Here is a 288,358-nt window from a genome sequence, read left to right as displayed (position 1 = left end):
TCATATTAGAAAACGGAGGAACTCTTAGCATAATCCCATTGCTCTTCGGTTGGTTGAAGAATTATTCAGCATAGCTGTTACGTTAATATTTCCACAAAACCTGCTATGTATTAGAGGAGGGGAAAAATTATATAAGATAAACGTGTTCTTGTTCTGTTACTTCATTGGTTCTATGTTAAAGAAAATGAAAATCTCTCTCAAGAGCTTGCTAATGAAACCCAGTGATTCACCCTGTCTCAATTAAGAATAGACTTCATAATCAAATGAAGAAAAAGCAGTTCTTCAAAATGAACAACAGTACATTGCAATGAAGCAAAATCTAGCAACACAAAATACAAATAACCCATTCTAACACTTGCCTGCTGTTGGCTGCTGGTGCTCAGCCAAAATGTAACCGTCGTGCTTGGGATGACTGAGAAGGGAAGTCAGCTCTTGATTTTCCACACTGACGGAAACAAATATATCTGACCAAGAAGGTCATCAGTCTTCATCCACAAACTCAGGTGTGTGAGAAACTGTTTTATCTGACTCTGCCTAATTTCTGTGTCAAACTCTGATGCTGCAGCAGGGGTAGAAGGTTGTGAAAATTATTTTCCAGAAATTTAGGACTTGCCTCTCCCACAATTCTGCCCCGGACCTTCGGCGATTCCCTGGGTTTCCGCCAAAGCTGAGCTCGTGAACTCATCTGTACCACGGAGAGAGAGAAGGAGGAGGACAAATGGAGTTCTGAGGGCTACAGCCTGTCTCCCCTCCCTGCACCCCACACCACGTGCTCTTGCCGCTTCCCTGGGATCCACCCAGACCTACAGACTGCTGTGCAGCCCACGAATCACATGGTAGAGGTCAGAGAAGGTACCAGAAGTTTCTTGAACCCAGCCACAGAATCCAAGAAAGATGCCCCAACCAGGCCTCCAGCAATGCAGAAGCCCTCTGTCTGGAGGTCACCTACAGGTACTGCTATGCACATCCTTTCTGTTTTCATTTTCCCTTCCTTCACATGGCTTCCCAGGAGGTACAGTGGTAAACAATCTGCCTGCCAATGCAGAAGACGCAAGAGACATGAGTTCGATCCCTGGGTCAGGCAGATACCCTGGAGTAGGAAATGGCAACCTGCTCCAGTATTCTTGCAAGGAAAGTCCCATGGACAGAGGAGCCTGGGGGGCTACAGTCCATGGGGTTGCAAAGAGTCAGACATGACTGAACATACATGCGCTAACTCACTCACTTTCCATACTCTGGACAATCTTTTTCCTCTCTAGTAGGAAAAAACAACCCTCATCCACAATATTTCAGTCAAAAAACTTGTCTACACCCAGAGAACACCATCATCTAAAAGATGTGATCTTTTTGCCAGAAGCTTTCTGGGTTTGTGGGGTTTTCTGGTTTCTCTGTTTTGTTTTGTTTCTACCATGTCACAACCTTTCCCTAAGATATAGAGTAGAAAGCTATTTTGCAGTTTAAATGGCAGGGTGTGGAATTAATAACAGGGGAAAATTGATTTACATTTCTAAAAGTATTACAAAATCAAAATATTACATGTCTTTATATTCTTATTTGATTATGAGTCTATATCTGATAATGTCTAATACTTTGAATATTCAATTCAAGCAGAATAATGGAACATATTACAAAGATTTTCCCTCTTGAACACCTTCATGCATTTCATTTGAATTTAAAAAATACAGTAGTGCTGCTACTGTCTACATAAAGACTGAAGAGTCTATATGAGATAAATCACATATGGGTAGTTCCAATAAGAGGATATAAAAATACCAAGTCCTGAAGTCTCTTGGTATTTATACCTAGGGAAGACACAGACTTGCTCTAAACTGGAAGTCTTAGACACTAATTGCATCTCTTGAGCTTCCAGGATTTCTCCCAGAACTGGACAAACTCGGGTCATAGAGGGTGCGATTAAGACAGATTTCCTGTCTTCTGCCAGGCGTCTGCTGTTTTCACCATAAGGCAAAGATCTTGGGAACTAATTAACCCTGATCCTACATACCTAAGGTAGGATTTCTTCCAAATGACTTTGTCACTTAAGTTTCTCTGGCTACAAGCAACAAAAACCAATTCCAGCTAATTTAAAATGAAAAAGAAGGTATTGACTTGCATCACTGAGAATTCCAGAGTTGGAATGGTTTCAGACAAACTTAATTAGGACCCCATCCTTAGGGGTCTCAGGACTCTCCGGTTCTCACCTGAGGCAGCAGAGGAGATAGCCAGTTTCCTCAATAACTCGTACAAAGGTCTGGACATGTAATCCTGGGTCTTGTGCTAAACCACCCACTGCAATCATGGGACTACAATCATACACTGATAGTCTAGGGTAGGGGAGAGCAAATGTGTTCTGTAAAGTGCTATTACAGTAATAGTAATACATATTACTATTTTTTGTAAATAGTAAATATTTTTGACTTTGCAGTAAAGTCAAATATAGTAAATAGTTTTTTACTTTTCAGGTCATGTAGTCTGTCACAACTACTTAACTCTGTCCTTTAGTACAAAAGCCACCACACATGAATGAGTGATCATGGCTATGTTACCATGAAACTTTATTATGGACACCAAAATTGGAATTTTATATAATTTCCACATATCAGGAGATATCATTCGTCTTTTGATTTTTTTCTGACCATTTAGAGATATAAAAGGAACCCTCTATTGGCTCAGTGGTAAAGAATCTGCCTGCCAATGCAGGAGACATGAGTTCAGTCCCAGGGTCGGGAAAATCCCCTAAAGAAGGAAATGGCAATCCACCCCAGTATTCTTGCCTGGGAAGTCCCATGGACAGCAGATCCTGGCGGACTACATGGGGTCTCAAAAAAGTTGGACACGACTGAGTGACTGAACATGCACACAGTGATATAAAAACCATTCTCAGCTAACAGGTTTTTATGAACCTGGAGGGCTTAGCCCAAGGGCGATAATTTGCCAACTTCTGCCCTGGGGAACCCACTTCCTTTGAAGTACGTAGACTGAGAATGAAGAACTGGGTCCCTCTAAGGAAATTAGGGTAATGGGGTGCTGAGCAACCAACACGATATGTCTTCACCTGAGTACTGTTATGCTTCACAGTTTTAAGCCAGAAAGGGTTGGAAAGCTGCTGTCAAATGAACTCTTAGAATTCATCCAAAAGCTAGAAGCTTAATGAATGGTCCACCTCCAGTTCCTCAATGCTGCTCCTAAACACCCGTCACTCACCACTAGAGCTGTCCGGGAAGCATAACACATCTATCTGTCTATTTGCTGTGGCATCAGCAAAACAAGAAAGTCACCAATCAGAATAGCTCTGCACATTCTGGATGTGGACCATGCGGTCAAAGCCCAGTTCCCAGTGTTGCTGACATCAAGAACTTGAGGCTAATCCAAGTATCCTTTCATTTATCCAACAAAGAACTAGTTACTGATCACCACTCTTTGTTCTAGGCTCTGGGAATATACCAGAGAACAAAACAGGAAGAAATCCCTCTCTCTGGGAGCTTATTAATTAACAGTAAGTGGGGAAAAACAGAAAAATAAAGCAAGAATAGGAGTTAGGGAATGCTGGGTGTCATTTTGAATAGGTGGCCAAGGAACGCCTTGCTGCAAAGACAACATTCAAGCAAAGAATTGGAGAAGAGCTCTCCAAATAGCTGGGGGAAGAACATTTTAAATAATGAGACTAGCAAGTGTCAAGGCCCTGGGGCAGACATGTGACTGGCTTTAAAGTGGTGGGAGCACAGTGAGTGTGGGCATGAGCAAGAGAAGATGAAGTCAGAGAAGTAGAAGGGAAGAGACCACAAATCACGAAGTGCCGTGGAGCCACGGTACCAACTCTGATTTTACTCCTAGTTGCATAGAAGGGTTTTGAGTAGAGAAGACACAATTTGACTCACTCTCTTAAGTGATCATTCCAGCTGCTGTTGAGAATGAAGGTGTTGCCAGGGCAGGGGGGGTTGGGGGTATTGGGGGGGGGAGGGTTGGAAGCAGGGAGACCAGCTATGAGACTGTTGTAATGCCCTAAGTGCCTCGGCCCCACTCTCAAGCAGAGAATATTTCATGGGTTGAACTATAAATCAGTCTTCAAAATAATAAGGCTCCATGTGCAAGCCATCATAGACTGAGATGTCACACAGCTTTAAATAAAAGATGCACGCACAGCGGACCGAGACACACACTGCCCAAGCTGGATGCCATGTGAGTGGACGTTGTCGGAGGGGCCCCAGCCAACGTGCCCCGGCGCTACACTCAAGAAGCGGAGATTGGTGCTATTGGTAAGCTGTGGCCTCGCATTACCCTCAGCCTCTGCAAACCCTCTCCTCCTCTCATTCTAGAATACGTCCACTCCCCTGTCTACGGCCAGCATTGTGAACGTTGACTCAAGTTCCTCGCGGAGCTGTGTTTCTCGCTGCTGGGACGGAGCAAGGTTCATCAACAGGAATCGTTATTTGTGTCAAAAGGTAGCAGAGATGGCACCAGTCATCTCACCACGGATGAGTGCCCACTTTCTTACCCGGCACACATATGGTCTCTTTGAGCTTCGACATCAAACACCTAGACACCAACCTTAGGCTATTTCCCTCCCCTGGAAGAGCCCCCGACGTGTGAAAAGGAGGAAACGGGCTCTGCTCCCGCTACCGCCTCCAAACCCTGACCGGACAACTAGCTCAGCAGCACCACCTTGAGGCCTGCTCTGGGAAGTGCATCTCTAAGGGCCCGAATGTGAAAGTTTTATATCCAAAACACCCGCTAGAGAGATCTGTCATCTTAGCCTGAGAGGGTTTCAAGATGATCAGAGACGTCTGGTGAATCCCAAGGCTCACAAGATAATGACAGAAATTCATCCCCCATCCCGCCCTCCCCCCACCCAGTCACTGCCTTCATCTAAAGGGACAAGAATTCGAATGGTGCTATACTTCCTCTGTGGATGGGCGCTGAAATTCACATTTACTGCTCACCAGCTGCTCATCGACCCCAGCTCACTCTGATCCTGAGCCTGTGTCTTTAGAATAAGCTGCACAGTAGTATCACGGGGGAGAGGGTAAAGAATTCCAATGTCCATGCTTCTCCCCACTGCGGAGTGAACTCAGAATTTCCGTGAGTGCGGCCCAGGCATCACTGAGGGGAATAACAATGTGCAGACTGGTAAGCTATCAAAACTAACACTTCCATTCCTTAAGTGAGGCCAAACTCGCTCAGGAAAATCCACTGAGAGAGTCACCTTTGTCCCTGAACCTAATTAAACAGAAAACCGGTCTCAGGCGAGGTCAGGTGTCCTTGTGGGCTTGGGACTGTCAGCTCCCAAAGTTGCCTTGGAGGTATGGAGGTACTTCCCTCTGCTCTGTAACAGCTGCTGCTGCTGCTAAATCACTTCAGTCGTGTCCGACTCTGTGTGACCCCACAGACGGCAGCCCACCAGGCTTCCCCATCCCTGGGATTCTCCAGGCAAGAACACTGGAGTGGGTCTGTAACAGCAGCAAAGGCAAAACCATCAACTCAGCTTCCTCTGCTTGCATCTCTCCCCTCCCCACCCATTCTCCCCAGAAAAACACTGGTTCCATTTCTCCATTTCCTGATCAACAGCCTCGCTGCCTCCCCACTTGTAACTCCCTCTTCTCGGAATGCTTCCCTTCGGCGGATCCCTTTGCATCACTCCCTTCTTCGCCTAACTTCTGCTTAAGGCAGTAAATCTTCCCCATGACAACAGGCAAACCTCCTATTTGCTCTGAGCAGACCCGCTTCTTGCTATTACAGTACCTAGCAGACATGTGTTGTGCTGCTTTTCATCAAGTCTAAGACACCATCGATTATGATTTTTTAAATTTATTTATTTTTTATTGAAGGATAATTGCTTTACAGAATTTTGCTGTCTTCTGTCAAACCTCAACCTGAATCAGCCATAGGTATACATATATTGCCTCCCTTTTGAAACTCCCTCCTATCTCCCTCCCCATCTCACCCCTCTAGGTACACTATGATTTTTAAGAAATGCTAAGGAATCAGAAAAAGCTGTCAATAAAATTACAACAATGCTTTCTTATAACTTAGAATTTTCATTTCATGCATACTGAAAGAATTCTTTTAGTGCAATTTGGAGATAAATCAAAAAGCCCAGGATTGGTTAGTGTTTCTTATTTAACCAACCTTCTTTAGTAGAATCACATGTCACAGAAAGTCAAGCAGCTGCTGTTCAAACTCAGCAGGAAGTTTCTGATATTGGTGTTTGATCTCTGAATGACAGTCCTGCCTGACGAATGAATTGATCACAACTCTTTGTTTTGAGATTTCTCCCATCTCTTCAAAGAGATTAGACAATTCCTCCTTCCTCTAGTTGACGGGCTTAGCATGTGATATCAGTATTTCTTACAATTTAATGTGCAGATGAATCACCTGGGGATCTTCAGATGCACCTTTTGATTTTATAAGTCTGGCATGCAGCCTGAGATTCTGCATTTTTCAGAAGTTCCCTGGTAATGCCAGTGCTCTTGATTCAGGAACCACATGTGGTATAGCAAGGTGACAGACAATTCTTTTTGCATTATCTCATTCACAACACCTTACACAACTAATTTAACTTGTATTTCCCATTTTTAGGACCTATCAAGCATTTCATTAATTTGCAAGAAAATAAGAAATGGGGATCATCCCTCCATTAATAATTACCTCACTGATATCAAATAGACATCCCACTCCATAGTTTCTAGCCTTTCTATACACACAATGACTTTTTGTTCTAATGATAAATTATAGTGTAATTTTAAAAAAGCATTTCCAATGGCAGTTAGCTCAGTCATACAGTATCAACAAAGTACATAGCAGTGAAGGAAAGACAAGGAGAACTGCTGTGGCCCAGCTTTCTCTTGCCTCTTTTCCCCAACTATCCTGTGAGCTACTTGAGTGCAAGGACTAGGAAAAGCTTTGTCCTAAAGCACAGAACTCGGTGCCAGGCAGCATAAGCACAGGAGGCGTTAATGCAATCCCAATACTCTGCTGACCACGTTCCATGGGCTAAGAGTCGGTGACCTGTGTTTATTTGTAACATACATATTTGAAATCTTCTCTAGCTGTGCCTACTCAGGGTTTTACTCTGAGTAAATTGGGACAAATAACGTGCCTTGCGAGCTAACACTAGTTTGGGGTGGTGGAGTAGATAGGAGTGGTATTTATCAACAAAAAGGCTAATTGTGTGATTCTTTGTGATTTGCTTTCTTGCACATTATGACTGGTTCACTCCCACTCTCCTGGCTAGCTTGTGATTCATCTATCCTTTTTTTCTGGATGATGGCTCCAGTCAAATAGAACTCAGTATCCCTAGTCTACTTCCATACCACCCTGAACACGCCTGATCGCCCCTGATCTTGGAAGCTAACCAGGGTCGGGCCTGGTTAGTACCTGGATGGGAGAAATCAGCATTCCTGTATTGACTACACTAAAGTCTTTGACTATGTGGATCACAACAAACTATGGAAAATTCTTAAAGACATGGAAATATCAGACCACCTTACCTGCCTTCTGAGAAACCTGTATGCAGGACAAGAAGAAACAGTTAAAACCAACATGGAACAACAGACTGGTTCAAAATTGGAAAAGGAGTATGTCAAGGTTGTATATTGTCACCCTATTTATTTAACTTATATACAGAGTATCATGTGAAATGCCAGGATGGATGAAGCACAAGCTGAAATCAAGATTCCTGGGAGAAATATCAATAACTTCAGGAATGCAAATGGCACCACCCTTATGGCAGAAAGCGAAGAGGTACTAAAGAACTTCTTGAGGAGGGTGAAAGAGCAGAGTAAAAAAGCTGGCTTAAAACTCAACTTTCAAAATACTAAGCTCATGGCATCTGGTTCCATCACTTCATGGCAAAAGATGGGGAAACAATGGAAACAGAGAGACTTCATTTTCTTGGGCTCCAAAATCATGCAGATGGTGACTGCAGCCATGATATTAAAAGATGCTTGTTCCTTGGAAGAAAAGCTATGACAAACCTAGACAGCATATTGAAAAGCAGAGATATTACTTTGCTGACAAAGGTCCATATAGTGAAAACTATGCTTTTTCCAGTAGTCATGTACAGATGATGTGAGAGCTGGACCATAAAGAAGGCTGAGCACTGAAGAATTGATGCTTTTGAACTGTGGTGTTGGACAAGACTCTTGAAAGTCCCCTGGACTGCAAGGAGATCAAACCAGTCAATCCTGAAGGAAATCAACCCTGAATATTCATTGGAAGGGCGATGCTGAAGCTGAAGCTCCAATAATTTGGCCACCTGATGCAAAGAGCTGGCTCATTGGAAAAGACCCTGACGCTGGGAAAGATTGAAAGCAGGAGGAAAAGGGGACAATAGAGAACAAGATGGTTGGATGGCATCACCAACTCAATGGATATGAATTTGAGCAAACTCCGGGAGATGGCGAAGGACGTGAAAGACTGGCATGCTACAGCCCGTGGGGTCTCAAAGAGTCAGACACGACTGAGTGACTGAACAACAACCCCTTTATTGTTATTTACTTGGGGTTTTTTAGTTTGTGAGCGTCTTGATACAAGTCTCTGAGTCTTGTATGCTCCAAAAGGAAATGAGGGAAGAAATTATGCTAAGCATATTACAAAAGCATTTCATGAAACAGTGTATTCATTAACACAGAAATTGGAAATATACATTTTAAAAATTGCCAAGGAAATCATTAAACAAATCTCAGTAAGTGTAGAAAATTAGATTTTCGTGATCTGAATTTTAACTCCCAAGCCAAGACAACTTTAACTCCCAACAAGACAGCTATTCAAACAGAAAAGCACTTCACCCAAAGCAATCTCAATGAAATGGAAATGGACATTTTGTAGTCCAAAATATGGAATTTAAGTAGTTATTATATTTCCCAGCTGGAAAGGATAAGGGAAATAATCTTATCTAAATCCCTTTATGTTCATAGGGTTGGAATCATTACAGATCTTTTCATCCTTACAATTCTAGTTTTCTTTATAATTTTAACACTATTCATATGAAAACACTGGGTTCCCTAGTGGCTCAGATGGTAAAGAATCCGCCTGCAATGCGGGAGACCTGGGTTCAATCCCTGAGTTGGGAAGATCCCCTGGAGGAGGGCAGGGCAACCCACTCCAGTATTCTTGCCTGGAGAAACTCATGGACAGAGGAGCCTGGAAAGAGTAGGACACGACTGAATGACACACACCCTTATGGAAATGTTAGTGTTCAAACACTTGATTCACAAAAATAAAACTGTTCATAAACATTTAAGTTGCACTATTTTAAGTTAAATATTTAGATAAATATGCAAATATTTATTTAGATAAATAAAGTGAAAATATCATTAGAGAAGGTTCTGCCTGTATCCCCAACACTGTATAATACATCCATTAAAAACATGCAACCAGTGACCCTGGCTAGGAAGATATACAGTTAATAATGTTACTATTCAAAAGCCCTAAAACAAACATCATTTCTTCTAAGATCTGGGGAATGGAGAAAACAAAGGAAGATCTTATTTCTATGTTAGGGTTCTATGCTTACAAGGGTGTGCAGTATATATTCAAAAATTAAACTTACTTTTTTCTAAAATGCAATTTTAAGTGTCTTTTTTCACATTCTGGTTTGCTATGAAGAAAATAGAAGTTGTTCCTAAAAGAACACCTTGTTTTAAACAAATTCTTTATAGGAAACTGACTGCATGTCTAAAAATCCTCCCAAGAAGTAGTTAAATCTAGCAACAACTTTCCATCACGGAGAGTACTTTCTGTATTTCTTTATTCAGTCTTCCCCAGGCAGTTATTCCTTGAGTTCAGGCTTCTGTTAGATCTCTGTGCTATCTTTCTGTTATGTGCAAGAATCTGGAATGTCAACCCAGGGCCTTTAAAAAGGTCTAATTTAAGGCTAAAGGAGCCGAATTGTTGAAGTTAGAAGGTGCCTGGCTGTGTTTCCCTTTATTTTCAAGTTAGTCCCTCCAGTGGGTCTTCAGACAATGAACAGCCCCATGGAATGGCAATGGCTGGCTACACACCTCCATTAGCCACACTGCCCCTAACTAAACCCTGCTTCTCAGTTACTTACCTTCAGGTAAAGCTGGAACAGACTAGCAGATCTGCCTACTGAGCAGGCAGAAAACCAGGAAACAAAATCATTTTCAATTCCTTTGCAGGACGGACAAAAAGTAGAAATATCACACGACAAAAAGTAGGGAAAAAAAAAAAAAAAAGCAAAAACACACTCCAAAAAAAAAAAAAACTAGAGCTTTGGTGACCTCTTGTGGGATAATTTACTAGTGTTCTTATGTTATGTTAGATTCTCAGTTGTGTCCAACTCTTTGCAGCCCTATGGACTGTGTAGCCCACCAGGATCCTATGTCCATGGAATTCTCCAGGCAAGAATACTGGAGTGGGTAGTCATTCCCTTCTCCAGGGGATCTTCCCAACCTAGGTATCAAACCTGGATATCCCTCATTACAGGCAGATTCTTTACCATCTGAGCCACCAGGGAAACCCCTAATTTATTAGTAGTCTATAGTAATAAAACAGTTCCAGAATGGAATCTGAGACAAGTTTTATCTACAGGTCTAGTACACTGATGGGCCTGCTGAGATGCAATGGTCCTGAACTACCTATACATATATGAAGTGTTAATAACTGCATTAGGTTATAGGTTCCAGAGAGCTTTTCTGTATATAAACATACATGGGGCGGGGGTAATTTTTTAAAAAGTATTAAATGTATTAAGACATCTTTAAAACTTCTATCCACAGAATAGAGGCGGTCTTAAGATGATGGAGGAATAGGACGGGGAGACCACTTTCTCCCCCCACAAATTCATCGAAAAAACATTTGAACGCCGAGCAAATTCCACAAAACAACTTCTGACATCAGGCACCCAGAAAGGCAGCCCATTAAAAGATAAAAAGAGAAACAAAAGAGGTAGGGATGGAGATCCATCCCGGGAAGGGAGTCTTAAAAAAGAGAGGTTTCCAAATACCAGGAAACACTCTCTCTGGCAGGTCTGTGGCGAGCCTTGGAACCTCAGAGGGCAAAATAACCAGGAGGAAAAATAAATAATTAAAACCCACAGATTACATGCCTAACAGCAACTCCCAGCAGAGCAGCAGCCCAGATGCTGGCATCCCCCACTAGCAAGAGGGGGCTGGACAGGGAGGCGCCGGCTGCATTGCTTAGGGTAAGGACCAGGCCTGAATGCCCCGAGGGCAGTCAGGGAACTAGCCTGAGATAGCAACCCAGACTGTGGAATAGCTATCCTGCAAAGCGCCCTAACCTAAGACCCCGCCAGGCCCGCTCACAGAACAAAGGACTGAGCGGGGCTAGCCGGCTGCGGACAGGCCCACCCCTGCTGGAGACAGGCAGGTGAGGGCAGCCAGAGCCGGAAGGGGGCATCCGGCCCCAAAGAGGCATCCTCTACCAAACTGCAAGCAGGCTTCTCTGCTAACCAAGACTTCTTGGGACTCTGGACGATCGACATCCGCTGGGAGGGTCACAGCTAGAGACCAGCTCCCCAGAATAGACACACGGCACACCTGAGAAGGCGCTCCCGTTCTACACCCAGAAAACCAAGCGGCTGGACCGGGAGGCGATGAGCCGCAGCCTTCAACTGGGGGCGACTGTGCTCGGACCTGGGACGGGCACAAAACGCAGGCCCAGCCAAGTCTGCGCCTCTGTGGAGTACCCGAGAACCTGAACCTGAGCGGCTTAGACAGCGGAAGTGCATGCAAGCCAGGGCCCGCATCAGACAGTTCCCGGCAGAGCAACCTGGAGCCTGAGCAGTGTAGACGGGGAAAGCACACACGCCGTGAGCGGGGACAAACCCAGTGTGGCCCAGACACTGCGAGCACGGCCCACACATGCCAGTGATGTTTGCTGCAGTGTTCCTCCCTCCCCAGGGCACCACTGAACAAGTGAGCCTAACAAAAGTGACCACCAGCGCCCCCTTGTGTCAGGGCGGAAATTAGACACTGAAGAGACCAGCAAACAGAAGACGCTAAAATAAACAGAGGGAACCACTTTGGGAGTGACGGGTGCAATAGATTAAAACCCTGTAGTTAGCACCGTCTACATAGGAAGGGGCCTATAGACCTTGAGAAGTACAAGCCGGACCACGGAACTATCTGAAAATGAACTGACCCCACACTGTCCACAACAGCTCCAGAGGAAGTCCTAGATATATTTTTACTATTATCATTTTTTAATTAAAAATTTTTTTATTTTTAAGTCCCCTATTACTAGTTTAATTTTCATTTTTATAACCTACTATTACCTTGTTAAAAAAAGGCCCTATTTTTAAAGAAAACTTCATATATATATATATATTTTTTTATAATTTTTGTGACTTTGTTGTTGTTGTTGTTTTTAGTATTGTATTTTTGAGAAATCTACCCTCTACTCTAGATTTTTAATCTTTGTTTTTTGGTATTTGTTATCAACTTTGTACCTTTAAGAACTCAATCTTCAGTACCCATTTTTACTTGGGAGCGAGATCACTGGCCTGATTGCTCTTTTCCCCTTTTGACTCTCTTTTTTCTCCACCAGGTCACCTCTATCTCCCCCTCCCCCTTCTCCTCTCTACCCAACTCTGTGAATCTCTTTCTTGTTCTGGGATGTGGAGAACACTTAGGGAACTGATTACTGGCTGGATCTGTCTCTCTCCTTTTGACTCCCCTTTTTATCCTCCTGGACACCTCTGTCTCCTTCCTCCTCTTCTCTTCTCTGTGTAACTCCATGAACATCTCTGAGGGATCCAGACTATGGAGAGCACATGGGGAAGTGATTACTGGCTAGCTTGCTCTCCCCCCTTTTGATTCCCCCTCTTCTCCTCCTTGTCACCTCTATCTCCCTCCTCCTTCTTCTCTTCTCCATGTAACTCTGTGTACCTCTCCAGAAGTCCCTCACTGTGGAGAAACTTTTCATCATTAACCTAGATGTTTTATCATCGGTGCTGTATAGATAGAGAAGTCTTGAGGCTACTGTAAGAATAAGACTGAAAACCAGAGGCAGGAGGCCTAAGTCCAAATCCTGAGAACACCAGAGAACTCCTGAATCCAGGGAGCATTACTTGATAGAAGCTTATCAAACGCCTCCATACCTACACTGGAACCAAGCACCACCCAAGGGCCAACAAGCTCCAGAGCAAGATATACCACACAAATCCTCCAGCAACACAGGAACACAGCCCTGAGCTTCAATACACAGGCTGCCCAAAGTCACACCAAACCCACTGACATCTCATAACTCAATACTGGACACTTCATTGCACTCCAGAGAGAAGAAATCCAGCTCCACCCACCAGAACACCGGCACAAGCTTCCCTAACCAGGAAACCTTGACAAGCCACCCGTCCAATCCCACCCACAGTGAGGAACCTCCACAATAAAGAGGAACCACAAACTGCCAGAATAGGAAAGGCCACCCCAAACACAGCAATATAAACAAGATGAAAAGGCAGAGAAACACCCAGCAGGTATAGGAATAGGATAAATGCCCACCAAACCAAACAAAAGAGGAAGAGATAGGGAATCCACCTGATAAAGAATTCCAAATAATGATAGTGAAAATGATCCAAAATCTTGAAAACAAATTGGAGTTACAGATAAATAGCCTGGAGACAAGGATCAAGAAGATGCAAGAAACGTTTAACAAGGACCTAGAAGAAATAAAAAAGAGTCAATATATAATGAATAATGCAATAAATGAGATAAAAAACACTCTGGAGGGAACCAACAGTAGAATAATGGAGGTAGAAGATAGGATAAGCGAGGTAGAAGATAGAATGGTAGAAATAAATGAAACAGAGGAAAAAAGAAAAAAGAATGAAAATAAATGAGGACAATCTCAGAGACCTCTGGGACAATGTTAAATGCCCCAACATTCGAATCATAGGAGTCCCAGAAGAAGAAGACAAAAAGAAAGACCATGAGAAAATACTTGAGGAGATAATAGTTGAAAACTTCCCTAAAATGGGGAAGAAAATAATCACCCAAGTCCAAGAAACCCAGAGAGTCCCAAACAGGATAAACCCAAGGCGAAACACCCCAAGACACATATTAATCAAATTAACAAAGATCAAACACAAAGAACAAATATTAAAAGCAGCAAGGGAAAAACAACAAATAACACATAAAGGGATCCCCATAAGGATAACAGCTGATCTTTCAATAGAAACTCTTCAGGCCAGACAGGAATGGCAGGACATACTTAAAGTGATGAAAGAAAATAACCTACAGTCCAGATTACTGTACCCAGAAGGATCTCATTCACATATGAAGGAGAAATCAAAAGCTTTACAGACAAGCAAAAGTTGAGAGAATTCAGCACCACCAAACCAGCTCTCCAACAAATGCTAAAGGATCTTCTCTAGACAGGAAACACAGAAAGAGTGTATAAACTTGACCCCAAAACAATAAAGTAAATGGCAACGGGATCATACTTATCAATAATTACCTTAAATGTAAATGGGTTGAATGCCCCAACCAAAAGACAAAGACTGACTGAATGGATAGTAAAACAAGACTCCTATATATCTTGTCTACAAGAGACCCACCTCGAAACAAGGGACACATACAGACTGAAAGTAAAGGGCTGGAAAAAGATATTCCATGCAAATAGAGACCAAAAGAAAGCAGGAGTAGCAATACTCATATTAGATAAAATAGACTTTGAAACAAAGTCTATGAAAAGAGACAAAGATGGACACTATATAATGATCAAAGGATCAATCCAAGAAGAAGATAAAACAATTATAAATATATATCCACCCAACATAGGAGCACCACAATATGTAAGACAAATGCTAACAAGTATGGAAGGGGAAATTAACAATAACACAATAATAGTGGGAGACTTTAATACCCCACTCACACCTATGGATGGATCAACTAAACAGAAAATTTACAAGGAAACACAAACTTTAAATGATACAATAGACCAGTTTGACCTAATTGATATCTATAGGACATTTCACCCCAAAACAATGATTTCACCTTTTTCTCAAGCACACACGGAATATTCTCCAGGATAGATCACATCCTGGGCCATAAATCTAGCCTTGGTAAATTGAAAAAAATTGAAATCATTCTAAGCATCTTTTCTGACCACAATGCAGTAAGATTAGATGTCAATTACAGGAGAAAAACTATTAAAAATTCCAACATATGGAGGCTGAACAACATGCTGCTGAATGACCAACAAATCACAGAAGAAATCAAAAAAGAAATCAAAATATGCACAGAAATGAATGAAAATGAAAACACAACAACTCAAAACCTATGGAACACTGTAAAAGCAGTGCTAAGGGGAAGGTTCATAGCAATACAGGCTTACCTCAAGAAACAAGAAAAAAGTCAAATAAATAACCTAACTCTACACCTAAAGCAACTAGAAAAGGAAGAAATGAAGAACCCCAGGGTTAGTAGAAGGAAAGAAATCTTAAAAATTAGGGCAGAAATAAATGCAAAAGAAACAAAAGAGACCATAGCAAAAATCAACAAAGCCAAAAGTGGGTTCTTTGGGGAGATAAATAAAACTGACGAACCATTGGCCAGACTCATCAAGAAACAAAGGAAGAAAAATAAAATCAACAAAATTAGAAATTAAAATGGAGAGATCACAACAGACAACACAGAAATACAAAGGATCATAAGAGACTATTATCAGCAACTATATGCAAATAAAATGGACAACTTGGAAGAAATGAACAAATTCTTAGAAAAGTACAACTTTACAAAATGAACCAGGAAGAAATAGAAAATCTTAACAGACCCATCACAAGCATGGAAATTGAAATGGTAATCAGAAATCTTCCAACAAACAAAAGCCCAGGACCAGATAGCTTCACAGCTGAATTCTACCAAAAATTTAGAGAAGAGCTAACACCTATCCTACTCAAACTCTTCCAGAAAATTGCAGAGGAAGATAAACTTCCAAACTCATTCTATGAGGCCACCATCACCCTAATACCAAAGCCTGACAAAAATGCCACAAAAAAAGAAAACTACAGGCCAATATCACTGATGAACATAAATGCAAAAATCCTTAACAAAATTCTAGCAAACAGAACCCAACAACATATTAAAAAGATCATACATGATGATCAAGTGGGCTTTATCCCAGGGATGCAAGGATTCTTCAATATCCACAAATCAATCAATGTAATACACCACATTAACAAATTGAAAAATAAAAACCATGTGATTATCTCAATAGATTCAGAGAAAGTCTTTGACAAAATTCAACATCCATTTATGATAAAAAAAAAAACCCTCCAGAAAGCAGGAATAGAAGAAAAATACCTCAACATAATAAAAGCTATATATGACAAACCCACAGCAAACATTATCCTCAATGGTGAAAAATTGATAGCATTTCCCTTACAGTCAGGAACAAGACAAGGGTGCCCACTCTCACCACTACTATTCAACATAGTTTTGGAAGTTTTTGCCACAGCAATCGGAGCAGAAAAAGAAATAAAAGGAATCCAGATTGGAAAAGAAGAATTAAAGCTCTCACTGTTTGCAGATGATCCTCTACAAAGAAAACCCTAAAGACTCCACAAGAAAATTACTAGAGCAAATCAATGAATATAACAAAGTTGCAGGATATAAAATCTACACACAGAAATCCCTTGCATTCCTACACACTAACAATGAGAAAACAGAAAGAGAAATTAAGGAAACAATACCATTCACCATTGCAACGAAAAGAATAAAACACTTAGGAATATATCTACCTAAAGAAACAAAAGACCTATATATAGAAAGCTATAAAACACTGGTGAAAGAAATCAAAGAGGACACAAATAGCTGGAGAAATACACCGTGTTCATGGATCGGAAGAATCAATACAGTGAAAATGAGCATACTACCCAAAGGAATCTATAGATTCAATGCAATCCCTCTCAAGCTACCAACGGTATTCTTCACAGAACTAGAACAAATAATTTCACAATTTGTATGGAAATACAAAAAACCTCCAATAGCCAAAGCAATCTTGAGATAGAAGAATGGAACTGGAGGAATCAATCTGCCTGACTTCAGTCTCTACTACAAAGCCACAGTCATCAAGACAGTATGGTACTGGCACAAAGACAGAAATATAGATCAATGGAACACAATAGAAAGCCCAGAGATAAATCCATGCACCTATGGACACTTTATCTTTGACAAAGGAAGCAAGAATATACAATGGAGAAAAGACAACCTCTTTAACAAGTGGTGCTGGGAAAACTTGTCATCCACTTGTAAAAGAATGAAACTAGAACACTTTCTAACACCATACACAAAAATAAACTCAAAATGGATTAAAGATCTAAACATAAGACCAGAAACTATAAAACTCCTAGAGGAAAACACAGGCAAAACACTCTCTGACATAAACCACAGCGGGATCCTCTATGACCCACCTCCCAGAATATTGGAAATAAAAGCAAAAATAAACAAATGGGACCTAATTAAAATGAAGAGCTTCTGCACAACAAAGGAAACTATAAGCAAGGTGAAAAGACAGCCTTCAGAATGGGAGAAAATAATAGCAAATGAAGCAACAGACAAAGAATTAATCTCCAAAATATACAAGGAACTCCTGCAGCTCAATTCCAGAAAAATAAATGACCCAATCAAAACATGGGCCAAAGATCTAAACAGACATTTCTCCAAAGAAGACATACAGATGACTAACAAACACATGAAAAGATGCTCAACATCACTCATTATCAGAGAAATGCAAATCAAAACCTCAATGAGGTACCAATTCACACTAGTCAGAATGGCTGCTATCCAAAAGTCTACAAGCAATAAATGCTGGAGAGGGTGTGGAGAAAAGGGAACCCTCTTACACTGTTGGTGGGAATGTAAACTAGTACAGCCACTATGGAGAACAGTGTGGAGATTCCTTAAAAAACTGGAAATAGAACTGCCATATGACCCAGCAATCCCACTGCTGGGCATACACACTGAGGAAACCAGAATTGAAAGAGACACATGTACCCCAATGTTCATCACAGCACTGTTTAGAATAGCCAGGACATGGAAGCAACCTAGATGTCCATCAGCAGATGAATGGATAAGAAAGCGGTGGTACATATACACAATGGAATATTACTCAGCCATTAAAAAGAATGTATTTGAATCAGTTCTAATGAGGTGGATGAAACTGGAGCCCATTATACAGAGTGAAGTAAGCCAGAAAGAAAAACACCAATACAGTATACTAATGCATATATATGGAATTTACAAAGATGGTAATGATGACCCTGTATGTGAGATAGCAAAAGAGACACAGATGTATAGAATAGTCTTTTGGACTCTGTGGGAGAGGGCGAGGGTGGGATGATATGGGAGAATGGCATTGAAACATGTAAATTATCATATGTGAAATGAATCGCCAGTCCAGGTTCGATGCATGATACAGGGTGCTCGGGGCTGGTGCACTGGGATGACCCAGAGGGATGGGATGGGAAGGGAGGTGGCGGGGGGGGGGGGTCAGGATGGGGAACACATTGTACACCCATGGCAGATTCATGTCAATGTATGGCAAAACCAATACAATATTGTAAAGTAAAATAAATAAATAAATAAAACGGGGGGGGGATTAAAAATAAAACTTCTATCCACAGGATAGGTAAGAACCTTCCAATCACCCATCAAATATTTGATGTTCCTCTGCAAGAGACTGAAACACAGGGGAGTTTTGAAAGAGATTGTGGATAAATCAAAGCTGAACTATCAAGCATAAGTGCTCAATAAATAAATTAATAAAAATAAATAAAATGAATCAGCTTCACACTTAATGTTAACATTAATATTATTGGTATCATACATGAGGACAAGATTCTAGGATCAATGAACCAGGGTCCTAGCCAGCAGCTTAATCACTACGGTAATTCTTTTGTCCTTTGTGATTAGCAACAACATGCAAAATTTAAAGAATAAGTCAAATTTGGTTTTTCTTTCAGTTAATATTTAACTTGTTTGTTATCTTTATGAGGTTGCTAAGTTAAAAAAACAATTACTGTTCATCAAGAAATTGATTTTCAGATGATTTGGCCTAAGTATGGTCACTTGGACTTTGATCACTGGCATTTCATCAGAATATCTCAATTTTCCATTTACTCTAGAATATCATGTTTCAGAATCCCCTCTCAAAAGTATTTCTTTAAGAATGAGATTGGGGTTTTGTTTTTTGTTTTTAATTCTTGATTGAGAAATCGAAAATATACCTAAAGTTCAAGTAATTAACTCTTTCCTCCTTTTTTTCTCCTTAAAATCCAGTCATTGATTTTAATGTCTGCTCCACCTTTACATGAAGGTAAGTAACTGAGAAGCAGGGTTTAGTTAGGGGCATGGGCTCTGAATGTATCAAGTAGATATCTGAAATTTGAGTATTTTAGAAGAGAGGTAAGTAGAAGCAAAGGCTGTTGCAAGGCTAAGAACCAATTTATCTAATAAAGTTATCCAGTATTAACAAGTTTTCCTCTGTTTATACTTAATTCTAAATCTGTTTATTGAAGAGATTATGCCTTCAGTACAAGCCATTAGAAACTACCTGAAAATAATATTTTCTATTTAAAAGAACCTTATTTCAACCTTGGAAGTCAGAGTGTGTTAATAATTTATTGCTTGGTTTTAGAATTAAGATGTAAGAATAGTTTAAGAATTTAGTAATTGCTTTTCCTTTGCTTGGACCATTTATCTTGATTTATACAAATATAAAAATTTTAATATCCTAGTACTAATATCCATAAACCATTTCAAATAATTTTAATTTTTAATAATTTAAACTTCCAAAATTAAAAAGATTAGTAGATTTCACCACCCAAATACAATTGTCTTCACATTTGCATATTACCTTTCAGTTCTTATTCCAAGACTCTCTTGCTTTTACATGGTTGCAGTGCTAGAGTAGATACATCCCAATTCAAATAAATTTATTTCTACTTCCATATTTTCTACTGTCTTAAGTCTCACTGTGAAGACAAATAATATTTTACCCTGTAGATAAAACATCATTTATTAATGATGCTTTATGGTTATATGTTATTGAATGTACTTGCTATTGAACAAAATGCTACCAAGATCATCTATATAGTTTTGGGGGGGGCTTTACTGTTACCAATACTTTGGCTATATCTTTTCTGAAATTGTTTAGGAGCTGTCAGAGTCACAGCAAAAAAAGTGATAGCATACTCCAAAGGTTTTGACTCAAGAGAGTTTAATGAAAGGACTATGTACCAGTGTGGGCAGGATTAAGGGCACTAACAAGAAAAATGAAGTACACAGAAACCAGCAAAAGTAAGAAAGCATTACCAACCTATTAAAACTAAAGTGCAAAGACAGGGAGCCTAGTGAGACGTGGAACGGTAGACAAAGGGGTACCTAAAGATGAGTTGTGATTATGGAGGAACACAGCCATTACTAGAACTGTAGCGAAGGTAGGAAAGGAGGGATAAACACTGCTCCTTCTCTCTCCTTCTGCTTTCCCATCTCCTGCCTCGCTATCAACTGGATGAGCTCAAATGGAAGCCAGGAAAGTGGGGGGTGGGGGAGGAGAGAGATGGGGCCTGGTGATGTAGTACATAGTAGGTAACTTCCTGGGGCACAGAGAATGTATTTTCATGACGAGGTGGGATGGCAGCCAGAAACTACTAGTACAGAACCCTGCACTGTGCTGTGCTTAGTCGCTCAGCTGTGTCCGACTCTTTGCAACCCCATGGACTGTTGCCCTTCAGGCTCGCCTATCCATGGGGATTCTCCAGGCAAGAATCCTGGAGTGGGTTGCCATGCCCTCCTCCAGGGGATCTTCCTCACCCAGGGATCGAACCCACAGATTCTTTCCCATTTGAGCCACCAGGGAAGCCCAAGAATACTGGAGTGGGTAGACTATCCCTTCTCCAGGGGATCTTCCCAACCCAGGAATTGAACCGGGGTCTCCTGCTTTGCAGGTGGTTTCTATACCAGCTGAGCTACCAGGGAAGCCCTACAGAAGCACTATATTTTATTTATTCAAAAACTGAAGCAGAATAATATTTACATACTTAAAATTTCAAAAGTCTCTCAATGCCCTCTGTCCCCTTTCCTGATTTATTTTACTGTATAGCACTTGTCATGCTTTAACATATTTTATAATATATTACTTTATTTTATTTTCTAACTTTCTCACAAGAAAGCTCTTTGAAGGCAGAATTTTGTTTTTTCTCCACTGCTGTGACCTCAATATGACTTTGTTGAATGAATGAATATACTAAGTGTGCTTAGTGAACTAAAGAGGAAATCTTCAGAAAGGAATCTTTAAAAATATAAATAACTAAAAAGTAAAAGTAAGACTCACTCTGAATGTTTAAAAGTTATAATATGGATTTTTCAAAGTAAAGTCCTTGTAATTATGCCTTTTTCAAATACACTGTAATAATCACAACAAATAAAGGGACTCAAATTTAACATAACATGTAAAAATAGTAAAATCAACAGAGTGCTTTCTTACTTAAAACCAATGCCGTTAATATAACACAATGCCAGAAAGAATTAAAGTACAATAAATAAATGCTTTATGTGAATTGATTGCCCTTTAGAATGGCATATCTCTGAATTGAAAGTTAAGACATACGGGAACTTCCCAGGTTGTCCAGTGGCTAAGACTTCAACCTCCCAATGCAGGAGACCCAGGTTCGATCCCTGGGTTGGGAGGATCCCCTGGAAGAGGGCATGGCAACCCACTCCAGTGTTCTTGCCTGGAGAAGCCCCATGGACAGAGGAGCCTTGTGGGCTACAGTCCATGGGGTCGCACAGAGTCGGACACAATTGAGCAGTTAAGCACAACACAGCACAAGAGAACTAGACCCCACATGCCACAGCTAAGAACTGGTGCCACCAAATAAATAAACAAAAGTTAAGATACACATCACAGTTGTAGTGCTATTGCTTTTCTGTGTAAGCTCAGATCTTCTCTCTGTTCACTTGTTTGTCATTTAAGAGTAAAGCTTTGAGAGACTAATGGTCCAGGATGAAGCAGATATATAATGTTTATCCAGTCCCTACTACGTGCCAAGCACTCCAGTAGAAGCACCGCACACAAATTGTGGCCGATTGATGATAATTAATGTGTTTCTCATTTCACCCCCACCTTCACCACATCTCTAGACACTAGAATTTAAGCTCCATAAAAGTGAGACCTTATCTTTCTTGTTCACCATTGTATGACCAGTTGCTCCAGTTGCACATGGCCCACAGTTGATGCTCTGTAAGTATTTGTTTGATGAAAGTTTGCACTCCTTGGCAGCAAAACTATATCAGGGAATTTGTAAGTCATTTCATTAATATCAGAATAGCAAATGACTTTGTGATTAAATCAGTAATAATATAATCAGTCTATGAGACTTTTATAATACATTAGGCAATAATCATGTGAACCAATCACATCAATGATCCTCTTTAACCCTTAAGAAGTAAAAAATAATAACATTACCATAAACTATTACCATATACCATAGTATATTTATCACTACATTTTTATTGACAGTCCTTCCACCAAACATTTGTAGATTCCTACTGCACCCAAGGCAAGTGATGAACATTAAGATTTAATAAGAGGTAGTCTTTCCCTTCAATAAGCTTCTGAGTTAGCAAAGATGAGACATACTTCTGTAAGAGAGATAGAAGCAAGATGCTGCTGGTACAGAGGATGTTGAGTGAGATTACCTGGCTCAGGGTCCCCAATTCCCCACCTGGTAGCTGCTTGTCCTTAAACATGCTACTTTTCCTCACAGCAAAAGCTTCAGCAACGTTAAAACAAGGATAACAACAGCACATACTTCACAGTGAGAATTAAACAAAATATAAAAAATATAATGTGCTTTTTAGCAAAATACCAAACATATAGCAAGAACCTAAGTAAGTGCCAATCAACTTTAGTGCTTCAGTTCCTATTAAAGTATTATTTGACTTAATTAACTTTCATGAAGTTTGTTTTACATAAAGTCAATAAAACATTTGGTAGTATTATCTCTGATAATTGATAATCAAGACCCATTCTTATGTCACCAATTATTAATAGTCTGACTGGACAAAAACTAATCTGCATCTCAACTTCACAGTACATGCTTCAACAAACAAGAAAATTATTACTAATTAACATTATTGAGTAAATTGTGACCATATGGGAATGAGTAGCTTTCCCCACTGAATTATGGGGAAAGCAAAGCTTTCACTAAAAAGGGAGAATCATTAATGAAACTAGGAATCTTTGCTGATCTGTGGAAATTATCTTTAATCATGAAAGTTTAGCTCATTAATCTGCAGAAATATCAATTATGTAATACTATTTTTCATATACTTGCTTCTGGCACTATTCAAGATCAAATGCCTTCTTCTACAAGGCAACTATGCTTTGATTTATAATAGTGTCTTTAACCATAACTGTTTGGGTCAGAAAGTCTTACAGAGCAAAATACTGTAGTAAACACATTGGAATAGTATAATAATTATATAAAACATGGATCACTTATTAGTACTTTAACAAGATATTTTTCCTAGAAAGTAAGTCTTGTAGGTTTTTATATTCACAGATGTAACATTTAAAGTACAGAATCAAAAGATTGATATTTCTAATTCAGATATCATCACATAAATACATAAAACCATTAAAGAGATTTATCTGTTTTCTGGTTTATCCCACATTTCAATCTGTTTTCCACTAATGAAGTATCTAAGAAACAGAAACCCAAAAGTCCTAATTATTCAAGCATGTAATTAAAATTCACCATTAGAAGCCTTCTGAAAGAAATTTGACAGTGAAACGATTGGCCTGGTTTTAATCCTATACACACACAAAAATGTTGTCTCTTCATTTATCTTTATTATAGTAAGAGTATTAGAACATGTGGGAGGGAAATGGCAGCCCACTCCAGCATTCTTGCCTGAGAAATCCCATGAACAAAGGAGTCTGGTGGGCTACAGTCCATGGGGTCACAAAGAGTTGGACACAACTTAGCGACTAAACAGAAGCATTATAAAATGTAAAAATGTGTTAAAACTGCTAAAAACTCTGGAACAATATTTTTTAATTAATTTATTTTTAATTAAAAAAGTTAAAGTTGACTTATTCTAGACATCATTTGACAGAGTACATCAAAAAGAAGTAAAATATTATGAGATTTTTGTTGCAAGTCAAACTCATATACTTTCAAAGGAAAAGTGAGCATTTTTAAATGTCTTCAAGATTAATGGTAAGACACTCTGAATTGACCATGTCACAAAATAGCAGAGGAATGTGTAACTTATACAGTCTTCATATATATATGCTATGGTTTTTAGAGACAGTTTTCATTTTGGCTATTTATTCATACAGTAATATGCTGCGTTAGTCGCTCAGTCGTGTCCATCTCTTTGTGATCCCATGGACTGTAGCCCACCAGGCTCCCAAAAAATAATGTTTCATTTCATCATCTTGTTTTATTCAGATTTAAGCACATAGCTATGGCATGTTGAGTTTTTAAGGAGCAAAGTCAGCCCAGTTGAATGAGTTTGGGCTTCTTATTCCATATTTGAATCTATTTTTCCTGGAAAGGAAAAATAGTTATAGCAGCATCTGGCATGGTGCCATAAACATAGTGGAGGATTAATAAATATGTATCACTGTTGAAATTAGAAGAAACACTGATCACTCATGGGCATGCTGGAATAGGACCATACTGCTTACACAAAAGTATAAACGTTTGGTGTGGCATCTGAATTTTTAGACATTTTTTGAAAATCATATTGTGTAGAAGGGCTAGTCTGCTACAGAAAGTATAAAACAGTATTGATAACTATGATTAAGATATATTAAAATACAAAGAACTGTTTAGAAAAGCAGACTCCACAGGCTGCTGAGAATTCTTATGCTTTTGTGTTGTGATCCGACTAGCCTTGGCAGCAGATTCAGAAGAGAACCCCAGCTGCAGACCTGTAGGAGAGATAGGAGTAAGCCAAGACTGTGGAGGCAGGGCCAGCATGATGGACAAAGCTCCCCTCAATTTCAGCTTCTAAGGGGACTCAAAAACTTGAGTCCAGTCCAGATGAATGCTGATAGTCATCATCTCCTGAGGGGGAGCTGAGGGGGAGCATGGCACTGGAGAATGGTTATGTGGGAAACGTTATTATCCAACGGATGACAGTTTTATGTTTGCAGAGGAAGGGGATATCTGGCTCGTAAGACGGCCTCAGCCAGTGGGCGGCAGAGAGGAGAACATCAGGATATCATCCAGATCCCCCAGAGAGAAAGAGCTGGCAAGATGAGTGAGGTTCTGAGGCCCAGACGATTTGGCCAGGGTTCAGGGCTGCAATCCATTACCAGCAAAAAACGAAGTGCAAATGCAGAACAGAGGCAAGAGTCTAGGTACACAGCGGGGCTGGAGTCAGGACCAACGAGCTTACTACTGGTGGCCACATAGATGCTTACGCGGGTTCACTCAACAGCAGGCTTAGGAAGACAGATGAGTTCCAGACATTGTTTACTGATAGGAATGGAACTCCTGACATCCTGCCAAGCTTGAGTCTCATCTGAGTAACAACTTGATGGTGTTGTGTCTATAGGTTGATGTCATGTAGTAGCTGCTTGTGGGGCATAGCTACATAGGGGCTGTCGGTCTTCCCTGGTGGCTCAGCAATAAAGAGTCTGCCTGCAATGCAGGAGACCTGGGTTCGATCCCTGGGTCGGGAAGATCCCCTGGAGGAGGTCATGGCAACCCACTCCAGTATTCTTGCTGGAGAATCCCATGCACAGAGGAGCCTGGTGAGCTACAGTTCATGGGGTCACACAGTTTTGGATACAATTGAAGCGACTAAGCAGCAGCAGCAACATGCAGGGGCTGTCATTAATTATTTATTTTGGAATATATTTAAATCAATCCAAAACTGTATTAAAATTGGAGACTCATTTATATACTAGAACATTAGAGCTACAAAAAGTACCTTTGCCTTTTTGTTCACTGAAGTAAGCCATGAGCCTAGCTGGCACATGGTTAGCATTCAACAAGTATTTGTCAAATTAAAGAATAAATTAAACAAATATTAAGTGCCATGCAAAGACCTGAAAGCTTCTATGTGTGCCCTGAAGGTGACCCTTATCTCCTGTAGCCACAGGGCTGAAATTGCTGAAAATCAAACTCAGAACTCTATGTTCAAAAGCAACAGGAAGGCCGGGCTGGCCATCCAACTTTATGCCACCTTGAAGAGATGATCTCTGATGGCAAAGACTACTAGGGAAGGGAAAAATTAAAAGTTTTATTCCCTCCCAAGTTCATTTCAGTTGTTCTGTTTCAATATCAGATCTTATGATCAATATCAGTCCTCTATAGTCAATCTAAGAAATCTGCAAACTGAATTTACTGATACTCCTATATAGGGCCATTCATCCATAAGTTCGAGACGGGGCCAGGAGATAATTTTTTAAGTGACATACTATGAGCTAGAAAAAAGTATCATCATTACTTTATTTATATAAATTACCTACTTTTCTCACATATAGGTTCACATTAAAATGAGTGGGGAAGGAGTAAGAATAAAAACTTTTCAACCTTAGTCCCAAGGCTAATCTTGTATATCTTAATATTTTCAATCCCATTTGTTAAAAATTCATATTAAGGGAGGTTGAAACATCGGGGGTACCAGGCAACAGATGGCATCATCAAACAGATGTATGCCACACCCATTAAAAGCAGCCAAGTTTGTCCAGCAGCAGTAAATCGGAGCACATGACATTTCTTCCATATGGCCTATTTCCTGTTACCTTATCTTTCTTGCTGATTCCTATTATTTGGATCCCGTTTGGGGTTTCTAGTGTTTTTTTCTATTTGACTCTCAGCATTGCTCCAACATAATTGCCTCTGAATCTACCACACAGCCTCTTTCCCCTTACATTATTTCTGAGGGCACCAGCAGATTGCTAGGACTGATTGCAATGTGCCTAAGTCTGGTGTTGCTATGGTCTATGAAGTACAGGGTGTTAGGATCCATGAGTGTGCCATGGAAAATATATCAAGACGGGCATAAGATCTAAAACTGGATTATAGTGATCATTACACAATGTATACATACCATTGAACCACATACTTAGAATAGGTGTATCTTATGATTCATAAGTTATACCTCAGTAAAGCTTAGAAGAAAAAGTTTGTTCAGATAATGGAAGTAGGTGGGACAAGGTTGGACATACTGAATTCATATGAAGAATGATGAAGATCTATCATCAACACAAGGGCTGACCACATAGAAATCTAGCTCAATGGAACAAAGCATGGGATCTATCAGTTACATCAGTTCCCAGTCATGGGAAGACTGGGAAACTATTGAAAAACCCAATTGTTTTGGCATTGGTCTTTCAGCATAGTTGACATTGGGACTCCAACACTGGGTCTCAGTTTCTGGGAAGAACAGTGCAACAAGAATAATGCAACAAGAGTTTGCATTTGTCAGTTTGAGCCTTGGTATGTAAACCAATTCTGTCTGATTTAAGGACACACAAAAATGATTTATTACAAAGGTATGTGGGGCTTCCCTAGTGGCTCAGCTGGTAAAGAATCTGTCTGCAATGCAGAAGACCTGGGTTCAATCCCTGGGTTGGGAAGATCCCCTGGAGAAGGGAAAGGCTATCCACTCCAGTATTCTGGCCTGGAGAATTCCATGGACTGTATAGTCCATGGGGTCCAAAGAGTCGGACACGACTGAGTGACTTTTCACTCATTTGTTGTTGCTCTTCAGTTGCTAAGGTCTGTCTAACTCTTTGAGACTCCATGGAATGTAGCCCACCACCAGGCTCCTCTCTCCTTGGGATTTCCCAGGCAAGAATACTGGAGTGGGTTGCCATTTCCTTCTCCAGGGGATCTTCCTGACCCAGGGATCATACCTGTGTCTCCTGCACTGGCAGGAGGATTCTGCCGAGCCACCAGGGAAGCATGAAGTCATTCATAGAATGGAATAAAAAGCTGAACAATCGAGCACTGGTGAGAACACTACAGGAAACAGGACAATTCCAATAATCCAGCAGTCAGAATTAATGAATTGTCTCTTTGGAGCATAGCCATCAGTCTAATCATCAGCAACTGTGTTACTCCATTCAAGATTTAATTTCCAGAGAGAAGTCTGATTGTCCTTGCTTAGTTCAAGTGTTCATGTCTTGACCTTAAAAGGGTAAAGTTCTTTCACTGACATCCCCTCCAAAAGCACATGCAATGGGAGAGGCATTCTTTTCCATAAGAAAATCAATGTATTTTCAGCAAAATAAGAAGGGAGAGGTGTTGGGCAGAAAACACACACATGCACATGTCCTTTATTCTAAGATATAACCAATGCATGAAATTTGAAGTTTATTTTCTAGATAATCTGACCATGAAAGTCAGGGCCTCTGCAGCTAGTATAAGATTAGAATAATTGCTGTAGCTTCTCAGAAAAGAGGCCAGAAAGAACACAACTGGGCCTCAATTCTGTAAGAGTACTGGAGTTACTACAAGAAAACTAGAGGTTGGGCATAAACAGTTTAACTGTATAAATAGTGTGAAGAAGGGCCATGGGAGGAAGATTCAGATGCCCAAATCTCCAGAGAAAAGAAATGAGTAGCTATGACTCAGAGAGCAAAGACAGAATGTGGTGATCATTCCAGGGCAACAACCGTGTCCAGCATACATTAGACTAGTAGTTAGCCCAGAGCACCCACATCTCTCTCATTACTCCCAGCCAAGTTCCCAGTGGGTTTAAGTCAGTTTAACCAACACTTTCTTCCAGTAGAATGAGTTCAGTAATTAGGGATCAGTGTTTATTAGTAAACTCAGTTGTGTTTTTTCCAAGAAAATTTCAAGTTTAAGAAATTAAAGTTCTTGAATTTCTAAGAAGTAAAGATTAAAATAAAAACTAGTGGTAAGGAGGTTTTGAGTTTTTAAGAATTTTAACAGAGGCTTTGACATTTTCTGAGTGATACAGAAAGAACAAAATTCAGTCAAGATAGAATTAGTTAGTGCCTGTTGTCTATAGAGCATGTGACAGATAGTGGAAACATAAAGATGAACAGCCACCATCATTACCCTCAAAGTACTTGCTAGAGGCTGAATGTCGGCATCCCTGCCTCCCCCGACTCCAATATACATATGTTAAATCTTAATGCCCAAGGTGACAGTATTTGGAGATTGGGCCTTTGGGGTGATTAGGTCATGAAGATAAAAAAATCGTGAATGGGTTAGTGCCCTTTTAAGGAGGCTCCAGAGAGCTCCCTTACCCCCTCTGTCATGTGTGGACACAGAAAGAAAATAGCAACCAGGAAGTGGAACCTCACCAGATATCAAATCGGTCAGCACCTTGATCTTGGACTTTCCAGACTCTAGAACTGTGAACCAGTCCATCCTAAAGGAGATGAGTCCTGAGTGCTCACTGGACAGACTGATGTTGAAGCTGAAACTCCAATACATTGGCCACCTGATTTGAAGAGCTGACTCATTTGAAAAGACCCTGATGCTGGGAACGATTGAGGGCAGGAGGAGAAGGGGCCAACAGAGGATGAGATGGTTGGATGGCATTTCCGACTCGATGGATATGAGGTTGGGTAAACTCTGGGGGTTGATAATAGACAGGGAGGCCTGGCATGCTGCAGTCCATGGGGTCCCAACCTAGGTACTGAACCCACATCTCCTACATTGGCAGGTGGATTTTTTACCACTGAGATACCTGGAAAGCCTTCTGTCATCATACACAGTTACAAGAACTTTTTTCTTATGATTATGAGGACTTTTAAGATCTACTCTTCTTGGCAACTTTCATATATGCAATATATTATTATTAACCATAGTCATCATGCTATACATTAATACACAGGACTTATTTATTTTGTAACTGGAAATTTTTACCTTTTGACTCACTTTTAACAGGTGGACAAGGTAGGCAATAAGCATCCCAGCCAGAGCAAACAGTATGAAAAATTATGAGAGCGTGTGGTATGTTCCTCCTTTAAATATAAAAAAAACTAACATCACCGAGGAACAACATAAAGCATAATGTTTCAGGGGAGGGGATGGGGGAGGGATGATGTGGTCCAGAAGGCTCGCTGAAGGTCCTGCACATCAAGTGGTTGAGGCATGCCACTGGAAAATGCAGAACAGGAAAGTGGCATGTTCAAGTGCTTTGAAAAACCATAAGGAGGATATTGATTAAAGAAGGATGAGACATTCTGCTCCCAAAGGCTTCTTCATCATGCAGGTAAGACATGATGAGTGGATACAGAGAGAATGGAATAGATATTTAGTAGGTAAAATGGACAATCACTAGTATAATAACAAAAAAGTTAACATTTATAAAACTCTATTTGTTGGACACTGACACTGTGAATCCAGGTTCTGAAATTTTACTTCCTAAGTTCAAACATGGTGTCTCCATCCATCATTAGCCATCATAGCAAATTGTTCAGCTTCTCTATACCTTAGTTTTCTTATCTATAATCCAGGACCTACTTCATTGTACTGTGAGGATTAATTGGTTACTATATGAAACACATTAAAAAATGTTAGCAATTATTGCTAACACATTAGTAATTATTGTTATCTCATTTAACAGATGATTAAGCTTTTCTATATTTCGATTAAGTATTGGGTTGGCCAAAAAGTTCATTCAAGTTATTCCATAGCATCTTAAGGAAAAACCCAAATGAACATTTTGGCCAACAGAATATTCCCAAGGATAGATCACTTCTATACAAATGTATTTCAAACTTATATTTGTCTACTCTAGAACATGAGCATACAATTTCTAGTAAATGACTCCAAGTCATCTAACAGACTATTCTCAGTAATAGAAGCTTGAGAGAAAGGGGTAAAGATCTACATTCATATGATATGAACGTTTTATTTACACTTCAGATTTCAACAAAAGAGAAGACTCGACATGTGGACATCATCGGATGGCCAACACTGAAATCAGATTAATTATATTCTTTGCAGCCAAAGATGGAGAAGCTCTATACAGTCAGCAAAAACAAGACTGAGAGCTGACTGTGGCTTAGATCATGAACTCCTTAATGCCAAACTCAGACTGAAATTGAAGAAAGTAGGGAAAACCACTAGACCATTCAGGTATGACCTAAATAAAATCCCTTATGATTATACAGTGGAAGTGACAAATAGATTAAAGGGCCTAGATCTGATAGAGTGCCTGATGAACTATGGATGGAGGTTCATGACATTGTACAGGAGACAGGGATCAAGACCATCTCCAAGAAAAAGAAATGCAAAAAAAGCAAAATGGCTGTCTGAGGAGGCCTTACAAATAGCTGTGAAAAGAAGAGAAGCCAAAGGCAAAGGAGAAAAGGAAAGATATACCCATTTGAATGCTGAGTTCAAAAAAATAGCAAGGAGAGATAAGAAAGCCTTCCTCAGTGAACAGTGCAAAGAAATAGAGGAAAGCAATAGAATATGAAAGATTAGAGATCTCTTCAAGAAAATTAGAGATACCAAGGGAACTTTTTATGCAAAGACAGGTTCAATAAAGGACAGAAATGATAAGAACCTAACAGAAGCAGAAGATATTAAGAAGAGGTGGCAAGAATACACAGAAGAACTGTACAAAAAAAGATCTTCATGACCTAGATAATCACAATGGTGTGATCACTCACCTAGAGCCAGACATCCTGGCATGTGAAGTCAAGTGGGCCTTAGGAAGCATCACTACAAAGCTAGCAGAGGTGATGGAATTCCAGTTGAGTTATTTCAAATCCTAAAAGATGATGCTGTGAAAGTGCTGCACTCAATATGCCAGCAAATTTGGAAAACTCAGCAGTGGCCACAGGACTGGAAAAGGTCAGTTTTCATTCCAATTCCAAAGAAAGGCAATGCCAAAGAATGCTCAAACTACCACACAATTGCATTTATCTCACACGCTAGGGAAGTAATGCTTGAAATTCTCCAAGCCAGGTCTCAGCAATACGTTAACCGTGAACTTGCAGATGTTCAAGCTGGTTTTAGAAAAGGCAGAGGAACCAGAGATCACATTACCAACATCTGCTGGATCATCAAAAAAGTAAGAGAGTTCCAGAAAAACATAAATTTCTGCTTTATTGACTATGCCAAAGCCTTTGACTGTGTGGATCACAATAAACTGTGGAAAATTCTGAAAGAGATGGGAATACCAGACCACCTGACCTGCCTCTTGAGAAATCTGTATGCAGGTCAGGTAGCAACAGTTAGAACTGGACATGGAACAACAGACTGGTTCCAAATAGGAAAGGAGTACGTCAAGCCTGTATATTGTCACCTTGCTTATTTAACTTATATGCAGAGTACATCATGAGAAACACTGGGCTGGATGAAGCACAAGCTGGAATCAAGATTGCCGGGAGAAATATCAATAACCTCAGATATGCAGATGACACCACCCTTATGGCAGAAAGTGAAGAAGACCTAAAGAGCCTCTTGATGAAAGTGAAAGAGGAGAGTGAAAAAGTTGGCTTAAAGCTTAACATTCAGAAAACTAAGATCATGGCATCTAGTCCCATCACTTCATGGCAAATAGATGGGGAAACAGTGGCCGACTTTATTTTGGGAAGCCCCAAAATCACTGCAGATGGTGACTGCAGCCATGAAATTAAAAGACACTTACTCCTTGGAAAAAAAGTTATGACCAACCTAGGCAGCATATTAAAAAGTAGAGACATTACTTTGCCAACAAATGTCTGTCTAGTCAAGGCTATGGTTTTCCCAGTAGTCACGTATGGATGTGAGAATTGGACTATAAAGAAAGCTGAACACAGAAGAATTGATGCTTTTGAACTGTGGTGTTGGAGAAGACTCTTGAGAGTCCCTTCGACTGCAAGGAGATCCAATTAGTCCATCCAAAGGAGATGAGTCCTGAGTGTTCATTGGACAGACTGATGTTGAAGCTGAAACTCCAATACTCTGGCCACCTGATGCGAACAGCTGACTCATTTAAAAAGACCCTGATGTTGGGAAAGATTGAAGGCAGGAGGAGAAGGGGACGACAGAGGATGAGATGGTTGGATGGCATCACTGGCTCGATGGACATGAGTTTGAGTAAGCTCTGGGAGTTGGTGATAGACAAGGAGGCCTGGCGTGCTGTGGTCCATGGGGTCGCAAAGAGCTGGACACAACTGAGCAACTGAACTGAACTGAACAAAGAGCGACAGTACACTAGCCATTTTTAAAGATTCTAGAATTAAAGAGAGGGAAGAAGTAAACAGAGGTAGAAAGTCCACAATGAAATTTAAATAATTCAAGTAACATGAAAGGACTAAAAAAAAAAAAAAAAATGAAGGCAGGCTATTTATAGAATATATTTAGAAATAATTGTGTCATTATTAATTCATTGTCTCTCAGCTCCAAACTATGTCAACATTTGAGCACGGCTCACTTGCTGGAACATTTTTAGGATTTAACTTTTTGTACATACAAGTCCTTCTCCAGGGGATCTTCCCAACCCAAGTTTGAACCCAGGTCTCCCTCACTGCAGGTGGATTCTTTACCAGTTCAGCCACAAGGGAAGCCCAAAAGTACTGGAGTGGGTAGCCTATCCCTTCTCCAGGGGAACTTCCTTACCCAGGAATCGAACCGGGGTTTCCTGTATTGCAGGTAGATTCTTTACCAATTGAGCTACTAGGGAAGCCTTGGCTTAAAACTCAACATTCAAAAAACTAAGATGATGGCATCCATCCCATCACTTTATGGCAAATAGATGGGGAAACAATGGAAACAGTGACAGACTTTATTTTGGGGGGCTCCAAAATCACTGCAGATGGTAACTGCAGCCATGAAATTAAAAGATGCTTGCTCCTTGGAAGAAAAGCTATGACCAACCTAGACAGCATATTGAAAAGCAGAGACATTACTTTGCCGACAAAGGTCCACCTAGTCAAAGCTATGGTTTTTCCACTAGTCATGTATGGATGTGAGAGTTGGACTATAAAGAAAGCTAAGCGCCAAAGAATTGATGCTTTTGAACTGTGGTGTTGGAGAAGACTCTTGAGAGTCCCTTGGACTGCAAGGAGACCCAACCAGTCCATCCTAAAGGAAATCAGTCCTGAATATTCATTGGAAAGACTGATGCTGAAGCTGAAGCTCCAATGCTTTGGCCACCTGATGCAAAGAACTGACTCATTGGAAAAGACCTTGATGCTGGGAAAGATTGAATGCAGGACGAGAAGCGGAAGATAGAGGATGAGATGGTTGGATGGCATCACCGACTCAAGGGACATGAGTTTGAGCAAGTTCAGCGAGGTGGTGATGGACAGGAAAGCCTGGTGTGCTGCAGTCCATAAGGTGGCGAAGAGTCAGACAGGGCTGAGCGACTGAACTAACTGAGGCGTGCTAGATGTAGGCTCTGCCGATAGAGGGCGCTGTAAGGACGGGCGGGAAGGTGTTTTTTGTTCTCTGTTCTTTTACTCCTCTAAGGTCCTGCTGTGTGCCACTCTGGCAACCACACCTCCTCCTCACAGGTCTGAAATTCCGCCTCTGGACCTCCTCCTCCGTAGGTTCCAGGCTCCTTCTTCATTCACTATTCCTTCAACTTTGGAGCAGTAGGTGCTCTCTGCACTTACAACTTCTGTATACCTTAGAGTTCTCTATTACTCCTCTCAGTAGTGAATGTATCTTTTACTTAGTTCACAGTTTACTTAGTTCACAGTTATTTTCTTAAATCAAATTCCTGGTGTGGTCATTTTTGTCCCCTGACCACACCCTTAGTAACACAACAGTTAGTAAGGTTTTGAATCTTTAAAATCCTATAAAAATAAACACTAGAGATCAGGTAAAACTCTCAGAATGGCTAAAGTAAAATTTTCAATACATGATTAGACAATAAAATTGAGAAAATTTCCCAGAAAACAGAACATCCAGTTTAAAGATGGAAAATATGGGAAGTGACACTGAGGTGTGTGTGTGTGTGGGGGGGGGGGGGGGTTGAGTTGAGGGTAGGGGGTGAAAGGGAAGTGTAAGGTTGCCAGTATCTTCATCCTAAAAGATGTGGTAACAACATATACAAAACATAGCTGAGCAAAAATAAAGGAATATGGGGAACTCCCTGGAAGTCCAGTAATTGGGACTCCAGACTCCACCCTTTCAGCTTCCCTGGTGGTTCAGATGGTAAAGAATCTGCCTGCAGTGTAGGAGACGGGGGTTTGATCCCTGAGTCAGGAAGACCCCCGGAGAAGGAAATGGCCACCCACTCCAGTACTCTTGCCTGGAGAGTTCTAGGGACAGAGGAGCCTGGTGGGTGGCATGGGGTCGCAGAGCCCGATAGGACTGGGTGATTAACACTTTCACTTTCAGCTTGGTTCGATCCGTGCTTCAGGGAACAAAGATCCCATAAGCCGCAGCGTGACCAAAAGGAACATGCATACTATTTAAATTCACAAAGGTAACAGAAAAAGAAATTAAATATAATAATAGTAATACTTTCTTAGTGCTTTATATGTATTGGTCCATTTATTCTCCTAATAGTCATTCTTAGGAACGAACTCCTATTTTCTCCATTTTACAGATGAGGAAAAAGATGCAGAGAGACTGAGTGACTTGCCTAAGGTCACAGTTTGTAAACTGCAGAAGTAGAATTCCAGGGTGTCTAATCTGTTATACTCTATTGTCTTGTATGACATATTGCGAAGAGATGGCTAAGGAAAGGAGAAGGTGATGCAAACGAGTTAAACTGTCTCTCTTAGCAGTAGATTAAGGCAGTGTTTAAAACTGTCAAATTAAGAAATGGTGATAAGACATAGAGAAGTAATCGCTTGGGGAAAAAAAAAACACAGAAAACTTTTAAGTAGTTTACTTTCAAGGGCAGCACTTTGGGAAGGAAGTGGTGAACCAGGGATTTGTCATCTCCCTTTGTTAAGTCTTTCTGTGCTATTAACACTCTAATAATAAAGTGGGAGGAAAGAAATTTTCCTCTATTCTTCTAGGTTCTGCTTCCTGGTCCAAGAATTAAATTGATATGAGATAGATTAAGAGGACAAAATCAAACCAAAGTTTAATAACATTTATGCACGGAGAGACTCAGGAAAACAGAATAACTTACTAAAATGGCTAAAGCCCTCACTTTAAATAACATCTTCAGCTAAAGACAAAACAGGATGTTGGGGACAGTGTTTTGGGAATTCAAAGAGGAGGAAGGCAATCGACAAGGAGATGGAAAAGCAAATGTTTGGTATACATGGGACACAGAGTATTCTCTGATCTCTAAGTCCCGCCTGAGTCTCCCTACCACACAAGTCCACACTCTTGGCAGATATGCCTGGTGATCGCTGGGACAGGCCTTCCATCTAAATTTTTTTAGGCAGTTAGGGGAAAGTCAAAAAGTTCTTCCTGAGTCTTTTGGGCCTTGATTGTTTTCAGCTTGAAGTAATCCCCAAGCCAAAGACATTTTGGGATGGCAAATTTTGCTCTCCTATACATAAAATTATAAATTATTTTAGTAAAGAGAGAAAAATAGGATCATGAAGCTATGTTATACACAAAAAAATACATATTTAAAATGTTATATGTGAAGTGTACCAAGATAATCTTACATCTGAAAACAAGGAAAGTCCCTTCTCACTTGCGGTAGAGGTATCTGACCTTAGGCCCTCAGAGGCGGCCTGCGATTAGTCATAGCAGGACTTGGGAAGCCCCTATTTTCACACTTCATAAGAGAGATGAAGCTAGTTTTCAATCTAGTAAATGGACACCTTTTGAACAATAAGATAAAAAACTTAAGCATTAGCAACCACTAAAGGTCTTATAACTCAGGCGGTGGAATGAGTATCCAAAATGTGCCTTTTATCCCACCAGAGGGCCTGTGGTCACAGATGAAAGACAAGCTTAGAGAGTGATCTTTAATGACAGGAAGGGCTCTGGACTCTTGTAAGTGCTGCTAAACAGACTCCAGTGATATAAGCACCATTCTTTACTATATTTATTAATCCAGAAAGTATATTTTCAGCCCTAGTGTTAAATGCATCTCATCAACTCATAAATTCAAACTAGTAGTAGATTAAACATCAGCAAATTGAGTTTTTTTGATTAACAAATGGGTGTATAAGGCCTTATACAGTTTTTAAATTGGGATCTTTTAGGCATGGGTAATAATATAATCTGGGACTTCCCCGGTGGTTCAGTGGTAAAGAATTCATCTGCCAAGCAGGAGACATGGGTTTGATCCCTGGGTTGGGAAGATCCCCTGGAGAAGGAAATGGCAAGCCACTTGAGCATTCTTATCTGGAGAATCCCATGGACAGAGGATTCTGGCCGGCCAGAGTCCATAGGGTCACCAGTCAGGCAGGACTTAACTGAAACAGCGAATGATATAATAGACACCTATTTGCTGCCATCTAGTGTTCACTGCTATAGAGACCTGGATTGAGTATGTTGATTTTTTTAGTTTTTATTTTTTTAATTCTTTCCTTAGTCTCTGCAGCAGTTTGTTTTTCATGGGGCCCTCTTAGACCCAAATCAAAACATCTTCCTAATAAAAGAGTATTCATATGCAGACAAATCTATAAATAGCTTTATACTCTGTGGGAAGTTCACTGAATTCTGATCTAACCCATATGTGCATGTTCATCAAATTTTCTTAGCATGTCACCACACAGAAAGTTTATAAAGTAAGCTCAGTTACTTCAGTAAGTCATCTGCTAAACTTGAATGACAATCAGTTTTACAAGGTAAATACTATTAACTCATAAAATTCCCTGCAATGTGTATTAAGAATTGAAGGAGGAGGAACTCCTTTTTTACCAAATATGTCAAAGAGATACTATGTGGAAAAAAAAAATTGTGAAAATCAGCGAGAAATGCTTAACTAAATTGCATTGTTGAACTCACTGAAAAGCAAATGAAATTTTCAAGGACTCAGAGAGAAGAGAGAACTGAAACAAGTGTGGTAAGTAGGCACTGAAGACAAAGTTACCCTTGAAGCATTTGCTGATGCCCTGAACGTAGTCTGAGAATGAGATGGCTTCCCAAGACACAAGATGAGGCCTTGTTCAGTGCAGGAACTAAAATCTTTGTTAAAAAAAAAAACAAAAACACCCAAACCTGGAATCCTCAAAAAGTACATTAGCAAAGGGGAGACGAGGCTTGAATGCTTTAGCTAGATTCTGGGTAGAAAAAAAAAAATCTCCCCTCTGAATTATAAATATAGCCTTTTAAGCATGTGTTTTGGGTTTAAATCTAAACTAAACTGATAGAATGCATATGGAGTATAAAGACAAGGAGAAAGGTCAAAGATTACCTTTGGTATTTGGTGTTCAGCTTGAGTAACTAGAAAAAAATGGAGTTGCCCTTGTGTAGATGGAGAAATTGTCAAGTCTAGGGAGGCAGAAGATTAGGAGTTCAGTGTCAGAAAAGATAAATCTGAGATGCCGATTAGACATCTAAATGGAGATGTCTAGGATGAATTTGGACATGATGAGTCTGAAGTTCAGAAGAGAAGAATGGGCTGGGGAGATACCTTTGGGAGTAGTCTCTATGACCATGGGATAGACTGAAAGAAATCACCAACGGGGTAAGTATAGAGAAGAGGGCTAAGAGGTTTGTCTAGGACGTACCAATACAAGAGCGAAAGAAGATAAGCAAAAACTAACAAAGGAGACTTAGAAGGAGAAAAGGCAGAAAAACACACAATCAAGAAAATACACTAAGAGAATTTACTGCATTAAAAATGGCACTAAAATTATATGAAATACTGAGGAATAAACCTAATAGTAATGTGAAAGACTTCCACGAAATTTCTCTCAATTTTAAAAACCCAGCAAAATGAATGCAATAGATACGTATTACTGCCGTAAAAAGCCTCTGGAATATGCATGCGTGTCGTGTGTGTTACTCACTCAGTCCTGTTGACTCTTTGCAATCCCATAGATTGTATGTAGGCTGCCAGTCTCCTTTGTCCATGGAATTCTCCAGGCAAGAATAATACATGCTAAACACAAAACCAATATAGCAGTAAAAAAAATCTATAGTATGACGTTGTTTTTATAATTAATATGTTTAGTATACATGAAACAAAGTCTGGAAGAATGTATAAAAGACTATGACTGGTGATTAACTTTCAGTTTCTATATTATAAACATCTGGATGATTGAATTTTTTTGTAAAAATATATCTTTTAATAAACATCAAGAAGTATAGTGCAGTTTTATCAAGGTTTTACATTGCAGTTTACAGCAAACATATTATCTATTATAGTGTACATTTATTTACAAATAAAGTAAACTCAGGAGTTTTTTTGGTTGCATAAACTAAATCTGGTATATCATACTACATTTAAGGTTTTCCAAGCTTCTGCAAAAGACCTTTAAAATTAACAGACTTATAACAACACACAAAAAAATCCCCTATCACAATGATAGCCTGATGAATGCTCAAAAGTTATTTTTAAAAATTATATATAAATGCTTGGATTCCTTTGATGACGTTGAAGAATGGATCCCCATAGCAGATCTGAAATATTAACCACAACAAGGGAAAAAATTGTTTCTTTCACCAAATGAACCTATCAAAAAATACTAATTTGAGACAATAAATTATGAAAAAAATCCAAAAAATTCTTGTAGGAAAGGTTTAACATTTCATATATATGATCCCATGGACTAAAAACTGTCTAGAATATTAATGACTGAGTCTGCTTTTAACATTGTTTATACAAAGAACAGTGGAATTCTTGATACTTCTGGACAAATTCAGTGAGAGAGGGGACAGAAATTAATTAGCAAAGAGGAAAATTAATATTAATCTCAATATTCTACCTGCTATTGTCTTGGAATTATCAAGGGACGAGTTGAAAGGAGAACTGAAAGAAATGAGAAGCTATAGCTAAAAAACAGAGTTTTGCATGCTTTCAGCTGATGACATTTAAAAATTATACAACTGGATATACTTGCTACATACAAAAACCAGCATCTGGAATTAGAAACAAAAGTACCACTTAAATACACAAAAGTACCAGAAGCATACTCAGATTTGCAAATGAGGCACAATAATCTGTTAACCATGCAACTAGTTTTTTTGTGAAATTTGTAATAAGTAATAGAACAAATTCCCCATGAACATAGTACTAATGTGTAATAAATTACATCAAATAAGTAAACATCTCAAATTCCTACAAGTACATACCCAATATCCCTGAATTTCTAAGCATTAATCTTGGTGTTAACATGGTTTCCTCTAAACATTACCCCATCAAAAGAGATTTTAAATACTCCTTCTTCTTTAATACATCATCATATTTTCAAAGGTGAAAAGGGAGCAATTAATTTTTTTTTTTAACCATTTCTTCCCATCCATTCTCAAGAATCTGATATCCTGTTATTACAGCATCAAGGCTAAGGTAGGTGCTCCAAAGGGTCCAACGAACTGAATTTCTGGGCTCCAAACATAGCTGGTATTTATAGCAAGCCTGTCTGCCAGCCAGCCATGTCTCTGGGTGAAATATATTCCTTCTCAATGACTGAGAAGTGAAGAGCAGCTGCCATGGAAGTCAGACTGTCCTTGTTGTCACATAACAGTTTGATCTTCTCTCTTAAATTAAAATTTCTTAGTAGATGGGACCAGATCTCATACTTTGTGTGTATTCTCTGTAGCACCTAGGAAAGTGTTAGGCAAAGAAGCATGCTCAAGGAAATAATCAGTAACAGGGACAGGAACTGAATCAAGAGTGAAAGTGGTCATGGTGAAGCCATGCCTCACCTCACCCATCACCTACCCAAAGGTAGTCACCAGAATGACCCTCTGATGTCACTGAAGAACTGATGCTTGTTCCCTATCACCTGAATGATTGGATTTTTACTGTAAGCACATATGAACATGACTAACAAATTTAGAACTTTTAATGAAGTTTATCCAGCATATATGGGGCTTCCCTGGTGGCTCAGAGGTAAAGAATCTGCCTGCAATGCAAGAGACCTGGGTTCCATCCCTGGGTCAGGAAGATCCCCTGGAGGAGGGAATGGCAACCCACTCCAGTATTCTTGCCTGGAGAAACCCATGGACAGAGGAGCCTGGAGGGCTACAGTCTGTGGGGTCGCACAGAGTCGGACATGACTGAGGAACTAAGCAGCAACATAGAGCATATATAATTGCACAGAAATGAAAGTATAACAAAATATTAATTCAAGAAAGCATAAACATCTTACATATGATATGACCAAAGTTAGAATACATACGAAAAACAGACTGGAAAAAAATTGCCAAATGAAACCAATGGAAATTATCTTTGAGAATGGTACTGATTATTTTTTCCTTTTGCCTTGGTTCTATGTCTTTTATTTATTTATTTATTTATTTTTGGTTCTATGTCTTTTAAACTCCCTGTGATATGACTTTTTCTATTTTTGTTTTTCCTATGTACTAAAAACATTTCTAAACACACAAGGAAAAAGTATAATAAAACACCAGGAATCTATCGGCCAGCTTCAACAGCTATCAAAATTGAGGTGTGTATGTCTCATCTTTCCCCCATCTGTTTTTATTTTTTCTGGAATATTTTAAAACAAATTTCAGATATCTTTTCATTCTACTCTATATACTTTTAAAAGATCATATTCTTACATAGTCACAATACTATCCTTTCATCTATTAAGAAATAAACAAAAACTTCTTCATACTGTATAATACTTAACCCATAATGGAAAATCTGGGATTGCCTAAGACATGTCTTTATACAGTTGGGGTTTTTTGAATGCGAATCTAATCAAGGTCTAATCACTGGATTCTGTTAAGCGTCTTGAACCCTACTCTAGCAGTATTAAGGGCTGAGTTGTCCCCCCAAATTTATATACTGAAATCCTGGTCCACAGAATCTCAGAATGTGACTATATTTGGAGACAAGGTCTTTAAGGAGCTAAATTAAAATTAGGTCATTAGGGTGGGCTTTAATCCAGTGTGACTGATATCCTTTTAAGGGATTAGGGCAAGTACACACAAGTACAGAGGGAAGACTATATGAAGACTCGGACAAGGCAGCCTTCTACAAGCCAAGGGGAGAGGCCACAGAAGAAAAAAACCCCTTGCTGACAGGTTGATCTTGAACCTCTAACCTCCAGGACTGTGAAAACTTAAATCTGTTGTTTAAGCCACCCAGTCTGTGGTACTTTGTATAGGAGCCTTAGAAAACTAATACAAATAGTAAAACCAACATTTTTTCTGATTAGTTTAACACAGTCCTGTCCTGGGGATAAATAGTTTATATATCAACCATATTTATGTTTTATTCAGTAAATTCACTATTTTTATTTATTTAATGTTTTGGATACCCTAAATCTATTTTCATGAATGATTGGCCAATTATATGGCAATTACTACCAACACTACTCATAATTGCTCATCTCTCCTAATTCTAATAGAGTGAGTGACCTCAGTCTTGATCTTGGTTAATGAAAGTAAGTAAAAGTAGCATATTTGCTTTTCCCAATTTGAATGGGACTCATGAATATGTTAACTATATACTCAAATACCTACTGGATATATCCTACTGAAAACACCTTTTCCTCCATACCTGCTGTTCCTGCATTTCCATTGTTAATTAATTAGCCATTCTTCACCCAGATATCTAAGCCAGAAATCTCAGTACATTAAACCTATTTTCTATAATTTTAAAATATTGTTCAATTACAGAAAAAAATTGCAGGAATAGTAAAAGGAACACCTTTGCACAAATTCTCCACTTGCTGACATATTACACTTGTTTCATTATTCTCTGTGTATATATGTATATATATAATTTATATTTTTATTTACTTATAAAATTACACTTATTATTTTTTGGAACCATTTGAGTAAGTTGTAAGCCTATAGCTTCATGACCTTTAAACACTTCTATGTGTATTTTCTAGAAATGAAGGTATCTCCTACATTACCACAGTTGTTAAAATCAGGAAACTAACATTGTTAAAATACCACCATCTAGTTCACAGACCCCATTCACACTTTGTCAATGGTCCCAGTAATATCCTTTATAACAAAAAGATCCAATTCAGAGTCATATGGTCCATTCAGGGGTCATGTCTCTTTAGTCTGTTACAAACTGAAGATGATTAGGCGTTCCTTTGTCTATCATGACCTGGACACTTTTGGAGAGTACAGGTCTATGACTTTGTAGAATGTCCCTCAGTTTGGAGTTGTCTTATCTTTCCTCGTGATTAGACTCAAGCTATGCATTTTTGGGGCAGAAATATCAAAATAGTGTGTTCTAAGGACCTCTTGCCATATACATATATTTATGCATGTGTGGGTGTGTGTGTGTGTATCTCTTACAACTCTCACCTTCTAGTTTTAGCATACATTGAGGATTCTTGTCTGAATCAGTCTGTACTATAAAGGTTGCCAAATAGTGATGTTGCTATCTAAATCATTCTTACTACATTTATTAGTTAGCAATCTAACATAAGGAAGAGCATTTCCTTATCCCCATTTTAAAAAACTCATATATTTATGTCAGTATGGACTCAAGTATTCTTAGTCAGTGGATCATAATTTATTAACATTATTATACAGATGCTCAGATTGACCCAAAGGTGGCTAATGGGGGCCCTTTCAAGCTGAATTCCCTGTCCCTTTGATATGTTCTGGGCTTCCCTTGTAGCTCAGCTGGTAAAGAATCCACCTGCAATGTAGAAGACCTGAGCTTAATCCCTGGGTTGGGAAGATCCCCTGGAGAAGGGAACGGCTACCTACTTCAGTATTCTGGTCTGGATAATTCCATGCACTATAGAGTCCATGGGGTCACAAAGCATCAGACACAGCTGAGCAGCTTTCACTAATGACATGTTCCATCATTCTGTGAGAACTTTCTTCACATCCATTTTTGTTTAATTTCTAGTGCAAGAAGATTTTCCAAGGTCATGTTACATTTGCCAAGCTCCTGCTCTGGATTAGTCATTTCTCCAGGGCCTCTAGTTCCTATCAATGGAGAATAGTGTTAAGAAAGCAAGGTCTGGGTGCTATGTGCTCATGGCTTCTAAGGTATCATTGTTCCTAGAGATTCTGAACAGAGAGCTAGGGGAAAGATAGATAGGAGACACATATATACACATGTACACAAGTACTTTATCTGTATTTCTGTATATGTTTACATATATATTGAAGACTGTGAGTTCAATTCCAATCCAACAACACCATCACAAAAGTCATTCTGGAATTCCTCTTTTTCCTATTTGTAACTCCCTTCTTCGTTAAGGAGAAAGATTGCCTCTCATTAGCCCCAACACACTTATTTCTTCACTCCTTTTTTATGTAACCATTATGACCCTGACATGCTTGCTACCTCTTCATCAGGCAAGGGGAAAAACTGTTCATCATTTTTTATTCTTTCCTATCACTCACTTCTCCATCCAATCAATCACCAAGTCCTAACATTTTCTACCTTCTAAAAATCTCTTCTGTTCATCCTGACCACTAGCATATTCTACATAGTCTACAACAACAGAATCTTAATTAATATTGCTGGATCTATATATGTTTTCTTCCCATCCATTTTTCTATACTGCAGCCAGAGTTATCTTTCTGAAATTAACAGTTGACCATTTAACTGCATGGTTAAGACAACCTCAGATATGCAGATGATACTACTCTAATAGCAGAAAGTGAAGAAGAACTAAAGAGCCACTTGATGAGGGTGAAAAAGGAGAGTGAGAAAGCTGACTTGAAACTCAACATTAAATAAACTAAGATCATGGCATCTTGTCCCATCATTTCATGGCAGATAGAAGGGGAAAAAGTAGAAATAGTGACAGATTTTATATTCTTGGACTCCAAAATCACTGCAGACAGTGACTGCAGCCATGAAGTTAAAAGATGCTTGCTCCTTGGAAGGAAAGCTATGACAAACCTAGATAGCGCATTAAAAAGTGAAGAGATTACTTTGCCAACAAAGATTCATATAGTCAAAGCTATGGTTTTTCCAGCAGTCATGTACAGATGTGAGAGCCGGAACATGGCAAAGACTGAGTGTCAAAGAATTGATGCTTTTGAACTGTGGTGGTGGAGAAGACTTTTGAGAGCCCCTCACACAGCAAGAAGATCAAACCAGCCAATCCTTAAGGAAATCAACCCTGAACATTCATCGGAAGGACTGATGCTGAAGCTGAAGCTCCAATACTTTGGTTACTGGATGCAAAGAGCCGATTCATTGGAAAATACACTGATGCTGGGAAAGACTGAAGGCAAAAGAGAAGGGGGTAGCAGAGGATGAGATGGTTGGATAACATCACCCACTCAGTGAACATGAATTTGAGCAAACTCTGGGAGACAGTGAAGGACAGGGAAGCCTGGAAGGCTGCAGTCCGTGATGCTGCAAAGAGTTGGACGTGACCTAGTGACTCAACAACAACAACAAAACCCTTCAATGGTACCTCACTGACTTCACAATACACTGTTTGGATCTCCTCAAAACTTGCTTATCTCTTGTCTTATTTCCTCCAAAAGCTCCCTTTGTCATTCTCACCAATTCAGTAAGCCATGCGGAATTTACTTCAGTTCTTGGATTATGCCAAGCTTTCCTTTAGTGAGAAATACATTCCATCTTTTTCTACCCAGAAACTCTTCCTAACCTATATAACTCTACACATTGTTTAGATTTTTACTTAAATGTCACCTGCTGTGAATTATCCTTTGACCACCCTTCCCCTCTACCACCACACACCCACACCTCTCTCTGCAAGCTGCTGTAAGGTTTAGGCAAGAGGTAATAGGTATACATCTCAGCCAGTCTAATAGACTGTGGAATGTGTTATTGAAATAAGTAATAACGAGCTAGAATTATAACCTGTCTTTGTAAAGTGAGTACTTACATCACAACTGTGAGGACTGATGAAAAGTGCATAAAATACCTAAATAGTAAAGCCAATATATGTCATCTATTACTCATTCACATATGTTTATAAAGTATGAACTACTTGCTATGTATTGTGGTAGACACTAGGGCTTGGGAAATTAATGTAATGTAAACAGTTAAAGAATAACTTATAGAATCAGTGTCCAAAGCATAACAAGATATATTCCAGGAATACTTGGCGAAATTAGTTAACCTGATTAAGATTCAAAGCATGGACAACATTTGGGTTGAGACATGGAGAGGCAGGATTTTACAAGGAAGGATTCTTCAGGGAGACAGGACAGTATGTGCAAGAACTGGGGCATGAAAGGGTATGAATTATCTTGCATGATACACACAATTTAGTGTAAATTGAAGCATGAGACTAAAACAAGGAAATGAGAGATGAAACTCGTCAGGGAGATGGAGTGTCTTTTATCCTGGGCAAAGTAACACAACTTTCTCCTACCGATCATCTTTGAATAATTTTCAGGACAGTGGTATTATCAAATTCACAGTTTCAGTGAGGTCATTATGGCAGCCATGTGGAGAATGGAATTCAGGGATCAAAACTGGAGTCAAGGTACTGGTAATGAGGCCATCTCACAACACTCCCAATGTGAAGTGATGAAGCTGAACAGAAGGCAGTGGGAGTTAAGATGGACAGATCTTATCCTGGGGATGTTAGAAATGTAGAATGGACATGATTTGATGTTAAAAGGCATTTGGAAGGATCTACAGGAATTTATCTAGAAAACTGGGAGGATAAAACCAAGATAGAGATCTTGAAAGAGAATTAAATTTTAAGTGGAAAGATGGGGATCTACTGGGTTGGTTAAAATTTATCACTAACTTCTCACAGGATTTGGAAAAACAAATGAGATACGCTTTGAAGTGTGTAGAGAGGCAAATGAGAATGGAAAAGCTGGACTCCAAAGAAATACGCATAATGCTCTTACCACTCAAACGAAGCAACAGGTTTTAGTGTGACTGCAACTGCAGAAAATTCAAGAGTCCTGGAGTGACTTGACTAGTATTTTTCCATCCTGGTGCCTCAGAGCTAAAGATGGCGCCTGTGGCAAAAATTAGAACGTGGGAGGGGGCACTGGGTGTAGCAGAAGATGACCTTTTGGGGGTTGCTGTTCTGTTTTAAACACACAGTTATCTCACTATAACTGAGATAACTCAGCACCAGATGAACCGTGGATAATTTTTTCCCCTAAGATGTGATCTGTGGTACAATTCTGTATTCTCCACGCTTAGAAGAATGTTTCATTTCGTGGGCACTATCGCGTGGGGGAGGGTGGTGGCGGTGGTGGCCTCACAAGTGTATTTCTTTGCATCATTCATGCTGCTTTGCCTTGGCGGGTTCCACGACAGCCTTCGTCTGGCTTTGCCCCCTCCCGTTTTTCCCAGAGCGGGCTACAGTTCTGAAGAGCAGAGAGCTTCTTCCGGGTGACAGAAGCTCCGAGAAGCACCTGAGTATTCCCAGGGTCCCTTCCCGCTTCAGGGAGAACGGATTCTTTCTCTTTCGTGGCCCGCGCGGGCCCGAGGAGTCCAGCGCGCGGCCCCCGAGCGCGCTCCTCACCGCAGTCTGAGGGCGCGCGCGCGCCGCCTCCGCCTACGCCACACAGCAGCGCCTCCGGGCCCCCGAGAAGGCGGTGCGGGGGCGGGGCTTCGGGAGGGGCGGAGCTACGGAGGGGCGCCGAGGCCCCGCCGAGGTCCAAACGGAGAGCGGGGCCCGCATCGGTTGTCATGGGGACGGTGGCGTAGGCAGGCGCTGACGTCGGCTGGAGGCGCGCTGCCCGCACTGCGGCACCCGGCGGGTGCTCAGAGCCTGGGAGGCTGGCGGTGGGGGTGCCTGGGTGGCCACCTCACTCCCAGCCCGCCCCGCAAGGTCCGGGTGGTGGCTCCCTAGGGACCCGCTGTCTGCAGCTCCGCGCCCTCTTCTGTGTGAGTACCCTGCAGGCCTGGTGGTGGCGGGATCCCGGGCCCGGGAACTCGGCCTGCCCTGCCCTCTCTGGGGACAGCAGCGTGGAGGGCTGCTCCGATCCTAGGGCGTGGGGGCGGTGGGCCCAGCAGGGCGGACGGGGGCGGCGATGCGCCACTGCAGTCTGACCCGCCCAGCGCCGCGGAGTGGAGAGATGTGGTTTTGAGAGTTACCTCTACGTACTTAACTTTTCTTCTCCCGTTCCTGGGCGGATCTTCTCCGGAGCGTTGAGCGTGTTGTACTGAAAGAGTGAATGCAATCTTTGCCTTTCCTATTCCTGATTCTGGTTTAACAGCATTTAAATCAGATGCATACTAAGTAAATTTATTTCCTTTTAGGGTGTCATCTTGGTGCTGAATCTTGAACCTGTGAAATGCCTTCTTAATTACATCTGAGAAAAGGTGATCGATCTGTTACGTTTCTAAGAGTCTAGTTACATTAATAGGGTCATTTCAATATGTATACAAATAGAAGAAAACGTATGCTGTTTAGGAATCCCTCCCAAATGGCTGGGCTACTTTTCGACATTACTGTAAGAACATCTACTGACTGGAGTATATGACTTTTCCTTCTGAGAAAAGGATGCCAACAATTTTTTCACTTGTTGCATTTATGATTGCTGTTACTGCTTGGGTCTTATGGAAGATTGCTTGTTATGAGGACTCTGCGAAGTTAAAAAATATATATGAAAGAAATTCAAATGCCCCAAATTTTTAATCGTATTTATAATCTTACATATTTATAAAGACTATCTTGATTTATTGATTGAATATGTATACGGGTTTTTGTTTCCTTTTTTCCCCGTGCTGTAAAATTCAGTTAAGGAGTGAATCATCCAAGCCTCTGCCTGTTTTTTCCTTCATCTTTAGTCATTTACTGGCTGATAATGAGGTGTTTAGAGAAAAAATAAAATGAGATGAAATGTAACGCGGTTTGTTTTCCTATTTTGTATTAATATCTCTTAGCAAGTCCTGTTAAAGGGATTGTGAAGGAGAAGTTTTTAAATATAATGACGTATATGAAGTTCACAGATGTCCTTTTAAGTTTGACCTTAATTTTTCTGGGTGATCTTACTTATCAAATATCAGTCATTATTAAAGTATTTGCTATAGTACACATTACCGTTTAGAGATGATTATTTCTGTAGTGTATTTGCTGTGTTCATCATTGAATAATATTAGTGTTTACTAATGGATTGTACATTAGACTATTAAATAATAGTAAATAATGTAAATACATAATTATGTTTTGTCTATCACATAATTGTCTATTTTTAATACTGTAATAATCACATAAAGTAATGGGCCATCCACTGTGCTGGTCACTTTTCCTTTTCAGTATTTCCTTTTCTCCTTATAATAAAGTAGGTGCCATTTTCATTTCCCAGGCAAAAAAAAAAAAACAAGCCTTAGTGAGTTTAAGTGGCTTGCCCAAAGCCATACATTCAGTAATTATCAAAACAAGAGCTTATGCCTGACTCATTTTGACCTATTACTGCCCCACCCCCTTTTAAAATGGGAATACATAGATGAAGAGAGCATAGGCCTAGCCTTCCCACAAGCTAATAGTTTGGTTGGGGAGGAGTGGGTAGTTTATCAGAGTGAAAATTCAGGAAGCAGAAGGAGGAATGAAGATCAAGGCACTGCGGGAGCACGGTGTAGACCATTTCTTTCTTGAAACTCTTTTTTTTTCCTTTGGTTACTTCTCCCAGTTTTTCATTATCTGCCTGATGTCTTTTAGTTTATTTTGTGGGCCCAGAATTTTCTTTTCAGCATTTTTTCTTGCAACCGTCACAAATACAAATAATGCCCAAATTTTCATCCTCTGTCTTGTCACTGAAATGCTATATTCTGTTGTCTACTAAACATAAATGGATTATATGTATATGTATTTCCATCCTTACACATACCCACATACACTATGTATATATATGTATACAGTAATAATAGCTATCATTTTTGAAGAGCTTGCCATACTCTAGGCATTGTGCTAAGTGTTTTACTTGCATATTCTTATTTAATCTTTACAGTACCCTATAAGTCATTTATTACTATTATTCTCTTTTGAAAGATGAGGAATTGAGGTCCACAGAGTTTAATCTACTGACAGGTGGAACCAGGACTCTGACAATAGAGCCAGCGCTTGTAGCTGCTTAATACCCGTCAGATATCAGCCCAACACGTCCCACTAAGTTCATTGAGTGTCTCTATAAGAAATATCTATTATAATTCTAGCTAATGTTGTTGATGTTTGTTCTGAGGCACTCTTTTAGCCTTTTAATCATTTAACTCTTAACAACAGTCCTCTGAATAGTTGTCGTCAGACTGACTTTACAGATGAGGAAACAAATTGCCCAGCCTATACAAGTAACTGTGGGAGATTACAGTAATTCCAGGACTTGTGTTTTAAACAACTCCACTGCTGTTGCTGCTGCTGCTAAGTCGCTTCAGTTGTGTCCGGCTCTGTGCAACCTCATAGACGGCAGCGCACCACGCTCCGCCGTCCCTGGGATTCTCCAGGCAAGAATACTGGAGTGGGTTGCCATTTCCTTCTCCAATGAGTGAAAGTGAAAAGTGAAAGTGAAAAGTGAAAGTGAAGTTGCTCTGTCGTGTCCGACTCTTCACAACCCCATGGACTGCAGCCTACCAGGCTCCTCCATCCATGGGATTTTCCAGGCAAGAGTACTGGAGTGGGGTGCCATTGCCTTCTCGTAAACAACTCCACTATACTTGCCTATACTGTGCTGTACTCCAATTAATGATACTACTGGTCTAATTATTCAAGTTTGAAAACCATGAGAATCGTCCTTGACTCTTTGTTCTCTTTAGGAGTTTTTATTTCATCTGTCTAAAATGTCATAAATTTTCTGCTCAGGATAAAACAAAAGAAGCCTTTCTTGATGGCTCAGAGTCATAGTTCAGCTGTCTTCCTGATTCTTAAATCACTATGAAGTGCCAGTCCCTCAGTTGTGTCCGACTCTTTGTGACTCTCTGTAGCCCCACCAGCTCCTCTGTCTCTGGAGTTCTCCAGGCAAGAATACTGGGGTGGGTTGCCATTTCCTACTCCAGGGGATCATCCCCCAGGGATTGAACCCAGGTCTCCTGCATTGCAGGCAGATTCTTTACTGTCTGCCCCACCAGGGAATCACTGTGGAATACTTCTAAGTATTAAATCTTTATTTGCTTTCTATTTTTTCCTATTTATGTGCTGCCAGGTCTCAGTTAGTGATGTAGTTGGCTTTGCGGCCTCTCTCTTTTCTAATCTGGGGTAGATTGGAAAGATGATCAGGCTTACTCGACCTAAATCATCTATAAAGAATTAACACTGGTTCATATCAATAAGGAGTAGGAGGTTTTACTCTGTGGATTTAATGATGTCTGTTTTGTCTGTGTACTGGATAGTTGTTACAGAAGTTAACTCACATAATTAGTTTATTTGTATAAGCATTCTTTTTAGCATTTCTTAGCAGACTTTTCTGTCCAAAGTACCACTAATACTAAAGGAACATGAATGTGGATCTCTGGGTATCTAGAACCTTAACTGATAACTGTTGAGCCAAAATAAAAAAAAATTTTTTTTAAGTCTTCAGTTTTATTCTTAAAAATGTATGCACATTATGTTCCAGTGTGAGAATTGATGTTTTAGACACCCTCATCTTTTAAAAAATTGAAAATTTAAGAATATATATACTGAGTTTATCCATGTTTTAGGTACACAATGATACACACCCAGGTATTGATCTGAGAAGACGGCATGAATGCTTGTGCTAACCTTCTGTTGCAGCAGTATTTTCAGTGGCAGACACAGAAATATTTAAATTCATTATCTGTGAATGTGCCACCCAGAAGTATACTTTACTAGTGCAATAATATATGCACTTGGGAAAATCAGTTGTGATATGGAGTTTGGTTTCTCAGAAGTACATTGAAATGTCCATTTATTTACTTAAAATACTTTAGGGTTAGTGTTAGTCGCTCAGTCGTGTCCGACGCTGCGACCTCATGGACTGTAACCTACCACGCTCCTCTGTCCGTGGAATTCTCCAGGTAAGAATACTGAAGTGGGTTGCCATTCCCTTCTCAGGGGATGTTCTTGACCCAGGGATCAAACCGGGGTCTCTCACATTGCAGGCAGATTATTTACCATCTGAGCTACCAGGAAAGCCCAAATACTTTAAAAGCATACTAAGTTAGATGCTTGTTGCCTTTCAATAATTAAGAAAATTTTTTTTCTCAATATATACGTATTTTACTCAATTTTGATCCAATTTGCTTCACTTTAAGACTAAACTGATTTAGATATATTTAAGTTGTTTGTATAAGATGGGGATAAGAGAACTTAGTTTTATTTTTAACCTGTTGAGATAGTGGACAATCACATAATGTTGCATGAAGAATATTCTATAACTTTTATTTGGAAAATCCATTTTACAAATAAATCTCTTTGTTTTAATAGGATCCTGACTGAATCAGTGCTTTATACTATCACTCAATACTCTCCATAAAGCTGAGATATGCCCACTGGTAAGATTTCTATGAAATTTTTTATATGAAGTGCATATTATTTACTTTAAAGTTTGGATTATTTTAAGGGATTCTTTAACCAATTAAGGAGTAAAGTAGATATCAACCAAATATAAAATTTATAGATACTTCATAGTTTGATATTTCTTTCTGTGAAATGTTGGTAATTAAGGTTAATATGTATTCAGTGGCTGGCAATTTGGGACTCAGCTGGGCAGAGTAAATAACACATGGTTAGTTTTTATTTTTTATTATCAAATGGATATTTGACTTTAAAGTAGACTTTGGTGAACTTTTTCCTAAAAGGCAAGCTAGTAAATATTTTAGGTTTGGTCTCTGCTACAACTACTCAACTCTGCCATAGAAGCACGGAGGCAGCCATGATAATTCTTAACAGAGTGGGTATGACTGTGTTTCAATAAAACTTTATTAAAACAGTTGACTGTCCTGCAGGTAGTTTCCCAATACCTGCCCTGGGGCATTCATTCATTCAGCATTTATTTGAAACATGTTTGAGTACTTACCCTGTGCTAGACCCCATAATAATAGCTAGGGTCGTCATTATGAACTATTGGGTATAGTGGGAGAATCACAGTATATTTATATACACATATATATATAGGTATACAAATAATTATACAAATTCAGGCTGGGTTAAGAGCTGTGACGGAAAAAAGTCTGCAATGTGAGAAATGGAGAAATATAGATGAGGTTGTCAGGAAATGTTCCACTTTAGAGGCAACATTTAAAAACAGGCATATTAACCCCAGCCAGGTGTGAGGAGTTAGAAGACGTCTGCACAGGGTAGAGGCAGCTTCATGTGGGAAATTGCCTGTTTTGGCAGAAGAGGTAAAAAAGAAAAAAAGGTATGTCTGGCTAGAATGTAGGAATGTCAGGGGCTGTTTTTTTAAATTGAAGCTGTAGAGGTAGAAACAGGCCAGGAAATGAGAACCACGTAGGGCACGTGAACGACTTGCTTTATTTTGTTCCAAGTGAACTGGGAAACTCACAGTCTTAAGCAAGGACTAGCCTGATATGATTTATGTTTAAAAGAGGAAAGCAACTTTCAGCTTTTAATATTTGTTGAAGACTTGATTGTTGGCCAGTCAAGCGTTAGTCATTTTTCATGAAAAAGTGATCTTTGACTTAGGATTATTCTGACTTTACACATAAGGAGAATGAAGTTTAGAGATGTTAAGTGACTTGTTTTAAGGCCACATAACTAACAGTGGCAGATGCTGTGTGCATGATAAGTAACAAGTTAACTTAGCAAAGGAAACTTTTGGAGGGAGTAGCCCAAAAGGTAAGCAGGGTGTCAGTGAATTTGGTGTCACCAAATCCAAAAGAAAGGTTGTTTAAGAAAGGACTCGTCAACTGTTTTAATTAAAGCAGGTATTTGTGAGTCTGTGGGGTTTTATTTCTTATCATGATGTATGTGATAGTAGAGTTGCAGAGAAAATGACATGAGTCATTATCATTTGTAGTTGAGAGTGAAGCTAAAGTGAAGACCAAAGTTCGCTTTGAGGAGTTGCTGAAGGCCCACAATGATCTAACATGTGAAAGAAAAAAACTGAAGAAAAAAACTGTCCAATCTGGAGAAAAAATCTCAGTGAGTAATTCATCATTTGGTAATGTTGACTTGAATATCTGCATAAAACCGAGAGTTTCTAAGGAACTTCGGAAATTAAAAACAGCAAAATGGTCAATCACATGGTAAAACAAAGCTTGCCTTCTAATCAGCCTCAGCTCACTCTTGGAGTATTGAGTTCTCGAGTGCTGTCCTGCAAGAATACAGACCAACTGGTTGAAGTGACCAGGGATGCCAGGGAAATGCAAACTAGCCGTATTACACGGTCTTGCAGAAAACCCTGAATTTTTAACCCAGAATTGTGAAGAATTTAGAAAGTAATATCTTATTTCAGATATGTAATGGCTTATCTTCGTATAGAGTTCTTCATCTGATTCTACCCAGCAGAACCAGGGGAAATCAATAGAATCTTAAAGAAAGAGTGACCCTTTTGTAGTTGAGGTACACTTTCAAATGATAGAATTTTTTGGTATCACCCTTGAAGGGATTGAAAATACAGAACTCAAAGAAATACTAAACAAGTCAGAAATTAACTACAACCTGATTCGGGTATTAGAGTCTGTAATGGTGTCCCAGTTAAGGCACTATTTGCTCTTCAAACCTGTCTCGCTATTTCCCTTTGTGTTCCCATTTCATACACTCCTTTGACCATAATCTCTGTGTAATGACACACACACACACACACAAGCACAAATAAGTAAGTTCATGCAAGTTCTGGTAATTGGTACTTGCATGTTCTGGTAATTGATAAAAGGAATACACACGTTCCTTTAACAGGAGATTTATGAGTTATATGCATCCTACGTTTTACTTGGAGCATATTCTAACCTAGTCTGTATTTTGTCATGAGACCTCTTCATTTTAGTGTTCTGCCTGGAAGCCATCAGTGTAATAATTATATTCTTGAGTGAAACCAAAAAAAGTATTGACCTTGGCTAGGATCCAGCCGCGTGCATGTAAGGAGTTCCTAGTACCCCAGTGTACTACGCTGCATACAAAGTAAGAACCACTGAGAGAATGGAGCAGATTAGGTCCAACCTAGTGGATGCTGCCCTAAGATAGAACATGCTGCTTTTGGTGTATGGTAGGGAATAGTGGCATATGGACAGTGAACATTGCTTACTGATATATGCCCTCACCTTGAGGAAAGTGGTATACATTTGGCAAACCAGAAAGAACCCTGGGCGCAACTACAGAATATTTTTATGGACTCAGACCAAGTGGAACTCATACTTCCTCTCTCTGTCAGAACTGGGCTTTGTGAGCTTGAACAAGGTACAGTTTAAGCCAGGGATGCTAAATTAAATGGATAACCAGAAAATGGGCAGAAAATGTGTTCACTTATCTAAGATCCAGTTTAGGTGTTGGGGACACCTAAGGGATAGGTCATTAAAAGTAATTTACTCAGTCTCTTTTGGCACACACCAGGCCATCCGCAGTCTCTCTTAATTTAAAGATAAAAGTATTTAGGAAGAATTTTTCAGCCGGACAGAAGCAGATTATTCCTAGAAAGCAAAAGTATTTTTGAAATGCTGCTTTAACAAATAGAGGAGGATACCTGTTTTTATTTACTAAAATACAGTGCTCTCTTTCAAGCACTTCTAAATATTTTATGTATATTCACTAGTTTTTAATTTAATACAAACAATATAATTATGAAGCTTCATTTACATTTACAGATAGGGAAACTAGAACACAGAGAGTTTGAATAACTTACTTAGAGTTGCATAGTTAATGATAAAACCTTGATTCAAACTGACAATCTGACTTCAGAATCTACTGTCTTCACCACAACCTAATAGGACCCTGTTTAGTAAAGTAAGAAGTGATAGGACCTCTTCAGAATAAGAACTCCCATGTGTAGAACAGGCTGAGACTAAAAAGGAAGCAGGCTTAAATAAGAAGATTAAGCAAAGGGAAAGCCATAGAAGAATTCATCATAATGGAAGGTTTATCTTCCTGTTTTTAAACTGTCTATCAGACACTGTGATAAGGTTTTTACAAATTATCATTTCTGATTCTCCTGTTAATCATGAAAGTAGGTATTAGAGGTCTTATTTTGCACATGAGAAATTTTATGACTGTCTGAATAGAAAACCACTTACTATCTCTGCCAGGTTCATATAGCCAGAAATAGGGTAAGCTGGAGTAATTTATTTATATGTAGGTGGTGCTAAATATATGTATGATTCTTATACATAAAGAATCCACCTGCCAGTACAGGAGACTTAAGAGACACAAGTTTGATCCCTGGGTTGGGAAGAGTCCCTGGAGAAGGGAATGGTTACCCATTCCAGTATTCTTGCCTGGAGAATTCCATGGAAGAGGAGCCTGGTGGGCTACAGTCCATGGGGCTGCAAAGAGTCAGACACAGCTGAGCACACACACACATTTTTGTATGTATTAACATGTATCAGAAATTTTATTTAGCCCACTGATTAATGAGGGAACCAGTAAGATGTTATAACCAGTTCAAATGGATGCGATTTACAGAGATTTATATTCTTTACCAGGCAAAATTCAGTTGCGTTATATTAGTAGAAATCATTTACATAGCTTTCCCTTCTCCAGGGCATCTTCCCAACCCAAGGATCAAACCCATGTCTCCCACATTGCAGGCAGATTCTTTACCAGCTGAGCCACAGGGAAGCCCATATTGTTATTTACCAGACAAAATTTAGTTGCATTATATTAATAGAAATCTTTTATTTTTGTGACACTAAAGTAAAACCAAAACAACCTGAATCCTTCTACTTAGAGACAACCTACATATACAAACTTTGTGCCATATTTTTTAATATCATGTAAGAATTTTAGAATCTGGATTTAAAACTACAGTCTCTCTCCATAATTCTTTCTTCATTGCTGCCTCAAAAACTGTACCTCAGGCCTGAAATAATAGAATTGACACTAAGGAAAAATTTAGTGATTGGCCTACAAATATGAGAGAAAATGGCTGAAACTAAAATGAAAGATACAGTAAATAAGGGCATATCGAAATACTTGACTTACAAGTGTATGTTCCCAGACAGCACTAATGGAGCAGAAATAATAGAAAGAGGATGAGGAGGAAACTTTCCTGAGAATGAAAAAGGATGTGGGAAGAGATGAATCCATCTTGCATTCCAGGTAAAGTTTGAGATGAGAACTCTATCTGGAAACTTAAATTTCAAGGGAGAGAGAAATTTTGCTAACATCTAAACAGAAGAAACACCTAGTGTGTTTCTAGCTTCTCTCCAAAAACACTTAAGTCGAAAGACAATGGAGCAAGATCCATACAATATTTAGGGAAAAACAGTGTTCCAAGGGATCTACTCGCCTATATTGTCAGTCATGTATGAGGGCAGTAGGGAGCATGTGAATTGGGAAAGAATTGTGACTGGTGTTCCCTCCCGAAAAAATCAACAAAACTACAGAAGATAGATTAGTTGAATGTGTAGTACCATCTCCAGAGACATGAATGAAAACAAAGTATTTAGGAATAGAGAGTTTATAATCTGAAAATAAATTTGGATGAGCCCTGAAACCAGTTATGTGTGTAGAAGTTTCTGCATTGTTTCTGCCAGGGGTTTCAAGAAGCTATGGTACGGGGACTAGTACTGATAACATTGCTTTAGCTTCTGGGGGAAAAGGTCATTTACAGTCTCATTTTATCTCACATTAAATTACATTTCAGATATCTTAAAAAGTTAAATGTAAAAATCTAAATTAAGAGACAAATACTTGAAGAAAATAGAAGTGGGCTGGTTCAGTTTTCCAGTGTGGGAAGATACTCTGATATTAAATGAAGGACAACCCAAATAATGAGAATATTCTCTGTCTGCACACAGAAGACTGGTAAATACTTGTTGAAGGAATAGATAAATCTGAGGTAGAAGATACTTTGAGTCAGAAACAAATATAACTAAAAGTTAGCTAATTCACTGAAACTGATTTTTTTTTATAGTCACAGATCTAGTACTCATATAGCCAATAACATAGTAATAGCTAAAATTTATTAAGCACTTGTATTCTGGAACCAGAAGGTTCTTTTTAGTGTTCTATTCCCCTATCAATCTAAAGAACAACCTATGAGTAAGTTCCATTCCAAATGTTAATAAATAAAGAAATGCTATAAATAAATGCCTTATTCAAGGCATTTAGTAAGGCATATAGTAAGATACTATATCTCTTAGGGCTTTCCAAGTGGTGCTAGTGGTGAAGAACCCACCTGCCATTGCAGAAGACATAAGAGACGTGAATTCGATCCCTGGGTTGGGAAGATCCCGCGGGGAAGGGCATTCCAACTCACTCCAGTCTTCTTGCCTGGAGAATTCCATGAACAGAGGAGCCTGATGGGCTACAGTCCAAAGGGTCATGAAGAGTCAGACATGACTGAAGCAACTTAGCACGCAGGTGTCTTAGGTGAGCAAAAGGTATGAAAAAAATTAATTACAAGAGAAAATGACATCAACTAATAAAAATACAGGAACGCTTTAAAAGTGATTTAGGTTGGAAACCAGAATGGTATTTTTACTTACCAAAGAAGTATTCAAGAGTTAATTACCAGGGTAGAGAGCAAAACTTTTTGATATAATGTTTATAAAAAGATGAAGCAATACAAGTATGGACAACTTTTTCAGAAAGTTTAACTGTAAAAGGAGTATTTTTAGTGCTGATATTGGGGAAGATAAGGGAGAGATTTGATGATACAGGACAGGAAAAATTTTTAGAAACACAAGTTAAGACCCATCTCTTTATAATGAGAAGGAAAGAGAAAAAGATTGTTTAGAGTACATGAAAATTTGTAGATTTGGTAGTAGAAAGTTGCAGCTTCCCATTTGATGGCTTTTGACTCACCTGTGAAAGTGAGTCAAGAAGTGACAACATTGAACATCAGAGGTAAGTGAAGACAACTTGAAATAGCCAGTGTGCAAAAGGTACCGAAGAATGCATATAAACAGATTATGCAGCGTGGGAGAACTGTTTGTAGCTTTGAGGTCTCAGTTGAATTTATAGGCCATATCTTTATAAAAGCACCAATCTTTGAAGTGGTTCAGTTTCTTCGGGCCGCATTCAACAGCCTGGTTATAGTTATAGAGATGAACATCACTTAATTTGAACAGTGCCTGGAGTTTTTTCCAGACAGGTGTGATGGATAAAAAGTACATGGTAATGGAAAGTGATGAATGAAGTGACAGATTATGAAATCAAATTATTAAGAACTAGAGACGAGAGGCATGATAGATAAGGAGGATATATGGAGTTCAAAGCATAATGAATGATTTATTGTTTTATACCACTAAGTCTGGAGTGGTTTGATACTCAGTAGTAATAACTGGAACCAATAAGTATAAATTGTTAAGTAGAGAATAAATACTCAAAACTGTGGCTTTTATTAATTTTGTAGTTGCATCTGAATTTTTGCTTTAATTTAAAGGAAGGAATTTAAATCATTATCATTGTCAATCCTATATCATCTTGATTTCACTCTTTGATTTTTCTCCTATCTCATTTTATCCTAATGTTATTTCATAGAGGTGATAACTTCTTTTATGAATAACAGTTTCTAAAAATGTTTTATGTGTTAAATCAATTTTAAAGGGTGGAAAATATGCTAGGTTTTCTTTTTCAGTCACTCAGTTGTATTCAACTCTTTGTGACCCCATGGACTGCAGCATACCAGGCTTCCCTGTCCTTCACTATCTCCTGGAGTTTTCTCAGGCTCATATCCATTGAGTCAGTGATGCCATCCAACCACCTCATCCTCTGCTGCCCACTTCTCTTGCCCTCAATCTTTCCCAGCATCAGGGTCTTTTCCAGTGAGTCAGCTCTTTGCATCAGGTGGCCAAAGTACTGAAGCTTCAGCTTCAGCATCGGTCCTTCCAATGAGTACTCAGGGTTGATTTCCTTTAGAATTGACTGGTTTGATCTCTGTACTGTCCAAGGGACTTTTAAGATCTTCTCCAGCACCACAGTTCAGAAGAATCAATTCTTTGGCAGTCAGCCTTCTTTATGGTCCGGCTCTCATATCTGTACATGATTACTGGAAAAGCCATAGCTTTGGCTCTATGGACCTTTGTCAGCAAAGTGATATCTCTGCTTTTTAAACATGTCTCAGTTTGTCATAGTTTCTTCCAAGGAGCAAGCGTCTTTTAATTTCATGGCTGCAGTCACCATCTTCAGTGATCTTTGGAGCCCAAGAAAATAAAATCTGCCGCTGTTTCCATTTTTTTCCCTATCTGTTTGCCATAAAGTGATGGGACCGGATGCCATGATCTTAGTTTTTTGAATGTTGAATTTTAAACCAGCCTTCTCACTTTCTTTCACCTTTATCAGGAATCTCTTTAGTTTTTCTTCGCTTTCTGCTGTTCAAGTAGTGTTATCTGCATATCTAAGGTTGTTGATATTCCTCCCTGGCAATCTTGATTCCAGCTTGTGATTCATCCAGCTTGGCATTTTGCATGATATACTCTGCATATAAGTTAAATAGGCAGGATGACAATATACAACCTTGACATACTCCTCTCCCAGTTTTGAACCAGTCCATTGTTATACATCCAGTTCTAACTGATGTTTCTTGATCTTCATACAGATTTCTCAGGATGCAAGTAAGGTGATCTATTATTCCCATCTCTTCAAGAATTTTCCACAGTTTGTTGTGATCCACACAGTCAAAAGCTTTAGTCAATGAAGCAGAAGTAGATGTTTTTCTGGAATTCTTTTGCTTTTTCTGTGATCCAACTGATGCTGGCCATTTGAGCTTTGGTTCCTCTGCCTTTTTTTAAGTCCAGCTACTCATAATATTCTTTAGTTAGTTCATGTATTCATTCACCTTTATCAGGCTCAACATTCCAGAAGCTCAGAGCTCAGTTCCTAGGAGCCAGCCAAGAGCTGATCCTGCAAACAGGCCTGGGATTTGCAGGATTTGAGCAATGAGGGCTGCTGAATTAACTCTTTTCTTCACAACCTCTAACCAGACTGATCAGAAAAAAAAGAAAAGAAGACAAATTACTAATATTAGGAATGTAAATGTAATTCACTGTAGATGTGTTAAAGACCTAAAAGGGACAATAAAGGAGTATTATGAAAAACTTTATGACAAAAAATTTAGCAACTTAGATAAAATGTTTAAATTACTTGAAGGATACAAGCTACTGAAGCTCACTCAAAAAGAGATAACTTGAATATTTTACATCTTTTTTAAAAATTTAATTTGTGGTTAAAAACCTGTGGAAAAAACTAGGTGGCTAGTTTTCTCAGCTGACTTTATTAATAAATTTTACCAAACATTTGAGGAAGAAATCATATTAATTCTATATAAATTCTTTCAGACTATGTAAAAAGAGGGAATACTTCTCCATTCTTTTGAGGGGGCAATTTTAAATTATTCTAATACTAAAAGAGAAAGACATTACAGGAAAATTACACCAGTATCCCTTTTGAACACAGAGCAGATATCTTCCACAAAATTTAGGGAATCAGTCTTACATTATATAAAAATAATTATATACATTATGTAATTTATCTCAGCAATATATCACAGTGTTGAAAAAAAAAATCAATGTAACTCACCATAAAATTAAACAAAACCATATGATCATCTCAATAAATGCAGTAAAAGACTTTACAAAATTTGTCACCCATTCTGATAACTAAAACAAAAAGAGAAGGGAACTTCTTCAACTTGATGGAGGGAATCTACAATAACTTACAGTTAAGATAGTACTTAAAATTAAAAAACTGAAAGCTTTTGCTCTAAGCTTGAACACATCACCATAGATATTCCTAACTGTATAGGTAACCAATGCAATAATGCAGTTTTTTTAAAAAGTATAAAAATTGTAAAAGAAATAAAAGAATCTCATTTGCAGATGACAGAATCTCAAAAAAATGCTATTAGAATTATTTAATGAATTAGCAGAATATAAGGTCTAAATATAAAAACCAATTGTATTTTTGTACCAGTAGTGAATAATTTAAAATTTAAAATATCATTTGTAATAGAAACCAAATATATAGTGATCTAGGTTACATTTATCAAAATATATGCAAACCTGGATACTGAAAATCCCTAATCTGCTAAAAATTAAAACCAAATAGAGATATCCATGTTCAGGGATTGAAAGTATTGTCAGGTAATTATTAACAGATTATTATTATCCATTCTCTGAAAATTTGATCTGTTGATTCAATTGAACCCTAATCAAAATGCCAATAGACGTTAAGAATTAAAAATCTGATTTTCAAATTTATTTGGAAATATAAACAACAAACTTAGAACAGCCAAAACAATTTTGAAAAGGAAGAACAAAGTTGAAGGAATTTTATCATGTGATTCAAAACTCATTGTAAAGGTGTAGTAGCCAGAACAACCTGGTATTGTCATAAAGGTGGACATATAGGTCATACATCAGCAGACAGTCTAGAAATAGACCCCAGTGTATGTGGTCAATTGATCATTGCCAGAATTACCAAGATACCTCAGAGGGGAAAAGGATAATCTTTTTCAACAAATTTTGCTGAAACAATCTGATATACAGTATTGTAAACTATGACCATATCATATTCAGAAATTAAATAGAAATGGATCAATGACTTTAAAAAAGTAAGAGCTAAATTCTACATATATAACTTGTAGAATAAGCAAGATAAGCTTGCTGACCTTGAGTTATGAATAGATTTCTCAGGATACAAAAGTATGAACCATAAACGAAAAGGGGGTTAAATTGGGCTTTGTGAAAATTCAAAACATTGCTGAGAAAATGAAAAGATAAAATTATAAGTTGAGAGGAAATATTTGCAACACATCAATAAAATGTATTTAGAAAACCTTAGGAACTGTCAAAACTCAATGATGTGAAACAACGTTGTGAAAATGGGCAAAAGGGTTGAACTCAAGTAACCAAAGAGATACAGATAGGAAATAAGCACGTGTAGCGATATGCTCAGTAAAGATGTGCTCAGCACCGCGTGTGTGCTCGGTCGCTCAGTCGCGTCCAACTCTGCAACCCCACGGACGGTAGCCCGCCAGGCTCCTCTGTCCATGGGATTCTCCTGGTAAGAAAACTGGAATGGATTGCCACTTCCTCCTCTAGGGGATCTTCCGGACCCAGGGATATTCCCTGTGACCCAGGTATCAAACCCGCATCTCCTGTGTCTCCTACATTGCAGGTGGATTCTTTACAGCAGAGCCACGGGGGAAGCCTGCTTAGTGATGCCGTTAATAATTAGTTTGAAAATAGTACGGAGATACCATTACATACCTATTAGAATGCAAAAGGATGAAAATTGACAATGCTAAGTGCCAACAAGTGTGCTAAATAATTGGAACTCACTCATTTGAGAGTGAGAACTGGCACAGCCATTTTAGGAAGCTGTTTGGCAGTTATTTAAGAACTTAGGCGTATACTTAGCACGTAATATAGCAGTTGCACTTGTGGATATTTACTCAAGAGAAATGAAAACATAACATGCAAAGCTAGAAATAACTCACATGACCATTAATTGGTATATGGAGAAATAAAATGTAATATCTTTCCATAAAATGAAGTGGAATGTTATTATAAATGCAACTACATGAATGAATCTCAAAGCTTTATGCTGAGTGAAGGATGCCAGAAACAAAAAACTATCTTCTATATGATTCCATCTGTATGAGATTCTAGACAAGACAAACTATAGTGAAAGGAAACAGATCAATGGTTGAGTGGGGCCCGGACCTGGAGGGTAGGGACTGATTTTGTAAAGGAGCGCGTAGGGTACTAGAAATGTTTAATATCTTGATAGTCGTGCTATCCTGTGGTGTCATGGCTGTATATGTTTGTCAAAATTCATTTAAGTATACACTTACAGCTGGTGATTATTATTATAATTCATATAATTTGTTATGTCTCAATAATCCTGATTTTTAAAAACAAACTAAAGCAAAAAAATGTTGCAGAGATGGTAAAGATAAATGGATGGTTAAAGATAAATAGAACATGAACAAATGTATTTGAGAGATTTCAAAATTCAGTGATAGTCCATGAAATGTGAAATTCCATGAAGTAGACTTTTTAAATTATAGTATGACAAAACTAGAACAACAAAAATTTTACATTTATAAATTACTTGGTAATGTAAAATCTGTCTCGTGAAGCGATTAGCAAGAAAAAGGAAATACAAACCACAAAAACAGGAATTTAAAAAATAATGAAACTATCGTCTCAATAGAATCAGTGGAATGCTACCAAAGATACTCTAAGGATTGTATTTAAAATGATGTTATTAGTACAAAGGTTGACAGATCAGTGGAAGAGAGTAAATAAACATCTTAAGAGCTTCATCTGATGAGCTTCCCCAGGGTTTCGTTTTCAAAATCCTTTCTTCTAGACTATAATTCTTTCTCCTGTTTCTAATTTTTGGTTATCTTTTCCCATTTATTAGTGTACTCACAGTTTACATTGATTGCCACTACGTTTCTGGTACTGAGAAAACAGAAAAGTTAGCATTTGCCCTGTATTGATGTAATGGAAATTCAAGGTTGTTAAGTATGACTGTCTTCAGAGAAAGAAGACAAAAGTAAGTTTCTGAACAGATTATCATTGATTTTCCTTGTGTGAGGCAATACAGGATTGAACTTTGGGTCTTCTTTTTTAAGTAATTTCTGAATTTTTTTCTATTTTAAAATTTTCTGTTTTTTTTTTTTTTTACTGTTTTATGGATATGTTGCTTCTAGAAACAGAACATGTGAAAATAAACCTTTAAGAAGATATTTTTATTAAATTTGATTAGGAAAGATTTTTGGAGGATATGGCTTCAGAGTTTATCCTTAAGGAATAGGTAAAATTTGGAAATATATTTTAGATGAGCAGAAGAGTCTTAAAGATGGTAAAATATTGGCTATGTGGTGGGATACATTTTTCCACCTTTTCACATATATTAGACATTCTAACTACTTTGAAACATGCAGGATTTCAGTAATTGAACTTCATTCATTTCTGGGAGAATTCTTTGACTTCAATCTTTTATCACTATGGTTCTACCCATTCTGTTTTTGAATGCATCTCTTCAGCTTTTATTTATGTCGCTCAAAATTTTAGTTCTAACATCTGCAGTTGTTTTTCATCTCATATCTTTTTGAATTTCTTAATATTAATTCTACTTATTTTAACTTATTTTGTTTTTGCTGTTTGTTGTTCTTCTCTGTTAATTTTTCTCTTTTATTGGATTTGGTGAACTCCTCCTTGATTCTGCTACTGTCCGTCAGTGTTAGTTTTCAGTTGTTAGTCATCTTTGTATTTGAGAATTTTTCTCCTGCCTGTTGGTGGTTTTCTACAGTCTGCTTCCGCTATTGGTGAGGGTTGTACCTGCCTGAGACATGAAGCCATATCTGCATGTTCCGCTGTTTTGTTCTCTGGGTGAAAGTCACCATGTAACGCAACTGGAGGAGGGGAACAGAGCTGCCGTCCCGACTCCTCAGCTGGTCATCCTCAGGCTTATCCCTTCTTTTCGTATTCCTTGCCTGAGCTTATGGCTTCCCCAGAACCAGCCTTTTCTCTGGAGAAGTCGTTTCCTACAGGCTGTGGTTTTCTCTGGTAGTTTCTTAACGGATTTCTTAATGGATCTAATCCTGCCTGTTTTTCATCCTTGGGGAATCTCTCAAAATATTTATTTTATTACTAGTAACATTCCTTTTTGATTTCTAGCATTATTTTCTGTTTATTTCTTATTTTAAATAATTTTAAATGGAGAAAGCTATTAATACAAGTATGTGCTTAGTCATTTGATTTAACTTGGTAATATTTAATACTTAGCAGCCTTTTCAGTGATATGTTTGAACTAATTGCAGAGTAATCCTAGAGCTATAAACCTTTGATTTTTGAATTTAATTATGAAGCAAGATAAATGACCTGTGTGGGTTTTCTATTAGAGTACATGGAATACTTTAACCATAGCTCTTCTAGCAATTTCACTGATATCTTTTAATTAGGTTAGAGTATGGATCATTTTGCCAGAGGAAAGTAGCATTTGAGATTTGAGCAGTTAATTCACTTTAAAAAAGTCATTAACATGTTCCCCATGTTAGTTAACTCATTCAGTCTGAATTTATTCTCAAGATTGCTGGTCTAAGACTGAGAGAATAAGCAGGAAAACGCCCACCGCAGGCCCTAGAATGTGTCACAGTCCTGGCGTAAAAAGTGAAGTATTCTTCCCAGTGTTGCATATTGTGAAACAGGCAACACGATTTTCTCTTTCAGAACTAAGCTGTGCTTAGCTGACTCTCTGTTATCGTGTCGTCTTCTAGCTTGATGCTGTTACAAGCAATCTTCAGAAAACCAGGGAAACTAAAAGTGATGATATAACTGCTGTTAATACTAAGAACCCAGAGAAGTACATGCGAGTGACTAAAAACAAAGCAAGGGATCCGCAGTCAGCAACTGAAGATCCAGAAAATGATGTTAGTGTGGGGGACGAGAAGCAAGAAAAGGCAAGTAAGAAGGTTACGAAAACAGCGCTTCAGGCGACTGCACAAGAGATGGAGCCAGAAGCTCCTGAGCAGGGAGATGCGACACCTCAGAAAACACGGACGAAGCCACAGCCTGGCGTCACGCATGACAAAAGCGACAAGGCCAGGGAGGAGGGAGAAAAGAATAGTTTAGATGAAGAACAACTGATGCAAGGGTACCAGCTCCAAGTAGCTGAAGAAATGGCAAAGGAGATTAAGAAGAAAATCCGAAAGAAACTCAAGGAGCAGTTGTCTTACTTTCCCTTAGATTCTTCATTGCATGATGACAAATTGAGTGGTGAAAAAAGAAAAAAGAAAAAAAAGAAAGTTCCCATCTTGTCTAAATCTGAAACAAGGTATGTTACATTGATAAATATACAATGTCCTCTTTAAAAAAACACTATTTTCAGCTTTTGAGTGATACCTGGGGTTTTGTTACCAAGTCCAAGCTCATAGTGCTTGCCTCACAAGAGGCAAATAATTGTGAGCGACCAGTTGTTGGGGCAATGAATGGCAACTCTATTCAGAAAGCCAGCAAATTCAGAAGATGCTTCATGCCCCAGATAACCATCTTGCCTGAGATAGAATTCAAGATCCTTTTGAGGAGGAGGGAGTACTAAATACTAAAAGGAGAGGGAGTCAAGTCAAACACTTTCTGGTTCCATAAGCCTCCAGAGAGGATCTGTTACTTTCTTTCTCCCTGCAGTCATTCACAGGTGGACCTGGCAAGGATTTACAGGTAAGTTCCTGTGAGGATTTACAGGTAAGTTTCCTGTGAGCTATACAAAAGTATTTTAGCTTAATTCTCATTACTTGGGGAGCAGCGTTTCCAGGGATGGGCCATTATGTATAATTCAAGCACACAGGCAACATCCTTTTAGTGATCAACTTGTAATAGAATACAGAAGGTTCTTCCTGTTACAATCCCCCCCATCGGTGTCCATACCACAATCTTGTGGGATTCTGCTGAATGGAAGTGACAAATTTCCTTAGACTCTTCAGTCAGTCCTTTTTGAAATCTTTAGTCAGTCCTATTTGAACCCAATGAAACCTCTCACTGCTTTGTTGTCTAATTCATAATAACTTGTGGTTTTGGTTCTAGTTCCCAATACATATATCAAATTCCTATGCTGTTTATTTGGATAAAACTGAACAAATTGGTTGCCCCTTCCCCAGCTGTAATGGAATTACCATCTACTTCTGTTGGATAGGCAGACCCGTTGGAGGCAAACCCATGAATAGTGTAGTACAGAAGTTTTAGTATAATTGGCAAATACTAGGTCTTTTAGCACTCTTAGATATCTGCCCCTACCTGGGCAGACACCTGGATGGCCTACCATACAGTATTTTAAAGGTGCTTCATTTAAGCCTGCTTCTGGGAGCCATTGATCCGTAGCAGGGCAACTGGCAAGGCCTTATGCTAAGTTAAATGTCTCTCGACATTAGTATTTTAGTGACATTTATGGTTTTTCCTATTGATTGTGGTCTCCAGGATGAATAGTTTTAATGCTTATCCAAATCAGGATGATTTCCCGAAGGAGTGCTTTCAGAGAGTCTCTGTTCATGGAATACGCTTTCACCCACCCTGAAAAAGTGTCCACAGCAACACTATCAGGTTATCTGAGATTTCTTGCAATTGGGATATTTAAGTGACGTCTCTTTTTCAGTGCGGGGGGCAGGGGCAGGTTCCTCTGTGTTGAGTCTCCATCTGGGGAGGGATGACAGGAGTCTGGGATTTTTTTAAGATCTTGGGGGAAAGAGCTCTGTGTCCTTTTCTGGGCTTTTCATGAACTGTAGATTTCCAGCATTCTGATGGGACTCTGTCAAACTTTTCTAGTGAAAAACTTCACCAAAGTGAGGTCTGTCAGAAAATCAATCAACTTATTCCCCACTGTCAATTTTACCTGGAGTTCCTGTGGGGAATTCAATGCCTCAAGTCCAAGGGAACCCTTGGGCCTCTTCATTCAGAGTGTCCCTCTCTGCCATATAAGAGGCTGTCATCTTTTGTTGTTCTTCTGTTTCAGCCTAGAGCAGTTTCTGTTTTCCAAAGTTCTTCCTCCTTACTACAGTAAGCACATCATTCCTTCCCCAGTGGGGACTTAGCTCTCATCCAGTTACTCACCTTCTGGGAATCCAGTGCCTCTGCCAAAAAAGTGATGTTTCATTTTGCATCTTTCTTCTGTTTTTCCCTGTCGAATAGTTTAAAAAAGCAACATCTACCAATTAAGAAATGTTCATTCCAAATGTTCCATCTAATTTTTATAACTTTCTCCTGATATCTGAGGCACTTTGCCCCAAAAGGTCAAATTTGCCATTCTGATATTTTCAGGGGTCTCAGAATCTGCATCAGTATGATGTCTGTAGGTCTGATAAATCCTTTCCAAAAGTTCAGAGAGGTCTTCATTTGTTTTGCTGAATTTCCTGAATATTGTTCAAACCCTTTTGCTTTGGTTTCCCCTTTCAAAGCCCTGCTGAGATGCACTAACAAGCCGTGCTCTACTAAGGGCCTCCCTCGCTGGGATCCTAAGTCGGTTCAGCTGTGGGTGCTCACGTGTGCTTCATGTATAGAGGATCCTCCCTATGAGAAGGGTTGCAGTCTTAGGAGCGTTGGGATTTTCCAATTAAACAAGTCTGAGAAACCCAGCCAGCTGTTTGTTTGCATTTAAGCTCCCTACTAGATAACGGCATAAAGGAAATTACCCTGTTCCCATAGTAGCTTCTGGCCCAATCGGGTGCCCTGTCTGGTCTTAAATGACAATATCAGAACAAGTCCCTCTCCACCAGAAACTAACACAGGATTTTCTAACTGATCCCTATAAGGAGGGGAAGTCCTGAGCCCCAGTGTCAGAAATTGGGACTGGGTAGGAATGGGAGATGGTGGAAAGGGTGGATGTATTGGCCTAGTGGCCAGATTGGCTGGGTCAGTTAAGGTTTGAGGAATTAAGGTTTGAAGCAACATATCCTCACTTTCATTCCCTTCCTTTTTTCTTCTATTCTGATAATAGTACAGATGCTTTCACATAAAGGATTATCATTCTTCCCCAATTTTTCACAAAATACCTGTAGAGTCATTCAAAATGCTCTATGAAATAGCAATTTATCATTAAAAGGATACCTTTTTGCTTTAGCATCAACCAACTGGGATTACAACATGCATTTGAATAGAAACCTGATTAACGCTATGACAGATAGTTTAAGACAACACTGAAATTATGAGTAATATCATTTACCAGGATATACCAGAATGTTAGGAGCTTTATATAGTTTATAGAATATGAATATTAATAACATTCACCCATGTGATACAGCCTAAGAAGTGTTAAGTGTTATTTATTCAATAATGCTTCCCATGCAATTGAACATGCCACATAAGCCCAATTAGTTCTATAATCCTCTCTGAGATGGAGAGAAATAATTTGAGATGTTCCAGAGACCCTCTGAAAAACTCCAAAGTTAGCCAGAGGTCAGATGAACTCCACTTAAAACTTGATCTTTTTGGAAGTTTGTTTAAAAATATTAAAAGTTCACCAATGATGATTAAAGATCTCAATGGCAAATACAGATCACTTAAAGAAACTCACAATTACCAAAAGTAGTTCAATATTTTAATAAAACTTTTTATCCTCTTAGAGAAAGAAATTCAGGTTTTTACCACTTTACCTTTAAGATTTCTTAATTAGGTTCAGTCTTACCTTAGAACTTGGTTTAGTTTCAAGTTATGAAAATCTGGAGAGACTATTCTAGATAGACATTTCCAAAGCATTATTCCCATAGAGTTTAGTCCAGACCTCTTTACTTCATTTGCTTATATTTACTTAAAGCTTTGTCCCATTATTTTACTTTCTGATAAACTCTGTAACAGGAATAAGGTATTTTTGATTTCTAGTGAACCTACAGGTACAACGAAAGTATTGTACTTAATGTTGATGATTCTAAAGACATGTCTATATAAAAACAAGTTTAAGCTAACTTTTCATACCAAATATTATTTCCATATCAAGTATTTCCTAGATCATGTGAACCTGAAACTCATTCTGGCCAGTTTCATTGTATTTGAGTATTTGTGTAAGCACTTAATTTCCATTAAGCCAATTAAATAGTGCCCCTTTACAAATTAATTTTGGCAGTGCCACGCATCTGTAACACATGTGCAAACACACAAACACGGAGGCCTCATAGTTCCCATTCCAGAATTTTAGCCCTGAATCCGATACAACAGTGTAAGACCCAGTTGTAAAAGAGGGTAGATTCAAGTTGGGTTTCTGGCAGACAGAACCAATCAAGGTAACCTGTCTACATGGTGAAACCATTTTACTAATATTTACGGAAAAGACGCTTCTGTTTCTGTGTGTAGTTTTTGGTGACTTTAGGAGCCAAGTACAACTCCTTTTTCCTTGGAGTATCCCACTCTTGAACAGAACCAGATTTTTTTTTCCTGTTTCTTTTCCCCATTTCATATCAGTAAAAGTTTTAAGTATCACAAAACTGATGTGGCTATAAATGGAGAAGCAGAGGCACATAAGATGAAACACAAAACCCAAAGAACAAACAGAGAATCCTCAATAAACCCTCAAGTTTGGTCTTGGGGGTCTGACATGTGCTAACAACATAATAAATGACCAAAAATGACATAATTAACCTAGCAAGAATAGCAGTGTGTGGTGCACAGGCTCCCAAGATGAAGATCTTTAAGAGGTACTGTGGCCACCCGTTGTTACAATAAGATATCATTTTCCTTTCACCCGTGGGTTCAGAGCTGTAATGGGATCCCTTTCCCAAAATGCACTTCAGAGGACTTTCTTTAGGGATAGATGAAACATTCCTTCTTTTCCAAGACAAGCAAAACACAAACAAATGCTAACATCCAAAGAAACCCACAAATCAATTCACAAATCAGGTAAAAGTCCTACAATTCTTTCCTCTCCCCAGTGGAATACCCCACAAAATAAACTGGCTTATTCCTGAGAAAAAAAAAAAAGCCCAAAGGTGGGGAGGGAATGAGGTTCCTGGCTGTCCACACTGGAGTGACTTACGCTACCATATGGAGCCCATCAGCTCCCAAATGTTGGTTCTTTGCTCCAATTGCCAGGTATCGGGGCAGCCAGTGCCGCTTCAGGGAATTTTGGAGGTCAGAGCCTCAGGACAGGTGGTCTCGGCAGCTACAAGGCTCCTGGCTGGCTTCACCAAAATTTGTTACCGAGCTGAACCTCATACTGCTCTCTGCGCGACAGGCTGGTAATTGGTAGACAAGTTGTTGGGGGCAAGGAATAATTGCTTTATTTGGAAAACCAGCAAACTGAGAAAACAGTTGACTCATACCCCCCAAAGAACCATCTTGCCTGAATTAGAATTCAGGCTCCTTTTATACTAAAAGGGGAGGGAGTAAAATCAAACACTTCCTGGTTCCCATCAGCCTCCAGCCGGGGTGTGTTAATTTCTTCCTCCCTGCAGTCACTCACAAATGGACCTGGTCAAGATGTTTCCATGAGCTAAACAAAGCTTAATGCTCATTGCTTTAGAAGCAGGATTCCCAGTCGGGCCATTATGTATAATTTAGGCTCACCGGCAACATCCTTTAGTGATTAGCTTGTAATAGAATGCAAAAGGTTCTTCCCTGTTAGAGTTTCAGAAAGAAGATGTTTAGTCCTCCTTTGGGACGTGTCTACTCTGCATGCTCAATTGCTCCGTCATGTCCGAGTCATTGAGACCCCGTGGACTGTAGTCTGCCAGGCTCCTCTGTCCATGGCATTTCCCAGGCAAGAATACTGGAGTGGGTTGCCATTTCCTACTCCAGATCTTCCTTTCCCCGGAATTGAATCTGCATCTCTGGCATCACATTGGAAGATGGATTCCTTATTACCGCGCCACCTGGGAAGCCTCTTTTGAACACATGGGCAGTAAAATACTAACAGCTAACCTTTATGTGTCCCCTTCTTGGGTGCTTAATGCTTTACAAGGAATATGTGCTTTTCCCCTTATGACAACTCTGTCAAGAATAGTAATATCATCCTATTTTGCATAATTACACCCTGTATTTAGTTATAAATACTTGTTTAGATATATAAAAATAACATTTTCCCCTTATTTTACAAATAGTATTTATTCACTATAGAACATACAGACACAAAAAGGAAAACATAAGTAATCCAACCATCCAGAGATAATCACTGTTAGCAATTTGGTATTCCTTTAGTCTTTTTTATATACAGTGCTTATATGTATATGCTTACATATACAATGTGAGTTTCTGTGAGTAGATTCTTATTTATTATGTCTCTCCTTGGGGTAAAGAAGGTAAAACTATCTTTTAACTACTGTAAGTTTGTTTTTTGTGATCTACATCTGGATAAACAACTTGAGATGGAAACAGTCTGATATTCTCTGATATTCAGGGTCAGTTTCCTTTAATGTCCTCATCTAAAAATAGTTCCCCTCTTATTAAAAGCTAGACAACCAGTTGTAACAAAGAGGGCAGACAGAGTTGCTAACAGGCACATGCTTTAAAAGTTACCCCAGACTTCAGCAGCTCAGAACAGCAAACACACATTGTCTCCCAGTTTCTTTGGCTCAGGATCTGAATGGCTTAGTGGGTGTCTCTGACTCAGGGCCTCTCACAGGCTACAGTCAGGATGTCAGCCTGGGCTGCAGTCATCTCAAGGCTTGGCTAGGGGAGGATCTGCCAAGTGACATGCCATTTGGAAGATCTAGATGGTCCAGTGCTAAACTCACTCATGTGGCCATTAGCAGGCTTCAGATCCTGACTGGCTTTTGGCCAAAGACATCAGGTCCTTACCACGTGAACCTCTTCACATGGGCTACTCGCAGCAGGGCCACTTGCTTCCCTTGAGCAAGGGCTCTGAAAGAGAAGAAGCGAGACCAAAGTCACAGTCTTTTGGGAGCCCAATCATAGCAGTGGTGCCAATTACTTTTATCATGGTCTGTCTATAAGAGGTAAGTCACTTGGTCAGTCTACAATCAAGAGAAAGGATTACACAAAGATATGAGTATCAGGGGCCTTCCCTGGTGGCTCAGTGGTGAAGTGTCCACCTCCCAACACAGGAGATGCAGGTTTGACCCCTGGATCGGGAAGATCCTCTGGAGGAGGAAATGGCAACCCACTCCAGTATTCTTGCCTGAGAAATCCCGTGCACAGGGGAGCCTGGTGGGTTACAGTCCATGGGGTCACAAAGAGTTGGACATGCCTTGATGACTAAACAGCAGCATGACTATTAGGAGGAATGGATCACTGGAGGCCACCTGAAAGACTGCTTACTGCAGTACGCCTTAAATCTTATTTCTTCACAGAGTTACCGTATCTGTTATGAACTGTAAGTCATACTCACTCTTAGTAAGATCAGTTTATGAATTTTAAACAAAACCATACTTTACGTGACAAAGACATGCAAAGGATAACTGTTCTCTTTAAATAACAGTATTTGATGATATGATAAAATAACATGACTTTCTAGAATGACTGCTTTGAAATATTCCTTTACTCTTTTTTATTCCCCCATTTATTTTTATTAGTTGGAGGTCAATTACTTTACAATCTTGTAGTGGTTTTTGCCATACATTGACATGGATCAGCCATGGATTTACATGTGTTCCCCATCCTGATCCTCCCTCCCACCTCCCTCCCCACCCCATCCCTTGGGTCTTCGCAGTGCACCAGCCCTGAGCACTTGTCTCATGCATCCAACCTGGGCTGGCGATCTGTTTCACACTTGATAATATACATGTTTCAATGCTATTCTCTCAGATCATCCCACCCTCGCCTTCTCCCATAGAGTCCAAAAGTCTGTTCTGTACATCTGTGTCTCTTTTTCTGTCTTGCATATATTTCTCACCCCCTTTTTGAAATATGACTAAATATATTGGAAGTCAATTTTGGATTATTAGATGCAGACTTCTTTTTTACTTGGTAAGTCACAAACATTAATAGGCTGATTTCTCCTCAGTGTGCTTCTAGGCTGCTACCCTTTACCATTTAGTATTAATAGTTTATGTGGTGCACATTTTATTTTTAATGATAGTCTTCTGAAAACATAATGGCACATAAGCCACTGGAAAACACAAGCAATTAATTTTTACCTAGAAATCAAAAGTTGGATATCTGAAGCCTCTTGAAAACAGAACAAACAAAATTGGAACACTTTTTTTTTTTTTGCTTTTAAATAATCTAGAGATTTGTTCATTATTCATTTAGTTGGCAGTAGAGTGAGGATGATTTTATCAATCCTAAGTAAAAACAGATCCATTGATCATATCATTTTCCCCAGGAGTTTAGAGATGAGTTTAATTTGACTCAAGGGTAAATTAGTACACATAATACTTAGTTTGACAGCTAACCATTTTAGTGTGTAAGAAAATATATGTATCTCCCAGCAGAAAATAATACTGATTTTAGGATTATCCTTGCCTCAATTTGCTGTTAACTTTGCTGCAGGGTAATAATAATAATGATACATTTCCAGTGGCTTGAACTTGGATTATATTTGCAGTGCATTGATCATCTCTGATGACCCAGTTGAAGGTGAACAAAAGAAAGAATCTCCAGTTGGAGCAGTTACTTCAGATGCTCATCAAGATGATGAAATGAGCTCAAAGGAACAAAATGTAGAAGACAACATGCAAGATGACACAAAATCCAAACTGAAAAAAAAGAAAAAGAAGGCTAAAACAGGTTTGTTATCCAAATTAAATGAAAAATGAAAATACATTTTGCCTTGGTAGAAATAACTTGATTCAGGGACTTTTAGTCCTTAAAACTAAAGAAAATCTAGTCCCAAATAGTATAATTGAAAACATAATCTGATACAGAATATTTGATACTTATGCTTAGATTTGTCTAGATTATAGCATTCATTTATTTGTAACTGTGGATCTCTGTGTGACTTGGTCTTACTTGAGTCATCATTAGTAATGTGGTAGTTGCTATTGTGACACAGGTTTCTTCTGTATGTTATTGTCCCTAAATAATTAAGACAGCATTGAAAATTGTAAATGGTCAACAGCCAATAAAGATTAAGTCTGTCAAACATGCTGTCTTCACAGTTTCTCGTAATTCAGCTTCTTTCTTCCCGCTTTTTGTTTCACCTCTTGCTTTCTACATTCCTTTCTGCTCATTTCTTTTATCTTATTTTTCATTACTTATTCTTGACTTTTTTCTGCTTCTTACATTTTCGTTTTTTTTTTCTTTTCAATTTCCATTTAATTGGCCAAAAATTGAGATTAAAAAATGGGCAATTTTAGAATTTATGGTGCTTATTCATGCAGTTTATGGTGTTTTGTGGTTCCAGTAATTAATTTTTTAAAAATAAAAGTGTATGTATTATATGTATACTACTTAGTTCATTTTCACAAACTGGACATGTCTATAAAGTCATCATCCAAATCAAGAACCAGATCATGAGCACTCAGAAGCCCCCCACAAATTCCCTTCTAGTTCATTTTCCTACAGGAGTGAATACTGTTTTGACATCTAACACAAAGTTAATTTTCCCTGTTTTTCTATTTTAAGATAAATATTTAGAATTATACATACTATGCTCTTTGTGTGTGGCTTTTTTTGCTCCAAATTATCTTGTGTGAGGTTTATACGTTGTTGCATGCACTTGAGCTTATGCATCATCAGTCCTGTTTTTGTACTATGTAGATATCCATTGTGTGACTATATCACAATTAATTACCTATTCTATTGATTAACATTTGAGGTGTTGCTAGTATTAAGCGATTATAAGTAAAGCTATAATGAACATTCTGGTCACATTTTTTAATGAGCATGTGTATACATTTTTTGTTGTTGGACGTATTCTTAGAGTTGCTATGCCATAGAGTATATATATTTTTCACTTTAACAGATACTTCTTATTTTCCACACTTGGGTTATCAGTATTTGAGTTTCCATTGCTCTACATCTTCACTAACATTTATATTGTCAGTATTGTAAAATTTTAGTCATTCTTATAAGTGTTTAGTGATTATTCCATTTTGACTTTGATTTGATTTCCATGGTAACTAGTGCAGTTGAGCATCTTATTCATGTTTATTGACTACTTGGATTCCTTCATAGTAAATTTGTTCAAGTCTTTTGTATAATTTTTTAAGAAATGAAATTGTCTGCCTTTTTCTAATTAAATTGTGAGAATGTTTTATATGACTAGATAACAATTTTCTCATATATATATAAGAATATATTTGCCATATATATGTATATCACAAATATCTTCTCTCTCTGGGTTTTATTATTTTTCTCCTACTGGTATCGATATCTTTTGTAAAACAAAATTTAAGGATTTTATACAGCCCAATGTATTCCATGTTTCTCCCTTTGATTTTAAGTGCTTTCTGTGATATAAGAAATCTTTCCCAAGTCCTGAAGGTGTTTCTCCATATATTATTTTCTAAAAGATTTTTGTTTCAGTTTTCACTTTGAGATTTGCAGTTTACCTGGAATTTATTTTTATGTATGGGGATAGGTAGTGGTCCAGACCCATTATTTTCTCATATATGAATGTGTACTTGGCCTAATACCATTTACTGAAGTGAGCGTCAATATAGTGTTAAATAGAAGTGGTAATAACAAATACTCTTCTCTAGCTGCCAGCCTTAGGGGAGAGCATCCATTATATTACCATTGAGTGTGACTTTGCTATAGACTTTTTTGTAAATACCCCTATTGGATTATTCCTAATTGGCTAATAGTTTTTTTTTCTTTTAACCATTCATAGATACTGAATTTTATCAAATGCTTTTTCTGCATCTATTAACATAATCATATTAATTTTTACCCTTTTTTATATTAATGTGATTGTTATTTGATTATTAAACAATCTTTGTGTTCCTGGCAGAGGTGGGGGAGGCACCTACTTTGTTGTGATGTATTAGCTTTTTTTTTTTTCTAATGTATTACTGAATTTGATTTGCTGATACTTTGTTAAGAATTTTTGTACCTGTGTTCATGAGAGAGATTTGTTTGTACTTCTCTTTTGTTGAAATACCCAGAATTAGCATCAAAGTTTCAGTGGTCTTAAAAAGAACTGGGAAATATTTCCTTTTTCAATTCTCTGTATTTGTATAAACTGGTGTCATTTCTTCCTTAAATGTTTGGAAGAATTTGCTAATAAACGTTCTTAGGCCAAGATTGTCTTTGTGGGAAGAATTTTAAATCAGATTTAGTTTCTTTAATAAATATCAGATTCTTCATATTTTCTGTTTCTTCTGTCAGCTTTGATAGACTGTATTTTTTGAGGAATTTGTCTATTTAATTTCAAATTTTGTATGTCTATGGCATCTGAAAGGGTACCCCTTGATACTGGTAATTGGATTTCCTTCGATTTCTTCATCAGTCTCAGGATTTTCAATTTATAAATATTTTTAAAGGACCAACCTTTAGCTTTTATTTTTATTCTATCATAGATTTGTATATAATTTTAGTGATTTCTTCTGTCTATATTATTTCCTTTTATAACTTTCTTTGGGTTTGATTTGCTGTTGATTTCTAACTTTATAAGGAGGATTTTATAAGATTTAAGTCATCCTTTGCTTCTAATACATTAAATGACCATCTAAGCACTACTTTATCTGCATCCCACAAATTTTTGATATGTTCTATATTCTTATCATTCCATAAAAGTATTTCCTAATTTCCATTTAAATTTCTCCTTTGATTACTCATCATTTAGAAGTGTTTTGTTTAGTTTCAGGCAGCAGGTGATTTTCTAGTTATCTCTTTGTTTTGGGTTTTATCTTCCATTGTTTTCAGAGAACATATTGTGAATTATTTCAATCTCTTGAATTTATTGAGGCTTTCTTTATGACCACCTTATGATGAGTTTGGTAAATATGCCATGTGCACTTGAAAAGAATGTGAATTCTGATGTTGTTGGGTATGGTGGTGTCCTGTGTATGTCAGATCAAGTTTATTGTATTCTCATCTTACTTATTTTGTTTTTTTGGTCCGCTTCTTCTATCAGCTATTGAGATGAGCATTAAAGTTTCTAGTATTCTTCTTCATTTCTGTTTTTGTTTGTGTCATTTTTCTCTTTGCAAATTTTGGAGTTTGTTACTGAATGTATATATATGCTTAGGATTGTTTTATCTTCCTATCCAATTGACACTTTTGTCATTGTCATAGTCCATTCAAGCTGCTATAACAAAATACCATGACTGGATGCCTTAAATTGTAAACATTTATAGCTCATGGTTCTGGAGGCCGGAAAGTCCAAGATCAGGGTGCTTGCAGATTCAATGTGGAAGGGGCAAGAGGGCTCTCTGGGTTCTGTTTTATAAGGGCACTAGTCCCATTCGTGAAGGCTCTACCTTCATGATCTAATCATCTTCCGAAGGCCCAACCTCTTATTACTATGACATGGAAGGTTAGGATTTCAGCATGTGGATTTTGGGGAGACATAAGCATTCAGTCTATAGTAATCAATATACAGTGTCCTTTTAATGATTCACTCTCCATTATGGTCTGAGTTTGCATAGAGCACTTTTTCCTTCCCTCATTTCTCTGTCGTCTTCCACAGTGTGCCCCTAAGTGGTCCCAACCTAGTTGAGGAGGGCAGCCTTTAGACCTGTGCTTGGTCCATGGGCTCCAGGTCTAGGTGGGGCCCCGCAGTACTCCTTTCTTCTGCCCCCGCATCCCCGAGGCTCCCTGCCGGTGCCGCTTTGCACAGCCTTTGAGCTACTTTGTGTCCATATTCCTTTCTTTTTTGCCATCACTGATTTTCTTCCCCTACTCCGGCACAAGTGGGATCTCAGCCCTCAGGCAGTGAACTCCTTGGGGACAGGTCCCCAGTAAATGTGAAGTGTTCTTGTGCCCCACTCCTGGGTATCTTCTTGTTTATGATCTTTCTGTGCCCTTAGGTTTATCATCTCACTGTTAGTTCTTCTATACCATCTAAGTGTTTTATGTTCCTATTCTCCTTGGCTTCTTTTGAGTTGTTGAGGTTACTTTTAAAGATTTGCTCCTTCTATTAACTTATTAATTACACATTCTTCTACTTTTTCTTTTCTTTTTTTTCTTTTTTTTGCTGATGCTCTGAGAGCATTAAGTTTATTCTTGACTTATGGTCTAATACAAACTAACTCTCTAAGAGAAATGCTTCTCCAACACTGCTAAAACAGAGTAGTTTGACTCCTTTTGAATTTTGTCAGGTAGGTTCTCTGCATCTATCTCCCTCCTGCCTTCTAGTTTCTCACCATGTATCTTCGACCTGCATGTATTTTAAACTTCACAGATTTTACAGTTACCATTTTGTACAGTTGATATTAATTTATATTCATCCCCAAACTTACTTTTTCCTTTTTTCCCCCATTTTTTATCTGTGCTAAGAATTCAGTTTATTCTTTCTTTTAGTGCAGGCCAGCTAATTCACTCAGATTTTGTTGCGTTAAAATGCCTTTACCTTCATTTTTGAAGCATGTTTGCTAACATACAATTTTAGGTTGCAGGAAGTCGTGTTAATACAGTTGTCTTCTGGGTTCCATCATTTTTTAATCCCAACTGTAATCTTATTTCTGTGCCTTTGAAGGGTCTGTTGTCTTTTTTTGCCCCTTTGTCTGCTCTCTAGATTTTCTGTTTATCTTTGGTTCAGTATTTTATCATGCTGTGCCTGTAGCTTTGTTGGAAGTCACCCTGCTTAGAGTTTACTTATTGATATCATTTATCATTTGTGGAAAATTCTTACTCATTATTGCTTTGAATATGGCTTCTTCATCATCCTCTCCTGTTTTTCTAGATATTTATAATTTCACAAACTCTTTTGAGTTTTGTCCACGTGTTTCTTATGATTTTTCCCTGATGTTCTTTTTTTTTTCATTATGCTTTGGTTTGGATATTTATAATGATTTTTCTTCTGGTTCACTAATCATGCCTTCCTTTCCATCCAATATGCTTTTTTAGATACATCCATTGAATTCCTAATTTCAGGCGATATGTTTTTCAGTTCCATAATGCCTGTTTTTTTTTTAATCAATTTCAATTCTCTATAGAAAGTCTCCATTTTAAAAAACCATTTGTCCTTCTTTCCCTTTATTTCTTGAGCATATTAATCATAGTTATTTAAAGTCCTTGTGTGCTAACTCCAGTACACATCATCTGTGGGTCTTCTGTGTTTTCTCTTGGATATTGGTCATATAGTCTTGTCTCTTTTATGTCTAGTAACTTTTTTGTTATATGCGGGATATTGTATGTAGAATTCCAGAGTTGCTGAATGATTTTATCTTCCACTAGAGAGGGTTTTCTCTTTCTACTCTTAGGCAGACAGAGTGGACAACTAATTTCAACTAATCTAAGCTAGGTCAGATCTGTGCTGTAGTCTTGGTAAGACCCTATCTCATATTTGCCCAGTTCCTAGGATGTGGCCTTCCAGGTGTTTCAAATTGAGAACCTGGCAGATATTTGCCTTGTTAGCCCTTAGAACAAGAGTCAGTTTTGCCTTTCAGAGGTTTTCAGCTTAGTCCTTTGGCCTTCTGCCCCATGCAACTTCAAATTTTGGCAGATGTCTTGAGGGAGAGACTGGCCATGTGGTTGAGGCCCCTCAGGTCTCCTAGTTTTGTTACTCCAGCTCCATGTGAACGCCAGAGTCTCTGCTGGCTTCTCTGTCCCCCAGTAGGGGCCTTCTGCCAGGGGCCATGCCTACATTCTCAACCTCTAGATATGCCCAGAATTGGTAAGTGACCCCAGGTGAAAAGTGGCTGTGGGTGTAAAATCACCGTGCCCTCCAGGGCTTCCTCCTTGCCTGCTTTGTTTCAGGCACTTCCCTCTGGTGAGTCCTTGTTTGCTAAAACAAGACTGGGAGGTTTCACTCCTCTTTAGCCTCTCCCACTGGCCATGTGTTTGAGGCCAATTTTATCACTTAACCCCCAACAGTTCAGTTCAGTTCAGTTCAGTCGCTCAGTCGTGTCCGACTCTTTGCAACCCCATGAATCGCAGCACGCCAGGCCTCCCTGTCCATCACCAGCTCCCGGAGTTTACTCAAACTCATGTCCATCGAGTCGGTGATGCCATCTCATCCTCTGTCATCCCCTTCTCCTCCTGCCCCCAATCCCTCCCAGCATCAGGGTCTTTTCCAATGAGTCAACTCTTCACATGAGGTGGCTAAGTATTGGAGTTTCAGCTTCAGCATCAGTCCTTCCAATGAACACCCAGGACTGATCTCCTTTAGGATGGACTGGTTGGATCTCCTTGCAGTCCAAGGGACTCTCAAGAGTCTTCTCCAACACCACAGTTCAAAAGCATCACTTTTTCAGTGCTCAGCTTTCTTCACAGTCCAACTCTCACATCCATGCCTGACCACTGGAAAAACCATAGCCTTGACCAGACGGACCTTTGTTGGCAAAGTAATGTCTCTGCTTTTTAATGTGCTATCTAGGTTGGTCATAACTTTGCTTCCAAGGAGTAAGCGTCTTTTAATTTCATGGCTGCAATCACCATCCTCAGTGATTTTGGAGCCCAAAAAATAAAATCTGATACTGTTTCTACTGTCTCCCCATCTATTTCCCATGAGGTGATGGGACCAGATGCCATGATCTTAGTTTTCTGAATGTTGAGCTTTAAGCCAACTTTTTCAGTCTCCTCTTTCACCTTCATCAAGAGGCTTTTCAGTTCCTCTTCACTTTCTGCCATAAGGGTGGTGTCATCTGCATGTCTGAGGTTATTGATATTTCTCCCGGCAATCTTGATTCCAGCTTGTGCTTCTTCCAGCCCAGTGTTTCTCATGATGTACTCTGCATAAGGTTAAATAACCCCCAACAGCCATTGAATTTTTCTGGTTACTCTTTCTCCCAGTGGTGAGCTTCTGCCTTGTCCTCTCCTCGTGTCCTGATCAGAAAATGTCCCAGACACTGAAACAGCCACCAATCTATCAGCTTACCCCCAGTTGGTTCTCCCTCTCTGGACTTTTAGTCCATCTACTGTTCATTGTTTCTCTTCTTTTCTGATGCCTTTAAAAATAAGGTTTTTGCAATTTATTTGGCTTTTTCAAGTTGTTTTTTACCAGAAACATTGACCTGCAACATTCCTGCTGCATTCTGCTCAGAAACAGAAATTGTAGTTATAAACGATTTGAGTGATACATGTTCCACTTAGAAAATACCTAGATAAAATTACTTTTTTGTCTTTGGCTCTCATTTTTTTCTTTCTGTGTTGTTGGTCCTTGTTAGGGAAAACAGAGAAAGATACCTCACCCTATTTTAATGTATTAGTAATGCATGAAGCATTTACTCTCAGAGCGTAGTCTGCTATTGTTTGGCTTTTTCTTTGTTTTTCCTTGAAGTGTCTTTGTGAACAGAGATAAATAAGCATGGATCATAAGCATTAGATTATCTGTAAATCCAGTGTTTATTGTTGAGTATATTGTTACGGGAACAATTAATTATCTCGTTGATAACATTGATTTTCTTCCACACGTGTGGTTTCAGGTGATAATGAAGACACTGATGGTGATGGTGTTCATGGAATAACAAGCCGTGATAGTCCAGTTTATCCCAAATGTTTGCTTGATGATGACCTTGTCCTGGGAGTTTACATTCACCGAGCTGATCGACTTAAGTCAGATTTTGTGATTTCTCACCCAATGGTAAAAATTCATGTGGTTGATGAGAATACTGGTCAATATGTCAAGAAAGATGATAGGTAATTTTTTAAAATTGTACAGCCAATCCTTGAAATTGAAACTGTCTACAGTAGAAGTCCTTTTTCTGCCACTAACAGTCATTCCCTGATAGCTCAGTTGGTAAGGAATCCGCCTACAGTGCAGGAGACCCAGGTTCAATTCCTGGGTCAGGAAGATCCACTGGAGAAGGGAAAGACTATCCACACCAGTATTCTTGGACTTCCCTTGTGGCTCAGATGGTAAAGAATCTGCCTGCAATGCGGGAGACCTGGGTTCGATCCCTGGGTTGGGAAGATTCCCCTGGAAAAGGGAAAGAGTATCCACTCTGGTATTCTGGCCTGGAGAATTCCATGGACTGTATAGTCCATGGGGTTGCAAAGAGTCAAGACACGACTGACTGAGTGACTCTCACTTTCAATTTTCATACTAATTGTAGGTGTTCTTCAACTATTGATATTGATCAATATGTCTTATAGAAGAAATGAAGTGACTCTGCTAATTGAGTAATTAATTTTAGGTGGAGGGGAGTTGAGAGAGTTTCTCCGAAGCTTAATGACAATTTATGATATTTAGGTTGCATTGTAAGTCGTCTCATGTTACACTGTAAATCCTTTAGTTGTCTAACCTCATATTCTCATATATATTTTCTTTTGAATATAATGTATTGTCTGTCCCTCAGGTGAGGCAGATGCCTTGAATTTAATTTTTCCTAGTATTTATTTTGTAGCTAATACATGCTTAAAGCCCAAATACAAAGTGTAATAAATGACTGTACTAGAATCCAAAAATATTATTTGCCTGGAAAAATGGCAGAAATGGGAAACAAGAAAATTATCAAAAAGGTTATTCACTTATTCATTTGTCTTGGAGCATAGAAAGAAAACATAACAAACCTTGAAGTACATACAATCCTGTTGTGCTCACATTTTGTTATTTAATTCTAATATACTAACTTATCACAAACTCATTTAATATTCTGAAGGTGTTACTTTATTCTAGCTTTAGTGTGGAAGGATAAATCATACCTCTCATGTTATATTTAAATAATGAAGTAATTCTTTGAAACTGAGAGTATGTAAATGAAAAATGAACTAAGATACTACTACTTTTCAGCCTCATAAAATTTGTAGCTTTCTAGATACATAAAATATTTTTTCCTTATGTATCATGGCTATTTATTGTTTCTGATCATCTCACCTTGAACACTCTAGTTTTATTTTTTTCTCGCCTTCTCAAAATTACAAAGAACTGTGTTAATGGCAGTATTTTTTTGAACAGTGAGCGGCCTGTTTCATCTTACTATGAGAAAGAGAATGTGGATTATATTCTTCCTATTATGACCCAGCCGTATGATTTCAAACAGTTAAAATCAAGGCTTCCAGAGTGGGAAGAACAAATTATATTTAATGAAAACTTTCCCTATTTGCTTCAAGATTTTGATGAGAGCCCTAAAGTCATCCTGTTCTTTGAGGTATGAATTGAATAGAGTGTAAGTTTTAATTAGTATTTTAATAGCACAAATAAATAAGTTTTTATTTTGGGGCTTCCCAGGCACTAGTGGTAAAGAACCTGCCTGCTAGCGCAGGAGACTTAAGAGATCAGAGTTCGATCCCTGGGTCAGGAAGATCCCCTGAAGCAGGCCATGGCAACCCACTTCAGCATTCTTGCCTAGAGAATCCCATGGACAGAGGAGCCTGGCGGGCTACAGTCCATGGGGTCACAAAGAGTCAGACACAGGTGAAGAAACTTGGCACACAAGCTATTATTTTAGTAGATTTGTAATACAAAAAAGTGGTGTGAGAATTTGAGGACAGCTTGATAATATCCATCAGAAGTCCTTAAAGCTGTTATTCCAACTTTTGGTATTTCTTCTAAAGGATAAATGGCAAGTACTTGAAGATGTGTGTAAGGATATTTATTTAAGCACTGTTTGTAATAGCAGAAGTTTTAAGGAATTCAGTTCATTTCAGCCGCTCAGTCGTGTCCGACTCTGCAACCCCATGAATCGCAGCATGCCAGGAAATAGGTGTCTTCAGTTAACAAGAGGTTTGGTTAAATAAATTATGATTTTTATTAAATTTATGATATTTACATGATATACATATGTATATATTGACTTGAGCTAGCCACTACATATTATATGAAAATAGTTTTCAAAATAGTGTTGGAATACATAGAACAAGATGTTAAATACCTGTAAGCTTGATGTTAATGTTTGTCAACTATGAGTCTAGGTTACAACTTGTTTTTACTTCGTCATATATTTTTCTTATACTGTCAATGTTTTTTTCATTGGGAATGTATTACATTGAAGACAAGTTTAAGCATATAAAAAATAGGAATAAATTGGAGTATATAGTATGTTTTAAGCAGTCTTCTATAGATTTGTTACCTCAGCTGACCTTTTGATAAGCACCAGTAGGTTCAAAGTGATAGTCTCTGACAAGAACCTAGAACACATGTTGTCTCTGTGGCTGGTTGGTTGGAAATCCATGAAGTTTAATACTCAGACAAGATGGAGATGTGAAAGAAAATCTTTTGAGAAGCCTAATAAAAACATATCTAAAGAGAAAATACACAACTTAGGAAGTTGATCCAAGGAAGAATCTGCAGATAAGGCCATGAGTTTATTAAACAAACAAGTCTTTGAAGTCTGTGCTCATACATTCAAAAATGAGCAAAGCCTAAGAATTATATGCCTGGTATATTTTTGCCAGGACTATATTTGAGATAATACTTTGTCTTGAGTTTTAAATAAATCTTAAAAGATTTATTGGTAAAAGGTAAAGTGATCAGAAACAGACCTTACTAACTGGATGAGTTAAAAATGAGCAAGATGAGATAAAAATATTTTTCTTCTAAGTGAGGGTTTTTAAAATTTTAGTAATATTAGAAAATATTAAATTTTAGATAACCTAGTATACTGTGAAATAATTTTTTATGCTTACTTACAGATTCTTGATTTCTTAAGCATGGAAGAAATTAAGAGTAACTCTGAAATTCGAAACCAAGAATGTGGCTTCCGGAAAATCGCCTGGGCATTTCTCAAGGTATCTTTTTCAAATCTTCAAATGTTATGGGTTATTTTTTTTTTTCAACTCAGTTTGGTGTCATATAAGGAGTTAGGATAAGAAGGTAAGGTTGCTGTGGTGAAGAGGTATTAATTCAAACTCAAATGATGCTCATTCAGATCTTAGATATTTGTTCAGTGCTTAAATGTGTGCCAGATACACTTTATGCTCTGAGGACCCAGCATTGAAAAAAGACACACACAGCCCTGCCTGCATTTATTCAACTCAACAAATTATTTATTGAACCCTTACTATGTGCCAGCCACTGTTCTATTCCGTGAACAAAGATAAACTCCTTGACCTCATGGCCTTCATATTCTAGCAAGAAAAACAGGCATAAAGCAGTTGATCATAGAGCTTAGCATTTATTATAATTTTTATGAAGACTATCAAGATGATGAAAGCATCTGTGGTATCAGGTAAAGGTCTCCTACAGAAAGGACATTGAACCTGATCATGAGCTGGATGGCAGGAATGAGGAAGAGAGAGTTCTAGGTTGGATGCAGAGCGTGCAAAGACCCTGATGTTGGAAGGAGCAAGGAATACCTCGATAACCGAAATAAGGCCACTGAGAATGAAGGACAGAGTTGAGGGAGAAAACGGTGCCTGAAGAGCTTGCTGAGGTAGACAGGACCTTGATCACACAGGGTCTTTGAGCCCAAGCCGGTGTAGCAACTAGCCACCATTACAGACTTTAAAGAGTAATGGGAAGCCATTTAACAATTTTAAACAAAAGGGTGAAATAATCTGATTTATTTTTTATAAAGCCTACTTTGCTGGGTAGAGAATGAATTAGAGAGGTCAGAAATGTAGGTACTGGAAATCAAAGTAGAAAATTCTTGCTGTAGTCTAGGTATAAAATCAACAAAGATGAAATATGTGGATGGATTGATGTTTAAAAAGGGTAAATTTTAATTTCATAATTTTTTAATTTCTGATTTCGAACATAAATTTGAGTTCTAAGAAGTCTTGAGTAATTAACCTGTTTTGTATTATCTTATAAAATGTTTCCATTTGTGCATCCATTCATTCAACAAATATTTACTAAGTATCTGTGAAATGCCAGGCACTCTGTTAAATATAGGGTATTTGTAGGTAAATTAGACATTGTCCTGGCCCTCCAGTTCAGTTTCTATGTAAGCGTATTGCCTGTATGATTATGTGCTATGGAGCAGATGCTGTGAAAACCCAGATGAGACACTTAATCCAGGTTGAAGTTTAGAGGCTTTAGGAGAGGTGCAGTCTGCTTGCTGAATGGCAGCAGATTGACTGTGGTGAGGAAGTCATTAATTCTAGAGTGGTTTTAGAATCTCTTAGTCCATTGTACCTTCTAAAATCTCCCTTCTATCACCTTTTATACCTTTTTCTAGACCCCATCTCATACTGAATCAAATAAATAAAAACAAAAGACCAAAAAGGGTCACGTTCACAGAGTGAATGAACATTGCCACCTTGTGGTCTTATTAGAAACTGCTTTCATTACTTTTATGCTACGGTCTGTGCAGAACTGCCATATTTACTGTCAGTTGCACTTGGGAAACAATGTATTTCACAACATTTTTATCTTTTAAGTGTTACACAGATTTTTATTTATTTATTCATGCAGTCAGAAGTAAAGGGTACATTATTGTATGTGCGTCCTCTGTTGTAAATGTATATATCTTTCATTAGACTGTAAGTTTTCAAGTCACTGGCAATTCTTTTTGGCCTATTTGTTGAACAGAACCTATTTTGGTCTGTATTTTACCAAATCTCTTTGCATTTAATATATTACTCTTGAAATTCTCTGTAATAGCATTCCCTGCATGTGAATGGCACACAGAAGTGCTATCATGAGTATCTATGGAGGGAATTAATAAATATATGGAAACTGACTAAAAAAACTCATCTTCAAGAAAGTGACATGAATCAGATTACAGTGCACATGTTTTAATACCTGTACCATTGGTTCTAGGAATGTCCTAGATAATTAGGAAGTTATCATAGTGGTCCAAATGAACCCCAAAGAACTTTGTCCAGATATAAATGAGACTTTATCCTAATTCTCAGGTAGAGGCATTTTTGATTCTTTAAGCACATGTATATGACTCATCTGTTAAACTACAAAATGATAAAACCTTATTTATTCATGCTTCACATTATATGTTTTGTAATCATAATGGCAGGATTTGGCTGAATCTTAGTTATTTACTCATACTAAGCAGCATACTTATATAAACTAAATTGGCTAGTGAATATTAAAACAACTTACAGAATGTATGATTTAGAATCTGGGGAATAAATAACCTTCTAAAAATTATGTTACTGCCTTGTGATAAGCTTCAGGCAGATAGTACAGTTTATGAAAGGAATCATGAGTGCTTAATATTTAATGACTGAACATCTCAATTGCTCAGTTTGAAACTGTTTTTTTATCCCTCTATTTCATAATGTCACCCCTCAGCTTACAACCTCCATTGACTTTACACCCTCTCCTACAGGGATGGGGAAAAGATGAAATGTATTTTTGCTAACTTTTGTTTCTTTATTGATACCTTGTTCCTGAACACAGTGCAAATCTGGGTTTTGCCTCAGCTAATAAAGCTTCTATTTGCCAAATTATTGAACATTTTCTAGTTCTTTACCTGTCATACTTATGTGTATAATACCATGCTCTTGAAGCTCTTGATACTTTGGTTTTTCTTGACACTGTTTTTTTCCTGATTTTCTTTATCCTATTCCTTCGGTTTCCTTTGGTTTCCTTCTTGGTCTTCCACCTATCTCTTTAATATCAGTCCTGCTCATGATTTCATCTTTAATCTACTTTTCTTAGACCCACTTTTCCTGTGTATGCTTCAAAATTCAGACATTTCAGCTTGGGTGACCCATAGCTATCTGACTCCGCCAAACTGAACATCCTCCCTAAATCTCTTATATCTTCCCCATCTGCTACCTCGTTTGGTAGCACCACCATCTGCCCAGTCTCCCAGGCTTACAGCCTTAAAGCTGCCCTATCTGTTTTGGTCGCTACAAGTCATATGTAGCTGTTTGAATTCAAATTAATGAGCTGAAATTAAATGTAATTAAAATTGATTTCCATAGTTGCACTAGCCCCACTTCAAGTACTCGGCAGCCATAAGTGACTGGGGACACTGTATTGCATGGCCCAAGCTGAGAGCATGCCCGTCATCACAGAAAGTTCTACGTTAAGCATCTTTCTTGGCTCTCCCCCGTTTACTTACCAAGTCGCACGATCAGCAGCAGTTATTAAATGTTCCCTGTACCCTGTCCCTTCCTACTCTAGTTTTCCACTTCCATGTTCTGCCTGAACTGCTGCAGAAGCTCTCAACTGTCTCTACTAATTTGTAAAGGACACAAAGGTTAACAGAGGTATTTTCTACTTAACAGTCACAGTCTAGTGAAAGAGAACCTAATTTTGAATTGGTGAGATAATTTTTCTCCTAAGGGTGTCCACTTATTTAGCTTAAACATATGTTGTCTTAATAGTTTCTTAAATTGAATAGACCTTTTTAAGAAGGTGGACCAAAACATTTTGAAAACATAATATGGAGCTCTCTTTTAGAATAATTTTGACTTTTTGGAAGTTTAACCATGAAATTTTATCAGTTAAAATACTGATGTTGAACAAATGGGAAATTTGTTTCTGTGTTTAAATAATATGCATTTTAATCTTTGTTGGTATTATTACAGACAGATGTGTGTTGATCACTTTATTTGTACAAGGTAACACCTGCCACAATAATGTTAATGCTTTACCAATGGTCTGAAGTTGTATAGAGGAAAAGATAGCTCTTAGGATGTCACTTGGGTTACCTCGTCAAAATGACCTGAAACTGTGCTTAACCGACTGTGTCAGTGTTCTTTTCTTTTCTTTACAAATATGAGGAATTTCAGCATGCCATATTAATCTTTTTAAAATGAATTTTTGACTGTCTACTGTTGCTTTATTGGGCATCTTTTCAATGAAGGTAACATTTCATTTGAATTCTCATTTTAAGCTTATAGGAGCCAATGGAAATGTAAACATCAATTCAAAACTTCGCTTGCAACTGTATTACCCACCTACTAAGCCTCGATCCCAGTCAAATGTCGTTGAGGTTTTTGAGTGGTGGTCAAAATGTCCAAGAAATCATTATCCATCAACATTGTATGTAACTGTAAGAGGATTGAAAGTTCCAGAATGTGTAAGTTAATAGCACATGCAAAAAATATATCTTCTGTTGTTGAGATTAAAGGGTGGGGGTGATGGTTTCTATTTCTATACAGATAAAAACTTTAGAATTATTTTAATAGATGTCTGAAATAGAAAGGAAACTTCAGAGATTATATATTAAGCCTATAATAGCTGATACTTAAAAGACATTTTAATGAATTTTAAGTCCTAAATATAGATTTTAATTTTAAGAATTTAAAAAAAAATAATGCTGATCTTTAAATATTAAAGATAAAAGAATGACTTATTGTGTGGTGGTGGTTTAGTCACTAAGTCGTGTCTGACTCTTGTGACCCCATGGACTGTAGCCCACCAGGCACCTCTGTCCATGGGGTTCTCCAGGCAACAGTACTGGAGTGGGTTGCCATTTCCTTCTCCAGGGGATCTTCCCAACCCAGGAATCGAACCCGGGTCTCCTGCATTGCAGGCAGATGACTGCAATGTGGAAATTGACAAATAGGACCAGACAGTAAATAGTTTAGGCTTTGCAGGCTATGCAGTCTCTGTTGCAGCCTCTCACCCTTTCCTTGGTAAGGTGAAAGTAGCTACATACACATATGTAGATGATAACTAAACAGATGGTTTTGGATGTGTTTGAATAAAACTTTATTTGCAAAAATGTCATTGGCTATATTTAGACCACAGCTTGCAGACCCATGAATTATAGACACATTTTTTACACTATTATTCAAATAATCAACAAGTAATATTTCTACTTCTGTTGTATATAGATTAAAATTATGACTATCTTAGCAAACATTTGTCCTAAAATGAGGTGAAACTTTTGCTTTTGTCTCATTGCCACAAAACATTTCAGGCCATTCTGCATATTCTGTATTGATATTGTAAACTGTGACCACAGTGTTGGTTTTCATTGGTTTGAATGGAATTAAATCTATTTTAAGAAATGAAGGATTTAAATAAACAAATGGGACCCAATTAAACTTAAAAGCTTATGCACAACAAAGGAAACTATAAGCAAAGTGAAAAGACAGCGCTTAGATTGGGAGAAAATAATAGCAAACGAAGCAACAGACAAAGAATTAATCTCAAAAATATACAAACAACTCCTGCAGCTCAATTCCAGAAAAATAAATGACCCAATCAAAAAATGGGCCAAAGAACTAAACAGACATTTCTCCAAAGAAGACATACAGATGGCTAACAAACACATGAAAAGATGCTCCACATCACTCATTATCAGAGAAATGCAAATCAAAACCACAATGAGGTACCATTACACGCCAGTCAGGATGGCTGCTATCCAAAAGTCTACAAGCAATAAATGCTGGAGAGGGTGTGGAGAAAAGGGAACCCTCTTACACTGTTGGTGGGACTGCAAACTAGTACAGCCACCATGGAGAACAGTGTGGAGATTTCTTAAACTGGAAATAGACCTGCCATATGACCCAGCAATCCCACTTCTGGGCATACACACCGAGGAAACCAGATCTGAAAGAGACATGTGCACCCCAATGTTCATCGCAGCACTGTTTATAATAGCCAGGACATGGAAGCAACCTAGATGCCCATCAGCAGACGAATGGATAAGGAAGCTGTGGTACATATACACCGTGGAATATTACTCAGCTATTAAAAAGAATTCATTTGAATCAGTTCTAATGAGATGGATGAAACTGAAGCCCATCATACAGAGTGAAGTAAGCCAGAAAGATAAAGAACATTACAGCATACTAACACATATATATGGAATTTAGAAAGATGGTAACAATAACCCTATATGCAGAACAGAAAAAGAGACACAGATGTATAGAACAGACTTTTGGACTCTGTGGGAGAAGGCCAGGGGGGGATGTTTCGAGAGAACAGCATCGAAACATGTATGTTATCTAGGGTGAAACAGATCACCAGCCCAGGCGGGATGCATGAGACAAGTGCTCGGGCCTGGTGCACTGGGAAGACCCAGAGGGATCGGGTGGAGAGGGATGTGGGAGGGGGGATCGGGATGGGGAACACATGTAAATCCATGGCTGATTCATGTCAATGTACGACAAAAACCACTACAATATTGTAAAGTAATTAGCCTCCAACTAATAAAAATAAATGGAAAAAATAAAAAAATTAAAAAAGAAATGGAGGATTTAAAAACATCAGGTCTTTATGTTGTGATCTTAAAGCAGAGATGCCATAGTACAATGCCAGAGCCATAATATACCATCTGGCAGGTATTGGTGAAGAGGCAGAAACAAAGGGACAGAGTAACTAAAACTATTTCATTGGAGTTCTGTTTTATCCTTTCCTTGTTTTAAGGCTTTTGGATTTAGGACTGTAATTTCAAGCAACTGACATTTTATTTAAAGTGATAGTGAAAGTTGCTTCAGTTCAGTTCAGTCGCTCAGTCGTGTCCAACTCTTTGCGACCCCATGAACCGCAGCATACCAGGCCTCCCTGTCCATCACCAACTCCCAGAGTCCACCTAAACCCATGTTCATTGAGTCGGTGATGTCATCCAACCATCTTATCCCCTGTCGTCCTCTTCTCCTTCTGCCTCCCAATCTTTCCCAGCATCAGGGTTAGTTATGTCCAGCTCTTTGGGAACCCATGGACTATACAGCCCATGGAATTCTCCAGGCCAGAGTACTGGAGTGGGTAGACCTTCCCTCCTCCAGGGGATATTCCCAACCCAGGGGTCAAACCCAGGTCTCCCCTGTTGCAGGTAGATTCTTTACCAGCTGAGCCACAAGGGAAGCCCAAGAATACTGGAGTGGGTAGCCTATCCCTTCTGCAGCAGACCTTCCCAACCCAAGAATCAAACCAGGGTCTCCTGCATTGCAGGCGGATTCTTTACCAACTGAGCTATTAGAGAAGTCCATTCATTTTATTTTATTTAAATAGTGTACAAATAAAAGTAGAATTTTTTTTCTGGATTACATTTTGAAACATTTTCATAGTATACTGTTTATTTCAATATTTTCAAAGTCATATATGCTAGAAAAGAGAAAAAGATTAACATGATACATACATTTTCTCATTTTCTGTACGTACTTAGGTAAAGCCATCTTACCGTTCTATGATGGCTCTTCAGGAAGAAAAGGGGAAACCAGTGTACCGTGAGCGACACCATGAGCCAAGTTCAGTGGACACAGAGCCTGGATTAGAAGATTCAAAGGAAGTGGTGAAGTGGAAACGGTTGCCTGGGCAGGTGAAGTGTTCACTGACACTGGATTCATTTAGATATTTATTTTAAAATGCGCCATCAGCTCCTAGGGTAACTAGCTTGCTACTTAAAACTTTCAGGTTATCCTTGTTTTTAGCTATGATCTTGTCTGCCTATTAATTCATTTGGTAAATAATAATAGAGTGCCTATCGTGTGCATACAGATATTATCTTAACTTCTTTGGGGATATGGAGAGTTTTATTTGTTTGCCAGAGCTGCCATAAGAAAGATCACAGACAGGTTGGCCTAATCAATAGAAATTTGTTTTCTCATAATTCTGGAGGCTGTAAGTCCCAGATTAAGGGTTGCAAGGCTGGTTTGTGCTGAGGCCTTTCCCCTCAGCTGGCAGATGGCTGCCATCTCCCTGCTTCTTCGTGGCCTTTTCTCTGTGTGGGTATATTGCTGGTGTCTCATCTTCTTGTTAGACTCGGGCTCACCCTAGCAACCTCATTTTAACCTAATCTGCTCTGTAAAGACCTTGTATCCAAATACTGTTACATTCTGAGGTACTGGGTTTAGGGCTTCAAAGTAGGAAGTTGTGGAGACACAGTTCAGCCCATAAATCCACAGTTTTCAGATTCGTGAAATTTTCACAGTCCCTGGCTTCTTCCTGAATCACGTTTTGATAGAGACAGGTATATGTACATCCTTTTACCAGAAGTTGAGCAGTATTTAAGCTTTCACTAAAATTTTTTGTACTTGGCTATCATATTTTGCGGTGGCAAGAAGCATTACTGGTGAAGTTTCGCTAATTTCTTATTTGTTTCCATAAAGAGTGGAGTGGTTCATTTTATAGACTCACTATATACTTAAGAGTAACTGTTTTCCTAGACCTTTTCATGTTCTGTTTTGCATCATATTTAATTTTCTTTTTGAGGCCAATTTTACAGATACATCTTAAGGTCACTTTTAAACACTTTACACATAATAATATGGAGAGAATAATACTTAGACTGTGCCTGTGGGGACCTTTCACATCAGTTGGGAACATGGGAGTTACTGTGCTGTTCACTATCAGGTATGCTGCAAAGAACTCTTCAGGAAATATAGATATAAAAATAATTGTTTAGATGAGCAGTTCTCAAAGTGTGATTCAGGGACTGCTGGGAGTCCTCAGACCTTTCCAAGGGGTCTGTTAAAGTTAGTCTATTTTCAGAATAAGATCATAATAATTCTAATGATTCTGTAATGATTTAATCTGTCTTTTTGACTTTAATTCTCTCACGCTAGAGTTTTCCAGAGGCTAAATGAGATCTGATATCACAAGGCTAAATGATATCTGATATGCAGAAGCAGTTTTGCTTTTATTAAGCAAATCTAGCTACCTGTTATTAAGCCAGAAATGGAAAAGATTTGCAAAAATATAGAACAGTTCCATTTTATGAAATCTTTTGTGAAAAGAAATTATGTTAACATTCAATGGACTTGCTCTGTTATTTTTTAAATGATTAACAAATGGTTTTTTAATTTCTCAGTTTTAATTTCTAATATGATAAATATCTGTAGATATAGCCACATTTGAGGATCCTCAAAAAATTTTTAAGACTGTAAAGCACCCTGAAATGAAAGCAGTTTGAGAATGTCTGATAAGTAAATGGTGATCTGGAGTGAGGGTTCACTCAACAGGTTGCTGGAGGCTGCGACAGACTTTAAAGAGTGGCCAGGTTAAGAGTGAGTGAAGAGGACAGAGGAGAGTATTTCATGTTGGGGCAATGTTATACATAACCGGGGAAGCACCTGTTGTATCCTCAGGCACTCAAAGCTTGGTGGGCGGGAAATCCGAGTTTGTGTAAGAGGTCAAGTGGTGGTGATAGAGTAGGCCCACATTCTGAGGTGGCTCAAACGGTGGGTAGCCTAATATTTGATTGTGTGGGACTGAGGAAAAGTGGGAGGTTTCAGGTGAGAAGGAAGTGTGATAACAGTTGTCTTTTAGCACAGATTAACAGTTTGTCCCAATGCTGACAATGGCGTGTAGTGGATCTTGAAGTAGGATACCTCAGAAGGAGAGGAAGGTGGCCATTGCAGTCACTGATGTTTGAGGTGAGAGGGGTCCGACCTTGGGGATGAGGAAGGTGGCCATTGCAGTCACTGAGGTGTGAGGTGAGAGGGGTCCGACCTTGGGGATGAGGAAGGTGGCCATTGCAGTCACTGAGGTGTGAGGTGAGAGGGGTCCGACCTTGGGGATGAGGAAGGTGGCCATTGCAGTCACTGAGGTGTGAGGTGAGAGGGGTCCGACCTTGGGGATGAGGAAGGTGGCCATTGCAGTCACTGAGGTGTGAGGTGAGAGGGGTCCGACCTTGGGGATGAGGAAGGTGGCCATTGCAGTCACTGAGGTGTGAGGTGAGAGGGGCCCGACCTTGGGGATGAGGAAAGTGGCCATTGCAGTCACTGAGGTGTGAGGTGAGAGGGGTCTGACCTTGGGGATGAGGAACGTGGCCATTGCAGTCACTGAGGTGTGAGGTGAGAGGGGTCCGACCTTGGGGATGAGGAACGTGGCCATTGCAGTCACTGAGGTGTGAGGTGGTGAGAGGGGCCCAACCTTGGGGATGAGGAAAGTGGCCATTGCAGTCACTGAGATGTGAGATGAGAGGGGTCTGACCTTGGGGATGAGGAAGGTGGCCATTGCAGTCACTGAGGTGTGAGGTGAGAGGGGTCCGACCTTGGGGATGAGGAACGTGGCCATTGCAGTCACTGAGGTGTGAGGTGAGAGGGGCCCAACCTTGGGGATGAGGAAAGTGGCCATTGCAGTCACTGAGGTGTGAGGTGAGAGGGGTCCGACCTTGGGGATGAGGAAGGTGGCCATTGCAGTCACTGATGTTTGAGGTGAGAGGGGTCTGACCTTGGGGATGAGGAAGGTGGCCATTGCAGTCACTGAGATGTGAGATGAGAGGGGTCCGACCTTGGGGATGAGGAAGGTGGCCATTGCAGTCACTGAGATGTGAGATGAGAGGGGTCTGACCTTGGGGATGAGGAAGGTGGCCATTGCAGTCACTGAGGTGTGAGGTGAGAGGGGTCCGACCTTGGGGATGAGGAAGGTGGCCATTGCAGTCACTGAGATGTGAGATGAGAGGGGTCTGACCTTGGGGATGAGGAAGGTGGCCATTGCAGTCACTGAGGTGTGAGGTGAGAGGGGTCCGACCTTGGGGATGAGGAACGTGGCCATTGCAGTCACTGAGGTGTGAGGTGAGAGGGGTCCGACCTTGGGGATGAGGAACGTGGCCATTGCAGTCACTGAGGTGTGAGGTGAGAGGGGCCCGACCTTGGGGATGAGGAAAGTGGCCATTGCAGTCACTGAGGTGTGAGGTGAGAGGGGTCTGACCTTGGGGATGAGGAAGGTGGCCATTGCAGTCACTGAGGTGTGAGGTGAGAGGGGCCCAACCTTGGGGATGAGGAAGGTGGCCATTGCAGTCACTGAGGTGTGAGGTGAGAGGGGTCTGACCTTGGGGATGAGGAAGGTGGCCATTGCAGTCACTGAGGTGTGAGGTGAGAGGGGCCCAACCTTGGGGTGTTGGTGGCAAAAGTGAGGAACGAGAATACGAAAGAAGGAAGGACCTAGTGTGACTGAGTGACTGACAAAGTAGTAAAGAAGTGGAGAGTTGAGGACGTTGAGGCCCTTTGCTGCTGTTATTAAATGTCCATCAGGTGCCTCTTCTGAGTATAGCGTCTTATTCTGGGAATGCAAGTGAAATGATGGTGCTTTTAGTGTTTTGGCTTTAGTGATGAGGCACAGTTTTCCTTAACTACACCTCCTCCTCTAAGAGCAGCAGCAAGTGATTATGAAACCTGCTAACTTTTCCTTCAACTTTTGACCTCTTTTTATCTCCCTTTTCTAATCATCTAAATCATCTGGCTGGAAAGCTGGTATCTGGTACATTATTGACACCTAATAGATGTCTGTTGAATTTTTCACCTTTCAAGTAGCTGCTCACAATTCTGCCTCTTCATATTGCTGCTAAATTGTGATGCTACTTGTGAGAACCTGGTTCCCATCTAGAAAGCAGGTCCTTGAGTCAGTAGTCTTTGACTGAGCTGGGCTTAACCCTCTGAATAATACTTACTAGCTTTATATGGTACTGGTAGTTACTCACAGGTTCGCTGTGATGAACACGTGTGTGTGCTCAGTTGCTCAGTAGCGTTTGACCCTTTGCCATCCCATGGACTGTAGCCCGCCACATTTCTCTGTCCATGGGATTTTCCAAGAATACTGGAGTGGGAAGCCATGTCCTAACTCCAGGCCATCTTCCCAACCCAGGGATTAAACCCGCGTCTCCTGTGTCTGCTGCACTGGGAGGCAGATTCTTTATCACTGAGCCACCTGGGAAGCTCATGATGAATATATGAAAAGATACTTGTAATAAAAGTACCACATTCATGGCATATCATAAGGGCCAAATATACATTTTGAATAATAAGAAAGAAACACAGGAACTAAGGCTCACCGAAGTTTGAAATAGGTAGAATTAGGACAAATAAAAGCAAGTAGTATTTTCTACAATAGCTATTAATACACAATAAGTTTTGGTTTCATCTGGTAATAATGAATGAAAACATAAAAATGATGAAGGAATTTTAATAAAAATAGTGAGTGAGAAATCAATAGGAAGTGATTGATTTACTCCAAAAATACATTTTGGAAGGCTTTACAAATGATGGTTATTTAAGAGAAAAAAGAAAGGATGAATATTTATACATCCTGGACTTCAGCTGGGTCTATATGGCATCTGTAGACTCAGGACAAGTTTATGGTTCCACAAAAATCACTTATTAGTTGCTGTCATGAAAGAAGGGTGTGACACACATTCCCTTTTGTGGCTATATGAAAATAATCTGGTAGTGATAGCTTTAGGAGTATCAGATCTTGAAATTTTGTGTTCACCTTTTGGGTGAATAGTGCTAGTTAGGCATGGGTATAAATTCACTCAATTTTATGGAGAATTGAAACTGATTGTCTGCTTTGAAAGTGAAGTAATTTACTTTGGTTTTCCATCATTCTGCTTACTTGCCTTCTTCCTCCTCTGCCTCACAGTAAAGGGACCTTTTAAAAAACCAGAAACTGCACCAGCTACAATAATTGAAGTTGCCAACTAGCTTTCCTATTTAATGTTTGTTCATCTGTATTCATAAAGTGTATGTTTTGCAGGCCTGCCGTATCCCAAACAAGCACCTCTTCTCACTAAATGCAGGAGAGCGAGGATGCTTTTGTCTTGCTTTCTCCCACAATGGAAGAATATTAGCAGCAGCCTGTGCCAGCCGGGATGGGTATCCCATTATTTGTGAGTAATGATCCTATCTGTTTAGTCTAATATTAGACTATGAGAGGATTTTTTTTGTTTTTTAAAATTCATTGAAATTTTAATTTGTCATCCACCCATGCTACTGAATTAAAATAGATTTCCTCAATTAAAGTCACAATTCTTTTTTAATAATTTACACTATACAGTATATGTCCAGGAATAAAAATGAGAATGATCAAATGAAGGATGATAAATTTTTTAAAGTATTCAAGAGGTACTCTTTGTGTATTTTCTATTTTAAGTATAGAAAATTTGCAGCATATAGGATTAGTAAATCTCTTGAGGAATTTTAGTCCAATTTTAGTCCTTTGATAATAGTGAGAATTTGATTAAGAAAGCCCTCAAATTTGTTATGTGGTAAGACAGTAGAAATTGGCTCAGGAATACCTAGATGAAGAATTTTAATTACAGTAGATCAGCAGAGAGGCCAAAGACCTACTCTTAAAGTACCTTTAACAAATGGAGAAACCGCGTTGACAAGTTATTTCTGTAACATTAGAGATATTTTTTCAGTGGCCATTCATGCTCTTCTAGTCATAGAGGCATGAAATACTTTCTCTTCTTGTTTAATGGTGAAAACCAGCTCATCTCATCAGGAAGTAGCCAGCTCTTCACAGACGTCTGCCCCGAGCACTGACATTGAGTTTTCCTCAGCTTCACAGTTTATTATTCCGGAGCTGATTGGCTGTTTTTTTCCGCAGGGACTCATAATTGGCTTGATTATCAGCTATTAAGTAAATATGAAATAATGTTAGCTTTAGATGTACAAAGTTACCATGTAGTTTGATTATGACTATGCTATTTTGCTGTTGTTAACATTCACTTAAAGCTATGCATTGGGGGAAAAAAAGATTCTTAAGAAAACATACCCCCAGAGTATTAATAGTGATTTTTTTTTTCACTATGCACTGGGCAGTGAAAGAATTATTTTCATTCTAATGTGTATGTTTTTAACATTTCCGGGATAAATATGTGTTACTTCATGCTTTAAGAAAAACTTGAATTTAGATATACTTACAGCTTGAATCTAAAAATATTTTTTAAAAAAGAAGAATCTTTGTCTTTGGTTTTTGATTATGATGTATCTGCTTGGAATGCGTTCAGCTCGTAGGATGTGCAGATTAATGTTTTTCACAAATTTGGGAGGTTTTTCATCTTTATTTCTTCAAATGTTATTTCTGTCCCTTTCTATTTCTTCTCTTCTTCTGAGACCCCCATCAGTTCTGTGTTGGTGCACTTGATGGTTATGCAACAGGTCTCTGCACCTTTATTCATTTTCCTTCATTTTTTTCTTTCTGCACCTCTAACTACATAATCTTAATTGAACTGTCTTCAAGTTTAGTGATTATTCTGACAGTTCATATCTGCTGTTGAGCCCCTCTAGTGAATTGTTTATTTCAGTCATTGTACTTTTCAACTCTAGAATTTCTACTTGGTCTTTTTTTATAACTTCTATCTATTAATTGCTAAGAAATAATTCTCACACCTTTGTTCTTCAGATGTGGTTTTCTTTAGTTCTTTGTACATACTTTTAAGAAAGGATTTAACTAGGAAACCAGTGTGATTGACAGTTCCTGTTGACTGCTTTTTTTCCTGTTTGTGGCTGTACTTTCCTGTTTTGTGTGTGTGTGTGTCTCCCTTGAACACTGAATATTTTAAATATAACAGTGTGGCAACTCTGGAAATCAGATTCCCTTACTTACCCACCTCCATCTGCCCAGCTGGGATCTGTTGTTGTTGTTATCTGTATAGTTATTTTCCTAGTCTTTATTCCTTGTGAGGTGCTACCCCTGGAGTTTTTGCCTTGCTAGCTTGGTGGTCAGCTGATGGTTAGAGAGGGATTTTTAAATATCCTTGAGTAAACAGGTTTCCCTGTCAGTGGTGAAGGGCTGTGTGTGTGTGTGTGTGTGTGTGTGCGTGCGTGCATCTGTGTGTGTTGGGATAGGTTTCCAGTGCTAAAGTAGAGAGTTTACAGCTTCGCCTCCGCCTTCACTTCCTGTTTGCACAGATCTTCCCCAGGGCAGTCCCAGTAAGATACAAGGCCGTTCAGGTCTGTCTTGCACAAGTGTGTGCATGGCCTTTCATGTGTACATGTTCTTCTCAGTTCCCTGGAATATACTGGAGCTTTTCAAAGTACCCTGTGGACATCTCATTCCCAGTATTTCCTTTTGAGTTCTTTGGCTAGTCTCTGCTTAGCTCTACCTGGTATCACTGCCTCAGAGGGCCACACTATGGATTATTTTATGCCCCCCAGGGTTAGGACTGTTCGCCCAGAGCAGGCTGAGAACCAGGTCAGGTAAAGCCAGGCCCTGAGAATGGAGCCTTGCAGGAAGCTGCCCAACTATCCCACAGTTTTGTCTTGGGGATGGGCTTTGGAGGTCCTTAGGCCTCTTCTGCCCCATCTCATAGACGCGAGGCTGCTGTTCTTTGCAATTTCGAGGCTGTTGGTTTTCAGGGCGACTCTGGAGCTTGGGAGAGGAGAATGGGAACAGGACAACTTAAAACACCACAGAGCTCACTGTTGTTGCCAATATTCATACTTTTTTTTTTTTTTTTAAATGTTCCATGATATTTTAATTCTATTTATATGGGATTCTATTATTCAATTTTTTTTTTTCATTGATATGAATCAGCCATAGATTTACACGTATTCCCCATCCCGATCCCCCCTCCCACCTCCCTCTCCACCCGATTCCTCTGGGTCTTCCCAGTGCACCAGGCCCGAGCACTTGTCTCATGCATCCCACCTGGGCTGGTGATCTGTTTCACCATAGATAGTATACATGTTGTTCTTTTGAAATATCCCACCCTCACCTTCTCCCACAGAGTTCAAAAGTCTGTTCTGTATTTCTGTGTCTCTTTTTCTGTTTTGCATATAGGGTTATCGTTACCATCTTTCTAAATTCCATATATATGTGTTAGTATGCTGTAATGTTCTTTATCTTTCTGGCTTACTTCACTCTGTATGATGGGCTTCAGTTTCATCCATCTCATTAGGACTGATTCAAATGAATTCTTTTTAACAGCTGAGTAATATTCCATGGTGTATATGTACCACAGCTTCCTTATCCATTCGTCTGCTGATGGGCATCTAGGTTGCTTCCATGTCCTGGCTATTATAAACAGTGCTGCGATGAACATTGGGGTGCACGTGTCTCTTTCAGATCTGGTTTCCTCAGTGTGTATGCCCAGAAGTGGGATTGCTGGGTCATATGGCAGGTCTATTTCCAGTTTTTTAAGAAATCTCCACACTGTTTTCCATAGCGGCTGTACTAGTTTGCATTCCCACCAACAGTGTAAGAGGGTTCCCTTTTCTCCACACCCTCTCCAGCATTTATTGCTTGTAGACTTTTGGATAGCAGCCATCCTGACTGGCGAGTAATGGTACCTCATTGTGGTTTTGATTTGCATTTCTCTAATAATGAGTGATGTTGAGCATCTTTTCATGTGTTTGTTAGCCATCTGTATGTCTTCTTTGGAGAAATGTCTGTTTAGTTCTTTGGCCCATTTTTTGATTGGGTCATTTATTTTTCTGGAATTGAGCTGCAGGAGTTGTTTGTATATTTTTGAGATTAATCCTTTGTCTGTTTCTTCATTTGCTATTATTTTCTCCCAATCTGAGGGCAGTCTTTTCACCTTACTTATAGTTTCCTTTGTAGTGCAAAAGCTTTTCAAGACCCATACGTTTTTCTTTAGTAAAATGTTCCTCAGATTGTTATAAGCCTTTAATTCCCAAAATTTTGAAAAAGCTAATTTTGACAATTTTTGCCAGTGTTCTCGTTGCTTTTGTGGGAGAGCAGATTTTCCAGAGTCTTTATTTTGCTATAGCTGAAGTTCTTCTGTACTTTTTAGTATTTTAAACAGCAGTTGGTTTTACCACTAGGTGGAAGTAGAGACTTGGAAATTGTTGTTCTCTGTTCTTAGAAGGCTTTACTATATACATAGCATAACAATACCACAATGCCTTGTTTATCAGATTAAATCTCTATTAATTCCCCTATCATTTTTAGTATTAGAATTTTTCTCTCACAGTAGCAGGGTTTAATTTTCTCATTGCTTCGAGTAGTTAAATTTTCCTTGAAATTTGATTGATTTTTGGATAAAATAATACTTTATTCATAAAAGCCCAAATTACAGAATCTTTGAAGTGAATTGCAATTTAAAAGTTATCTGTTTAATAAGTTGATTATCAAAGGTTATTAGGATTGCTTTGAAAAGAGATCAGAGGGGTGGGGGTGGGGGAAAATTAAAAAAAAAAAAAAGAAAAGAGATCAGAATAATTGTTAACTGTAGCATATTATAAAATTTTAGGTATTTAAGTTCTTGTATCTAAAGCAATTGAAAACTTACCTTTAAGTAGATTTTGACCTTTTTTCATACTGAAAATGTCTTTGGTGATAATATTCTTACAGACAATGGCTACCTTATGTACAAATTATTATAGATGATGAATTTTTATATTATTCAGTTAAGAAACCTCTGGAAACTTACTAATTTGGGGAATGTTTTCATTAGTGTATGAAATTCCTTCTGGACGTTTCATGAGAGAATTGTGTGGCCACCTCAATATCATTTACGATCTCTGCTGGTCCAGAGACGATCGTTACATTCTCACTGCGTCATCTGACGGCACTGCCAGGTCAGTACACTTCAGAAGCACTTACTGCTCTCTGTGCGTGTTGTTGTTCAGCCACTAAGTTGTGTCCGACTCTTTGAAACCCGTGGACTGCAGCATGCCAGGCTTCCCTGTCACTCAGTATCTCCTGGATACTCCTGGATGCTCAAACTCAAGCCCATTGAGTCAGTGAGGCCATCTAACCATTTCATCCTCTGTGTATGCTGCATGCCCTCCAAGAGAATGTAAATAGAATGTAAAGTGGTATAACTGCTCTTAGGTTTCAATTTTGTCTTTCTTATCAAGGGACTGTCATAAATATGCATCATACAGACTCACTGATTAAATAAGTTATGCAAACTTCTTCCTAAACACATGCTGTTAAATATATTTCATATATATGTATATATATACATACAATGTTTCTAATCCTCACTGTCTTTAAATGGTCATTTTGTACAGTTTTGATTAATACCTTGAAGTTATTAAACAACTGAGATTATTTTTCCTGGAATACAAGCTGTTGATGGCAGGGATTCCACCTGTATTGTTTAGCTGGATCCAGACCAAGACATGGTGCTGCTCAATGCATGATGTAGGGTCAGTAAACGAATATGCATCTTGCATTTTAAGACTGTAACAGATTTTCAAATATTTGCATTTTTCAGAATGTCAGTCTTAAAATAATTTAACCCCTTCCAGTTTAAGAAGTAGCAGTGTTAGTCACTCAGTCATCTCTGACTCTTTGCGACCGCATGGACTGTAGCCCACCAGGCTCCTCTGTGCATGGGATTCTCCAGGTAAGAATACAGGAGTGAGTCACCATGCCCTTCTCCAGGGGAGCTTCCCGACTCAGGAGTCAAACCTGGTCTCCTGCAGCATAGGTAGATTCTTTACTGTCTGAGCCACCGGAGAACTAGGAACCTACTATTAATCCCTCTTAACAACATCCTCAATAACCCATCTGGTTTCTTGTTCTTTCAAGCATAACCATTCTGTCTGACGCCAAGCTATGCTAGAGAAAAAGGCAGAACCTTGGTAAGACCTTAACTATGGATTTGAGAGTCGCAACATCCATAAGTTCTCATCTCTGCCGAGCAATCCTTTTGCTTATGTTTATTTAGCTATTTTTTTCTCATTCCTCTAGCAGCAGATCCAACCAAATCTTACCATGCTTCAAGTTCTTTGCACAATCTTAAGTTCTCTATACAGTCTTCCCACTTTCATTAAATGACTACCTTCAATTTACAGTGTAATTTAACCAGACATGAAATTCCTATATTTCTCTCTGGCTTACCACCTAATATCCATAAATTTGGGCTTCCCAGGTGGTAAAAATCCCACCTGCCAAATGCAAGAGATATAAGGGGTGCAGGTTCAATCCCTGGTTCGGGAAGATCCCCTGAGGAAGGGAATGGCAACTCACTCCAGTATTCTGGCCTGGAAAATCCCATGGACAAAGGAGCCTGGCAGGCCACCAGTCCATAGTGTCATAAAGAGTTGGACATAATTGAAGCGACTTAGCACGCACGTTCATAAATTTACCCTTGTGTATCTCTGTTCATCTCTCTTAACAAAGAGATAGGGGTCCCCAAGATCCTTTATTCAGTGTCTTCTGTGGTTTGGTGTGCTTATCCTGCTCTCTCTCATCTTCCTCAGCTTTGAATCTCACTTGTGTGCTAATAACTTTGAGCTCCTTCTCTTTTTCAAATTCAGCTATTAACACACTTCTGCCTGGATTGCCCAATGGTACCGCAAATCCAAATCTGAAATCACCAAATTTTGTTTTCTGTTTTTAACCTTCATATAGTTTTTGTTTTGTTTTGTTCTTTTTTTTTAAATTTAAATATTTAAAAAAATTTACTATGTTGTATTGGTTTCTACCACACAAATCAGCCATAATTATACATACATCCCCTCCTTCCTTAGCTTCCCTCCCCTCCGCATCCCGTCCCTCCAGGTCATCACAGAGCAGCCGACTGGGCTCCCTGTGCTACAAAGCAACTTAGCAGCTCTGCATCTACACCTGATAGTGTATCTCTGTTGGTGCTACTTGTTCTCCTCTCTCCCTCTCCACCGTGGCCACAAGTCCATTCTCTGCATCTCCAGATTTTTAAGTGCATCTCCTTAAGTGCCTCCCAAGCTGGGAACTCAAAGTAAGACTCATCTTTCTTTTTCTCATCTAAGTAGTTCTGAGCTGTATCAATTCTCCCTCCTAAAAGGCTCCCATTCTGTCACATTTCCTTCTGTCTTCACTGCTGTTGCCTTAATTCAAGCCCTTGTTATCTTTTTGCTTCAACTGTTGCTGCTAAGCTTTGCCAGTGTTCACCCTCTAGCTCCTCCACCCCTGCTATGCAAAAATCCTTTCCAAAACCATCTTTCATAATGTCTTGACTTTAAAAAGTCTTTGACTGGCACTGCCGTTTGAAAAATGTGCTGGTTCCTTAGCATGGCATGACAGGCATGGCCCTCACCGACCTCCCATTTTCTCGTGTGCACTTGCCACAGTACGCTCTGCCTCTTGCACAAACTTCTGAAACGCCCTTAACATCTCATCTTCTTTGGCATCTCCCTGTTACCTTATTGCCTCTTCCTATGCTTCCCGCGCTTCTCCTCCCCTTCCTGCCCAGCTCATTCACCCAACAAACATCTAAGTGCCTGTGCTAAGCCAGGATGGGCTCATAGTCATCACTTAAGACCCAGCTCAGATTTTACCCCCCCCCCTTTTTTTTTAAGATTTTACCATTTTTTGAGGTCAACTTGGATTTCCTCACACAACATATGTTGTATAAAGTATACTTTTTCCTTTGTGTAGCTTTGGAGTTGATCCTCATTTAGGACTGTTTGCATCCTAAAAATACGACTGTGAAGGGTTAACAGTGAAAAGAGAATCACTGTGGCTAGAAATAAAAAAGTAGTGGGATTTTGAAAGAGATAAGGAATGCTTACAGTGAATGAACTAAAGTCAAAAGGGAAAGAACCATAGTTGCTAATGCTCCCAAGTGGTAAGAAGTTGGGTTTTTGTCCAGGTCTTCTGTCTTCCCTTGAGGTCACCATCACCTGTTACTGTTAGCATCCTCTGAGTAACTGTTTCCCACTGGTTAGCTCTCTGCTAAATGGGTTTAATGTAAATCTCTGTCTTTAGTTATCTTCAGTAAAATTTGAGGAAAAAAAAGATCAGCAGCTCCCAATATAATCAGAAAAGCTTGTCCATGTGTAATGGCTCCCAAATATACCAATATGTTCTCACTCCATCCTCTCTTCACAACTACTGTTTTAACTTTGGTATATTCTTTTCTTTCCAGATTCAAATAATTTTTTGTATGTTCATCTAGTCTTTACAGATTTGTGTATAAATGTTCTCTGCTATGATCAGTCTGATTTTTTTTTTTCACAAACCCAGTAATACATTTCTTTTGATCTTAGATTCTACCATTGCTTGCTTGACTAAAGCCGTCACTGATACCAGTTCAGCATTTATATAAAAAGCTTCATTTTTGTGTTAAAATATTGTGTCTATTCGAATTACATTGAGCTCTTTTTACAATACACTTGTCATTTCTTCTCATTATATGGTATTTCAGATTATGCTGCTAAGATTTATTAGCAGGCAACTGAAGTTTTACTTTCAGCATTCCCCTTAATATTCCCTCAAAATTAGTGATATTTTTTCCCCAGTAAGTACTGTATTTCATGTTACATGAGTTCATTGAAAGTTTCATGATGGTAAAAGTGTTTATGCAGTGACACATATGTTTTACTTTTACTTGAAAACATAGTCTTTCACTTCCTTCATTACTAGTTTGGATTCTTAGTAGTTGAAGATCATATCCTGTATTTTTAAGCAGCTGGTGAGAAAGCTTTTAGAATGTTATTCTTGAATAGCAACTGTATTTTTTCTTCTATAGATAATTTTGAAAAAAACTTAATTTGCTTTATTTCTTAGTAATAAAAAGGATAAACTATAAATCCCCATATTAAAAAATAAATTCTTCTAATTCTGATAACCTACGTTTTTAAAAATCGAGTGCTTCACACTCGTAAAGCACCTGTTTGTTCCTAGATTTTGCCTGTTTTTACACATTGACTTGCAGAGTATCTAACCTGATAGTTTAACTCTTAGAGTTTACTTTTGTCAAGACTATAGCAATAGCAATATTATTTTCTTTTAAATCACCTATTATATAAAGGCAGAGATAATGAATATTAAACATAAAGTGAGTACTCAATGTTAGATAATCTATTTCCTATAAAATATTGTAATTATTTTAATGTTATTTTGTTCAAGTACTTATATAGTAATTTGAAAGTGGCTTCTAAGTCTTTGAGATCTTTATGTTAATTATGCTTTGAAATTACAAATAAAAAGTTAATGGAGTACCCTGTTAAGTCCTCAACTGTAAGCACTTTGGAAAAGCAATATACACAACAGAAATGGGAAATCTTTGAAATTTCTTCCTCTATTTTATTTTTTACTTATATTTTATTAAATGCAATATTTTACTGACTATGCATTGTATTTAATCAATGTCAAGAATAGGTTGGTTTAAAAAAAATACATACGCAAGTACAGTTTTTCATTTTGCAGTATAGATTGCAATTAGTAGATGAATTAACATAATGCTTGAAAATAACTATAAGAAATAGCTTTGTCAAAATGTAAAGAAGTCTGGTCATCAAATGTGATCATATTATTTTTATTGTTATAAAATTTACCATTGGTTGTTGTTACTTACTTACTCATTAAGTCCATTGCTTATATTGGTTCTTAGAGAAACGTCTGCCTTTCAGAAGCAATATGTAACATTTTTATCCTTTTCCAGGATATGGAAAAATGAAATAAACAATACAAATACTTTCAGAGTTTTACCTCATCCTTCTTTTGTTTACACGGCTAAATTCCACCCAGCTGTAAGAGAGCTGGTGGTGACAGGATGCTATGATTCTGTCATACGTATATGGAAAGTTGATATAAGAGAGGATCCTGCCATGTTGATCCAACAGTTTGACACTCACAAGAGTTTCATCAACTCTCTCTGTTTTGATATTGAAGGTATGTCTGAAATTATATTCAAATTGAAGGCTAGTTATGTGAAGAAGTTTTTAAAAATTTTGTTTCGCTAGGATAATTATTTCAGCTTGAGAGGGGCTTTATGTATTAGATAAAATTAAATGTGTTTGTGCATATTTAGATTGTTTGTGCAGATCATATGATAGACCTGGTCATAAATTTGGTGCTGCAGTAGTTGTTAGTTAATTTTAAAGTCAGTACATTTCTAAACATTTTGATTCAACTAATCTTTGCTGTAACAGCCAGTCCTGTTCCAAATTTCTGAATATATTTCATTGGATTGGTGATTGTTCCCTTAGTAGGTTTCTTAAAGGACCCTTTTCTGTAAATGGCAAAATTGAGGAAGATGGGGGAAAGATCCCAGAACAATGTTGAAAATATGTATTTTAAATTTGACAACAAGATTTTTTTAAGTACATAAACATATGTTTATGGAAGGGAAATTTGTAGTTATTTAAGGTTTAATCTTAGAATATGAGTATTATAAATGGTGTTTTAAGGATATAAAATATAATTATTTTATCAGCTGAAAGACTAAAATTTGTTGTATCTGTTAGTAACCTTTTCTATTATTTCAGACACTAGGTTTGTATAGCTGTAATTAATTAGTATGGGATCATAGCAAAATAATAATATTTCTAATGTACTCAGTTCGACCATAAGGATGTTTATAAGTAGGAATCCCTTCAGGAAAGGTCAACCAAGGATAGAAAGGCATCTGAAAACTCTGTCATAGAAGAAGTAGCTCAGATTATAAAAGGGAGATGAATAATTTCTTCAGGTATTTGGTTAAGGTGTGAAAAAAGTTAAGTCTTTCTGTGTTGCTCCAGTAGGTAGAAATAGAGCCAAAGCTACAGAAAAGCTACAGATTTTTCTTTGCTTAGAATTAGAAAGAACATTCTCACACACAGGGCATTTCATCAGTTGAATAAGCTAAATGTTAATACTTTTGTGTAAAATATTCCATTCACAGTTGCTGAACAGCCATCTTTTCATATGGTTTCTAAAATATTCCTAATTGTTTATGAAGTTGAATCTGATGACCTTTGAAGTCCCATTTAACTGTAGGATGGTTTGACTTTCAGAATTGATGTTAAACTGGAACACCTGTTACTTATTAGTTTATTCATTCCCTAATCATTTATTGAGTTCCTACCAGGTCTCAAGTATTATTCTAACAGTGTATATTAGAGTATAGGTGTTTCTCCAGGAATATAAAATGGGTTGTATAGGTTAATAAAAGTGAGCAGTACAGATCATATTGGAAAATTCAAATAATTTGTTTTGCTTTGGAATTTGAGCCATGTACACATGAACTGAGATGCTCATTTCGTTTTGTTTTCAAATTCAGGTAGGTGACAAAAGAAAATAAATCACCAGTAACTCAAAAGGGTGAAGAAAATTGGGATCTGATTGTTTGCCTTTGGAGCTTTTTTTAAACTACAATACCTTTTAATAGCACTTCAGTTTTTTTGTTTTTTTTTAAATTGGGATGTGTTTGCCCAATTTCATACATAGTTGTTTCAGCTTCTGTGTAACATTTATACCTGAGTAATTTTGTTCTTTTAAATAGGTCACCACATGTATTCAGGAGACTGCACGGGGGTGATTGTTGTCTGGAATACACAAGTCAAAGCTGATGATGTACAACGCTCAGTGCGTCACTGGGGCGTTAACAAGGTGGAGTTTCACTTTGTACTTGGGGATTTATTTGAAAAAATTGGGAAAAATCACATGACAAAGATGCAGGATATTCTGTTCACTCTTTTCAAAGGAATTAAATTTTTCTCAGTCCCTCAAAAGTCAGTTATCATGTCTTCCTGATAGCTAATTGATAACATAGTGACTTAGTGAAAATTTTCTTCATTTTGGCTGGGCTTTCCTTTCCCATTTTTGAGCCCTAAATTGCACTCTGGTATTCAGGGATCCATTGCTAAAATTTATGCAAAATGAGGTATATGTTATGTTATCTATACATAACAACTTATATTTCCTGCTATTCATGTTCTTTTTTTTTCTTGGTCCAATAGCATCACTAAAAATGCCATGCTCAAGGTTTTGTTAACAGCGCTATCTCTCAAAATTATGTGATCAAGATTATGTATTAATAAATATGAGGAGGTCTGTCATTTAATCACAGTATGTTTCATTTGAAATATACAAAATTGGCCAAAACAAATGAGTAATCTCATTTTTGAAGTAGAGTGTTTTTCAGATCGCTTGTATACCAAGCAACTTTGTTGGTATGTATTTAGTATGTTTTAGTTAAAAATATAAAACAAGTCATTAAATGAGTTAATTTTATATATATATTTGTATATATATATATCATATATATAAATATGCTATACCTGTGTTCTTTGGTTTTCTTGTTCTTCATAATAGATTGTAATAGTTATCCCTATTTGAAGAAAGACACGTGAAAAAGAATTTCCACCAACTTTAGTTAAATCTGTTGAGTCTATCAGATCAATTTAAAAACCAGTCTATTCTATTTTTATTCGTTCTTATCTAGTCTGTCAGATTAATGAATGATGATGACTTGGGATTCATGTTGTAGCAATTTCATACACTTTGCAAAGAACTTTCTAATTACTTATATATTGACAAGTGATTGGCAAGGCTCCAAAGGCCACATTTCTAGTCATTTGATTCTGCAATGCAGAGTCTATTGTTTATATTAAAAATCGTGTGTTTTCTTTCCCTCTGTGTAGTAACCAAAAGGCAAATATACCTTGGAAATCTGCCACCTGGTGGTTACTTGAGACAGTCAAACATAAAAAGTGAGGAAATTAGAGAAGGGATGTCCTTTCAATAGCTTATGCCTGGGACAGACGGAGACTATGACTTCTTGCTTGGTTCTCCTCCGCCAGTGGAGTGGGGATGCTGGCGTATGCTCATCTGTCCTTAAGATGAAGCGTCCATGTGCTGTTTCACATGCTCCTTGGTATAGAGCATGGTCTTTAACACCAGACCTTGATCATGAATATGATAAAAATATGAAGGAAATCATTAACAGATGCTACAAACACTAAATCTGCCAACTCTTTTCTCAGATTTATTCCTGACACTTATGCAGCCTTGTTTTTGATTTTGCACATTTGCATCTGTGTAAATGTTGCTCCAGTTGCTCAAACCTTCAGCGGTGCATCTTCACCTCCAAATCATTGTAGCTGGGCTCAGTAAAATCCCCGTCTGTGGTGTCAGTGTTTGACTGTATTCTGGAACTTGTAAAAAAGTAGTTGACAGCAGGTTTTAGCACCAAACAGCAGACCCAGGGGTTCTAGTGCTGACATTAGGAATATAGCAGTTTGTACCCCACCTCTATTGGTGCCAACCCACCTCTGAAGAGGGGACCCTCTAGGAGAAGTGAGCAAAATGATAAGGGGACCTCGAGGGAGAAGAATGCTATTTAGAATTCTGACTGCAGGGTAAAGCAGACCTTCTCTTGACTCTTCAGACTTCAAACAGTTTTGTATTTGCAGTTGTTTCTTTCTGCTGGTAATCCAAACAAGAAGGGTTTTGGAAATTGTCCTTATTTATATATGGCTTGTTCAGGCAGATTCTCCTTCAGTGTTTGTGTCTTTCTTGACATCAGTAGTCAGGTCTACTTATAGACTTCTTCTGTAACCAGAAGATTTAGCTGCTTTAAGTATCCAGAAAAAGCTAAAATTACAATCTAAACTAAATTGTTGCATAATAAGATGCTGATAACTTATCTTTTTCACAACAACTGGAGGCAAATGTATGAAGAAATAATCTGAAACTGAAATAGAACTGAGAGCTAATTCTATGATTTTGAACGTAGAAATTGAGGTTTCTTATATGATGATAAACAGACAATATAGTAATAAAAGATGTGTTTTCAGAAAGTGCTTCTTATTTGGGAATATACTACCAACTAATTAACACTAATTAAATATAGTGTTACTTAGCAGCCCCAAACTACATTTTATCAGCTTTATTTTCATCCTTAACTTGAACTTACTTGGAATAATTTTGCTAACAATTTTAAAACATCTTGCATTGTGCAATTAAAAATGACCTCTTAAAATTAAATTTGTATACTTAAAAGGGCTTAACTTTAGACAAATTTTGTAGTTGTAATATTGCATAATCTTTTTAAACTCATTTTAGGAAATTAAAGAGAGTGAGTTTAAGGGAATCCCGATAAGTTACTTGGAGGTTCATCCCAATGGAAAACGTTTATTAATTCATACCAAAGACAGTACTTTGAGAATTATGGATCTCCGAATGTAAGTATATTTCAGTATTTGCAGGTTAAACACTCATAGAATAAGTAATGATTTAATTCATATTTATACAATGTAGCTGTGGTTCTCAACTAGAGAATTTTGTCCCTCAGGGGACCTCTGGCAGAGTCTAGAGAAACTTAAATGTCTATTCCAGTATCTAGTGGATTGTTACTCAGTTACTCAGTGGTGTCTGACTCTTTGCAACCCCAGGGACTGTAGCCGGCCAGGCTTCTCTGTCCCTGGAATTATCCCAGCAGGACTGATGGAGTGGGTTGTCATTTCCTCCTCCAGAGGATCTTCCCTACCCAAGAAATGAACCCGTGTCTCCTGCTGCTCCTGCATTGGCAGGTGGGTTCTTTACCACTGAGCCACCTGGGAAGTGGATAGAGACTGGAGATGATGAGCATCCCGCAGCGCATCCCCTACAACAATTATCTAACCACAAATGTGAATAGTTTTGAAGCTGAGATGTAGTCAACTGCTTTTTATTTTCACAATAAAAAAGGAGAAACTTCTGCCATGGACTTTTATCTCTGTGATATTGGTTTGGCATAGTAGTATGATCTAATATCACGCCTGAATGAGAGGGCTTTTGACTAGCATGACACTGGCATGGATGCTGTGGGAGAATGATAAGCAGAATTGGTTCATTGGGAGTTTAGAATGTAGTTGTACTACCTCCAAAATAACTTGCGAAACACTTAATTAGCCTACAGTGTGACATCTTCAAGGGCTGTTATAGAATCTGCTGTTCTTTTTTCTTTCTATACATTATATCCAACATCATACCTGGAAGGTAGCAAGTACTCTATAAGTATCTTTTAATGAATAAGTATATAATAAAAGGATTATATTTTTCATGGCAACAGTGAAGCTGAATAGCTATAATAAAGCCTTCTGTTCAAGGCTGTGGAGAGTCTGGTCTTTGAGCTCAGTCTTGAAGGGTGGATAGAATTTAGATAAGATGGCAGTGTCCTCTGTAGGGTGGAAAGCCTGGAATAAAGTCAGGATGTGGGATAATAGAAGTTGTGTTCAAGGCAGAGTGAGTTAGTCCAAATGAGCTTTGGTTTCTTGCTGAGGAATGCTGAGAGACTAATCAAATAGAGATTTGAGCCAGATTTTAGAAGTCCAGGCCTGCAGAATTTAGTTGTTCTCTTTTTAAGTAGTATAGTATTCAGCCCATGATCATGCCTGGGCTTTGGAAGAAAACTGCTTATATTCGAATACTGCCTGTTCCACCCCTTAAAATAATTGATTAGTCTCCCTGTACCTCTCTTTCCTCCTCACACAAATGGAAGAGTGCTACACCATCCTTATAAGTGTTTTGTGGGGAATAAACTAGTTTATACATGTAAAGTATTAGGTTGGCCAAAAAGTTCATTTGGGTTTTTCCATAACACCTTACAGAGAAACCCTGACGAGCTTTCTGACCAACCCAATACTTAAATTAACAGAAATAGCAGAAGTTTTGACCCAGTAACCTTGGGTTTAGGAATTTATGTTAAGAAAATAATTGTGAAACTGTGCAATACACACACACAAGATTGTTCATAGAAATTATATTCATGGTAGGGGAAACATGTTGGATAACTCTTAGGATGCTGGAAATATCCTGAGTTACCCAACAATAGAAAATTTCTTAAGATACATTTAGACAATGATATAATCTATGCCTGTTAAAATGATAATGCATAATTTTTATTTCCTGACATGAAAGGCCATTATTCATGGTCCATTGTTGACTGAAAAAAGCAAATAACAGAGCCGTATATGCAATATCCTCTCTGTAAACCAGTGATGATAATAGTACCTGTGCTGTGCTGGACTGTCACTCAGTCACGTCCGACTCTTTGCGACCCTATGGACTGTAACTTGCCAGGCTCCTCTGTCCATGGGATTCTCCAGGCAAGAATACTGGAGTGGGTTGCCATGCCCTTCTCCAGGGGTTCTTCCCAACCCAGGGATCGAACCCAGGTCTCCCACATTACAGGCAGATTCTTTACCGTCTGAGCCGCCTGGCTCATAATAAGCACTGAAAATGTTAGCTGTTATTATTATTCACACATTTAAAAGCCCAGAAGGTCACATGTCATATTTAATAGATGATTCAACAATGGTTTTTCTAATATTTCTGCAGTAATCAAGTATTCATTGATTTAAAATTTTTTTCACATGGAAAAAATATAAGAATATAAAAATTCTGTTCATTTTGAGTAACTAATTCAAATGCATCTTCTTTGCTCTGTAGCTAGAAATCATCTCTCTCTCTCATCCAAATCTGCAAAGGACTTTTTCTGTTCTTCTTTTGTGGCACTTTCTACATTCACTTTCTATTCTCCTTTGATGCATTTCTTCTCTCTCCTGCTAAATTATAAGCTCTCTGAGCTCTGGAACTCCCTCTCGTTTATTCTCTATCCATCATGGAATGTATCTTGTGTGACAGATGCTCACAAGTTGCTTGTCAAATGCAAATGAAGTATTGAAAAGTTTTTCTACCACCAGTCACTGAAATGGGTAAGACAAGTTACATTTATAAAATCTTTTTGGTTTCTAGATTAGCAGCAAGGAAATTTGTAGGTGCAGCAAATTATCGAGAGAAAATTCATAGCACTTTGACACCATGTGGGACTTTTCTCTTTGCTGGAAGTGAGGATGGTATAGTATGTGTTTGGAACCCAGAAACAGGTACATAGCATTTCATTGAACTTTAAAAAGATTTGTTTTGTTTTTGATGAAGTATAAAAACTGCTGTTTTATGTAATAATTTTCAAGTAAATTTTTAAGTTCTCAGTTATGTTTTTCAGAATTGGAAAGTTGATAATGAAATTCAGCTACAGTCCGAATCTTATTAATTCTGTTCTTTATGGTTTTGATATCTTAATGGATTTAGAATTTCACATTGTAATTTAAGGTTTATTCTTTCCTTGCTGGTAATGAGATATTGTTGATCTCACAGAAGTATTTAATGGGGACTGTGATACAAAATTCAGTTATGAACTGAATTTAGAGTTTAACTAGGTTGTATACCTAGTTATGGTTAACCATCTACAGTACATTTTTATTAGAAACAAACATATCCTGTCAGAGTTTTGGATATTTGAAACTTAATAGCCATTTACCTGAATTACTATAATTCAACTTTTTCAATAAAATAAACTGTTACTTGGATAGTTCATTTGTGCTTCACTTTGCTTTTTTAAAAGAAAAGCCAAAACTACATAAACATTTGTTTAGCAATAGAAAGAATTTCATAAAATTTACTTTAAAATTTCTTTAATGAGCAGTATTTGACTTCATCCTTTTTATTTTCATCTCTCCCTTTAGGCATTTTTGACTAGATCAGTTCACTTAGGATTTTTTTTTCTTCTTTGCTTTTTGAGTTCCGATTTTCAAAACTTCTGCTGTAGTCATTAATAGTATGCTGCTGCTGCTGCTGCTAAGTCGCTTCAGTCGTGTCCGACTGTGCGACCCCATAGATGGCAGCCCACGAGGCTCCCCGTCCCTGGGATTCTCGAGGCAAGAACACTGGAGTGGGTTGCCATTTCCTCCTCCAATGCATGAAAGTGAAAAGTGAAAGTGAAGTCGCTCAGTCGTGTCTGACTCCTAGCGACCCCATGGACTGCAGCCGAGAAGGCTCCTCCGTCCATGGGATTTTCCAGGCAAGAGTACTGGAGTGGGGTGCCATTGCCTTCTCCGCATTAATAGTGTGTGTGTGTATATATATATATATTTATTTATTTATTTATATTTATATTTAAAGCAAATGGTACATCAAACAGCCTCTGGAAAAAAAAAAATAGAAATATTAACTCCTCACTAAACATCCCCCAACCAGAGAGTTTCTTTAGTTTTAGTCCTGATTTTCCTCCCATAGTTCTCCCTGGAGTTGTTTGTTAGTTGGCATTTGCTCAGCTCTGTCAGATCTCAGATCTCTACTTCCAAGCTTTCTGTCTTTAGTTTGTGCCTTGAAACTCCATCAAGGCATTGGATCAAAAAGAATAAAAAGGAGGACCAAGAGAATGAAAAATAATTGTTTAATATAGTGGTCGAAAAAGAGTCGGACATGACTTACCAACTAAACAACAGCTCAACTATAAGTATTTAAGGTTTCCCTGTAAATAACATGAGATTTATTATGACTTACCTTAAATCTTTTTTTTATAAGTTGCAGAATAATCTTCTGACAAGAAATATCTGAGATGGTACAAGTTATTGAATGTCTTTTCTTATTTAGGAGACCAAGTAGCAATGTATTCTGACCTGCCGTTCAAGTCACCAGTTCGAGACATTGCTTATCATCCACTTGAAAATATGGTTGCATTTTGTGCATTTGGGCAGAATGAGCCAATTCTCCTATATATTTATGATTTCCATGGTAAGTCCAATGCTTGATAAGGGGAGAATATTTAGAGTAACCTTTACATTTAGGCTGAATTAGAAATTATGAGCTCTGTGAAAACTGTCATTCTTTGTATTAACAAAACTCTCTTGAATGTATTATGAAAGCCAAGCAGCTTAAAAAAGATCATATTATTATAACATTTTATTTTTTCATGAGCATTTTTATTATGGAATTTAAATATCATCAAAAGTATACATAATGGTTGTGCTCTTGCATTGTAATCATAGAAAGGTGGTCATCACTCTCTTCATAGATCAATTTAAATAAAATTCACCTAAAAACTATTTGGGAGTATCTCTTAACTTTAAGAGGTAAAAACATCTAGGATATGTGAATCTGTAATGTTTTTACTTGAGTATTGAGTTAATTTCTTATTCTTTGTTTTTCTTTTTAACTAAAGCACAGTTTAAATGTTATAATTTTCTGAGAGTTTCTTAACATAAAAAAGAAGGCAAAAAAATCACTTATAGCTGATTGACTTTGTTGTACAGCACAAACCAACACAACATAGTAAAACAATTATTCTCCAATTAAAAATAAACTTTAAAAAAGGAAGGGGGAAAAGTCAAGCCTTAGCAAAAATGCCTTTTTCTACATTAAAATCAGATTATTCTTTAATTTTGGAAAATAATAAATAGGTTTTGAATACATTTTTAAGAAATAGTATGGCATTATTAGAATCATTTGGATTTATTGTTTTTCATATATTTCCTTAATTTCTGACCTGAAATTAGGATTTCATTGTTCTGTGTAGTATTGACAGTGCTGACACTCTCAAAATTGCAATTCTATTTTCTTCATGTGTTAATTCTTACACAAAAATAAATGGTTTTTATAGTCTCTTTAGTTTGTTTAAGATACCACTCACCATTTTTGCTAAGATGATTTACACACAATGTCATAAGTACATAAGTATATAAATATGCATTTAGATAACATTGCTGTGAAACTACTTGGACAGAATGTTTTAAATTAGTGAAATGCAAGTGGTTAAGCTTCCTACATTAACACAGTGTAAATTGGTTAATGTTTGTGGTAAGTGCTAAGTTGTTAGACAGTTGAATTAAGCTTGATCTTGGTATGAATCTTAAAGTTCTTGATCATGGTATTAATCTTATTTCTTTTTAGGTGAGTTATATTAGAGAATATATGTAAAATCAAGATTTATCTTGTTTTAAAGAATTTTGCAGAGAAGAAATAATGAATTTCTGTAACACATATTCAAATTTACAGAACACCATTACTAATGGTGAATTGTTAAACAACACAATACCATTTACTATTACAATCAATTTAGCAAAAGTCAACGCTGCCTGATCACAGGAAAAGACAAGTGGATTTCTCAAATCATCTAGTGTCCAAATTTGTTGTCTAGTTCAAACATAGGTCCTGAGACAGGTCTTTCTTTTATACATTTTTAATCTTCACAGAAAAAAGAAGAGTTATACCTCATTACTTTGTAATTGGGACTGTTATTCAGGAAATAGGTATACAGTTATTTCCTCAAACTCTTAAGGAGTTTCACAACAGTTTTCATTCAATTTCTAATTTGCTTTTGAAATTTTCACTACAAATGTAATTTCAAGCTCCACCCTTATCTTTTTTCTTCAGTTTACTTTTTGTCTTTGATATAAGTTCATCATTAGATTAGGTTTGTCCATTTGTTTTTTCAACAGTAGGTTTTTAGACTAAGGAGTCCATTCTAGAAGCACATGTAGGAAGAGCCAAGTGTTTGAAAGCATTGGTTTTAGGCTCAGTTCTCTTTCTTTGGTGATCTTGCACAAGCCTTCCTGATGATCCAATTTCCCTGTCTAGTGAATGGTCCTACCGTTGTTCAGTCGCTCAGTTGTGTCCAACTCTTTGCGACCCCATGGACTGCCAGGCTTCCCTGTCCTTCACCATCTCCTGGAGCCTGCTCAAACTCATATCCATTGAGTCGGTGATGCCATCCAACCATCTCATCCTCTGTCATCCCCTTCTCCTGCCTTCAATCTTTGCTAGCTTCAGGGTCTTTTCCAGTGAGTTGGCTCTTCGCATCAGGTGGCCAAAGTATTGGAGCTTCAGCATCAGTCCTTCCAATGAATATTCAGGACTGATTTCCTTTAGGATTGACTGATTTGATCTCCTTGCTGTCCAGGGGACTCTCAAGAGTCTTTTCCAGCACCCCAGTTTGAAGGCATCAGTTCTTCGGTGCTCAGCCTTTTTTATTATCCAGCTCTCACATCTGTACACGACTACTGGAAAAATCATAGCTTTGACTATATGGACCTTTGTAGGCAAAGTAATGTCTCTGCTTTTTAATATGCTGTCTAGGTTTGTCATTGCTTTTCTTTCAAGGTGCAGGTGTCTTCTAATTTCATGGCTGCAGTCACCGTCCACAGTGATTTGGGACTGTGGTCCTAGTACTATTGCTATTACCTGTCCTGCCTCAGAGTTATTTGTGAAGATGCCGTGAGATAGGAACTGTGAAAGTCCTTTGTAAGTTGATAAGCACCATATCAAAACAGAAAAGATAAAGTGGACTGTTACGCTCATCCAACCAGTATACACTTGACTTTATGGGAACTTTTGTTTTCATATGCTGATAGCATCTCTTTGGAATGAAACTGAAAACGGGGGGGGGGGGGGGGGGGGGGTGGAGGAGGGGTTTCTTTCTTTTCTTCTTTCTGTTAGTCAGCCTTTTCCTTTTGCATCTTTCTAGCTCAATTGTTTTAGAAAATAAATGCATAAAATTAAGAACACCATGTTATTTCCACACTATCTTACTGTAGAGGAGGGATTTCCATGGTGTTTTAGAATTTTAAATGTTCAAATAATACACATTAAAATTATTTTTGCAGTGTCTGTCAGTTCATTTTTGATATACTGACTTATCTTTATGAGCAAAACTCAAAAGGCTTCAACGTATTTTCCCAATTCATCGCTGCCTATCTTTAAAAAGAAGCATCTTTGGAAAAAGTTATGTAATCTCAAGCAATTCAAGATTTAGCACAGTTCTCATAAATAGTATATAACCATGAAAAAAAGGAAAGTTGTTTCAGACTCTATTTTACTCATTAAAAACAAGCTGGAATCATGAAGTCTTTAAATTTTTTCAGTGAAAATTATGGCATTTATTACTGACCTATTACAGTTTTGCCTTATATTTTATTTATTTTTTAACACAGGACTATTTTGCCCAAATTTTCTTGCCTGAAAATGAAGTTTGCATGTAGTTTTACATAAGTGTTTTCATGGTATTAAAATTGAAAGATCTAAAACAGTTACATGATTTTTTTAAAGAGCATTTATCAGAGCCACGATACGTTTAGGCAATTTTCAAGGAAAATGGAGCAAGTTCTTTTTTTTTTTTTTTTTTTTAATCAGCTAAATAAGCTGTGAATGAGACCACAATGGTAGCTAAATGTATCATCCATCTTTCAGTTCTAGCAAAATCTGTGAAGAGTCAGCAAGCATCTTTCCCTATTAAGCATATGTTCAGGTTGTGGTCTTCTGGGTCTTTCATTCTACTGACTTTTTGCTTTTTTTGGTAAGAAATATGATTTTTACTTTCAGAAGGCAGTTGTATTTGCCTGATGTTGAAAGAGTTAATCATCTAGTAATACAAAATTTAGTCACAGGGTACCACAAATAATGTACTTTTAGGATTCCCATAATAACAGAGTACTAGTCAGAGAAACGGCTTCTCCTGAATTAAATTTATGAAGCTAGACTTTAGCAATTAATGTTCTGTTATTAATCAATATTTGCCTACCTCAGAATGTAGGATCCTGTTATACATTTAATGGTAATTACATCTGATACAAAGCATTTTCCATGGGCCTGGAACTATTTTAAGCAGTTTACATGTATTTATTTTAACTTTTCACAATAATCTTATGAGGTTGGTACCATAATTATCCCTGTTTTTTGGGAACCAGGACTTGGATCCAAACAGTCTGGACTTGGAATACACGCTTTCATTTGCTACACTAAACTTTTTAGCAGATTTCCTGAAATATTAGCTTTTGGTTGTCTAATATGCAAACTCTTTTTGTTCCTACAAAATCATTTATTCTTCATCTTGGTGAATTTTTTGTATTATCTGTACTTTGTCGGAGGTAGAGTTGGAGGCTTATTTGTCTTTTTTTTAAGCGGTACCTAGGCAGAATGCTGACACATATTGAATATACATGTAGTATTTTCTGTAGGATCAAGCCTAATTTTCAGAGTTGTCAGCATTATATAATAATTCCAGGTAATGAGCCTAATGTTTCGCTAGATGGCAGTATGTCCTCTGAGTCAGCATTAACTCTGGAGTGCTTTTCCATCAGTCATTGTGTTTGAGACAAAGCAGATCTTTATTGAGCATCTCTTGTGTGCCAAGTTGATCAGGGCTGTGAAACCCAGGAATTAAAACCATGTGCTTTTCCGATCTTTTATACTTCCTAAGTAGTTAATTAAACCTCTGGGAGAATTTTAGTGAAACTGAAAAGCAGCCTACTATTGATATTAAACATGAGTTTATGTATAGAATTCATATTTATTAATGATCACCTCTGTTAGTCATTGTTGATAGGTGTATTTTTCACATTGTGACATGCTTTACCAGAGCTCATGTGATATATACCTTTACATTCCTATAACATTTTTGTTATAGAACTTGCCCAGTAACTATAAGTCCATGGTGTTTGTTTATAAGGTCCTATACCTAACCTGTCACATTACTGATGTGCAGTAAATCCATTGAACAGAATTGTCCACCCTTACATTTTATAAAAATAAAGAATGAAAGGCATGATCAATATGATCAATTAGTAAATTTGAGTCTAATAATAATAGTGGTAGTTGTAGTAGCTAACATTTATCAAGTATTTCTGCTATCAAGCATTTATTTGTTTATTAAGTATTCCCTACTCTAATTAGCATTTTACATACATTATCTTTACAGTCTTCCCCAGTCCCCACGAGGTAGATGCCAGCATTATCCTCATTTTGTAGATGGTAAAACTGATGTGCAGGGAAATTAACTTGTCTGACGTCACACAGTTGATAAAATGATGTCACCTGCCAGGCTGTCTAACTCCAGAGCCCGTGTCTTTAAAACATTAAACTAATTTAGTCTTTGTGTTTCCTGTTTCATGAAGTAACTGAAGAAGGTAGCCGTATATATCTGTGGTGAAATGTAGTGTTTGTTTTCAATTTTAATATTTAGGAAGACCCCTAAAAATTAAAACTTTGGTTATCTAGCTGCTGCTGTTGGGGATAATTATAATGCATTAAGCCATTATATTCTCAATAGAGTCCAAAATACAAATTTTATTATGTAATATTAAATTTTATTTTAATTAATATTTTAATATAACTACTTTTACAATATCTTTGCAATACAGTAATGTCTAGTTGAAATTTGACATCTGTGGGTTTATGTATAATTTAATGGTGTTCTTGAAGTACAAATTATGAATGATTCAAAAACACATATTAATATTATACTTGGATAATATTATCCTTATATATCCTATAAGGATAATATAGTCCTTATACTTGGATAAGAGTAAACTGTAACATATATAACTGATTGTGTAGGGTAACATTTTGGATATCTATTATTAGGTTAGTAGGAGAAATTAAGATGGCATGGCAACCCACTCCAGTATTCTTGCCTGGAGAACCCCTTGGACAGAGAAGTCTGGTGAGCTACGTACGGTCTATAGCGTTGCATGAGCTGAACACAGCTGAAGTGATTTGTCACGCGTGCATGCCGAATGTTAAGGCATCCTAAAGCCACCTGTTTCTCGACCATATCCTAAAGCGTCTGTTTTAATATTACACATATGATGGATACTCTGATAGAAAGCTTGTGTCATTTAAGGATTCAGGGCCTGTGGAAAGTGTAGTCAACTTAATGGGTTTGTTGGAGAAGGAAATGGCAACCCACTCCCGTGTTCTTGCCTGGAGAATCCCAGGGACGGGGGAGCCTGGTGGGCCTCCGTCTATGGGTTGCACAGGGTCGGACACGACTGAAGTGACTTAGCAGCAGCAGTAATGGGTTTGAGCACAAACCAGAGCGCTGAATTCCTCATCCAGGCATTTCCGTATTCTTACATTGGTGCTTTTTAAAATGCCCCCAAAAGAAAAAAATGGTACTGTTGGAAATAGCAGTGTGGAGGGAAGACTGGAGAAGGAACCTAGAGCATTTTGGTTCCAGACAGAAGGACGGCACTCTCTGTCTGTCATTTCTACATCTGTTGTTTCACCTGAAAAATTAAAATAATTTTCTATCTTATCTCAGTGTTTTATTAAAGGATAAAATGAAACTAGAAAGCAAAGACATGGAGCACTGATACATGAAGTAGTCTACAGCAGGGAAATCTTGGCTGTTTTCTGTAGCAGTAAACTATTTATTTCTCTAGTTTTGAAGTCTGGGAAGTCCAAGACCAAGGGACTGACAGATTCTGTGTGCAATGAGAGCCCACTTTCTGGTTCATAGGTAGCACCTTTAAGCTGTTACTTCATATGGTGGAAGGGGCAAGGGAGCTCTCTGAGGCCTCGTATAAGGGCACTAATACCATTCATGCGGGCTCTGCTCTCATGACCCAGTCCCCTCCCCAGAGCCTCACCTCCTAATATCATTACCATGGGAGTTAGGATTTCAGGATAGGACTTCTCGGGGAACGTAACATTCAGATCACGGAAATTCTCTTCAGGAAGCAAATGTGAAAGGAAAAGGGGGAGGATGCTACGTAACTGCAGAATGCTAGGAAACAAGAGCAGTAGACTTACCAGCTTACGGTAATAGTATTATAATTAGAAATAGAAATATTTATAAGGTATCTGGGCTTCCCAGGTGGTGCTAGTAGTGAAGAACCCGCCTGCCAATGCAGGAGACACAAAAAGACACAGGTTCAATCCCTGGATTGGGAAGATCCCCTGGAGGAGAGCATGGCAACCCACTCCAGTATTCTCTCCTGGAGAGTCTCATGGGCAGAGGGGCCTGGTGGGCTACATCCACGGGGTCGCAAAGAGTCGGACATGACTGAAGCGACTTGGCATGCATGCATGCATAAGGTATCCAGTGAGATAATTAGGTACAGTAACAGGGCTACGTATAATAGCAGATGTTGACCAAAGATATTAAATGTTGAACCAAAAGGAAATCTTACTGTTAATATAGTGTAAGAGAAAGACTGCTGTTTTTTAGTTATATTTTATTATGAAGTTAATACATGCTGCTGCTGCTGCTAAGTCGCTTCAGTCGTGTCTGACTCTGTGCGACCCCATAGACGGCAGCCCACCAGGCTCCCCTGTCCCTGGGATTCTCCAGGCAAAAGTACTGGAGTGGGTTGCCATTGCCTTCTCCAGTTAATAACATAAATACACATAAATCTTAATAATGACAAACCTTGTATTCTCTTCAAATGCAAAGGGCACAGGATTAAAATATCTTATTTCCTCCATTCTTCCTCCTATAAAGATAAAAATCTCCTGAGCAAACCACTTTATTTTTTATGATTGTTTAAGGCCAGAACATACGCAAAAGCACTGAATTTATATATATAAATCAGGATAGAGTGTCAGTTATGAAAGCATTTTAAGAACTTTTTAAATTATGTAAAATGTAGAATCCCAAATTTTAGATGAAAGAAGGTAAATTTAGAGTATTTTGATGGATATAGGAAGGAAAGGAAATGACATTTCCGTTAAGCAAATGTAGTTGTCACCTTTGTGTTCTCAGCACCTTGCCCATTGCTTTGCGGTACCACTCAGAACACAGCAGGAATTTCTTGTTGACCTCCAAAACTTCAGACCCCCAAAAGGCGGACAGTGTCTTTGTATTCCCAGGGCCTGCTCTAGGGCACTACTCAAAGTCATGGAAGGATAGGGATGAGACTGTTAGAGCTGTGAGTTTTCAACATAATTAGTTAGGTTAGAGCTAAATTAACACAAAGAAGAGAAAAGGGCAGCGTGAAGAGCTACAGTTATCAAATTGCAACATCATACTCTAACTATGGCCTATATAGTAATGATTTAGAAAGCTTTAAGTGTTAGAAGCATAGAGCTGAAAGGAATTTCAGAAACCACCTATTATAATCTCTTTTATAATGAAATAATCTGTACAGTCTTGTACAAATAGATATCTCTAAGTGGGTGGAGGAGGGGAAAGAATATAATAACTAGTAAGCAGCCTGTTTGTAGTATCTGAGAATCTGGTCTTTATGAATATTACTGGAGGTTGTTTTATGGCTCTTCACAGAACTAGAGGAGCTAAAGATAAAGTAGGGTGTTAATTTGACTCCTTGAAATCCAGTCAGATAGGTTTTTATTGCTTTATAAACTTTTTTCTTCTGATTAATAATATATTGTGAGAAACTTTCCATCGTGATGATTATACATATGTACATAATTTTAGTGGCTAAATTCCGTTTCATTAAATGAACACACTGATTTATTTAAACAACTGTTGTTGCACAATTCCACTGTTATATGTTTTTCATTATTTTAAGCAATACTTTAGTACACACCTGCCTACCCTTACTCAGTTTATTCCTTGAGAAAAAAATATCTTGAGGTACAGTGGGTTAGTGGAATAGGCAATAAAAGAAACAGCACTTTCCAATTTGCCTTTTTCTCCTTATTCCTGCTTTAATTATTAGTAAGGTTGGCTATATAGTTCTTGTTTTGTGATTTTTCTATAACGGTCATTTGCCCATTTTTCTGTTCGATTATTTATTTTTAATTGATTTGGTGGGGATTCTGAATAATAACCCCTTCTATCACTTTTTCTTAGCAGTTTTGTTGAGATATAACTGACAATAAACTATATGTTTTTTTTCTTTTTAGATTTTTTTTTTAGTGTGCACCATTTTAAAGTTTTTATCAAATTTGTTACAATATCATTTCTCTTTTATGTTTTGGTTTTTTGGCCTCTAGGCATGTGGGATTTTAGCTCCCTGACCAGGACACCTTGCATTGTAAGGTGACCTGTACACCTTGCATTGTAAGGCAAAATTTTAATCATTGTACCTCCAGGGAAGTCCCCCTAAACTGCATATATTTTAAAAGTACATGCTGATAAGTCAAGACATATTTATATACTTGTAAAACTGTCACCTCAATCAAGATAATGAACATGTCCATCATCCCCAGAGTTACTATGTGATCCTTAGTCATCTCCCTACCTCTTCCTCCCACCAGGCAAACACTGAATTAATTTGAATTTTCTAGATTTGTATATAAGTGAAACAGTATATGCCATATACTCATTTTTTTTGTTGTTCTGGCTTCTTTCACTCATACTTACTTTGAAGTTTGTCTTACTTTGTGTTTTAGAAGCACACACTTTGTGTTTTAGAGTTTATCAATAGTTCCTTTTAATTTCTGAGTATTATTTTATTGTACTGCTATATCATGGTTTGTTTTTCCATTCACCTGTTGATGGGCATTTGAGTTTTATTTAGTTTTTAGTTACTACAAATAAAGATGCTATGAATATTCGTCTACATGTGTTTTTATAAACATATGTTTTTATTTCTCTTGAGTAAATTCCCAAGAGTAGAAGGGCTAGATCTCATTGCAGACATATGTTTTAAGAAGCTGCCAAACTGTTGTCTAAACTGGTTGTATCATTTAATTTTCCTATCAGTAGTCTATGTTTCAGTATCTCTGTATCTTTTCAAATTTGAAATGGCTAATCCTTTTCATTTTAGCCTTTGTAATTGGATGGAGGGCGGTTTCATTTTGGTTTTAGTTTGCTTATCTTTAATGACTGATGATGGTAACCACCTTTTTATGTGCCCACTTACCACCCATATTTCTTCTTCAGTGAATTGTCTGTTCAAACCTCTTGCCCACTTGTAAAATGAGCTTGTTTGTTTTCTGATTATTGAACTTTGAGAGTTAGGTTTCCTTTATATACATGGTGCTCTATCAGATATATGACTTGCAAGTATTTCTCCCTGTCTTTGGCTTTTCTTCTGTCTTAAGAGCTTTAGAGAACAGACTTTGAAATTTTTATGAAGTCCAAAATTACCATTGTTTCTTCTATGGATTTTTAAGTTGCATAATTATATAATCAAGGGAATACTATTTTAAATGATTACTTTTTTTCTCCTTTGTACTTACAGGCATTTAAAATTTTTCACATCCATTTATTTTAAATGATCAAATGAGATGCCTGTGAAAGCATCCTGAAAATCACAGAGTTACAACAGAGGTGCTATTTCCTTCCTCCTCCTTCCCCTCCTCATCGCCACTGTCATCAAAAACATTCAACTTCTGAGCCATCTGTTCCACTCTGGAGAATTAATCCAAAGGAAAAACTCCTTTAGAAAAACAAATTACAAAAGCACTCACTCACATATGCCCCACGTGGCTCAGACAGTAAAGAAACTGCCTGCAATGCAGGAGACCTGAGTTCAATCCCTGGGTCGGGAAGATCCCCTGGAGGAGGGCATGGCAGCCCACTGCAGTGTTCTTGCCTGGAAAACCCCATGCACAGACAAGCCTGGTGGGCTCTAGTCCATGGGGTCGCAAAGAGTCGGGCACAGACTGAGCAATTTAGCACTTTCTTTCACTTTTCTTTACTTACATATGTCTATAATGAGAGAAAACAGGAAACATTTATAGGTATTTTAACAATAGGAGATACATAAATAAACTGCGGTGCTTCTTTCAATGAGATATTGTAAGGCATTTATAAATGGTAATTACACAGTTGTAGAAATAGAAAAAAATTACGTTTAAATTGAAAAACTTAAATTGTGTTTACACTGATACCTTACATAAAATGTACATATGGATAAAGATTAGGAGGGGCATAGAAATATGAAAACGGCTGTTTTAAAAGATAGGTTTGTGAATAATCATTTTTATTGTTTTTGTATTTTCTTTAATTCTACTTTGTGTTTTTTTGTACTATGTTTTCTGTATGTATCTCTTTAAAGCTAGGGTCCCATTCCAATATGCTATATTTACCAGTCCAAGATACTGCATGGTCTTCCAGGCTCAGTTATACTGCCTGACATGAGGTTACCTGTGATATTAGTTCATTTCCTTCTTTATGGTTTTGTCAGTCATGTTGTATTATTGTTATGCAGTATTTAAACTGTTTTATGCACTTTCTGATCATGTGTTTAATGCTGCCGTTTCATGGCTTAATTTTTCCATTGTGTTTTTACTGTGATGATTAACTAATCATGGATTTGTTTTTTTTTCCAGTTGCCCAGCAGGAGGCTGAAATCTTCAGACGCTACAATGGAACCTTTCCATTACCTGGAATACACCAAAGTCAAGATGCTTTATGCACCTGCCCTAAACTGCCTCATCAAGGATCCTTTCAGATTGATGACTATGTCCCCACTGAACATTCTTCAATGAAGATGCAGCAAGTGAAACAGAGAATTGATTCTGTCACAGTATGTTTATTTCATTTTATGCAGTAGACAAGTTGGAAACTTTAAAACCATTTCAATCCTGTTTTACACACCCATGCCAATAAATATTCATTGAATGAAAAAATGGAAAAAGTGAGTGTTAGTCACTCAGTCATGTCCAACTCTTTGTGACCCTATGGACTATAGCCCGCTATGCTCCTCTGTCTGTGTAGATCCTCCGGGCAAGAATACTGGAGTGGTTTGCCATGCCCTCCTCCGGGGGATCTTCCCAACCCAGGGACTGAACCCAGGTCTCCTGCATTGCAGGCAGATTCTTTGCCATCTGAACCACTAGGCAATTCCAGTAGTTACTTGAAACTAGACCTTCTTCTACATTTATAGTTACTTTCTGGTATTTGTTTTAAAATCACTAACTGCAGTAAGCAAACTAAACTTAGGATAATCTATTATGTTTTCCTGGCCTGATAGATTCTGTAAATATCAGTCCAAGACCTGTTTCTCTATTTCAAAAGTATGTGTCTAAAAAAAAAAAAATAAAAAAAAATAAAAAAAGACAAAAGTATGTGTCTATATGCACATATACAGCATGTAGGCACACACACCTACGACAACCAACCAACCTGGAAAAATACTTAACATAAAATATAAAAGAAACAGCCTTCTTAATATGCAAGAACTAAATAATAAAGAAAGTAGTGAGACTTCAATTAGGAAATGGATAAAAGAAATAAACATGTACTTCCAAAAGAGTAGCACAAGTGTTTCATAAACATATTTTAAAGTTCTGTCGCACTTCTAAGAAAGGTAGTGCCACCAAAACCGGATATTTGCTGCAAAACTGGAAAATAGACGATAAAAATGAGGACAGTGCTTGGTTAAAAGTCCTGTGGTATTCTGTTAGTGATAAATTACTATACAGTCTTTCTCAAAGTTAAGTGGTAAAATGTATTAAGAAGGTAGAACATCCTTAAAAATCCTTATGCTCTTTGACCATAATAGTTCTTTTACTGAGAATTAGCCTTGAAAACATGGACTTCACAGGCTTGCTTTTGGTTGTGTTCCCCCTTTTGGTACATTGCCTGGCACTTAATAAATCATCCCTTCTCCTCCTCCTTTGATAGGAATATTGACCAGTTTTAAACCAAACATAGGAAGAACTACATTGAGACATCTTTAGCTTGGACTGTACTTTCTTCCTCTATCCTTTTCCTTTTTTATAGAGTTATAGAGTGTGAGGTATGCAGATCACACAGCCAAGGGGGGGTTAGGTTTAGTTGGAATAAGGGGGAAATTTTTTTATATGTCTCAGTATAAATTTTAGAATATATGACTATAAATTAATGATTTCAGTGTTGTAATTCTGTATATTTTAGCATTTTTAAATAACTGAATAATGCATGGTGTTCCAGATATTAAAAGGAAGTATGAATAGATAAATGGAGTTTTAAAACTTAGAGAAAAACATTTATTCACTCGGGGGAAAAAAAGGTGACATTGTCTAAAATATTGTATGGCAATATGACTTCATCTACAGACCTAAGAGCAACTCACAGACAGACAAATAAAAAAACATTTCCTGAAGCCTGTCAGTCTTTACCCTGTAAAGCTTAATATTCTGGAATCACTTTGGTCTTGGAGCTTTTTACCTGCATCATCTTTTATAGCTGTCATCCTCAGATAAATGAAAGGATGTAAAAACAAATGAAAGTAGATGTACAGGAAAAATTAAAAAAAAATTTCAGGAAAATATTTTTTAAGATATGAAATCAAAGGCAAGGGGGAAGTAAATGGATAATTTATTATAAGAGAAAAGCTTATTTGTCTTAGAATCATTGATTTATTTAGCTTTTGCTAAACTTTTCCTTTTAAAAATTATTCAGATGTACGCTTTGGGATTGAGGTAGATCGAGGCTTCCTTTGGAAGTGAAAGCTTTGTCTACGTGCTGTGGTTTTGTAAAACCATATATTTCCCGTGTTAAGAGAATTCTTTGAACTTTTTTTCAAATGTTCTCTGCAGAGTGTTTTCCCTCAGAATGTAAGTAGTATGTATGGGAGTAAAAACAAAACGTCATCTTTGTTCCCACAGAAGCTTCGTTCTTTTCACATCTTGCGGGCATTTAGGTTGACTAGATTCCCGCCTTTGGTCACAGGGCCTTTTCTCGTATTTCCTGAACTGTGTTTGTTTATGGTTGTTCAGTCACGAAGTCTTGTCCGACTCTTTGCGATCCCATGGACGGCAGCACGTCAGGCTTGTCCTTTCTTATCTTCTGGAATTTGCTCAAACTCATGTCCATTTAGTCGGTGATGCCATCCAACCATCTCATCCTGTCACCCCCTTCTCCTCTTGCTTTCAACCTTTCCCAGCATCAGGGTCTTTTCCAGTGAGTTGGCGCTTTGCATCAAGTGGTCAAAGTATTGGAGCTTCAGCTTCAGCATCAGTCCTTCCAATGAGTATTTAGGGTTGATTTCCTTTAGGATTGACTGATTTGATCTCCTTGCTGTCCAAGGGACTCTCAAGAGCCTTCTCCATTTTAGTATACCCCAAATTCCTTTTTCTGTTAGGTTTCTGTTACTTAGTTTAAAGAAACTTACTTAGTTTAGAAGAGACTCTGTCATTGGTCTTCTATGTAAAAATCTAATAAAGAAAACTATATTACTTCTATATTACATAAGACTGTATCCCTGAATATACTTCTTTCTTAGTAACCACAGAAGGAATGTTTTTCTAAGAAAATACAGTTCAAGTTTAGGGTGTGATTTGTGTGTGTGTGAATTTTGCATAATAGGTTCAGCTCCACAGACATTTCATAGGTGTTTACTCGAGAATGAGTGAAAGTTGCCAAAAATAGATAATTTACTGTTCTTGGTAGCTTTATCATTTACTCATAATAAAACTCAGCTAACTGTTTCATACCTAACAGAGCCAGCACTGCGCTATACCACTGCAGCATCACCTACACGGCTCTGCAAGCCAGCGAAGACCTCACAGGTAGACGGAATCTGAGAGCAGTGACACTGCTCATTCTAAAGTTTCAGACCCAGAAATCTGGTCTTATCAGTATATGCAGAGCTCCTCAGAATCTGGGGTACCTGCTCGGAGTAAGCAGTCCTACAAAAAGTTGACCTATAAACTTAAATATCTTATAATGAAAAGTGTACCTCTTCAGCTGCCTGAGCACTCAAGACCACTCTCCCTTTTAAATATTTACCTGCTATCTAGGTCAGTGATCACAGAGTCATAGGGTTTGAATGGGTTTAAAAAATGCTTTAGAGACTTCCCTGGTGGCCCAGTAGAATAAGATTCTGTGCTTCCAATGTAGGGGGCATAGGTTTGATCCCTGGTTGGGAAACTAAGAATCCCATGTACCACATGGTGTGGCTGAAAAAATTTTAAATAGAAATTAATTAATTAAAATACTGTATGCCAGTTTTGGGGAAAAATGATAAATTTTCTCTACCCCACGGGAGATTTCATCTTATAATAATTGGTAATAGTTAACACCTATTTCAGAGAAGGCAATGGCAACCCACTCCAGTACTCTTGTCTGGAAAAGCCCATGGACAGAGGAGCCTGGTGGGCTGCAGTCCATGGGGTCGCTACAAGTCAGACACGACTGAGCAACTTCACTTTGACTTTTCACTTTCATGCATTGGAGAAGGAAATGGCAACCCACTCCAGTGTTCTTGCCTGGAGGATCCCAGGGACGGCGGATCCTGATGGGCCGCCGTCTATGGGGTTGCTCAGATTTGGACACGACTGAAGCGACTTAGCAGCAGCAGCAGCAGCACCTGTTTAATTATGATTAGCAACCAGCATACTGAATCCCCAGTACTGTGCTGAGTGTCTTACATGTTCATTGTATTTAGCCCTCAAAACCATCCTATAACACAGACGCTAGTATTATCCCCATTTTAGAGAAGATTCTAGTTGAGGCTTTCAGAGATCAAGCAGTGTTGCCAGCCTTACACAAATGGAAACACTGGAGCTGAGATTTAGTCCAGGCTGTCAGAATCCCACGTCCCAGTCAGTTTTACTGCCTCCTTTTAATGACTGAGATTACTGATATCCTTTAGATGTAGAGTATGTCCCTTCGCAGTTTCTGGATTTAAAAAAAAGACGTTCTTCTTTCTCAGGTCTCTTTTTCTCTAAACTCCACATTGTTACCATTTTTCTCTAGTTCCCTACTAGACTGATGATATATGCTGGTTAACCTTCACTGGACTTGAGTATTATTTGTGTCTGTTTAGCAGCAACTTTTCAAGTCATTTATTTTATGTTGACTTTGACTAATTTCTTTTTTCAAAAGTGACTTTTTCTTGGTCTTATCCCATGAGTTGTAGGCAATTCCTTTCTTTTGCTCCTCCAGTCATATACGTTACTCTTCAGAAGTGTTTATTATTAGATTTCCTCTGGAGTAAATTACTAATATGAGAATTATATGTATGGGTATTGTTATTTATAGAGATAATTATATACCTGCAGTTCAGAGTGTGTCTGTTAGATATGTTAGTGTTCCAGTACAGAATTTTAGTGTTTACGTTAAGTTTATCGAGGAGACAAACTTTTCTCCTGTGAAGAGACACGGGCAAATACATGTGGGCCCTCCAGAGTCTTGTTCGTCAGTGCCTTTTCTTTTAGCAAGTTAGATTTACCAAAGTCATGTCACTGAGTCTCTTCATTTTACACTCTTCCCAGCTCATTGGAAAAAGTGCAGAGTGACACCTGCATGTGATAGGTTAAAAAACACTCTCCCGGATGTTGATTTTGGTTTTGAAAAGATTAATAGTTGAATGTATTAAAAAGAACTGATATCTTTAAATGAAATTATGAGTATCTCTTTACTTATTTTATTGTATTTCTTTCAGGAGGTGATACGAGCCTGTGCAGCAAAGGTGAGTGGGTTTTTATTACCAGGACAACAACTTCAGGTTCCATTGTGAGGAACCAGAGAATTGAAATGTAGCATTCATAGATTTAGTAGAACTTTTGAAAAACTTCATCTGATACCTGTTTGTTACAATTGGGGTTGAATTTATCAAGGAATCATAATACTGGAACCAGAGAGTTTCGCAAGTAGCTTAATATTTTTGAAGTCTTAAGAATATTAAGGAATTGGGATGTATCAATACTTTTAGTAAAGGGTCAGGAAGATCATTTCCTTCTCTGAGAAAAATACAATGTGATACTTTATAGGTAAGAGACACCAGCACAGTTGCAGTGTGTGAAGGGGGCATGAAGTGTGTAAGCCTTGAAATGAATGGAAGCTGTGCGCATATAGTAATAATATATTGTGTTCTGGATTATTTGTGCCTTGCTTCATACTTCCTTTCCCATTTAACTATGTAACAGTCCTGAGAGACAGGTTAGAGATGATTGCTATTCCAGTTTTAGAAAGGAGGAAACTGAGGTTGAGAGAGGTTTAAGTGATTTGCCCAAGACCCCGAAGTCAGTCTGAAAACGGAGATTGATACGAAGAGGCTCTTGATTGGTAAACAATTGCAACTAAACTATATCTGAGTGGCTTTCAACCTAGCAACTTTCTTTAGCTTTCTTCCTTTTACAAGCAAGGTTATTTTATGTACAAACTTCAACTCAGTTATCAAGAAAATAACTTTCATTTAAAAGAGTTGGAATGACACCACCTGTCCATTCTTCCCTCTTATTTTTTCCTGTACGTTTTAAAAATTCAGGTGAATCATGAGATATCCGTTTATTTGTCACATATGGTTATATATTGTCACGAAGTAGAAGGGTGAGGTCTCCAGAAGGGAAAGAATTAAAGTGGTATTAGTACAGTCAAAGCCTGCTTTATGTAATGTCAGTGCAATAGAAATACTGTCTTTACTCAGCGGACCCCTCCTACCATGTGGCAGGTGCTTAGAATACAGAAGTTAGTAGGCTATTGTCTCGTTCCACATGAGGCATCTCGTGGAGGAAATGTGTCAGAAAACACTAGGCTTATCCCATCACTGAGCTGTCCAGTATCAGTCAGGACCCATCACTTTTTTACCTAATTATCACAAGTCCACAGGAAATAGAATAGAGACAAGGGGAAGGAAGATGGGGGGGAAAAAAGAGAACAAACTTTATTCTGACTTGAGCTGCAGATGTTCAGGAAACTTGTTCCTGATAGCAATGATTGGTATAATGATTGTAGCTCCAAGATTACTAAATGTTCTTAAGTATGTATAGGGTATAAAACTGGAGTCAAAAAATAGTTTATCCTCTTGATTAGCAGTTCAGAGCGATTTCTCTTTATTTTTACAAATATGTTATGTACCCCTCTTTTGTAATGCTGTCTGAATGTCCAAAGAGTGAAGTGTTCTGCACATATTTGGCAAGGCTTTATGGAGAACATCCTCTGCTAATCTGGAAACTTCCTGAGGGTGGAGGTCCCTGTCATTCATCTTTGTGTTCCTAGTACTTAACAAAAAGTAGAATAAATTATGATTGAAAATAAGACATTTTTGGAAATCAGTCAAGGTATGGAAAGATTGGGCTTCCCAGGTGATGCTAGTAGTAAAGAACCTGCCTGCCACTGCAAGAGACATAAGAGATGCGGGTTTGATCCCTGGGTCAGGAAGATACCCTGGAGGAGGGCAGAGCGACCCACTCCAGTGTTCCTGCCTGGAGAATCCCATGGACAGAGGAGCCTGATGGGCTGCAGTCCATGGGGTCACAAAGAGTCGGACACAACTGAAAAGACTTAGACGCAGTAGCAGGAGCGTGGGAAGATTAACCTACTAAAGTCTTTAGTTATTTTCTTTTTTTATGACAGTTTTATTGAGATATAATACACATCCCACAATAGTCATGCTTTCAAAGTATACCGTTTACTGGGTTTTATCATATACATAGAATTGGCAACCATCACTACTGTCTCTCCAAAAATAGAGATTATTCCCTCCAAAAAGAAATCCCATTTTCTCTCAGCAGTCATTCTCCATTTCTGGGTAAGGACAGGCACACACATGTACACACACACACCCAAACAAAGCACTCAAACTCCTGGTAACCAACAGGAGTGGTTTATACTTTCTGTCTCTATATATTTGCTGATTCTGGTTATTTTATATAAATGGATTCATACAATATATGATCATTTATTACTGGCTTTCTATAGCTTAGAATAGTGTTTTCTTGAGTTCACTTGATAAAGAACTAATCCTGTCCTGCGAAAGTTCTCATCTAGATATGAAACTGGCATGCTGAAGGAGCAGAAAGAAGACCGCTAATCTTAAGGGGGATAGTGAGCAAGTGGGGAAGAGCAGTGTTTCATGACAAGATGGGGAGAAGCTCAGGAGATCAGGCCTGCCTTTGTTTTTTTTTTTTTTTATTTAGGGAAATCCTTAATCCAACTGCACAGCAAAACAGGTTAAAACAATTTAAAAAATTCACTTCGGAGCAAACCAGATCCGGATAGATTGCTCTAGAGAGCTGTTTCCTGCATGGTTTTTCTCCCCAGTCATTGTCCACAGGCCTCTGAGAGGACGTAGGAATATGCAGGTGCAGACTCAAGGCCCGGCTTCATCTCCAACGTTGTGGAACAGGCCTGCCTTTTAAACGGTCTTGTAAACGTGGTAATGTAGAGGAGGAAAAGCTTTACCTTCTGCCCTTATAGGTTCTGTGACTGGTCTAAGGGTTAAATTGGCATAGACAGATTAACAGGAGAAAAAAATGCAATTTTAATTTCATACATATGTGAGCCCCAGAAAGATATGGGATGCCAAAGACTGCCAGGCAGCTGGGGCTTACATACCATCCTGAGCCTAGAAAAGGGATGGAGAAGTCTGACGCTTCTGGGACGGAAGGCAACTCAAGGGAAGGTAAGAGGAGGAACTGGTTGGCAGACATAAGTCTCTCAGGTGAAAAAGTTGTCCCTAATGATAGATGGCTCTTTCCTGGTATAGACCCCCATTCTCATGTCTGTTTCTCTTATGAAAGATAGCTTCCACTTTGTGTTCAGAATGCCTATGTTTATAGTTTCTCAAAGTAATCCTTATGCAAAAGAGGCACATTTTCTGGTGGCATAGTCTACTATCCTTCAGTAAGGAGTTTAGGATATTAATTAGAGAAACAAGTGACTGAGATCTGAAGCTGGAAAGAACGTGAGAATGGATTCTAAAAGGCGAGTAATAGTCTTCAGTTCAAGGAAGAGGAGATTGTGGCCTATACTAGGATGGTGTTACAAGATAAACTGAGGCATATTAAACATTTTAGGAAGGTTTTCTTTGAGCAAAAATCAATTTGAATTGATTAGGGCCAACCCTAGGATCATTTAGAAGCTTTTCACCAGCAGGAGCTGGGGAAAGACTCCTAGAGAGAAAAGGCAGAAGCGAAACAAGGAAGTTACTGATTGGCTATAGTTTAAAGCCCAGTTGGCTTTTGGGATTAGTTGTCTGTAGGTTTCAGTGTTGAAACCTGGAAGTATTTACAGGCTTAGATTTTTGTTTGCTTATGTGATCATAGGTCACCTGGCATTAAAGCCACTTCAGTATAATCCTTGAATTGGTTTAAGAGTTGTAATAATGGGAGTGCAAGCAGTGGACAGATTTGGGATATATTTTAGAAGTAGATTCAGCACAGCGTGGTGATGGATTAGATGTGGTGTAAGTGAGAGAATGAGAAATTAGAAATCACTTCTGTGTTGCTGCTTTCAGCCACCGTGTAGATACTGGTAGAGCTTTTTAATGAGATGAGGACTACTGGAATGGAGTTTTCTATATGAATGTAGCTGAGAAGTAGGCAGTTGGATATTTGAGTCTTGAGCTCTGGGGAGAGCTCAGGGTAAAAGCCATATTTGTTCTAACTGTCAGATTTGGTGAGATCACCTGGAGAATACCTGAGACCCTGAAGAAAGTATGTCAGGAAATCTCCCAGGAAGCATTTTAAGAAAGAGAAGTGATAAATAAGCAGTCACATGCTATTGAGCAAATAAGTAAAACAAGGACAGATAATTGGCAGGATGATGTCCTTTGGTTTCCTAGATGAGTGCTGCTTCAGTGAGTGGCTGAGAGAAAAGCTCAGTTCAAGAGGGTTGAAGACAGAATGGGAGTCGGCAAAGCAGAGACTGTAGGCCATTCTTCTAAGAAATTTTAACTGAGGAGCAGAGAAGCAGCAACTGGAGGAGAACATTAGATGGACAATATTAAACTATGTTTATTCGCTGCTGGGAATAATTAGTGGTGACGGAGAAATTGATAACGTCCCATGGAGGTGGTTATTGCTGGACTCAAGTCCTTGAGGAAATGAGAGGGAATCAAATTCTGAAAGCCAGTGGAGAAACTGGCCTTTAAGAGAAATGAGCATTCGTCCTCTCTGATAGGCACATAGGTAGAAACTGTGGGTAGATGCTCAGATAAAGATTTGATGATGGGAAGATAAAAAGGGTTCTCATCTCATTACTTCCGAGACAGTAATTGGTAGTAGAAGTCTTCCATTGCTCTCACATAAACTTATAATTTCCAAATTTCCTTGCTCTTTCCTTTGGTTAGAGCTGGGTTGAAGCATATCAGAAATGGTATTGCCTGGAGGAATCTCTTTCCATTAAGCTTTGTATGATTCGTCACAAATGGGATTAATCTGTTTTTCTCATGTTCCCAGACATATTGATTCATACTTGGCATGTTATTTAATCGAGTTTATTCTGCCTTAAGTTATAATTAATTTTGCCCTATATTCTCCAGAATAAAAGTATGAATTCCCTCAGGGAGGAGCAGTTCTATTCTTTCTTTTCCCTCATCTTCCTCTCCTCTCTTCCTTGTTTCTGTTTTTTTAGATTTTACATGGTATTGTTTCCAGCTCTGATCTTTACATGTCTGAATTTCCATACTTCTCTGTAAGTTTCTTGAAAGCAGAGGACTTTTATCTTTTTTTTTTTTTTTCAATTATTAATGTCATCTACACTCAGTTCAGTTCAGTCGCTCAGTCATGTCCCAACTCTTCGTGACCCCATGAACTGCAGCACGCCAGGCCTCCCTGTCTGTCACCAACTCCTGGAGCCTGCTCAAACTCATGTCCATCAAGTCGGTGATGCAATCCAACCATCTTATCCTCTGTTATCCCCTTCTCCTCCCACCTTCAATCTTTCCCAGCATCAGGGTCTTTTCCAATGAGTCAGCTCTTCGCATCAGGTGGCCAAAGGATTGGAGCTTCAGCTTCAACATCAGTCCTTCCAATGAACACCCAGGACTGATCTCCTTTAGAATGGACTGGTTGAATCTCCTTGCAGTCCAAGGGACTCTCAAGTCTTCTCCAACACCACAGTTCAAAAGCATTAATTCTTTGGTGCTCAGCTTTCTTTATAGTCCAACTCTCACATCCATACATGACCACTGGAAAAACCATAGCCTTAACTAGATGGACTTTTGTTGGCAAAGTAATGTCTCTGCTTTTTAATATACTGTCTAGGTTGGTCATAACTTTTCTTCTAAGTAGCAAGCATCTTTTATTTTCCTGGCTGCAGTCACCATCTGCAGTGATTTTGGAGCCCCCAAAAATAAAGTCTGTCACTGTTTCCACTGTTTCCCCATCTATTTGCCATGAAGTGATGGGACCAAATGCCATGATCTTAGTTTTCTGAATGTTGAGCTTTAAGCCAACTTTTTCACTCTCCTCATTAACTTTCAAGAGGCTCTTTAGTTCTTCCTCACTTTCTGCCTTAAGGGTGGTGTCATCTGCATATCTGAGGTTATTGATGTTTCTCCTGGCAATCTTGATTCCAGCTTGTGCTTCTTCCAGCCCAGCATTTCTCATGTTCTACTCTGCATATGAGTTAAATAAGCAGGGTGACAATATACAGCCTTGAAGTACTCCTTTTCCTATTTGGAACCAGTCTGTTGTTCCATGTCCAATTCTAACTGTTGCTTCCTGATCTGCTACTAGATAAATAAAAATGCAACCAAGCTAAGATTTTTTGAGGATTGCTATAAAGGTGAAGGAATGATCTATATTTTAATATATTGTGGAACATATTCATTGAAATAGAAAAAGGCTTATAAAAGAAACAGAGCATCCAAAGAAAACAACTTTTAAAATCTCCTTTAAAAACAGTATTTTGACAACATTTGGAAGACTGGCTCAACTGTAGGAGTAGTGCAAGCTATAAGCAGCCATAAAAAGAAATTACAGAATTTCACTACTGGGTATCTTAGAAAAAACAGGAAAAATCCTTTTTTTAAGAAAGACCAGTTTTCCTCCTATCTCTCTTATTCTCGTATTCCCAGAGCGCTCCGACCCTTTGATGCCAGATGTCAAATGGGGGGAGGGGTGGTGGTGGGATTTCCCTCACCAAGCAATCTGGGACACTAGCTGGGTGTCCTGCAGTTTAACTCAGCTCTGACACTGTCTACCTAGAAATAGCGTCAGTTCAGTTCAGTTCATTTTCTCAATTGTGTCCAACTCTTTGTGACTCCATGGACTGCAGCATATACCAGGCCTCCCTGTCCATACCAACTCCTGGAGCTTGCTCAAACTCATGTCCATCAAATCGGTGATACCATCCAACCATCTCATCCTCTGTCGTTCCCCTCCTCCTCCTGTCTTCAGTCTTTCCCAGCATCAGGGGCTTTTCCAGTGAGTCAGTACTTCTCATCAGGTGGCCAACGTATTGGAGTTTCAGCTTCAGCATCAGTCCTTCCAGTGAATATTCAGGACTGATTTCCTTTAGGATGGACTGGTTGGATCTCCTTGCAGTCCAAGGGACTCTCAAGAATCTTCTCCAACACCACAGTTCAAAAGCATCAATTCTTCAGCACTCAGCTTTCTTCACAGTCCAACTCTCACATACATACATGACTACTGGAAAAACCATAGCTTTGACTAGACAGTCTTTTGCTAGCAAAGTAATGTCTCTGCTTTTTAATGTACTGTCTAGGTTGGCCATAGCTTTTCTTCCAAGGAACAAGCGTCTTTTAATTTCATGGCTGTGGTCACCATTTGCAGTGATTTAGGAGCCCAAGAAAATTAAAGTCTGTCACGGTTTCCATCATTTCCCCATTTATTTGCCATGAAGTAATGAGACCAGATGCCATAATCTTAGTTTTTTAAATGTTAAGTTTTAAGCCAACTTTTTCACTCTCCTTTCACTTTTATCAGGGGACTCTTTATGTCCTCTTCATTTTCTGCCATAAGGGTGGTGTCATCTGTGTATCTTAGGTTATTGATATTTCTTCCAGCAATCTTGATTCCAGCTTATGCTTCATCCAGCCCAGCATTTTGCATGATGTACTCTGCGTATAATTTAAATAAACAGGATGACAAAACACAGTCTTGATGTACTCCTTTCCAATTTGGAACCAGTCCATTGTTCCATGTCCAGTTCTAACTCTTGCTTCTTGACCTGCATACAGATTTGTCAGGAAGCAGGTAAGGTGGTCTGATATTCCTGTCTCTAAGAATTTTCCAGTTTGTTGTGATCCACACAGTCAAAAAGATAGCATCAGATCCTACAAATTAAAGGCTGAATCCCACAAGACCACCCATCTTCCACACCCGCTTCAGGAGCCAACTGCAAGTTCAGGTTACTTGTGCTGTTGATCAATCAGCTGTAAACCGAGATTCCCACCACTTTCTCCTTGGGTTTGATTAATTTGCTGAAACAGCCTACAGAACTCAAGAAAAAACAGTTTACTTCCTATTTACCAGGTTATTATAAAAGGATATGATAAAGGATACAGATGAACATCCAGATGGAAAAAATGCATAGTGTGAGATACGTGGGAATGGGGGTGGGTGTGGACCTTCCTTGCCCTCTCTCTGGGCTCAACAGTCTCCCAGCATCTTCACATGGTCACCATGTGGAAGCTCTTCAAATCCCATATTGTTGGGATTTTTATGGTGACTTCAGGGAGGCGTGGTAGCTGTGAATTCTATTTCCAGCCCCTCTCCCCTCTCTGGAAGATGGAGAGTGGGAATAAACATTCTAAGCTTCTAATCATTTCTTGATCTTTCTGCTTCTGTGGCTGAGTCCCATCTAGAAGCCCACAAAGAGTCACTTCCCTAGAACAAAAGACATTCCTATCATGTAGGAAATTCCAAGGGATTTTAGAGCTCAGTTTCGGGAACCAGGGCTTTCCTGGTGGCTCAGACAGTAAAGAATCTGACTGCAACTCAAAGAGACCCAGATTCATTCCATGGGTCAGGAAGATCCCCTGCAGAAGGGAATGGCAACCCACTCCAGTATTCTTTTTTTTTTTTTAATTTGTTTCTTTATTGAAGGATAATTGCTTTACAGAATTTTGTTGTTTTCAGTCAAATCTCAACATGAATCAGCCATAGGTATACATATATCCCCTCCCTTCTCAACCTCCCTCCCATCTCCCTCCCCATCCCACCCCTCTTCGTTGATAGAGGGCCCCTGTTTGAGTTTCCTTAGCCATACAGCAAATTCCCATGGCTATCTATTTTACATATGGTAGTGTAAGTTTCCATGTTACTATTTCCATATATCTCACCCTCTCCTCCCCTCTCCCCATGTCCATAAGTCTATTCTCTATGTCTGTTTCTCCATTGCTGCCCTGTAAATAAATTCTTCAGTACCATTTTTCTAGATTCCGTATATGTGCATTAGAATACTTTCTGTCAAAAAAAAAAAAAAAGAATACTTTCTGTCTCACTTCACTCTGTATAATAGGTTCTAGGTTCATCCAGCTCACCAGAACTGACTCAAATGCATTCCTTTTTATGGCTGAGTAATATTCCATTGTGTATTTGTACCACGACTGCTTTATCCATTCATCTGTCAATGGACATCTAGGTTGCTTCCATGTTCTAGCTATTGTAAATACTGCTGCAGTGAACAATGGGATACATGTGTCTTTTTCAACCCTGGTTCTTCAGGGTATATGCCTAGAAGTGGGATTGCTGGGTCATCAGTTCAGTTCAGTCACTCAATTGTGTCCGACTCTTTGCGACCCCATGGACTGCAGCATGCCAGGTCTCCCTGTTCATCACCAACTCCCAGAGTTTACCCAAACTCATGTCCATTGAGTCAATGATACCATCCAGCCATTTCATCCTCTGTCATCCCCTTCTCCTCCTGCCGTCAGTCTTTCCCAGCATCAGGGTCTTCTCCAGTGAGTCAGTTCTTCACATCAGGTGGCCAAAGTATTGGAGTTTCAGCTTCAACATCAGTCCTTCCAATGAATAAGGACTGATTTCCTTTAGGATGGACTGGTTGGATGTCCTTGCAGTCCAAGGGACTCTCAAGAGTCTTCTCCAACACCACAGTTCAAAAGCATCAATTCTTCGGCGCTCAGCTTTCTTTATAGTCCAGATCTCACATCCGGACATGACTACTGGAAAAACCACAGCCTTGACTAGACGAACGTGTGTTGGCAAAGTAATGTCTCTGCTTTTTAATATACTGTCTAGGTTGGTCATAACTTTTCTTCAAAGGAGTAAGCGTCTTTTAATTTCATGGCTGCAGTCACCATCTGCAGTGATTTTGGAGCCCAGAAAAATAAAGTCAGCCACTGTTTCTACTGTTTCCCCATCTATTTGCCATGAAGTGATGGGACTGAATGCCATGATCTTAGTTTTCTGAATGTTGAGCTTTAAGCCAACTGTTTCACTCTCCTCTTTCACTTTCATCAAGAGACTCTAGTTCTTCTTCGCTTTCTGCCTTAAGGGTGGTGTCATCTGCATATCTGAGGTTATTGATATTTCTCCTGGCAATCTTGATTCCAGCTTGTGCTTCATCCAGCCCAGCGTTTTTCATGATGTACTCTGCATATAAGTTAAATAAGCAGGGTGACGATATACAGCCTTGACGTACTCCTTTTCCTATTTGGAACCAGTCTGTTGTTCCATGCTGGATCATATGGTGGTTTTAGTCCTAGTTTTTTAAGGAATCTCCATGCCGTCTTCCATAGTGGCTGTATCAGTTTACATTCCCACCAACGGTGCAAGTGCAATCCCTTTTCTCCACACCCTCTCCAGCATTTATTGTTTGTAGACTTTTTGATGATGGCCATTCTGACCTGAGTGAGGTGATATTCCGTTATGGTTTTGATTTGCATTTCTCTAATAATGAGCGATGTTGAGCATCTTTTCATGTGTTTGTTGGCCGTCTGTGTGTCTTCTTTGGAGAAATGTCTGTTTAGGTCAGTTTTCCACTTTTTGATTGGGTTGTTTGTTTCTCTGATCTTGAGTTGTATGAGCTGCTTGCATATTTTGGAAATGAATCCTTTGTCATTTGTTTCATTTGCTGTTATTTTCTCCCATTTTGAGGGTTGTCTTTTCACCTTGCTTATAATTTCCTTTGCTGTACAAAAGCTTTTACATTTAATCATGTCCCAGTTGTTTACTTTTGTTTTTATTTCCCTTACCTCTAGGAGGTGGGTCATAGTGGATCTTGCTTTGATTCATGTCCTTGAGTGTCCTGACTATGTTTTCCTCTAGGAGTTTTATAGTTTCTGGTCTTACATGTAGGTCTTTAATCCATTTTGAGTTTATCTTTGTGTATGTGTTAGGAAGTGTTCTAACACTCTTTTACATTTATCTGTCCAGTTTTCCCAGCACCATTTCTTGAAGAGGCTGTCTTTACCCTATTTAATATTCTTGCCTCCTTTGTCAAAATTCAGGTACCCATAGTGCATGGGTTTATTTATCCACTCCAGTATTCTTGCCTGGAGAATTCCATGGTAGGAGGTTACAGTCCATGGGGTTGCAAAAAGTCAGACACAGCTGAGCGACTAACACTTTAACTTGCAATTTCAACTACAGGAACCAGAGTCAAAGAGAAAATAGAAGAACAAAAGATGCTCCTAGTGCTCTTATCACTTAAGAAATGACAAAAGTTTTAGGAGTTCCATGCTAAGAACTAGGGCCAGAGACCTATATTTATATATTTTTCTATTATTTCATACCCCTGTTTCTAGATTTAAATATGGGTTTTGAGTTTCTTACTTTTAAGCCCATTATTCTATAATTCTTATCATTAAAAAGTCACTTACATTTGAAAAGTCTTGAATATAAACACCACCTTAAATGTGGGTAAGATTTTAAAACATGCCCTGCTTTCATATGTATTAATGAGTTTGACTTCTGTGTAGTTCTAATAAGTGTTATACCAGCCGTTTACTAAACAAATGTGTATAAACAAAACTCGTCCCTTACCCTCAAGATTATAGTCTCATGGATGATAACTTACTAGGTGAGCATCCTGAAGTACTACCAGTGCCCTGATACTAGAAGATGTGGGAATAGTGGGGAGACAAAGAAGGAGGTCTGTCTGGTCAACAAAGGTCAGTCTAGTCAAAGCTGTGGTTTTTCTAGTTCTCATGTCTGGATGTGAGTTGGCCTATAAAGAAACCTGAGTGCCAAAGAATTGATGCTTTTGAACTGTGGTGTTGGAGAAGACCTTGAGAGTCCCTTGGACTGCAAGGAGATCAAAGCAGTCAATCCTAAAAGAAATCAGTCCTGAATATTCACTGGAAGGACTGATGCTGAAGCTGAAGCTCCAATACTTTGGCCACCTGATTGGAAGAACTGACTCATTGGAAAAACCCCGGATGCTGGGAAAGATGGAAGGCGGGAGGAGAAGGGGATGACAGAGGATGAGATAGTTGGATGGCATCACTGACTCGATGGACATGAGTTTGAGCAAGCTCCAGGAGTTGGTGATGGACAGGGAAGCCTGGTGTGCTGCAGTCCATGAGGTTGTAAAGAAGTTGGACACGACTGAGCGACTGAACTGACTGAAAGGAGGAGGAGATAAGTTCTAATGGGAAAGTCTGAAAGACTTTTCGTGCCTGATGTAAGACTTGAGCTTAGGCTTGGAGAAGGAGTCAATATCGAAAAGGAAGATCGAGCCAGGAGGGAAGCACATTCCAGGAAACAGGAAAGGCATGAACTGAGTCACAGAGACATGAAGCAGTGTGGAATGTCTAGGGAGCTATATGCAATCTGTTGCAGCTGGAACATAGGAGATGGAGCAGTAAGGTTGGGAAGCTAGTGGTTGTTATAATATAGAAAGCTTTGTTTGCCGTACTAAAAAATATGGATTTTATCCAGTGGGACAGTTGATGATGGGTTTTAAACAAAAGTGTTGCTCAATCAAATTAGCATTTTAGAAAAATCACGCTGGTAGCAATATAGAAGAAGAATCAAGAGATGGGAAAACAAATCTGGAGACTATTGCAGTAGCAGCACTGATGCTGCTGGTAGAGAAGGAGTGGGATCCGATGCCAGAGCGGCTGACTGCCTGAATGAGCAACTCTGTGTGGAGTGTGAGGACGCTGTCTAGGGTGATGCCCATCTGTCTGGCTGGAACAGCAGAGTGGGTGATGAGAGCGTTCCCTGAGGAAGTGGACGGCATAGGAAAGGTTCGTTTGGTTCTGAACTTACTGATCACAAGAGTTTTAGATGAAAAATTCATCAGCATAAAAGGCAGATGAAGCGATGAAAACATACATCTTTGCCTGGTATAACCGTGTGGTGTGAAGGAAGTAGAGAGCCCAGTGAGTCTAGCAAGCAACATGGAGAAACAGTGGCAGGATCACCAACAGAAAATGGTTTCCCAGAAACAGGAGAGTGATTGACAGTGTCAGAGATCTCAGAGCCCGAGTGAATCTGCCAAATTTGATCACTTGAAGTCCATGATGACTTTATTTTCAGATTTAGTGTTCTGATAGATATAAGCTTTGTTGTAACTGCTTGAAAGTGAATGGCTGAGCTATATAGATAGCAGTTATTGGCTGTTTTTCAAGAACTTTAACTTTCAATCAATGTTAAGGAAATTTATGGAATGATAGTAAGAATTACTTGTTTACTGTTTTGTAGTAAAGTGAAAAGAGTAATGCTTATAGCCTATAGACAAACAACCAGTAGAGAATTTGGAAGAGCCTTAGGGATAGCCACGTGGAGAGGGAAATGGCAACCCACTCCAGTATTCTTGCCTGGAGAATCCCATGGAACAGAGGAGCCTGGCAGGCTGCAGTCATGGGTTTGCACAGAATCAGACACAACTAAGCATGCATGCACAGATATTCAAGGGGACAGTTGGGGGTTAATTTTAAATGGAAGAGTACCTCTTTATCTGGGCTTCCCTGATAGCTCAGTTGGTAAAGAACTCGCCTGCAATGCAGGAGACCCTGGTTCGATTCCTGGGTCGGGAAGATCCCCTGGAGAAGGGAAAGACTACCAACTCCAGTATTCTGGCCTGGAGAATTCCATGGACTGTACAGTCCATGGGGTCTTAAAGAGTCAGACATGACTGAGCGAATTTCACTTTCATCTGTTTATCTGATACTGGAAGAAAAGAGAGGAGGACAGGTGTAAGAGGTATGTTCTTGGAAGTGAGGATTTCTGGAGGTTCAGAACCAAATTCTCTCTCTGGAGTAAGGAAATATACTGAGAGAGAAAAGAGGTGAAGGTTTGTATTGTAGCATGCATCAGGTTAATTGGCTTTCTCTGAGGCATATTACTGCTTGGTAAGTGGTTTGAACCAGTACTAGATCTTAATTTTGAGCTTTACACAGGGGAATATATTAGTAATCTTTGAACCACCAGGCCTTATACTCAAAAAATCTTGATTAAATGTTACAAAATAAGACATTGTGATGACTGATCCCCCTTTGAATTCTGGTTTAGTTAATACTGTAGGGGTGAACTAATTTGAGGAGAGATTTTCTAGCTCATTACCCCACTGTAGAAATTTTTCTTTAACAGTAACAATGTTTCTTCCTAATCCCTCACTTCATTGTCCCAACTTATAAGGGCAGTGTCTGGGACCTAGAGAGATCATGTTACATTTCTCTTTATGACATCACGGCCTACTCATTTCTTAGGTTTTACTAACCTCGCTATCACAGAAATGTAAACTGCTTTTAGAACTTATGAGGTGTTCGGATAACTGACTTCAGATAACTTGAATCTCACTTTGGCTCAAGTTTTCTGTTTAACTTGTTTTGTAATACTGGGATTTTAATTTTTACAGCAGACATATAATTTGCAACAAAAAATTTCCTAGGTGCTGGTTTTAGAAGTGTCTTCAAATTAAAGTGTTATCTGCATTGTTGTTCAAATTTAGTTTTAAAAAAATAGATGTCCAGAAGAAGGGGGACACATTTGTTAACATAAGTGTATAAACAGTGTTAATATCTTTTCTGTTATCATTAAAAGCAAGTTTGAAGTGTCTTCACAAGTTGAAACTTTGAAAACAATTCTTCAGGTGAATAAAGCATATAAAGTCAGCTAAAACGATTAGACTTGTAAGTATATGTGGAAATGAGTGTTACATATCTCCCAATGGTTTTACAATTTAATCACTAAAATGTAAACTGTTGCTAGCCTGTTTAGCTTTGTGCATTCAACTTCAGGTTAGAGCAATGACTTTTTTTAACATGAAAATTAACCCCTCCTAGAGAATTGGTATTTGCATATTTTACTCAAAACTGTTTATACCCTGAAAGAGCAGGCAAAACAGTTTTTGTGATTAACTTGGCAGTTCTAGGTGGTTGTTTTTTTCTTTTCTTCCATTATGAATTTTATTAAATTTTTGTGCTTTGCATTTTCCACAGTATGGAGGTATTAAACTGACTTTGGCAGACTGTGGTTTTTGCATGAAGCAAGCAGAAAAGTGTTTTGTAAAAAGAAGATAGATTGTTGTAGGGTAGACTATCTTAGCCAACCTTTCTGTTGTTGTAAAATTATTAAGCAATTCTTTTCCACAGCATATGTTTCAAAAATAGATATTGCTTCACTCTATATAATGGTTGTTATTATTTTTCTTCCTTTAAATGAACTAGTGAATATGTGTAAGCTCTCTTTGAAAATACTTTGAGTTCTAATTTCAGATCACTATAGTGATTAACAATTATCCCATACTTTAGAAACTGAGTTATCCTCCCTGTTATGTTGCCGCTCATCACTTCACGAGCATTTGAATAGTTTCTAAAGATATGTCAAGAGAGGGCAGAAGTGTAGAAATGCTTAGAAAAAACATGTAATTATAGATCATAGTTGAATTTTTTAAAACAGCATTTTACTTAGAAAAAGTGGCAAGTCTTTCAGTTTGAGTGGAGCCATTCAAGTATCCTATTTGAGCTTTCTTGGTATTCATTTTTTGCTTTAGCACAAGTTATTTTCTGAAGAGGAAGACTGAAAAGCAAATTTGTGTGTATGTGTGTGTGTGTGTGCACATGTGCGTGTCCAGCATACACCTGTTTTTTTGCACCAGATTTCAAAATGCTATGTTTGATAGGTAGGATTAAAATTTTCAAGAACACAGAAGTAAAACTGAAAAATGATTCTAAAAAAGAGAAGTGAATTAAATAGTTAAGTGATAAATATGACATTGTGTATATAGTACTTCCATATAAAAGCACAGCATTCTGAAAATTTTACTGCATCATCTTACTGCATTACATATTTCTAATTACCCTTGCTTGTAGTGATGTTAATAATAATAACTAATATTTATATAATTTGTATAGAACTTTAGGGTCCCCTTTGGGAGCATACTATGTTTAATCTATTTCATTAATGTTATTTAGTGCTTTAAGGTTAGCCTGTGTTTTAATACCAATTCATTGTTACTAGTCTTCAAGCACATTTCCTTTGAAGTTTATTTTATTATCTCCATTTAAAGTTGGAAAATGAAATTCAATGATCTTAGGTGATTTCATTGTTACTTTAGCTGTTGTATCAATGTAAATAGTCAACTTTAATTTTGGTCACTGTTTAATAATGGCTCCTTATAGAATTTTTCTAGCTGGATATTTTTTCTTAGCATTGATGTAGTATTTGACCCCATCTAGTAACTACTTTGAAAAATATTTTTATTTTTCATAAGATGATACCACAATAGTTTAGGAACCTTAGAGCTATACTCACACATGATCTTAATTGACTTTTTCACAAAAATATCTTTCTTTCAAAAGAAAAACTTAATCTGATATACCATTTACTGTCACTATTTGAAAGAAGAGAAGCATTTACAAATATTATGTAAATAATGAGTCAGATAAAGGGCATGTAACCACAACCCAGTACTGTTGTTCTATGTATAGAACATCAAAAGGGAATTTTTAAATACTAATACAGTGGAAGTCCTCTGTGTAGTTTTGATTATTTCAAAAAAGAGAGAGAAAGAAGCTACTTTCCTACACTAATATTTACATACCATAAACTGTCATTTTTAACCATTTGTTAATTAACAGATTACTTTTTTACAGAAAATTAGAAATTTAAACATTTCCATTTTTTCAAAATTCGATCACATTTTATCATGCTTTCTGAAAGTGATAAAAAATAATAAGATGTAATGATTGATTTATTAATAATGAAAAAGAGACTAGATCGCTGCTGAAATTATCTGAATTGCAAGAGGAACTTACTAATTTACTAAACATTTAAGCCTTTTTCTGTGAAGTGTATTTTTCATACACTTACAATGTTACAATGTAGTTACAATGTTGCACTTGTTATGCATTTCATTTCATTTGAGTACAGACCATTGTACTTGGACAATTATAGTAGAATTTTTGTGCTGTAGAACATTGTATTTACTTATAGAAATTTGCTTGTTCATTCTTTGAGTTGTCTTTTGAAAACTGTCTTAAGAATAAAATTTTTTGATACAGTAGAAACTATTTCACTTGGCAAGTTAAGTTGCAATGTGTTATCTATGTCACCATGATACATATAAATATGAACATTACAGGTGTTTTCTGTACAGTATCTGAAAAGGAAGTACCTGTTCTTTCAAAAATGCTAAGGAAATGTGGATGTGAAACATTTTAAAACTCTTTCTTAATTGAAGCAGTCAAGGAGTCACTTATTTTTTGCATTTTTTTTTTTTTGGCATAACTTTTAAGACCACTCTAAGATACTAATAAAGTCAGTTCCATGATAAGCAAACTTGTTTTCAAAGTAAGGCAGATTGTAAAAACTGTGGAGTTTTGTAAACTCTTAAAAACTAAGCATATAAATCATTGTCACTCCTTTTGACATGTTCCCCGGTTTGCATCGTAAGCAAATATTTCTCATCCACTATTTGCATCAGTAACCCAGGAAATTACGCTTTCGTTTCTGATTTGCCTTTCCTATTACAGGTCAACAAAAATCTCTCATTCACTTCGACATCAGCCGCCTCACAGCAGTCTAAGTCAAAACAATCAAACATGCTGGACGCTCATCAGATTCTGCGTCAGTTTGGTTTCACTCAAACCGGTGAGCTCCTTTCTTACTTTGACTATTCTGTAAATGTTCAGATTCTATTTTTTAATGGATGTCATGCATTTCACTTCAGAAGTACTGCTCATAACGTTAAAACGGTCAGTTTTCACACTTGGTGAATTATATTCCAGCATTTTTTTCTTTAAAAATTACTAGATTATTTCAAAAGCAAATTTGAATTTGGTAACTTTAATGGTAGAGACTCTCATCCTCTATTCTTGTGAGCAGATAATAATTGAAAAGTCACAAAACATGAGATTTAAATCTGATTCAGTTTCCTTTGGGTAAAGGAACCGTAGTTTATGGATAATCAGATTTTATAATTCATTTCAAAGAAAGTCCAGGTAAAATGCATTTTGGTAGAAACAGGATGCATCCTGCCAAAACATCACGTTTCTTCAAAACTGGAAAATTAACAAAAATGCAAAGTAACTAGTTATTAAAATGTATATCAATCACAGAGTTGAAACAAACTATACAATTGCAAATTTTTAGGCGAATATTTTAAATTAATTTGAATAATATTTTCAAAGAATCTCAAAGAAAAAGCATCGAGGTGAGAAGTGTGTATTTTTGGTATTGAAAGATGTCTGCTTCTAACGTTAGCTTTTGGTATTTTATAGTATTTTTTTCCTACTATGGAAACCTTTCAGAAAGATGAGAGAACTGAGAGTCACAGAACAGGTGTTCTTGACAGAGAGGAGAAGAAGAAACCCGAGCTTGAAAAGATCAGCTTAATTTATTTAGAAATTTAGGAACAATATTACTTTTCTACTTTGAAGGTATTTGGAGTTTACATATGAAGTTAATGTAATATCACTGAGTTACATGTTAGTTCAGTTCAGTCGCTCAGTCATGTCCGACTCTTTGCGACCCCATGAACCACAGCATACCAGGCCTCCGTGTCCATCACCAACTCCCAGAGTTTACTCAAACCCATGTCCATTGAGCCGGTGATGCCATCCAACCATCTCATCCTCTGTCGTCCCTTTCTCCCCCTGCCCTCAATCTTTCCCAGCATCAGGGTCTTTTCAAATGAGTCAGCTCTTTGCATCAGGCGGCCAAAGTATTGGAGTTTCAGCTTCAACATTAGTCCTTCCAATGAATACCCAGGACTGATCTCCTTTAAGATGGACTGGTTAGATCTCCTTGCAGTCCAAGGGACTCTCAAGAGTCTTCTCCAACACCACAGTTCAAAAGCATCAATTCTTCGGCGCTCAGCTTTCTTTATAGTCCAGCTCTCACATCCATACATGACTACTGGAAAAACCATAGCCTTGACTAGACGAACCTTTTTTGGCAAAGTTATGTCTCTGCTTTTTAATATACTGTCTAGGTTGGTCATAACCTTTCTTCCAAGGAGTAAGCATCTTTTAATTTCACAGCTGCAGTCACCATCTGCAGTGATTTTGGAGCCCAGAAAAATAAAGTCTGCCACTGTTTCCCCATCTATTTGCCATGAAGTGATGGGACTGAATGCCATGATCTTAGTTTTCTGAATGTTGAGCTTTAAGCCAACTTTTTCAGTCTCCTCTTTCACTTTCATCAAGAGGCTCTTTAGGTCTTCACTTTCTGCCTTAAGGGTGGTGTCATCTGCATATCTGAGGTTATTGATATTTCTTCCAGCAATCTTGATTCCAGCTTATGCTTCATCCAGCCCAGCATTTCTTATGATGTACCCTGCATATAAGTTAAATAAGCAGGGTGACAATATACATCCTTGATGTACTCCTTTTCCCATTTGGAACCAGTCTGTTGTTCCATGTCCAGTTCTAACTGTTGCTTCCTGACCTGCATATAGGTTTCTCAAGAGGCAGGTCAGGTGGTCTGGTATTCCCATCTCTTTCAGAATTTTCCACAGTTTATTATGATCCACACAGTCAAAGGCTTTGGCATAGTCAATAAAGCAGAAGTAGATGTTTTTCTGGAACTCTCTTGCATTTTCGATGATCCAACAGATGTTGGCAATTTGATCTCTGGTTCCTCTGCCTTTTCTAAAACCATCTTGAACATCTGGAAGTTCACGGTTCCTATATTGCTGAAGCCTGGTTTGGAGAATTTTGAGCATTACTTCGCTAGCATGTGAGATGAGTGCAATTGTGCAGTAGTTTGAGCATTCTTTGGCATTGCCTTTCTTTGGGATTGGAATGAAAATGGACCTTTTCCAGTCCTGTGGCCACTGCTGAGTTTTCCAAATTTGCTGGCATATTGAGTGCAACACTTTCACAGCATCATCTTTCAGGATTTGAAATAGCTCAACTGGAATCCCATCACCTCCACTAGCCTTGTTCATAGTGATGCTTCCTAAGGCCCACTTGACTTGACATGCCAGGCTGTCTGGCTCTAAGTGAGTGATCACACCATCGTGAGTAACTGGGTTGTGAAGATCTTTTTTGTACAGTTCTTCTGTGTATTCTTGCCACCTCTTCTTAATAGCTTCTATTTCTGTCAGGTCCATGCTATTTCTGTCCTTTATTGAGCCCATCTTTGCATGAAAGATATCTCTTGATATCTGTAGTTTTCTTGAAGAGATCTCTAGTCTTTCCCATTCTATTGTTTTCCTCTATTTCTTTGCATTGATAGCTGAGAAAGGCTTTCTGATCCCTCCTTGCTATTCTTTGGAACTCTGCATTCAAATGGGTATATCTTTCCTTTTCTCATTCGCTTTTTGCTTCCCTTCTTTTCATAGCTATTTGTAAGACTTCCTCAGACAGCCATTTTGCTTTTTTGCATTTCTTTTCCATGGGGATGGTCTTGATCCCTGTCTCCTGTACAATGTCACAAAACTCTGTCTATCAGATCTAGTCCCTTAAATTTATTTCTCACATCCACTGTATAGTCATAAGGGATTTGATTTAGGTCATACCTGAATGGTCTCATGGTTTTCCCCACTTTCTTCAATTTAAGTCTGAATTTGACAGTAAGGAGTTCATGATCTGAGCCACAGTCAGCTCCTGGTCTTGTTTTTGCTGACTGTATAGAGCTTCTTCATCTTTGGCTGCAAAGAATAGAATCAGTCTTATTTCAGTATTGGCCATCTGGTGATGTCCATGTGTAGAGTCTTCTCTTGTGTTGTTGAAAGAGGGTGTTTGCTATGACCAGTGGGTTCTCTTGGCAGAACTCTTTGCCCTGCTTCATTCTGTACTCATAGGCCAAATTTGCCTGTTACTCCAGGTGTTTCCTGACTTCCTACTTTTGCATTCCAGTCCCCTATAATGAAAAGGACATCTTTATTGGGTGGTAGTTCTAAAAGGTCTTGTAGGTCTTCATAGAACCGTTCAACTTCAGCTTCTTCAGCATTACTGTTGAGGCATAGACTTGAATTACTGTGATATTGAATGGTTTGCCTTGGAAACGAACAGAGATCATTGTCGTTTTTGAGATTGCATCCAAGTACTGCATTTCGGACTCTTTCGTTGAGTATGATGGCTACTCCATTTCTTCTAAGGGTTCCTGCCCACAGTAATAGATATAATGGTCATCTGAGTCAAATTCACTCCTTCCAGTCCATGTTAGTTCGCTGATTCCTAGAATGTTGACGTTCACTCTTGCCATCTCCTGTTTGACCGCTTCCAGTTTGCCTTGATTCATGGACCTAACATTCCAGGTTCCTATACAATATTGCTCTTTACAGTATTGGACCTTGCTTCTATCACCAGTCACATCCACAGCTGGGTCTTGTTTTTGCTCTTTCTCCATCCCTTCATTCCTTCTGAAGTTATTTCTCCCCTGATCTCCAGTAGCATATTGGGCACCTACCGACCTGGGGAGTTCATCTTTCTGTGTCCTGTCTTTTTGCCTTTTCATTCTGTCACATGTTACAGTAGGAAAATACCTGGATCAAGAGCTCTTATGTTCAGTCCTGGCTGTGTCTTTCATTATCCTTGTTATCTGCAAAAGTTAGGATCTTCATTTGAAAACTGGGAATGATGTTTGCATTATATATTGTTGAAGATCAAGTCACAAAGCACGTATGAAAACACTCTATAAGCATTAGATACTTTGTGAATGTAACATACTTATATTGTAAACATGATTAGTGTGTACACTAGCTTTGAAAAAATACTTTGAGTTCTAATTTTAAGTCACTCTGGTAATTAACGATCGTCCCGAACCTTAGAAGTTTTAAATTTCTCGTGTGTCAGATATTTGCCATAAGTTTGAGCAGTAGTTTTGCTCTTCTTGTGTATAGTGGAGGGCATAGCATGTGTGCTTCCTACAGATGTATTCTCTGCACCCTCGCTTGACACTTGGTTTGCCTTCAGACCACGTCATTTTAGTGAGTAGGAGGGAGGAGGGAATCTGGCTCCACCACTTGACGCCTATCTTTCTGCTGAGGTCTAAAATTGTTCCTGGAACAAATCTTGCCTTCCACATTTCAGGATTAAGAGTGTAAAACGTAAGTCTCATCAAGTTAGCAGATTGATTAAAGTTCATTCAAGTAGTGTCTTAAGTTTATCGGCCAACAAGGTGTAGATAATAGATACAAAATTCTTTCTTTTTCTGTAAACTGAAAGAGCAGAGAGGATAGATAGGAAGGCTTTGAAATGGAAGAGTGATTACCACTCTAACAGATAAAAGTTAAAGATAAAGAATAAAAGGAAAACCAGATATGATAAAGGCAAGCTTTGCAAACTTCACAATTTTACCTCTGATTCACTTCATTTACCTTCAGCTTTCATGGTCATATAAGCCTTGAGTGGGACTTTAAATCTTGCATATCCCTCGATGTGAGCACTGTCCCAGGAGCATGACCATTAAGCCATGTAATACCTGGTAGGACTGCTTTGCTTGATCTTTAGTTATTCTCATTTTAAGGCATATCTTTCCTATAAAATTTGTTGAGAGACTTCCGTGGCAGTCCAGTGGCTAAGACTTCAGGCTTCCAATGCTGGGGACACAGGTTCAGTCTCTGGTCAAGGAACTAGGATGACACCTGCTTCACAGCCAAAAAGAGAAATTTGTTGAGATGTCATTGTATAAAAAACTTACAAAAGCAGAGTATGTAGTCCATTGCAAAGTGGCCAAATCCATCTTATTCGTTAAGAAGCCAATCTTTGTGGAAAAAAATCCTGCACTAGGTGCAGTGAACTAGTTTCTACACTTGGCTCCACTTCTGAATGACTAGAATTTTTAGCGGTTTCTTTAAGCTTCAGTTTTTTTCATCCCTGCAGGTAAATGAGGGCTCTGGATTTGGTGAGTTTCTGTCTTAAAAATTCTGTGAGGGGGACAATAGTTAAGTGTTCTTGACCGTACAAATAATCTATTAGACTCTGAAATGAAGGACTATGAAAATAATATAGACAGGATGTTTAAAAATAAAAATCTTACTGAAAAGCTGTCTAAATATGAAGTCTTACGTGTAGATCTTTCACTCTGTACAGTATAAAGAAATACGATTTACACAGAACTAGTCAGTATGGGCCTATTGGCCTTCATGCCAGAGGCTTAAGAAGAGACCTTGATTCAATACATATTATATATAAGTGAGTTTATATGCTGGAAGATTAGAGCCGGGGTGGGTTTATGGTCTGCTGTCACTTCTATTGACCTCATTCCAGGTGAGTTCTGGGTAATGGAGACTGCTAGAGAGGTATTTGTTTCTTCTTTGGTTTGTTTTCTTTAGAGTTTCTGGAATACTATCTTTACTTATTCTAAAATCATTCTAAGTAACTACTTTGCTTAAGGTCGTTACTTAAATATATGGACTAAATAAGACAGTCTCTGTCCTTAGGGAGCTTACCATCTGGTTGGGAAGGCAAATGAGCATGCAGCAAATTATATGAGTTCAGTTCAGTTCACTCGCTCAGTCGTGTCCAACTCTTTGCAACCCCATGAATCGCAGCACGCCAGGCCTCCCTGTCCATCACCAACTCCCAAAGTCCACCCAAACCCATGTCCATTGAGTCAGTGATACCATCCAACCATCTTATCCTCTGTCATCCCCTTCTCCTGCCCTCAATCTTTCCCAGCATCAGGGTCTTTTCAAATGGGTCAGCTTTTCGCATCAGGTGGCCAAAGTATTGGAGTTTCAGCTTCAACATCGGTCCTTCCAATGAACACCCAGGACTGATCTCCTTTAAGATGGACTGGTTGGATCTCCTTCCAGCCCAAGGAATTCTCAAGTCTTCTCCAACACCACAGTTCAAAAGCATCAATTCTTCGGTGCTCAGCTTTCTTTATAGTCCAACTCTCATACATGACCACTGGAAAAACCGTAGCCTTGATTAGACGGACCTTTGTTGACAAAGTAATGTCTCTGCTTTTCAGTATGCTATCTAGATTTGTCATAACTTTCCTTCCAAGGAGTAAGCATCTTTTAATTTCTTGGTTTCAGTCATCATCTACAGTGATTTTGGAGCCCAGAAAAATAAAGTCAACTACTGTTTCTGCTGTCTCCCCATCTGTTTGCCATGAAGTGATGGGATCGGATGCCATGATCTTAGTTTTCTGAATATTGAGTTTTAAGCCAACTTTTTCACTCTCCTCTTTCATTTTCATCAAGAGGCTTTTTAATTCTTCTTCACTTTCTGCCATAAGGGTGGTGTCATCTGCATATCTGAGGTTATTGATATTTCTCCCAACAATCTTGATTCCAGCTTGTGCTTCTTCCAGCCCAGTGTTTCTCATGATGTACTCTGCATATAAGTTAAATATTTGACAATATACAGGTCATTAAAATCTGTTTTGTATAGTTCTTCTGTGTATTCTTTTGTGTAACATTTTAGAGAAGTGCCCAATTTTTTAAATAATGTACTGAAATCTAAGGCCCGCTTGACTTCACATTCCAGGATGTCTGGCTCTAGGTGAATGATCACACCATCATGGTTATCTGGGTCATTAAGATCTGTTTTGTATAGTTCTTCTGTGTAATTTCTTATAGAGAAGTGCAAGATTTTTTAAATAATGTAACTGAAATCTATTATTTGTGTGTCATAATTTCACCAGAGAGTCTGTGATATCCTTATATAAACCCATTGTCGAAGGCAGATTACATGTAAACTGGAAATGATGGTTCTTGTATTTCAAAGGGAGAAAAAGAAAACATTTACGCAAAAATTAGGTTAGAATAACTCAAACACAGGTGATGGTAAAAGGGAGTTTCCATTTTAAGGAAGGTAGAATGAGTTCAAAGTCCTCTTTCATACTACCAGAGTTGGCAGAATTTTCTGTTAGTATTACTTAATGAACTTCAAACTATTCATTGAAAAAGAATGTTTCATTGAATTCTGATTTCAGATCTCCGGAATTCTAAGGCTTAAGTTCAGGTGTGGGTTGGTGAAAGGAATTAAATTCACTACCATAGATAATTTACAGAATTAACTGATTTTCTGTAGACAGATGTCCTTAAATTCGCCGTATGCTGCTAACCAGCCACTCTTCTGAATCCAGTGCTTGTGTGTTTTGGGGGGGAAAGCACTCAACCTGGGGTCAGAAGGCCAGAAGGGTGGGCCTGAACGCTACCTCTGCCACTTCACAGTTGTTACCTGGGGTAGCTTCTCTCTCCCAGTATAATGTCTCTACTTTCTCTTCAGATGCTTTTTCTACTTCATAGAATTGTAAGGATCTGAAGGGTATTTTTAATACTTTGAAATCCATAAGGTACTGTGAGATAAATATCACGAGATTCTAGGGGGGATTCTTTTTAAGTTTGAAATTATACAGTTTGCACTGTGGCCAAAGGAATGGAGGAAATTCTTATTTTAAGACATGATTTAATAAAATGTGTTGTGATGATGGTTAAGTGATGATAGAGAAAATAGCATGTCAGAGAGGCAAACGTGGATTCTCAAAAGAGAATTTTGAGAAGCATGCCAAAAAAGACATTAAGTTGAAGTAATTAGAAGACAAGTTTTTGAACAATACCTCAAATATAAATAATCCAACTAGAACCTACTTAACTTTTGAAACTTTGGCTTTCTGTATAAGTACCAGCCCACATAAAACCACTGGAAATGGGACTGTTTTAATATTTGGATTTTTCTGGACACTGGGAAAAAGACCTTGATCACATGGATTTTTTTTCTTTAACACATCATCACTATTTTATATTCCCTTCCACAAAGAAGAGATTTCATTTGTTAGATAATTTTTGTTGTCATTAGTAATTGGATTCTCTAAAGCTGGTGTTTGATGGTACATTAAAATACAAGATGTTTTTTTAATAACCAATATGAGGGTTTTACTGAGTGATTCTCCAGTGATTTGACTTAATCTACTTGTTGAAGACTGAAGCATATCTGTACTTATAATAAAAGTGCCTATATTTCTTCAATAATATCACTTGAATTAGTAAACTGTTTCTAACCATGTTCATAACTTAAAGTATATTCTACATATTTGTGTGTATGTGCTAAGTCACTTCAGTTGTATCCATACTCTTTCTGACCCTATGGACTATAGTCCACCAGGCTCCTCTGTCCATGGGATTGATTCTCCAGGCAAGAATACTGGAGTGGGTTGCCATGCCCTCCTCCAGGGGATCTTCCCAACCCGAGGATTGAACCCACATCTCATGTCTTCTGCATTGGCAGGTGGATTCTTTACCGTTCGAGCCACCTGGGAAGCTCATTCTGCATATTTATTCTTTACTAATTTGAACATCATTTTTATCAACTCAAGTGAATGTTAATATACTTAATGAATAATCTTCATGCATAAGATTAGGCACTTAGTATCATGGTCTACATTGAGATTTCTCCTGATACCCTCTGAAGAGAAAATATGAATGCAAGCATTTCTCTTCATCTGAATCTGATGATTTGAATGAGCTTAAATTTATGCACTATTTTATAGACATTTATTTTGTGAGAAGCTATTTTATAGAATATTTATATGGTGTATATGATTCTTACTTTACAATTTTCAACCTTTTCCTCCCATCCATTAAAAATAGAAGATTTGCTGTATGTTTTTCCTCTTTTTAGTCACATTTCTCTGTGTGTGTGTTTGTATTTTGTTTAAGAACCTACTAAATTTAGTTGTAAACTATACTGTGACATTTGCCCAGTGGGTTAATTTTTAAAGTAAAATAATTAAGTTACTGAAAAATAACAAGAAAGCAACTGAAAACCATAAACTATAGGAAATTAAAGTGAGATCTTACTGATTTAATGAACATGAAAACTACATAATGTCATTGTAACATAGCCAGAGTACATGCCAGATCCCTGAATTTGTATATTATAGATATTCTGATGTTTACCTGCCAGATCACTGAATTTGTATTTTATAGATATTCTGATGTTTACCTTTTTACCAAAGCTTTACAATTGATGTGATAACAAATGCTTGATTTGTCTTTTTTATATTTTAAAGATTTATAGAAGTTATTTGCATAATACATCTTTTTTTATAAAAAAGATCAAATACAAAATTTCTGAGAGTTTAGGCAAAGTTAAATAGCTATTGTAGTTTTTGTGGCTCTGAAATATGAAATCTAATCTTAGACAAGTTTTTCAGCTTCACACTTGTATAGTGAGATATATTCAGTTCAGTTCAGTTCAGTCACTCAGTCGTGTCCGACTCTTTGTGACCCCATGTATCACAGCACGCCAGGCCTCCCTGTCCATCACTAACTCCCAGAGTTTACTCAAACTCTTGTCCATTGAGCCGGTGATGCCCTCCAGCCATCTCATCCTCTGTCGTCCCCTTCTCCTCCTGCCCCCAATCCCTCCCAGCATCAGGGTCTTTTCCAATGAGTCAACTCTTCACATGAGGTGCCCAAAGTACTGGAGTTTCAGCTTCAGCATCAGTCCCTCCAATGAACACCCAGGACTGAGCTCCTTTAGGATGGACTGGTTGGATCTCCTGGCAGTCCAAGGGACTCTCAAGAGTCTTCTCCAACACCACAGTTCAAAAGCATCAATTTTTCAGCGCTCAGCTTTCTTCACAGTCCAACTCTCACATCCATACATGACCACTGGAAAAACCATAGCCTTGACCAGACGGACCTTTGTTGGCAAAGTAATGTCTCTGCTTTTTAATATGTTATCTAGGTTGGTCATAACTTTCCTTCCAAGAGTAAGCGTCTTTTAATTTCATGGCTACGGTCACCATCTGCAGTGATTTTGGAGCCCCAAAAAATAAAGTCTGACGCTGTTTCCACTGTCTCCCCATCTATTTCCCATGAGGTGATGGGACCAGATGCCATGATCTTAGTTTTCTGAATGTTGAGCTTTAAGCCCTTTTTCACTCTCTTCTTTCACTTTCATCAAGAGGCTATATTAGGTTGGTACAAATGTAAATGTGGTTTCAGACTGTGAATTTTAAATCATTATAACTAGGCTCAAACACATATTTATTAATCAAAGTAGGAACCATTACAATCAATACATTTTTACCAAAGAGAAATGTTTGTTTATTCCTGTAGCATAAAAAAGTCCATAATTCAGGGTTCAAAAAATTCTTGGAAAGCATTTTCTGCTTCCTCTTGGTTGAAGTATTTTCCCTGCAGAAAGTTGTTGAGATGCTTGAAGAAATGGTAGTCGGTTGATGAGAGGTCAGGTGAAAATGGCAAATGAAGCAAAACTTTGTAGCCCAATTCGTTCAACTTTTGAAGCATTGGTTGTATGACGTGTCTTTGGGCATTGTCATGGAGAAGAATTGGGCCCTTCCTGTGGACCAGAATTGGCTGCAGGCATTGCAGTTTTTGGCTCATCTCATCGATTTGCTGGGCATACTTCTCATATGTAGGGGTTTCACCGGGATTTGGAAAGCTGTGGTGGATCAGCTGGGCAGCAGACAACCAAACAGCGACCATGACCTTTTTCTGGTGCAAGTTTGACTTTGGGAAGTGCTTTGGAGCTTCTTTTTGATCCAGCCACTGAGCTGGTCCTCACCAGTTGTCGTATACAGCCCACTTTTTGTTGCACATCATGATGTGATGAAGAAGTGGTTCGTTGTTGCTGCATAGAATAAGACGGTGCTTCAAAATGACAATTTTTTCATTTCAGTCAGCTCATGAGGCACTCACTCACGGAGCTTTTTCACCTTTCCAGTTTGCTTGAAATGTTGAACAGCCATAGAATGGTCCACGTTGAGTTCTTTGGCCCGTGTGGTTGTAAGAGGGTCAGCGTTGATGACCCTCTCAGTTGGTGGTGGTCAGCTTCCGATGCCGGCCCCTGCACTCCTCATCTTCAAGGCTCTTGTCTGCAAAACCTCCTGAACCCCCACTGCGCTGTATGTCCGTTAGCAGTTCCTGGGCAAGATGCATTACGGACGTGGTTCTGCTGCCTTTCCATCCGCTTTGAACTCGAATTAGAAAATCGCTTAAATTTGCTTTTTGTCTAACATCATTTCCATAATCTAAAATAAAATAACAGCAAGCAATAAGTCATTGGCAAAAAAATATAAAGTGAGAAATATGCATTTAGACCATGTATAACATAACCCTCATTTAAGAATGTATTCCAGTATCAAAAGGCAAAGATCAACAAAGACCAACCGCAATTACTTTTGCACCAGCCTAATATACGCTAGCCACTTGTTGTCATATATGTGACTGAACTGTGATCATTGCCATGAGTGAGGTTGAGTTTCCTGAAAGGAGTTTCTGTATTTTACTCTTGATATTCACATTACCATTTTTCAGGTGGAAACTTTGGACTCCTTCTCCTTTCCTTTTTCTGACTAATCAGCCCTCTCATTCCTTTATTCTAAATCTTTCTTAATTCACCAATCATCCATTTGACCTTCATGGTTTCTTTCTTGTCCCGTTTGTTCCTTTTTCCTAGTATCAAAGTTCTGTGGATGTCATTGCTGCTGCTAAGTCACTTCAGTCGTGTCTGACTCTGTGCGACCCCATAGATGGCAGCTCACCAGGCTCCCCCGTCCCTGGGATTCTCCAGGCAAGAACACTGGAGTGGGCTGCCATTTCCTTCTCCAGTGCGTGAAAGTGAAAAGTGAAAGTGAAGTCGCTCAGTCATGTCCGACTCTTAGTGACCCCATGGACTGCAGCCCACCAGGCTCCTCCGTCCATGGGATTTTCCAGGCAGGAGTACTGGGTGGATGTCATTATATCTTCCTAAATCTCTCTAAGGTCTCTTCTCTGAATTGACATTTCCTCTATGTTCAGTTTTTTTCATCTGTTAATATATCCTGTGCTTTTCTTTTATGCTAATGATTTTTCCTTTATATCTGATGATCTTTGGTATCTGTTTTTTTAAATGAAGGACTGGGTACAAATATGGTATCCTTTCCTCTTCTGTTGGGTAAGTAACTCTATCATTAGCTATTTTGTCATCTGAGCAGAAAGCCTATCAAGAACTTTGTATATGTGGCTAAAACATATTAATTGGCAGCTTATATTTAGGGTAAACAGGCAAAATAAATGAATTCACCTGTCAGGCTGTCAGACTAATTGCCAGAAAGAGAATAAGCAGGTTAACAGTATCCACTCTCTTCTCTCTTTCCAGATCGTTTGTTCAATATTTTTTCTCAGAGACAGTACCACTCTTTTTTTTTTTTTTTTTTTTGTGGTTAATGCTCAGCAATATTCATTTTATGTGGGATCTACATCCTCTTTGGCCCAAGTGTTTTACATATGAACCTTCGATGATTTCTCCTGGGTTATATTTTATTTCACCCCCTTACCAATACGCTGATTCAGTGTTCTCAACTCCTCTTGAGTTTTGCTGTCCAATAGATTCTATATCTCCTACAGCCCCCGGTAATGTTTTCAGACAGATGTTTCGAATCACTTTTCATCTTCTCTAAGTTTGTTGAAATCTCTAATCTGTTCTTTCAGTTCTCACCAGTGACCTGTACACACCGCTGATTCCAATGGTCAGTTCTCTGTCCTTATCTTGCTTGACCTATCAGCGGCATTTGACACATTTGATGGCTTCTTAACACATGGTTTCCGGGCCACCGCATCCTTGGTCTCTTTCTCTTATCTCATTAGTCGCTGCTCTGCATCCTTCTTTGCTGTTCTTCCTCTTCTCTTCCGTGTCTTCTTAGACTGCTCCACTGCAATCTGATCCTCTTTCATTCCCTATATATATAATACATACTCAATTCCTTGGAGATCTCACGACTAAGGAAAAACCACACATCCAGTGATTCTCATGTTAGTCTTCAGCCCAGACCTCTTTCCTGAATTCCAGACCAGCACAGTCCATATGGAAGCCTTCAGGCTCATGTGACGGTGGAATACTTGAAATGTGTTTTGTGTGACTTAGAAACTAAATTTTTAATTTTCCTTCATTTCCATTTAAATTTAAATAGCTAAAAAAAAATTAAATAGCTACACATGGCCGGTAGCTGTCATTGTGCACAAGTTCAGACCTATATCTACTTTGATGTAAATCTTTATTATCTGACATCAGACAAATCAGGTGTTACGATATTAAGAGTAGGTTCCCCATTTTTTATTTAAGCACAAATAATGCTTTTAATATTAAAACTTTCCTGAATATATCATCCTGAAGATTTCATGACATTTCATCATCATGATTGTGCAGATGTTATTAACAAGCAGTATTGATTAACTTGAATAGAGAGTCCAGAAGTTTCTTATTTTTCATATTTAAATCAATACTACATATTCTAGTAGCACTTAGCCAAGAGGTCAGAAACACTGAATTTGGATTCAGATTCTGTTTCTTATGCTATGATCTGGAGCAAGTTATTTCATCTTAGTGACTCGTCGTTTGAAAATAGAGGATAGGAAAGTGTTTACTGCAAGTGAAAGTTTTTAAATACCAACCTATGTTTGACTTACAATGCAGTAGAGTTATAGATAGTATCTTTATGACTATGTCCAGAACTGTTTTAATCATTGAACTTTTTGATTTCTAACTTCCCACTAAACTTTAGAAAGAGAAATCACTATGCTCTTACAATTAAATTTAGTGACTGTCTTAAGTGAAAATCCATGTTCTTTTCGTACATAAATATTTTTTTCAGAATACAACTTCTAGGCATACTAATTAAGACATTTCCAAGACAAAAGGAGTTTTTATTACTTAATCCTAAGGTAGGAGACGTTGAAGGTTTTCAGCTTCCCTATCAGAACATAATTCATATCATGATGGAAATCATGAATGTTTTGTACCTTACTGCTGTGCCTCCAGGGAAAATTGATATATCAGTAACCAATCTACTCAGGGTGAGGATTAGAGGAAGAATTACAACAACTTTATATTGACTGCAGCAGACAAGGTGGGAGGGCAGGTTATAAAATGGCAAAATTATTTTCAAGCAGGCCTAACTTATGGTCTGTTTAATATCAACCATAAGACACATTTTACTGTTTTTATAAGTTCATATTGAAATTGACAGTTTTTCCATTTTTAAGGTAGTTAGACATACAAAAAGATGTTGTGGGATATATTCCCAAATATGTTCTTACAAGGTTTTCTGTACATTTTTTTGGTGATAATAAACTTAGTGCCTGGTCTTAAAGGAAATGAGTATTCTATAATTTCAAAGCCTTTCTTCAGTTGCTAGATTTTATGATTATTTTTAGTTTTTCAGCACTATATAATGTATCAAAATGTTGACCATATCTCTGACAATGAAGAATAGTTTAGTTCATGTTTAAAGTAGAATAAATTTTACTCCATATTAATCATCTATATGCATTCCTTTCCTTTATATATCTACACATTAGCATTTTCACGTATTTCCCAACACTGTCCATGCCAGTTTTCATGTTCTGTTATTCTGTGAAAAGTTATGACTTTGAAAATTAGTTATATTTTTACTGACTAATCTTGCTTAGAGTAGGCACTACTTAGAATGAAGAAAGCAGCTCTTTATGTTTCCCTTCCCCTGGTCATGGGAAAAAATGAAATATCATTTATATCATAAAAATGATAATTTTTATTTCCTTTGTAAATTTCCACCTCCCAAAGTAACTGTTTTGTGAATTAAGTCTATGACAAGAAATACTTTAGTTTTTAAACATTTTGGTTGTGTCTGCTGAAAGCCCTGGAAATTCAGAGGAGGAGGGTTATATAAATGAAGTTTTCATTTACTCTTACTCAGGTTATACTTTTCTAAGTTGTACTCAGAATAGCCTAAGGCTTCTCGTAGAGTAGCTAACTGCATACTTTTGCATTTTGTGGTTTAGTCAGTTTGGTCTGGATAGTGAAGAGACTGTGATATCATAGAATTTACTGGTAATGTTTTCTGGAAATGAATATCCATCACTTATTGAAAATGTCAACTAACAATGGAAATTAGGTTGAGGAACCAGACCTTCTGGTAATGATAGAGATGTCTAGATAATGTTGATTTGTATTTTCCAGAATTTTAAACATGTGTTTTCAGGAAGCTTTTTCCTTGAGTAAAAAGTGAATGAAAATGTAAAGAATTACTCTGTTTTTTTTTCTGCACGTCTGAGAGCAAAGTTGATGACAAATATGGAAACTAAGAATTGACTAAGTGGAATGACTGGTCATTTTTTTTTTAATAATTTAGGCGGTTTTTGCAATGTAAATGTTTGACAAGTAAAAAGAACATTTTTCTAATGCTCTAATTTCAGTCAATTTACTTTTTTTCCACTTTCTTCTCTGAAAAAAATTCAATGACAATAATAATACAATAAAATTGAGGGTGATTTTTTACTAGTGTCCATCTTTTTCTTTTTCTTTTTTTATCAAAACCAGAAATACTATATTTTAGTAGAAGCGCTCTTCAAAAAGCTGTTACTGAGTTTAAAAAATAAAAACTTTTTTATACTTTATCAAAAATTAATTCATATAGTTTATCAACCAGTGTTGATGGTGAGTTTACTAGGTGTGAGGGACTGTGCCAAGCCCTACGGAAATGGAAGATGAAAGACTACCCTCACAGTCCTCCCAGGCTAGTTGGGGAATCCAGCAGGCAAAGAAGTAGTTATAAGATATTGGAGAGGTGATTTCAACAGGAGATAAGCATAAAACACTAAGGAAACAAGGAGAAAGGAATTGGTTTGGTTAAAGGTATTAATTCTGTGTTGTCTTTACAATGTAGAACAATATTATCCATTTAAGACTGCTCTAAATGGCAGTTTAGAGTTAGGAATCTGAATTTTGTTGCTGGCGTTTTATATGACTAATATGTCACAAGCCACGTCATAACCTTAACTGCTATGTTACTCCTTTCAAATGTGTCTCCCAGGAGTATTCTGGGAATAAGTGAGTTAATACATAGAAAATCCTCCAGTTTCTTGTATATTAATGTGTGTGAGTGACATTTTGTGTGTGCGCTGTGTATACTTGCCCTTCTTTTGAAAGAAATCCCAGTCTTTCACATTTCAAAGCTATTAAATCTAATTAGGCAGGTTTTTGTTTTGTTTTTTATCAATTTAGAATTAACAGAGTTTGGGGATTTTTCCAGAGGTGGTCTTGTTTTCCTTTTTTCTTCATTTTTCTTTTAGTTTTGTAGTAATATTATGAGACTTGATACTTAATGTCATCTCAGGCTTTTCAATCTGTATATTTTCAAGTGAAGATTTAATAAAGAGTTGAAAATGAAACACTTTAATGTTAAAGTCAGTTATAAATGCACAGTATAACAATTAGGCAAGTTAATGTACTTCTTAGTATTCATTGAACTTTGAACAGGGAAAAAATTAATGCAATATAATCATATTTTTAAAATGACTTCTCATTGCTTTGAGTTGTCAAAAACATCTTCTAAATTGTCATGCTTATGTTCAAAATTTTATTATATCTCCCTAAAATTTAAATTGTATCTTTCATGACTAGACCTTGGAAAATGAGTTCTCTCTTTCTTATATTCTCAATACCATACCACTATAGCAGATGAAAATAGCTTTCCATTATTAAAGGCCTTTCTAATGTTAACTTTATTATTTTTGTATGTGCTTTGTTTTTTTAATTATAAATGGTGTTTAATTCCTGCACATGCAGAAACTGGGAATGCAAGATTCATTCATACATTAAGTACCCAGTGCGTACTTACTTTGTCCCAGGCACAGTTCTAAGTGTTAACGTGAATATATCAGTGAACCAAACAGATAATAATCCATGTCCTTATTTAAACCTAACTTCCAGCAGAGAGAGACAGACAGTAAGCAAATAAATATAGAGTAAATAACCACACAAGGAAAGGGGGTAGCCTGAGCTGGGAAATGGGTTAGGTTGACGCCTTTAATGGGGGGAGGCCAAGGAACGCTTCACAGAGAAGGTGACACTTGAGCAGAATTTTGAAGAAGAAAGAAAGCCATGTGGTCTGGAAGAGTAGCATATACAACCAAGATGCCCAGTCAGGAATATGCTTGGTGTGCATTTTGCACAGCAAAAAAAGGTGAATATGGCTGGTGTGAAGGAATGCTGGGGAGAGTGGAATGTCAGAGTGGTAACAAGAGGCCGTACATAAATGAAGTTAAAAGCCCTGCCCAGTCCCCAGTACTGACAGTATTCACTAGAGAGGTATTTTCAAAAGGGCAAGGTGGGTGGGACTGTACAGTTTAATACTTGCTATAATTAAAGATAGGAACAAAAAATACTGGAGAGTAGATATGATGTAAAGCAGAAAAGGGATTGTTATAAAATGAGAAGACTTACTTACAAAAGGTATTAGGGCATTCCATCTAGGAAGGCTGTTAAAAGATTATGTTAACTATGTAGTGGGAGAACAGGACTGAAATAAGAAGCTAGAGATGTGAAGTTATTAAAGTATTAGGAATTTGGAATATGAATGGTAAGAGATAGAGAAGTAGAATTTGAGGATAACTAAGGATTCTAATTTTGGTGAATGAGTGAATGGCAATCCATGAGCAAAAATACTGAATAGAAATATTGGGGAAATGGTACTGAATTGTATTTTGGATATAATGAGTTTGAGATGCCTGGCAGACATCTGGATTGGAATATCAAACAGCTTGTAGTTCTATTTGAGCCTTATTTATTAAATATCTTACTATGATTCAAGCCCTGTGCCAGGAACCAGACTGCATACTTTGAAATATAGGCTTGGATCATAAGTATAGATTAAGGAGTGAAGGGCATAGGTGTAGTCTTTAAATCCACAAAAGTTAGGAAGATAAGCTGAAAGAGACTGTTGAAGAAACTAAGAACCATTAGGATGACTGTGAGATCAATAGCTGGGTATTTGCTGCCTCAAAAGACAATAAAGGAAACACTGAAAATACAAGCACATACAAAAAGCTTTTTTTTTTTTTTGGTGCTATGTCTTTTGTAAAATTCCTCACTGCAGCGACAAATCTGAATAAAAAAGAAATAACCTGAATTATATGATTACCCTTCATCTTTTTGTAGCTGTACTTGTGATTTGCAAGGGACTATATAACATTGTTCAAATAATTAATAACAGTATTAAAGACAGATTAAGTTATATTTTAAGGATTAAACACCAGAATTGAAGTATTTTTGTCCTTGTCTCAATTTTATTAGAAACATACTTGACTGTTCTCAGATTGAATATCTAGAGCATGTCACAAAAGATATGATTTGCACAGACTTCAGTCTCTTGTTATAAGAAACTGATGAAATACTAAAAATTCTTTTCCGTTCTTAAGTGGAAATAAGAACTGTGGGATTTTGAGGAGTGATTGGCTAGCATAATTAAATTATTTGCGTATCAGTTTATGAGTCAGTTAAAGAAATACTCGCTTTACATATTCATTGGATCTGTAAATTTAATTTTTTGACTGATATTTGGGACTAAACAGCACAGATTATTTAGAGACTGGTATAGGCAGGAAATCTTCCCAGAAGGTATGAGACAGAACTGAAGCACAGAAAGACTGAACTATACTCACTGTTGGTGCTGGGACTGAAGCCATGAGTCACACGGTCTGATTGATGTATTCTCCACCATCTAGCTGCTCACTTCTCCTTGCTTGCTTTATGCTTTTTCACACGCATTAATTTGCTAGTCTCAGAGTTTATGGACCTCTTTTAACCCTGCTTCCTAGTGTCTTATGTCCTCATTCATGTTTACATACTTCTGGTGAGTGGCTCACTACCTGATTCCATGACTAACACAGGAAAGCCTACTAATTTGTGGTCTGAATATTCGCTGCTTTACCTCTGTCTCTGATGTACAGACATCCAAACATTGTAGATTCAAGGCCTGTAGCCTTTGATGTTTCTGAATTTGGAGAAGTTTTTCCGTATAATAAATGAAAAATGCAGTTTTCAAAGAATATTCTCTTTCTGAAATCTTTAAAATATGTAGAGGGCTTTCCATAGCATCCTGAAAAATCTGATACAAAATAAATATTAACATTTTATCAGGTTAAATGAGGATAAGCCACTGTTAAAATTCACATTTACTAAAAATTCCATTTTAGATGAATATTTCGAAAAATATGTGGAATATGGGATGCCTATACCCATGGAGAATCTGTAACCAGTTCTGCTGCAAGATGTTTTTGTAATTCTCATTTTCTCTATTCATGTATTCAGTCATTCACCACGAGTTTATTGAAGATGAACTGTATGATGCAGGAAACTAAAACAAGTTTTATTAAGTACAGTGATGGAAATGCTGTGATAGAGGATTGTATAGGAATACTAAGGGAGGGAGACGTGTCGGGGGGCATCTAAATCAGGAGCGGGGCGAGGAGAAGAAAATCGCCTAGTGTTTCCCGGAGAGCACAATGCTTGCTCTGACTTGGAGGGATGTCTGAATGGCTGTGTGCTGATCTGAGTTAAGCACTTCTCTGGCAGTGTGGGATGTCATTGGAAAGTCCACAGAGCAAATCAGGGAGTTGGATTAGAAAGCTCTTTCAATAATCCAAATGATGAGTGTCCCAACAAGTAGTGAGAGAGAGAGGAAGGGGCAGACTTTATATTTATTTGTGTATATATATATATATATATACACACACACACACACACACACATGTATGTATGTGTATCTTTTATAATAAATTTTTAATAAAAAATTTTAATTAAATGTATGATAAAGTCAATATTTTTGCCTCAGGTTGTATGAGGCAAGCCATTAAGTTCTAACAAGAATTCATTACTAGAATCACCAACCTTTGTCCTATAAATATTTAATTACATTGCTTGAAAGTGAAAGTCACTCAGTCATATCTGACTTTTTGAGACCCCATGGACTGTAGTCCATGGAATTCTCCAGGCCAGAATACTGGAGTCGGCAGCCTTTCCCTTCTCCAGGGGATCTTCCCAACCCAGGAATCGAACCCAGTTCTCCTGCATTGCAGATGGATTCTTTACCAGCTGAGCCACAAGGGAAGCCTTAAACCTTAGTTCTACATGTATTTAAAGGCTGTTGAAAACATATGGCATATATAGAATTTTTTTAATTGAAGTATACTTGATTTACAATGTTATGTTGCACATGTGCAATGTAATCATTCAATGTTTTTATAGATTATACTCCCTCTAAAGTTGTTATAAAATATTGGCTATCTTCCCTATGCTATATAATATATCTTTGAGTGAGTGTGAGTGATAGTTGCTCCCTTTTGTCTGACTCTTTGCGACCCCATGGACTATATAGCCTGATCCTTGCAGATTTGCATTTCTCTGATGATTGGTGAGGTGGAGCATCTTTCCATGTGTCTGTATGTCTGTCTTTGGAAAAATTGTCTATTCAGGTCACCTGCCCACTTTTTAAATCAGGTTATTTGTTTTTTGATATTGAGTTGTATGTGCTGTTTCTTTATTATGTATATTATTTTTCGGTCATATCATTTCCAAATATTTTTTCCCGTTCAGTAGATAATCTTCTCATTTTGTCAGTGGTTTCCTTGGCTATGTAAAACCTTTAAGTTTAATTAGGTTCCATTTATTTATTTTTGCTTTTGTATCCTTTGCCTGAAGAGAAGATGGGGGAAAAAATTTGCTTCAATTAATGTCAAAGAGTGTCCTACCTGTGTTTTCTTCTAGGAGTTTTATGATTTCCAGTCTTTAATTTAGGTCTTTCATCTATTTTGAGCTTTTTTTTTTTTTATCCTATCTGGTGTGAAGAAATGTTCTAACGTCGTATTTTTTTACAGTTAGCTGTCCAGTTACCCCAGTATCACTCATTGAAGAGTCTGTCTTTTCTCCATTGTTTATTCTTGCCTCCTCTGTTAAGCCAGACCTGCCTGTCGTAGGTCAGATGATCATAAGTGTGTGGGGTTTCTTCTGGGCTCTCTATTCTGTTCCGTTGATCTGTGTGTCTGATTTGGTCCCAGTACCATGCTGTTTTGATTATTGTAGCTTTGTCATATAGTCTGAAACCAGGGTGTATGATACCTCTAACTTTATAAAGATTACTCTGGCTGTTCAGGATCTTTTGTATTTCCATATAAATTTTAGGATTATCTTTTCTAGTTCTGTGAAAACTGTCATGGATATTTTGATGGGGGTTGCTTTAAGTCTGTAGGTTGCTTTTAGCAGTATGGACATTTTAACAGTATAATTAGTTCTTCCAGTCCATCCATAGTGTCTTTCCACTTCTTTGTATCATCTTCAGTTTCCTTTATCAGTGCTTTATAGTTTTTAGAGTGTAGATCTTTTACTTCCTTGGTTAAATTTATTTCTAGGTATTTTATTCATCATGATGCAATTTTAAATGTCATTATTTTCTTGCTTTCTCTTTCTGATAGTTCATTGTTGTTGTTGTTGTTTAGTCATCAAATCATGTCCAGCTCTTCACGGCCTCATGGACTGCAGCACACCAGGCATCCCTGTCCCTCACGACCTCCCAGAGTTTGCCCAAGTTCATGTCCTTGAATCGGTGATGCCATCCAACCATCTCATCCTCTGTCACCTTCTTCTCTTCTGCCTTCAATCTCTCCCATCAGGGTCTTTTCCAATATGTCAGCTGTTCACATTAAGTGGCCAAAGTATTGGAGCTTCAGCTTCAGCATCAGTCCTTCCAAAGAACACTCAGGACTGATTTTCTTTAGGATGGACTGGTTGGATCTCCTTGCAGTCCAAGGGACTCTCAAGAGTCTTCTCCAACACCACAGTTCAAAAGCATCAATTCTTCTGCGCTCAGCTTTCTTTATAGTCCAAATCTCACATCCATACATGACCACTGGAAAAACCATGGCCTTGACTAGACTGACCTTTGTTGGCAAAGTAATGTCTCTGCTTTTTAATATTCTATCTAGTTTGGTCATAACTTTCCTTCCAAGGAGTAAGCACCTTTTAATTTCATGGCTGCAATCACCATCTGCAGTAATTTTGGAGCTCCCCCAAAAATAAAGTCAGCCACTGTTTCCACTGTTTCCCCATCTATTTGCCATGAAGTGATGGGACCAGATGCCATGATCTTAGTTTTCTGAATGTTGAGCTTTAAACCAGCTTTTTCACTCTCCTCTTTCACTTTCATCAAGAGGCTCTTTAATTCTTCTTCACTTTCTGCCATAAGGGTGGTGTCATCTGCATATCTGAGGTTACTGATATTTCTCCCGGCAGTCTTGATTCCAGCTTGTGCTTCATCCAGCCCAGCATTTCTCATGATGTACTCTGCATATAAGTTAAATAAGCAGGGTGACAATATACAGCCTTGATGTACTCCTTTTCCTATTTGGAACCAGTCTGTTGTTCCTTGTCCAGTTCTAACTGTTGCTTCCTGACCTGCATACAGACTTCTCAAGAGGCAGGTCAGGTGGTCTGGTATTCCCATCTCTTTGTTCATTGTTCAATTCCCAGTTCATTGTTACAGTATACAAAATCAACAGATTTCTGTGTGTTAATCTTATATCCTGCAACTTTACTGAATTCATTTATTAGTTCTAATAGTTTTAGATAGAGACTTTAGGATTTTCTGTTTATAATATCATGTCATCTGCAAATAGTGATAGTTTTACTTCTTCCCTTCCAATTTGGATGCCTTTTATTTCTTTTCCTTTCTTTTTTTTTTTTTTTTTGTTTGTTTGATTTCTGTACCTAAGACTTCCAATACAATGATAAATAGAAGTAGTACAAGTGGGCATCCTTGTCTTATTTCTGATTTTAGAGGGAAAGCTTTTAGCTGATCACCATTGAGTATAATGTTAGCTGTAGGTTTATCATAAATGGCCTTTATTATGTTGGAATATGTTCCCTCCCAAGTGGCACAGTGGTAAGAATCCATCTGCCAATGCAGCAGACACAAGAGATGCAAATTCAGTCCCTGCATCTGGAAAGATCCCTTGGAGTAGGGAATGGCAATCAACTCCAGTATTCTTGCCTGAAAAATGCCATGGGTGGAGAAGCCTGGTGGGCTACAGTCCACGGGGTTGCAAAGAGTCAGACATGACTGAGCAACTAACCACACATACACACACACTAATTTTGAGGAGAGTTTTTATCATGAATGGTTGTTAAATTTTGTTTTTATTTTTGCTATTCTGATTGGATGATTTGCATTGTTCTATCTTTCAGATCAGTTATGCATTCTTCTCTATTACCTTGTCTGCCATTAATTCTTTCTAGTATGTTTTTCATTTCAGTTATTGTATCCTTTAGTTCTGACTGGTTGTTTTTTATGATTTCTAGTTCTTTGTTAAAATTCTCACTTGTTCATCTATTCTTTCCCAAGTTCAGTTAGTATTCTTATTACTAATAATTTGAATTCTTTTTCTGGTAAATTATTTGTTTCATTAGTTGTTCTTTCAGGTTCTTTTTTTTTTCTTTTCTTGTTCATTCATTTGAAATAAAAACTTCTGTCTTATTTTGCTTAACTTTCTATGTCTGTATGAAATTAGGTGTAACAGTTAACCATTACAGTCTTGAAGTCTTGAAGAGGTGTTCTTGTATGCGACCATCCTATGTACTATGTTTGTGCCCAGTGGCTTTGATGTTAGACTTGGATCTGAAAGGAGCAAGGGTTGTGCTTTCCCCTAGGGTGTAGTGGCGTCTGTCACCTCGGTGAGAAGTGGGGCTAGAGATGCAGGGGCTAGAGCTGGAGTCACATGTGAGCATGGGCTTCTCCTTTGCTCAGTGGGCATACCACCGCATCAAGACTGGGGATGGGTCCCAAGGTTAGGGAACAGAAGCCCTAAGGGGCAGATCTGAGCTTATTCCATTTCCTTTAAGTACATTCTCCCCACTGCTGGCAACGGCGCCTTCTCCCCAGAAAAAAGCCATGCTGGAGCAACAGGAGCCAAAGCAGACATCCACGGCCCCAGGCTTGGGCACATGCTGGGATGGATGGTCACAGGACACCGATCAGAGTCCCAGACCTCGCCTGATCTGCTGCCTCCGCGAGTGTCAGCAGTGGCCGCCTGCATCCTGTTCACATGCAGTGTCGGGTCCAAGCCGGCTCCATCCCGCACAAGAGACCACTCTCCCCAACCTTGGCACCTCTGGGAGCCGTACCAGAGCAGGAGGGGCTGGAGCAGGCACCTGGGGTGGGCTGGGGCAAGCGCTGAGGCAGCTGTGGGAAACCGGCCTGAGCCCTGGGCGGTTCTAGTCGGGTTCCTCTGCCTTTTTCAGGGAGTAAACACACATGCGCATACTCTTCTTGAGTGAAGCCTCCATTTCTTACAGTCCTCCTGTGAGTCCCACTGGTTTTCAAACCCTGCTAAGGGGGTTCACCTTCCTGGTTTTGAACCTTAGAGGTGGGGTGCCCAATATATGGTTCAAACCTCTTACTCCCCAGGGAGGATCTTTGAGTTGCCGACGTCCCCCTCCTCTTCTGTGTCCCCTCCTTGGGGCACAGGTTCCGACCTGACTGCGTCTCCTCCCTTCCTCTGCGACTCTGTGTGATCTTTCTTTACAGGCTTGGGCGTAGACGAGTCCTTCCGCCAGTCTCTGGTTTGCTTTCAATGAGAGTACTCCATGTGTAGATGTATTTTTGAGGTGTTCATTGACAGAGGTGAACTCAGCATCCTTCTCTGCCAGCTTGCTCTCCTTCTGGCTCGGATATTTTAAACATTAAACTTGAAATAATCATCCTGAATATGTATCAGTTATGTTTAGTGTTGAATATGCCAGGTACAGTTTGATGTATGTTTTATATTAATTATATTAATATATATATAATATATATAATTATATATAATTAAATTAAATGATATATTAATATGTATATAGTATATAATAATTATATAATGTATTTATTTATATTAATTAGCTAGTTGAATCCTCCCATCAGCCAGTGAGCTTCCCCTGTACTGAATGAGGAAATGAAGGCATAGAGTGGATAAATAACTTGCCCAGTTATCAGATATATCACATATCTGATCATTGCAAGAGCTAGTCTTTCTCTGAATTACAGAATAGCTCCAGAGTCAGAATTTATTATACTAATAAATTGTCCTTTGGAATGTATTTTTTTCCTAATTGTAAAGGAGCAAAATCTAATTGTAGACAATTATAAGCAACTTACATCTCTGAACGGGACAGTGATTTTCCCAGAAAGTTATTATTTTTAATAAACATAGTAGATTTATTGAGTGAAGCTATCAACATGTAAAATATAGTACATTCATGCATTAATTGTGAAGTTTTCCCTCATTTTTAGGAAGGTGGTGTAATCAATCCAGAATGAGTGTTTTGATTTTTTGTTGGCTCTTGGTTTTAAATAATTTCAAAAAGTTTTTTCAGTAAACATTTTAAGCCTGTTTACTCTCCTTATGTGGAATATTTTATAATTTTCAAAACCACTGAAAACTTGCTTGCCTACTTAAAGTCTATTAAGAGCCTACAGTCCTTTCTCAAGCTTCATTTTGAAATATTTTAAAACCGCAGAAAGGTGGAAAAAAGTAGGTAAAATGAAACTTGATTTGCATCTTCCGTTTTAAAACCTCATTCATATATCTGCCAAAAAGAAGGATATTATTTTAAATAACCATAGTTTCATCATCACATCTAGGAAAATTAATGTACTATAATATCATTTAATAAGCAGTTCATATTCACATTTTCCTAATTATGCCTAAGATGTCTTAAGTAATTTTTTAAATTTACTTACCTATTTCATTTAGCATGCAGTCCAAATTAGCACATACATTGGTCATTGTTTCATTTTAGTCTCATTTAATCTCAGTGCATCTGGAACCTCTTTTTGTTTGTTTTTCATGATTTTAACTTTGCAAAGAATCTGCCGGAGCCAGTTATCCTGTAGAATATCCACCGTTTTGATTTTGTCTTGATTCAACCCAGGCGATACCTGTTTGACAAGAGTGCTATGAGTGACATGCCTTTTTACATCATGTCAGGTCTCATGCAATGTCGGGTGGTCCTACTATTGTGTTCCTATGTTTAGGCTTGGATCTTTTTCTGAATATTGTAATGCATCCTACGTGTCTATTCATGTGTCATCCTCACATTGTTTTAATTACAGACGCTCTTTATAATATATATTGATAGCATTTTTTTTCAATCATTGCTCTTCCCCTCCCCCCCCCCAGATTTTTCTAGCTATTCTTGCATGTTCTTCTATATTTTTATTTTATTTATTCATTTTGGCCTCACAGCACAGCATGCGGGATCTTAGTTCCTGACCAAGGATCAAACCTGTGTCCCCTGTAGTGAAATGCAGAGCCCTAACCACTGGACCATCAGGGAATTCCCTGTTCTGTATGAATTTTAGAATCAGCTTGTCTAGTGCTAGGGTCAAAACTGTTTTTCTGAAATCACCTTAAATTCATGTGCTGTTACGTTGTCTTAGAACAAGGGATGTCTTTCCATTTGTTTAAGACTGCTGCTGCTGCTGCTAAGTCGCTTCAGTCGTGTCTGACTCTGTGTGACCCCATAGACGGCAGCCCACCAGGCTGCCCAGTCCCTGGGATTCTCCAGGCAAGAATACTGGAGTGGGTTGCCATTTCCTTCTCCATGTTTAAGACTACATTTATGTGTTTTAGAAGTGCTTTAACATTTTCTTCATACTGTTTTCTCTGGAGAAGAAAAGGCAACCCACTCAAGTATTCTTGCCTAGAGAATCCCATGGATGGAGGAGCCTGGTGGGCTACAGTACATGGGGTCGCAGAGAGTTGGACATGACTGAGCGACTTCACTTCCACTTTTTTTGGTATTTATTCAGGTGTTGTCTCTGTTAAGATAATCTTCTAAATGAGTGTTCTTTTTCATTGTATCTTCTAATTGGTTGTTTGAATATATAGAGAGTATTGATTTTGTATATTAAATTTTAAATCATGCTGACTTTCTGCTTTATTAGTTCTGTTACCGGCTCTGTTTTAGCATTGGTTCTTTTGGACTTTTTGAGTATGAATTGTATCATCTGAGTAACAGTTTTACTTCTTTTCCAGTTCTTGAGAAGGGCCTGCAGTTTTCATACAGAGATTTTTATATTAAATTTGGCAAGAAAGATCTTTGCCTTTTAAACTGGTGTATTTTCCTGAAATATAATAAATTGTATTTCATTTTCTCCTAGCCATAGATAATCAAAGCATAATTCTCCCTCTGCCCCATGTAGAGATTAATGGCAATTTCCATAATTCAGTTAGGATGATAGATCTAGCATTGCCCCAAAACAGCTCTTTAGAAGGCTTCATAGAAGGGAGGGCAGAGGTTCTCCTGTCCTCAATGTGGTGCCTTGTGCTTGGTGGGTTGCCCATAATCATTTGGTGATGATACATGAGATTGCTGGAAATATGTTCTGACTTCAGAATTTGACATTTATTCCTGCCTGCTTTGTTTTTGCAATAAATTCAGTCATCTTTTTCCTTCCTTTCCTTTGATCATGGTCCTGACTTGAAGGTTGATAGAGTTTTAGGAAACTAAAGACTATATAACTCTGCTATTGGAATCAGTCAAGTACGAGTGGTATGAAATGTCATGTCCTGATTTTCCACAAAGTAAAATACCTAAAGCATCTCCCAAGAAGCATAAAATTTCTTCATTCTCTCTCTAGGGTGTATTAATGTCTGGAAAATCAGGAAAAATTTTAAGTGATACTTTTCAGTTTTACAGTAGGTTTAGAAACATCACCAAAGGAAGTCGTTAATTAACCTTTTTAAAAAGAGTCCTAGAACATTAATTCAAACATTCTGATGACTTATGTACACAGTTAACACTGCATTGTAGAATTTGAAGCCAGTGGCATAGCTTAATTCATTCAGTTAACGTTTGCGTTAACTTTTGAGGACCTTCTGTGTTTCAAGCAGTTGGAGCAGGCCCAGTGGATACAAAAATGAATTAAATCAGATCCTGACCACAGGGTCTAGACAGTCACACAAATGGATCTGGAGGGTGTGTGGCTGAACTACCTGGGTTTCAGCGATTGTCCTGCTGCTCCTTGTTTTTGTACCCCATCTTCAGATTTGCTTTCTGAAAGCAGCTGTTTCTTCGCTTTGAAATGAGGTTATCTTTGTTGTTTATTTTTTTTATTTTTTTATTTTTTTAATTTTTTTATTAGTTGGAGGCTAATTACTTCACAACATTTCAGTGGGTTTTGTCATACATTGATATGAATCAGCCATAGATTTACACTTATTCCCCATCCCGATCTTAGTTAACTTTGTTAAAATTCTTAATAGTTGTCGAGTTTTGTTTGTTGTTTGTTTTAATTTAAGGGATTCTGTGATTTTCCTATCGTTATCAGAGGCACTGCTAGTTGATTTCCCTGGTGGCTCAGAGGTAAAGAATCTGCCTGCAAGGCAGGAGACCTTGATTCAACCACTGGGTTGAGAAGATCCTCTAGAGAAGGAAATGGCTACCCACTCCAGTATTCTTGCCTGAAGAATTCCATGGCGAGAGGCGCCTGGAAGGCTACAGTCCATGGGGTCGCAAAGAGTTGTTCAGATGACTGAGTGACTTTTACTTTCACCAGTGGTATAGGGTTATTTGCTGCTTCCCTGGTAGCTCAGCTAGTGATGAATCCGCCTGCAATGCAGGAAACCCCAGTTCAATTCCTAGGTCAGGAAGATCCGCTGGAGAAGGGATAGGCTACCCACTCCAGTATTCTTGACCTTCCGTGGTGGCTCAGCTGGTAAGGAATCCGTTTGCAATGTGGGAGACATGGGTTCGATCCCTGGGTCGGGAAGATCCCTTGGAGAAGGGAAAGGCTACCCATTCCAGTAATCTGGCCTGGAGAGTTCCATGGACTGGATAGTCCATGGGGTTGCAAAGAGTCGGACATGACTAAGCGACTTTCACTTTCAGTTCAGTTCAGTCACTCAGTGGTGTCTGACTCTTTGTGACCCCATGGACTGCAGCACGCCAGGCCTCCCTGTCCATCACCAACTCCCGGAGTTTACTCACACTCATGTCCATTGAGGCGGTGATGCCATCCAACCATCTCATCCTCTGTCATCCCCTTATCCTCCCGCCTTCAATCTTTCCCAGCATCAGGGTCTTTTCAAATGAGTCAGTTCTTTGCATCAGGTGGCCAAAGTATTGGAGTTTCAGCTTCAACACCAGTCCTTCCAGTGAATATTCAGGACTGATTTCCTTTAGGACAGACTGGTTGGATCTCCTTGCAGTCCAAGGGACTCTCAAGAGTCTTCTCCAACACCACAGTTCAAAAGCATCAATTCTTCAGCACTCAGCTTTCTTTATAGTCCAAATCTCACATTCATACATGACTACTGGAAAAACCATAGCTTTGACTAGATGGACCTTTGTTGGCAAAGTAATGTCTCTGCTTTTTAATATGCTGTCTAGGTTGGTCATAACTTTTCTTCGAAGGAGTAAGCGTCTTTTAATTTCATGGCTGCAGTCACCATCTGCAGTGATTTTGGAGCTCCCCCAAAAATAAAGTCAGCCACTGTTTCCACTGTTTCCCCATCTATTTGCCATGAAGTGATGGGACCAGCTGCCATGATCTAAGTTACTGAAACTCCTTACCAGAGTTAGGTTTCCCTGCAGGCTCGTGACTGTGGTCCCAGCTCTACTCTGGATGTCTGAGCTGTAGCATAACAGTGAAAGGGAACCTGTTCCACTGTTGCTGCTCTGCTGACGCACAGGAGTAGGCTTCTCCTCTCAAGTCTCATCTGTGGCAGATTCAGCCATCTCCCAGTAAGTGGCCCTGGAAGCAGATTCCTCCAGGGGGATGGAGCCCTTGGTGAATTTGGCCCCCTTTGAGGACCATTGTGGTCCATATGATCTGCCAGATCCTAGGTGCACTACGCACATTAAACTGCCAGTTACCCAGAGAAAAAGGGGGTGACAGAGGATGAGATGGTGCAATGGCATCACCAACTCAGTGGACATGAATTTGAGCAATCTCCAGAAGATAATAAAGGATAGGGAAGTCTGGGGTGCTACAGTCCTTGGGGTCACAAAGAGTCAGGCACAACTTAATGACTGAACATCAACAAAGGATTTATAGCTTCTGCTGGCTGAAAGACCTCAGTGAACTCTGGAAACCCCATTTTCTGCCCACATCTTGAGAAGAAGCCTGTTTTCTGTACACAGGTCTTTGCTCAGCATCAGAGAGGGTGCAGTCAGTCCTCCCATCCCTGCCTGATCCGTGGGCTGTGAGATCCCAGGAAATAAACTTCATCCTCTGAGATATGTCCAGGTTGTGCCATTGCCTGTGCCTTAGTCTTTGTAGGCCTCTGGAAAGGAACTAAATATGATTTCAGATTTTAAAAGCATTAAACAAAGTGAAAAAGAAGATGCTCACCTAGAAGATTAAGTGGAACGATGTTCAAGAGATAAAAATTAAGAAGGTAAAAATAAAATGAGGTGAAGAATTAAATAAAATAAAGTTTCCCAGAGCAGAGGAATGGTAAGATTCTGCAGATTAAAGGGCTTATCAAGTCCCCAAAAAGATTAATTATAACAGAGACACGCTTAGACACACCCTAGTGAAAGCAGTTAGTCTTTTTCTTCAGGCCTTCAGCTGGCTTGATGAAGCCCAGTCACATTGTGGAGAGCAATCTACTTTATTCAAGGTCTGCTAATTTAAATGTTAATTCCATCCAAGAAATACTTTCACAGAAACATCTGGAATGTATGACCAGGTAAAAGTGAGATAAAATATAAATATAGATATTTTAGGTAAAATTTACTTAAAATAGAAAACTATTTGGGATTGTTTTTCCTTAAGCTTATTCCTTTCTGTATATTCTTCTGTATATGATTTATTTCCAAATGATATAATTTTCATAGGCAATCTAAATTTAAAACTAAGCTTATGTCTATAGATAATCCATTTTAAAGTTCTAGTTTTCAACACATATTCTCATCTTGAAGTTGAACTGTAAAATATGTTTTTTTTTTTCTTTGTACTTTCATAAGCTAAGGATGTAGATTTTAGGAGGTTTTAGTTTTTTTATTTTTTCCATCACTTTGAAATTACTTTCTAATTGGATAAGAAGTTGAAAATCAGTAATCAGCCTAGGCCAGTTTAATGGCAGTCAGATTATAGTAGTGAGAACACATACGTAAGATGTTGCTAATTCCTGAACCCTGTGGTATGACCACTCTCATTTAAAAGCCAGAGTGTCGTGCCAGACTGTTCGTGGTTGCAGCTAGAGAGGGCTGTGAGAATGTGGGGGCTGGAGAGACGAGGATTTCACCGTGAGTTCTGTGCACTTCAGTGTCCTTAAAGTCTACAGGAAGAGTAGACTTTATGTGAATATTTTCAAATATGTTTTACTTGGGTTTTTTAATTGTTTATTCAAGGCCAGTGTTCTCTATAAATAAAAGTGTCTTTCCATCAAAATTACTTTAAAGACACAGTTATTAATACATTTAAGACAGAGCTGTTAATTAGCTATCTAGTATTTCTTCAAAGGACACCTGTTTTACTAGACTCTTAAGGTCAGAAATCGTAATTTATCTTCTATCATCTTATCTTTTTTAATTTTTATATAGTTTTTTAAAAATTGGAGCATAATTGCTTTACGACGTCATGTTAGTTTCTGCCGTACAACATCTTGAATTAGCCCTGTCTATACATGTATCCCCTCGCTCCCACCCCGCCATTCTACCCCTCTAGGTCATCACAGAGCGCTGAGCTGAGCTCCCTGTTATGGTTTATCTTTTATCACTGAGTACCAAATAGCCATTTGAAACTGGAATAAATATTAGCTGAGTGAATAAAGTATAATAGTTTATACTTCACTGGCTAACAGTAGATATTGAGAATATTTTTTTAAACGAAACAAATTATTTTTTAATTATTTTAAATCATGTTTAAATCACTTTGTTCATTTTGAACATACTCTTGCAAAAGTGATCAAAAGCGATTTCTTTGTGTTCATCTCACTTACTTATTGTCCTTCAAGAAAAATGAGTTAAAGGCCTACAGATGAGAGTGTTTTGTTTCAGCTAGGAATTGTGCTATTTGCTATTGACAGTGCTTTGCAGCTCTCACTTCTAACCAGCCCTGTGTGACAGCTTTTAACATTATTTAAACAAACTATTAAACTCCTCACATGTTGCTTTGCTGACTGACAGAGATTGAAAAGTGAGAGCCACACCTGTGTTCATTTTAAACTTGACCTTGACTTTGAACCAGTATCTTTACAGATGAAATGCAGTGTGTTACATCCTCAGAAGATGTTTATTACAAAGGAAGGTAGTAGAGGACAGTGGGAACAAAAAGATAAATCTATGCATGATAAAATGATTTTTCTCAAGGTTAGCAGTCTATATTGTCATTTTAAAGGAGAGAATGAGTGGAACTTTTTTTCTTCAAGTACCTCTGTGGTGGTTGAATAAATAGCTGACTATCATAGTAGGAAGTCAGATGATCAAAGGGAAATTTGAACAGATTTATTTATTCTTTTTGAGAAAATAAGAAAGTGATTCTTTTCATAAACTTTTCATATTTCTCTATGAAAACTTGATGACCTCAAGACAAAAGCAAAACTTTGATCTAAGAAATGCAGCAGAGGAAGATAATGGTATAATTTTTGAGCTGAGAACAGAGTAAGGTCACATCTTGTGCTATTGCTGTAAGACAGTTGAATGGGAAAATTGGCTTTGCTCACCTTAAGTCAGATCTCTTAGTTAACTGAACTCTCTGTTTCTGACCAAAGAATTCATGATGCCACTTTAAAAGATTCTGCCATCCAAGTGAGGTTTTATCCTTATAAGCTGTAGGACTTATGTCTTGCTGACACAAATGTTTTTAAAATAATGTTTAGGTATAATAAGCAAATATTCACAATCTTTTCATTTCACAGGGATTATGAGCATAGAAAGAAAGTCTTGTAACCACCATGTAGATACAGCACCAACGGTAAGGCAATCTATTTCTACATTGCTAAAACTGTTCTTAACATTGTTAAAACTTACATTGTTAAAACTGTCCTTCTTAAGGCACAAAATGGTACTGGTTATAGTGACATAAAATGTCATCGTAGAAAACTCTTGTAACCTACCTTTTGCCAAGAGTTATATCTCTTTAAAAATTAACCTTAATGAAGAAAAACTACCAATTTTTGCTAAGATACGGGAAAGTAAGATGCTGTATCAGTTTTATAAGTACTTATTTATATTAGTGTTATGAATAGAATGGTTTTTAATTTAAGAAGCTTTATACTTTTGATAAAGTACTTAACATCTTTATGCAAATTGATATACACCCTTGTGAAATTGAGTGTTATTTTGTGCATTGGCATCATGATTTTTAGAGTGAATGTTTTGTAATAGTGAAAGTAGGCCATTATGCTTCATTTCTCCTGTAGATTACTATGCTTTATTACTATAGAAGTGAAATCTAATCTTTTACCCCTCTTCTATTATGACCAGACAACAAAATATGTTTAATAATTTTGGTGTCTATTTATTAAAAATAATTATAGAATATAGTATTGAAGGAAGGCAATTAAATTTCCCTTTTAATCTCTGTACATAGTATTTGTATGTATGAAATATACTTCAGTTGCTGGTTCCCACTTCCAAGATTCATTTAAAATAAACTAGAGTATATCTCTTACTAAACATATTATTGTTTCTTATCCTTTCACATAATAAATCTTTCAAGTACTCCATACAATTCAGCATTTCCTATTGTGAGAAAGCTTTACTAAAATACCATTTTTAAGAAAATAAAAAAGTATTAAGCTGTATTTGAATTTTATTGATAATCAGTATTTTTCTCACAGACAAATTGATTGCATTTTCTGTTTGTAATAAGTCCATATAATTGATTCGGCATGTTTGGTAACAATGTGTGGGGCTTCAGAAAAGACTGGTGTCTGAGGAATTAATCATCAGCATAATCATGAAAAGTACATAATCATAGTGTGTTCCTCTTATCCTTTAGTGAGTATGCTAAAAGAGTAGCCATTACATTATGTAAGTTTTATTCATTAATATTAAAAATAGAAGGCTATAGCAGCAAAGTACTCAAAACCCCCTTCTCCAGTAGGAGCAAGGAAATGGGTTGAGAAGGGTTCACAGTAGGCAAAAAAAAGATGGCAGCAGCAAGAACTAGTCACCAAATCATTGCATCAAATAATGCTACTTTTGCCCTTTGCATTTAAAATATTGGGAATAAGAAAATGATGTTTTAGCCACATTTCTAGATACATCTTCAGTCTGGGATGCGAGGTGCTGACACCAGAGCTGACTCTACCAAACTGAAGTACGTCTAATAAAACTAGACCTAGAGTGTACTGGGCTGTATGGGATGAACAATGAGGAGTGAGCATTGTGAAAGTAGCCAGTACCTCCCATGATGCTGGCATATTTAGGACATGGTCATGGTCTTAAAAAAAAAAAAAGGAAGGCTAGCAATTATAGAAAATTAATTATTTCAAGCTATTTGAATAATCTACTCATTTGGTTATATACTTTTGAAATTTATTTTATTCCTATAGGCTTTTCTGCAGCATCCTGTTTACATTTCTGGGTGTTTTGTACATTTTGGAACTCAGAAAAGTGCAACCTGGCCGGTGTTTTTGTCTCACCCTGTAGGCTGATGGCAGATTCCCATGTTAATTAAATGATAATAGAACCAAATATTCATGAAATCCTGAGAAATAACGATGGTACCATTTGCAGTAATGCCCTAATCTCAAGTTGACGCCAGTGAATTAGGAACAAAATCGAATGCATAATAGTTTAGATATTGTTGGTCTTTGGTTATGTTTGCCCAGTTGGATTATTAAATGGTGGCTCCTAATATATTTATATTCTGTGTAGTCAGTAAGTTTGAAAATACTTCATTTATACAGACACTCTCCAAACACTCATTAATTCCCCAGGTTCGATTTGAACCAGTCTTCCTTTCTGACATCTCTTTCTGAGCTCTTCTCCTTTGTCTCTCTTTGGCAAATTAAGCTTCTTCTACCACCTTTCTCCTCTTGCCCACAGTCCCACAGCTTGCTGACTTAACAAAGTTACCCTTGGCCCTTTCTCCATAGCCCCTAAACAGAATCACAACTCTGTTCATTATCCAATCTCCCCTGGGCCCCAGGGTAGGTAAAGCCTAATTTTCATAGAAATATAATTTTACCTAATTTTCATCCTTTGTATCAATGTGCCCTTATTTTCCCTAATGAGTTGAGGAAAAGAAAATATTTAGAGATAAAAGAAATAAGAAAAAGTCTGTCTAAAAATTTAGCAAAGTGCGATATATGTAAGTTCAAACCTTTCAGCCAATACTGGCTGAAAAGGAGAGATACTCCTTGGGCCTGGGGAAAAAAATAAAGGGGGAGTGGGCTAGGATTTCAGAATGGCTGTGGCTCTGAATGACCCTTGGTCTCATACCTAGCCACCAATTTCTAGCTAACCTCTCTGCATTTTCTCTTCATTCAAGTACTACCATGAAATGGCTGGGGTCTAAGAGGGTGCTAGTTGCTAGATATGACTATTCAGCAGGGGAAGGAAACAGGACTTTCTCAGGCCTCCATGAAGGAGAAAAATGTGCTTCTTAGTGTTTCAAGCTGGAATGAACCTTTCTGTAAATTTTGGTTACAGAGAATAGCTTGATCCTGTAGCCTTATAGTGGGATGCACTGTAAGTGGGCCATGCCTATATTAAGTGAATGTAGGTTAGCCTAAGAACAAAACCCCTTTGTCCCTTGGTTCTGTGTTCTTTCTCACTCAATTGACTTGTTTCCTTTTTTCCACTTAATACATGAATTTTAATTTACTTAGATTTTTTTTTCTTTTTGACATGCATAATACCAATATCTGTGTTTGGAGGTGTCTTTGATACAAAGTAAAACAGAATGTCCCCACATGGCATGACCTTCTCCACCAAGAAGAATCAAACCTCTCTTCTTCACTGACTATAATCATTACTTTTCTTTTTTTTTTTTTTGCATTCAGAGCTCTGCATTTTGTTCATATCCAGGCGTATATTTTCAAGTTTTTTTTTTCAAGAAATAGAAATTGAAAGTTATATTACCTCAATCTGCATATTTTAAAATATCTCTCATTTGTCTTTGCACAAGAGAGCTTGCCAGGGGTTTTAGTCCTTTTCCCTTCAAAACACTTGGAAACTGATCATCTTTTGCCTTCTGTCATTTAGTAGCTTGGGAGAGACAGTACATATCAGTATGACAGTTATCCCTTTGTATAGGTAGTCTGTTTTGCCTGTTCACATACTACAGATTTTCTTGTATTTCTGTATACCAAATATCTTAGCTCAGATTTGATGCATAAACATGTGGCTTTCTTCTCACTGATTTTTGGCCTGAATGGTATTCACTCAGGTATGTTACTATCATAAGAAAAGCAAATAAGACATGATACAATCATAATATTTAGATTATTGTTGTTGTTTAGTCGCCAAGTCACATCCAACTCTTTTGCAACCCCGTAGACTGGAGCCTTGCCAGACTCCTCTGTCCATGGGATTTCCCAAGCAAGAGTACTGGAGTGGGTTACCATTCCCTTCTCCAGATTTTCCCTATCCTAGCTCAAACCCAAGTCTCCTGCATTGGCAGGCAGATTCTTTACTTTGGAGCCACCTGGGAAGCCCTAATATTAGTTTATGTGAAAATAATTAGATCATGCCACTTTAAGAGCTAGTTGCTGCACCTGCTTATAGCCTACAGCAAGTTAAGGATAATATCAAACTCAGATTAATCAGAGGTCACTGTCTGAACCCTGAAAGGCAGGTGTAAAAGTTAGTTAATAGTTAAATCAGCATAGGCTTGAGTCCCATAGTTACTTTAAGTAAAGAACTTATTTGCAAACCAAAGAGAAATAGCAACTAGCATAAGGAAGTCTTCCACCACATATTTGGTCTTTTCTTATTGTAAGTTATTACACGAGAGACATAGTTAAAACCTACCTGCCCTATTATGTACAGTCGTATGCACAGCAGATCCCGTAGCTTTTCCTATTTTCTGGTGGAATTAAAACATGGTAAACCATGTTGAACATATAAAGAATTTTTAGTGATTTGAGGAAAACTGTTTTTGAATCTCTTCCAGTGAAAACAGGTAAGGTAAAATTCAAATAACATCAATATGGCCTATTGTAGTCAATCATTTTTGTAAAGTTTTTATTGAGAAGTGAAAGTGTTAGTCTAGCTGCTCAGTGGTTTCGACTCTTTGAGACCCTATGGACTGTAGCCCGCCAGGCTTCTCTGTCCATGAGATTCTCCAGGCAAGAATACTGCAGGGTCTTCTCCGGGTGATCTTCCCGACCTTGGGATCAAACCCAGGTCTCATGCATTGCAGGCAGATTCTTTATTGTCTGAGCCACCAGGAAAGCCCAAAACTTCTGTTGATACATTCCAAACATGTAATGCTAATACTATTTCTTTTTTTAAATTTTATTCAGTGATTTCACAACCTCCATTGATGAGAACCACTTTTCTTTTAACAGAGGGATTTTTTTGTCAGTTTATGAAGTTACAGCTTATGTTTTCATAGAAGTCTACACATCTACCATGAGTTGAAACAAACTCCAGGCTGTCTCATGAGAATTATACCAGTTATGGAACACTTCTGCCATCTGTCTAAGTGTTGCATAAATTATTAAGAATTAAAATATCCTAGCTTGATTGAAAATTTAAATGTTGATTCGTTATTCTTCATTGTTGAAAGACCAATTTAACAAGCTATTCATTTATTCCGCAGTTAAACTCCCTCTGGGTTTTCTAAGGGTTTGATTGATAAACTTTCATCATATGATTTTTCATCAGTGGTTAACTTTACTGTGTTTTAGAGTATTTTCCTATTCTGAAAATATATCTGAGATATTTGCAGTGTTGCTTGCCCTTAACAGTAAACTTGTTAATAAATATACATACAAATTAAGCTTTTTTCTGAGCCTCTTTTGGATTATATGATTATGGTTTATATGATATTCTACAACATTTTGAGTTGTTTTTGTTGTTAGATTATTATCATTGTTTATCTCACTCTGGGTTCACAAGATTGCTACATATTGCATTATCACATATTAGCTTAACATACTTTATACATATGTTTACATAAAATATGTCTTTCACGTTTCAACATACTGTCAGAGGAAACTTGTTTGTAGATAAATACATGAGTTCAAGTGAAATGTCTTTGATCCAAAGAAGCACTTTATTTTCTCTAATCTATAGAATTTTCCAGGAATTCATAGTATGTAAACTACAGTGAATGTGCCTCTATAAAACTCATAAAATAGAATCTATGGCCAATCTCTTCCTGAAGGTAATTGCAGGGTGGAGAGGGAACTGATAAACTGTAAGCTTTTATAACTTAAGTCATAAAAGAATCTGTTTTCACTTATCAATAAAGTAGCAATTCAGAGCAATTCTATTGAAATTCAAGTGTAAGTCCAAAATAGATTTCTTTAAAGACCACTTATGAGTTGTCTGTAATATAACATTTTTCTTAAGTATCTGCATGTTTTTCTCCAGACATTGTAAATTATGAAGCTTATGTTGATTTTTCCCATTAGCATACTCTACTGACATCTGTTTTTATCAGATTTTCCCCCAAATCTCTTTTGACTTTGCTAAATTCCTCTACCTGACAAAGTTTTAAAATTCTGAAAGTGTCATATTCCTGGAGAACTGTAACACAACAGTGGCATAATAGGAATTTATTTTCTAAACTATCAACAAACATTAGGTTTATAGTACCCATAGAACAGTACAATACCAAATGCTGGGTAGTTGTGAGAGTTGTATGGGGAAAGTAGCAATATAGAAAAGTATAAACATGTTTTGTGTCTTTGAGTAGCTCTTGGTTTAATTAGAAATGAAGTGAGATGAAAGTGTTAGTTGCTCAGTTGTGTCCAACTCTGCAATTCCATGGACTGTAGCCCACCAGGCTCCTCTGTCCATGGAATTCTCCAGGCAAGAATACTGGAATGGGTATCCGTTCCCTTCTCTAGGGGATCTTCCCAACCCAGGGATCGAACTAGAGTCTCCTGCACTGCAGGCAAATTCTTTACTGTCTGAGCAACCAGGAAGGCCTGTAAACAGTTAAACCTCAACACATGAATTGAATATAAGTTCGGAGCGATGAGTACAGATGTCATGTCACCAAGGCAACTTATACTCAAGTATAGGAATATGGGATGGGATTTGAGTACCATAGGAATTCCCAGGGCTCAAATGGTTTGGGAAGGCTGTTTAGAGTAGGAAGGTGCTTAACATAAAGGAAATATGGGATTTTTTTAAAGGAGTAGGATATTCTAGACCAGAGTAACAATGTGACTGAAGACAGTAAGAGAAGGAAAGTACACAAAGTTTATAGATGGAGACAGTTGGCATCAAACAGAGCATTTCAGAACATGAGATAGATTAAGAAAAGGTAATTGGGGCATGATTTATCAAGATCATTGGATGTTAGATAAAGAATTGAGACTTTATCAGTATAAGCAACAGTAAGGCATTTGAGCATGAGAATAATATGATCAAGGGGTGATGTTTTTAGAAAAAAATTAAAATAAAAGCACACGTGAAATTGCAGGTAGTGGAGACCAGAAGAAAGTAGGTCCTCTGTGAAGCTATTATAATCCACTTTCCAAGGTGTTAAGGGTCTGAATAAGGAAGGAACAGTGGAAATGGAAATAGAAGTATGCTAATGAGAAATATTTGGAAACTAGAGTCAACGATGGAAACTCAAAAGAAAAGAGGTAACATAGGAGCATAGGTTACTGAGAGAATTATGGCTGTTAACAGATTTTTTTTTTAAATAGGGATACAGGATGATGTTTAGAGAAGAATAGATTCTGTATTAGACGTGTTAAATTTCACATAATCATAGGCCATGTACAAGTAGAAATGTTCAGTAGAGAACTGAAAATATAGGCTTGGACCCTAGAAAAGAGGCTGAGTTTGAAGATCTGCATGTGTTCTGCTTGAGAGAGCCGCACTGCACAGCTCTGGGCTCCAGAAGAGAGGCCCAGTGGTCAGAGGGCACAGGCCTCAGCCGTGGGAATCCCATGCATCATCATGGATGGGGAGCAAGCAGACTGTTCACAACGGTGTCCAAAGGCCTCGTCCTAGAAGGAGGCAGATATGCAGTCTTAGAAATAGCTCGGTCAGAAACCAGACTGTTTCTACTCATCTCCCAAGTTTGTTCTCCACAGAGTTATTTATCTATCCAAGGCATTGGTGTTGTTGTTTAGTTGAGAAATTGTGTCCAACTCTTTGTAACCTCATGGACCGTAGTCTGCCAGCCCCCCCCCCCCCCGTCCATGGGATTGTCCAGGCAAGAGTATTAGAGTAGGCTGCCATTTCCTTCTCCAGGGGTTCTTCCCGACCCAGGGATCGAACCCACGTCTCCTGCATTGGCAGGTGGATTCTTTACCACTGAGCCATCAGAGAAGCCCATATCCAAGCCATAAATAAGATCATATGTTAAAGGTACACCCCATCTCCTACCAGTTGAAGGCCAAGCTATGTGGCATGTGATTTGAAGCCTTTTGCTACCTTTTAGACTTACTTCCAGCTTTTTCCCCATGCTCATGCTGGCTGCTCTGAGCTACTTATAGTTCCCTAAACATGTCCAGGTCTCTCTCAGGGAGGAGTAATTTTAGAAGAGGGCTTAAGAACACTGAGTCCAGACCAGATATCCTGGCTTGACGTCCTGCTTTGGCCACTTGTACTCCATGTGACTTCAGACAAGATTCTTTATCTCTTTATCTGCAAGTGAGGGTAATACCTACTTCAAGGATCTTTGTGAGGAATGAATGAGCTGAAATACATTCCACTCAATATGTTTCTGTATAACAGATATTGAATATTATTTCATCACAGGAGATGGCCAGATAATAGAACAAGATCAGGTCCCAAATCTAAGGTCAAGAATCCAAGGGAGGAAAAAAAAAAAAAAAAGAATCCAAGGGAGGACCCCAGAGTCCCAGCTACAGCATGGAAACCAGGAGCAAGGAAATCTGATAAACGTTGCCTCAAAGGCCTGCCTGTGTCTTGATCAACCTCCTTTCTTTTTCTTGTTTCATTTTTTAAAGTTTTTTTATGTATGTATGTATGTATTGCATATTGTGGCTTTTTCCGGGAGTTAATGCAGAAATCCAGTTACACCAGGACAACAAACATAAACTAGGACTGTCTTGGGCAATCCTAAATGTGTGAGCACCTTATCCATCCATTCTGTAAGTTACAGCAGCAAGAGTGATCTTTCTAAATGAGAGTCAGAATGGATGATCCTTCTCCTTTTTAACACTCCTCAATAACTTCCTCCTACATGTAGAATAAACCCCAGATCCTTTCCTGGGGCTTACAGGGCCTTGCATGATTTGGTCTCTGTCTACCTCTTCAGCATCAACTTGTGATATTCTCTGCTCTGAGTTTCTGGAACACAGCCAGCCTTTCTCACACTCACCTATCAGCCTTGAACATTTGACCTCTCTGCCAGGAATATACACACCCTTTGGCATAATGGGCTTTTTCTTTAGATCCCAGTAAATGTCAGGCATTCAGAGGATCTTCCTTCAGTACTCTATTTGAAGTAGATATTCTTCACTTAATCTTTTTTACTGCACTTTTTTTCCCTTCTTAATATTTATCTCAATTTGTAATTTTTTGTTCAGTTATTTTCATGTTTATCTTTTGTCTTCCTCAGTCAAATGGATGTAAGTTTCCTGAAAGTAGGGGCCATGTCTGCTTTCATCATCATTTCTTATAGATTGTCAGCATATACAGTTTAAATTAATAAAGGCTGAAACTATAGAAATAATTGCAAAGAGCTAGACTAGACCTCAGGGATGTCCATATTCAGAACGTTGGAAAAAGCCCCATGGAAGACACATAGAGAAGAGAGACATAGAAAGTCAGGAATCGTGTAGCGTCTCGGAAGCCAGGGGAGTCTAAACAGAGGGTGTTTTTGTGCTGGCATGGGTAGTCAGAAATGTTTGGGAGATTGGGAGCAGAATGGAAGCATGATGAACTGGAAGCAGTTTGGGAAACCTGTCTTGAGAGGAGGGTGGAAAATGCAATAGCAGTTAACATAGCCTTGTGTATATATTGTTAACTTACACAAGAGAAAGTAATGTTGTGTCAAAGGGCTGCCATGAAAGGAACCTATGTAGAACAATGAAGCAAATGTTTCTTTTTCCACATTCTTCAAAAGTGAAAAGTTAAGTTTTTGTGTTTATGCAACATTATTACTTTCAAAACATTTCTCAGATGAAAGGAAAAATCCCAGGAACATCAATGGAGAGAAAGATGCTGACTGGATTTTAGCATTTGACAAAGGAGTAGTGTAAGGGCAGTTGTAGCAAGATTCCTTTGTTGTTGTTCAGTGACTGAGTCATGTCCAACCCCATGGACTGCAGCACGCCAGTCTTACCTGTCCTTCTCTATCTCCTGGAGTTTGCTTAAACTCCTGTCCATTGAGTTGGGTGATGCCTTACTAAGTACTTAAAACTTTTCTAGTTGGTAAAATGAGAATATTTTAGGTATACTTTTGGGTCTTTTTTATCTGCTCTTACTGTTCCAGGAAAACATACTAAAGAAGAAAAACTAAGTAAATTTCTGATAGTCATCACTTGAATAATCACTGATCATTTCTCTCATTCTTTCTGTTCTCAGGACTCAGAATTCATCCATTTACTATATATCTATAATATATATATAGGTCTCAGTTGTATCCACTGGGTCGACTGACAAATGCCCATCACCACCATTGCTACTAGGAATTTCATGCTGCTTAATTAATGGACATGGGTTAGTTGTCTTTAGTAGATCAAAAACCTAAGTCCTTTCACTGCCAACCAAATCTCTCCACTTTCATAAGCCCAGTGCTTGGTGAAATGATGCCAGGCAGTAGGATATGGTGTTCAGATAAGTGTTTAATTCAGCAGGGGTTGAGAGTATGTGCAATACAGCAGGGAGAAGAAGGGACACTGGTCCTGCTGCCTGGGGCTCTCCTGAAAGAACACCCAGTAATCTATTTTGCCCTTTTCAGTCTCTGACTATCTATCTTTCCCATACAAATAAAAACATGTTCAGTTACATAAACTGGTAGAACTTGAGGAATCGGCTCATCAAAACTATGAGTCAAGAATAATTCAAAAGTACATAAATCTCCTAAAGCGGTACATCCAAAGCATTAAAAAAAAAAAACAAAAAAAAACTAAAATGAAAATCATTCCATTTTAGATTCTAGCTGAAGTACTTTCTTAGTTAAGCTCATGAACACATGGTTCCCTTGAAAACTGACTACAGAGGAATTATTTTGGTCATTTTTTTTTTTCCCCTGAAAACAGCAAAAAGAGCAAGTGCTGGAAAGGAGTCTGTTCCCTCGGGAACTTAAACTGGGAAGACGGGAAGACAGGAGCCAGAAGGCAGGAGCTCTATTAAATGCCATAAGGGGAGGTGGCGATATGCCCCACTCAAAACATTTGCTACGCCCTCTAACCTGTTTCTTTGGGGTAGTACTTACTTTCACTGTAAGTGCAGTTTGTGTTTCTATAATACAAATTAGCCAACATGCAGTTAGTAAATAGATGAACGATGTCAATAAGATTGAACAAGACTTTTTCCTGCATGGTTTAAGTTCACAGCCATCAAAGGCAGGCTTTCTCATAACCAAATGGAAAGACTGAGTAATTTTAGAAAAAAAGCTGAAATGCCTTTTGCTAATGGCTGATTTAGTAGCTTCAGTAGCTGCTAGTACAAATGAAGAAGCTGCAAAAACATTTCCCCTAATTTCAGAAAAATTGTTTTGTTGGAGAGATGAAGAAATCTAAAACCTGATTGGGTTTTTAATTTTGATTAACTGGTCTCTACTGAAAGTAAATTTTTTCATGGACCTGTCTTAACAGTGATGCTGGGTGCAGATACCAGCAGAGGTTTAAATACTATATTAGTGCTTTGATTAGAATTGTTAGTTTCTATCAGCACTCCAGTTATAAGTTCCATATCCATATGCAACAACTGCATTTTTCATAAGCCTCATTCTACAGAATGCAAGGCTTTATAGCAGAAAGACCTATAAAAATTATGGAATTTTGTCTCCCCTAGTAAAATGAGAACAGCACTAAAAGAGAGGTTTCCCATGTTCTTGTTCAGCGCTACAATATGAGCACTGTCAAATGCGTTACGTGTGGTATCACTAGCTATTATTTATATTACTAGTATTCATAACGATCCCAAGCCTCCGAGATTGTTCATCATAATTATACATGTATTAACTACTTACTGTGTTGCCAGTGTATCTTTATATTTACTTTCTTTTCATCTGTGTAATTCTTCGATAAGTATTATTATCCCAGTTTCATAAATTACGAAACTGAGGCACTGGAAAGATAAGTGTCTTCCCTAGGGTCACAGAGATAGTAAATATAGAGCCAGGAAATTCTTTTCTTTTTAGTTAACATGTTACCTAAGAGCCTCTGGAATTCTTGATATTTGCCAGAGACTACACTATCTGCTAATAGTGGGATATTTTGATGAAAGCATTGCAGTGTTTCTACTCTCTACACGTTTTTAGCCATTTAACTTCAACATATGAGAAGGATGTGTCACTGGTTACTAAAACAAAAAAACAGTCCTCTTGCTTGTGGATACGTTCTTTCCTGGAAAACAAAAATTACTTCTACTTTAGAAACTCTTATGTTTTCATTACTCAAGTTTTGTGCTTTCCTACAAATGATTAGTATCTTGATTTTGCTTTGCTTCTAGATCGTTACAGAACAAGTCAGTTTCCTCTTCTATAAACATAGTTCTTGAGATGCTTGGGCGTGTCTGTTTCGTCTTGACCTTCTCTTTTTTAAGATAATTCCATCCATTTAATCCTACTTAATCTATACTGAATCCATCCAGTTTGTTCACATTCTTTAGAAAGTGGCATCCAGAACTGAACTTAATATTCTAGTTGTGATATGAAAAAGAGTGGTATTTTTTGTTTCTGTCATCTGAATACTGTGTTTGATATTGATTTATGACCTACCATAACTTCTTGATATTTTAAAAATTTATTGTCAAACCTGTCTTCCCCTTATTTACCTGTCTGTGCCTCGGTATGCGCATCTCTTGAAAGGAGGTAATAATAGCACCCATCTCAGTGGGTGGTGCTATTCACAGTACTGAGCTCAGTACTGTCCAGCTCATAGTAATCTCTCAGCTTTCCACTATTATTGTTTAGCCCTAAGTGCTGTGGTCCATTTATCCTTGTTGAATTTCAGCCATTTATTTTTGACTCACTGTTCTTTTGAATCCTGATTATTTTTTTCAGCCGTGGTCACTCCTCAACTCTGTAACGAGCAGATTTTGTAATGCCCTTTGTTAACTGTCTTTATTCACAACATTAGAAAAATATCGACCAACCAAACAAAATCAAAAAGGCAAAATTTTCTTTATCTATGATCATTTAAAGTTTTTATTTATCAACAAAATACCTTATAAATAAAAGCCATTTTGCTTGGGGGATATTACTGTTTAAAAGCAGTTTCACTGTAACATTGAATTGTCCTTTAGCAAAACATTTACTTGCCTGTCTTTTAAAATAAGATTTAGTGATTACTTGAAACTTTCCTTTTAATCAGTATAAAATTTGATTCCTGTAAGGAAGCTTTAAATATATTATATAACTGAAACCAAAACTTGAGTCAGCCATGCTATAAATGAAACAATTACCTAGAAAAAAATTTCAGACTTATCATTTTATGGGTTATTGTTTTCTATTTGGGGGAAATTTAATCGTAAGTTATCAAACTAGTCCTCTTTGTTTTCTGCCTAGGTGGACATTTGCTATCTCCCACTGCTCATGTTCCATAGATTCTTTCCTCACCTTGATAAACACACATGAGTTCACCAAGTTTTTTCTTCCTGTGATGCCCTTTATCTTGCCAGTTTCTCAGGGGTCCCCAGAGATCAGTCTTCCAAGAATTCAGACACCTTTTGTCGTAACCACATTATTGGGTCACCTGTCAGTTTAATACATAAAGATTAAGTAAGATAAGTCCCTAGAGGGATTGAAACTTCTTGTTCTGTGTTTTTAATTAAACTTTATAAAGTTTTCTCATCACCATATCTTGGCCTGGTAATATGGTGCCATGAGCAGACTTCTCTTAAGGGCACTTTTCGGATTCAAAGCTTATTTTGACAAACCAGGAAATAAATTTCCTTTTCAGAAATGGAGTTGGAGTTAATAAATCTATATTTTGTTTGGAAAGTATAATTATATTGAAAGTACTACAGAAATATTTTACTGCAAAACACCATTCCTCTTTGATAAAGAACTTTAGAAGTTGAGTAATAACAACCATACCTAACATTTGCTGGGCACTCACTGTGTACTAGCCACTATGCAAAATGTTTTATGTGGGTTGCTTCAGGAATGTCATAATTCTGTAAGATAAAAGCATTATCATCATCATCATCATCATTTGCCAGTAGAGAAACTGAAACACAAAAGGTCTTTAAGAGTCTTCTGGAAACATTTTAATTGAATGTGTTAAGGCACTGTGGTAGATGAGCCAAAAATATTAACTCCCTAAGAGCAGAATCATTTTATACTATTAAACCATCACACTCAAATGTCAGTGAATGGCACAAAGCAGATTCTGTGGAAGCTGGGAGCAGCTCGGGTAATATTAGCAGCAATTAACACCTATAAAAATAATTTTTAAGTTTTGAAACCCTGCTCTGTAGTGTGTATTATCTCATCCTATCTTTGTATCATCACTGTAGCTTGTAATGGCATTAGACAGGGGTGGTAATGAACAGAGTGGACAGCTAAGCGCTACTGATAGAACTGCCCAGAACGACAGCTAAGAAGAGTCATGAGGACCTTGCGGACAGGAAAGAGCCAAATGCAGTTTCCTCCCTCTTCATCGTCTACCATGGATGTTACCTAAGAAAGCCAATTGCAAACTTTGTTTCTTGGAAAACATCCCATCTACCCATCAAGAAGTTTTAATCAGATATGATTTGAGGTTAGTGGATAGGGCCTTAGATTTCCTCAGAATAGTAGCACTTCAGTTCTCATAGCTGTGGGGTGCGTTAAAGACACATAAGTAACGAGAGTAATCTGGATGTGAGAAGGGGATCTTGGGGTTTGGTGGGAAGAAAGGGGCCCAGAAACTGTGGTTTTTCTAGTGCACTGGCAGAGTCACCTGTGACCTTGAGAAAGGAAATTACAAACACCTGCTATGCTTCAAACTATGCTACCCACATGCCACAGACAGCTGTTTGAAGAACTGGACTAAAAAGAACAGGAATGAAAAGGTAATCGCCCAAGAATGAGGTGATTGGACTTTTCCCTTCTTCCTTGAGACCTACTTTTAAAACTCATTGTACACACTCAAGTGTCAGCTGGTGCTTAAGCATGTATGACTCCTTAGTTGATGTTTCTAATCTTAATTATTCTTTTCTTTCTCCATTCTACTAGAAAGATCTTTATAATAAATATATAGGCTGTTAACCATTTGGTAACCAAAGAACCTGAAAATGAGTACAGCTCAATAAAATTATCACCTTCCTTGGGACTTATTTAGGTCATACCTGAATGGTCTAGTGATTTTCCCTGCCTTCTTCAATTTAAGTCTGGATGAAGCACAAGCTGGAATCAAGATTGCCAGGCAAAATATCAGTAACCTCAGATATGCAGATGATACCACACTTATGGCAGAAAACAAAGAACAACTAAAGAGCCTCTTGATGAAAGTGAAAGAGAAGAGTAAAAAAATTGGCTTAAAACTCAACATTCAGAAAATGAAGATCATGGCATCTGGTCCCATCAGTTCATGGCAAGTAGATGGGGAAACAATGGAAACAGTGACAGACTTTACTTTTTTGGGCTCCTAAATCACTGCAGATGGTGACTGCAGCCATGAAATTTAAAGATGCTTGCTCCTTGGATGGAAAGTTATGACCAACCTAGACAGCATATTAAAAAGCAAAGACCTTACTTTGCCGACAAAAGTCCATCTAGTCAAAGCTATGGTTTTTCCAGTAGTCGTGTATGGATTTGAGAGTTGGACTAAAAAGAAAGCTGAGCACCAAAGAATTGATGCCTTTGAACTGTGGTGTTGGAGAAGACTCTTGAGAGTCCCTTGGACTGCAAGGAGATCCAGCCAGTCCGTCCTAAAGGAAATCAGTCTTGAATATTCATTGGAAGGGCTGATGCTGAAGCTGAAACTCTAATACTTTGGCCACCTGATTTGAAGAACTGACTCATCTGAAAAACCCTGATGCTGGGAAAGATTGAAGGTGAGAGAAGAAGGGGATGACAGAGGATGAGATGGTTGTCCAACTCAGTCATGTCTGACTCAATTGACATGAATTCGAGTAAGCTCTGGGAGTTGGTGATGGACAGGGAAGCCTGCAGTCCATGGGGTCGCAAAGAGTCAAACACCACTGAGCGACTGAACTTAACTTGAGGCATATATGTCACTGGTCCACCAGCTCCCTGGAGAAGGAGTGGCAACCCACTCCAGTATCCTTGCCTGGGAAATCCTATGGACAGAGCCTGGTGGGCTACAGTCCATGGGGTCGCAAAGAGTCGGACACAACTGAGCAACTAACACTACCAGCTTCTTAGTTCTTACTGACAAAACCTTGGTGATATATTAAGCTTATCTATTTCTCTTATGTTCGACATATATTGTTTACTCCTTCTGTTACATTTTCACAGTATGACCTCGTTTGTGCATTTCCACAGCCAGAATCAAGGCTCTTCTCTCTGACATGAATTGCTATGGTCTCCATCTCTGTTTTTTGCTTGTATCTGTTCCTTTATTCATCATGGCTAACTTCACTTTTTGTAACCATAATTTCTATGATGTTCTTTTTTTTTTAGTATTCACATAGAAAAATGTTTATTCTTTTACAGTTTGCAGTTCATTGAATTTTAGTCTATTCACTTTTGAACCCATCATCAGTGTCCAATTTTAAAGTATAGTGCTCACCCTGAAAAGAAATCCCGTACTCAGTAGCAGTCACTGCCCCACTCCATGGCCTTCTCTCCCTAGCACCTGACAAATAATAATCTGATTTCTGTCTCTCTGGATTTGCCTATTCTGGACATTTTACATAAAGGCAGTCATAATATACGTGACCTTTCGTATCTAGCTTCTTTCACTTGGCATGTTTTCAGAGTTCATCCATGTTATAGTATGAATTAGAATTTTATTCCTTTTTATGGCTGAATAATAGTCAGTTATGTATATGCCACATTTTATTTATTCTTTTATTCATTAATGAGCATTTGGGTTGCTCCGGTTTTAGCTGTTTTGAATAATGCTCTATGAACATTTACATACAAGGTTTTGTGTGGACGTAGGTTTTCATTTCTCTTGAGTGTATATTTAGTACTGAAATTGCTGTGTCATATAGTAACCGTGTTTAACATTTTGAGGAACTGCCAAAATGTTCTCTAAAGTGCCTGAACCATTTTACAATCCCACCAGCCAAGTATGAGGGTTTCAATTTCTCCACATCCTCACCAACACTTGTTAGTATCTTTTTTTTATTATAGTCATTTTATTGAGTGAAAAGTGATATCTCCTGGTTTTTATTTGCATTTTTTAATGATTAATGCTGTTAGCATATTTTGTAGTGCTATTTGTATCTCTTATTTGGATAATTTATTCAAATTCTTTGACCATTTTCTAGTTGAGCAAATTATAATTGTATTTTACTATATAATTGTCTAAATTAGATGTATTTTAATGAATATGGTATGTATGTATGTATATATGTAGGGGATTCAGATCTTATCATACCAAGGGTAGAAATACAGTTTTGTTTTAGAAATGGAGTTGAAGTTAGCACATCTACATTTAATTTGGAAAATAGGATCACATTTATAGTTGTGGGTGCCCTATAGAAATATTTCTATTTTAAAACACCATGCCTCTGTGATAACTCAAAGGACTCTAGCAGTTGAATCATAATAATTATACCTGACACATACTGTATGTTTTTCATATACCAGGAATATAGCATATAAATATATATTACATAAAAATCAACTATATAATTATGTAACTCATATATATAGATATGATATAGATATATTCACATTATTTATATCTGGTTGGGTTTGCTTTTTATTGACTTCTAAGAGCTCTTTATATACTCTGGATACAAGTCTCTTCGTTCTGTAGGTTGCCTTTTTCTGTTTCTTGATCATGTCCTTTGAAGCACAAAATTGTTTTTTAGCCTTTACAAAGTTCAGTTTTTCTATTCTTTTCTTTTATTACTTTTCCTTTTGGTACCATATCTAAGAAACCATTGTCTGATCTAAAGTCACAAAGATTTACTCCTGTGTGTTCCTGGAGAGATGTATACATTTAACTCTTACCTCTAGGTCTATGTATAATCCATTTTGAGTTAATTTTTATATATGGGTTGGGGTTGTAACTTTATTTTTTTGCATGTATCTATCCAATTTTCCTAACACCATTTATTGAGAAGGCTGTTATTTCCCTATTTAATGGCCTTGGCACACTTTTCAGTTTTTGAGCATGAATATAAGGACTTATGTCTGGACTCTTAATTCTATTGCATTGATCCATTTGCCTTTCTTTATGTTAGTAGTTCGCTGTAGCTTTGTAGTAAGTTTTAAAAGCAGAGTTTGTCCTCCAGCTTTGTTCTCTCTCCATATTATTTTGCTATTCTACGTCTCTTGCATTTCCGTATGAATTTTAAAAATCACCTCAATTTCTACAAAGCTTTTGATAGTGATTGTGCCGAATCTGTAGATCGAAATTGAGTATAGTATTTTTCCAACCTAGTAACATGGGCCTTTCAATTTATATAGGTCTTCTTTAATTTCTATCAATGATACTTTGTTTTCAGTATATAAGTCTCAGAAATTTTATTTCAAGTATTTTCTTATTTTTGATACTATTGTAAATGGAATTAGTTTTATTATTTAGACTGTTCACTCCTTGGGTATAGAAATGTAATTGACTTTTTATATTCAACTGTATTCTGTAACCTTAGTGAATTTGTTTATTACTTCTAAAATATGTTTTGAAGGGTTTTTTTGTGGATTCCTTGAGGTTGTCTATACACAAGATCATGTCACCTGCTAATATAGCTCTACTTCTTTCTTTCCATCTTGATGCCTTTCTTTTTTCTTGTCTAGTTTATTGGCTAAAATCTCCAGTATGATGTTGAAGTAGAAAAAGTTGTGTCTTTGTCTTGTCTTGCTCCTAATCTTAGAGGAAAAGCTCTCAGTCTTTGACCATTAAATATATTGTTAGCTGTGCATTTTTGTGCATAACCTTTCTTGTATTCTTTATTGAGTGTTTTTATCAGGAAAGGATGTTGGATTTTGTTAGATGCTTCTTCTGTATTTTTTGAAATTGTTCTGTGGGTTTTCTCCTTAATGCTATTAATATGATCTCTTACATAGATTGTCATATGTTAAGCCAAACTGTCATTTCTATGATAAATCCGACTTGATCATAGTGTATAATCTTTTTTATATGTTGTAGATTCTTTTTACTGGTATTTTGTTGATGTTTTTACATCAGTATTCATAAAGAAGTGTGTAGTTTTCTTGTCCAGCTTTGGGATCATGGTAATACTGACTTCATAAAGTGAGTTGGAAAGTGTTCATTTCTCTTTTATTTTTTGGAAGAATTTTGTGAAAGATTACATTATTTTTTTTAACCTTTGGTACAGTTCACCAGTGTTTCATTCTGTACCTAAGCTTTTCTTCATGAGAAGTTTTTGATTGCCAATTCAGTCTCTTTAGTCTTAGGTCCATTCAGATTTTCTTCTTCTTCAGTCAGTTTTAAGTTGTGTCTTTCTAGAAATTTGTCCCTTTCATCTGGGCTATTTAATTTGTTAACATACAGTTAATAATAGCACTTTATTATAATCCTTTTTTATTTCTCTAAGGCCAATAGTGATATCTTATCTCTCATCCCTGACTTTTGTTATTTTGGGTGTTACCTTCTACTCCACCACCTTTAGTTAGTCTAGCAAAAGTTTTGTTAATTTCCTTGGTCTTTCAAAGAACCAGTTTTTGGTTTTGTTAATTTTCTCTTCTTTTTCTGTTTGCTGTTTTTTATTTCCATCTTAATGTTTATCATTTCCTTCCTTCTGCTTGCTTTGGGTTTAGTTTTATTTTTCCAGTTTTAAAGTATAAGGTTACCTTACTGTTTTGATTTTTTTCTTAGTGAAAACACTTACGCTATAAAATTTCCTCAAATCATTACTTTTGCCACTCCAAATACATTTTGGTATGTCATGTTTATCTTTTCATTTATTTTTCTCTAATTTCCCTGGTGTTCTTTTTTCTCACCCATTGGTTATTTAGGAATATATTGCTTAATTTCTACACCTTTGTGAATTTCCCAAGTGTCTTCCTGATTCTATTTTCATTTCACTGTGTTTGGAGAACACATTTTTCTGATTTCTGGGTTTTTTTAAGACTTATTTTATGGCGTAGCATATTGTTTATTCTAAAGATTGTTCTACATGTACTTAGAAGAATATGTATTCTGCTCTTATTAGGTGCTATAGTTGTCTGTTAGATCTAGTTGATTTTTAGTGTTGATCAACTCTTCCATATTGATCTGCCTAGTTCTATTCATTACAGAAAGTTAGAGTATTGGAGTCTCAACAGCTTGTTGTTGAATCACCTACCTTACCTTTAAATGCTGTCTTTTGCTTTATGTATTCTGAGACTTTTTATTTGTGAATACATTCATACTGACTTATGGTTTCTTGATTGACCATTTTATCATTAAAATGTCCTTCTTTGTCTTTACTGACAATGTTTGTCTTAAATGATACTTTGCCTTTTATCAGAACAGCCTCTCCAGCTCGCTTTTGGTTTCTGTTTGTATGGCCTCTTTTCTCTCTTTTCAACTTTATTGTGCTTTTAAAATGTTCCTCTTGTAGACAGTAGATGATTTGAACATGTCTTTTTTCTATTCTGATAATCTCTGTATTCCATTTGGAGTGCTTAATCTATTTCCATTTAATTTAATTATTGATAAGATAGAATTAGGTCTGCAATTTGGTTTTTTTAAATTTCTGATGTATTTTTTGTTCCTTTCCTCTTTAATTACTCACTTTTTTTGATTAAAGTAATATTTTTTAATATACCAATTTAAATCCCTTTACTTTTTGTGTTATACTTGAGTTATTTTCTTAGTAGTTACCCTGAAAATTGCAATTTACATCTTAATATAGTTTAGATTAGTACCAACTTAATTTCAATAGCGTGTAAAAACTTTAATTCAGTTCTTTTCCCTCCTGGCTCCTTTTTGCTATTATGGTCATAGAAATTGCATCTTTATACATTGTAAACCATCAGCACATTTTATAATTCTTCATGAAGTTACCTTTCAAATCAGGTGAAAAGTTGCTTTTAAAAAAGGACACTTAGGCTTAGGAAGCATCACTACGAACAAAGCTAGTGGATGTGATAGAATTCCAGTTGAGCTATTTCACATCCTGAAAGATGATGCTGTGAAAGTGCTGCACTCAATATGCCAGCAAATTTGGAAAACTCAGCAGTGGCCACAGGACTGGAAAAGGTCCATTTTCATTCTAATACCTAAGAAAGGTAAAGCCAAAGAATGCTCAAACTACTGCACAATTGCACTCATCTCACATGCTAGTAAAGTAATGCTCAAAATTCTCCAAGCCAGGCTTCAGCAATATGTGAACCAAGAACTTCCAGATGTTCAAGCTGGTTTTAGAAAAGACAGAGGAACCAGAGATCAAATTGCCAGTATCCGCTGGATCATCGAAAAAGCAAGAGAGTTCCAGAAAAACATCTATTTCTGCTTTATTGACTACGCCAAAGCCTTTGACTGTGTGGATCACAATAAACTGTGGAAAATTCTGAAGGAGATGGGAATACCAGACCACCTGACTGCCTCATAAGAAACCTATATGCAGGTTAGGAAGCAACAGTTAGAACTGGACATGGGACAACAGACTGGTTCCAAATAGGAAAAGGAGTACATCAAGGCTGTATATTGTCACCCTGTTTATTTAACTTAGATGCAGAGTACATCATGAGAAACGCTGGGCTGGATGAAGCACAAGCTGGAATTAAGATTGCCGGGAGGAATATCAATAACCTCAGATATGCAGATGACACCACCCTTATGGCAGAAAGTGAAAAGGAACTAAAAAGCCTCTTGATGAAAGTGAAAGAGGAGAGTGAAAAAGTTGGCTTAAAGCTCAACATTCAGAAAACTAAGTTCATGGCATCTGGTCCCACCACCTCATGGGAAATAGATGGGGAGACAGTGGAAACAGTGTCAGACTTTATATTTTTGGGCTCCAAAATCACTGCGGATGGTGACTGCAGCCATGAAATTAAAAGACACTTACTCCTTGGAAGGAAAGTTATGACCAAGCTAGACAGCATATTAAAAAGCAGAGACATTACTTTGCCAACAAAGTTCCGTCTGGTAAAGGCTATGGTTTTTCCAGTGGTCATGTATAGATGTGAGAGTTGGTCTGTGAAGAAAGCTGAGCACCGAAGAATTGATGCTTTTGAACTGTGGTGTTGGAGAAGACTCTTGAGAGTCCCTTGGACTGCAGGGAGATCCACTGGGTGTTCATTGGAAGGACTGATGCTGAAGCTGAAACTCCAATACTTTGGCCACCTGATGCGAAGAACTGACTCATTGGAAAAGACCCTGATGCTGGGAGGGATTGGGGGCAGGAGGAGAAGGGGACGACAGAGGATGAGATGGTTGGGTGGCATCACCGACTCGATGGGCATGAGTTTGAGTAAACTCCGGGAGTTTTTGGTGGACAGGGAGGCCTGTCGTGCTGCGATTCATCGGGTTGCAAAGAATCGGACACGACTGAGTGACTGAACTGAACTGAACTGATACTGTCTTTGCATTTATTTATGTGATTACTTTTTTTTTTTTTTATGTGATTACTTTTATCAATGCTCTTTATTTATATGGATTTGAGTTACCGTCAAGTGCCCTTTTATTGCAGCCTGAAGGACTCCCAATAGTTTTTCTTAAAGGGCAGGTCAACTAGCAACAAACTCTGTTATCATTTATCTGGGAATGTATTAGTTTCTTCTTTTTTTACGTGGTAATTTTGTTGGATATTGAATAGTAGATTAAGTTTTCTTTCCACACTTAATGTTGAAAGCATCATCTTACTAACTTCTGAACTCCGAAGTTTCTGATGAGAAATCTACTGATAATCTTATTGAGAGTCCCTTCTGTGTGATGAATTGTTTTACTTTCGCTGCTTTCAAGTTCTTGGTCTTCAGTAGTTTGGCTACGATGTATCTAGGTATGGATCTTTCTTACACTGCATGGATTTTGTTTAAGCTCTTGAATGTGCAGATTAATTTTTTTAATCATTTTTGGGGAGTTTGTGCCATTATTTCTCTGAATCTTCTTTCTTCTCTTTTCTCTCTTCTGTGCCGTGCGCTAAGTCACTTCGACCGTGTCTTACTCTGTGCTGTAACCCTGTGGACGATAGCCCGCCAGGCTCCTCAGTCCATGGGATTCTCCAGACAAAAATACTAGAGTGGGTTGCGTTTTCTTCTCCAGATCTTCCCAACCCAGGGATTGAACCCCCATCCCTTAAGTCTTCTGCTTTGGCAGGTGGGTTCTTTACCACTAGCGCCACCTGCGAAGCCCTGTCTCCAGGCAAGAATACTGGATTCTCTAGGGAATCTTCCCAACCCAGGAATCGAACCTGGGTCTCCCACATTGCAGGCAGATTCTTTACTGTCTGAGCCACGAGGGAAGCCCCTCTAGTGAATATTGTACTTTTCAGCTCCAGAATTTCTATTAACTGATTTCTGTTTTGCCATTTGAAATACTGTTTGGGAAGTTTTAGAACCTCTTACTCAACCATCTTCATCTCTGTATGTATCACAATTATATTTATATGCTAAAGTAGAGACGTTTTCCATCAAGCTTCTTCTTCTGTAATTATATGACTATCTCTTCTTCCTTGTTAAACCAAATACTCACATGTGTATACATGAACTTTTCTCAGAATTTTTGGATTATCATTGGAATTAGAAATAGACAAGCCTCAGTGTTTAAATAAATGAGCAGTTACTTATTGATGTCTTACTATCAGCAGCCTAAGAAGCTTTTCTTTTTCCATTTAAATTTATTATTTAAGATTCCTGCAGAGTCTTCCCAAATTAACTCAGCTTATAGTCATTTCAGTATAAATATAAACTGTAGTGATCAATGGACACACATGTTAGTATACATATATCAGCTGTCACTTTGGCCTGATTTCTGTTTACCATATAACTTCCTGGTTTGAAAACTTCAACAAGTTGTAACTGAGAAGGTAATGTAAAGAAAAGTGCTTTGATGATCTTCTTCAGGTACCATCTATAATAGAAATACCAAGTCTTAAAGATCCTCCTTTGGGCATAAATCTTAGCAAAAGCCAAAGTCAGTGAACCAGACGTATATTTACTTGGTTCCACGAAGGCCTCTTAACTTCAAACTTAAATATGTAAGGTTAGTGATTAACAGCATAGATTTAGGAGAAAAGCAAACCTGCTAACATTTAGAATCTGCCAAACTCTGTGATTTAGACAAATAATAATCTTTTAGTTTATAATTGAGGAAACAAAAGCATATATATGAACATGGAAGTTTCTCAGTTATGGCTGGCTCTTTGCAACCCATGGACTGTAGCTTGCCAGGCTCCTCTGTCCATGGATTTCTTCAGGCCGGAGTACTGGAGTGGATAGCTGTTCCCTTCTCCAGAGGATCTTCCAAACTCAGGGATTGAACCCAAGTCTCCCACATTGTAGGTGGTTTCTTTACCAGGATTCATCTGCCCACAATGTGGGAGACCTGGGTTCAATCCCTGGGTCAGGAAGATCCCCTGGAGAGGAAATGGCAACCCACTCCGGTACTCTTGCCTGGAAAATCCCATGGATGGAGAAGCCTAGTAGGCTGCAGTCCTTGGAGTCACAAAGAGTCAGACATGACTGAGCGACTTCGCTTTCACTTTTCTTTACCAGCTGAGCCACCAGGGAAGCCCAGGAATCCTGGAGTGGGCAGCCTATCCCTTCTTCAGGGGAACTTCCCAACCCAGGAATCGAACTGGGGGTCTCCTGAATTGCAGGTGGATTCTTTACCAGCTGAGCTACCTGGGAAGCCCATACAAAGGCATGATAAGTACTAAATAGGGTAGTTATGGGTGTATATGTGAACATGTGTGTGCATATATAATGTGTGCATATATTTGTGTGTGCATACATACAAACACATACATATATAGTGTAAAATGCTTAGCACATGCCTGAGTAGTTCTCAAAAATATTAAGTACTATAACCCTTTGTATGCATTATATAATTGCTTATTGTTTAGTTGCTGAGTTGTGCCCGCCTCTTTTGCCTTCCCATAGACTGGAGCCCTCCAGGCTCCTCTGTCCATGGGATTTCCCAGACAAAAATCCTGAAGTGAGCTGCCATTTCCTTCTCCAGGGCATCTTGCTGACCTAGGGATCGAACCCACATCTCCTGCATTGGCAGGCAGATTCTTTACCACTGAACCACCAGGGAAGCCCCGATTTATTAGTATAGTAATAAAACAGTTCCAGAATGGAACAGGACAAGTCTGATTGAAGAATGCAGTAGGAGAAAAAAAGAATATTCCATTTTTCATAAGGAGTATAATTTCTGTGTATAATCTTTATAAACCACTGCTTTGAAGTATGAAGTATAAAATTTATAACTATTAAGATTGTGTATAAAACTGAATAATATGTTTGCAAATACTCAGATTTACTTTTGTTTAAAAATACTGTCTTCAACTAGTTCTTTTTTTTACTGATTTTACATTTACTCATAGCTTATGGTTTGTTAAGAGAATTTTAAAGTGATTATACTTTTTTAAGTAATTCATAAATTATTTTAATACTCATTATCACCATGCACCCTAGTACTCTTTATTGGCAGCTTAAAAGCAAAGAAACAGCAGAGTGACTTGTGCAGATATTAAAGGTATATCCTTTTGTCCATAGGGCCACCAGACTAAAAACAATGACACATAAAACGGAAACTCCCAGGGACAGGGCTGTGATCACTTCTTTCTCTCCAGCCTATAAAAATAGCTCAGACACAGTTGTATCTAATAATTATTGCTGGGTGAATAGGTTTAATCTTTCAATTTTGCTTGTTTTTCTATTTTAAAAATTTCTCTAATCCTTAAGAGGTTGTAGGGAAACCTAAGAAATGTTTACTATGACTCCTAGTTGCAGTTTGAGCATGAGCTTGTTGAAAAAAATGATGAAGTAGATGTTAAAATTACTCAAATCTGGAGCTAGTCAGCATTTCAGTGAGACAAGGGAAACTGAGAAAGATAAGTAAAATAGGAAAGGAGAAACAAGTTTACTTTTTATAAGTTTTGCCAGTAACAGTTTGTTATAAAGCTTGATTTTATATTTTAAAATGTTTCTTAACCAAATGTTTGTTAACCATGTAGTTGCATATTTGATATGTGCAGAAAATAAACATAACATGTTTTATAAAGTAGGTCATCAAAATAAAGTTAACTAAACCTTAAAGTACATCAGAATCGCCTGGCAGGCTTCTTAAAACAGATTTCTGAGTCCATCCCCAGAATCTATGATTTTAGTTGGTCTGGAATGGGGCCCAAGAATTTGCATTTCTAACCAGTTTCCAGGTAATGTTGTCATTGCTAATCTGGAGGCCACACTTTGGGTTGGGTACCCTCATCTAAACCGATGACTCATAATTCTCCTTTTGTTATCCCTCCCAAGAAAAATAAAGTGCATTATCATTTTTCTTCACTAACAACAGCAAAAATAATCCGCAGTCCAATCTATAAAAGTCTGCATCATTTTATTGATTTTTTTAAAGGAAATAACCAATACAGAGATGTATTTTAGAGCCTTTTTCAACAAAGCACTAATAATTCACTGAAACAAAGTATGTGAATGGTGATATCCAGTAAGGTGTTTAATTAATACCAATCATGGTATAAAACCAGTAGCTTTATTTATAAAGTCCAAAATCTCAGTCATTCCTATTTGTCAAAGAAGGAAAAAGTATTTCCAACTGGTAAATTCCAAAGAAATGCTTTATCACTATTCTTCTTTAATTATGACTAGCAGGCTTTTCCTCTGTGGTATTACAGCAATCAAACAAGCTCTTCTGGTTCATGTATGATCGCAACAAATAACAGTCACACTGTTATCCAGCACATCACTATTTTGAATTCATATTAAAATTTGTGAATGCTTTTCTTTTGTAATAGGTATTTGAATACCTGGCATGGTAGAATTTTAGAAATGGAAGGCATACCAACCACCTGGCATCTGGTCTAGACCCCTTAGTTCACACACATCCAATTTGTGTTTTGTGGTATGTTTTAGCTTTGGAGGCCCAGTCAGGACTGAAAACTCACTATCTTGATTCCTAGTTTAGTATTTTTTCCATTAACCTTTACCAGAAGGTATTAGAAATTAAATATTTTCAGTTATCTGTTTAATGAAGCATTTAAGGTCCATATATACTAGCATTATATAGCAGATAGTTTAATACAGACAATAAACTTTGTGCAATTATTATTTCCTTTATCGTTTTTCTTAATCACACTAATCTTTCTTTCTTATTATCCAGATAAGATCAGTTAAAAATAATAGGAGTTTAGTTTCTTTTTATTAGTATCTTCAGAGTTGTCTTATTTAGTGTTCATGGAAATAATTGTAAGAGACTGTGTATATTTCTATCACATGATGCTAGAAGTAGGGTTATATGTTTTTCCATTTATCTCATGAAATAAAATACAATCCCAGTGTCACTATTAGTAAAGGAGTCATTTGAATGTTTAGTAATGTACTTCTGTACAATTGAGGATTTATCGTTAAATTTGATTTTCTACTAAAGTTTTTAATCTGCTCTTTTATTCTGTTTCAATAATAAAGACCAAATAGTCCTTGTCATAATTGAGAAATGAGACTTTCTTAAAGTTTAATTTCACTTGCTAACTACTGGGAGGCAGCAGGCTTGCACCCCTGCTGGGGGGACTGGTAGAGGTAAGGGGACCATGCCCGGGATGGCTCATGGGCCGGGGCAGTGGTTCTCAGCTGTGCAGTGATTGGCAACTGGGCAGCGGGCAAGACGTACCTACATAGGCACTGTGCCAGCAGCATCTCCCTCGAGAATTACGTGCCTGCCGTCTTCAGCCAGGACACAGTCAGCGTCACCAAAGGCGACAGCTAGTACCTCCTGATTCTCTATGACACGGCCTAACCGGAAGGCTGAGAGCAGACAAGACTGGTCATCTGAGGCTTTTATCTCATCCGATGACTGATGTGCTCCTTATATGCTTCTCTGTGGTAAATGTAGCCTTACTTCAAAATGTGAAAGAGGAGTGGGTAACAGAACTTAAGTAAGACGTGCTAAATATACTCAGATCTCCAAGGTTATCCCCAAACAAGACAAAGATATGAAAGAAAACCCTGTGTCTGGAATAAGGGTGGAAACTAGAAAAAGAAATGGCTATGTGGAATGTTCAACTTTAGCACACCAGGGATTGAAGTGTTTAGTGAGCTATCATAGCCATTTTAACTCCAAAGAAACACACAGTAAAAAAAAAAAAAAAAAAAAAAAAAGTTCAAGATGTATAAATTGTTGTTTCATTTCATAAGAAACATTTCCAGTGGCCAAGAAAACAGTCCATTTCTCTCAGAAAGTATATGAAATGCTACAGCTATCCTCAGACCTCTTGTATATACTGAAGCAGTTTAAAACTTGAGAATACTTAAAAAACCCTTTTGTCAGAGTTCTATAAAATTCATTAAGAATGTTTCCCTAAAAACTGAAGAATCAGCAAACCCATCTAAAGCCACAATCTATTCTAATACTTTATTTCAACTAGGAAGTACTGTCTCAGGAGTTTCATAGTTAAAAAGCTACAATCACATCCTGTTGTAACCAGGTGGGAAACAGTGCTATAAAGACAACGCCTGGCTTACACCATCCATACTTTTGCATAGTCCTCCTGGAATCTACACAAAGAAGTATCTTCTCCCTTTGCTCCAATTTCTTGTTCTTGTATGTAAGTTGCTTTCTATTTTAGTATATACAGAGCAATGAAATAACAAGGCCAGCCACGTAGCCAAAGCTCACTCCAGGCCTACAAGAGATGGACATCCCAGAGGAAAGAATGTATATGATCAAAGAACAATAAAGGTTTTATCATCACTTGAGCCAGAATTGTAACCTAAATATTTCTAACACCTGATGTGCTTTCTTTAAGAATACCAGGAGTGTAATAAAATCCCAATTGCATTTATCATGAAAACTAAAAATGTACACATTTTAGTTAAAGTGCATTAAATACCTGTAACAAGGCTTCTGTCAAGAAAAATAAAATAGTTACTGAGGTGTTTCTTTTTGTTTCATCTTATATTAATTGATAATAATGCTGGCAATAACCATCAGAACTGCCCTTAATAAGTCTTTGGCTGAGTACTGATCTGCACCTGCATGGGGCAAAACGCCATAAGGAAAGAACCATCAGAAATGAGTAGGCTACCCAACAGAAAGAAAATAGTTGTCAGTCCTGCCAGCCAGATGGAAAAGTCTCCTAATATATAGGACAGAGAGAATTATCAGGAGAATCACACCTTGGTAGTGGAGATTATTCAGTCCTAGAGAAAAATCTTCCTGAATATGCTGTAACAAAACTTGAAAGCAAACCTGAAAAGGGTCAAACCAATCTCAGGTCACTACCTGCCAGAAAAATGTCCAACAGTCTTTAAAAGAATACGAGAAAATCCAGCACTCACCACAGTAAGCTACATATACTTTAGTTTTCCAGGACTGTTGTGTCAAATTATCATGAACATAGTGCGGTTTAAAAGAAGAAAAATTTATTCTTTTACTGGTCTGAAGGGCAGGATTCTGAAATCAGGGTAGCAGAGTAAGAACCAAAGGGAAGAGGTGCCTCATTGCAGTCAAGCACGAAGAAACTCCCTGACGATTATGGACCCACAGAAGCAGCGTTGCAGGAGAAAGTGCTCAAGTATATGATTTATTCAACGTAACTTCGTTGGTTGAATGACTTGGGGTCATTGTGAGTATTAATTTTTGGATTGCATCACGGATAACATTGCAAGGAACATTGGCTGTTGAGGAATACTGGTTAATGTTCCTTCAGGACAGTGGTATCCGTTGAGAAGTCTTCAGAGACAACTGTTTTAATGAAAAACCTCGCAGAAGATAATGCAAAGAGGAATTCACCTAAATGTCTCATGGTAGCCTAGCAGGCTCTGCCTAAACCAAGATATAGTATCTGGCAAGCACTGCTAAGAAGTCTGAGAAATATGTCCAAAAAAAAAAAAGCTTACCAATGACCCTTCTGCCATGAGAGATTATGCCCAAGCAACTCAGCAAGCTTTAAGTAAGAGAGGGAACTCTGTTTCAAATATGTCAATAATGGTCAGGGTGACCAAGTGGATTTTGTGGAAGATTTTATTTCCTAGACCTGTCATTACCAATGTGAGCACATAAACACATATTTTTAAATTTCTGTCAAAAAATAAAGATTGCTAAAAGATTTCATAAGTCAAGATAATTTCACAAAGATTTCGTCAGTTCAATATTTGGATCATAGTACTGAGGAATGAGGGCTTTCCCAGTGGTAAAGAACCGTCCTGCCAATGCAGGAGACATAAGAGATGCGGGCTTCAGTCCCTGGGCCGGAAAGATCCCCTGGAGGAGGGCATGGCAGCCCACCCAGTATTCTTGCCTGGAGAATCCCCATGGACAGACAGGCCTGGTGGGCTACAATCCTTGGGGTCGCAAAGAGTCCAACATGACTGAAGAATGATATTTTGTGACACCTATGTGCAGACTACCATATGCACAAAATGTACATTATAGAAGATACTTTTCAAGAGAGTGGTCAGAACAGATTTGCTGTGACAAGACCTACCAAAATAAGAAGAAAATAGAAATAGTATTAATTCATGACCAAACTGCATGAAATTGTGTCTTCCAATGCTTGGAGAATAAAGCTCCCAGTATGGCTTTACTTTATCCTGAAACAGTGAGATGACCATGAAATCTAATTGTAGATGGGGAAGACATGACTTCTGCCGAAGGCACTGCCAAATTAAAAGAAGCAGAGTTTACTGTGTGTACTGTGATGCTCAGAAGAGAGCAATAGTAGTGAAAGTAGCGAAAGCGTCAGTTGTTCAGTCGTGTCCAACTCTTTGTGACCCCATGGACTGTAGCCCTCCGTCCATGGAATTCTCCAGGCAAAAATACCGGAGTGGGTTGCCATTTCCTCCTCCAGGGGAATCTTCCCAACCCAGGGATCGAACCTGGGTCTCCCACATTGCAGGCAGATTCTTCACTGTCTGAGCCACCAGGGAAGCCTCAGAAGAGAGTAAGTGGTCTTCAAATGAGAAGATAATGAGAAAAGCACACAACGGGACTTCATTGGTGGTGCACTGGCTAAGACTCTGCTCTCCCAATGCAGGGGGCCTGGGTTCAGTCCCTGGCCAGGGATCTAGATCCCGCCTGCTGCAACTAAAAGACTCTGCCTGCTGCAGCTGAGACCTGCCACAGCCACATAAGTAAATAAAAATAAATATTTCTAAAAGAAAAAACCACACTGGAATACAAGCAGATTCTCGCCATCCACGTGGCTTTTGCCACATGTCTCCAGCATGATGATAGAATGGCCATGTTATAACGCCGCTGCTGCCCACATCTGGGCTGTTGGCTGTGAAATATACTGAGTTCTCAGGGGACAGCTGGTTTTCACCTCAATGTCAGTCATGGTGTGACAAAACAGGGCAGCTTTGGGGAGAGTAGTCTCTGTCCTAAGGGTGGTAGTTGTGGAGGTTAGTGATGTGGACATTGTTTCTACATCAGGAGATAGATTATAAGGGTGTGGACCTCAGTGCCGTTAGCTGGGTGCCAATGCAAAGTGGCAATACCGTAAGAGGTTGGTAACTCGTGATTCACTTGACATCATCAGCTTGTGAGACTGTATTCTGTTTTACTTGGCCAGAGCTGATGTAACAGCTGTAACATAGGGTACTTAAACAACAAAAATGTATTTGCTCACAGTTCTAGAGGCTGGAAGTCCAAGATCCAGTGGCCGGCCAGGCTGGTTCCTCCCGGCCTCTCTCCTTGCCGTGCAGACGGCCACCTTTTCGCGGTATCCTCATGGGGCCTTTTCTCCATGCACGTGTGCTCATGGGATCTCTTCCTCTTTCTACAGGCATGTCAGGATGAAGCACGATAGGAACAAATCCCCAGGCGGGTTCTGGGACGGGGTCTCAGGTGTCAGGAAAGGGGCACAGTGGGCCTGCAGGTGACCCAGGGAGTCAGTCTTCTCAGCACAGCCGACTGCCCATGTGCCACTGTCCAAAAATGTGCCTTATCTCCGTGAGTGATTAGGGTATCACGTCCCTCATCCCTTCCTCTGCTGCTGCTGTCCCATGTTCGATACTAGACAAAGATGGCCTGTACGTGTATTTCATCTAAAAAAAAAAAAAAAATGAAAGAAAAAAAAAACCATGAGTTTAAATCCTGATTCTACCACTTACTAGTTCACTTTAAGTAGGTTACTAAATTTCTCTGTATATCCAATCTCTCATTTATGAAATTGAAATAAGATTTTCTGCCCTCAACAGGATTGTCACAAAGGTTGAGTAAGAAAATTCACATAAGCAGTTCACAAGGGACCCAGCACATGGCAGGCACATTTTAATTCGCTTTCCTCTTCTGTGATAGAGCAACAACAGGAGAATTCAGGGGAAGAGGTTTAGAGAAGGAAGAATGGAGGAAAAAATTAAAAGTCCCACTTGTACATGAGTGAGTTGGCGTCAGTATACTGAAAGTTACAAAAGATTTGTCAACTTTAAACAACATCCTACATAACAGGTTGTAAACTAGGGCCTGTGCTAAGCAGTACAATAGGAATTGTATTTTTACCATTTAATTTAATTATCATCACTGCCCTTATATTGTATAGTGACAGCAGTCGATTCCAAATGTATCCATTAAAATCTTCTGGTTAATATGTTAATAAATATTTTAAATTAATTAAGGGCACCACAAAGAGTTTTGTTTTTTTTTAAATTTTTTTATTAGTTGGAGGCTAATTACTTCACAACATTTCAGTGGGTTTTGTCATACATTGATATGAATCAGCCATAGATTTACACTTATTCCCCATCCCGATCCCCCCTCCCATCTCCCTCTCCACCCGATTCCTCTGGGTCTTCCCAGTGCACCAGGCCGGAGCACTTGTCTCATGCATCCCACCTGGGCTGGTGATCTGTTTCACCATAGATAGTATACATGCTGTTCTTTTGAAACATCCCACCCTCACCTTCTCCCACAGAGTTCAAAAGTCTGTTCTGTATTTCTGTGTCTCTTTTTCTGTTTTGCATATAGGGTTATCATTACCATCTTTCTAAATTCCATATATATGTGTTAGTATGCTGTAATGTTCTTTATCTTTCTGGCTTACTTCACTCTGTATAAGGGGCTCCAGTTTCATCCATCTCATTAGGACTGGTTCAAATGAATTCTTTTTGACGGCTGAGTAAAATTCCATGGTGTATATGTACCACAGCTTCCTTATCCATTCATCTGCTGATGGGCATCTAGGTTGCTTCCATGTCCTGGCTATTATAAACAGTGCTGCGATGAACATTGGGGTGCACGTGTCTCTTTCAGATCTGGTTTCCTCAGTGTGTATGCCCAGAAGTGGGATTGCTGGGTCATATGGCAGTTCTATTTCCAGTTTTTTAAGGAATCTCCACACTGTTTTCCATAGTGGCTGTACTAGTTTGCATTCCCACCAACAGTGTAAGAGGGTTCCCTTTTCTCCACAGCCTCTCCAGCATTTATTGCTTGTAGACTTTTGGATAGCAGCCATCCTGACTGGTGTGTAATGGTACCTCACTGTGGTTTTGATTTGCATTTCTCTGATAATGAGTGATGTTGAGCACCTTTTCATGTGTTTGTTAGCCATCTGTATGTCTTCTTTGGAGAAATGTCTGTTTAGTTCTCTGGCCCATTTTTTGATTGGGTCATTTATTTTTCTGGAATTGAGCTGCAGGAGTTGCTTGTATATTTTTGAGATTAATCCTTTGTCTGTTTCTTCATTTGCTATTATTTTCTCCCAATCTGAGGGCTGTCTTTTCACCTTACTTATAGTTTCTTTTGTAGTGCAAAAGCTTTTAAGTTTCATTAGATCCCATTTGTTTAGTTTTGCTTTTATTTCCAATATTCTGGGAGGTGGGTCATAGAGGATCTTGCTGTGATTTATGTCGGAGAGTGTTTTGCCTATGTTCTCCTCTAGGAGTTTTATAGTTTCTGGTCTTACATTTAGATCTTTAATCCATTAGCCAAAGTAATCTTGAGAAAGAAGAATGGAACTGGAGGAATCAACCTGCCTGACTTCAGACTATACTACAAAGCCACAGTCATCAAGACAGTGTGGTACTGGCACAAAGACAGAAATATAGACCAGTGGAACAGAATAGAAAGCCCAGAGATAAATCCACGAACCTATGGACACCTTATCTTTGACAAAGGAGGCAAGGATATACAATGGAAAAAAGACAACCTCTTTAACAAGTGGTGCTGGGAAAACTGGTCAACCACTTGCAAAAGAATGAAACTAGAACACTTTCTAACACCATACACAAAGAGTTTTATAAGCTGTTATGGAATTCCTTGCTTCCCATGGCCCATACTGTAAGTCTGAACCTTCCAGCATGTATGATCTGGCACCTACTTACTCCCGAAGCCTCAGCCTCTCCCACCTTCTATCCAGATTCTTCCCTCTAATGCCAGACTCCCACTATATTTGAACTATTTGGGGTTTCTGTTCCCTGGACTCTCACACGTGGGGTGCAGTGCCTGGGACACACTTTTCCATCTTTTCAGCTAGCTATTTCCCAATTATCTTTCATTCCTTGGCAAAGCCTAAGCAAGGTACCCCTTCTAGAAGTTATCCTATTTATCACTGTACGTTCAGTCCCTAACACAGAACCAGGCACATTAGGATTTCAATAAATACTTGTTAGGTGAGTAAATCAGTACTCAACCTAAATGCAAAGGGTCCTAATGATAGTTTTCCATTGCATTATAGTTGTATAGCCCATAAGTTTTCAAATTCTATTTGCATTAGGGAAAAAAGTGGAAGTAGTCTATTCTTTATATTATATTATGTCCTACTTTATACACTGCATCATGTCTGAAGTGGGTTGAGGTTTGCTTCCTTCTTGTAACTTCTGTAAGGGATCTGTAGATGCCTCTGCAGCCATTCATTTTGAATTTGATTTTTCAAGAGAAAAAAGAATCAAATATAGTGACTACTTTAACATAACAGAGAAAGAGGGTTCTCATAGGAATGCCTTGCCTCTTAAATTTGTGTCTCTTGAAAATAAGCTTATCAAGGTGTTTTTAAAGGTAAATTTAGATTGTTGATATACCAGAAAAAAATGGTATTTGTATAGAAATACATCACAAAAAGATACATTGACAGTAAACCCAAATGATCACAATGAAATTATGTAATCTGGTCATTCCATTGCATTTTTCCTGTTTCATAGAAGTGTTGACCTTCTGGAGATTTTTTTTTTTTTTTTTCTGATGCCTCTGCTTAGCCCAGGGAATGGGACCAAAAGGTAGAATGAAACAATTCTAACAGTGAATGATGTGTGAGCTTCTTTTTTTATATTTGTTTCACAAGTAATTTACTTAAAAAAAAATTAACATCTGCTATTTTGAAGCTAATCTTAGTGTATTGAATGCTCGTAACCATTTCTCAATCCCACAGCCTTTTATCTCGCTGCTCCTGCTGTGTTCCCACCACCCCTGATCCCATTAGCAAACCTTGAGACAGCCTCAGACTCACCAAAGTACTGCTTTGGTTTCAGCTGCTCTTCTGCAAGAGGAAGTGAGTGTTGGGGGTTTTCTCTGTGGTACAGTTGTGATAAAGCTGTGGTGGTCTTATCTCTCCCTTAGGTAGTGGCTCTTTATGACTACACAGCGAATCGATCAGATGAACTAACCATCCATCGCGGAGACATTATCCGAGTGTTTTTCAAAGATAATGAAGACTGGTGGTATGGCAGCATAGGGAAGGGACAGGAAGGTTATTTTCCAGCTAATCATGTGGCTAGTGAAAGTAAGTTTTATGCTCTCTTCCTGGTTTACTAATATGGTATAACTGATGGTCCCAGATTTTATCATCTTCTGCTCTTTAACTTGCTGTCTTGTTATTTTTGCATGTGTTTACCAATGAGGTATTGCTCTTCATTCTCATGTTGCCAAAAAAAAGAGGGGGGCATTAGTACACTCAAAAGCTATGACATTCTGAGATTGGAATACCGGCTTCATGAACTTCCATCCCAGGGGACCTGCCCATCTCGCTACCAGCCTCCTTCAGCCCCTTTTCCTGGCCACCTGCTGCACACACACTGGCATCATCCTTCCTCCTGCCACTCCTAGGTTGACAGGCACCTAAGAACCTCTAGATCCTCAACTCCCATTCTTTTTAGTTGTATCCCCAGGCTTAACTGGCACCTGCTCACAAAAAAAAAAAAAAAAAGGCTGCAATAGATTGTTCCAGTCTCAAGTAAATTAAGCCCTCATTTGTGAAAGGAAAAAGAAATGAGCTGGAGAAGAAATTCTAAATCCGAGATTCTGAAAGCTGTAGATTTGCTGCCAGGCCTTGAGTGGAGAAAATAGAAGTAACACAGACAGCTTGAAAACAAAGGGTAAAGACTATGAAGCAAGGGGAGAGCGTGGCAGCGCTTCTTCAGAAAAACACGTCCCGTCGGCTGTCCACTCGCTGCGGGGCAGGTAAAGCAGGATGCTCAGGGGTCAGGAGAACCGAGCGCGAATCCCGATGTCACAGCTGAGACTGCGATGCCTCCGTTTCTTCCCGCCGAACGAGGAAGTCGGACTCCACCATCTCTAAGCTTTCTTCCAGAAACACTAAAATCATTTAGTTCTGTTAATTAAAACTAGAGTAATGGCAGCCAAGAGAACACTCTCCATTTTGAATGTTTACCAAGTCTTTTGTTTCTGCAAAGTAATTATTAAAATAACAGTTGGTTTGGGGCTAGTCTCTGAAACTCCATTCAGTCCAAACTATGGTTGAACAAAAGCACTATTGATTTCTAACCTCAGTTCTAAATTTTTATAAGGGAAAGAAATAAAGGAAAGGAGGAAGAATTTCTTCCATGAATCCTGGGTGCCGGGGGCTAGGCCCAGATAAAATTATTTCTCTTGGGGCACCACCTTCCGGGTCTGTGCCCAGCCCTTCCCATAGCTCCCTCCCCAAGAGCCTGAATCTCACTGTAACTCCTTCCCCTCCCTTGTTCATCTGCAGCTTTCAGCAAACTCCTCCCCTCCAAAGTGCTAAGTGTCTTGAAAATTACCCACTTTTCTCTCTCATAACAAAATTCTCAATTTCCTTTGTGCCATGGCTTTAATTCTTTTTCTCTGAGCATTAAACGGCTAATGACTCTTAAACTCTTATCTGAAATATACTTCTCTGTTGAAAGGAGTATGCAGACTGGAGAAAAGTTAAGGCCGTGTGGAAGAAATCTGGAGACAGGTTAATTCCCAGGCCTCTCCCCTACACTCAGCAGTTCTCACTTCCCCGGTCATCTCGGACATCCAGGTGGCTCCCCTCGCCTCCCAGGGACAGGACCAGCAGCTGGAATTCTGCAGGGGTAGCTGCTGTTTTTAAACCAGGAGCTTCCTACACAGTCTTAGTCACTCTGGAGAATATCTTTCATTTTAACTAGATATTGTAATCAGTTATTTCTTCCAGATACAAGTGGAAACATTTAAAGTATTTTTTCACTTGATGGTATAAAACGATTGTGTATATCCAGGCAGGAAGGGTATTAGATGCTAACTTTAAAACCTAGTTAGTTTGCAGAAATAACCTCTTAGGCTTGCATATATTGGAAAACCATAGATATTTGATCCACAGGGGATTAAAGACTCAGTAAAACTTGGTTTTCTTCCATAAGAACCAAAGTGGAACTTACAAAGCATACTACCGTGACCATCCTTGGTGGCTGTGTGCAGAAAGCAGTTCCATGTCTCAGGGAGTGGACGTCCTTCTGATGCCGTGATTCCTTATTGCACCCCAGAATAATTGATGGGGTTTTTTTTTTTTGCATTAGTCACTGCTTATTGAGAAAGGCTTGCAAAGGTCAGAACAAACAAAAAGTTTTCAGAAAACCTGAGAATGTGACTGAATTCTCAGTTCATCAGGCGTTCTTTTCCTTTCCTTTTATCCTGCTTACCTGAATGTAACAAAAACTCACCTGCCCAGTTTTAACATTCGAGGAAAAATGACTGTCAGCAGCATATTCCACTCTGAAAATAGTAGGAGAAATTCTGCTTTATCCAAAACCAGTTATACAAAGCAAATGCTCTGAGGGAACGTGTGTGTGTGTGTGTGTGTGTGTGTACATACACAAATAACCTCTTTCAACCATTCGGTTGAAAGCCCTGTCCAATAAGAGAATGATATAATAGAAGACATTGGTACCTTGTTATCACAAAGGACATTTCCCTTGTATCTTAAGCCACTGGAAAGGGAAATTAGATCAGCCTCCATTAATCATATCTAACATCCTTTCCAGTAAGAGACAAACCCATAATAAAATCAACCTATATACAAAGCCCATTAATGTAGCTCATAATTTTAGAATTTTGATCAGGTTCAATTTTGGTTCAATTTTGAACTCTTTCTCTCAATTCAGAGTTGCCTGTCATTTAACCAAAACAGATTTCCTTTTTAGCCTTTTAAAGTTCCCACATAACTTTAGATTTAACACCATACGTATAAGTGGATTATACAGATTATAACCTTAGATTATAAGAACCTTAGACTCAACACCATGAGTAGATTCTGTGTCATACATAGTCCAGTCCCATGTTTCTTTCTTTCATACCATATTTGCAAATTATCCTTTCTCCACCTCTTCCTGGCAAAATCCTATTTTTCAGTCTGACAAACCTGCTGCTTTTTCCGTTAAGCTTTTACCATCTCCACGTCAGAATTTGGCTTTGTTACTGTCTCTCTTCAGAACAATATCACACTCTGTTGTATATTGCAGCTCATTGTGAACACATCTGTCTCTGACTAGATTGTAAGCTCCTTGAGAGCAAAGACTGTCCTTGGTCTTCTTCAGATCTCCTCCAGCAGTACCCAGCCGATGATCTTGCATATAGCAGTTTCTCGGTAAATGTGGATTAAGATAAAACGAAATAAGCAGCTGCATGACCACACACATAGTCAGTAAAAATGAGACTTCCTACATTTCTGAAACCTGCTGATCAAGACTTGCAGATCATAAGTTGTGCTCTGGATAACGAAGACTGTGAGGAGCCCTAATGATAAGTGCTGGGTCAGCTTACTGTGGGACCAGGGAAGTGAACAGCAGCGTCATTAATCACATGTCTGCTCCTCTCCACTGTTGTTTTGCCCCCATGGAACGGCGCTCCTCAACCTGATGATGTGAATTCTCTGTTCCATTCTAGCACTCTATCGAGAACTGCCTCCGGAGGTGAAGGAGAGATCCCCTCCTTTAACCCCCAAGGAGAAAGCCAAAGTGGAAAAAGCTTTTCCAGCTCCGCAGAAGGTAAATGTTTTCGAGTATATGCATTCCATGTACTTTAATTTTCACCCTCTCTGGATGAAATGCTACTTCATTTTTCATGCTTATACCCTTCATTGTTTACATTATTATTTCTCCTAATATTGCCACCAACATTATGAAATATATAAGGCAAATCTTTATTATAGCCATTTTCCAGATATGGAAACTGAGGACGCTCAGAGAGATTAAAGTAGACCCCCAAGTCACAGCCCAAGTGATAGGATGCGAACCCAAAGTGGAACTTGTGACGTTTAGTGTCATGCTATTTCCACTCAACGCATATTTCTGTAACTGTGATACTGACACTGTCAGCAGCCTCACCTGAGGGTCCACATTTATGCTAAAAAACATTGGGGCCCACAGAATAAAGATGCTCTATCTTTCTAGAGCATTCCTCTTGTTAGTAATTTTAAATGTTTTCAGGTTAAAATAAATATGGATATATAATCAGCCAGAGAAATGTCATGATTTTTTAGCCTGTGCCATCAACTCCTTAAGGATATCAGGCAGAATTCTGATGCTGGTAGTGCTTTAGTAGAAAAGTTTATAAGCACTGTACCACCGTATATATTACTTATTTAATTTATTATGTGACATTAACTCTTACCTTAGGCTGAGTAACTTTGGTTCTTTTTGACTCCATAAACTGGCAGGCATGTACATATATATTTATATACATATATACATATGTATATATACATATACACATGTACATATATATAAATATACATATATATAAACAAATACCATGTCATGATAGGCTTTCTGACAGTTGACCCTGTCATGTATTTTTCTGCCATTCATTCTGTATTTGTTGAGTGCTTACTTCTGTGCTAACAAGATTGAGTAGCCAAGGTACCTGCTCTTGAGGAGCCTACAGGCTGATGGGTGAGACCTCTGCAAGCAGGTGATTTCAGCAGACTATGGTGGGAGCTATAAAGAAGATGCAACCCTCTAAATATGCCCTAGGGAGTCCAGGAAGAGTTCCCGGAGGAGGTCAGGCTTGAGCTGAGGCTTATAGGGTGAAAAAGGATGTGCTAGGTAGATGATCTTAGAAAAAACATTCTAGCAGAGGGAGCAGTTTGGGTAAGGTATGGGATGGGATGGTTGTGTGTAGGGAGCACAGGGCCTGATGGAAAGAAGGATAAGTGAAAATATAGGAGCCAGGCCTAGCATGCTCTGCCCAGATGCTTAGACTGTAGCCTTCAGACAGAGGGGATTCCCTGGAGAAGGACTGACATGTACAGATTTACAGGAGAAAAATACCATTCCGGCGGCAACATGGTGTTTGGATTAGAGGGAGCTGGGAAATTGGTGAAGAAGCCATTGAAAAAAGTACATAAAAACCTGAACTACTAGAGATGGAGGGGAGGTGTTATAAGGTAAATTAGGCAGGATTTTATGATTGATTAGATATGATTAATTAAGTTGGAATCTAGGGTTATGCTAAGACTTATTATACAGCTACATGGATAGTGGTACCACAGAAATAATAAAGGAATAAGGAGAATTTGGGGAGATAGAGAAAGGGAATGGTGGGAGTAGGATGTGATGAGTTGTTATAGATATCTTGATTTGTTAGTGGTGTCTCTAGGGCTCCCAGATAGAAATATTCACTGGGGAGCTAGTAATTCAGGACTGGAATTTGAGAGACGGTAGAGCTTCAGAATAAAATGAGGGCATTAATGTATTCATTGAATTACATGAAGAAAGTTGAAGTTTGTAATAAAGGAGATGGCACAGAGCAAAGAGCTCTGAGAGAAGGCAGCCAAGGACAGAATCCCAGTGGAACACTTAACTAGGACTTAAGGGACAGTCAGGTGAGGGGCTGCCCTGGCGGCTCATCTGGTAAAGAATCCTCCTGCAATGCGGGAGACCTGGGTTTGATCCCTGGGTTGGGAAGATCCTCTGAAGAAGGGAAAGGCTACCCACTCCAGTATTCTGGCCCGGAGAATTCCATGGACTATATATCCCATGGGGTCGCAAAGAGTTGGACACGACTGAGCGACTTCCACTTTACAGGTGAAGGGAAGAAGATTAACAAAGAATAATCAAAGGAGAAAGAAGGGGAAAAAAGAAGTGGCCTGGAAGCCAGGGGAAAAGAGAGGTTCAAGGAGGGTACAGTCAAGAGTGTCAGAAACAGCCGGTCAGGTAGGGTCTCAGCATGTCGTCACAAGGACCTGGCACGTGAGCACTCGGGTCAGGGACTCACACTACGTGATGAGGGTTGATGGATAGAACAGGCCTCCGCAAGTGAACCTGTGGAAGACATTCCCAGAGCTTCACTCGAAGAAAACAAAAGTCGAGTGGTAGCTGGAGGATGACCTGGTTCCAGGAATGACTTTCTAAATACTGGAATGACATGAAATCATGTCCTAAGTTGTCAAAGCCAAGGGGACAGGTTCACGTTGAAGGCAGATAAAGAAAGCACACATGGATCTTAGCAGAAGCAGGAGCTTTCCATTGGAAAGACAGGTTGATAGATTAGTCTTGGCTTAGAGCAATGGTTCTCCACCAAGGGTGATTTTTGCCTCCCAGGACACATCTGGCAACACTTGGAGAAATTTCTGCAAATATCAGCAAGGCGAGAGGTACTACTGATGTCTAGTGGGTGGGGGCCACAGGTGTGACCCCAGGACATCCCCAGGACATAGCATCCCCAGGACAGCCCCCTCCATAAAGGAGTGTTGTCTGGCCGTCCTGAGCATAGAGCATTACCCCTCTAAAATAGGTAAACATAAAAGAGGATACAGGTAAGTCGATAGCGTGGAAGCTTGGAAATTGAGAATATCTCCATGTTCTCCAAAACAGGAAGGAGGGTCTGCTTCCAATGTGAGGGTCATAGGAGTGAGACAGGAAGGATAGTGACTGTGAGAATACCTGTAAGGACAGCAGGAGCAGGGCTCACTGGGGACAAACAAAGAGATTCCTGAGTAGTTCTGAGAGCTACTGTTTGAATACCGTAAAAGCCTTGGTGGCATCTTTCTGTGTTGGGTTTTCCCTCAGTAATCCTCAGCATCTAGGCCTGGCAGTGGAGAAGGCAGATTTGGTCTGATGCATAACTGGAGGTTTTGTGGGTGTGACATAGAACCAGAGGAGAAGAGACGTGATAGCATTGGTCAATCAATCACAGGAGCGACCCACCACGGAGGATCAGCCAGATCAGAAAGGACGTGGAATGGAGAGAAGACTGGCAGACTTAGCAAGGTTGCAGCAAGCCCCCCACACCCCAGTGGCAGCATAGTGTGAAACAGGAAAGGAATTAACCAACTGAAATGATGACCCGTAAATCCAGAAGTCCTTTTGCTTATTTAATCAGATGCCAGGCGGCTCAAAGTTATGATAAATCCACAGCGTTGTGTATAAGGGCTGGAGTGAAACTGAAGGACATGTCATTAGAATTGAGCTGGTCAAGGGATTAGAGTTATTGGTTGGACAGGTTGTTCTCTTGGACATTACAAGAGTTGGGAGGAAGAGGGCACAGATGAACCAGGGGATGAAGTTCTTAATTCTGGTGTACAGCAGATGTTTCAACCTTGGCTTCACATTAAAGTCACCTGAGAAATTTAAAAAAAAAAGCCTATGTTCACATTCACAGATTGTTTTAATTGGGCTGGAATAGGGCCTTGGCATGGGTAGATTGCAGAAGCTTTCAAGGTGATTTTAATGTACAACCAACATTGAGAACCATTGTGTAAGAGTGACCACACAGTCTGAAGGTAAGAGCTGCAAAGATACATAAAGGATGTTATAGTCAGATGTCAAGGTACCCAAGGATGAGTGCTCTTAAGGTATAACATAACAACCTAAAATCAGCAGCAGAGAGCTAAGAGGAGGCCACTGTTACTCCAGCCCCCGTGGTTCATGGTTGGCTTATGTGTGAATGAACAGCTTGTGCTGCAGAAAATTGAAACACAAACAATTCTTGGTAAAACTCCAGTTACAAATCCAGCCAGGATTTATGGCAATGGTTGCCTGTAATAGTATGAGGACTACAGTGGATACAGTTGAAAGGATTGGCATGGAATTTGGCTATGGGCAGATGTCACATGTGTAATAGTATCCATTGTTTGGAATTCACCATATTGGAGAGTTTAGGAAGATGCTAATATAAATTTAACCTAGAGACATACATGCAGCAAAAGCATTTATGACATCGGCATGGAGTCATCGTAACAACTCACAAGATTTGTGGTCTGGGTCAGGAGCTGGGTGAGATGCTTTGAAAGACACTGCCCTTACTTGTGTTGGCTTACTGGTTTTCCCACCTGTGCGTCAGGCTGAACTTTGACTCTGAATCCACCTTAGCGTGTTCCTGCCCAACAACCTTGGGCTCCTTCTCCCTCAGCCAGAGGACTTACAAGGAGCTCCGCCGGCGTCCCACTGGCTGCCTCTTCCTGATGCCCCGGTGCTCCTGTGGAAGGAGGCCTCTTCCCTGCCTCTAAGACTCCCCCGTTCTCACCGTCTGCGCCGCTCCTCTCCTCAGCAGAGCTTACCGCACCGGAGTCTCAGTCTAGACTGTCCTTGATTTTTTAAATTTTGTGTGCCTTGTCTTCTCACAGACTGACCTGCATGCTTGAAATAGACCTTTATATTCACATCCCAACAGACAGTTCTTCAGATACCCCACTTGACCCTTGAGGTCTGCTTCAGGCTATCTCACTTCTGGTAGATCCAAAGAACTTGTAGATGTGCACGTAAAACATTTAAAAACATAAATAGGTAGAGGAAGGATGTGTTAGAGGCAAGGAATACATTTAGGGAAAGAAGGAGAAAAATTCTCCTGGAGAAGATGGAGCTCAAATAAGGCTTTACGGCTTAAGATACAAGGATTTCTTTTGTTGAAGAACATAATTTGATCTACTTTATCTGAATCCACATATTAGACTACCAACGAACCAGTGAAGTTGCTCAGTCGTGTCCGACTCTTTGCAACCCCATGAACTGTAGCCTACCAGGCTCCTCCATCCATGGAATTTTCCAGGCAAGAGCACTGGAGTGCCACATCCTTCTCCAGGGTATCGTCCTGACCCAGGGACTGAACCCAGGTCTCCTGCATTGCAGGCAGTCATTTTACCGTCTGAGCCACTAGAATCTTACATATACGTATTTGTGTTCACATGTGGAACATAGCACATGTATAGTTAGACACTGTTTTACGTCCCTTTTGGAGAAAGTATAAAGAATGATCTAAGCTTATGTGATAAGTCCCCAGGAAATGTTAATGCTGTCCCAGGTAACCAAAATGCCTTGGGTATACTCTTGAGTCATGACGCCAACAGCCAGCCCTTGAGAAATGTGTAACTGGGCTTCCTTAGCACCTGGCATAGTTGCATTTCTTCAGTTTAGTTTCTTTATCAGAGTATGTATGGTTTGATTTTATCAAGATCCTGCCTTATAAACCTACCACAAATTCTATCAGATGTTTAATTTCATGTGCAAGTTTTATTTTTATTATCATATATGAGATAAGTTTTTTTTTCTTAAAAAGAAAAAAAGGACATGAAAACTGATCTCTGATAAGCAACTAGAATTGGGGGCGAGAGTTGCAGAGTGGGTCCTGAGTTCACAGAACTGTAGAATTAGTGACATGGAAGGAACCTTAGAAATGAACCCTGGTGATTCTAGTCAGCTCCTTTTCGTAGATGAGGAAATCAAGATAGACCCAGCAAGGCTATCAGGAGCTCGTTCAGAGCAGCCCTGCTGGTCGGAGCCCAGCCTCCTTGCTCTCAGGCCAGTGCCCTCTGCCCTCCACATCTAGGGCGTGTGGGCTTCATTAGTTTGGTTGCAGCTCCCAGGCTCTGGAGCACAGGCTCAATGGTAGTGGCACCGGGGATTTGTTGCTTTGCAACATGTGGGATCTTCCTGGATCAAGGATCTAACCAATATCTCCTTCATGGGCAAGTGGGTTTTTTACCACTGAGCCACCAGGGAAGCCCTCACGCTGCATTTTTACATCCCTTTTTATGTTTGCTTCACTGTACCCTTTGGTGTACTGTGGTTCATGGGGTCGCAAAGAGTCGGACACGACTGAGCGACTGAACTGAACTGAACCCTTTCTTCACGTGGAAGTCTTTAGAATCATATTGTCTGTACTTCTTAAGGAAAAAAAAAAGGGAAAGAAACCCCTTCAATAGTTTTTTTTTTTTTATTATTTCTATTCAAACTATAGAATAAGAAGTAAAATTACACCATTTGGCAGCTGCTAAATCTTCTAAGTCTTTCCAAGTGGAACACACCTGTTGTGTCACTCAATGTACCAGATACCTTCCAACATTTCATCTGGTTCATTGAAGTGTTGGCAGATGATGGCAGCATTTGGCTTTTCCTCTGCAAGAGGAGAGGATGCGTCTTGTTCATTACACTCCGCAAATGGCCAGAGATTCCCCAAATTAACATGTACCACAGGAGAATGTGTTCTCAAGCTCATTCCAGAAAACCTTCATTGCAGTGTGCTGTAAATTCACATCTTATAGAAGGAAGACTATCGGTGCTCTCAGGGAGGAAAGCAACTCAGGAGGTTTGAGAAAACAGAAGTGTTGACAACTTTCGTTTGTGTCTGTACTGTGAGTTGTTTTTAGGCATTTCACTTTTGCTAGCCTAAGTGCTAACCTACATCATTCATGTGTCAGTGGAAGAAAGTTGGTGTTAAAGTTCCTTTTGTAAAATTTTTATTTATACTATAAAAGTAATATATGCTCATAGTTTTAAAAATCCAAACAATAGAGAATAGTGTAAATGAAAGATAAAATTCCTTTATCCTGCTAACATTCATGTTTACTCTGCTTCTTGCATACCCTGTTAAAGATGTTATCTGAATATATGAATACATGTCTGTCCATGTCTGTTCTTGGTTTTGATGAAACTAGGATCATACTTAATATTTTTATTTCACCAATGTATCTTGGACATCTTTTTTTAATTAATTTTTTTGAAGGATCGTTGACATACAATGTTAGTTTCAGATGTGTGACATGGTGACTCAACATTTAAATATATTATGAAGTGATCACCACAGTAAATCTAGTAACCATCTGTCACTATACAAAATTATTATAATCTTGTTGACTATATTCTTCATGCTGTAACTTATTTATTTCGTACCTAGAATTTTGTGCTTCTTGACCTTTCGCCTGTTTCGCCCATCCCCCCACTCCCCTCCCTTCGACAGTTTGTTCTCTATGTATCTGAGTCTGTTTTTGTTTTGCTTGTTCATTGGTTTTTATCTTTTAGATCCCACATGTAAGGGAAATCATAGGATATTTGTCTTTCTCCGTCTTACTTACTTCTCTTAGCATAATACCCTCTGGATCCATCCATGTTTTCACAAATGGCAAGACTTTATTCTTTTTATGCCCATTATATAAAGCACATCATCTTTGTCCATTCGTCTATCAGTGGACGCTTAGCTTGCTTCGTATCTTGGCTATTGTAAATAATGCTGCAGTGAACGTAGGGATACGTACATTTTTTTGAAATAGTGCTTGTATTTTCTTCAGGTAAATACCCAAAAGTGGAATTGTTGAATTATATGGTAGTTCTCTTTTTAATTTTTTGAGGAACCTCCCCTGCTGTTTTGCCACCGTGGCTCTAAAAATTTACATTCCCATCAGCAGTGCACAGAGGTTTCCTTTTCTCTGCGTCCTTGCCAACACCTGCTATTTTTTGTCTTTTTGAGGAGGCAATTCTGACGGGTGTGAGGTGATATCTCATTGTGATTTTGATTTGCATCATCCAGATGACAACTGATATTGAGCATCTTTTCATATAACTGTTAGCCGTCTGGATGTCTTCTTTGGAAATATATCTGATCAGATCCTTTGCCTCTGCCCATCTTTCAATTGGGTTGTTTGTTTGTTTTTTAGATATTAAGATGCATGTGTTCTTTTGAATATTAACCTCCTATTGGATATATCACCAAACTATTTACTCCCATTCAGGAGGCTGCCTTTTCATTTTGTAAGTGGTTTACCACACTGCAAAAGCTTTTTAGTGAGATGTAATACCATTTGTTAGGCTTTCCAGGTGGCTCAGTGGTAAGGAATCCACGTGCAATGCAGAAGATGTGGGTTTGATCCCTGAGTTGGGGAAGATCCCCTGGAGGAGAAAATAGCAACCCACTCAAGTATTCTTGCCTGGAAAATCCCATGGACAGTGGAGCTTGGTAGGCTACAGTTCATAGGGTCACAGAGAGTCAGATGCGACTGAGCATGTAGTACCTTTGTTAGTTTTTGCTTCTGTTGTCCTTGCCTGAGGAAACAGACCCAAAAATATCACTAAGACCCACATCAGAGTGTTTACTGCCAGTATTCTCTTTAAGGTTTTATGGTTTCAGGGCTTACATTTATAAGTCTTGAGTTCATTTTGAGTTTATTTTTTTAATAAAAATATCTAGGTATCTGTTCTTATTACCACAGGTAATTCTGTTCTTTTTATACTTTCAAGATACTGAAATATCCAGTTATCTTTTTTTTAATACCTAAAATGCCCAGGTTTTTCTTTAAATTTCTGAAAGTGCTTAGTTTTCTTCTTTTTTTTAATTTCTAAAAAATGAAACCTATGATAAAAGAGTGCCTTCTAATTTCAGTAAATTTTCAATGTTAACACAACCAATTATGTTTTTATGTAAGTGCCAGGCATATAGTAACAGTTATGCATAGGAATATTAGATTATTTCTATGAATGTGGAGAAATTACTGTGATGTTTTATGTCTTTCTCTAAAAACTCATTAAATGAATAAGTTATTATTTTATTCCCAGATAATTGTTAAAATATCCATCATAGCTCATCTCTTCATGAGAGAAAGCTGTTTTAATTAATTTCAAAATTTTACTTTAGCATATAGAGTCAGAGAGAGCAGGCTTGGTTAATTCAGAAGAGCTGACTTCCAAACTGAACTGCATACTCCAGTTCTATTCAGAAACAGCTGTTTTCTTGTCTAGTCCAAAATAAGAACAGAGAACCCCAAAGCATCAGATAACTCCTTGGTAGTTCCTCTTCCAGCCAAACACATGCACACAAAATTTTACATTGATAATTCTGTCAACCTATCAGGAAAATAGTAGGCAGTGAATAAGTTGCTTTCAGTTTACATGTTTGTGCCTTACTCTACAAAATATCTAACTTTTATTTACCCTTTTCATCCCCAGAGTAGACTGTTTTTTAAAGCCTGGATTAATTACGCTCTGTATCACTATTTTTAAAAATCACTTCATATAGAAAAAAATTTTCCGTTTATTTCTCCTTGTAACAGAAGTATATCCATATTATTCTTAAACATAGGAATTATATGATTTTATTACTGTGTTGATGTCCAACAGCAAATTTATGGTAGACAGTGGTAGATTTTTCCAGCTACCTAAAAGTTAGTTAATATACACTAAATCATTGAATACAATCATGATTATTATTACCTTCTTACTAATACTAAAGAAAAAAATCAATTTACATATTTTTCACTTTAGTAATTCATTTATCAAAGAAAATACAGTTGATTAAACCTCTAACTTATTATATCAGACAGATAAAAATTACTATATGCTTGATTCACTTTAAAATTCAGGGAATACTTGAACTTTTCTTTATCTGAAGAGAACTAAGTCAAAATTTTAACTTATAAGTAAATTAAAAAAAAATAAGTAAATAAGCATTCAAGTGCTTGTTAGTGTCACATAAAGAATCTCAGTGCAGACACTGATATTTCTTTTTTTCTCCATAATTTGGTTCAATAACAAATATTTAAAGGGAAAAGATGTCAATTTTTTTTTTAAAAAGTGTTATTTACATTTGAAGAATATATTTAGTCTAGAGAGATACGATGCCCTGCAAAGAAAGCGAGTGGATGACTTCGGGTGGTTCAGTGGATGAGAATCTACCTGTCAATGCTGGGGACACGTGTTCGATCCCTGGTCTGGGAAGAGCCCACATGCCACGAGGCAGCTAAGCCGGTGGGCCGTGGCTGCTGGAGCCCATGGGCCTAGAGCCTGCACACCGGTGAGAAGCCCGTGCACCACGATGAAGAGCAGCCCTTACTTACCTCAATCTGAGAAAGCGAGCACACAGCCGCAAAGGCCCGGAGCAGCCAAAAATAAATACATAAATGATTTTTAAAAAGCATTAAAAAAAAAGGAAAGTGAGTGGGATCCCCCGTGATATTACAGCAGCAGAGACAGCGTGAGTCTCCTCACAAGCACAGGTTGCACTCCCAGTAATAAAGTCCCTAAACGTTCTCCACAGAGGAACTCTAACAACCTCCAGAATCTCTCTTGGCCTGCAAGAACCCGTGAAATCCTAGCTCTGTTGAAGGTCTGTAACACGTTTGCTACTCATTCCCCTCCCGCGCCTTCTCCTCAGGCGCTGTCCGTGACGACGGCCACTCAGCCTGTGTCTCTTCCCCTGCAGCTCTGGTGCTTGCTGTTTGGGGCAGTTCCCCTGCGTGTCCCCTGTTACCCTCCACAGAGTGAGGCCCCACAAACTCCTTGTCCTCTCAGTTTCTCTCTCCTTGACAATTGCCAGTGGTTTTAGTCTCAACCCCCCAAAGTAAGTTTGGGGAATATTTCATTTTCTTGAGGGCTTCCCTGGTAGCTCAGCTGATAAAGAATCCACCTGCAATGTAGGTGGTTCGATTCTTGGGTTGAGAAGATCTGCTGGTTCAATTCTTGGGTTGGGAAGATCCGCTGGAGAAGGGATAGGCTACCCACTCCAGTATTCTTGGGCTTCCCTGGGGGCTCAGCTGGTAAAGAATCCGCCTGCAGTGTGGAAGACCTGGGTTCAATCCCTGGGTAGGGAAGAGTCCCTGGAAAAGGGCGGATGGCTGTCCACCCCAGTATTCTGGCCTGGAGGATTCCATGGACAGAGGAGCCTGGCGGGCTACAGTTCAAGGGTCACAAAGAGTCGAACATGACTCCGTGACTTTCACTCTCACTTTTCACTTTCATTTTCTTTGATTGTCTTCCTAACTCTCATCGCTTAAAATGTGTACAAAATAATGTAAGGGCAAAGTTGTTTTGCCGTGTAGCAACCCACTGATTATTCATCTGGTTTGAGTCTGAGCCCATCCTCTATCGTATCTCATTTTCTTATACAAATCTTCCATGAAAACTTAGTTTAGAGAATAATATAAATTCTCAATAAAGTCTTCATAATTGTTTCAATAAACCATTGATAAGTATTTGAAGGACTCTTTCATGATTCTGAGAAGGCAGGTTTAGATTCTAATCTTTGAACAATGAGACACATCATCAAAATATAAAATACATGATGCTGTACCGGGTGAAACCAATGTTCTTCTTGGCCCACATTTTCTCTGACAGTGACTTTAAGGTCTGTTTGATAGCATAATACAGTATTTGCTCTCCATGATGACATTTTCAAAAGTTAACCATAACATCCCTCTTATAATCTATTACAGATCTAAATTTTGAAAGATGTCATTGGGAAAACATCCCACCAGTCATCCCAAGTTGTAAATTACCCTTTAGATAGTGGCAGAGTTGGTTGCTATCACTCCCCATGTCTTCTGACTTGACGGTCAGCGTGACCTTTGTTCCGGAAGTTCTCTGATACCCTAACTCTGCTGTCCTCTTGTTCTGTCAGGCACTCCAGTGCTTCTCAGCCTTGGCACCGTTGGCATTTGGAGCTAGATAATTCTTTGTTCAGAGGGAATGTGTTGTGCATTGTAGGATGTTGAGCAGCCTTCCTGGCCTCTACCCTTTAGATGCCAGAAGTACTAACCCCCTCCAGTTGTGACAATCGGGATTGGGAATAAAGACCTGCCCTCTGTAGTTGAAATAAAAAAAAAAAAAAGAAAAAAAAAAAAAGTGTCTTTCAGACATTTCCCTGGGGATCGAAATTACCCCACCCACACCCCACAGCTGAAAGCTGCAAGCTGCTCTATTTTAATAGATATATATATATTTTGTATACATATGATTATGTGTGTTTTTCCTCAAATTACGATTCTGATTTTAAGATCTCGATAAGGAAACTTTGCATTTATTTTCCCACTGCCTGCAAGTATGTAAGTGGTGTTGTTGGAGTTACATACTACACAACTTAAAAACAACAGCTTCAAATAAAGATGTTTCCAGGTATGTGAGGCTCAGCGTGATGAATGTATATGAAGTGTGTCAATTGAATTTAGATGTCACTTGACTACCGTTTATTTCCTTTGCTTAAGAAACTTGGCTGAATGCTAATCTTTACCTAAGCTGTGGAAAATTAACTATTTGCTAATGTTCTTATTGTTGCCCTCTCCTCTGGCTCATAAGGTTCGATCCCTGGGTCAGGAAGATCCCCTGGAGAAGGAAAGGGCTATCCCACTTAAGTGTTTTTGCTGGGAGAATTCCATGGACATTGGAGCCTAGAGGGCTGTAGTCTTTGGAGTCACAAAGAGTCAGACTTGACTAAACACACACAAAAACATTGTTCTTAATTGTTACTACTTAGCAATCCCAATAACTTGATCGTGGTTGTCCCTGATTTTAACATGGTTCTCCAAGTTGACATAGAAAGGGAAGAGTCTTTCTCTATTTGAATGTCTTTTTTTTATTCTCACAAACCATGTGTACAATGAAAGCCCTCTGAACATATTGGAACAGATTTGTTTTTTATCACTCTCTTGCCAAACGTTTTTGCACTTGATGAGTCTTTTCTTTCCTTTACTTCTGTTTCTGCTTTCCTGTTACTTTGGGTGTGTTTAAATAGCACCCTCCTACCCACTGCTATATCTCCCAAGAAAGAGAGAGGGTGTTTGATCAACCTGCAAAGGTTGGCATCTCCCTTATAAGAAAATGCTCTCTCCCGCCAACTTGCAGAATCACTGACTGAAAAGCAGTCTCGATCCCAAGATCACAGTGGAAAACAGGCCTGGGCTGAGACCATGAAGGTCTTGCCCTGTCCTTAAACTCACTGGCAGGCACAGGTCTAAACTGCACTTCAGATTGAATTTTTCCATGTGAATCATCTTCTTATATGGGTCACATTTTTTATCACAACTTTTGTAATTACCTCAAATACCATGTATATTTACTTAGTCTGCTACAGTCAATAAATGCGTACCTTATTAATGTCAAAAAAAAAAAAAAAGTGTGGTTTTTGCTTGGGTATACGTGGTTCAAGAAGACAACAAAAGAACAAATTTAAAAGCAGCATGACCAAGCAGTTGTGTTTAAACTGACATGAACAGATACACATACGTACACGTACTGAGATAATGAGGAAGGGGGATGAGGAATAAGACTGAGGTGCAGAGGGCCAGCTGGAACCTCCATTTGTGCAGAGAAATCTTTCTCCCATAATCTTGTAGCATATTGTTTGTCTCTCACCACATTTATCACCTGCTTCCTTAGTGCCAAGTCATCTATACGTATATTTGCCCTCAATAAATTATGAGCCTGATAGTTACTGTGTCTGTTTAATGTTGCTTGTTGGGAGGGAACTTGAACTCCTTGATGGATAGTGCTGGTAAGAATTGAGATTCCAACCAGAGGAAGGGAAGAAGGCAAGAAAGAGAGGAGACCATCGAGATCACAGCAATCCATGCTTACCGGCTACTAAGCCAGGTCAGCTTCATACACACCAGTCAGAAATTAGCCCTGAGCTCTCCAACCCCTGCAGACTACTGATTTGATATATGCTAGAGTAATAGTTCTTAAACTGCTGGGCTTCCAGCCTCATCTGTGGAATAACGTATCTACTTCAGGCTCTTTGACCTTGGGGTATAAACTTCCAGTTGACCTGACTGAATGGAAGGCGTCTATAAGCCCTTACACACAGCCATGTGAGACTAACGGGAATCACCTTTCCAACATCTGTGTTCCTCCTGAGGTCCCCACCCTAGTACTGTACGTATAGGATATTCTCAATGAATGATTATATTTGATTGAGACAGAGCTCCCCAACACTTCACACATTTGTCAAGGAATAAGATTATGAAAGGTAGCAACTAAGACTATAAATAAAATAGTAATATAAGTAAAATAGTAATAAGTAATAAGTAAAATAGTAATCTGGTGGGTGCACAGAAGCCATGCTGGAAACTCCACAGTCAGTTCTCATTTACAGTGCTTATGTTCTATAAATTCACCATAAACACTGAATTACTGAATTCTAAACCAGAGCTCCTAGAGCAAATGCAGGATTCGGTTCTTGAGAGCCTCTGGTCACAAGATTTTTCGTCAACCCACCAATACGTAACCTTGTTTTATATGTATGTCAGTCTAAAAACACTTCATCTAATATAGGCAAGTTGTGAAAATTGACCTCATGGAATACAACGTGCACCTGAACAAAGCCCGACTAGCACACGAGCTTCATCTCTGAGGCCCCTCAGCCCTGTTGCACTTGGTCACATGGGTCAGCACTTCAACAATAGGCTTAGGGTTCCTTTAAAACGGCAGAATCACCAACAAGAAGCACAGAAATGTGAAAAGCATGTCACTGAATAGGTCAGCAGAAGGACACCTGTTGTCTGTATGAGAACTGACCCCATGAGCCAGAGCGCTAGAAACACACCAGGGCATCAGGAGGTTCTCATGTTCCTCCCGCGTCGGGAACATGGGCACTGGGCAGCTCACGTGTGTCCCCGCTCTGCGCCAGGGCATGATCTCAGCTGCAAGAGCACCACACAGGTTGATTTGGAGATTACAAATGTTAGCGAGTAGGAAAATTTGCAAGTAGGGATCCACAAATAATGAGGATTAGCTGCATTTTGAAACTTTATTAACAGTACGAGCTCAGTCGCTTCAGACTCTTTGCAACCCCATGGACCGTAGCTTGCCAGGTTCCTCTATCCATGGGATTTTCCAGGCAAGAATACTGGAGTGGGTTGCCATGCCCTTCTCCAGGGAATCTTCCCTACCCAGGGATCAAACCCACGTCTCCGGCATCTCCTGCATTGCAGTCTGATTCTTTTAACACTGAGCACTAGGGAGGAAAAAAAAAACTCTGAGCACCAGGGAAGCCACTAAAAGTACATAGTCATTTTATAAAACCTATTAATCTTTATAGTAAAGATGGAGACAGAAAAGGTCAGGCATAGGGTCAAACAGAAAAATGTAACCTACAACTCCAGCATGGCTCATGTATATGACTTTTGTCTTCTATTCTTGTCTTCCCTTTTGGATGTAAATAAAAGAGCTAAAAGTTCCTTGAAGGCAGGTGTCTCATTTAAAATTGAATTCCCAGCATCTAGCACAAAGCAGGTATTCAATAAATGCTTATTGAATGAAGGATCAGATAAAGTGGAGCGGCTGTACTGAGGTATGTATTAATCTTCCAAATCAGACCTGACCCTGTCCGGCATCAGCAGTGATGATGTAGCTCATAAGCAGATGGTCAGCAGTGTGCAGAGGGCTGCAGTGGGCTTGATAAAACTGCCGTGTCTCCCTCAGTCTCCCCGTTGCCTTCCCACATCACTCATCTAGGAAATAGTTTGGTCCCAAAAGAGGCAGTGGCTGACTCAAACGATTCTTTAGTTTGTAGAATTTTTCTTAAGAGGGAGGAGGTGGCATTCTGATGTTTCCTGTCTTCTTGGTTATCTGCCATTGGTTTATTTTTTTTTAATTAATTAACTTTTATTTACTTTTGGCCATGCTGGCTCTTCTTTGCATCTCAAGCTTTTTCTCTAGTTGCAGTGAGAGGGGGTTTTTCTCTGATTGCGGTGTGTGGGCTTCTCATTGCTTGGCTTCTCTTGCTGCAAAGCACGGGCTCCAGGCACTTGGGCTTTAGTAGTTGCAACATATGTGCTCAGTAGTTGCGGCTCCCTAGAGCACAGACTCACTACTTGTGGGGCACAGCATGTGGGATCTTCCTGGACCAGGGATCAAACCAGTGTCTCCTGCATTGGCAGGTGGATTCTTTACCACTGAGCCACCAGGGAAGCCTCTGCCGTCAGTTTTCACTTTCCCCAAACCAGCTCTTAGACCACCAGGAAATAGATGCATGAAGGCAGCAGTCATTTAGCAGTTTGATGTCTTGTCATGCACATGAATGGCTCTTCAAGTGTGTGACTTGGCATACAGGTCTTCCCAGTGCCCAGCCCTGAGAGTAAACCAGTTGTCCATTTCTTTCACTTCTCTGGAATCTTATCATTGCTTAAGAAAAGCACCTAATTGTGGTGGTTATCTCTGTGTCGTATTTGATTCCCCGCCTGAGTGAGGCCTGTGGTCTTGATCGTCTTTTTGTTTTCCTGACTGACTCCCTACCCCGTTCTTTACAGAGCCTGCTCAAAATAAGGTCCACACTCCTCAGACTTACAACAGGCTGACTTGGTGCTTTCTCTGCGTTTCTGTTACTTCCCCTTCCTTCTCTAGTGGCTTTCAGATCTCAAAGAAAGATGTACCCTCCTTTCTACGGCTGACCTCTCCACTTGTATTTTGGGTCATTTTCCCCTCCCACGTCCTTCTGGCCCTCACCCCACCAGCGATCTGCATCCTCACCCCTCCACCCCTTTGGTGTCTTTGCTTATTCATTTAGCACACATACATTGAATGCCCACTGTTGTCCTGTGGAACTGTGGTAGCATGTAGTCTGGGTAGTGTGGTGGTGAATTAAACAGAAAAGGTCCCTCACCTTACAGAACTTACAGCCTGATGAGTGAAAGTAACTGTAATTAATGAGTCATAAAACTGAACATAAGCAGTGAAAGGACTGAAGGGAAGCTGTGAGGCCTTGTGGTGAGAAGTGGATGGGTTAGTTTTTATGAAGGGCAGAGGCGGGGAGGCCAGGAGGATACATTTGAGGCATTAGAAACAGCTTGTGCAGAAGCCCTCAAGTGGTCAAAAGTGCTCCTCAGAGAAACTGAAAAACCAGCTGGTCCCTTCAAATAGTTTTTTGTTTGTTTTTTTTTTTTCTGGAGCAGAATTTTTTTTTTTAAGTAAACTTTTAATTTTGTATTGGGGTATAGCATATTAAAAAGCAGAGACATTACTTTGCCAACAAAGGTCCGTCTGGTCAAGGCTATGGTTTTTCCAGTGGTCATGTATGGATGTGAGAGTTGGACTGTGAAGAAAGCTGAGCGCAGAAAAATTAATGCTTTTGAACTGTGGTGTTGGAGAAGACTCTTGAGAGGCCCTTGGACTGCAAGGAGATCCAACCAGTCCATCCTAAAGGAGATCAGTCCTGGGTGTTCATTGGAAGGACTGATGCTGAAGCTGAAACTCCAATACTTTGGCCACCTCAGGTGAAGGTTGACTCATTGGAAAAGACCCTGATGCTGGGAGGGATTGGGGGCAGGAGGAGAAGGGGACGACAGAGGATGAGATGGCTGGATGGCATCACTGACTCAATGGACATGAGTTTGAGTAAACTCCAGGAGTTGGTGATGGACAGGGAGGCCTGGCGTGCTGCAATTCATGGGGTTGCAGAGTCGGACACGACTGAGAGACTGAACTGAACTGAACTGGTAGCCAGGAAGATCCCCTGAAGAAGGGAATGGCAACCCACCCCAGTGTTCTTATCTGGAGAATTCCATGGATAGAGGAATCTGATGGGCTATAGTCCTTGGGGTCACAGAGTTGGATGCGATGGACTGACAGACGGACACATAGCCAGTTAACGACGTCATGATAGTTTGGTGACATTGAAGAATGAAGGTGAAGGATGAAGGGACTCGGCCATACACGTATCCCTGCTCCCCCAAACTCCCCTCCCATCCAGACTGCCACATAACATCGAACATAGTTCCATGTGCTGTATTGCAGGTCCTTGTTGGTTATGCATTTAAATAAAACTGTGTATGTGTCCATCCCATATTATTAATACTTCGGCATTTCAGGTGTATCAAATTCTACATCTGTAACCCTGGCTCCTGTTCAGAATTGTATTTCTAATCACCTGGAAATTTTCACACAGATTTCACATAGGGCTTCCATGGTGGCTCAGACAGTAAAGAATCCACCTGCAATGCGGAAGACCTGGGTTTGATCCCTGGGTTGGGGAGATCCCCTGGAGAAGGGAAGGTCTAACCACCCCAGTATTCTGGCCTGCAGATTCATTCACATAGATATCATTCTGGAATCTCTGGTCCAATATGCCCAAAACCAAATGCATTTTTAAAAGCCCAATTTTTTCCTGTCTCCCCCAGTGTGTAAGTGGAATCATCATCTACCTTCACCTTTAAGTAAGGAGTTCTCTCTCTCTCTCTCTCTCTCTCTCTCTCTCTCTCGAAAGAACAAATAGTTGAAAGAACAAAAACATCAGGGGTTTTTGCAACATAGTAGTCTAAGTGTTTTGATAGATTTCTATATGTAATGCAGGAAAATAAATAGAACTGGCCCCTGACCTAAGCTTAATGAGGTCAGGAAATGCTTTCCAATGGGGTTGATTTCTAAATTGAGTTTTATGGGAGGAAGGGCATTCCGGGAAGACTGAACAAATACTAAGGCATGGCACACAGGCTATCACAAATATTTCATCATGGCTGGAGCCTAGGATACAGAGTTAAAAACAGGTAGAGCTGAACCCACATAAGGGGACAGGATCAAGAAGGTCCTCATATGGCAAGTTAAGCAGCTGGATTTGATCCTGAAGGCACTCGTGAGCCACTGAAAGATTTAAAACATGGCGGATGGCATGATCAAGTCAGTTCTTTCAAAAACTCATTCTAGAAGGTCTGAGGCTAGAAGAAGGAAAATAAAAGCAGTACTGTATAAGACCAAGAAAGACTGTTGTATCAATCCAAACCAAGCATAATGAGAAAGTATGCTGTGACAAAACCCACATGAGGGAAAAGGAACAGTCTGAGTTTCTAAGGTGACCACCTGTGAGAAGAAAAGGGGGCTCCACTGTGAGAGGCACAGCGGTCCGTACCTGTGTGGCGGCCACTGCAGCAGGGCCGCTGAGCCCTCAGACTGTGAGATAGTTCGGAGGCAAAGGGATGGTTCCAAGCCTATTTTCAGAAAAACTACGTACCTGCAAGATTTGCTGAAAACTAATGAAACTGCCAAATCATTTTGAAGAAAGTTGGAATTTGAGGTTCAGGGTATTGATTTGGAAGTCGTTGGCATAAACATATGGGTTGAATCCATGGGAACAGAGGAGAATCCGGAAGGAAAGGACAAAGACTAGAATGCGTGAAGAGGCGCAGTTATTTTGAAGTGTGCGCTGCCGGAGAGGAGCCTGGGAAGGATGATGCGAAACAGCCCCCAACCCCTGCCTGGGGAGGCCAGCAGCTCCCATACCCCAGTCTTTACTGCACTATTCACCTGCCTACCAGAAGTACACTGTTTTCTGTTCCTAATATAGAAGTCGAGTCATGTGATTTATCAGCTCAGAAATCTTAGTTGGTGCTCTGTTTGCCTTTAAAGTCCAAATCTCTTAAGTTTTAATCTAGCTCTCATCCTTCAACGTTTGAATAGACGTTCTGACCAGTTTTTCCTCATCTCCCAAATCATCCTCCTTGAGCACACCCCCTTGCACACACAAAGCCTCCAGCCTCTGCTTACCCCAGTTTCTCCAACTGTATAGTTTTTGCACCACTCCAGTGATCACAGTTTCAATTTATTCCTTAGGAGTTAGCTAAATGTTTCCTCCTCTGAAGCCTCCAGTTGCAATTCAGGGCTTCTGTTCTTTTATATCTGCACATTTCTTTTCTCTTTATTGTAATATGGGTCTTCCTCTGCCTCATTGCTTATCTCCATGCCTTTCCCTGTTAGAGTATAAGATATTCGAACCGCCTTAGCTTTGCATCTCCAGGGTGTGTAGTATACTCCTTGCCCCTAGAGTGGCATTCTGTTAAGTATTTGGCATAACATCTTACAGAAAAGCCCAAACTTTTTGGCCAACTCAATATTTGTTGTTCCTACCTGGCATGATTAGTATCCAAAACTACAAATCATGAATCAAGATGAAGGCTTTCACTTTTTGTTTTAATATACTCCTAGAAGGGGCTTCGCTGGTGGCTCAGTGGTAAAGAATCTGCCTGCCAGTGCAGCAGATGTGGGTTTGATCCCTGGGTTAGGAAGATCCCCTGAAGCAGGAAATGGCAACCCACTCCAATATTCTGGCCTGGAAAATCCCTTGAACAGGGGAGCCTGGTGGGCTACAGTCCTTGGGGTCGCAAAAGAGTCAGACATGACTTAGTGACTAAACAACAACATACTTCTAGAAACTACATCTTAATACAAAGGAATATTTTGTTCTTAAGGAAAAGCATAATTGGAAGATTGAGTGCCAAATACAGCTCATAGAACCAATAATAAGTTCTAAAATCAAAGGATCAACAGCAAACTTATATGAATATTTAAAATCATAAAATTATGCCCCCCCATCCAAACATAACTTTAGCAGTAGAGAAAACCTGAAAGAGCTTGTGTAGTGGAGCAGTTTGGAAACTCTTCTCTGTAGAGCCCTGTTCCTCCGGGCTCTGGGGAGTCGATCTAGGGAGGCAAGGTTTGCCTGGCCTCCAAACCTCAATTCACCTAGAGAAATTCTAGGTGTTTAAGTGTTTGTATGTGAGGCTTTCAAACAAAATTATATTGAAAAAGAGCTTAGCTGTTAAACTAAGCTGTTAAATCAGTTTGAAATAGAGGATTATAACCTTCAGGCTACTTCTATAATCTTGGTAACTCTGGGCCTCCATTTCCTCATCTGTAAAATGGAAGGATGGTGCTATGATAGTTCATGCTTTTATTCTGAGCACTTCCTGTACTTTTACAAGTAGAAAACAGACCTCAGGAGAAGTTAAGTGGCTTCCTTGGGCCACATAGAGTTAAGGACAGAATCAAGATTATAATTTAACCAACAGCCCTAGTTGTTGGGCCTTTAAAAAAATTCCTACAAAGTGAGTATAAAAAGAAATTGCAGTTATTAATTCTTTGGAAAAGGTAGATATCAGGAGGTATATAGATAGCACATAAAAATAAAGCTATATTGTATCATAAATTTGCCTTATTTAAAGCTGGTGTGCTACTGCAACAAACATTGATCAAATATCTACCTAATATTGCATTCATTCTTCAAGTTTATAGAAATATTTGGGTGAGTTGTTTGCATGGCCTATTTCTCTTTTACACAGTTATTTATGAGCTGCTTCTCCTTGGTAAATCTCCATGTAATCAAGGGAAGCACTGAAAATCATTCCATTAATCATTCCTTTCATGTTTGTCTCACTGCATCTAAATTTACGAGCATCACTAGAAATCGTGAGGGTTTGGGAAGCAAGAGTCTATAGATTCTGATCTCCTTTGCTTTGCTCATCTTCCTGTCTTCATCCCCTCCTCTCCAAATCAAGGGTGTCCATGAAGAGGAAATTAAGTTCCCAAACAGCTGAGAGGTGTGAGTGGACAGGAGGGAAAGAAAGGCAGTCATGCTCCTTGGCCTTGATGGTGGGGGGTGCTTATGGGCAGATTGTCTCATAGCCTTGGGGGCTTTTTTGTTTAAAAACAAAGTGAAACAAAACAGCTCACAGAAACACCTCCTTGTTCCCCCTCCTTCTGCCTCCATGAATAACTGCCCATATGGCGCGCTGCTGCTGAGACCAAGGAATGAGCAAGTAAAGATGTTTAGAACTGAAGTTTTGGTCCTAATTAAATAAGTGTCCTTTTACAATCAGTGTTAAAACTTTGTAATGTGGATCCCCTACTAATTTGTGGTTCATGGAATTTGAACCCAGGTTAAAACAACCTTTGCATCTTGAGACAGGACCTGGATGTGCCCACCATACTTATGCAGGAACACAGTAGGAAACGGGGCAAGGACAGAGCTTAACCTGCTTAAGTCAGGTTTCTGAGGACATCATAGCACCCATTTCACATGAAAAGTCTATTAAAAACAGGTTTGCGAAGACCTGCATGTGGCCAAATGTTGTTACTCGTTCTTCAGGGTCACAGCGCGCAGGGAAAAGCAACACTGACTCAACAGTGATGGATAATTCAGTCTGACTTTTCTTCCCTCAGCCTCTGGAGTAGACTCAAATTCTGATTAGAGCCATGATTTGGGGTTTTTTTTTCTTTTTTAATCCACTGATTTTACAACATTTCATGTACACAGTCGGCCTTCCTTACCCACAGGTTCTGCATCTAGAGAGTCAACCAATCATGGTTCACAGTTACATGGGAAAAAATTCCAGAAAGTTCCATAAAAGCAAAATGAATTTGCCACACTGGCACCCATTTACTTAGCATTTACATTGTATTTACAACTATTTACATAGCACTTGTATCATATTAGGTATTTATAAGTAATCTAGAGATGAGTTTAAGTATACAGGAGGTTGTTAGGTTATATACAAATACTACACCATTATATAAGTCACTTTTAGGATCTGTTGATTTTGGTATCTGGGGGGCGGGTGGAGTGTCCTGAAACCAATCCCCCTCAGATACTAAGGGACAACTGTATATATGTACATTTATTTAAGATGTTGCTCTTGCATTGGGCAAAGAGAAGTAATACTTAGACCATGTAAAAGAAGCATTTTACCATGAATTTGGTTACACTGTTTGGAATTTATTCCATAAGCCTGAGAAGAAACTGAAAAAATTAGGTTATAATTGATGCGTTCTGAGAGGTTTTGATAGTTTTCTTCTTGGTGGGTTGGCTTGAGGGCAGGTAGACTATTCTGCAATCTGCATTTGTCCTTGAATTTAGATTTTCTGGGTACTTGTAACTTTTTTCCCAAACACATTTTAACTGAGTCAGATTATCTTCAAATAGTTGAGAAAAATAAAAGATTGGTTCTTTTGATGTTCTTTAAAACACTGCAGCATCCACCTTCCACCACTGAGTCTCCTTGTCCTTTAACTCTTATTTTTATTACGTGCTTGATTTAAAGCTATATAGCTAGCAATAATATCACATAATTATGGTCCAGAAAAGTACAAAATCCTCTTGAAATCTTTATGATAAGGAAAGTAATACTTGCCTAAAGGTGCTCAGTGCCAAATCTTGCTGAAATCTGATTGTGAAGGAGGAAATCTAAAAAGGCAAAGCAAGTTTCAGTAGAGATAAGACTGGGAAAGCAGTAGTTACTCAAAGAAGTTAAGACTGAAACAGAAAGTTTTACTCCTTTCCTTTCACTTCATTTTGTGTTTTTTTTGTTTTCTGGACGTTTAAGAATTTAATTAGATAATTATGGTATCTCTCTTTCATTCATATGTAATTCAAAGCTTTAACACAGTAAGATTTATATTTTCTGTGTGAAGTTTAAGTAGATCATTTCCATAACATGTAGTTATCTCTAAATAAAATTTCCAAGTCTGCTTTATGGCAACATTGAATTGATTTCTAAAATACTGTCTCATATCAAACACCATTGTTCCACAGTATACTTTGATTTGGAATGGGGCTTCCCTGTTGGCTCAGGTGGTAAAGAATCTGCCTGCAGTGCAGGAGACCCGGGTTCAACCCCTGGATCGGGAAGGTCCCCTGAAGAAGTGAATGGCTGCCCACTCTAGTATTCTTGCCTGGAGAATTCCGTGGACAGAGGAGCCTGGCGGGCTACAGTTAATGGGGTCACAAAGAGTCGGATACGACTGAGCCACTAAGAACAGACAAGCGCAGAGGAACCGTCTAACTCAGCGTGTAATCTGGCACCCCTCAAAGTGCTTCTTTGATTTCCTCATGGAGGTGCCATTAATAAAACAGACTGAGCAAAGTTTGTAGAAGATTTAAAGAGCTTTCAGATTCAGAATTCTACACACACTTCAGTGTGTGGCTTCATGAAAATACAGAGTGCAGTGGGAAGGTTACAAAGGAAAGATGCAGTGGTGGAAGGTAAACACACAACTTAAGTGATACAACACAGCGTCACTGACTTAATTTAGGCTGATTCACGACTGACTCTCTTAGACGCACACCTAAAAGCTCACTTTATTTACAAAGAGTGCTGAGCCCGTCTGAAGAGCTGTTCCCTTGGTTTTCTGTGGGAGTGAACAGGTTATGCTGATAGACACTTGTGTTCAGAACAGGCCTGCTCGCCCCTCATTCAGCCGGTTGGCGGGTCTTCAGCAGGTGCAGGTTGCCAGTGTTGTCTTCTGTGATTTGTGACTTATTCTTTGTTTTTCTTTCACAGCAGTTATTCAAGTCCGAGGATTTCAGACTGACCTCAGAGTGCATGGCACAGTAAGCAGCTTTTCCTCCTAAATAATTTGCAGTGATAAATAGTTGGTGTTTCTTTTAAGGACAGTTTCTCCAGTTCTCTCTTCATAGCATCACACTACACAAGTTACGAGACACCCATTTTGAAGCATTAATGTATAAAGGCTAATATCTGGGATATTATCCTTGTATATTTCTTACAAATGCCTTAAGTATTTGAGCAGTTTTTAAAGTGTTTATTTTAAAAAATCTCTAGGAAGTTTTGTATTTTTTTTTTTTTTGGTACTTGCTATTACTACATTACTTAATACATAAATGGAAAATCTCTTTTACCTCAAAAAAATATTGAAAACTGTTGCAAAGTATGTCTCAGTTTTTATCATTGCAGATCACATTATACCTAATTTGAAGCCGAAACTTCATATTCATACATCACCAGCAAGCTGTCACCTGAATGTAACAACCTTGAACAGCTCGGGTATCTGCCATGCCCTCCCATCCCACATCACCATTCCCACGTCTGGGTGTATGCTTCCACACACATACACACAGGGAATCCCTACTGAGTGTCCTTCAGGAAAACATTTATTCAGGAACCCTGCTATACCCACTCCAGTGTTCTTGCCTGGGAAATCCCATGGACAGAGGAGCCTGGTGGGCTCTAGTCCATGGGGTCGCACAGAGTCAGACATGCCTGAAGCGACTTGGTCCTCCTGCATAGGCAGGCAGGACCACTAGCACCACCTGGGAAGCCCATCTAGGACTGTATATCATTATATATCATATATGAAGCCCTGTGTTGCTTCAGAGCACAGTCGCTCCTCACCACATTTGAGTGTCCGCGTTTCCCTGCAGACCCTTGCTCTTACCCCTCCTCTGCATGCGGAGAAACATGACCTGACAGGTAGGAAGAGGCGGACCCAGTCCCAGAACACAGATCTTCTGTTTCCTAATCTGTGTTCTTCCCACACTTTCACTCTGCCTGTCACATGACACAGACACATGTTCCAGGTCTTTCCGTTTTTTGTTTTTTATTGTACCTGCAAGGTTTGTTTTCAGTTCCAATCTCTGAATAATTGAAAGTTTGCATAATAGTTAATGAGATAATAGCTGACTCTGAGGTATGTATACTCAATGATAGACCACACATATGAAAAAATATGCTGGATCAGTACAGACGAAAACTCTGTTTCAACAACCAGAAGTGACCATGTTTGAATACATTATGGGAACAGTGCTCTCTCTGAACATGTTTTATAAAATACTTTAGAACTTTTACCTAAGATGTGAATGAAAGATTCTGTCCTCACTCTGATCACTTTGGATACATATCTTCAGATGATATGAAGATGCCAGACAATGCTCTCCAGATGAAAATTCAAAAAAAGCCTCAAAAAGCATCCCAGCATGTCAGGGTAGCTAGGCTTCTCTTTTTGAACACAGAGTACTTAACAAGCTTCTGAAAATAAATCTTCACGAGAAGTTCAGTTATGTCTCAGTGCTCAGGTTCATCTAAGGCCTTTGGGCTTTCCCTATACTCATAATTTCTTAGAAGTAAGGATGAATTAAGATACATTTCTCATGATTTCAAAACTGTAGGCGACTTGAAGATGGAAATGCTATAGCCCAGTATGTAACAAAGTCATTTCTTTATTTCTCTAACTTACTTAAATGAGTCCATTGTACCCAAGTAAATGGATAGAAGCTAATTTTTTTTTTTTGTTTCTTTGTAGTTTTGCCATTCGGTTCCTAACATGTGCTTATTAGCTGATTGACCAGGCTATGTAAATGAGCCACATAGGACTTCTCTCACCACTTTCTACTTGAATTTCTTGTCTCGTTTATACTTAAAAAAAATTTTTTTAAGAAATGTCAGTCACTTCTGTGCAAACAATCTACACATTTTAGTTAAAGCTACACTCTTGATACTAAGAAGAAATTGTATAGGTTAATTTTAAACCTTTTTCTTGAAAGTCTTAAACTTTTACTTTTTGTATCTCGTGCATCTATGATGTGTTTATCTGCTGCCCAAGTCAGAGTTTTCTATGAAGCTTCTACAAATATGTTTTAATCCTTAAATAATATTAGTGTTCCCTAGTTGCTAATGTATCTTATATTGAGTTTGGGGGTTTCTTTTGAAACAGAGAATATTTTACTTCATTAACAGCTTTGAAAAGAGAGAATTTAATTCAGATGATCAGTAATACTAAAGGCCTTTATTTGTCAACACTCATATGTGAACTGAATGAATAAATGAAATCTCTTCTTAATATAACGTAGTCATAAGTGTTAATTAACTCCGATTATCCAATCTCTCCTCCACTATATATTTTTCCATATTTATAATCATCACATTCCAAACTCCTTCAATTTCTTCTTCTTTTCATGAGAAGAAATTAATTCTTACCAAGTGTCAACCATTCTTGAATAAACATTCTCCAGGTTACTACAAGCTATTGGCTAATTTCCAAAATTTTAAAAAGTTAAATTTTAAAAAAACATTTTTGCCAGTTTTCCCATAGCTTATTTGGAGGAGAAATTTTTCAGAAGTCCTTCCACCACTGTTTTTGCTGATGTAACTCTTTCTTCTTCAGATGTTGAGTAGACTTACTAGTAAAGCTATCAGGGCCTGGAGTAGAAGATTTTAACTACAAGTTCAATGTGTCTAATGCAAGTACGGCCATTAAGGTTGTATATTTCTTATATTGTTATTGTTTAGTTGCTAGGTCATGTCCAGCTCTTTGCGAATACATGGACTGCAGCATGTCAGGCTTCCCTGTCCTTCCCTGTCTCCTAGAGTTTGTTCAAACTCATATCCTTTGAGTCAATGATGCTGTCCAACCATCTCATCTTCTGTTGCCCTCTTCTCCTGCCCTCAGTCTTTCCAAGCATCAGGATCTTTTCCAGTGAGTAGGCTCTTCACATCAAGTGGCCAAGGTATTGGAGCTCCAGCTTCACCAGTCCTTCCAATGAATATTCAGGGTTGATTTCCCTTAGGATTGACTGGTTTGATCTCCTTGCAGTGCAAGGGACTCTCAAGAGTTCCAGCACCACAATTCAAACACATCAATTCTATGGTGCTCATCCATCTTTATGGTCCAATTCAACTCTTACATCCATACATGACTACTGGAAAAACCATAGATTTTACTGTATGGACCTTTGTCAGCAAAGTGATATCTCTGCTTTTTAATACACTGTCTAGGTTTGTCATAGCTTTTCTTCTAAGAAGCAAACATCTTTTAATTTCATGACTGCAGTCATCATCCACAGTGATTTTGGACCCCAAGAAGATAAAATCTGTCACTGCTTCCACTTTTCCCCTTTCTATTTGCCATGAAGTGATGGGACTGGATGCCATGATCTTAGTTTTTTGCATGTTGAGTTTTAAGCCAGTTTTTTCACTCTCCTCTTTCATCCTCATCAAGAGACTCTTTAGTTCCTCTTCACTTTCTGCCATTAGAGTGATACTGTCTGCATATCTTCTCCCAGCAATCTTGATTCCAGTTTGTGATTCACCCAGCCTGGCATTTCACATGATGTACTCTGCATACAAATTAAATAAGCAGGGTGACAGTATATAACCTTGACGGACTCCTTTCCCAATTTTGGACCAGTCCGTTGTTCCATGTCCAGTTCTAACTGTTGCTTCTTGACCTGCATACAGGCTTCTCAGGAGACAAGTAAGGTGGTCTGGTATTCCCATCTCTTTTAAGATTTTCCAAAATTTGTCGTGATCCACACAGTCAGAGGCTTTAGTGTAGTCAATGAAGCAAAAGTAGATGTTTTTCTGAAATTCCCTTGCTTTCTCTATAATCCAGCGAATGCTGGCAATTTGATCTCTGGTTCCTCTGCCTTTTCTTTTCTTCTTATATAGGCATTGGTAATCTGTGTCTTGCATAGAACTTCTCCATTTCATGCAAGTGGTTTAATTTATTGACATAAACTATTCATAATATCACCTTATTATCTTTTTAATATGAAAAGAATCTGTAATAATATTGCCTTTTTAATTCCTGGTGTTGATAATTTATTTCTTTATTCTGGTTTCCCCAGTCGGCCTGGCAAATGATTTATGAATTTTTTTTGAAAATAACAAGCTTTTTTCCATTGATTTCTCTTTATTGTTTATCTGTTTTCTGTTTCACTGATTTCCACTCTGATCTTTATTTCTGATAATTTTGAGTTTAAGCTGTGCTTCTTTTTAGCTAGATTTGTTAGGTAGGACTTGAGCAGTGTTTAGTCTTGGACTGTTTATTCCTCACCACTAATAAAAATCCCTTTTAAATATTCCACCTAATGCCTTCTGAGTTGTGCGGTTTTCCATCCTGGCTGATGGACGTAGATACTGTCCCTGGCCTCAGGACATGTCCTCAGACGCATACGTTCACCTATACTCTGCTGAATATTCGTAGGGGACCCTTGCAAGTCTTCACGTTCTCCCCCTCTCTCCTCTCTGGCAGCCTGTGAACTATAGCCTTCCTGCTCTCCTCAGCCTCCTAGCCCTCACTCAGGGAGTCCGCCACATTCCACACCATTTTCATCTGCCTGTGCTGTAGCCTGGAAACTCTCAAGGCAGTAAGCTAGGCGATCATAGGGCTGATCTCATTTATTTTCCATTTCTTGGTTATCACTTTCTTTTGTTGCCTACGGTTCAATGTCTTGAAAATGGCTTCGTATGTTTTATCCAATATTTGTGGTTGTTTTAGATGAGCATTTACTTGGTCCATGTTACTCCATCTTGGAGGCAAGCAGAAGTCCAAATGTTGTGTTTTTCAGGGCAGCTTTCTGTTAGATTGTATGTACATCATAAGGGAAAAAAGGTGGAAAGGATCACTCAGTCTGATTTTTCTCCAGTGGTCAGGAAAAGCCAAAGATGTAAGAGCATTTAAGTCTTCAAAACCATGTAGAGACAAGGTGAACAAAAAAGGAAAGGCCCTAGAGAAATCAGAAGAGGGGCAGGAGCTGAGGCACAACTGCAGGGAGGTGACTGGAATACCCGGAGGCCAGCAGGGTACCTGTGACTGGAACAAAGTGGGGTAGGGAAATGCACAGAACAGCAATATTAAAAAAAATGTTTTAAACAATTTCTAAAATAATATTTAAAAAACAGAAAAACAACTGCTAGCAAGATACAGTCCAGGTCTACTGTGTTTCACAAAAATGTACATGTCATATTTCTTTTGAATCTCAGGACCACAGCTCCACTTCTTCCGGGGCTTCCCTCCCCTCGTCCTGGGATAGTGGTTGCCTCCCTGAGATGAGCCATCCATTCTCCAGCTTACCGAGTCCTATTGTGTCATTCCTGGGCGGCTTCCCACGTTCTCCTTATCACCCTGGCATCGCAGACATTTGAGTTTTTTTCTGTGATGCTAGAGTGTAGGTTCCCTGAAGATAGTAAGCTGTCAGTGCTTTTTGGGTCAGAGCTCCACCTTTCTTTCCCGTCTCCTCATTTTCCTGCTTTCTAAGTGTGCTCTGTTTGTTCTTTCATCTTTGTGACTTCTCATCCTTTCCTTCTCAGTCATCTGACTTCACTTTATTTACTTATGTGTGTGCTCAGTCATGTCTGACTCTTTGCGACCCCAAGGATCACAGCCCACCAGGTTCCTCTGTCCATGGAATTTTCCAGGCAAGAGTACTGGAGTGGTCACTCTGCCCTCCTCCAGGGGGTCTTCCTGACCCAGGGATCAAGCCCACATCCTCCTGCATTGGCAGGTGGATTCTTTACCACTGTGCCTCCTGGGAAGCCCTTTACTTACACGTCTCCCTATAGATTTCTCTAGCTGCTGTAACAATACCAGAGACTTGGTGGCTTAAACAATGTAAATGTATTTTCTCATAGTTCTGAAGGCTGGGAATTCAAGATCAAGGTTCCAACAGGGCTGAGTGCTGGTGAGTCCTCTCTTCCTGGCTTGTAGGCGGCCACCTCCTTGCCATGTCCTCACATGGCCTTTCTTCTGTGTGTGTGTGTGTGTGGAGAGAAAGAGCTCTCTGGTGTCGCTTCCTCTTTTTATAAGGACACCATCCTATGGCTTAGGGCCTCACCCTTATGACCTCATATAACTTTAATTACTTCTTTAAAGGCCAGACCTCCTTTGTAAGATGTATTAACTTTGGCGGCTTCAACCTGTGAAAGACACAATTCAGTCCACAGGAGTCACTGTTCAGTCCTCTTTATTGCCTCATTTTGAAATTCTCGAACCGTTTTTTGAGTTCTGTCATGATGTCTTCCCTGATAGCTCAGTTGGTAAAGAATCTGCCTGCAGTGCATCTGGTTTGATCCCTGGGTTGGGAGGATCCGCTGGAAAAGAGATAGGCTACCCACTCCAGTATTCTTCGGCTTCCCTTGTGGCACAGCTGGTAAAGAATCCACCTGCAATGCAGGAGACCTGGGTTCGATCCCTGGGTTGGGAATATCCCCTGGAGAAGGGAAAGGCTACCCACTCTGGTATTCTGGCCTGGAGAATTCCATGGACTACACTCCATGGGGTTGCAAAGAGTCAGACACGACTGAGTGACTTTCACCTTCACTTTCTTTCACGATGTCTACCACCATTCCTGGACATCCAAGAGAGGAGACATTGCCTTCCATTCTTTGAATTTCCCTTTTTTCATGATTTCTGTATTTTCTAATAACTTGCATTACTGGATTCAGTTCAGTTCAGTTTAGTCACTCAGTCGTGTCCAACTCTTTGTGACCACATGAATTGCAGCACGGCAGGCTTCCCTGTCCATCACCAACTCCCGGAGTTTACTCAAACTCATGTCCATCGAGTCAGTGATGCCATCCAGCCATCTCATCCTCTGTCGTCCCCTTCTCCTCCTGCCACCAATCCCTCCCAGCATATACATCCATAAAATATTCATCTTCTTTCTTACTGTTAATATGAAACCATTTGAAATACTGCATTCCCATCTCACATGTTAGGATATCACTGTTTTCTTTACGTAAACTTCTTCATCCCTTCTTTGTCACTAAGGGATCTCCTGCACTTTTACACACACACACAATTTGATAAATTTTCTGGTTTTTCCAAGGCTAATATTTTTCTGAGAGAAGGAGGTTTTATTTTATTTTTGTCCCTTTATACAGTAGAAAAAGGAGCCCAACCAGCTAAGGCTTGTAATCTCTACATTATTTTCAGCAACTCCCTGCTTCCCAGACACATATATAATCGCTCATGTGGTCTACTGAATATTTTTCTCTCAGATCCTCCCATTTATCTCCCCTTTTTATTCCCATTGCCACTTTGCTGAGTCAGAGCCCCATTTGAGCTGCTGCAGCAGCTTTCTCACTAGCTCCTTGTCTCCACTCTTCCCCTCCTGCAGTTCTGAGGGGGGCAGAGAACAGAGCCAGGAGGACCAAGGACACGTCATGGACACACAGGGGAAGGAGACGGAGCAAGCCAGCCGGAAAGTCACCCTCACCGAGGTGAGAGGAAGCCACCTCTCACGTCACGGAGAGTCACGTCACGGAGCCCATGGGAAGGCTTAGGAAAAACCAGAAGAGAGTCACGTCACGGAGCCCGCGGGGAGATTTAGGAAGAACCAGGAGAGAGTCACGTCACGGAGCCCATGGGAAGGCTTAGGAAAAACCAGGAGACTCACGTCATGGAGTCCACGGGGAGATTTAGGAAGAACCAGGAGAGAGTCACGTCACGGAGTCCACGGGGAGGTTTAGAAAGGCATAGTCAACAAGGACACATGTCAAAGAGAACAGAAGCAAATATGGACTGAAAAATGCCTTTGGGTTTGGCAGCCAAGAGTCTGTGACCTGGGAGAGGAAGGTTTTGAATGAGAATCCTGGAAACGTGAGTCAGATTGTCTCCAGCCCACGGGGAGAAGACCTGTCAGAAGAGGCCACTTCTCCCAAACATTGGACTTGAAAGGAAAGAAAAGGCTGAGCAGTAACTAGTGGAAAACACAGGATGTAGAGAAAAATCTTTATATCGGAGGGAATTACAAGAGTATTTATAAACCCAGAGCCAAGAGCCCCTTGAGAAGAGCTGGTCAACATGTGGAATAAGGGGATAACTAAAGAGGAGAATTTGAGACAAGAAGGCAGGACTACCTTTTCCACTGAGAGAGGCAGGGGGTGCAAAATGACAATGTTTTCTGGTGAGAGAGGAAGAAGGACAGGAAAGGACTTTCTAAAGAAGGTGACCTCTGTTTTCTCCATTGGTAGAAGAGAAGTTTGGCTACTAAAAGTGAAATGTTAAACTCTTATCACATTACTTTTCTCATCATATAGAAAGCTGATAAATCAATAATTGTAGGATCATGAGAGTTAAGGAATGACTTTTTATTACTGATATCAGAATTAGAAAACATATTTTGGAAACAGGTTTTTAGATCTAAATAACAGAACTTTAAAATCATTTATGTCAAAGAGAAAAAAATTGCATAAGCAGAAGCTGTAAACAACCAGTGACCTGGGATCAGGAAGAATTCCACAAAATATATGACAAAGGGTTAATAACCTCAGCATATAAAAAGCTGTAAAAAATCAGTAGGGAAAAGATTATCAATAGGAGAACTGACCCATAGGATACATAGAACATTCTTAAATATATATATATATAGATATAGATATTTCACTGATATATATATTTTCTGATATATATTTCACTGATATATATATCAGTGAAGATCTGAAATATGTCCAATTCCAGTGATCAAAGTAATAGAAATTAAATCAGTAAATGAGATGGTATTTTTCCTTCATGAAATGGCAGCAAGCTTCAGACTTACACAACATTGTGTAGATGAGAGTGTGGGGAAGTGGGTTTTCTCATATACTGCTGGTAATAGTATAAAAATAATCCTTTGTAGGGTATAGCTTTTTCTTAAGTTTTCAAATTGTTCATATATTTTGATCTGACAGTTCTACCTCCAGGAATTTACTGTAGGAAAGTATTTAAGTATATATGTAGAGATTTAATTAAAAGGCTACTCCTTCAAGTTTTCAAAATGGAAAATGGAAGGGAAAAAATCAATTTCTATGAATAAAGGATTGATTATGAAATAGAATACCATGTGACTATTACAATAGTAAAAATATTATAGAAGTATTTTCATAGACATGGAAAGATTGATGATAAATTTGTAAGTTAAAAATGAAAGATGATAAATTTGTAAGTTTAAAATGATTATAAAATAATTTTTATATAACATACATAAAGTATGGAACAATATACATCAACAAATGTGAGTAGTTATCTCTAAATGATGGAACTGTAGTGATTTTTTATCCTTCATTTTACTGTGTGTATTTTCTGATTTTTCTAGTCAGCATATTTTGTTATATATCCTACTTGATCATTTCTTTTAAAACAAAAGTAATTTCAGAATTTTTCCAATATAGCCCTTTCTTTCTACATTTAAAGAAATGAAGGTCTCAGATCCAGAGTTTAAAAGTGCCTGAACTAGGACTCGATCTTCTGGCTCTGAGTTCAGAGTTATTTCTGTTACACAGTGCTTTGCCTTTTAACTCTGATTAAATGGTAATATTGGGTTGGCCAAAACATCTGTTTGGGTTTAACCCAATACTTCAAGGCAAGGGCTATAATATGCTCACATTTTCTCCCCCTAGTAATTCTCCTGGTGTCTAGCCACACAGCAAAGCTTTGGGGAATACTCACTGGATTGATTTTCTTGTGGAATAGGGTTCAGTATTTTTATGAATCTTATTTTTCATAACATACACACAAACACTGACCTGGTTGCATGTTCATTTCTAAAACCCTGCTGTGAAATCGTCCTTTCTCTTTTCCCATGATTTGCCTTTAGAAGGCCCTCACTTTTGCTCCCCCTCTCTGTTGGGCTTTGGGGCTCCTTTGTGAGAAGATAGGCCGTCACCCAGCGTGTGGTGAGATGGCGTCTCTCCCGTGGCCGCAGGGCTCTGCCGTCCCGGGGCTCCATCCCCGGGCTGTCGGCGGCCAGCACTGCTGCTGAGGCCCCTCGCCGGCGCCCTGGCGTCAGCTGGTGCTCCGTTGCTTGTCCAGGGTGTGCACCTGCCTGTCTCTTCCCCCTTTCCCCTTATTCCGTCCCCTTGCTCCCTTTCACAGACCGTCTTTGACATTCTGTATCCAGTGTTCCTTCCTCTTCTTAATCTGAGTCACTGCCCATAAACGTGCTGTCTTCACTGCCTGCTTTAGCCTTTCCAGTTCAGCTCCCCCTCAGGCTCCATCTCCTGAGGGTCTTCCTGGCTCCTCTGTTTATCTCTCACTATGCTGTCCTGTCCCATTTTATGCAGCATCCAGCTCGCTCATTTCCAGCTGTCCTCCTCTCCACTTCCCTTTTCTGTTTTTCTTCCTCGTTTTCGTCCCGCCAGTACCATTAACCCCTCCTCTCAGTCTGTTGTGCCTCCTTACCCCTCTGAGATCCTTGACCTCTCTGACTGTTCTTACAGATGTGTGTAGGGTCTCTGGGTGGCTTGTGCTCAGCGTCCACTTGAGCCTCTGTCCCCTTTTTATCAGACCCTGATCTGAGGCCAGCCTTACATACTGTGCCTGTGTGCCCACCAGGATAGAGTGTTGTCCTTTCTTGCCCCTGGGGAGATTGCACCTTGGCACACCATACCTGCACCGTTTTAAACTCTCCCTCAGTTGCACTTGTGAGCATATTCACTGGCAACATTTCGGGGCTTCTATACATCATGCTAATTTAGCAACTTTAAAATCAGGAAACAATGTCTGACAAAGGATTTTTCCCCCTTGTGTAAATGTTTTTCATATGAAAGGGTAGTACAGCCAGTTATTTAAGACAGGGCCATAAAGTGTAATGGAAAAGAATATGAAAAAGAATATATATATATATGTTTGGCTGAATCACTTTACTGTATAGCAGAAATTAATACATCATAGTAAATCAACTATGTCTCAATAAAATAAATTTAAAAAAATAAAAGGTCGGGCCTGACCTTAAAGGCACAGATGTTCCCTAACCCTTCTGGTTAGGGTTCGGCAATGGTTATTAGCGCCTCCTTTTTTCCAATGCAATGCTCTAGCCTCTGCTTTTCTCAGGAGTGATCAATGGAATTGACCACAGCTAAGCAGCTGGCCATCATCCTTAGACTGAAGTTTGTTTCCTGAGAGCAACCAAATGTTAAGCCATTTCTGCTTAGAGGGAAGACAGAACAATTGTGTGTAAGTCCAGATACTCATCACTGATACATGAACAATTGCATTAAAAAATTTCAGGTTCAGTCCCTCGTTTATCACCCTGTAATCGTGGTATACTTACCACATGGCCTCTAAAGAAGCAACTTCTTGTTTCATCTGCCTGTTGGTTCTTGATTTTTATTAATAGTATAATTTGTTTTAGTTCAAAGCTGCATCTAGATATATAGTTAACCATCACTATCTTGCTCAATCAAAAATGACACATGCCATTTTGGGGATTTATTGGAAAAACCATCATAGTTAACCCACTTCTAAAAGTAGACACAGTCATAGACTAAATGAAAGAGTGCTGTTTAATAAAATGGCCTGTATGCTTTCCAGTCACTAACCCCGAAGCAGCATCCATGACAGTTTTTTTCCAGCGAATGAAGAATTTCATAAACTCTGATTGCCTGCACTTAATTTTGGAAGTTACCCAGGGTTTGCAATGCTTATTGTCTATATTTGAGAGATGTATTTCTTCCTTGCTTAAACTAACGGATCAGTGCTGGAGCAGGCCTTAAGCAACTGCTGGTGATACTGAAAGACTTTAACAGTTTGTTCAAGAGGCAAGCTAGAATTTAGTTCTAAAAGTTAAACTAAGAGTACGTTCAAGAAGAGAAATCAGTGTGTTGGTCCTCTGGTTGTGTGTGCGTGTGTGTGTGTGAGTTGCACACTGTCTTATTACCTGTGTTGTTGCCTGGGTGTGCCAAGATGATTGTAATCAGAAGACACTAAGTTCGTGTGTCATTTTCTCCTAGTAAAGAGCTGAAGAATGAAGAGGGAAAGAACCAAATATATAAAAAGGAAATGACAAATTAAACCAAATGGAACTTCTCTACAGAGTTCAGAAATTTCAGGTGGCCAGGAAGAAAGGATCTACTACGTTTTATCCTTGTGAAGGAATCTAGAAACATCAGAAGCAAGGTATGCGTGGAGAAATAACTGTGGCCTTTTGAGCTTGTTACAAACCATCGTGTTTGTTGTTGATCAAAATAATGGCACTTGCATTATTAGTAATTGCATCAAAATTACATTACCATTGTTGGAAAATCAATAAAGAAAAACTATAATTGCTACTCAGCAAGTATGAAGAAAAAATGTTGGTATTGCTAGAATGTCTGTTAAGTTTAATATTATTATATTTGTAATGTGGTTATATGTGTGGTGTTATGCTCAGATTTGAAATATATGCTATTGAAACTTAACTTTATTTAAAATAAAGATAAGCAGCTTCAGGATTTTGTGTATTCAAAATGTCCCAAATAAGAAAGGCATTAAAAGGTAACAGATGTGTTTGTTTTGAATGAATTGTATGTATAACTTGATACACATAAACTAAAGTGGCTTTTGGCTAGACTAGCAACAGTTTTCCAAATATTTTTTTACTTTTTAAAAAAAGATGTTTCATGTTGAAGCATGTAAGTGATTTGTAGACTTAAATTGTTTTAATATTTATTTTAGTCTTAACACATGTTTTTAAATTTTTACATTGGATTATTTATTCCTTTAGTTCCAGAGTAACAGTGTCATATTTGACTGTGTATTTTGAAGTGTGAAGTTATAAAATAGGAAATTTCATCTCTTTGTGTTTTACTTGGCTCTTCTTTTTCAACTGTGTGACTGGAAGTCTGTCAATAAATATTTAACCTCAAGAAGGTCAAGACTAATATAAAATTAGAAAACTTATTTACCAAATTAGACAACTGATTCCATTAAAATAAGAAGTGAGAAAAACAGTGTTGGGCACTGAGGTGTAAATTTTGCCCAGATGTATACCCAATGTGAAGAATCTTCTAGTAAAAATATATTTGACTCTTCCCGTGCACATGTTGTAGAAGTATGAAAATTGGTAAACGTGCCCCCACTGTGTAGACCTTGGGGCAGGGGGGTCACTGGTGAAGTGATGAGTGTCAGTGGTGACTGCTGGGGCCCTCGGCGATAAGCACAGAAGTGTGTTCTTCTAGCACCAAGCTCCCCTGTTCTGGATGCATGTGTCTCTGCTTCAGGTACAGCTGGACCCAGGCAGCCTGCGTCGCCCTTGCACCAGCCTGTTTTTCCTTCTAGTGAATGTACTTGATAATTAAAAAGTAAAAACATGTGGCTCTCTGGAGTTTTAGCTCTCAGTTTTGAGATACGTGTTAGTTCTCTGATTTGGGCTTTAATTAACAAAGAATTTCAACAAGTTTCAAAAAGATTCTAAATCAAGATGATAATGAAATAATATGTCAGAGGACCTAACATTTGCTGAGACCCCAACGTTCATATGAAAACTAAAGGACTGTTTTTATATTGCAATGACTGAAGACAAACTAACAATTCCGACAAACACCAGGAAAAGTTGTTTCTGCTCAAAGCCCATTACTTTTCTTTTCTGTCCTGTTGACAAGACAAAACTTGGGTTATCCATGAATACATTAAAAAAAAGTCTTCACCACCCTTGCTAACGTGAGACAGAGTAGGGTGGGGGAGATAATAAAAGTGCCCTCCAAGTAATAAGTCCAGATTATAATCAAGCAGAGAAATCAGACATAGGAATCCATTTGAAGGGCTTCCCTGGTGGCTCAGTGGTAAAAAATGCACCTGCCAATGCTGCAGACTCGGGTTTGATCCCTGATCTGGGAAGATCCCACATGCCACAGAGCAACTAAGCCCATATACCACAGCTATTGAGCCTGCTCTCTCAAGCCTGGGAGCCACAACTCCTGAAACCCACATGCTTTAGAGCCTGTGCTCTGCAACAAGAGAAGCCAGCGCAATGGGAAGCCCTCACACGGCAACTGGAGAGGAGCCCCTGCTCGCCGCAACCCGAGAAAAACCCAGGCAGCAGTGGAAACCCAGCACAACCCAAAATAAAAAACACTTATTAAAAAAGAATCCACTGGAAGATTTATAATACTGCATATTTACTTAGTAATAAATTTGTTTTGTTTTATTTTTATTCTAAAATTACTGAATTTTATCCCATTTTATAGTCTCTTTTCTCCAAATAAGTAACAATTTGACACTATCTTTTCTAGATGTAAGTAATGTCATTCTTTAAATTTATTTCCCAATTATTCATTCCACTATATGTTGAAGATTCAAGTTTCTTCAGTACCAGAATTATACAATAAAAGGATTTGTAAAGCTAGAATAAAAAGCAAGTTTTAGAAAGATTTAAAACATGGAATATTTTATACTATGAATGCAAATTCATGTTTAAAATGCACCTTTTAAATATGAAATTAGTGTTTTTAAGTGGCAAACACTTCATACTTTTGAAACCTTGTGTAAGGTTTCTTTCAAAAAAAAAAAACAATGAATACTTGACCTTAATTTTATTTGTTATAGAAATGTTTTATCAAAGAAAGATATTTTTCTCTTTAGGAGATTATCTGGGAAATAATTTACCATTTTGTAACTATATATGACATGTTATTTTAGTCATATATTTAAATGACAAATACTGTTCAGAGGGTTTGAAAGTTCTAGAAACTATAATAAAAAGTCATGACCTTGCACTTTTATCATAATTTCAGTGATTTCCATCTGAGGTCCATATCTGTTAAGTAAATTATGGGAACATTTTTCACCAGTCCAACTTTTTAAAGCTTGTATTTACTGATTTCTACCTCGTTCAACTTAACCAAAGAAGAGAGTCCCCAGATCTGCACTTCATGTATGTGACCTCATTTACTCTTCACTTTAAACCCAGGAGGAAGATAAAATCTTCCATGCTGCAGATAAGGAGACCAGGGCTTTGAAGGTTAAGTAACTTGTCCAAGTGCACACGGTCAGTAAATGCTCACTGTCCATGGAGGTTTGTCAGACTCCACTGGGAGGTCCTGAAGGGCCCCACCCACCTCAGGTGCTGGGTAAAATGAGGCAGTCACACCTAGAGTCTGTCTCCAGCCCACACAAGAGTAAGGAAGCAACCTGATGCACCTACAACCACACTCGGGGACCAGAAACATCTCCTGTGTCTTTCATGCAGCAGTGACCTACATAAAGTGAAATATCATCTTTGAGTAAAATTAAGAGAAAAAAAAAAGCCCTGATGCCCTTATCCCATAACTGTTTTGCAAGATCTTTACTCTGTACTATAATTCTTACTTTTTTCTAAGAAATCAATTCTATGGAATCAAACTTATACATGTACAGTAACATATTATTCAAGAAAACAGAAAAGGCGCCATCCCAGTCACATAAGAGAAAATAAAAACATCAAGAGTCACGTCAATCAAAAGGCTCTGTTGAGTGGCAAACTCAGTCTATGGATGGACCCAATTATCTGCAGGAGAATTGGATGTCAGCATCATTTAGGGTTAACAATGGACCTACTAGGCAAAAGTAGACAGCTACTCTCTTTAGAGACCCGGAAAGCGAACTTGGTAATGAGGTACTGCATTCATCATATCTTTCTGCTCTAGTTATTAAAATGAATAGGAAATACTTTTAAGTTAAGGCGGGAACTGGATAACATAAAAACATCTGTTTTGTAAACACAAAGAATGCTTTTTTCTAATGATCCTCTTCAAATCTACATCAGGCATATGTTGTGAGCCCCCTCTTTTCGAAAGTTGCTCTTCTAACACCTCGAATTCATGCTGATTATGGATGGGTTATTTTGATGGTCTCAGAACAGGGAGGATAAAGCTGCTAAAAATATACAATTTTACTCTCTACTCACAATCTAAAGGGGGTTCAGAAGTAAGTACATATATAAGAACCATGCATAACACATGTTCTCCCTCTATTACAAAATGGTCCAACTTAATATACTTCAAAGTCGTTTCTATCTGTAAGTACTAAACAGTTTGATTTTTACTCATGATAGTTCACTTTTTCTTAAATCATCACTTGGTTCTTTGTGAAGAATTGTGAAAAAATTTTGTAGAGGAAAATATAGGAATTTTTTTTAATGCAACAGTTATATGAGTACACCTACATTGCCAGTCTTTAAAGTTGCTTGAAATGAGATGACTTGAGAGGGGAAAATCATAGTTAAGGAAAAAAGAAAGTCAAAAGGAGGACAAAGTAAGCAGGTGAGGAAAATATATTGTTGCCATGTTAAAAATGAACAATTGAAGCTTGTGAAAAAGCAGTCTCAAAACCAAAGGAAGAAAGTTCCTTGGAGAAAAATGTGGTTGCTTCAGTTGTTCAATGTTTTCAACTGAGAATCAATAATTAATTTTTTTTTCTATTTGTTCATGGGACCATTTTATAGAAACACTCCACACAACTTTTTACGGAGATACAGTTCTTCAGTTTCAAATAAATGGAAGGTGGCTAAGCACTGTGATGTTTTTAACCATCTCTGCTGGTTTTACAGAAGTTAATGTTCAGAAGTTTCTGCAGATGCTACTTTTAGCAACTAAATATTTCCATAGTGGTAAAGAAATGTCAGTGAAATCTATGTACTTTAAGAACATCAAATTCTTATTATACTTATCATGTGTGCAGGCAGAGTACATAATAAACTAGTCTATAGCAGCTGTAAATTTCTGAGGATTTATCTAACCACAAATACATTGAAATGGGGAAATGGGGCTATATTAAACTAAGCAAGATGCTGCTGGAGCTTTGCCATTTCTGCAACATCCTGTAATTAATTTCTCATGACAGGTCTGGCAAACTGAAACATCCAATATACTTGCGACAGACTGTTAGACTATAGTTGCTGCAAATCCTACAGTTCCATGAAGTGAAGGTAGTTTCTTCTTTCGAACATGAATGTAGATAGAGCATCCTGTGGCCAAGAACAGACTTGTCACTTTTTAATTTTAAAATAAAGAAGATCTAGAATATAGAAAAGATCCTGAGCTGAGAGATTGGCCTGTTCTCTGAGTTGTATGGTCTTTTTGGAAGAGGAACAGCCCTGTGTAGGGGAATGGTACAGTCAGGTCACCCTTGGCATGCATGTCTGGGGTCGATATGACAGGAGTCTCTCCTGGGAGATTTGAGGTCAGTTCTGTCTCGAACTCATCCTCTGCCTATAAACAAAATTCACAAGAACTCCTTCTCCATCTGTGTGTCATCCTCTTCTGATAGTGTGGCCATTTTGCAAACTCAGAGCACAAATAAATACAGAAATTATCCCTGCTCGAACCTAGAGAAAGAAAAAAAAAAATGTAATTTTTTTTTTAACCAAAATAGACTTTCCTGTATAACAATAAATTCTTTGTTCATATTGGTGTGAAAGAATGTTCCTCTCTACTTGATGTGTATAATCTGATACAGGTATTAAGTGATTGGTGTTAAGGATGGGCCCTTAGCAAACAAGGGTCCTTCTTTTGAGGGAGTGGAGATTTTGCACCTAAAAAAACGAAATCAGCAGTGTATCAGTGTCCACAGTCCTGCCCATTTCCTTTGGAAGGTCAGAGTTTCTCAGACTACAAACAAGAGAACCCAAGGAGGTCTAGGAACCTTGAATCTGGACGTTTTCATGAGAAGGGAAAAGTTCCAGGTGGTAATGACTAGGATGTGTCTTGCTTGGTGGAGAGTTGTTCTCACCTCGCAGGCAGGCAAGGGGCAGCGGTTCCCGCCCAGCTGCCAAAGGCCGCCTGTAAACACGGTGGAGTTTGTATCTTCTCCAGGGATTGTCTTTCCCTTTATTTTTGCTACTGAAAACATGTCCTATTCAGAGGACCTGAGAAGTCTGTTCACTGGGGCCAAGGTTTAGAGAAGAGCACCCAGAGAACCCCAAACTGAATACCCGGAAGGGGAAAGTGAAGGAGAGACCATGCAGGAATGCCTCCGTATCCTTCCGCTCTCCTCTCCAGGGGAAAAGCGCCCTTCAGAGCTCTTCTATGTAGAGCTCTGGAAATGGAAGAGAGAGAGATCAAAACATAAAAAGGAAGACCCTTCTTTCACATACTTGTCCAGGGTCATAGAATCCAGGGGCAGGACCCCGCCTTTTCCTGCTTGCTTAAGAATTATTCCTATAAATTCAGTCCTGTGTGCTGTGATACCGGGAAACTCTCAAATGACATTCAGTCACCTCAGAAGTGACAGCAAAAGTTAGAAGCATGGTTGATACCCGAAAGTCCAGACCACTGAGCCCAGCAAAGACCCGCCCTCACCCTCAGTCATTCATTCATGACTGCATGTGGACGCCCTCAGTTCACACTGCAGTGAGACCATGCTACTGTCCCCCGAAGACCATAGTTTCCTCAAATCCTTGACTTGTTCTTGACTTGAAAACCCTTTTTTTCCCAAAGCTTCTGCTGAATATATATATATATATATATATATATATATATATTCATTTAAGTTTCATCTCAACTCATACATTAAGATTCCTTTCCTAATTACTAACAATGGTAATTACATCGTCACAGTGTCCTATATCTATTGTCTATAAAACAATTACTTAGCACATGACATGGAAACTGATAATCTATTGATCAGTGTATTATTTGACATTCATTAATACATAATATATCAACCAATGTATTATTTAACATTTCTTGTGTGCCTGAGATAATGCTTTTTTAAATTTAAGTATAGTGTAACATATATATATAGTTTTGTATATATATTTTGTATATATATTTATTCTTGTGCTCAATATCACAGGATATTCTCAAGTGAGATTTAATCTTTTTAAAGATCTTAAATGCCCAATAAGACTCGGCAATTTAGGAAGGAATCTAAGAAGGTAGCGCAGGTGGTAAAGAGTCTGCCTGCAATGTGGGAGACCCAGGTTTGATAATTGGGTCGGGAAGATCCCCTGGAGAAGGAAATAGCAACCCTCTCCAGTATTTTGTCTGGAAAATCCCATGGACAGAGGAGACTGGCAGGCTACAGTCCATGGGGTCACAAAGAGTCAACATGACTGAGCAACTAACACTCCATTAAGTCATTCTTCCACAGTCACAGCTGTCTTTTATCTTTTTTTTTCTTTTCTCTTTCTCACTGAGTATGCATTCAGTCACTAGTTGTGTCCGACTCTTTGCAACCCACCAGGCTCTTCGGTCCATGAGATTTTTCAGGCAAGAATACTGGAGTGGGTTGCCATTTCCTCCTCCAAGGGATCTTCCTGACTCAGGGATCCAACATGTGTCTCCTGTACTGCAAGTGAATTCTTCACTGCTGAGCCTTTGGGGAAGCCCTCTCTCACACTCTTCCTTTTCCTTCTTTTTTTTTTTTTTCTGGCTCCCCGTTTCCTTCTTCCCTGCCTGACATCAGCAGTGGCATTCACTGAATTCAACATCAATCCATTAGAACCATAACTGGTCACCATCTCAAGTCTGCTGCTCAAGCTGGGAATCCAAGATGGAGGATCCCTCCTGGCGGTAGCTTTGGCTCCCTCTCCTCAAGCCTCAGTGCACTTTGAGCAACACTTTATTTACATGAAAACACAGTCTTTAAATGTGAATGTAGTCTTCCTTTCATGTCTTTAGATTTTTTTATTGAAGCAAATTATCCAGAAGATTAAATCTGATTTGCATAATATTTTGCATTCCCATTCACCTGAGGGGGGAGGGGAATCTTCCAAAAGCCTTTTAAAATCAGCCTATCTGAACCCCATTGCCTGTGAATCTGATATCTTTACCACTGTGTTCTTACAATTTCGATAGTTTCCTGTAGAAAAGTTTCCTAGAGTCATAAAGTCTATGGTATCACTATGCCTGAGTCTAAGCATCAATTTTAAGAATTCACTGCTTCATGTTATGTATGTTTATGCCAGGAAGTGAATCTAGGCATTTTCATTCCCTGTATTTTTATCATCTAAAGAATATCTAAAAGTTTCAAACAACTCTTTGTTCAACAAGTAAGACCAATATCCAGCCCAGCCGTGTTTACATTAGAAAGTTCCAGGAGCCCCCAGTGCCCCAAGGCAGAGGTGTAGGAATCACACACAGACCTGGCTGCCTGGGGTAGATGGATGGGCTCGACATTTCTTGGCTTGGGTTCAGTGAATTCAGCCCTGCTGATGGTCATGACAATTTGCATTCAGATTTCTAAATGATTGATGGTAGAGATGTTGTTGAACATCCTTACCTTTTACTCCTGATGTGCTTTCAACTTTGGCTCTTCCATTTCTCCTTAGGATTAGTGGAGCTACTCCTGAATATAAACATTAGTCTGGTCAGCTTCTTGAGAATACAAGCCATCGTGGGTAACCCCACTGTGACACTCACGCTATCTGCACAGCCAGGGAAATGTGATTTTGACGTTTATCCTCTTAAATAAATCATTCTTCAGCTCTAACCAATCATTCCACTCAAAACTTATTTAACCTTTTTAGTAGGCTGTAGCCATTAGATGGACCCACACAAAAAATGATTATTATTCCAATTCACTTTGTCCTGTGTAGAGTCATAATTTAGCAGGGAAAGGAAAAGTATTTATTACTAGAATTATTCATGAATAGACTAATTTTAATAATAGCCACCATTTGCTGAGCACAGGCTAGATACTAGGCTCCTTGTCAGGGGCTTTATATGCATAATTATCTTATTTAATTTTTAAAATAAGCTTACAAATTAGATATCATTGAAAAAATAGGGACTTCCCTGATGGTTCAGTGGTTAAGACTCTGCACTTACAAGGCAAGGGTGTGTGGGTTCAATTCCTTGTCAGAAAACTAAGATCTCACATGTCATGCAGCATAGCCAAAAAAAATTTTTTTAATAAAAACAAAACTCAAGTTCAGAAGAGTAACACTATGAGTCAGAGATCACACAGCTTGTGAATTGGGATGTCAGGGTTTAGGTCTCTGGTTTGTCTGAATCCCAAATTTCTCTCTTAATTATTATACTACTGCCCTTGAGTTTGCCAAACTACAGATTGTATTTTATTTTAAAATGGCTTATTTTTAGAATGCTTTTCCTCCTCACAGTTGACGAAAAGTGACATTCTGTTTTTTAAAAAAATGAAAAAGTTTACCCGATCCCTCTGGGTCTTCCCGGTGCACCAGGCCCGAGCACTGTCTCATGCATCCAATCTGGGCTGGTGATCTGTTTCACCATAGATAATATACATGTTTCAATGCTGTTCTCTCGAAACATCCCACCCTCGCCTTCTCCCACAGAGTCCCCACTACAATATTGTAAAGTAATTAGCCTCCAACTAATAAAAATAAATAAAAAAATAAAAATAAAAAAATAAAAAATAAAAATGAAAAAATTAAGCAGCATAATATTTTCCAAATTTCTACTGCCTTTTGCAGAAAAATCTTTAAAAAAATAGGTTGATCAAAAATTAATCTAACACACCCTAATGTTCACAGCACACTATTTACTATAGCTAAGACATGGAAGCAACCTAAATGTCCATTGACAGATGCATGAATAAAGAAGATGTGGTCCATATATACAATGGAATACTACTCAACCCTAAAAAAGAATGAAATAATGCCATTTGCAGCAAGACAGATGGACCTGAGATTATACTAAGTGAGGTAAATCAGAGAAAGACATATCATATGCCATCACTTACATGTGGAATGTAAAAAAATGATACAAAGAAGTTTATTTGCAGAACAGAAACAGACTCACAGATAAAGAAAACAAGCTTAGGGTTACCAAAGGGGAGAGGTGGGAAGGGAGGGATAAATTAGGAGTTTGGGATTATAGCCCTACTATACAGGCTACAGTCCATGGTGTTGCAGAGTTGGACACAACTTAGTGACTAAACAAAAACATATATAAAATAGATAACCAATAGGACCTACTGTATAGCACCAGGAACTCAATATTCTGCAATAATCTATATGGGGGAAAGAATTTGAAAAAGAGTGGAGACATATATATATATACACACACACACATATATGTATGTATAACTGAATCATGTTGCTGTACATCTGAAACTAACACAACATTGTAAATCAGCTATACTCATATAAAATAAACATTCTTTTAAATAAAATTAAAAAAAAATAAATCTCAAAGTTGCATGTTGCCTTGGAAATATTCACATCAACCTATAGCATTTAAGAAAAATTATTTCTTTCCAATGTTTATATTCCCAGCAGCACTGTTTACTATATAGCTAAGACGTGGAAGCAACAGAGATGTTACCCTAGTCCAAAAGGAATGAATAGGAAAAGACCATCACCCATGCATTTCACATTTCCGTCGTTTGGTGTTGCTTTTGGAGTGAAGAGGTTTGTGTCAGGTCTTCTCTCTTGTTTCATCTTTGGTCTCCCTTCACCATTCTAAGGGGAAATAGCTGGCCCTTTATGTCATCATGGCCCATGTACATCATCATGGTAGCCATCTCATAAGTGATAACTTGCCATCTGGCTATAGGATGGCACTATCGTTTCATCATTTATTCCCAGTATTTACTTTAGTACTTGGTTCATAATAGACACATTCAATACTCAACAAGGCAGATCACAGGACCAAAGGCTTATTTTCTGTATATCATTGGGGGTGAACTTCTGTGTAAGCTGGGGGTGAAATGTAGGTAGGTATATTAACAGATCATGGAAAATACATATCAAATATCACACCTACCCAAATTTCTGTGTATTTTTCTACTTCCTCTAATAAATCTATTTCCTTTCCCCTCTTTTTCCCCTCTCACTCCCTCACCTCCACATGTATCCTGTCTTTTAAACTCTTCGGTTCTCTTTATTTAAGTTAAAATTGTTTGCAATGCCCCACACCTTCTGGCTTCCAGCTGGTACTTGTGTTCAGGTGCAAACAAAAGCAAGACAAACACACATTGCATCTGTACCTTGAAACAGCCTCGATTCCAGGTGGTTGAAAGGACTCCCTGGGGCACCTGAAACTCAGGTGGGGCCATAGCAGTGTTTCAAGTCCAGCCTGTCTGTAATTCCCCTTTCCTCTTGGCTGCCAGGCAGGCAAGAACTGGGTGTGCAGAACTAGTGGCTCCAGTTCCATCAGGTGTTGGCCTCTGGCGTGTGCAGCGGTGAGAGACAGGCTGATGCTACAAACTGTCTTCAGCCTGCACATCACTGAGGTCACAGCCCCAGGACCTCCTGTGTCCACAACCGTTTCTCAAAGAGTATTTTCCTCCTGGACTGAAGGGGAAAATCCAACTTCTATGGTTTTTCTCCTGAAGTAGTGTGCAGTAGGGGCTTCCCTGGTGCCTCAGACAGTGAAGAATCCACCTGCAATGCAGGAGATCTTGGGTTCAATCCCTGGATCAGGAAGATCCCCTGGAGAAGGGAATGGCAACCTGCTCCAGTATTCTTGCCTGGAGAATTCCATGGACAGAGGAGCCTGGCAATACACCTACAGCTAGAGAGACTGCTCTCTGGGAACCAGTGCTCTCAGTCATTCCAGGCCAGGCTGGGGGGCTCGGTGGGCCCCGATCTCCCTGTCATGCTCCCCTTCCCCTTGCAGTGCCTGTGGATCCTTGAGGCATGTCCACGTTGTCATTACAAGTTTTTCTTGTCGCTGATTTATAGTATCAGCATGAATAACCATCTGGCCTTCATCCTAGCAAGAATAAAAAGATAGGGGGTGGTTGTCAAAAAGGTAATGTGTGTGAGTATTTCGGGATTAGCTAATTATTTTCTGACTGGAGAACCAGATGGACTGCGGCAACACTATTTCTAACCCCACGGCCTAACCACTTTCCTAAGTGGACAAGTGGGTGTGAATCAGAAAGGAGACTCAAGTGAAGTGGGCTTGAAACATAAAGACCTCTTTTTGTGTTTGGCTTTAGTTCCTTTCTGCCAAGAAATGAAGAAAGCTTCAGAACACCTTACACAACATTTCCCGTTTTCTTCATTCTACCAAAATGCTTTTATTTAGAGTTCAGTTTTTAAAATTGGCAAATCGAGTAAGAAGGAAGTCTATTTCCTTATGGCACAGCTTAACAAGAGACCCAGGATGGCAACCTCTGCAGAATCTTCATTCCCAGGACTATGGGGAAAAAATTTTACAAGATTTATGCAAAACTTCAAAGCAAGCCCCTCCCTGCACACACCTCCCCCTTACGTGGGTGTTTCCTTCACCCCACTGCCACCAGTGTTGGTTTTTATGTGAGCATAATTGTGCTTTTGTCTTGGAGTTGGCTCACCTCAATGCACTCTAGTCTGAGATCCCCTGGCCTCAAGCCCAGGGTGGGGCTTTGCCCTCAGTACTGTAAATAATGGTAATTACCTTTACAAACTTAAAAAAAAAATTTTTTTTTTCCCCAAGGCCAAGAATATTCCAAAGTCTAGGGCATTCTGTACAACCCCTTGTGTGTAAATCTGTTAGAATCCATGTGGTGATTAGGAAGGGTTTCTCGAACCTCATGGAATGAATGTCTAGAGGGAAAAGACTATCACGGGTGCTCAGCTGCCCCGTGGATCACTCTGGGCCCATGTGTTCTCTGCTTCCAGATTGTATTGGTGACATAAGTCCAAATGAAGGGAGTAAATATTGAAGGAGAATTTAGTGTTGATTCTCACTGCTGACGCAGACGTTTTTGTGAACCAGCTTGAACAGAAGCGTGTTCCATATGCCCGCTATAAACTCAGATGGAGAGGAGTAAGGCCACCTGATTCTAGACTGTGCTATTTCCAAGGCATCACTTCCTAGAGTGTCCCTGTCTGGTTGACAGCACCTATTGTTCTGATGAAGTTGACATACATCCAAGCTTTTGCCTCATTAGATTATCACCATGGCACTGAGGCTATAATTTCTGCATAATCTTGGGATTTTATTTCATGCACAATCACTAACTAGCAGCTGTTATCCACATCTAACAGCAAAACAATTAATGAAAATTCAAAAAGTTTAAACTCACCAGTTTTTGGCCACACAGATACATCCAGACTTATACAAAAGGTTTCGTTTATGAGTGAGAGAGATTGGTTTCCAGGTCACAGGGTTTCTTTGATTATTTTACTTCCAGATTAGCTGGTTTCAGTGTGGAGTCCTGAACATGTGGACAGATGCCCTCACCTTAGCATGCACTCTTTTCAAAGGCATGTTAAAAACAAAGACACAGAGTGGGAAGCTTTCTGGGCATGTGTAATAGTTGGAAATTTACAAAGACTCTCAAAGGAAGTGTCAGAGTTGTCTGCATGTCATTTTTTCCATTCAGAAGTCAAACCATTTCTCCATGGCTGTGAGAGTTATTGAGGTCATGCTCTGTGCTCATCTTATGGTGTGTTTTGGGCATTTAAATGATCAAGAATATTCATCAGTGAGGTTTCTTGTGCTAAGAGAAGGTGATTTATAATGTACTTATCAGAAAACGAAGCTATCTGATCCATAATAGCATCACTTCTTTAACAATTGTTTTCCCTTGGCTCAGGACCCCGCTGAAGATCCAGAAGTGTCCACTTCTGGGCTCTGGAGCCTTCTCCCCAAGGGCTAACTTGTAATCAGCAGTAACAAACTTCCCTTCTCACTAGGCGGGCTTGATGTTTAGGAGGTAATTCCTCTTTTGCACTTGGCCTCTTTCCACATGTTCAGAACCTTTCGTGGAGGTTCTGAAAGCTCTTCATGCAGCCTTCCCAATGTTTGTTAAAGATTGCCCTCGTCCCCACACGACCCCTCAATCCGTCCACCGTGCAAGTTCCAGAGACTGCTGGAGAGAGCACCATGCAGATGGCTGTCTGTCTGGACTCTACACAAATTCATCCCCTCCAGGGGGACTCCCCAAGTGACTAATGTCCTTGAGCACAAGTATGAAAAGTAACTCCGTGTGAGGTGCACTGCTAGTTGTTGTGGGGGAAACAGACACACCAGCAGAGAGCCGATGAGGCCAGGCAGCCCCGATCACCATCTTTGGAAATTTTAAAGCTGGGCTGCGTGACAGTGTCTCTTCTCTCTGCTGCATAGCCTCTAAAAGAACTTGTTTGATGGTGATGGAAAAAACCTGAGGGCAAACAGGAATTGGTTTTCTAGGTCAGGTACTCTAAGACTTACTGAACACCTAGAGAATTCAACACACAATGTCACCTTCATTCTGGAGGAGCATCCATCAAGCACCGTCTCTGAGGGTCTATCAATACAAAAGGAATATCTCTCAGCCTCGGCATCAAAGCTGAAAGTACCTAAGGATAGTTTTTCAAAACTTCTGTCTGAAAGTGTTCTGTTCTTTGTTTCTTAACATGGGTTCGAAATACTACCGCCATCCATTTGTGTTGTATTTCTTTAGAACAGAGGGGTAGGAATTGTTTTCTAAACCATGAGACTTGACTCTGGTTCATTTAGGAGAAAAAGGGTTAAGTCCTTTGGGTAAAACATTGTCAATCACTAGTGACTGCCACCAAGATGAAAAACAAGCTGCACCTGTACATGGGCAATTTAAGAGATTCTGGTCAGCTATTTTTCTCTGCTGCTTTGTTCTGCCAGCTGCCTCTGCTTTGGATGCAGGTGGAAGCATGGACTTTGCTATCTATAAAAAAATTTAATGGTGAAGATCAACTTCCGCTTCACCTCCCCAGGGATCAAAGTTTTGGGGCTCTCTTTTTTTTTCTCCTTTCCCTGAAAGACTAGTAGAGCAAAGCTCAGATCAGACAGTGGATATGTTGTTGAGAAGCCCACTCTCCCCTGAGAAGTAGCAGATCTTTGGTGGGTTATTTTCTTCCCTTCCCAGTTTGAAGAAAATAATAGAAGCAGGAGATGCATGCCTCCACAGGGTGAGGTCAAGCATCTGCTGAGAAGAGGGCTGGGGAGTGACAGCTGGGGGAACCTCGTTACACCGGCCACCGTCGTGAGCCTGATGGGGAGCAGTCAGATGTGACATGGAAGTATCGGGCTCGGTGCCTGCAGCGGGAGAGATGTGCTTCCAGGCAGCCTCCTCTCTATGGAATCGGGCTGTCACAAACCTCATGTGGGTCAGATTACTTCCTGTTCCACAATCAGTGACCAGAAAAATGTGTAGATAGAGAAGAAGCTTAAAAATTGAATGCTCTAGACTAACCCATGCAAGAAACTTTGAGTGACATGCCTCACCAATGATGTTCTCAAAGTTCTCTCATTAATTCGACAAACATTTATTGCTACCATGTGTCAGGCGCTAAATTACTTACCGGACACACAGTGGTTGTTATGAGCTGAACTATGTCTACCCAAAATTCATATATTGAAATCCTAACCTCACCCCCACCCCTGGCACTGTATTTAGAGGGAGAGCTTATAAAGAGGTACCTTCAAAGTGCCTGAATACCTAGTCGTGTCCAACTCTTTGCAACACTTTGGACTGTAGCCCATCAGGCTCCTCTGTCTGGGGTTTTTCAGGTAAGAATACTGGAGTATGTTGCCATTTCCTCCTCCAGGGATCTTCCCAACCCAGGGATCGAACCTTTGTGTCCTTCGTCTCCTGCATTGCAGGCAGATTCTTTACCAACTGAACCATCTGGGAGAGATAATTAGGTTAAAATGAGGCCATTAGAGTGTGTGCTAATCCAGTCTGACTGATGTCTTCATAAGAAGAAGAAATTTGGACCTGCAAGGAGACACCAGGGGCTCATGCACAGGAAAGCCCAGATGAGAACCCAGAAAGAAGGCAGGTGGCCATCTGCTCTCCAAGCAGGAAGACCTCAGTAGAAACTCGATCCGCTGCCATCTTGATCTTGGACTTCCAGTCTCCCTGAACTCTGGGAAAACAAATTTCTGTTGCATAAGCCACTCAGTCTGTGGTGTTTTGTTACAGCAGCCTGAGTAGATGATGACAGCAGTGAGTAAAGCCAGGTCCACGGATCTAACAATCAATTGAAGAGCTCACCATCTCATGCTTATTGAGCAGAGTGACTAGGGGTGCTTTTAGACATTGCCTAGCAAGCAAAACTTAGTAAACGAACCAGAACCAGGTTCATTCCAGCTAATCTTTTGGACATATTTTGTTATGGCACCTACGGTCATTACCCTTTGTATTTGAATTAAGGGCAAACTGAATTATCATTGGTGCTTCTAACATAAGAAAGCAACAAATCCTGCCCTGATCATATGGTGGGGGAGGAGGAAACTGAACAGATCTGACCTAAAAGGTTAAGTGGAAAAGAAGCATGTGGCTAGATGAGCATCACATGCAGACACATCACAAATTGTGTGGGCTTTGACATTACCAGTAGAAGGAAAGGAAATCTGTATATTTTTATAATCACTACACAGGTGCTTATTTTAGATTGTTTTCTTGAAAGCTGTTAGTTTTCTTTCTTTTTTTTTTTTTTCACCTCACTGCCCTATACTTGTTGCCTCAAAGGAAGCATAACATGAGATAAAAATACAGAAGCTGCTCTCCAGAGTTCAACAGGTTAAAACAGAGCTGAAAATAGCTTCTAGGCATGTCATATGGTTGGCTGACTATTTAATCCTCTGATAAGTATGAGACATGGAAGCCTTCTTTTATCTGCGTATCTACCAACTGTCCATGAAACGTTACTGTCCTCGGGATTTTTGAGGACATGGTCATGGGGAAATTGAATTTACTAAGCCAGTGAAAATTACTAAGTTCTCCTCTGCTGAGGGACAAAACCTGTGGCCGAATGTGTAGTTTCTATTTTGTGGATGAGACACACCTTGTATGTTCAGACAGACAAGAAGCCCTGCATGTGTAGAATTGGAATTAGATAGGGTCTCAGATTCCAGCTCTATACACACAGAGGTCCATGACTATTTGCACAGAATCACAATACTGGGGCTTCCCAGGTGGCTTGGTGGTGTAGAATCTACCTGCTGAGCAGGAGACGCAGGAGACATGGGTTTGATTCCTGGGTTGGGAAGATCCCCTGGAGGAGGAAGTGGCAACCCACCCTAGTATTCTTGCCTGGAAAACCCCATAGACAGAGGAGCCTGGTGGGCTACTTACAGTCCTTGGGGTCTCAAAGAGTCGGACACAATTAAGCGATAGAGCACTTGCAGCAGAGGGTCTCGATAAAGGATGAACTCACTCACTGGGACAGTTATAAAAATAACCACTCAACCCTGAGGGTGGTGTGGAGACCTCAGGTTGGAACCCAAAATAAGGATCTGATGGAAAAATCTTAGGCAGGTGACAGAGTTAAAATCTCTTGGTCTTAAGTAGGGTTGCCAGACAAAATAGGACCTGCCAGTCAAATTTGAATTTCCCATGAACCACAAAAATAATTTTTATTGTAAGTATTGGAAGTATGTCTGATGCAATATTTGAAACAAACTAAAAATTTCGGTTATTTCTCTGAAATTCAAATTTAACTGGGCATATATATTTTACTTGCTAGATCCTGCAATGGTGTTTTAATGGCATGTACTAGCTTCAGTGTGGAAAGGAAGTCAGATTTAGTCATCTGGGGACTGGGTCTAGACCTGGGTCATTTCATCTGCGAAACTATGAGCATCTTTCTGGACTGGAACCAAGTAGCCTTTCTGCATCGTCCGTGGCACCAGAACCAGCAGGCATGGGAAGATAAGCAAACTATGCAGCATAAACCTAACAGCTTGTTCTGCTTGAGTTCTCTTTATACTCCCTTAGCATGTAATGAGTCTTCAAGAATTCTCCAGCCTGTGAATTCCCAGCTCTGTCAAAGTTACGAACTTCAGGAAAGAACTTGGGACCATACTTGGCGGGAGCATTAAAAGCAAGTCCCCCAGGGGACAGCAAGTGCTGAAATCAAGGAGACAAAATTGCAGTCAATTGGCCAGTCCCCCCTGGAAGTCTCCAGGACTTGTTTTATGGAGGGAGGCAAATATTGCTCCCAAGTGTGAAGAAATCTGGCAGAAAGAATGCTAGGGCTCCCTGGTCCTGCAGTAGCCACTCCCTCCCCTTCAGCCGAGGGATTCCTTGAGTCATCAACCAATACTTATAGAGGGCTGGGAATATAACTACCCCCAGGCATCACCCTCGCTCCAGGGAGCCTCTGGTCTTAAAGGGAAGATATTCATGCTGCTGTTCTGGCCTGGCCATCCAGCTCGCATCTCCATCACACAGGCTCATTTGGTTACAGTCCACTCCTCTTCAGCAGGAGGAATCAAGGCGCCCGGTGCTTGGGGTCCCTGTAATAACTTATCACATGGGTCTGGAGTGCTTTACTTTCATTTTGGCTTGGAGCCAAACACAACAGCTCAGCTTGCCCCTCACCCTAAGGCTGTCTGTCTGGTCCCTACATTTAAATGGGTTCCAGATGTGTTCAAGTTGATAATCACATCTGGGGTAGACCTCACTCACTACTCCATCACATTGCCCTGTTTCATGGTCCTCACTGCATGTATCACCATCTGGAATTGTTTTCTTGGTTCATTTGTGTACTTTTTAGCACCTCTTCCTAAACTAGAATGAATACATTTTGAAAGTAGCAAACTTATCTCTCATTCACATTGTACCTCCAAAACTCAGAATAGTATCCGATACTGGTGGACACAAAAGTCTATTGAAGGGGTGAGAACCTGAATGAATGAGTGAACAACCAACCGAATTACCTGTTACCGGTCACCTGTGTTGTGTGTGGAGAGGATCTCATGCAAGGGGACAAGGCTGCGTATAGAATATATTAAACTGTGTCTCCCAGGGATAAGCATGTGCTCTGTTTTCTTATGGGGTTATCTGGGGCTGTATCTGTCTTCCTTATCATGGTCAGGGCCATCAGCTGGTCACCCATGCTGGGAAACTAGAAGCAGTACAATCTCCTCCTTCTCTCTTTTCCTACCTCTACAGTGAAACTACAATCAAGTACAACTAAATCCTCAGTAGTGGTAAAGCTAGTGAACCTGCTCGCTGCCTCCCCTTCCCACCTCCTCCAAGGGTACTAGTCACGGTTCTCCAGAGAAACAGAACTAAGAGGATCACTAGGAGTGTTGTACCTATATGTAAGTCTATTTCTTTTGTTTTTAATTAATTCATTTATTTTAATTGGAGGCTAATTACATTACAATATTGTGGTGTAAGTCTGCTTCTTTTGCCATTCCAGAAACAATTGAAAGAATCAAACTCCCTGTATCATATCCTTTTCTGGTTGAAATATCTGGATTAATCGCTGTTGCATATGTATGCATACGTAAATGTGTTTTTATATTATATTATAAATATATATATAATCTGATCACATGGGCCAAAGCCTTATCTAACTCAATGAAATTATGAGCTATGCCGTGTAGGGCCACACAAGACAGAGGGGTCATGTGGAGAGTTCTGAAAAAACGTCGTCTACTGGAGAAGGGAAAGGCAAACTACTTCAGTATTCTTGCCTTGAGAACCCCATGAACAGTATGAAAAGGCAAAAAGATAGGACGCTGAAAGATGAACTCCCCAGGTCGGTCAGTCTGTGCCCAATACGCTACTGGAGATCAGTGGAGAAATAACTCCAGAAAGAACGAAGACATGGCGCCAAAGCAAAACCAGCACCCAGTTGTGGATGTGACTGGTGATGGAAATAAAGTCCGATGCTGTAAAGAGCAATACTGCATAGGAACCTGGAATGTTAGGGCCATGAATCAAGGCAAACTGGAGGGGTCAAACAAAAGATGGCAAGAGTAAACGTCCACATTTTAAGAATCAGTGAACTAAAATGGACTGGAATGGGTGAATTTAACTCAGATGACCATTATATCTACTACTGAAGGCAGGAATCCCTTAGAAGAAATGGAGTAGCCATCATAGTCAACAAAAGAGTCCGAAGTGCAGTACTTGGATGCAATCTCAAAAACGACAGAATGATCTCCGTTCATTTCCAAGGCAAACCATTCAATATCACACTAATCTAAATCTATGCTCTGACCAGTAATGCAAAAGAAGCTGAAGTTGAACAGTTCTATGAAGACCTACAAGACCTTATAGAACTAACACCCAAAAAAGATGTCTTTTACATTATAGGTCAGGACTGGAATGCAAAAGTAGGAAGTCAGGAAACACCTGGAGTAACAGGCAAATTTGGCCTTGCAGTACAGAAAGAAGCAGGGCAAAGGCTAATAGAGTTTGCCAAGAGAACGCACTGGTCATAGAAAACACCCTCTTCCAACAACACAAGAGAAGACTCTACACATGGACATCACCAGATGGTCAATATCAAAATCAGATTGAGTACATTCTTTGCAGCCAAAGAAGGAGAAGCTCTATACAGTCAACAAAAACAAGTCCAGGAGCTGACTGTGGCTCAGATCATGAACTCCTTATTGCCAAATTCAGAATTAAACTGAAGAAAGTAAGGAAAACCACTAAACCATTCAGGTATGACCTGAATCAAATCCCTTATGATCATACATTAGAAGTGACAAATAGATTTAAGGGCCTAGATCTGATAGACAGAGTGCCTGAAGAACTATAAACAGAGATTTGTGACATTCTACAGGAGGCAGGGATCAAGACCATCCCCAAGAAAAAGAAACACAAAAAGGCAAAATGGCTATCTGAGGAGGCCTTACAAATAGCTGTGAAAAGAAGAGAAGCACAAGGCAAAGGAGAAAAAGAAAGATATACCCATTTGAATGCAGAGTTCCAAAGAAGAGCAAGGAGAGATAAGAAAGCCTTCCTCAGTGATCAGTACAAAGAAATAGAGAAAAACAAAAGAATGGGGAAGACTAGAGATATCTTGAAGAAAATTCAAGATACCAAGGGAACTTTTCATGCAAAGATGGGAATGATAAAGAACTGAAATGGTATGGACCTAACAGAAGCAGAAGATATTAAGAAGAGGTGGTAAGAATACACAGAAGAATTATACAGAAAAGATCTTAATGACCCAGATAACCACGATGGTGTGATCACTCACCTAGAGCCAGACATCCTGGAATGCAAAGTCAAGTGGGCCTTGGGAAGCATCACTACAAACAAAGCTAGTGGATGTGATGGAATTCCAGTTGAGCTATTTCAAATCCTGAAAGATGATGCTGTGAAAGTACTGCACTCAATATGCCAGCAAATTTGGAAAACTCAGCAGTGGCCACAGGACTGGAAAAGGCCAGTTTTCAGTCAATCCCAAAGAAAGGCAATGCCAAAGAATGCTCAAACAACCGCACAATTGCACTCATCTCACACACTAGGAAGGTAATGCTCAAAATTCTCCAAGACTGGCTTCAACGGTATGTGAACCATGAGCTTCCAGATGTTCAAGCTGGAATTATAAAAGGCAGAGGAACCAGAGATCAAATTGCCAACATCCACTGGATCATCAAAAAAGCAAGAGAATTCCAGAAAAACAACTACTTCTGCTTTATTGACTATGCCAAAGCCTTTGACTGTGTGGATCACAATAAACTGTGGAAAATTCTTCAAGAGATTGGAATACCAGACCCCCTTACCTGCCTCCAGAGAAGTGTGTATGCAGGTCAGGAAGCAACAGTTAGAACTGGACATGGGAAAAAAAAAAAAAAGAACTGGACATGGAACAACAAACTGGTTTCAAATCAGAAAAGGAGTACATCAAGGTTGTATATTGTCACCCTGCTTATTTAACTTATATGCAGAGTACATCATGAGAAACACTGGACTGGATGAAGCACAAGCTGGAATCAAGACTGCTGGGAGAAATATCAATAACCTCATATATGCAGGTGACACCACCCTTATGGCAGAAAGTGAAGAGGAACTAAAGAGCCTCTTGATGAAAGTGAAAGAAGAGAGTGAAAAAGTTGGCTTAAAACTCAACATTCAGAAAACTAAGATCATGGCATCCGGTCCCATCACTTCATGGCAAATAGATGGGGAAACAATGGAAACCATGACAAACTTTATTTTGGGGGGCTCCAAAATCACTGCAGGTGGTGACTGCACCATGAAATTAAAAGACACTTGCTCCTTGGAAGAAAAGTTATGACCAACCTAGACAGCATATTAAAGAGCAGAGACATTACTTTGCCAACAAAGGTCCATCTAGTGAAAGCTATGGTTTTTCCAGTAGTCATGTACGGATGTGAGAGTTGGACTATAAAGAAAGCTGAGTGCCAAAGAATCAATGCTTTTGAACTGTGGTGTTGAAGACTCTTGACATCCCTTGGACTGTAAGGGCATTCAACCAGTCCATCCTAAAGGAAATCAGTCCTGAATGTTCATTGGAAGGACTGATGCTGACCTGAAACTGCAATACTTTGGCCACCTGATACAAAGAACTGATTCATTTGAAAAGACCCTGATGCTGGGAAAGACTGAAGGCAGGAGGAGAAGGGGATGATAGAGGATGAGATGGTTGGATGGCATCACCAACTCAATGGGCATGAGTTTGAGTAAACTCCAGGAATTGGTGATGGACAGGGAGGCCTGGCATGCTGCAGTCCATGGGGTCCCAAAGAGTCAGACACGACTGAGTGACTGAACTGAACTGATAAATATATGTAAGGAATTGGCTCACAAAATTGAGGTAAGAGTTCCTTCCTCTTCTGGGGACCTCAGTTTTTCCCTTAAAACTTTCAAGTGTTTCGATGAGACATCTCACCTTATGGAGGATAATCTGCTTTAGTCAAAGCCTTAAATACTAGTCCCATCTAAAAAAATACCACCACAGACTGGTGTTTGACCAGACAGGTGGGCACTGTAGCCTCACCCTGTTGACACATGAAATTAACTGTCACAGATGCCCTTCTGCCTCCATCCCAACCTCCTTCAGCAGAGGATAGAAAGTTACAAATTAAATTTCTAAGACTCCCTTGCAGCTAGGTGGGGCAGCTCAGGCACAAAATTTAAGGGATTATTGAAACACTCAGTAATCAAGATAAATAGTGTTAATGAAGTATTTTTTTTAATTAGTGTATAATGCAACATTTCTGGGGTTTTTGTCTTTGTTTCCAGTATAGTTGGTTTGGCATGGCACTCGGTTCTTAACATGATTAAGTTCCATCAGTGAGATGCACTCGTGATATCTGAAAGGCAGAAATGAGGTGGAAGATCTCTTTCTATGCTGGTCAAGCCTAACTGTGTTCCAGCATGCCATCACTTGCTTCAATGAGGGTTGCAAAGCATGGGCTTAGGGCATGTACCTTTTTCTGTTGAAGATGGAGTGAGCACAGCAAAGTTCTAGAGCCACTACTTACAGTGACTGCAGCTCCTGACAACAAAAATTGAAGATCTTGTGTGCCACAACTAAGACCCAGTGCAGCCAAATAAATATTTAAAAAAAAAAAAAAAATGGCCAGGGCACTTCCCTGGTGTCTCAGTGGGAAAGAATCTGCCTGCCTATGCAGGAAGCACAGATTCAGTTCCTGGTCCAGGAAGATCCCACATGCCATGGGGCAGCTAAGCCTGTGGGCCACAACTACTGAAGCCCATACACCTTGAAGCCTGGGCTCCACAACAGAGAAGCCGCTGCAATGAGAAAACCATACATCACAACTAGAAGAAACCCATGCATAGCAAGGAAGACCCAGTACAGTCAAAAATAACTAACTAAATAAGTCTTTTTTAAAAAGAACAAAAATGTCTAATGTTCAACTAAACATTGTAGATGGACCTCATATGGAGGAGGAACTCTAACTCCAGGTTGCTGACTATGTCAAAATTCAGCTCTACTGCTAACTAGCTCTGCGATCAGCAAGTTCCTTAATCTCTTTTGGTTTCAATTTTTTTTTTTTTTTTTTTTTTTTTTGTAAAATGGGATAAGAATTGTTCTTTAAAAAGCCCATTTGCAATGACTACTGCAGGATTAAGTAAGCTAATATAAGAAAAGTGTCTGAAAAGACAAGCCAGTTGTCTGGGAGCATTGCTATGATGATGTTAACGATAACGCTGAACAAATGCTGTTACTGCTGCCATGTAAATCATCATTATATCCCCAAATCTTTATTAATTCTGTGGATTTGATTTTAAAATAATAATTGCTTAATTTCCCATTCTGGTTGAAGTAACAATGAAAACAAGGGCAAGCGAATTCATAAACTGACCTCATGTAGCAGAAGCAATTGCTCTTTGGCACAAGCTTGCTAGCTCCTCAGGGAATGACTGAAATCCTGAGACTGGGGAGGGAGAACTGAGTCAACTGCACCCGCATCTGAAAGGGCGGGACGAATCCAGCTGATACCTGGACAATTCTTTGCACATTCACTAGGGAGATGGCCTAGTGATGCCCGCGTTGCAGGCAGGCCCTTCCCCACTTCTGTGGTTGTACTGGCAGCGCACCATGTTGAGAAGGATTCTGAAGTCATGCCCAAACTCAGCTTCGATTGGTAGGTCCTTGACCAATTAAGGATCCTTGTCATGACCCAGAAATATTCTATGTCTGGGATCATCAAGCTATAGGCCAAGGTCATCCTACCACATGTTTTTATATGACTCATGAGGGAAGAATGTTTTTAGAATGGTTGAAACAATGGTGGGAAGGGGTGGGAGGTAGAAGGGAAGTTCAAGAGAGAGGGGACATATATATATACCTATGGCTGATTCATGCTGATGTATGGCAGAAACCAACACAACATTGTAAAACAACTATCCTCCAATTAAGAATAACTAAACTTTTTAAAAAGCTAAAAAAAAAAATATACTATTTTATAGGCCATTAAAATGATATGAAATTCAAATTTCATTGTCCATAAATAGTTCTGTATTTGGTCTATAAAAAAAGTTGTGGAAAATTAGTCTTCACTCTTGTCATAAAGATTCTGGAATTTTCTTTTGGCTCAGAAAGTCTAAAATATTTACTATCTGGCCCTTTACAGAAAAAGGGCCTGTGCCCCTATTTTATCTGATCCAGAGGAGTCCAGTGCATTCCCACACTGTGCCTTCTCTTCCTCTCACCCTCAAGGCCGTGCTTACTTTTTTTTATTGGAGTACAGTTATTTACAATATTGTGTTAGTTTCAGGCGTACAACAAAGTAATTATACATACATATATATTCTTTTCACATAATTTCCCATTATTATAATAAAATATTGAAGATAATTTCCTGTGCATCTGTGCTAAGTCACTTCAGTCATGTCTGACTCTTTGCTACCCTATGGATTATAGCCCACCAGTTTTCTCTGTCCATGGGATTCTCCAGGCAAGAATATTGGAGTGAGTTACCATGTCCTTCTCTAAGGGATCTTCCCGATCCAGGGATTGATCCCACGTCTCCTACGTCCACTGCATTGGCAGGTGGGTTCTTTACCACTAGCACTGCTTGGGAAGCCCATCGTCTCCTGTGCTATATAGTAAATCCTATGGCTTATCTATTCTATGTAAAGTAATTTCTATCCATTAATCCTATACTCCTAATTTATCCTTCCTCTCCTTCCTTTCCCTTTGGTAAACATAAGTTGTTTTCTGTGTCTACAAGTCTGTTTCTGTTTTGTATGTAGACTCATTTGTATGTGCTTATTATTTTAAACTTGATTTTCTTGTACTAGTACTGTGGGTAGGAGCCCAAGAGGCCTGTGGATTTTCTTTCCTTTGGTAGAAAATTTCTTTTAAAATTATACTTGTGGAAAGTCTTTGGTTTGACTTTTGTTTTCATCAAATACTTAAAATGAGTTGGTGGCCTCATCGTCCTCTATGTTGACTAAAGTATAAGACAGCTCCACAGCATTCTCATGATGAAACATTCTTACTGCTCCTTCTACTTTCATGGTGACTGCCAGATCTGTTTTATCTAACTTCCTTTATCTAACTTTTATGCTTTTATTTAAAAAAAAACTTTCTTAGACTTTGCCCACCACCACCCACGTCTCCTCTCTGACTAATTGCAGACACTTGAAAAGTATCTGCTTCTTATAAATTATTTTGTTTTATTTTTGGTTGCACTGGGTCTTTGTTGCTGCCTGTGGGATTTCTCCAGTTGCAGTGCACAGGCTTCTCATGATGGTGGCCTCTCTTCTTGCTGAGCACGGGCTCTAGGCACTTGGGCTTCGGGAATTGCAGGACTCAGCCTCAGTAGCTGTGGCTCACGGGCTCTAGAGCGAAGGCTCAGAAACTGTGGTGCGTGGGCTTAGTTGCTCTGTGGCTTGTGGAATCTTCCCAGACCATGGATCAAGCCCATGTCCCCTGCATTGGCAGAAAGATTCCTATCCACTGTACTACCAGGCAAGTCCAGTATTTGCTTTCTTGGTACAGTGCTTTCCCTACAGGCTGGACCTTGAACATTTCCCATTCCCAGAAGTCAGGTACCTTTCTCTTCAACCTGAGCTACCCGGTGACCTTTCTCCAGAAAAACTGTGTGAACTTTGAATTTTTTCAAAGTAATAATTTTCCTGATAATTGTAATGATAATACTGCCGGAGCTTATCTTTATTTCTGATTGATCTTCAGCTGGCACCGACTCCTAAAACTTTCTCCTTCTAGGCTCCACCTCTGTGTCCTGCACTGCAGTTAATGATCTATCAATATTAACAAATGCATAAGAGTTTTAATAGAACTGTCTTTTAAAAAGAAGCCTGTAGAAATTCTTTCAGGGGAAAGAAAAATCCTTAAGAGAGTAAATAGTAATACTGTAACTGTATGTTCTGGGGATTTTTATTTTCTTCTTTTTAGTATTTGCATGACAGCCACAATATCCCTTCTTTTCTGAAAATGTGTCTCCTGAAGCCTATTTACTCATTCATCAACCATTTACTTTATTTTTCTTAACTGATTTTTATAAAAGCAACATTCACTCTTTGTGACAAAGTTATAAAGAAAAATCACCCTTCCCCTCCTCTCTTCAACCTCACTCGCCAGGTTAACCCAAGATTGCACCTAGGATATCTTTCATCCACTTCACTATATTCAGATAGGCAAAAACAAATGTAAAGAGTTATTTTTTTCCTTGCCTTTTACAAAGAATAGAGGTGTTCCATACATATTACTATGAAATTATAATCGATGTGCATGCATATCTTAGTTGCATTCTTCTTAGTTGTATATTTCATGGTAGCACTCTTGGTATCTCTGTTGATAGACTGTCAATTCAACAAAGATTTACTTTGCACAAAATAAATGCTAGACACTTCAGTAAATGCTGGGGAGAGAAAAATGAATAGCACATCACTTTTGATGAAGTCAAGGTCCCGTGGAAGAGATTAAACAAATGATTTCATGTGAACATGAAGTGCTACAATGAGAAGTGTACTGTTATACAGAGAAGACACAGAGAAACAGAGGGAGATTTAGATTCATCTAGGGAAGAAACCGACAGACAAGGGGGGAAGGCACAGGTTTAGGGAACAGCATGTGCAAAGCCGAGGAAGTTTGATGGAACATGGCACCCCCAGGAAGCTGCCTAATGCCCAGCAGGGAGCAGCAGGAAAGGGCAGGGTGGTAGGCTGGCACAGAAGTGAATGGACTTGTATACCAAGCGGGAGAATCTGGACACATCCAGCGGGGGCTGAGAGTGAAGGAGGGACATTCCAGGATCTTAGCCTGAGAATAAGGTCTTGCTTTTATTAATTTAAAAGATAACCTGGCGGTGGGAAGTTGTGGAGCAATGGGTTTTATCTTCTATTAATAAATCCTGATAATAGCAGTTGTAAAGAGGCATGGCAACGGAAAGAAAAAGTAGTTTGAGATTCTATAATTCGCGTATGAAGTAAGTACATCAAAGATAAAATATTATGGTTAAAAGTGATACCTGGCAGATGAACTTGCGAGGAAAGACCAGATATAACAGGGGATGGCAAGAAGCTATTGACAAAATCTAGTCAAGAGGATTAGGGACTGAGGTGGGCCAGTGGCCAAGAAGGGAGGGAAGAGGATCAGATTCACTTTTTGAGGTTGACCCAGTAGGACCTGTTAGCTTGGGCAATCGGATATACCCATCGAAGCAAGCACAGTGGAGGGCAGTTCTGCCCAGGAGAGGTGATAACTTCCGTTTTGTACATGTTGAATTTGAGGTGCCTGTGGAAACATCTTGGGCTCTGAACATTTTCCAAATACGTGGCAGTGATGGCCCTTCTGAAATATTTCATTTAACTTGGTGATAGGTTTCCCCCTTCACAGAGAAAAAGGAATGAAATGACTCAGTAGGGTTGCAACCACGGACTCCAGTCTCAGGAGGTGGGAGCCACACAGCCCCAGGGACTCTACTGCACACTCAGCGCCCCTAAGTGAACTCACAAACGCCTCTTCTAGCTGACAACCTGCAAAAACATGACCTCTGGGTGGACCAGTCAGTAAACGGCATCCCTCCACTGGGCTGAGGCACACACGGCAGAGGGCGTGGCCAGGAGAGTGGACTGTGAACAGGATTCCATCAAGCCACCCTCATCAGTCGGGCACTTGTGTACAGGTCCCAGCCTGCACTGCACAGCCATAGGCAGTAGCCCACAGTCATCAGAGACCTCTTTTTAAAAAAAATATTATTTTTAATTGGAGTGTAATTGCCTTACAATATTGTGTTAGTTTCTGCTGTACAAAAACATGAATCAGCTATTTCAGTAGACACATATCCCCACCCTCTTAAGCCTCCCCCCTACCCGACCCCGCATCCCATCTCTCTTGGTCATCACAGAGCACCGGGCTGAGTTCCCTGGGATATGCAGCAGCTTCCCGCTAGTTTTCTATTTTACACATGGTAGTGTATATGTATGTCAACGCTACTCTTGCAATTAATTGCCTAATCCAACAGATATTTACCAATCCACCTCTTATTCAGTAAGCACACAATACTCCACTCTGGGCCAAGCGCATTGGACACCAGGAACACCATCATGAGCAAGACTTGCCCTCAAGTGCTCTCAGACCAGTGCGGGAGTCTGAAGTGACAACCCCCAAACCCCACCATCACATGATGAATGATTTCAAACTGATTGGTGCAAAGTATAGCAGTATGAGAAAAGGAAAAGCTCCTTTGGGCAGAGTTACAGAAAGCTTCAGGCAGCAAAAGTCAGTGAGAATCTTCTGGGGTTAGTGGGAATCCCCAAGACAGACAAGATTCCCAGAAGGATCTTCCACAGAGGGGAAGGCTCTTGGTTCCCAGACATGATAAGGAGAATCATCTGGAGAGCTTTTTAGGATATCGGCAAAGGAGATATTTGCAATTTAAAAACCTGACGGTGTACAGAAAAATTAAAGAATTTGTCCATGGAGGGCACTGCTCTTTCTTTTTTGGGATAGACACATACTAATATTGTCTTTTTAAGGGCAAGGCCCAGGAACTTGGGTGGAGGGGAAGACTAATGCAAAAAGGGCTAACATAGTCTGCAAACCAAAGAGGGAGCCTCTCAGAGGTTGAGGAAGATGCCTCCAATTCTGGCATCTTCCAGAAAGTTTCCAGAGAGACGCCTCAAATAGGAGATGATATTGGAAGTTTGGAGAGGAGAGGCAGTGACCTATCGGTTTGGGCATCTATTACAAATTACTGTAGACTCCAAGGTGGGACTAGTGGTAAGGGACCTGCCTGCCAATGCAGGAGACATAGGAGACTTGAGTTCGAACCCTGGGTAGGGAAGATCCCCTGGAGAAGGAAATGGCAACCCACTCCAGTATTCTTGCCTGGAGAGGCCCATGGATAGAAGAACCTGGCAGGCTACAGTCCATAGGGTCACACAGAATTGGACACAACTGAAGTGACTTAGCATGCACATGCTTGGGTCCCACAGAGTCAAACACGACTGAAGTGACTTAGCATGCACATGCATGGGTGGCTTAAACAACAAACGTTATTTCTCACAGTTTTGGAAGCTGAAAGTCTAAACTGCCAGTGGATTCAGTTCCTGGTGGGGGCTCCCACCCTGGTTTGTAGACAGCCACCTTTTTGCTGTGTTCCCACACGGAGAACTCTGGTCTCTCCTCTCCTTATAAGGTCACTAACCTCATCTTGGGGCTCCATCCTCATGACCTCATCTAAATCTAATCACCTCCCAAGGGCCCCACCTCCAAATAGATATTCCTCACATTTGGAGGTTAGGGCTTCAACATGTGAATTTGGAGGGAATATAAACATTCATTTGACAGCAGGAAGGAACCTGAAACTGGGGGAGGGAGAAGGAGAGAAGATGGGAAGAGGGC

The 288,358-nt window shown here is 38.8% G+C and overlaps 1 protein-coding gene and 1 non-coding gene across 9 annotated transcripts; one reads left to right on the top strand and one right to left on the bottom strand.

Annotated features, from left to right (window-relative positions):
- The first annotated feature begins 47,482 nt into the window (after positions 1–47,482).
- On the top strand, positions 47,483–259,230 carry AHI1 (Abelson helper integration site 1). Of its 8 annotated transcripts, none has more exons than XM_043888070.1 (27): positions 47,483–47,744; positions 48,120–48,182; positions 52,237–52,304; positions 53,789–53,913; positions 66,161–66,717; positions 74,863–75,044; positions 82,790–83,003; positions 84,262–84,454; positions 85,938–86,033; positions 90,053–90,238; positions 93,278–93,430; positions 98,587–98,719; positions 103,256–103,379; positions 108,179–108,408; positions 110,000–110,106; positions 112,564–112,682; positions 115,237–115,367; positions 116,917–117,057; positions 128,284–128,480; positions 133,326–133,352; positions 150,519–150,636; positions 183,617–183,672; positions 218,786–218,948; positions 222,332–222,432; positions 246,468–246,514; positions 253,820–253,922; positions 258,414–259,230. In XM_043888070.1, the coding sequence occupies exons 3-27, from the start codon at positions 52,295–52,297 to the stop codon at positions 258,414–258,416; spliced, it is 3,516 nt and encodes a 1,171-aa protein (XP_043744005.1). In that variant the 5' UTR covers positions 47,483–47,744; positions 48,120–48,182; positions 52,237–52,294; the 3' UTR covers positions 258,417–259,230. The 8 variants fall into 8 exon arrangements, with proteins under 8 accessions (XP_043744005.1, XP_043744003.1, XP_043744004.1 ...); XM_043888068.1 differs by having other exon boundaries at positions 246,465–246,514; XM_043888069.1 differs by lacking the exon at positions 48,120–48,182 and having other exon boundaries at positions 246,465–246,514.
- LOC122684558 lies at positions 135,896–136,003 on the bottom strand. The gene has a single exon (XR_006338096.1). It is a non-coding gene; the product is annotated as a small nucleolar RNA SNORA73 family (small nucleolar RNA).
- Positions 259,231–288,358: the final 29,128 nt, after the last annotated feature.

This window comes from Cervus elaphus, chromosome 26 (assembly GCF_910594005.1).
Source record: "Cervus elaphus chromosome 26, mCerEla1.1, whole genome shotgun sequence".
Lineage (NCBI taxonomy): Eukaryota > Metazoa > Chordata > Mammalia > Artiodactyla > Cervidae > Cervus > Cervus elaphus.
The sequence above is the reverse complement of the archived record's forward strand: the minus strand, read 5'-3'. Positions and strand labels throughout refer to the sequence as shown.

Excerpts from the sequence above, each read along its gene's own strand:
- AHI1 (XM_043888069.1), top strand. Across the intron at positions 75,045-82,789 it reads GAAAAAGAAGGCTAAAACAG|GTGATAATGAAGACACTGAT; the intron begins GTTTGTTATCCA and ends GTGTGGTTTCAG. Across the intron at positions 117,058-128,283 it reads ATATATTTATGATTTCCATG|TTGCCCAGCAGGAGGCTGAA; the intron begins GTAAGTCCAATG and ends TTTTTTTTCCAG.